The 288,358-nt window shown below is 42.1% G+C and overlaps 2 protein-coding genes, 1 long non-coding RNA gene and 1 pseudogene across 4 annotated transcripts in view; 3 read left to right on the top strand and 1 right to left on the bottom strand.

Annotated features, from left to right (window-relative positions):
• Positions 1-3,900, bottom strand: part of LOC125103216 (uncharacterized) — a 20,672-nt gene extending 16,772 nt beyond the window's left edge. Inside the window, exons 1-2 of the long non-coding RNA XR_007128322.1 lie at positions 3,590-3,900; positions 2,407-2,921 (exon numbers count right to left, since the gene is read on the bottom strand). This is a non-coding gene — a long non-coding RNA (uncharacterized LOC125103216). The remainder of the gene's footprint in view (positions 1-2,406; positions 2,922-3,589) is intronic.
• Positions 3,901-51,193: 47,293 nt separating this feature from the next.
• RBM24 (RNA binding motif protein 24) lies at positions 51,194-63,687 on the top strand. Its single transcript, XM_047734415.1, has 4 exons — positions 51,194-51,646; positions 52,797-52,920; positions 54,443-54,497; positions 61,481-63,687. The coding sequence occupies exons 1-4, from the start codon at positions 51,479-51,481 to the stop codon at positions 61,842-61,844; spliced, it is 711 nt and encodes a 236-aa protein (XP_047590371.1). The 5' UTR covers positions 51,194-51,478; the 3' UTR covers positions 61,845-63,687.
• A 79,618-nt stretch (positions 63,688-143,305) lies between these two features.
• Positions 143,306-277,013, top strand: CAP2 (cyclase associated actin cytoskeleton regulatory protein 2). 2 transcript variants are annotated; one of them, XM_047733678.1, is made up of 13 exons: positions 143,306-143,668; positions 168,714-168,835; positions 172,779-172,879; positions 203,366-203,443; positions 241,343-241,486; positions 241,813-241,898; positions 244,471-244,576; positions 263,931-264,120; positions 265,114-265,289; positions 266,612-266,735; positions 266,870-266,952; positions 273,028-273,168; positions 276,032-277,013. In XM_047733678.1, exons 2-13 carry the CDS (start codon positions 168,715-168,717, stop codon positions 276,113-276,115), a joined length of 1,434 nt encoding a protein of 477 aa, XP_047589634.1. In that variant the 5' UTR covers positions 143,306-143,668; position 168,714; the 3' UTR covers positions 276,116-277,013. The 2 variants fall into 2 exon arrangements, with proteins under 2 accessions (XP_047589634.1, XP_047589633.1); XM_047733677.1 differs by lacking the exon at positions 143,306-143,668 and adding an exon at positions 164,904-165,037.
• Positions 229,805-229,973, top strand: LOC125103347 (uncharacterized; annotated as a pseudogene).
• Positions 277,014-288,358: the final 11,345 nt, after the last annotated feature.

The following is a 288,358-nucleotide window of genomic DNA, read 5'->3' as shown; positions in this document are numbered from 1 at the left end:
TGCCACCCACCACCCCCACCCCCTCCCCCAGAGCCCTGAACTGGGTCTGTGAGCATTTGGATTTTATCTTGATTTCTTTTGTGCATCCGTTAGCAAGATGTATCCTAAGGTATCAGAAAAGCCAAAGAAAGGTATTTTTTAGGTCTGGGGACACTCAAAAATGTTTCCAGACAAATTAATAGTAACTGCTTGTTCACTTTATACCATTTGGGCATAGGAAAGGCTTCATAGGAACACTCTACGTTTAGATGGTGGGGGGACCTTTTATCAGAAAATGGAGGGACCAAAACACAAACTAAAGTCTTTCTTCATGATTGAGTAGAAAATAGATGTTTTTCTGCTGAGAGGAATTCGGCTTTCAATTTCTTTTTCAAAATTATTTCTACACCCACTTTAAAGTGTTCATCTCTCTCCTGTTTTGCAAAGGCTCATCTGAGCCAACACATTGCATTTGGGCCTTCCGGTTTTGAGTGGGGTGGGGAGGTGTTAAAGAAGGCGGACTGTGGGAGGATTGACAAGTACAGGAATCTGTGTGGTGCTTCAGCGAGCTGCAAGGCAGGCAGATGAAGCTGGGCACCCATTACTAGCACATGGGCAGGGATGACTCTCTCCTTCCCCACCGCTGGAGGTCGGGCTGTCTTGTCCACCTGCTTCCCACCCCACTCCCCTAGTGACGGGAAATCTAGATGAGGCACTGGGAAGAGGGAAGAGAGACCAGAAAACCACAGGGGCTCTTTGTGGAGACCCTTGGGACCAGCTTTGGATGTGAGAGAATTAGATTGGAGAGAGAAGAGTGTGGCCATGTGCTAAGAGGAATCTCTTGGCATGATCTCTGAAAAGTCCAAATAAGACGATGGAGTCACTTTTTAAGTGTAGATCGTCCCCGACTTACAATGGTTCAACTCGACAGTGGTGCAAAAGTGATACGCATTCAGTAGAAACCATACTTGCGTTTTGGGTTTTAATAGTGATATACAGTGTGGCCCTCTCCCGTGATACAGGAGACGGGCAGCGAGACATGTGGGGGTGAACGACCACACATTCGCAACCACTCTGGCCCGCACAACCATTCCCTTTTATTGAGATGTTGAATACATTATACGAGATCTTCATGTCTTTAGTATCAAAAAGGCTTTGTGTTGGATGACCTGGCCCAACTGTAGACTCGTCTATGTATTCTGAGCACGTGTAGAGAAGTCCAGGCTGAGATCTGATGTTCAGGAGCTTGGGGGGCATTAAGTGCCTTTTTGGCTTATGATATTTTCAACTAGCGATGGGTTTATGTGGATGTGACCCCATGTTAAGTCAAGAAAGATCTGTGCCTTCACTTGCTCCTGGAATGTATCACCAGTCCAAGACTGGTCCCAGATATGGAAGTATTGTTAAACAGGAACCTGGTTTTAGAAGCTATGGTGATTCCCCATGGTCTTTCTGCTCTCCTTGTAAATTAGATGCAAAGTCCCTGAGCCCACACTTCACCTTCTCTGCATTTATATGCATTTTTGTTAATAAGCTGCCAAGAGTTACCACGTGTGTTTGACTAGTTGATTTGCTGGTATAGCGAACAAAACAACATGTGTTGGAAAACAAATACAAATGAAATACAACATGTGTTCTTAACATTCAATTGCACATGGAATCTCAAATTGAAAATATTTTGTAGGTGGTCTTAGGCAAGAAGCAGGGAAAAGTTTCTCGCTGGTCAGTAGTAACACAGACCACTATCTATCTCATACAAACCCAATTCTTGTGCTGAAGAGCGCCTTTCTTTTTGCTTCAAAATAACCACGAAGGGTGTTCTTGGAAATGGGGCTGAATAAGGTCCTTGCGGACAGAGATGGTTAATATGCTCCAAATATTGGTGGGTTCTCCTATAACACCCCACCTCCTTGCATTGGGTTGGGAGCCCCATGAGTATAGCTGGGCAAAGAACTTGAAATAAAAGTGATGGTTGTCACTCACTGCGCAGTTCAAGGCCAGTGAGTTGCCTCTATTTCTCCTTTCCCCTTTCACGGTCATCTGGAAGTTGGATGATACAGAAGGCCCAGCTCTAGCAGGGAAGCAACCCAGACCCCAGAGTCACTGCATGGATAAGGGCTGCTAAGGGAAGTGAGTATATGAAGTTCATTTTCATTATGTCAAGCCATTGAGAACTTGAGCTTTATTTGTCACTGAAACATAACCCAGCATCACCCTAACATGGTCCCTGAGGAAAATGCAGAACAGCTTCTTTTATCCTTCTTCCTAGAAAACCAGGTAGAGGCAGGAAAGCCTGTAGCTATGACTTTAGAAAGCACCCCAGGAAGGCTACCTCCCCATGTGGTGGGAGGTCAGTTGAGGGAAAGACACAATGAGGCAAGATAATTTTGTATCTGTTCACCCACCTCCTCAGAGATCCCCACTTACCTCCCAATGAATGCCTTTTGTGACCACCTTTTCGATAAACCTTACTGCGTGTACCCAGGGTTGAGCCTAGGCCAACTTCTGTGTTGCCTTCGAGAAAGACGTGGCAATATTTCTGACGAAGCCACCTGTCTCAATCTGTTCCGTGATGTCAACACTGCCTTTGCATCGATTTAATGGAGGTGGAAGATGTCCTGTGACACTAAGCTGCATCCAGTCCTCTCGGATCTTCTGGTCAAGGTCAGCTGATTCAGAGAAAAAGTGCTTCTGGGCTCTAAGCTCCCAGCATTTAAAACCGAGCGCTAGAACCAAGGGCTTAGGCAGAAGGACATTTCTTTTCATTTCGACGTAAATAATCAGTGGCAAATTCAAACCGATCGGATTTCAGAATCAATCCTTTTTACTTAAGACCAAAAACTCTCTTTAAAGATCCAACGAAATCACTGTACTGAATAATATACTTGAAAGTGCTTTAGGAGCCATTCATGTTCGTTGCCGTGCACAGAAATGCTCTCTTGCTGGTTTTAAAGGGATGGAGAAGACTCACCTTATTTTTCGAAAGACTGTTTAAAGCCCCCAAACAACTTAGAGTTACTGGCTTGCAGCTGGCTTTCTCATCGTTGCCTCTGCCTTTATCTGATAGAGCCGTGGCTGTCCCTCTCAGCCTTTCTCTCTTTCAATAGTGTGCAATCTGGTGATTATGGGACTTAATTTTTTTTAAGCACCAAAACCCAGCATTTGGCCCCTGGGTCTCTGTATTACCATCTAAGGACTCCTGGCAGACTGGAGCCATTTTTCCCTGACAGACCTTTAAATGATTCTTCATGCTTTTGTCACATAATTAAAATTAGATTACTTCAACTCCCTGCTGGCCGGCCTGAGTGGGGGCCCTTGTAAAGCCTCCAGCTGGCCCAGGGGCCTTTGAAAAGAGGAATATGGTCCAAACACACTCAGCTGCCGCCTCACCCCACCCCTGGCCCAGAGGCCATTGTGCTCCTTGCCAAAAGCAGGCAAGATTTACCCCGAGTTTATCAATGGTTGCTTATTTTCTAAAGGCTGGATTTTCTATCCAAAAGACTTGGAGTCAGAGATTGGTATGTTTGCTTTTAAGGATTCCAAGCTATTCTGGCCCCACCCCCCAGGTCCCCATGCCCCCCCCCCACTTCCCAGCACCCAGAGAGCTCACCTCTTAGTGCTTTGCCTGGCGGGGGTAGGGGGGATCTGCTGAAACGGATGGGCACCAGGAAGATCAAAGAGCCAAGCGTGTATATGGTCCAACATACTCGCTTCCAAATACTTGTTTGGCTTCTCAGCCAAGGCTGAATTCAGGATCCCTCCTCTTGGCACTCTTCTAGAAACCTCCACACCCCTCTGCCCCAGGACACTCCCTGAGGCTGCGTTTCTAAGGGCAGCAGCCTCAATTAGGTTTCTGCTCTCCATTGCAGACAGCACAAACAACTCTTCACCATACACCTACCCTTGCTGAGTTTCTGACATCTGTCTCTTCTCTCTCCTTCTCAAGTTCCCTAAAAAAAACAAACAAACAACAACAAAAAAAAAAAAAAACAGAGGCAGAACTCCCGTCCACCGTTTAGCCTCCACCCAGGAATCTCAGCTCCCTCTGCTAAAAGAACAGCTCTTGTGGGTCACTCTCGGTCTTTCTCTAGACAAATGTCTCCTCCCTCTCCTTGCCTGGGGTCCCTCTGCCCACCTCATCTGCCTGTTTTCCTGCCTCTCACCTGTCTACTACCTAGCTCATGGTGCAGCCACGGAACAGAGGGTCTGAATTTGATCAGGCATGGGCTAGGCCCCCGAGTTAGCAACTGATGAGGGCCGTGACCTCGAGTAAGTGACTTAGCCTCCCTGAATTTCATTTTCTTGTCATAAAATGAGGGATATGAATGCCCACCTCAAACAGCTGTAGAGGGGATTAGGAATAACGCAATGAGGCCTGGCCTACAGGCCATTGCTCTCACCCGGCTTCCCCACAGAGCCAAGAAATTGCACTCTTAGTGATTAAACACCGCCTCCCCTCTTTCTGTAAAAGGCAGTTAATCTCCCTAGTTTATTGATTACTCTAGTCTTGACGGCCTCCCAAGTAGGGTGAAGGTAGACATAACCGTATTTTCTGCCACAAAGACAGGAAGAGTCTGGTGTGTGTGGGTGTCTGCCTAACATTTACGGAGTATTTGCAATGTGCCCGGCATTGTGATCTGTGCTTTGCATGGACTCTGTTCAGTGGGGCAGCTTCTAGTATATTCCCATCTTCCCATCTCACAGGCAAGGAGACCAAGGGTTAGGGGTCATCAACTGGCAGAGCTGGGATTTGAACCCACGCCATTGGCCCCGGAGCCTGTGCGCTACGATCTCAGGGAGGCAGGGCGGTCGGTTCAGAAATAAGGATGCAGAGGATTTTGCAGGAAACGAGGATACAAAAGGCCCTACAAACCAGGAGACATCCTTTAGGGTCCTATTCCCACCACCCTGGGGAGGTCTCTCTGGACCCTCTGAGCCAGTGGTGCTCAACCAGGAGCCATGTTGTCCCCAGGAGACATTTGGCCATGTCTGGAGACATTTCTGGTTGCTCCAACTGGAAGAGGGGGAAGAGAGGGCGCCATGGCATCTACTGGGAAGAGGCTGGGGATTCTACTAAAACATCTTACAGGGCACAGGGGACTGTCCCCACATATACACATAAAGATTATCCAGCCTCAAGTGTCAATAGTGCTGAGGTTGAGAAAGCTTGCTCTCTATCCATGAACTATCTCCATTTCCTATTTCCTCCTCCCCCAAAAAAGGAGGGGAGAAGGAGCACCCCCTGCTTGTTTTCTCCTATGTTACCAGGTGTTACCAAGCCTCAGGTTCAATGTCACAGCACCCCACCCTGTACAATGTCATTTCCTGGAGGTTAGGATCATTCAAGAACAAGAGACATTGACATTTCATTCAAAACATTTAGAGAAAGGCACGGAAGTGTTTGAAAATCAGAAAAATAGGGGTGACAATATAGAGCATTGAATTCATATTTAATCATAATCTAAAACGTTTTAGGACTTTAAAAAAAACATTCGGAACTCATGTCACTAGTGTCAAATGACAATCTATTAAATACAAGTAAAGATTTGTCCTGGACACTTAGGAAAGTTTGAGAATTGTGTTTTGATACAAAGTTTGATGTAATGTCTGCTGGGCTTACAAAGGAAGAAAGATTGTATGAGACTGAGTAAAAGGTATCCTTACAACCTGGGATCTCTCCGTGTTGTCTCTTAGCACAGCATATGAATCTACAACTGTCTTATAATTTTAAAGTTTTAATTTTTTAAAAACGGAAGAATGGGAGGGGATAAAAGAATAGGAGGAAAAAAGAGAAGAAAGGAAAAAACGTGCATGAAATGTGCCCTTTGCTTTTTAAAATATAGTTTCTATGTGTAGCAAATTACTACAAGTCAGATTTGCTTCTAATACTTATTTTCAAAATAAAGTTATGATGTGCGCTAAGTCCTTGGAAGAAATAGGGACACCAGATCAACTGGCCACCTGCCCCGGGCTCCGTAGGGCCAGTAGGCACAGGTCTGGAGCTCACAAAAAAATGTTTTTTTCTTATTTTTTTTTAATCAAAAGGAAAAAAAATGAATAAAAGAATACTGAGTAATGATACTGTTATATTATTGTAAATGAATGATAATAGACATAATAATGAATCAAGCCTGGATTATATTAATCTTTGTAGCAGTGTAGGCTTAAGACAGAATTTTTAATTTTTTTTTTTTAATGGAGGAAGGGACCCCACAAAATGGTCCGGCACTAGGCTGATGCTAAGGGGACAAGAACTACAGTGGCACCTTCTCTTCGTCCAGCCCTGCCAACAACACTGGACTGTTCTACATCCATACAATGTCTAGACAACTAATGCTCAACTTTGCAGATGCAACAGTAATTTTTATTTGAAATGTTTGATGAGGGAACGCAACCTCCTAAAGTGTCTTCCACATTTTGCTACTTTTTTTTCTAACCCTAACCCAGTGTGGGACTTGAACTCACGACCCTGAGATCAAGAGTCAGACACTTAACCACTGAGCCACCCAGGCACCCCACTTTGCTACCTTCCTCAACAGAACATCATTGACATTTCCCTTGCGGGGACAAGGCAGACATTCATGATACAGCAACATGGCAGTCCCTGCCTTGCCTTCCAGCCATGATCTTGGTCTCTGCATTGTGCCCCTGCCCTTGCAGTGCCTGCCTTCTACAGTGGTCCCCACTTCTGATTTGCTGTTTATGGTCTTTTCTTTACGTGAAAGAAGACGCCGAAGCTGGCTAAGACGATGGACGGAGTCCAAAATCCCAGGACTGCCTGGGGACTCTCTGAATGTCCACACTCTTCAGAATCTGTCTTGACAATGTGAGGCACTTGGGAAGCTTCCGCCCACACCATGACCCATGGGTTTCTCAAAATCTAGTTGAAGAAACAGGGCAAATGCAAAACAGCTAGAGAATTGTACAGAATCAGCTAGAATCAGACACTCCAACCAAGGAACCTCATGGAAGCTCAGGAAAGATCTTGAGGGCACATCCAATCTTCAGGGCGGATCCAAGGGGCACAGGACAGAAAACACCTGGGGTTAAGAGCACAGGCCCAGTCTCCCAGCTCTCCTGCTCACCTGTGCGTTTTGTGGCCTCTTGGGCCTCAACTTCCTCATCTGTAAAATGGGGGAGGTACTACTATGTATTTCATACTATTTTTATTTTCACTTTTTTAGAGCTAGGTGAGTGCATGTTTGTGAAGTTCCTACACCAGTGCCTGGTGTATAATAAATGTTCCTAAGTGCCGTTATACGAGAAAAAGGGGCTGACAAGCTAACACAGAACGAAAAGGGGAAGGGATCCTGGAATGAAAAGTGAGCCGTACCCGCATCCCATGTCGCTGAGTGTGTGAGCACACCCACATCTCCTAGCTCATTGCAGCTGCCATTTCTCAGAGCATTGGGATTGGGCTGGGTCCTGCTCTCGGTCCTCCCTGAGAAGTCAACCACCTCTCTTTCTGAACAGACACATATCCCAATATTCCCCTAATCAGAGATCCCACTGACTCGGGTCTCCAGGGACAGCCCGGGAGGATCTTAGGGCGGTCGATGCTGTCTTGGCACTGTGACTGCTCTCAGCATGCCTAGGTCTGTGTATGTATGCACCTGGATAGGGAAGAGGGTGTTTCCTATCTCTTTCCAGAAATAACTTGTGGCCTCTGGGGAAAGTTTTGTGAAATGGTGTGGGTCATCTGCCACAGGCTGAACTAGTACTTTCTGTCAATAAGACCATCTTTGTGATACACGTGTGGCCTTTGGGGAAAGTTTTGTGAAATGGTGTGGGTCATCTGCCACAGGCTGAACTAGTACTTTCTGTCAATAAGACCATCTTTGTGATACACGTGTGGCCTTTGGGGAAAGTTTTGTGAAATGGTGTGGGTCATCTGCCACAGGCTGAACTAGTACTTTCTGTCAATAAGACCATCTTTGTGATACACGTGTGGCCTTTGGGGAAAGTTTTGTGAAATGGTGTGGGTCATCTGCCACAGGCTGAACTAGTACTTTCTGTCAATAAGACCATCTTTGTGATACACGTGTGGCCTTAACGTGAGTTTGCAGACCCTGGATGAGTTCTGCAATGCAGTGTTGGCCAGGTTCCTGGTGATAGCAGGCAACCACAGACCCTCTGAGCTTATCTCCCTGAACTGCGGTTTGTTTTCTTAGCACCGAGGCCTGGAAGGTGTCAGCGGGCAGAAAGGCTTTGCCCATGGCTATGGCTGCCAGGTACCATTTGGTGTGGCTGGACGCACTAGCCTCAGCAGAGTGAACCTTCTTTTGCTGACCACCCACACTGTCCCCCTGGGATGCTGGCAGAGACCTCCCAGGCCCTCTGCTGCATACACAGCCCTGGGACAGGAGGGAGTCCACACCTTCAGAATAATCCTTGAGCAAAGGAAACTGTAGAAGTAAATACTCCCTTGCTCCTCTTCTTGAAGAATATTCTAGAAGGTTTCTCAAGGGGTCCTCACTGGGCTAGATCCCCACCTGACGATAGCAGTCACCAGTCCAATCGTGCTCTCTTGACTGGGCTTCCCTGCTTTCTCAGTTTTACTCTCCCCATCCCCCCTTCCCCACTCTTATTTCTTGGGCCCAATTTCCTAAGAATACCAGCTACACAAAAGCACTACTCTTAGGCAAAGCATTTCCAGGCTAAGACAGTAGGGATCACCCCCAGAGCAGCCCCCCTCCCCAAGGCTCTGTAACAGTGTTACCACGCAGAGCCCCTAAAGAGGAAAATTGATTTCAATCCGGATGTTAGTATGTGCTCATTGCTAACAGTGTCAGGAACCACGGAGTGTCCCCAGATTGCAGGACTGCAAAATTTAAGAAATTTAAGTCTCACAAAAGGAGGGCACATTCCAAAATACATAAGAGGAATACAACCATGATTAGAGAAGAGGAAATTAAACATATCCCTCTTACTATGAGTTTCATGGGGTTTCTTCTTCCAAATGAAAATGTTATTAAAATGTGTGGTGCCCTTAAGAAGGAAGCCTCAGTTTAATTCCCTGAAGGCAATTTCTCAGTGGAAAACTGCCTACGTTTCACACAAAGTCACCTGCTAACACTCGCAGAAGTGTGTTTGTAGGAACATCTTGAGACCTACAAGGAAGGAGCCTGGTTCCGTTCATAGTGTGTCCTCATTTTAGGTCACCAGAGGAAAATAAGTCTCTTGTAATTAAAAGGAATATTACAAACCATGTAGTAAAAATCGGTATTCCTATTTTAAGGGACGTATTTGAGTTTCAGCTCTTGTTTTTAATTGTTCGCAGGGTGACACATAAATTTCTTTAGGGAGAGAGATGCTGAAAGAGATGTGTTAAGAACCTTATCTGAGGGGCGCCTGGGTGGCTCGGCTGGTTAAGCGTCTGACTCTTGATTTCGGCTCAGGTCATGATCTCAGAGATCTAGCTCCATGTCAGTCTCTGTGCTCAACAAGGAGTCTGCTGAAGATTCTCTCAGGGCTCCTGGGTGGCTCAGATGGTTAAGCATCTGCCTTCAGTTCAGGTCCTGATCCCAGGGTCCTGGGATCGAGCCCCATGTCAGGCTCCCCTCTCAGCAGGGAGTCTGCTTCTCCCTCTGCCTCTGCCTCTCTCCCTTGCTCATGCTTTCTCTGTCTTGTCTGTCTCTCAAATTAATAAATAAAATTTAAAAAAAAATTCTCTCTCTCTCCCTCTGCTTGGACATGGGCTCTCTTTTTCTCGCAAAACAAAACAAAACAAAAACAAAAAAAACCCAACACTTATTTGAAATACTTTAAAGTTTGATTCGAGAAAAAAAAGAAATGAATGAATCAGAAATGAGAAGATGATAAAAATGATGGCATAGTGATATAAATAGTGCCAAGTAACCAATGGAGAGCTCTGAAAACTCGAAAAATGGGGAGGGGGGAAAGACTTGCATTAAGTCTGATTTCCTAACTTAGAACCAAGACTGGAAAAGCAGCATAAGCCACTGCATCTGTGGTACAGAATAATACGTTCTTTTTTAAGGGTTTTTTAAATTTTTATTTTATTTTGAGCAATCTCTACCCCAACGTGGGGCTTGAACTCACGATCCCAAGATCAAGAGTCACTTACTCTGCCCACTGCGCCAGCCAGGCACCCCTAGAATAATACATTCTAAATATTGGATCTATTCTAGAATTTCTTGTCCCTCTTATTTGCTTCTGTGTTTAAAGGCATTATTTAAACAAAAACAGAAACTAAAACAAAAAAAAATGCATTCTCAGACTCTCGTAAGCCTTTATTGTGCATCTTCTTATCAGACAACTTGTCACCTGCAGGAACCCTAATACAGTGGGATACAAGATAAATAAATTTTGATCATTTTGATCATCAGGAACACAGACCTGGGAGAGCATACTCAGCCCTTCAGTAGAGAATCAAGATCAAAAGGAGACGTAACACAGCAAGTAATTGATAGAGAAAGTTTATGCAGGGAAATTTAGCATATGACAACAGTGGCATTTCAAATAAATGTGGAAAAGGTGCATTATTCAATAAATGGTACTGAGGAGGTAGCCACCTGGAAATGATGAAAATAAATCCATATCACGTTCCTTCGACTAAACTAAGTTCCAGGCAAAAAATATATTTAGATGTAAACAATAAAACCAAAGAGTATACATAAAGGAAACAAAAAAATTTAAGATAATTATAGAGGGGACAACAACTTGCTATGACCCAGAACACAGAAACTGTAAAAACAGATAAGTTGACCTACAGAAGATTAAAACAAATTTGCACAACAAGGAAGAAGCCTTAGAAATTCAAGGAAAACCTCTGCAACTCAGATGACAGATACTGAAATAACTTTCTTGATAGGTACAAAGACTTAGAAATGACCCTGAAACACATAAAGAGATATTCGATTTCACCCATCCTAAAGGAAATACACCGGAGAAGAGACACAGACTGATGACTATTCACGAAGAGGCTACAGAACTCCTCCAAACTTCCGGAGCCCCAACCACCACTGCAAACATGCACATTCTGATTAAGAAGGTCTGGTCCTGAGCGTCTGCATTCCTAACCAGCTCCCTGGAGAGGACCCTGTGGCTGGCCCCCCAGCAGTGCTTGGTGAACATCGTCCGTGGGCATGTAAGTGTGCATTACCTGTCAGGAGGGCAATCTGGCACCAGCATCTTTTAAAACCATACTGTTTGCCTCACTTCCATTTTTGTAGTTATCCCCCAATCTATTCAGACACATGCAAAATTATGTGCAGATGAGGAAGGATACTGCAGCCTTCTTAGCCACAGCAAAAACTTAGAATCAAGATGAGTATCGTTCAGTAGGGGGCTGTTTGACTATACTACGCATATAATTGATATGCAGTGGACAGATAGAGTAAGGCTGATAAGGACGTGGGGATGGGGGAAATCAAGGTATTTTAGTTTTATTAGGAAGTTTCAGAAAAGAAAACCACACACGTTTGTGCCTGTGTACGTTTGTGTCGTCGCTTGATTGAATGGGCTGAAGGCATAACTGGGTTTCCCCTCCCCCTAGCTCTTCAGACCTGCTCTGGGATACAGTTCTGTCTTGGGAGGGTTCCCTCCCTCTGCTAGCACACACATGTGCTCGCTCGGGAGGGTGAGGGCCATTGCCACCAATGTCCCTGTTCCTCCCTGCTCTGTCACCATAGGCAGATGGTCATGGCTTTCTGCCCCTGGATTGCTCAAAAACGAATCATCAGGCATCCTCCTCTACTCTCCTTCAGAGGATGGGAGACACACTTGAAGCTCTCCAAGCAGACACTTGGGGTTAAGAAGGGGTAAGGCGGAAACATCTATCTTGTTTACAGTACTATTTCTGGACCCTCCGCTACTTGCTTCACTGGAGGAAATGCAGCTCTAGATTTTTTTGATAAGCACCCTAATATTAGAGCCCACAAACTGGGAGCCTTACCTATGTCTGGCCATAGAGACAACTGGGGTTTTGTTTTGTTTTGTTCGTTTTCATTCCATTTGGGTTTTTTCCCACCTTTATTGAGACACAAATGACACAGGCAATTGGGTACATTTAGGGTGCAAGGAGTTGCTCTGATACATTTATAAGCTGCAAAATGATGGTTCCCATAGCATCAGCCACGGCCTTCATCGTGTGACATAGTGACTCCTTCTTTTTTGTGATGAGAACATTAAAGACCTACTCTTAGCCTCATTCAAGAGTATGAGACTGTACTACTCACTGTAATCACCTGGCTGCATATTAGATCCCCAAACTTAGGAATCCCATCACTGGAAGTGGGTACCCTTGGACCCAAGGACTCTCCCATTTCCCCCCACACCCAAACCCTGGTGATCACCACTCTTCCTTTGGCTTTTCTGAGTTGCCTTTTTTAGATTCTACGAGAGGTATTTGTTTCGCTCTCAGAGTCAACATTCCCAAACTAGAAGATGTTACACAGACTTCGGGTTTCTGAAAATATGAAAGCTCGGCCAACATGGGGCCTGCATTCCTCCTTCGCGATATTTGACCAGAGCTGAGCATTGGTCGACCCTTAGTGGGACCCTCCCACCCTTCCCGCCCCATGTTTCATGTTCCAACCATTCCCACCATCTCAGGTCTGCTTATTACGACAGCAGCACTGTGTTCTTGCCTCCATCCCCCCGTCTCTTTCCTCGGTGTGCATTCGAGTACGTGACTCCAGAGCACGGCCCATGCAACTCTGTCAGCCCCGAGCTTCCTATTACTTGTTTCCAAACTATTTCCCCTATTTTAACACCTCGTCCCTCTCTCCAAATCCGGGAAGTTAATATTTTCCTACCACCTCTTTTTGGAAGAAAGAAATGTGATCATTTCATTCACACTAAATTGTTAGTGATTTAATATGTCCTTTGGAGGAACAAAACAGCCAGAAAATATTTACTATTTCCAAATTCTAATCATCCTGGCACTTGGATGAATGAGACATTCATGGGGGAGGGCAGGAGACTTCTCTAACACCCTTCAAACCACATCTTGTGGACAATGACTCCTTCCCCACTTTATGTCAGCCAGCTAAAATCTTTGCCAAAATGATCAGAAGGGCTGTTCCGTTCTGCTTCTCAGGCTAGTGGCTTTGCCAGGGAATCCCTGCCCTAGTTGGTTCTTCCTGGAAGAAATATTTATATAATTTGTTCCTATTCTGGGGGGGGTTCCCTGTGTGTTTTAGCCTACCAGAAGTTTCATCTGTGCCAAGGGTGCAGCGTGTAAAACAAAACACAATAAAACACTTGCACATAAAGTTAGCCATGTCCACAGATAGGGAAAGCCTAGGGAGCCATCTCCCTGAAATCTTGCCCCATGTCTGAGGCTTTGGACAGACTGTCCTGGGAGTCCACGTTTTGAGAATGCCGACAAGGCAGGAGCATTTGGAGGAAAGAAACCAAGAAAGGGGAAAGGTTGGAACCACACCAATGATAAGGGAAGATGAAAGAAAAACTCAGTGACTGCCTTCGAAGGTTTGTAGGCCCGTCGCTGAGAGGGAAGCAGATGGATTAGGTCTTTGTTGTGCCAAAGAACAAACTAAGACCCAAGGATAGACGTTAAGGGATGGGAGTAGGAGGAGATTTTGGCTCAGGAAATAAATTTAACAGCTACTAGATAGAGATTAGAGGAAAATGACTTTCCCTTTCACTAAAAATATCCCGGGAGATGCTGTTTGGCCATCTGTTTGGAATGCTATAGAAAGAATCCTGACAATAGTTGGTGGCCTGATTTGATTTTGTTGGGACTCTTTATACTAAATCCCACTCTTGTACGAATCCCACTTGCATATCGTAGGGAACGTATGACCCACAAACGCAGGCTGATGTCTCTATCTACTCTCTTTGAACTTGAGTTCGATCCGTGAGATGCCCTCCATCAAGGTTCTCTCTTAGAGGGAGCACCAGTGATACCCGCACTTTTGTCTTCGTGCCCCTCGGATGGGCATCCTTTGTATTCTCGTTGTCGGCAAGCGCGTGAAGAAGAGTTTCAGCTGGTGGGTTTTTTCCCGAGTGCTCTCGCAAAGAAAATGATGTGGCCAATTGTTTATTCCGTGGATAGCCTTTTTCCGTCGTCCCCAGAATATGGCCAACATACCCATGACTCATATTCACGGGACAGAAGGATTGTTCTGGCTTATGCTTTAACTTCTTTTGGCCAACTGGAGAGTTATTTATAAACATTTATTGATTTGGATTCATAAACCGAAGGAGGGAGAGAAAAAAAAATCTTACTGTGCTGGTTGCTATGGTAATTACGATTGCACACACGTGCACTCACGAGCCAGCAGAGACAGCTCAGAACGGAAAGCCAATGTGTACCTGTAGCTTCAAATTTGCGTTCTTAGTGGGAAGTCAGTGATTTCCTCCATGAGCATGACGTGTGGGTATATGGTCCTGAGGCAGAAAACAAATCTTTTTTCATTTATTCCCGATGTGGTTCTCATCCTTGTCTTGAGGCATTTTCCAGATACATGGGCCTTTTAATCAAGTTAGTCAAGAATTAAAGAGGTCACACTCCAAGCACACACCTCTGCAGGAGGATACGGGAGAAATGTGGGTTCTACTCTTGGTCTTCAAGAACTTAGAGCTGAGTCAGGGAGCACAGATAGAAGGTAGCAGGCAGGCAACACCAGAAGAGAATGTGGCTACATGCCAAACTATGCAACACGGAGGGTTGTGGAAGCAAAGCATGCTGGGCAGACAGCAGGCGGCAGAAGGAGACATGACTAGTCTGAACTGTGTGACCTTGAGTAAGTTACCTTCTTTTTCTGTAACTTACTGAAATGAGAACCGTCTAAGCCCACAGTGTTGTCTCAAGAATCAAGTAAGAGAATTCTATAAGGTGTCTAGAATGATGTTAGATCCACAGCAAAGGACTCCATTAATGGGAATTTTTGTGTCAAGAACTTGATTGAGATAATAAATTATGTTTTGGGTTTTTCCAGGAAAAGATTCAGATTTTATGGGGGAGGACATTCAAACTTATACAATTTTTAGGCCCTGTTGTAAGAACATGATAAAAACTCATGAATGTAAAATCAGGTATAAGGAAGCACTATACATCAAAACTTAAGAAGCCGGCAAAGAATCTAAAATTTTAACATATTATTTTATATTTAATTACCTGACACGTTGTCTCTAGTATTTTTCTCTACAGTTTCTTTGTTTGTTTCTTTTTTAGATTTTATTTATTTATTCTGACCTATTAAACTTTATGATAAGGATGTATGTATAGGAAGAAAACATTTTATGTACAAGGGTTCGAAACTGGAACCTGAAACAGGATTCAGTCATCCACTGGGTGTCTGGGAATGTATACCCCCATGGGAAAAGGCAACTACTGAATTCCAGAGAAAGCTTCCATTTTTTCTGCCAAATACTTGGCTTACATTTTTCTTTTTTCTTTTTTTAAAGAATTTATTTATTTATTTGAGAGAGAGAGACAGAGAGAGCACAAGTAGGGAGAGGGGCAGAGGGAGAGGGAGAAGCAGGCTCCCCACTGAGCAAAGAGCCTGATGTGGAACTCCATCCTAGGACCCCGGGATCATGACCTGAGCCAAAGGCAGACACTTAACCGCCTGAGCCACTCTGGCACCCCATGGCTTTCACTTTTCCACATTTGGCAAATGGCAGAATTTTCTAGAGACCACCTTCTGGCTCCATGCATTTCAAACCTTGTTTCTCTTTCACTGTCCATGTATTTCTGATGACAGCTACCCAAGGAGATACACACACCCTAACCAACCCCCTGGCCATGCCCAGGGAGAAAACTGGCCAATGGGAGAGTCTCCTAGGAGATTCCTAAGAGCCATTCCTACACCAGAGAGGCCAGCAATAACCCAGCAATATGTGGAAGTGATTGCCTACCACATAAACATTTTCTAAGAAATCTAAACTGAATGTTTTTCCAGCTTAACTTCCTCTGAGCTGGATCCCCAAAATGTCACCCAGCACCACCCAGTGCAGGGGAAAAGAGAGTTGTCTTGTCAGTTGTAATTGAAATATCTTATTTTTGCTAATTTTGCAATGACCTCTAGGAGTCCCTCCCAGAGTCTTAGAAAGGGCCTGTGCCTTTGAGGACCCCTGACATTCAACTTCTGAGATCCTGACCCTCGTGGAAATTATTTCAGTTCTTCTGGCTTTGGCGCCGAGGGACTTCATTCCACATGTGATAAAGAACACAGGCCAGGGCTCTGCAGACACATGGGGGACCGATGGGTTCTTGGGAGAGCTCGTCAGATAGGAGCAGAGTCTTGGTCACTAAGGCTTCCAAGACCCATCTCTGAGGACCTTGAAAGGCCAGATAAAGAAAGAGCAAGAAGCAAAAGGCTTTCAGCAAGAAAGAGACAAAATGAAAGCATTTCAAAATATTGGTTTGAATGAGTACCTACGGAGCCTCTGTTACTTGTGCAAGCCCAGAAAAGCATACAGATCTCCTCAGGAGGCAGAACTCAATATGGCAGAAAGAGTTTAGATGATAGAGCAGGGACGTTCTATCTGCTGAAAATATGCTGTTTAAGGCAATCTAGGGATCTAAGTGATCATTCAGTTGAAACACTTATGATGTCCCATGGAAGAATAATTGCGAGCCTACAAATGCAGAGGGAATATAGAAAAGCTGTTGCTATCAGTCCTCTCAGGAGGCTTACTCCAGCTGGAATTTGCAACCAACAACCTGTCTTCTTCTCAGAAGTCAGGATTCAAGTGACAGATGCCAGAGAGACATTCTGCTCCTACAGCCAATGCATCCCACACTCACTGATGTCTCTCAGCCATCATCAAGGGTGTCCCAACTTCTCTGGGGTAGCACCACACTGTCACCTGAGGGCTGTCAGACAATGACCAGAGGAGAAATGGGACTGGCTATGGGGTGCCCTGTTACATGGGGAAGAGGGGTGAAAAATAAGAAATGGACCCACAAAAACAGGAGAGAATTAACCAAAATATCTGGCTGAAAAAAGAGGGAAGGGCTTAGAATCATATTACTTTGAGTATTAAAAAAGATATGGGCATATTTTATACATTGAGTCAGTGAAGTGGAATATATGTATTTTATGTTAGGCCATTATGCCTGGATTTTAAATTACTTAGTTTTTTATTCATTGTCTACTGACTGCCTATGTGTGAGTATCTATAAATATTATTGTCAGTGAGGGAGAAAGCAATGTTCGAGACAGACAAGGTTCCTACTCCCATGAAGTTCATATTCTAATCAGAAAGAGAGCAGAAATAAAAAATTTAAAAAGCAGGGGCACCTCTCTGGGTCAGACGGTGGAATGAGCAACTCTTGATCTCAGGGTTGTAAGTGCAAGCCCCACACTGGGTATAGAGATTACTTAAAAATAAAATCTTGAAGAAAATGTTTAAAGCATAATAATTTCAGATGTTACATTGCTATAAAAAACATTACAAATATAATAAGATAGAGTTTGTGGCATGAGGAAGAGAGGCTCAGCTATTTCACCATGGATGACCAGGAAAGCTCTCTGTGAGGACAAGACACGTGAACTCAAAGATCCAAAGTCAGATATCCAAACATCCGGAGCTAACATGCCTGCCAGAATGCACCACCGGCGAGACCCCTAAAGCAGGAGCAACAGAGAAGAGAGTGTCTGAGTAGAGGATGCACCAATGAGGGCATGAGGTCACAGAGATGGGCAGAGGCCATCAGATCATTTACAACCTGGTGGCCATGGGAAGGCATTTGGACTTCAGCTAAGAGCAAGAGGAAGCCATTGAAGAGTGCTGAGCAAGGGAATGACGTGATCCAGTTGACATTTTTACAAGATGTTTCTAGTTGTTCAGCAGGGAATGTGCTATATGGGTCAAGGGTAGAAGGCCAACACTTATAATGGAGGCTACAGGAGCCATGAGGTCAGGACATGAGATTGACTTGACCAAGGGTGGTGCAGTAGAATGCATGCATGAATGGCCTTCCGGTATCCGAGACTTTTGGTCTATCATCTATGATCCCCTTCCATCATGAGTGGGATTTGAGCAATGCTACCCAAGCAGGGGCTTGCAAAGGGCATGTGCCTTAGGGCTTGCTGTCCTGCATAATTAGTCCTCCTTGCTCCTGGTGCCCTGCCACGTCCGGAGAGCAGGTCAATGCGACCTACCTGCGGAGGAGGAGACACCACATGGAAAAGAGCCGCACGGTCCCAGCTGAGGCCATCCCAGATCAGCCAGCCCCTAACCAACTCTCAGGTTGATCGCTGATGCATAAGGCCACCTAGCTGACATCCATGGAGCCCGGTTCACGTCAGCAGAAATGTCTAGACAAACCAAGGGCAGGTAAGCAATCATAACTGGGTGTGATTTAAAGCCACTACGTTTTTAGAATGCTTGTTACTCAGTGTTAACTGGTCTAAATGATAGCCAAGTTCTGGGAAGCAAAGTTTGGATTAGGAATATATTTTCAGAATTAGACAATGCAGAATTGCTAATGGTTAGAATAGTTATCCACTCTCAAACACTGGTAATTAGACACGTCATCACAATTTAAGTCCAGCCAAAAAGGCATATTTTCTATGATCTTAACAAACAGCATATTTTTAGTCCTTAGTGTTTCCATCAGTTCTAAAAGTCCAGACCAAAGTAGAACCAGGAATTCCCTAAATTTCTGTGATGCTCACAGAGTGATATTGTGAAGACTTAAGGAAGTTAAAACTTTTATCACAGACCAAATCTTTGAGAACTTGAAGGGGCAAGAACCAAAAAAGAAGAGGAGGACAGAGAGAGGCACAGCTTGGAGGGAGCACATCCTAGAGGAAGAAATGCCATTAAGAATTTAATTCCTAAAAATTTGACTATGGTTCCAAGGGGGAGCCTCTGATTTGCCAGTATTGTCCCAGATAAAAGTTATTTGAAAGAATGAATTGATTGAACAAAGACCTAGAAATGGGGACTCAACTTCATCTGTTGCCTGGGCAAAAATTTAATTTTTTGATTCGGCCTGATCAAAGCTTCCTAGATCAGTATGTACCAGCAGAGGAGACTGAGAGGCATAGGCTAGGATTAAGAGTGAGGAATTTCTGATTCTATTGCCAGTTTTTCCAGGGAAATAATTAGCTTCCCCTGTGTCTTATATGAAGTTCTCCAGGAAACAGACTCTGAAATAGACATTTGCTTGCTGGAAGTTTATTGGGGTATGCTAGTGGAAGCAAAGCTGGTAGGGAAGGAGAGGGAGCTGAACTAGACAGAATTTCTCTTGCAGGAGAAATCAAACTTGCAATAAATTGCCATAAAGGTTTCAATCTCCTGGAAAGTTCTGGAACTTGGATGGTTCTTCAAAGACATCCCTAATTGAGGCAAAGAGGTCTTGTACTGACCCCAGATCGAGTCGGTGTATGCAAGCTGCCTCTGGAGTGGAGAGTGACCTCGAGTGAGGAGCTCCCTTCTGCTGAGAGCAATCACTGGAAAAGGACTCAGGGGTAAGCTCTCCACGGGGAATGCTCCCAGGAGCTGCGGAACAAGTGCCTCCGTCCTGAAGGGGGGATCTGCATGCTAACAACAGGGTCCACTGCAATTTGTCAAGCAAGGTCGTCCATGCCCTCCTTCCATTTCCTGGGAGGGACAATATAGACATTAATCCAGGTGTGACCACGGACTGGACCTTCCATTACTGTGATGGGGTTAATGCGAGGCCCCCGTGAGTTGAGGAAAGGGGAGATGAGGAAGGCAGAAAATATAAACTTTGTTATATGAGGTAGCAAAGAGGAAAAAAGCTCTTTGTGACCACAGAAGAAAGATGTAGAGATTTTTATTTTTTTAAGTAATGGCAGTGATCTGACTATGTCAAGAAAATGAGGGGGGAAATTAAATAAGGACACTGAAAATACAGAAGAGACAAATAATTAATAAAACAAGCACCAAACAAGAGAGACAGTTGAGAATTGGGAGTGCCTGGGAGGGGACAGGGAAACAACTTTCTCAGTGGAGAAAAGAAAGATAGCTGTAGACGGGGCAGGAGGGAGGAAGCTTGAAGGGGTCTATGGCTACGTAGTGACCTTTCACTATTCTTGGTGAAACAGAAGTCAGAGCTTTCTTTTTTTTTTTTTTTAAGATTTTATTTATTTATTTGACAGAGAGAGATCACAAGTAGACAGAGAGGCAGGCAGAGAGAGAGAGAGGGAAGCAGGCTCCCTGCTGAGCAGAGAGCCTGATGCGGGACTCGATCCCAGGACCCTGAGATCATGACCTGAGCCGAAGGCAGCGGCTTAACCCACTGAGCCACCCAGGCGCCCCGAAGTCAGAGCTTTCTGTTAGGAGTAATGCGCTCAGGGTAGATTCAGTATTTGAGATAAGAAATAATCTGAAATTGCTGCCTTGGGACATGGGTGAATTTCTGGGCAGTGATGAGAAGACAAGAATGCGCTAAGAATTCTACAAGGGTGGGGCAGCCAGTCCTGGTCTAGCTTTGGGTATAGGTTTTGCTTTTGGTTTTGGAGTTTATTCCTGAAGTCTTCACCTCAGGGCCAGGAACAGAAGAAAGAAATGATTGGGCTCATCCTAGTTAGGGATGGACTGGATCAGAAGAGGTCGGTGGTATCCGTGGGGAGAGGAAACTGGGTGGTGCTGAAAACTTGCTGGAAATAAATGATCTTAAAGCCTAGGACAGCTAGGGAGGAAAGTGCAGCAAGAATGGAGCTGGTCAACTTGGATAACTGGAAGGGATGAGGATCAGGAGAGGTTTAGTGGATATGCAACTGTATCAGGGGGCTGCTTTTGGGACGTGAAGGGACACCCCACCCCCACCTCCAGCTTTCTCTCAGAAATTCCATCTCGGGCCTTGTCAACTGGCTGTGGTCTTAGGGTTCAGTTCTTTCGGGTTTTGCTGGCCTTCCTACATAAGAAGCCAGTAGACCCCTGCCCCATCAGCAATGCGACTGACAGTCACATCTCTAATACCCTCTGACTCTCAGGTCTTGGTGATCCTTTAATGTCTCCCCAATGCTGGGCCCCATATCCTCTGTTCTCGGCCCCATATCCTCTGTTCTCAGCACCGTGAGAAGGTTGCTTATCATACCTTTGTAGATCAGAGGGGGAAAGCGTGACTTCTTGGTAACATGCTGCTGGGAAGTCTGGCCTTTCTTCAGAGGGATTCCCCTCTATCCTTTTTATAATCTGACCCTTTCTTCCAAGTTATAAGACAAGGAGAAAATGCTCTACGGCCGAAGTGATTTTATACCAAGACAAAGGTTGTGGGTGCTTTTATAAATGTTGTCCATATGAGATGTGACCGCAGGCAGCAACAAGAAGAACTTTGTGTTTAAGGAAGCTTGGAGGCATGGATATATAATAGCAAGACTTGGGTTTTATCATGCATATATGCATATACGTAAAAACCCTACTAAGAATCCATTTGAAATTATGAAATTCTTCTATTCTAAGAAAGCATATCAGACTCAAGGTGCTCTTTATTCAAATGTCATCAAACAAGGTTATGTGAGAACCACTGTAGTTAGAAACCAGAGATGAATGAGACCATTTAGGTTATGCTGTACTTTGAGCTCCTTGGCAGAGAAGTTCGGTCCAATGTGCTGTACTCACCACACTTCCCAGGTCACTGATAACAGATGCAAGCAATCGGGCTGCCATCAGCCCCTCAGGACTTTCTCAGACTTAAGACCGTTGGCCTTGCTTCATTTTGATTTAATTTTGTCCCTGCCCCCCGGATATACCATCTCGTGACATTCCTGAGCATATCTGCTGCTTATCATGAGCTAGATTCCAGAATGCCTTCAAAAAAAGGAGAGGGAGCACACTCCTTGGACTGACATTTTGGACAAAATGGCTCCCACAGCCAGCTCACCATGGACCTAAACCACGAGCCATCACAAAGCAACTCCCCTACACACACACACACACACACACACACACACACACACACACATTTGCCTTAAGAACCAACAAAGAGATCATCCCAGGCCTCACATAAGGGTTAGGTAGCTTGACAGGAGATCCCATAAATAAGTAATTCACTCCCAGGTCCGATTTCGTTTCTTTAGTTTAAGTGTCCAAAGCCACCTTGTTGTTTTATTAATGCGGGTGTCTCATTTCCATGCTCAGTTTCAAAGCCGATGGAATCAGACAAAAAACAAACAAATAAACCAAAAAACAAAAAGCCCCACATCTGTTAGTAGGCCAAAGTCCACCAATCTCCCCATGAAAAGTAGGTTAATTTGATCTATTAAAGAAAAAAAATTCAGCATTGTTTCTAATTTGATTGTTTGGGGTACATACATTCCTCTCCTGGCATTGTCTGCTGCCTCTGCATTGTCTTCTAATGAGAATCCATGCCTGGTTGCATGTGAAGAGAATTCTACCAATCTGTATGGTCAGCTTGTCAGGGAAAATGTGCTCTTTCCTCTGCAGTGGGTCGGCAAAATGAGCCCCAGACATGCTTCAGTGATGGTGGCAGAGCTCACCAAGAATGTCTGCTCATAGGCAAATACCGAGGGTGAACTTAGTTGAGGACCTGGAAGAGATTCATGGAGGCTCAGAGCTGAAAGAAACCTAAGCGATGGTCTAGACCTATCTCCGCCTACAGGCAGGGAAATGGAGATCTCTTCTTAGAATCCAAGTAACTTCTCCCAAGCCAGCAAGAACTGGGAAAAGACAAGAGTAAAACCCAGTCCTTCTGACCTGCAAGTCAACACTATCACCTGAGATTCTTAACCAGGACTCCCTAACCCTAGTGGGTATAAATTCATGTGCCAGAAAATATTCAAAACCAAAGCATACATGTGCTACTTCTTCTTAAGTCTTGAACATTACCTTAAGGTTAGTAAGCTAAAGCAACATTTTTATTTAAAAACAAACGTAATTATTATGCAGGAGAAAATGAAAGTCACATGATTTTTTTCAATTTACATGAATTTTTAAAGAGCACATAAATCTCAAAGGAAGTATATGCTTTGGACAGCTAGCTACTGTGCAGGGCACATAATGGATTGGTCATGGATAAGCACTGCTTTACCTCACTGCCCGTGATGCCCAGGAAGTCCTTCCTTCCAAGAAGCCCTTTGGCTAATTTCTCTTTCTCCTAGCCATTCTCCTCTGCTCTCCCCCTGCATTGCCAAGTGTCAGGGACCCAACCCCATATGTACTGAAATCTACTTTATTTTTTCTTCTTTCTGGGTAGAAGGTGTGGGGGGAAGCCTGTGAATATGCACTGAAATTTGAGTCATTGTTATGCCTCCTGTGCCATATTCTTTTGGGATTCTAGGTCCAATGTAGCAATAGCAAGCCTCGGAAGCAGTAGCTTATATATTTATATATATATATATATATATATATATATATATATATATATATATATATTTTTTTTTCTCACTTAATTCTACGTAGTGATTTTCATTAGTTTGGGTAACAACAATGTTACCCAAATCCACGTCTAATTGTTCTGCTTCATCCCAATTTACCATCGCTCTCTTGTTTCAAAGAGTAAACACAATCTTTCCCCCCTTTCACTTAATTTACCTCCTGTCCTGCAAAAGGAGTTTCTCCCAGAGTTTCGCTAAAGCACCTGCAGCGTGAAACATATGCTTTCTGCAAATATAAACGGAAAGCACGTTTGAATTCTTCCTATAGAACAGCTAGAATTACTTAGGTAGGTATCCCTGATTCATTTCCCCCCCAGAGAAAACAGCCTGTAGAAATGAATTGGAATAGCCCCTTTTCGCTCGTTACTTTGCGGGGCGTTCCTTCAAAAGCTCCAGGTCTCCACCCCTGCCTCCAGCCTTGCACTCTCCCACGTGACCTCGTAGCCCTTCCCATCAAGTGGTAGAACATACGTCCCTGTTCTAGCCACGTGACTTGCTCTGACCAATGGGCTCCTGAGGCTGCGGCCTGAGCCGAGGCTTCAAGATGTTCACGTGTGTCTGCTTGCTGTCTTGAGTCTCTGCCGTTACCACGAAAAGAACATTCTCAACTTAGTCTGCTAGACCCAAGAAGAGGACGAGAGACAGAAGGAGCAGAACCGCCCCCAGGCATCTCCAGATGTCTGAGTGAGTGCAGCCAAAACCAGCAGTTGCTTATTTTACTTGAGAACTTTGAAGATCTCCTGCTCCTGGCTCCTGGCTTCCACTGTTTTGTTGAAAAATCAGCTGTTACTTGCATTGTTTTCTCTCTTGCTACTTGCAAGATTTTTTTCTCTCTTCTTGATTTTCAGCAGTTTTACAGTGATAGATATGCTTAGATACAGTTTGATTTGTATTGATGGTGCCTAAAACTTTTAGTGTTTCTTACATCTGTGGCTTGATGTCTTTCATGGTTTGGGTTATTTTGTTTATTTTTAATTCTTGGGCATTCCTTTTGCCCCTCATCGCTTCCTTTTTCCAAACTCCAACATAAGATATATGTTGACTTTTTCACTCTATGCCCTAGGTCTCATACTCTTTTTCCTGTTTTCCATTTTTTCGTTACTCCTGTTGTTCTGGGAATCAGTATGGACATTTTCTTTTGATTTATTTTTCATTTAATAATTCTCTTCTCATCTGAGTCTAATCTGCTCTTAAGAATCATCCACTGAGTTCTTAATTTCAACTATTATATTTTCTACCTCTGAATTATCATTTGGCTCTTTTCATGTTTTCCATTCATCTATCAAAATTCTCATCTGCTTTTAAAATTTTTCCTGAATATTTCAAATCTTACCTGACACTCTGTTATTTGCAGACATATTTCCATTTGTATCACTTCTCTTCTGTTTTTGCCAGGTTATATTGTCACCCCATGTGACTAGTTAATGTTCATTGTGTGGAACATTACATTTGAAGGATGGGAAGGATGATGGTAGGTTTTGGATGATGCTATCTTCCTCCAGAGAGACTTTTAATTGCCTCTAACAGGCTAGGGCTAAGGCATTAGTAATCTCCAGATCATCTTAACCCAATCAAACGCTGAGATGATTCAAAACCAGTCTACTTCTGATTTAACCATTCTTCTAAGATATAGTTCTTCAGGGTCTCAACCCCAAGCATACGTAAGGGTTACAAGGGAATTCCCCATCCTTGGCAGGTCATGAGCTCCATTTTTTGTCCTGAGATTTCTAAGTCAGGGGAGAGCTCTTCCTAGTCTCTTAGCTTCCCCCTCCAAAATCAGCAGATGCCTCTAGGAGAAAGCAGTAACAAATACTAAGCTCAATTCTCTGACTTTCCTTCCTGTTCCAAAATTTTGCCCTGTAGTTCTTCAGTGTCTTGGTATCTGTCTAATGTCTTCAAATAGATTTTTGCTCATATTCTCTATTTTTCTCAGTGGGAGAAAAGAAGAAAATTATCTCAAAAAGAATATTAAGATGCACCCAAAGTGTTGGAAACCAGAAGACAAATGAATGACATTTTTTAAGTAATGACAGAATATAAACCTAAATTTTTGATCTCACGAAAATTTTTTTTAAAAGCAAACATGAAATGAGCAAATTTCCAAATAAAAACAAATGGAGGGGGGCTCCTGGGTGGCTCAGTTGTTAACCGTCTGCCTTTGGCTCAGGTCATGATTCAGGGTCCTGGGATCAAGCCCCGCTTCAGGCTCCCTGCTCAGTGGGAAGCCTACTTCTCCCTCTCCCACTCCCCCTGCTTGTGTTACCTCTCTCCATGCCTCTCTCTGTCAAATAAATAAAGAAAATCTTAAAAAACAAACAAACAAACAAAAACAAATGGAGAGAATTTGTCACCAGTAAACCTGTAATAAGAGAAATACTGAGGGGCACCTGGGTGGCTCAGTCAGTTAAGCTTATGACTTCCGCTCAGGTCATGAACTTGAGGTCTGCTTATCCTTCTTCCTCTGCCCCTCGCCCTGCTTGTGCTCTCTCTGTCTCTCTTTCAAATAAATAAATACAATCTTTAAAAAAAATACTGAGATCCAGCAATTCCGTTCCTGGGTATTTATCCAAAGGAAAAGAAAACACTAGCACAGAGAGATATATGTATTCCCACCTTCAATATAGCATTACTTAAATAGCTAAGATATGAAAACAACCTAAGTATCACCAGTGGATGAGTTGATAAAGAAAGTGTAGTATGTATCCACACAGTGGGATATTACTCAGCCATACAAAAGAATGAAAGCTTGCCAATTGCAACAACATGGATGGAACTTGAGGGCATTATGTTAAGTGAAATAAGACAGAGAAAGACAAGTACTGTATGATCTCATAGATGCAGAGAACAGATCGGTGGGAGGGTGCCCAAACTAGGTGAAGGAGGTCCAAAGGTACAAACTTTCAGTTATAAAATAAACAAGTCATGGGGATGTAGTGTAGAGCATGGTGACCACAGTTAATAATACCACATTTCATATATAAAGTTCCTAAGAGAGAAGCTTTTAGAAACCTCACCACAAGAAAAACAAAAAGTTGTCTGAGGATGGTGATGGATGTTAACTCATTTTGCTGCAGTAATCATCTCAACATGTATACAAGTACTGAGCCATCAGGCTGTATTCCTGAAACTGTTACAATGTTATATGTCAGTTACACCTCAATAAGAAAAAGGAAAAAATACTGATGGACATTGTTCAGGTGGAACAAAAACGATGCTCTGTGGACACACACAAATGCAAGTAGAAGTGAGGGACAACAGGAGTGGGAAAATGTGGGTAAATCTAGGGAAATACTGACAGCACAAAACAACAAGAATAACATTTTATAGGACTCAAATATATGAAGAAGTAAAACACATGACAATGATAACGAAAAAAGGCAGAAGGAATAACGGAGTTTCAGTGCTCTTAAGTCTTCTCATTCAGTGCCTATAGACTGGCAAGAGTACTGCTTTGTGCTAACAGTCTACAAACGGGCGGTAGTGGTGGTGGGAGACAGATGAGAAATATACTGGATGAGTCAAAAAGATGCAAAGAAAGGAGAGGGACCATCGGACAGATGTAGGACAAACAGGAGACGAATAATAAAATGGTAAATATAAATCCCATTATATCTGTATCTCCTGCCACACTGAAGGTCAATAGTGGGGGCACCTGGGTGGCTCAGTCAGTTAAGCGTCTGCCTTTGGCTCAGGTCAAGGTCTCAGGGTCCTGGGATAGAGCCCCATGTCAGGCTCCCTGCTTCTCCCTCTTCCTCTGCCCCCCCCCACCGGCTTGTGCTCTGCCCGTCTCATTCTCTCTCTCAAATAAATAAAATCTTTCCAAAAAGCCATAAAGGTCAATAGTATTTTCAAACTGCATTAAAATAAGTGAAATCCAACTATATGCACCTTATAAGAGATACACTCTAAGAACAAAGAGAAGTTGTATGCCAGAGATGCAAATATAAAATCCATAAAAACACTAAGCAAAAGAAAACTGGTATCATTACACCAACATCTGGAAAAGTGGACTTTAAGGTAAGAAATATCAATAGAAATAGGGATAAAATAAGAATTATGTCTTTATGTATTCAATAACATGATCTCAGAACATATAAGCAAAAATTTGACAGAAATAAAGAAAAAAAAGAGAAAAAAACCACAATCATTATGAGAGAATTTAACTCCCTCCACTCAGGAACTGGCTGATCGAGTGGGAAAAATATCAGTGGGGACATAAAGAGTCTGAACAATGTAATTAACACATTTGAATCATTTGGAATATATAGAACACTGTACCCCCACGAAAGCAGACCACATATTCACACGTGTACTCAAGGGTACAAGCACAGCTATCAAAATTCACCATATGCTGGTCCATAATGCAGGTTTCATTAAAATTCAGAGATTTTAATCGTTCAAGATATGTTTTCTGATCATGGTGGAATTAGGCTAGGAATTAAGAAAACTATAACTGGGGCACCTTGGTGGCTCAGTAGGTTGAGTGCCTGACTCTTGGTTTCAGCTCAGGTCATGATCTCATGGTCATGAGATCAAGCCCCACATCGGGCTCTGTGTTCAGCATGGAGGCTGCTTGAGATTCTCTGTCTCCCTCTGCCCTTCCTGTTCGTGCTTTCTCTCTCTAAAATAAATAGAATCAATCTTTAAAAAAAAAAAGATATAACTTAAAATGATTCAATATTTGAAAATGAAACAATAAATTTATATTCCAAGAATGCAATGTTGGTTTAAAATTTGAAAATCTTATCACTATAACTCATGGTAGTAACACTAAAAAGGAGGGAAATTATATAATTATCTTGATAAATGCAGAATAGAAATTTTATTAAAATCCAACTCCCATTCATGATTCTTTAAAAAACAGACCAAAAAACCCCTCTCTAGATGACAAAGAATGACTAAAACAAACAAAACTACAACTAACATTATATTTAATGGTGAAATAATGAATATTTTCCCTCTGAGATCAGGATAGAGACACAGACTCCTGCTATCCACACTTACTGAATATCACATTATATTTCCTAGTCAGAGTAATAGGCAATAAAATAAAAAGGATATGAATTAACACAGCAATAATTCAAGCAAGAAGATTCGTAGATTTAAAAATCATTGAGTAAAAGATCATTGCAGACAGAACATTCACCCAATGTCAAAGTATTGACCCACAGATTTATTTATTAATTACAAAAGACAAAGAATAATTTACAAGCTGGCAAACACCATCTTAACCAAGTGATCAGAATTACAATCACCAGTAAGCCAAAATGACATCATTCATCTCCCACTGTGATGCCTGAGGCACATTTTATCACACAAAAATTATTCTACCAGGAATGTGGATTCTACATATAAACATCGGGAATCCATCAGATGAATCCACATGGAATGAGATTCCGCTTAACAAATGGTCTTAAAAATTGTGAACATTATGAAAGACAAAAATAAAAGGCTGGGAAACTGTTCTAAAGAATTTACATAAGAAGTATCATGATGTATGAGCTTATACAACTTTAACGATTCAGCAAAATATATGCACATCTACTTATCCATCCATCCTTCTATCTATCCATCTATCCATCATCTGTCTGAAAGAAAGAGTATGTACACACACCAAAAAAATCAGCAAAATGAAGCGCCTGGGTGGCTCAGTTTGTTAAGCTACTGCCTTCAGCTCAGCTCATGATCCTGGAGTCCCAGAATGGAGTCCCGCATCAGGCTCCCTGCTCAGCAGGGAGTCTGCTTCTCCCTCTCATACTCTCTCTTCTCTCTCTCTCTCTCTCATTTTCTCTCTCTCTCTCTCTCAGATAAATAAAATCTTTTTTAAAAATTTAGCAAAATGTTAGCAGTTGGAACATGTAGGCAGAGATAACTACAACCCATAGGTCAAATCAAGCTGAAACCTGCTTTGCAAATAAAGTTTTATTGGAACAGAACAGTGCCCCTTCATTCACACGTTGTATATGGTGGCTCTCACTCCATCATGGTGGTGTTGCGTAGTTGTTGCAACAGTGACTGGCCCACAAAACCTAAAATATTTACTATCTGGTCTTTTACAGGAAAAATCTGCCAACCTGTTTTGAAAGATCACATAGAGGAACATCTTCATGACGTTGAGTGTAGTCAAAGATTCCTTAAAGAGGACACAACACATACTAACCATAAATTGGGTTACATTAACATTAAAACCTTCTGCATCAAAAGATATCATTAAGAGAGGGAGACTAGGCAAGCTGCAGAGTTGGCGATTACTTGTGATACATAGATATGGCAAAGGAGAGGCCCTGGGTGGTGAGTGGGTTAAGCCTCTGGGTCTTGATTTCAGCTCAGGTCGGGATCTCAGAGTTGTGAGACTGAGCCTGATGTGGGGCTCTTCCCTGGGTTGGGCGTGGAGCCTGCTTAGGATTCTATCTTTTCCTCCTCTCCTGCCTTTCCCCTTGGCCACACGCATGCACTCTCTCTCTCTCAAAAAAAAAAAAAGATACAGCAAAGGACATGTACCTAAAATATATAAAGATCTCTGATAGGCAGTCTCAAATGGCTTCTTGTAATCCCTGCTTCCTGGCACACATGGCCTGTGTAACCCCCTGTCCTTGACTGTGAGCTGCATAGATACTCAACTTACCTCTCTGTGTAAAGAGGGAGGACTTGCTCCTTATTATTTTGCAGGTGGCCGTAAGTGGCCTCTGCAGAAGCAAAGACAGGAAGAGTCCTATTATGACATTCTATCGTGTATCTTTTCTATGCCTGGTTTCTAAGATTTTCTGGTTTTCTTTGGTGTGCTGCAGTTTCGTTCCAGTGTGTTTAAGTGTGGATTTATTTGTATTTATTCTGTTCCCAACTTGGTATGCATCTTCAAATCATTCTTTGCTTTAAGAAATACTCATTTTAGGGGCACCTGTGTGGCTCTGTTGGCTAAGCGTCTGTCTGCCCTTGGCTCAGGTCACGATCTCCCTGCTTCTCCCTTTCCCTCTGCCCCTCTCCCTGGCTCATGCTCTCTCGCTCTCTCTCTCGCTCTCTAATAAATAAATAAAATCTTAAAAAAAAAAAGAAAAGAAATATTCATTTTGGGGTGCCTAGGTGGCTCAGTTGGTTAGGCATCCAACTATTGATCTCAGCTCAGGTCCTGAGGGGCTCCAGGCTGGGTGTGGATTCTACTAAGAAAGAAAGAAAGAAAGGAAGGAAGAAAGAAAGAAAGAAAGAAAGAAAGAAAGAAAGAAAGAAAGAAGAAAATACTCATTTAGGGGTGGCTCAGTTGATAGAGCATATGACACTTGATCTCAGGTTTGTGAGTTCAAGCCCTACACTGGGTGTAGAGAACTTAAAAATAAAATCATAAAAAGTTTAAAAACTAAAAATTAAAAAAAAATTATTATTTCTCCAGATATTGCCTCTCTTCAAGTAATGTCTCTGCTATCTGAGTCTTTAATTAAGTATATCCTGGGCCTTCTGGTTCCTTCCTCCATATTTCTTAACCTCTCTAATTTTCCATCTGTCTATCTTTGGGGCTAATTCCACCCTCCCCTCCCCATACATTGCCCTCTTCCGATGAATTCATCAGCTCTGTCCACTGGCACCCTCTCTATCCTTCTGTATCAAATCTCCTGCTTACTTATCTGTTGGGTTTTTATTTTAACTTTGTCCTCTCCCAAAGTTCTATTCCTTTTACAAATCCACTTTTTATCTCACAGTATCCTATCTTACAATACATTCTTTCTTCTGTTTCCTGAATAATTTTTTTCTTGTACTTTTTTTTTTAGTTTTCTCTTGAATAATTTTAAACATACTTACATTACAGAATTTTCCCAATGAGCTCTTATGTCCAGAACCCGAAATACTACTTGTTTTATCTGTGGTTCCTTTCTTTGTGTGGTCTGTGTTTTTTTTACCAGCAGGTCAGGCTGGGTTTCCCTCCCACCCCTAGTACATCTCCTTTGGTCAGGGTCCCAGACTTTTTTCTGACTGTGGACTAATATCTATATTCGCTTCCAAGCTTCACACTCCTGTACATTGTGGGCGATCCTAGTGCGGACTTCATATCTGCAATGTGATGCCGGCTCGGAATCATTTTGCTTTCTCCCTTATTTAGATTTGCTCACACATTTACAAATACCTTTGCTGACCACTGCCCCCCAAAAGAGGACAACCTTCTTTATAGCTTTCTGGGATCGGGGCAAAGTTGTTCTGATCCCTTTCATGCCGAAGGCAAGGCTTCAATATTCCCAGCTTTGATAAAGAGCTTTATCCCAAGCTCCCCTCCCTGCACAGGGGCAAGTTTATGTATCCTGTTCCCTATGTGGACATTAACATCCTGCTCACTTCTTAGGGCCTGTATTTGGGTCTGATATTCCCTGGGGCTTTACTTCTGTTTCTTTTTTTTTTTTCCTCAAAGATTTCTTTTATTTATTTATTTGTCAGAGAGAGAGAGAGAGACTGAGAGAGCGAGAGAGAGCACAAGCAGGCAGAGCGGCAGGCAGAGAGGCAGAGAGAGAAGCAAACTCAGCTCCTGCTGAGCAAGAAGCCCGATGCGGGACTCGATCCTAGGACCCTGGGATCATGACCGGAGCTGAAGGCAGCCGCTTAACCGACTGAGCCACCCAGGCATCCCTACTTGTTTCTTTTTATGACTCCAACTTTGAGTTCCTTGTCCGTTCTGGCACCGAGGCATTTCCCTTTCTATCAAGACAAGCAACATATCATTTCGTGGTTGATATTTTTACAGGATTTAATGTGAAGACATTAAAAGCATGGAAATCAGGCCACCTGGACTTAAATCCCAGCTGTCACTGACTGACTCTTGACCCTGAGCAAGTTACTTCTGCTCTTTAGACATTGGTGTCCTCACCTGTAAAATGTGCATGAATAATAACACGTACCTCGGGGCGCCTGGGTGGCTCAGTGGGTTAAAACCTCTGCCTTCGGTTCAGGTCATGATCCCAGGGTCCTGGGATCGAGCCCCACGTTGGGCTCTCTGCTCAGGGGGGAGCCTGCTTCCTCCTCCCCCCCCCCTCTCTCTCTGCCTGCCTCTCTGCCTACTTGTGATCTCTCTCTGTCAAATAAATAAATAAAATCGTTAAAAAATAATAATAGTAATACATACCTCCTCATGAGGATTTAGAAGCTTCACAGAGGTGGAGTGCCTAGGGCAATGTGCATATTACAAATTTATTCAGTTATTAGTTCTTGTGGTGTTTCTCTTATGATCATCATCACCATTATTATCCCATGCATTCATGCCCAAAGCAGGGCCCTTTCTTACTGGAAATGCTACAATGTATTTCTTCCCTAATCTCCAAACAGTATCACCCTGCCATATGTCTCCCTAAATAAGACTCCCTCTTCTCTAGCTCATGTAGGCTTAGAGGATGTAAATCAACTTTAAATTTAGTCTACGTAAACTGTCCTTAGGAAGAGCAGAGTGTTTCAAGGACTACTTACACATTTCTGAACTAATGATAATAATTTTTATTATCTTTTCTCTCTGTGTAAAAATTATCTGAATCACAGCTCCCCCACATCAGGGCAAATCATTGGGGGGGAATAAAAGGATTCGCATCTTAATGATTCCACCACGCCATCAGCTATCAAAGATGAGCTATTGGAGTTGAACGCCCCGTCACGAAGCCCCGAGAGACAGAGGTCCTCCGACGCGAAGGCGCAGCTACAATGAACGAAGTGGGGCATAATGAGGGAGGTTTTGTAGTAGAGTCTAATGAATGACTCCTTGACATTCTCTGATCTCTGACATGACAGGCATCTGGTGTTTATCAATAAATAAAAAGGATATAATTACTCGAGGCCGCAGCATTCAGGGCTTGGCAACATTTGGTGAGCTGGAGCACTGTCGGCCCTACTCCTTATCCTGATGGGTGGAATAAAAGAAAATGTCTCCATAAAAATCGATTCACGTCCATGATCGTCCTCCTATCATTTAGGGTCCCCTAAAGCAGTAGTTCGTGCTCTAATTCGCGTCCATAGGTGTATGTTAGTGTGTGATTTAAATGAAACTTCAAGGTAATCACAAGCAGCCCTTAGAGCTCGTGACACACCTGCTCCTCATAAATGTCCCCAGTCTGAAGATCAGGGCTCGTCATGACCTGGTCGTGCACACACTGTCACCTCGATTTTGTTCTGTGGTCTCTACTAAAATCCTGACGCCAGACACAGCTTAGTGCCCTTCAGCAGCCACCCCTGGGGAAGGGGAGGGATGTGTCGAGGAAGCCACAAAGGAAGGGCAGACGGGAGAGGCTTTCCTGTCTGCCTACCTTGCACATCTAGGCGACATCTGCACAACAGTGTCTCGTCGGGAAACAGCTGGGACAGCCCAGTCAGTACGACAAATGAACTCCAGCGGGTTTGTAACCCACCGGTTTGCCAAGTGCTCAGCGAGGTACCACGACCGCAATACTCTTCATAAGACCCTTGTTTAGAGGAAAATCCTCGCTGTCATCCTTAAGTTCTTTCTTGCTATCACATCCCGTATTCAACCTGTAGGAAGCCCCGTTGCTTCAGCCTGCCGTATCATCTCCAGAATCTCACCACTTCCCACCACTACCACACCACCTTCTGAGCTCCCTCATTTCTCATCCCGATTGCTGTGATCAGCTCCTAATCGTGTCCCTGATTTTGTCCGTATCACCCCACAGTCTAGATTGGTCCTTCAAGGAGATCACTTGGGTCACATCACAGCTCTGGTCAGCGTTCCGTAGTGGCTCCAAAGTCCAGAGTCCAGGCTCTAAGACCCGGCTTCTCATTTTCTCGCCTCCCACTCACTTAACTCCAGCCAGCTGAACCTTTTGCTGTTCCTCAAATAGGCAGACACCATCCCTCAGCCTGAAATACTCTTGCCCCGGATTCTGGAGGAATGTTTCAAGTCCTGTTCAAATCCTGCCCCTCAATGAGGCTTATCTCAGCAACACCTCTATTTAAAATGAGAACTTGCACTCCATCCTTGACCCAGGTTAAGACATCTTGCTCTCCTTTTATTCTAAAGTATTTCTCTTCTAACATACTATAGAATTTATTTATTAATTATGCTTATTATCTTGTCCAAGTCTCCCTCTCTAAAATATGAGCTCTCTGGGGGCACCTGGCTGGCTCAGTCTGTAGAACATGTGACTCTTGATCTCAGGGTTGTGAGTTCGGGCACTGTGTTGGATGTAGAGATTACTTTTTTAAAAATCGTTTAAAAAAAAAAACAAGCTCTATGGTAGCATGAATCTTCTATTCACTGATCTATCCTAAGCACCTGAATTAGGATTGCCAGATAAAATAAAGGATACCCACCACAATTTGAATTTCAGATAAACAATGAAAAATTTATTTGAGCGTAAGTATGTCCCATGCAATAGTTGGTTTGTTTGTTGCTTAGCTGAAATTCAAATTTACCTAGGCATGCTATCTTTTGATTTCCTAAATCTGGCAACCCTTATTTAGAACAAGACCTGGCATTATTATCAGGGGAAACATTACATATACTTTTTTAATCAAATTTAATTTGGTTTTGAAATTTTAATGACATTCTGGGCTAAATGGAGGTACCCTTGGAAGGAAAGATACTATATCATTATTATTATTATTATAAATACTTTTAGGAAAAGCATATTATCTAAAACACCCAAATGAAACAAGCTAAGTATACCATCCCTAATTCAATAGAGCAGAGATACAGTAAACCAGTTTTAAGCATTAGGCTTTATAATAGCCCGCAAAAAGAATGAAAAGTCCCCAAACAAGAAGCTGAAAAACATGTTGAAGAAATCATACTAAGTGGACAGCGAGAGCTTGAGGTCAAGTGTAGTCTCTTGTTGAAGTATACGGAGAATAAGAACAAGACCCACATTAACCCACACACCTGACCTCTAGTTGTCCTTTCCAATAACTGTTGCCACTAATACTTGCAGGACCTTGGGAAAGTCAAGGGATGACTCAGTATCCAATGCCTCATTTTAACATAAGATCCATTCTGTCTCTGAACATCTGTGATCCTAGGGCCACCTGGGTGGCCCAGTTAAGCGTCCAACTCTAGGTTTTAGCTCAGGTGGTGATCTCAGGGTTGTGAGATCAAGCCCTGCATCGGGCTCTGTGCTCAGCGCAGAGTCTGCTTGGAATTCTCTTTCTCCCTCACCCCTTCCTGCTCATGCTCATGCCCTCTCTCTTTCTAAAAACAAATAAATAAATAAACCTTTGAAAAATCTGTGATCCTATATAAAAACATGACCAGAAGTAAAGAGACTACTTTTACAAACATACTGAAATTTGCGTATGATAACAAAGAAATACTAAAAAATGTGGGGTGCCTGGGTGGCTCAATCAGCATCTGCTTTTGGCTCAGGTTACGATCCCAGAATTCTATGACTGGGTCCCGCACGGGCTCCCTGCTCAGTGGGGAGCCTGCTTCTCCCTCTGCCCTTCACCCCTACTTATGCTCTCTCTTGCTCGCTCTCTCTTTCAAATAAATAAATAAAATCTTTTTTAAAAAATGTGTTTATGCTAGGCGGTAAGAGGCAGAGCAAGGAATTGAACCAGGCAATCTGACAGCACCGTCCGGGACCTTAGCATCTATGCTGTCCTTTAATGAAAGTTACATGCCTTGTATACCAGAGTTGGTGGGACAGGGATTGATCTGCTTCAGTCTACACAGGTTATCAGCCATATAGAAAAACAGCCTTCAAGCGTCACTTTTCACATAAGAGTATTATTCAGCTGGATTGGTTCAATCTCCCACCTTATCCATTAAGCTTGCCTATGAATAATTTTTAACTGGTTGTAGAGTGAGTGGTCTACCCTTAATGAAATGTTCGACAGCACTGAGGGAGATCTAATGGTCCAACTGGTCCAACCAGCTCCTAGGCAACTGCAGAAAAGGAGATCAAGAAATGATGTCAGTAATGACAGAACCACTCAAATAAGCATATCGTTTACTATCAGAATGATGGTGGGGTGGTGGATTTTGTGTGTCAACTTGACTGGGATGTGGGACGCCCAGATTAACATTCCTTCTGGGTACGTTTGTGGGGGTGTTTCCAGAGGAGAGCATCGGTGGCCTCAGGAAAGTAGACCGCCCTCCTTAGTGTGGGTGGGTATCATCCAGTTCATTGAGCACCTGAATGGGACAAAGAATGGAGGAAAGGAGGGCTTGTTCCCTTCTTGCTTGCCTGCATGAGCTGAGACATTGGTCTTCTGTCCTACTGGAATTTACGCATTGGCTCCTCTGGTTCTCAGGGCTCTGGACTCAGAATGAATTACACCACCATCCCTCCTGGGTCTCCAGCTTGCAGGTGGCAGATTGTGGAACTCCTCAGCCTCTATAATTGTATGAGCCAATTACTCAAAATAGATTTCCTTTTATATATGTATAGATATATACATGTATCTCCTATTGGTTCTGTTTCTCTGGCAAATCCTGATGAATACAGATGCCCCTGGGGATAATATACTCTTCTATGTAAAATATTCTTACTTATTTGTTTTGCTTATTTTCTTAAGTAAACTCTATGCCCACTATGGGACTCGAACTCATGACCCTTGCTCTACCCACTGAGCCAACCAGGCACTCCACTTATTTGTTTTAAAGAGTCACCTTATTCTACAGTTAATTCTGACAGCCATTCTATGCCCAATAATCCAAGTGGATCCCTTCCAAAAAGACTCATGCTCACAAGGGTATCACTTTCTCAATGTATTATTTTTTAATAACAGGTCAATTAAGGTTTAATTTATATACCATAAAATTCATCCCTTTAAAATGTTCAGTTAGTTATTTCTAGTGTTAACAGAGTTGTGCTACCATCACAATTACCATATTTTGAAATATTTTCTTTTAAGTAAGCTCCACACTTGATGTGGGGCTAGAACTCAAGACCCTGAAACCAAGAGTTACATGCTCTATTGACTGAGCCAGGCAGGTGGCCCAATTTTGAAACACTTTCTTTACCCAAAAGGAAACCTCAAAGCCATTCCTCCTCCTAGCAACTCCTAATCTACTTTTCTGTTTCTATAGATTGTCCATTCAGTGTATTTTGTATAAATGGGATCATATAATTTGTGGCCTTTTACATGCAACTTCTTTCAGTTAGCATAATATTTTCAATATTCATCTGTGTTGTAGCATGGGTGAGCAGTTGGTCTCACTTTATTGCCCAATAATATACCATTATATGATATACAACATTTCTTTATCCATTACTTAGTTGATAGACATATGGATCATTTCCTTTTTTTTTTGCTATCATAAGTGATGCTACTAAAAGCATTCATGTACAGGTTTTTTTCTTAGGACTTATATTTTCAATACTCTTAGGCATAGACCCAGGAGTAGAATTGCAGGGTCATGTGGAAAGTCTATGTTAACTGTTTGAAGAACTACTAAACTTTCCTAAAGCAGCTGTTTCATTTCACATTACCACCAGCAATGTATGAGTGTTCCAGTCTCTCCACATCCTTGTCGACACTTGCTATTGTCTTTATTTTAGTTACTCTAGTGAGTGTGAAATGCTATCTCATTGTGGTTTTAACTTGCATTTCCTAATGACTTGTGGGTTTGTTGGACATTTGTGTGTGTGTGTGTGTGTGTGTGTGTGTGTATACACACAGAAAATATATATATATACATATATATCTTGGAGAAATGTCTAAGTCTTTTGCCTATTTGTGAAGTTGGTTATTTGTCTTTTTATTATTTCATTTTAAGAGTTCTTTATATATTCAGGATACAAGTTTCTTACAACTATGTGATTTATACGCATTTTTTCTATTCTGTGAGTTGTCTTTTTGCCCTCTTGATCATGTTCTTCGAGGCATGAAACTTTTTATTTGATGAGGTCCAATTTATCTGTATTTTCTTTCGGTGCTTGTATATTTGGTGTCAAATCTAAGAAACCGTTGCCTAATCCAAGATCATGAAGATGTACTCCTATGTTTCCTTCTAAGAATTTTAGACTTTTACCTCTTATACTTTGGGCTCTGGCATTCTGCTGTCTCAGCACATTTGTTGAAAAACCATTCTTTTCCCATTTAATTTTCTTGGCACACCTGTCAAAAATTAATTGACTATAAATGTAGGGACTCATTTCTGGACTCTGAATTCTATTCTGCTGATCTATATGTCTAGCTTTATGCCGGTCCCACACAATCTTGATTACTATAGTTTTGGAGTAACTTTTGAAATCAGGAAGTATAAGCCCCCTCTTACTTTGTTTTTTTTTTTTTTTTTTCAAGATTGTTTTGGCTATTCTGAGTCTTTTGTAATTCCATATAACTTTAGATTAGCTTACTGATTTTTCCAACAAAAAGCAGCTAGAATTTTGAAAGAGATTGCACTGAACCTGTGAGTCTGTTTGAAAAGTACTGTCACTTAATAGTTTGTCTTCCAATTCATGAACATACGACATCTTTCCAATTATATAGGTCTTCCCTGATTTCTTTGAATGATGTTTAGCAGTTTTCAATGTACAACCCTTGCATTTGTTTTGCTAATTTATTCATAAGCATTTTTATTTTTGTCACCATTATAAATATAATTGTGTTCTTAATTTTATCTTTGGATTGCAAGTGCATAGAAACACAACTGATTTTGTGTTATATTCGTACTGTATTCCAACTGGTTTCAGCTCCTGACAGTCTGACTACAATACGTGGATAGCTGAGGGTATCATTGAGCTTTCCTGCTTGGGCTTTATTGAGCTTCTTGGAGGTACAGATTAATATTTTTCATCAAAAGTAGGAACTTCTCAACTATAATTTCTTCAGATATTCTTCCTGGTTTTTCTTATTCTCTCTTCCTTCCGGGACTCCTAGACATATATTTGTACAGTTGTGGTATCGGTGGGTCTCTGAGTGTTCATTTTGTCAATTTCACTATTCCTTCTGTACCTCAGGCTGGACAATCTCCATCCTATCCTCAAATCCAGTGATTTTTTTCTTCTGCCATCGCAAATCTGCTGTTGAGCCCCTTTGAAATTTTTCATTTCAGTTATGATATTTTTCAACTCCAGAATTTCTATTTGATGCTTTTAAAAGTAATTTCTGCCTTTTAATTGATAATCTCTTTTTGGTGAGACATCAGTCTCACACTTTCCTTTTTTTTTTTTTTTTTAAGATTTTATTTATTTATTTGACAGAGACAGAGATATCACAGTAGGCAGAGAGAGAGGAGGAAGCAGGCTCCCCGCCGAGCAGAGAGCCCGATGTGGGCCTCCATCCCAGGACCCTGGGATTATGTCCTGAGCCGAAGGCAGAGGCTTTAACCCACTGAGCCACCCAGGCGCCCCTCTTTTTTTTTTTTTTTTTTTTTTTTTTTTTAGATGTGGCTTCTTTTAGTTCTTTGAAAATATTTATAGTAGCTAACTTGAAGTCTTTGTCTAGTAAGTCCAATTTATGGGCTTGCTCGGGGACAGTTTCTTTTGACTACTTTTCACCCCCACCCTCCCCCTCATCCACGGTCTTTCCTATTTCTTTGCATGACCCATAATTTTTTGTTAGAATTTGTTAAAACTGGACTTTTAAAATAATACAATGTAGCAACTCTGGAATTCAGATTCACCCCACCTCTATGTTTATAGCTGCTTGTTATTGTTTTGGTTTTTATTTTTTTTAAGATTTTATTTATTTATTTGGCAGACAGAGATCACCAGTAGGCAGAGAGGCAGGCAGAGAGAGAGGAGGAAGCAGGCTCCCTGCTGAGCAGAGAGCCCGATGCGGGGCTCAATCCCAGGACCCTGGGATCATGACCTGAGTCGAAGGCAGACCCTTTAACCCACTGAGTCACCCAGGAGCTCCTGTTTGTTATTGTTTTTGTTGCTGCTATTTGTTGAGGGACTTGCTGAACTAATTTCATAAAATGTGTATTCTTCATTGAGCGTAATCACTAAAGTCTCAGCCTGGCTAGCTTTGTTGTCATCTACCAACTGGATGTAAATTTCCCAAACTACTTTGAACAAATAAGTCTCCCAACCTTTCCTAAGAAGCTCTGTGTCCTGTTGAGATAGGCATTCAGTGATGCAAGAATTAAAAACTCTTTAGCCTCTACTTCCTGCTTGCACAACGTCAGCCAAAAGTAAGATATTAGGGTCTTCACGGGATTTTCCCGGGCACGTGCACCACCTTGCCTATGCATGTGGTCTCCTAGAGTCTTAAGAATATGGCAGAGTTTTCGCAAACCTTCCTATGGACATCTCATTCCCAGACTTTTTCTTTTAAGTTTTTTAGTCATTGCTGGTTACCACGACCTCAAGCAGCTATCCTGTTAAACAACTGCCATGACATTTTTTGACAAGGGCCCGCCGGGGAGAAAAGCTGCTTTTACTGGGTGAGTTCTGTGTGAGGTCAAGCCAAGACAAGCTCTGAGCATGAAGATTTTCCAGGAGCCATCAGAAAGGTCAAATAATGACAATTTTCTGGGACTGGTGCTTTGAAGGTTGGGGGGTGGGTGCTCTAACACCACGTTGTCTCTTCCAGCGGCTGCCGGACTGCTGTTCTTCACACCTGCAACACTCTTGGTCTTCAAGATGATGATGAAACTGGGAAGAAGATAAAAATTTCCAGTATTCTGAAAACACTAATTCTGATGATTTTTGGTGGGGGCAATATTCTTGTTGTCTTTATGCGAGAACATATTTTCAAAGGTCTTTCCTCTGCCATCGCTAAAGTACTTTTCCTCCACCAACATGTTCTGAAACTAAGTGTTTAGACCCTTGGATTCCTCTTGACCAAGAAAAATACATGATATTTTTTGGAAGTTCTGAACACTCCTAGCACATTGCATGTTTTATAGAGTTTTACACTGGTGTAGGCAACTTCTCCAGATGGAACCCTTTTATTGGGACACATCCTTTGGTTCTCACGTGTATCAGTGGATAATGTTGAGCAGCTTATTGATTTCAAAGTGAGGAAAATGCATTCCTTTCTCCCTTTTTACTTGCCACTCATAGTTAATTAAAATTTCATTTCTTTTGAAATCTTCATGTTTTCCCCTTTCATCCTGGTTAGACTAGTTGAACAAGGTTTTGCTGAGCTATGATAAAATAACACAAGTGTATACACCTAATTAATATTAATAAAAGAGTGGCAGGGAAATCATACACACCAATCACTTTCAGGAAATTTCTTCTCTTCCTTAAAGATGAAATAGAGTAACCTATCTTTTTAACCCATCTTGTCTATGGCTCAGTATGATCTGAGGATGATTCTGGAAATCCTTCACCCATGCATTTTGGCATGTAAAGAGTTTTGTGGAAAGTATCCAGGATGGTTCCAGGAAAATAAAGGGTAGTCTCAAGTCTTCTAACATTTGAAAAAAAAAAATCTCCAAACCTGAGGTATTTTACTAGTCATTAATATTTTATCCTTCCCAAACTTACGGCTGAGACAATGACACCTCAATTTCCTCAACAAGGAAAAATGTATATATTTTTATAATAATGATATAATATTTATAATATGTAAATACATACACTGTATCTATAAAGTATATATATAAAAAAGTAAATATTTAATGCCTATATCTATATATAATACTTGGACTAGGATCATTAATTTGGTACACGGTACTATGATATTGCTTGCAAAGTACAATGCATCCTGAGAAAATGTTTATTTGCATTTTTCATGTGAAATTATTTGTTGGTCTTTTTTTTCTAATTAAAAAAAATAGTGATAGTTTTCATCCATAAGGATATAAAACAAAGAAAAAGGAAGTTGAAACTGGAAGAGAAATACAATTAGAAAAAAAGATCTGTTTCTAAAGCTGTGAGGAAAAATATTTTATAAACATCTTTCAGAGATTTAAAAAATAACCAACTGTGCAATTAGTTACTTAAGGTAAATAAGTTTTATGCCACTGATTCATCTCTTAAATGGTCCTCTGAAGTGAAAAGAAAACTGTTTTAATTATGACATCCTACACTGATATGGAATCTTGGTGCGCATAGAAAATGTCACTCTTCCATATACAAATGGGGGCCAAGTACATTCACACGGTAATATAAATGGAAACAGAACAGATAAAACAAATTATTTTCATAAAACATTTGGGTTATTTCATCGTGTTTTTGTAGGCATAATTAGATAAATTGCTTTGCTTTGTACACAGAAAAAAGAGATCTCTTAACCATAACTATAAATACATATACATGTGTATCAATTTTTACAACATTACTTTTACTGTTTATGTGACTTAAAACAGTGCAGAAAGACTTCTTGATTTGCACAAGGTCCCCCCTAGAACCACCAGGAGAATCTGACAGAAACCCTGATTGTGTTCAACTCTTGAGCGTGCTCTCTTGCTAATTTACTGGCACTTGTCTCTTTGTCAGAGACTGATGAATTACTTTCTAATTGGAGGGGTCTGCATATACGGGGAGAGCGCCCGCTTTCCCTGACTGACACTCCTGCAGTCCATCAACTGGTCGCTCTGCGGTCTCTTCTGTTTTTTCCACCTAGTTCCAAATTTCTCGAGTTGCCTCTCACAACAAGGACACAGACCCGGGGTGAGGCAGGAATGTTGCCGATTGAGGAAAGATCAAGATGTCCGAGAAGACATCCGGAACGATACTTTAAAACCAAAGAGAAAGCCAAACCAAGGAAAGAGCACTCGAATCGTCTGGCAAAACATGCCTAGAAACAGATACATCCCTATTTTTGTGTCCCTCCTCGATCCAGCATTGACAGCCCAGGGGGGAATACATGGCCTTGCAAGACACTTCCGGCTCGTCTCCCCACATTGTCTTATAAAATTCCCACTGTACCCCTAAGCCGTGGTGGCAAATGCTGATATCGTTGAGCGTACAATCCCCATGCTTGAAGGCCACCAACTACATTTGCAGAGAACAAATCCACGTTATCTATGCAGAAAGGAGAAAGATGTCTGAGGCAGTCAAGATTTACACTTGAGCCTTGAAAGACAGATTTGCAGTGTCATTTTGTCCATGTTGCTGAGCTTAGTTCACTTACACTGTTCCTGAGCACTGTGATTAATAACCATATGCTCTATTAAAATCAATTTTCTACAACTGGCCCAGAAGGGGATAGATAAAGGAAGCTGACTTTGATAAACCCATGATTTTTTTTTAAATTGCTTTGGTATTTCAAAATCCAATCGCGAAAATGAATAGTTTCTTGTCTTTCGGCTATGGCAGAAGTTGAGTGTGAAGAAGATATTTAAGTACTCGAATACATTTTTTCTGTATGAATATGTACCCTCCAAACAGAAAAAGGAAAATCTCCTGCGTTCTTAGTAAGAGTTTGCTGGAAACACCACGTCAGTACGCTAATTGCTATAAAACAAGCCTTAAGATACGTTTGTTTGATGAATTTAAAAAAAAATAAAGAAATACATAAATATTTTTAGTGTAAGGGAGTTTTCACCAAAAGTATCTATATTTATAATTGATTTAAAGGAATTTTGGTTCCAGCCCTGACAAAGTAACTAGTATTACTAAATTCACATCAAAAAATAAGAGCTAGAAACACTGAACACAATATATAGAACAACTGTTGGAAGGCACTGGACAGCAAGCACTGCAGGCATACAGATCTCAGGAGAATGGCAATTCCCGAAAGGAGTCCTATATTCACTCCAGATTTTTCCCTGAAGTTATTTTCCAATCCTTGGCACAGGGAAAGGGGGCCCAAGCACAAAATGTCAGTTTCACTGGGCAGAAGAAACAGAGATCAGAGTTTGGTCTGCTAAGAATACTGAGATTTGGGAGGTAGGTAGCAGATAAGGGAAAAGTAAAGATAAAGAGCCTAAAAAAAAACCTCCATAAAAACACCCCTTGGATTTTAAGCTAATGGACACACTTAAAAAGGAAGACCGGGACTTTTTTTTTTTTAAACCTACTGTTGGCTGGAGGGGTGGGAGGGCAGTAATTGATAAGCAAAGATTTCAGAGGTTGCAAAATGCTACAACGATCTTAACATTCTCTCTCATTCGAACTGAAAAGACCTTAATGAACACATCCATTCGTGGGACTCTGGAGTTTATGCTTGAGAGTGATGACTACTTTGTTGGAGTAAGAAAATAATTAAAAAACCACTAACAAAAATCTTCTAAATTTAAATATTGACAGAATTGATCTGTCCATAAGGTAACCTTGAGCCCACCGTTCAAGGTCTCATTCCCACAAACCCCACCCCCACCTCATTCACCAGCAGCAAATGAGGTCCCTGGTGACCCACACTTCTGCCTTACTGGCTACAAATCAGAAGTTCTCATGATCACCCCCTCAAGCTCACAGAACTCAGGAAAGTACTCTACTATGACGACTGGTTTATTACAAAGGATACAACTCAGAAACAGCCAAATGGAAGAGAGGCACAGAGCGGAGTATGGGGGAGGATGGGGGTGCTGAGTCTCATGTCCTCTCCAGATATGCCAGTCTCCTAGCTCTCCGAACCTTGTTGTTTAGCAGATTTTATGGAGGTTTCGTTATATAAACATGATCAATTAAAATCACTGGCCATTGGTGGTTGAACTGAATTTCCACCCCTCTCTCCTCCCTAGAGGTTGAGGATGGGTGGGGCTGAGAATTCTACCCCTTTAATCAAGGTTAGGTTTTTCTAGTGACTAAACCCCAGTTGGAAACTACAGAGTCTCCTTCCTTGGGTCATCTCATTAGCATACAAAAGACAGTAGATTCCAAGGATTTTAGGAGTGCCCTGCCAGGAGCAGAAGACAAAGACAAAATACTTTTTTTTTCTTTTTTTTAACTGTACCCCAGTTCCCAGTAGGTGTGAGGTGAACCCGGAACCAACGGGTTACTCATGAGTGGCCTTGATTCGCACCCCCACCCCCCATGACTCTCTGGGAGGTTTATCCTTCTCACCCCTGCAACTCTGGGCCCTGTGTGTGTAGAGGTCCTGGTACCAAAGAGAAATTCTATGCCAGGAGACACAGTGAGAGTCCCAGAAAATCGCTGCCACCTAAGGTTATGTCAAGGGACCAGCAGACAAGAAAGGAAGTCACTACCCTGATAGGGGTAATTGATGTGATTAAAGGAGACGATTCTCAATGATAATGTGCCTGAGTGGCTCAGTCAGTTAAACCATCCAACTCTTGATTCTGAAGGTCATGATCTCAGGCTCAGGAGATCAAGCCCCTGTCTGGCTCTCGGGTGGGTGTGTTGGACAGCTGCTTGGGATTCTCTCTCTCCCTCTGCTCCTCCCCACCTCGTGCTGTCTTGCTCTCTCCCTCATAAATAAGTAAATTTTTTAAAAGATTTTATTTATTTATTTGACAGAGAGATATCACAAGTAGGCAGAGAGGCAGGCGGTGGGGCGGCGGGGGGGGCGGGGGTGTGTGGCAGGCTCCCTCCTGAGCAGAGTGCCTGATGTGGGGCTCGATCCCAGGACCCTGAGACCATGACCTGAGCCCAAGGCAGAGGCTTAACCCACTGAGCCACCTAGGTGCCCCAGTAAATATTTTTTTTTTAAAGATTTATCTAGGGGCACCCTCAGTGGCTCAGTCGGTTAAGCCTCTGCTTTCTGATCAGGTCATGATCTCAGGGTCCTGGGATTGAAACCTGCATTAGCTGGGAGTCCGCTTCTCCCTCTCCCTCTGCCCCTCCCCATCCTGGCTCATTCTCTCTCTCTCTCAAATAAATGAATAAAATCTTTAAAAAAAAAAGTTTTATCTGTAGGATATTAATTTCGGAGCCCTTTATAAGAGGGAAAATTTGGAAACAATGTAAATGCCCAACAAAAAGGGATTGCTTAAACAAACCGTGGGTCGGTGACATGATAAAATGCTCTTTAGGCATTTCAAATGAACTAAAGAAACTAATAATAGAAATATTCACCATAGACTATTGGGTGAAAAAAGCTTATAGTAAAACAGAATGTAAAGGGTAGCTCATATTTGTACACTTATATGTGCATATTTATGTATAAGAAATGACCCGATATTAGGCATTCTAAAATGTCACATTATTCTGAATAGAACTGTGGATTGTGAGGGGTTTTATTTACTTAATGTATGTCTTTATGTGCATTTAAAATTTTCTGTCATGAACATACCTTTCCTTGGTTAGCAGAGAAAATATCAGTCTTACAAAATGATCTCAAGCAGTTTAAACTAAAAAGTAAAGAACATTCAAGTGTTAGCATTGGGTTGTCTCATCAACTCAAGGTGACCCTCTAAACATATCTGTAAATAAAGGGTCAGACTGGCATCCCCATTCTAGGAGGTGTCCACTCAGGGAAGACTGTTGCAGGTTTTTCTAACTGCCTTCAGACGTTTTCATGGAGGAAGCCAAACAAAGTTTCGAATATGGCTCATGAATGCCTGGGCTAGCCTGTAGGTCTGGGGACTCAGGGCTATTTCCACCACACTGTGTCCTCTGCTCAGCACACAGGCAACATCATTAGAATGAATCTGTCATCAAGAGAGAGTCATTCAATACATTTGGAGAGTATCATCCACTCCGTAAAAATAACTTGGCAACTCAGAGGCTCACTGTTTAAAGACTTAAAGCCAAAGTACTCCCTGAATTTAAAATGGGAAGAAGCACCGAGCGGGTTTAAAATGTTTGCATTCTCTGCCTTGCCTTTCAGACTTCTATAATAGGATTTTCAAGGGTGCATACACTTAATGCCACTTCTCCAGAGGGCCACTGTTGGTCGTGCGAAGTTGGCAGTGAGCTCCTTCTGTCCCCCTTACTTTGATGTTTGCCTTCCCCTTGTTCTCCGAGGAACCCTGTCCTGCTTCCTATTTTCTGGATGTTGATGTGAAAGGAGCACGAGTGAATAAAAGTTACAAATTTCTATTTCACTTTACTTACCAGCTTAGATGTGGTTTAATGCAGCATGAATAGAATTTGCCCAGAGGTGGATGTGAGCTGAACTGACTGGGTTTCTGACTGCCAATTCTTCCGCACACTAAAATAGCAGCATAACCTATTACCACATTTGTTATCTGTTACTAAGAGAAAATTACCAACCCACCCAGAGAGAAACAGAAATACAGTCGATAGTGGGACTTCTCAAAGGGGCAGGAAACCTGTTGGTTTTACATCAGAACGCACGCACAGGCTCTCAAAAGAAGAGAGATGTTTCCAAAGCACCAAAACAAAAAAATCTCATTGAAGCCGTATTCTTGTTTTTCCAAAACAACAAAACAAAATGAAATGAAACAACCAGTAATCTGGCCTAACTACATGGCATGTAGTCAGTTCTAATCAAGAATGTATTTCGGGACGCCTGGGTGGCTCAGTTGGTGAAGCATCTGCGGTCAGCTGGGGTCATGATCTCGGGGTTCTGGGATGGGGCCCATTGGGAAGCCTGCTTCTCCCTCTGCCCCTTCACCCCTGCTCATGCTCACGCACGCACACGCTCTCTCTTTCAAATAAATAAAATCTTTTAAAAAAGTATTTTTCCCCCATCAAGCTTGCTGGTAAATAGATTTAACATACCTATTCTCGTAAGTAAATACTTCTTCAGTGTTTGTATGGGTAGAACTATGTGGAGGATCTCACTGACCTGCAGGAAATACAGTGACATCCGAGAGCCCAACCCTGCCCGCAGGTGACTTACTATCCAAAGCGTGCTATTCCTGGAGCAGACACCTCCATGCGTGGGAAGAGTGCTTCTCTACCTTCGTGAAATAGTACTCTCTATTCTCAAAACTCTTCATAAGCCTTGGCCCTGGAGATGATTTCCATGATTAGTTTAAGGGGCTGGGGGGCAGAAAGTGGATAAAAGTATGTAAAACTTGTCCATTTGGTTCTGTCCCTTAATAGCCAAATAAAGAGTCTGAACAGAGTGGATAATAATTTACTGTAAGTAATAAAATAATATCGATCTTGCCATGGAGTAGGAAAGGATTCGGGACATCCATATGTACTAATTTGGATATGACAAGCTTGGAACCTATTTATAACTTTTAAAGTATTTTATGGTTCTTTCTTTCCAAAGAAGTACACATCAGATTGCACAAGGTCTGTGAATATACAAGTGTTCTTCTCTGCCAAGAGCAGCTGAGAAAGCAAAAGGATTACTCAAGTATTGTTTTTCAAACTTGACTTTGTAATGGGTAATTATACAGAAAAATTTGGTACTTAATAACCTTGAACGTTTGAATTCAGGAAGATTTTTACGGCCCCAAGGCTACATGGTCTGATGGCTCAGGTTCACAAATCCACCAAGAATGGTCCTGGCCCTTGTAACTGAACCCACTTTTGTGGGGATGGAGAACAAAACCCAGTTGTCAACAATGCCTCGCTCTAGCCCAGTGCCTGCCTGTTGGGGGCGCTCCACGGTTTGCCAGGCTGATTGGGGGTAGAAATCATGGCTTCCGTTAAAATCCGCATGGAAAATAAGGAATCTCTCTTCCTCCTCACCTTTGTTCTCCGTCAATCACATAACACCAGATGATTAGTAATGTTTTAATTATCTGTGGAATTCAAAATCGGGACTACTCAGGCATCATTTCATACGGAATGAACAAAGTTTCAAACCAAGCAATCAGATGTTTACTGCTCAGTTGGATGAATAAAAACACACCAGTCAGGGGCTGCAGGGGGTACAGGGAGGGGGTCTGAATTCTTTTCTCTGGGACCACGGCAGGGAAGCATCTCGTTTCCAGAAGCCGAATTCTATGTCACGGCGATCCCAACCTGGGATCAGAATTTCCTTGTAGATCTCACCACTTTACTTAGAGAATATCCAAGCTGCTGGCTACATTCCCAGACACCCTTCATCCCTGATATTATCACAGTTCCCTCCGGGGTGGGCTCCTCATCCAGGTAGGAAGAGAGGTGAGATCGCCAACGTCACTCTTCTCCCCCAGGCTTCTCTGTAATAGCTTCTCCCTCACAAAAGAGTTTTTGCCTGAGCCTCATCCTAACTACAGTAATTCTTCAGTGACCCAGCAAGATGGATGTTGAATATTAAAAAACATGCCTCCTTTGTTTCATAGGCTGCTTTGTTTCTCTAAGTTTTAAAAATTACCTTTCATCACACCAGTACACAGAGTCCCTTTGAAACGTACTCTGCTTAAGCAATAGGAGAGAGTGCTATTTACAATTTCCCTTTCTGGCTCTCGTATGCCTGTAAAGTACCTTGTTTTTCTTCAATTGGAGTTTTAAAAAATTCTCCAAAAACCTTTAGATTTTTTCTTTCTCCATATCACCCACTGGGGGTTCAAACTTAAAGGAACTCACGACCCCAAAAGGCCAACTTCACGCAAAAGGCAACAAGGTGAAAAGCTCCAGGATATGTGCGTTCCCGTTCCCTTCGGCAGATGCAGTGTATCTCATCCTTCTGGGCTGACTGCAAAGGTGCCCTGGAAACAGAAACACACATATGTGCTTCTCTAATAGGTTAACATACTGACCTGCTTTAAAGGGAATAAATGGTGCAGCCCAGGGGCAATTAATGCATGGACTTCAGCAGACGCTCCTGATGGAAATGACTTAAAAGCAAATCATGCTCCAAAAGGGATGGGGGGAACATTCTGCTCACATTAAATACCTTCATCCAAACCTCAGATAGGACAAGGATTTTATGCTTAATTGAATGTACTCTTGATAAAAAAAAAAAAGTTGCAGAAAGCTGATATTAAAGAAATAAATATATAGGGGTTGCACTCAAGTCTGTATTTTCTGCAAAGGCTTTAAAGGTCTGCTGGTAGAAACCAGTGGTTATGTAACAAGTCGATTTCAAAAATCACCCTTTTTACAATTACAGTACATCCTAGTAAAACAGTTGAGGTCGAGTCACTGAACAGTCCTGCAATTCAAAAGGAAGGAAATGCTTCGGGAAAGAAAAACAAGAGGATTTATAATAAGAAATCGGTACCAAATCTCCCCGAATAGTTAGGGAGAAGTAAGTAGGGAGGAAACACAAATTTGATAACCGTAGGGGCTAAAGTACTAATTTATGGTCCTCTGAAATAGAAGGCGGTGTCTACGGTTACTTCGCTTGGCTGGGGCCGTGAGCAATTCAAGCTAATGGTTTTCTCCAGCACACCCAAGCACTAGACCTGTATTTTTTTTTTACCCCCTTCTGGCTCTGCCTCGCCGGTTCTCCCCAGCACTGGCTCTCTGGGGGACAAGGAAGATTGGGGACCCTCCTACTCACTCTCCACACCCTAGATTATCAGACCCGGGTTCCGCTGGCCGAGCTCGCCGGCCCTCCCCGCCCGGCAAGGAACTGGCGTTTCCACGAACCGCCCCAGGCCTCCCGGCCCCCAGCTCGTCAGTCCAGGTCGCCGGCCCTGCACCGTGGCCCAGCGCAAAGAGCTCGCGTCGCCGTTTTGGAAAAGCGACGCAGCTCCCTCCGGACTCAGTGTGTGCGCTCCGGGTCCCGGCTAGGACCGCGCCGAGTCCCTAGGACTTTGACGGGTTAGAGCAGGCGACGCTGAGAGCAAGGCCGCCTCGGGCCATCCCCAGCCCTGCCCCAGCGCCGGCTCCAGAGCCCGAGCCCCGCGGCCCAGCGCCGCGCCGGGAGAGAAGCAGCTGTTCCGAACAGCTGGGGGGCGGCGGCGCCCGGCACCCCAGGTGCGGCCGCGGCCAATCGCAGGCGTCCGGCCCGCCCCCTCCCCAGCGGGGCGCCGACCCCCGGCCCGCGGGGGAAGGGAGCAGAGAGGTGGAAAGCCGTCCTAGCCACTTGTCTTCCAGCTTCCGCGGCGGGAGGGACAGAACCGGAGCCCCAGCGGCGCGGAGTCCCCCACCCCCGGCCCCGCCGCCGCGCCCCCCGCCCGCCCACCTCCGCGCCCGGACGCGCTCACCGCCGACCCTACCCACGCCCCACCCAAGACACCTACCTAATTTTTCAAGAAAGAAAAAAAAATCTACCTCTAAACGCGCCCGCTTCTTCGCTCGAGGACCACCCTCTCTTTTCATTTTTGGCCTCCCAGCCGGGTGAGTGGAAACCGCTTGCACATTCTATAGAGCAGGATCCTAACCCAGACGATCCGGAGAATTTGTACCGTGACCGGCAGGGGGGGCGGGAGGAGAGAGAGAAGTCAAGTCTCCGGGGCTGCTGGCGACTTCGGAAGCCGCGCGCCCCGCGCCCTCGGCCGCCCCCGGCCGCTCGCCCCCGCCGCGCCGCCGCCCTCGCCCCCACGCTCGCCCTTGGCCCCCGGCGGCCGCGAAAGGGTGCGGGAGACGCGGAGCCGGAGGAGGAGGCGCAGCCGCTGCTCGAGCCGCAGCCGCAGCCGCAGCCGGAGCCCGAGCCGCGGAGCGGGCGCGAAGATGCACACGACCCAGAAGGACACGACGTACACCAAGATCTTCGTCGGGGGGCTGCCCTACCACACCACCGACGCCAGCCTGCGCAAGTACTTCGAGGTCTTCGGCGAGATCGAGGAGGCGGTGGTCATCACCGACCGGCAGACGGGCAAGTCCCGGGGCTACGGATTTGTAAGTTGTGCGGCTGGGGGCTGGGGTGGGGTTGGGGAGGGGGAGGTGGGGGCGACAAAGGGCGGCGGGGAAACCGAGGACTGCGGGGGGCGGGGAGGCTCGGGGCGGTGCAGGGCCTCGGGGGTCGGGGTTTGCAGTGGGGGGCTCGGCGTGACAATGTGAGGAACCCCGCGGACGGGGGCGGCGCTGCCCCTTTGCTCCCGGCTGAACTGAAAGTTTGCGCGCGGCGGAGCTGGGGAAGGGAGGGCCGGCTGCTCCCTCGCGGGGTTTCGAGGGGACCCAGCGCCCTGCGGTGTCGGGGGGACAGGCGGAGCGGGGGTGGAAGGAGAGCACTAACCACTGCTGGATTTGCGGGTGCGCAGGGCTGGGAGGGAGGGGCCGCAGCCCCTCGGAATCGCACTCCGGGGTGGGAGGCCGGTGGTTAAGCGCGCTGTTGCTTTGTAAAAATGCGTGTTGTCTTCAGGCGTTCTGGCTGGGGCGGGGAGGGGACACCCCAGGAGGTCTAGGGCTCTACTCCTTATGCCATCCCCCCCACTTTTTTTTTAATTGCAAAGATGGATTCTTTAAAAAGATGATCCTCTGGCTCTTTGCTGAACTGAAAGAGAGCATATTAAGCCTCCTGGGGATTTAAGCGTGCGAATTCAGCTGCGGGAGAGCCGGGAGCTCCAGAGTAGGACAATAGCTATTGTCGTTAGGGAGTGCTTGCTGGTGGTTGGGAGCACTGGGCGGATGTGAGGCTGGACTTTCTTTAAAGCAAACAGTGCCTCTTAGGCTGGGTAGGGACCTGGGGGGTGGGAGGCGGTCGGGGGCGGGAGGATCTAGAGTTCCAAGACGGAATTCAGGCTTCCGACTCCCTGCTAGGCCCTACTAGCGCCCTGAAGACTTTTGAAGTATGGGGAGGGGGTTGTTTCTTTCTTCCTCTCTGGGTTTTTTTTTTTTTTTTCCTTTTCTTTTCTTTTCTTTTGATGGGGGAATCCAGGAGTAAGTTCCGGGTGGGGGGGGGAAGAAAGAAAGAAAAGGAAAGAGGAAAAGTTTAAGAACCCCCTTAGTTTTCTCATGAATGACTTCTCCAGGGTGATTCTTGGTTTCCTTCGGGGGTTGACTTAGAGCTTTGTACGTATGTCTGTGTGTGTGTGTGTATGTTGCTAAGGTCACCATGGCTGACCGAGCTGCTGCTGAGAGAGCCTGCAAGGACCCGAACCCCATCATTGATGGCAGGAAAGCCAATGTGAATCTGGCATACCTGGGCGCAAAACCAAGGATCATGCAACCAGGTGAGAAATGTTCCTCCTACCCACCCACACCCATCTTGAGACCCCCTCCCCCCACACCCCAGCTTCTGAATAGAAGGAATCCCTGATTCAGAAGACACTGTAGATGTTTAGTAAAGTTGAACCAGGCTGGTTATTCTAACCAACACATTAAATGAGCATTGTCACCGGCTCTTGCAGGACTTGAAATGTACCTATGTGCAAAAGTAGATCTTGGGGGTCTGGACAGTTTGTACCCACCCAGACTTAGGCTTGACTCATCTGTTTCAGGTATGACATACAGTCACAGTCTACTCTTTTATTGTCCAGTTTTTAGCCACTTGTAGATCATTCACATGTGGATTATGTGGGCTCAATGTGTCACCTCCCACTGGTTATACTTCCCTACATACTGTTGTCTCTCCTTCTACCACCATGGCCCTGTCCTCAGAGCGGCAATCCAACTTGAACTCTGACCAGGAGAAGCCTGGGGGTAGGGGTTAGGGGATGGCGTCTGGATGGTAAAGCTTTAATATTAAATCACAGACTACTCAGTAGTTAAAGAAAATGGGGAAGATTTCAGTATGCCTGGGTCCTCCTGTAACAGATAAAGAAACTGACATGTAGAGATGGGAAATGTTTTACTCCAAAGTGGTCAGAAGGGAAGCGGGCTTTTATCTATGTGAAAATTTGACCTTTTTGATTATTTACAACACTGCCCTTGCCATTAGCACAAATAATTAAGAGTTGACTGCTGAGCAAATGGGAATCTTTTTCTTGGGTGAGCAACTTGGTTTTGTTAAGTTATTTCCCTCTTTACTCAAGTGTTGCCATCTGAAATTTTGGAATGGTTGACACTTCCATCCTAGTAAAATGGATTTACTAGGGAACTAGATTGTCAAGAAAGTGAGCACATGTGCCCACATCCGTGAACATTAAAACATTTGTGTTAAAAAAAAAAACCCAACAACTTGTGTTTGTGTGTGTGCTATCCCGAAAAGGAGACTTTGTTTTCGTGAATTTTTTAATACCATAATCTGTAAAACCCATAATCTTCCAAAGCATTGTCCAGCATGTTCCAAATTACAAAAACTTTTTATAGATCGTGATTCAGAACTGCAGGAATATTTGTGACATGTAACTTCATTATCAAGTCCTGTTGTTCCTGGTTTCATTCCATGAGAATTTTTCCCTGGTCTGATTTTCTAAGGTCTTCTTGTGGGACTGTCAAACTTTGCAGATAATTTTTAGTATCCACCTGTAGCTTATTAAAATTTTTACTTGGGTCCATGGTAACATTAGTAAAAAGAACTTTTAAATATATATATATAGTTAGTTAGTTATAATATACATTTATAATGATAACATTAGTAAAAAGAACTTTTAAATATATATTTATGTTTGTAATATATATAATATTTATCATTATAAGGCCTCAAAAGAATGATGATCTTCTCTAAGGGAAAGTTGTGATTGCATTTTATATGTAGGAGTAATGCATGCCTAACCATGCACAAATAGAGAATGTGGTATGTTTTATTGCTAGGTTTTGCCTTTGGTGTTCAACAGCTTCATCCAGCCCTCATACAGAGACCTTTTGGGTAAGTCAACTCATCATGCCCTCCTAAGTTTCCATAGGTATCATCTGTTAACCTGCCTGTTACATGCAGACAAGATCATCATGTCACAGAATGTTCCTTGTGATACATATTTATAAGCGTTTGTACCTTTTTGATGCTGATAATATAAATATTTTTAGATGAGTCAAGTTACTGACCAAGTTTGCAGCCTCCAAACCAGACACATTTTGAGCTTATGATTAACAAAACAAAACAAAACAAAACTACCAGGTATGACTTGTGTACGAGACGATTGTGTCCCAGCACCGTGATTACTGTTCAACTTGACTCAATGTTATTTATCTCTTTCTAACCTGACAGGGCTCGTATACAGTTAAGCTAACTGATCAGAAGGATACGATGTAAGAGGTGGAATAGTTCTGTTTGGAATTAAACTCTGTAACCAGTAGACTCAGACACACAAGCTCAGATGGTGATTAACGATGCATGGATGTTGGTGTTGTTGTTTCATTTTTCACAATAGTCAATAGACCTCCGTGTGCTTTATTTTTATTTATTACAGTAATGAAGTGGTGTTGATAGCTAAACTGTGTGCTTTTTACTTAATTGAAAAGAGCTGTAGTGAAAGTGTTTTCTTTTCCTCGGGGAAGGGGCTCTTTGTGTTTTTGATGTTGGTGGTGGTGTTGAGGAGTGTTGACTTTTGACTTTGCCATGGGAAGCAAAGGGCCTTTTTTTTTTTTTCCCTTGCTTTTAAGCTGTAGCCTGTGACTTCCACTTAACCATATTTTTGTAGTGAGTGCTAAATTGTGTGATTTCCCTCTGTGAGAATACAGATTTCATTGCTTGCATGTCCTAAGTTTCTGTTTTACTGGGGAGTTTTCTGGGAATGGGGCTCTTTTCTTTGGCAATGTGTATCCACTTTTAGGCCTTCTCATTTAAAGATTCAACAAACACTCATCAGATTTCACTGACACTAGCCAGTTTTCGGAGTCGAGTGGCACTAACTTCCACCTTTCAGACCTAACTCAGAAGAAAAGGCTGCTCATCTTGTTGTTGCCTTTGGGCTCTGTGATACCAGCTTTCCTCCTCTGAGTGCCTTTTTTTCCCTTCTGTTTGGACACCGTAAGTGGGCAATCCCTACCACCTAAATTTACTCTGACCCCTTAGAGTCTGTTTGAGCTGCATTCTACCTGAATGACATTGCTAGAACTCCAGTTTTAGAGGTTTCAGCTCCCTTTTTAAATATTCTAATTGTTCAAGAAGTGTTTTATCCTCAGGTATATTTTCTTCTCTAGCTTAGAACCTAGACATCTGTGTAACCTGAGAAGGTCAGATTCTAGATAGACAGACAGACAGACAGATATCTGCCTGATGTGTCTCCAAGGATAGAGTAATAATCATTTGACTTGGAAGGGTCAAGTTGTTTTCCATGAATACATTCTTTTTTTTTTTTTTTTTTTAGATTTTATATAGTTATTTGACACACAGAGAGAGATCACAAGTAGGCAGAGAGGCAGACAGGGAGAGAGAGAGGGAAGCAGGCTCCCCGCTGAGCAGAGAGCCCGATGTGGGGCTCGATCCCAGGACCCTGAGATCATGACCTGAGCCAGAGACAGAGGCTCAACCCACTGAGCCACCCAAGCGCCCCTATGGATACCTTCTTAAAACCCTCCCTTTAACATAGGGATTCCTCACCTTACCGCCAACCCTTACTTTTTTAAACCATGGAAGAGTATTCTGTCCAATATGATTAGAAAGGACCTTCATATCTCCATAGCTATCTATCAGTGCCCTATCCCAGCCATCCTGGGTACTCACAACAAATGGTGGGTTGATGGGTCCATTTACGTCTGTAGATCCTCTCCTCATTGGTCTAGACTACGTGGAAGGTGGGATTGGGGAGGAGAACATACATCCTAACAAGTGGTGATGAACTTAGTCGTGATCTCACAATAATAATCTTGAAACAGTTACACAGCTAAATCGATCAACAGGTATTCGCATGTGTTTATGTTTCGCTGTGCTGAGTAGATGATACAAAATAAGGAGACTACAAAACTAATACACACCAATCAAGAACGATTAATTGCTAAGATACTTGGTATTTAGGACAAAAAGAATTCAGAATAGCCAGAAAACAGGTGAATTGGAGAGGTTGGACAAGGCTTCATGGAACTTGAACTAGTCTTGGACCAGTGGTATGTCTGGACAGGTAAGGAGGGCTAAGGGGTGAGTTGAGCATAAGCAAAGACAGAGAGGAGGAAAGATTTAGGGCATGGAGACACCAAACTGTTTATTGAGGATATGGAGAGCTCAACGTAGAAATTTGGACTGGCTGTTGTAGTCTGCATCAATCCTTGAGAAAGAAAGTATCATGAGGAAAATAAGAATGACGAGAATAAAATGTCCTATGGAAATTTTAAATCAAGCATGCTTTGATAGTAACTTTATTGTTCATCCCTGCTAATATTAAGCTGTCTTTATAAAGGATGGTGATTATTACTGTTTGCCTAAATTGTTTGAACTTGAGATTCTTATTAGAAATAGATAGCATTCCAGGAGGACCAAGTGAACCTTCTCTTTTCTTTTTTTAAGGGGTTTTTAAAACTGCTCTAATTCCCAGAGTCTGTACCTAACAGATCACACCTGGTCATCCTCAATTCTGTTGGAATGCCACAGATTCTTATTTTAGGCCTGGAAAGAAGCTTGAGAATTTTTAATCTTACTTGATTGGTTTGAAATTGTAGTAACTGAACTAATTTTTTTTTTTTATGTGGTCCTTCATTGGCCCCCAGATGATTCTGGGCTTGTCAAGAGAAAATCTTGGCTTGAAGGAATTTCTGATGTAACACAGTGGGCAGGTGTATGGATACTGGTGCATTTGCTAAGCAATGTCTCAGAAATACTTTGTTTGCAAGAAGCATTTTCTCATTGAAACCTTAGAGAGGAAAGACTATGCATCTGAGAGTAGAAAGTTCGAGGCTGGTTTAGATCAGGTAAATGTTTATTCAGTATACCTTTAAGTGGTCAGGGTTTCTGGGGTGAGGAGGGGTTTGAAGATTTTATTTATTTATTTGAGAGAGAGAGAGGGAGCGAGGGGTGGGGAGGGGCAGAACGGGAGGGAGAAGCAGACTCCTGGCTGAGTGTGGAACCCAATGCAGGGCTCGATCCCAGGACTTGTAGATCACGACCTGAGCTGAAGGCAGAAGCCTAACTGACTGAGCCACCCAGATGCCCCTTAAGTGCTCAGTTTTATGCTAGTTGTGTTAACACTGTACTAGATACTCTGCTATTCACTAAGGGGGCAGGAGAGGCAGTAACATTAAGTGAACCTATCCTACAGGCACAGTACTAGTAAGAGATTTACATAAATCATGTACTTCTCACAATACATCTTTGACTCAGGCTGTTCATGTCAGCCTGTGAATGTCCTTTCCAGGGGTGACAAAACAGATACAGAGAGGTTAATTAACTTGCCACAGGGCTAGTAAGGAATAGAGTTTAGTTCTAGGTTCAGAATCATGGTTTCCCTGACCTCAAAAGCCGTGTTCTTTTCTCTGTCAAGTTATAGCCAGAAAGACACAATTCCGTTCTCCCCTGTTATCTAGTAAGGAAACTGAGAAGCCCCCAGAAGGGTTGTGGCTTCAGACAGGGAGGAGAGACATCAGGTTCGTGGGACCCAAGAAGTCTTCATGAAAGAGGTAGAAGCTGACCTAGATTTTTAAAGGATGGTGGAAGATAAGGTTCTTTTGCATTGAGTGCCTACTTTATTCATCATTGTGGGCTCCGTGCATAGATAATGTTATTTAATGCACAGCAATTCAGGGTTGGAAATACTGGATTCATGTCACATATGAGAAATGTGAAACCAGAATGTGATCCAAACTCCTGCAGGCTCTGTACATAGTGAGTGCTAGAGCTGGGTGGATAGGATTTGGATTTTAACAAGTATAGATGGAACGAGGATTGGCTTCCCTGGCAGAGGGACGGCATGAGCAAAAACGTGAAGATCTGGAAACATGTGGCTTGTCCAGGGAACGCGGAGGAGTCCAGCTGACCTGGGTTCGAGGAAAGGTGGAAAGGTGCTGGAAGGAATGTTTTGGAGCCAGAAGCATTAAAGGCCTAGTATGCCAGTGGGGCCACAGGTTACTAAACAGGCGAATAAAATGAAGACTTTGCCAACAGTCTGGTGATAGACTGGAAGAGGAAACCAGTTAGGGTGTCAAAAGTCACAAAGAGACATCAGAAAAAAGGAAAGGAAAAATGTAGTCAGTGTTCTTCGACAGTTGCCCAAGTGCTTTTGTAACCTCGAGGTATGCCCACTGTGTGACTGAGGGAGGGGACACTGGCAGGTATCTCATGGGGGGACAGATTCCCAGACTGACTTCAGGGGCTCCTTGAACTAGTCAGAGACCTCCTAGTGCAAGAATGGGTTCTGAGGCACCACCCTAGCCTTTGGTCCTTTCCTGCTTTCCTTCCCAAACCGAGGTATTTTAGGCTGTCCAGGATCTTCTGGACTCTTCCTTTCCCGGAGCCTCTAACGCTGCAGGGGTTTCATGTGCCTTCCAAACGTATTCCCAACCCTTGCCAGACTTCATGTAGGGTTCTGATATGCTAGGGAACTCTGCACTCTCATTGGTTGGCATTATCAAATGAAAACTATTAATGTAAAATCAGTGCAGAGACAAGAGTCCTATAAGCAGCACTCCCTATCTTCTAGTGCATTCCACACACACACACACACACACACACACAGACTTCATCCTGCCTTTTTGTAGGCTACACGTATTTTCAGTTACCAGCCGTCATTCAAAGATAACAAACCTGGTAACATCCTGTGGTCCTGAGAGCTTTGGGAGTACAGGGGTTAATGTTTCCGTATCAGGGAGATTCATACTGGCTGGACTTCGCAACTGATAGATGTTTTACTTTGGCCTTATAAAGACATTTTGCCCGCTGGAAACCCTTGTCGCATGACAGGATCAAAAATAGCCCGGCTGCAGCCCCTGCTGTCCATCACCACGTGTAAACCGCCTTGAGTGGAGGCTCTCCTGCCGCGTCTGCACCTTGCGGACCCCGCGGCCTCCGGGGACGGGTTTCATAAAGCCACACCTGTCGCTGTGAGTGAGTCAGTCACCTGACCTAGAGAAAAAAAGTCTGGAGTGTGTGTATGACCGCGTCTGGTTTCTGACAGGCAGCTAAGAACATCTCTAAGTGTCCTCAGAAACACTTGATGACGTCTTTTCTCCTGGCACTGGGAAAGATCTACAAGTCTAGTAAAATTGAGTGTATTTTTATCATTGGGGTCAAAGTTCATCACCCTCTGTGATAAATTCATCTTTTCCATGGGTGTTGGTTAATAAGGACTTTCTGTGAAACTCTGAAAAGGCAAAGCAAAAATCTGTGTTTTCAGAAATCTGAACGTGAAGTTTTCGGTCTTGAGTTCTTTAAAATTCTTTAAAATAAGGATCGTTACTTGTTGCTTGTACTTCCTGTTAAGCTGGCTTAGCCAACAACCAGATGGCATTAGAGTGTCATATTTTTAGAAATATAGGGGGTTCTGATGGGAGATTGCTTTAACGAAAGATGAAAATAAATCAGATATTCATGGTAGCATTTAAAAGGGGCAGTAATGAATCGCAAGAGTGAGAATTGAAATGCATGTTTTTTTTTTAAATACCTCTTGTGATTTTTTTTAACAAAATTAACTTTTAAGTAAGGTCCTTGGAATGTGTCTTGTATGTGATCTCTGAATGTGTAATTTATAAAGGTATTTGATGTTGCTTCTTGAACTTTTACAGGATAATACATAATACAATTGATATGTATATGTATTAAAAATCTATGAGTAGGGCAGATGTAAAACAAACATGCTGATCTACTTGTTGATTAGGAGGATATAACAAGAGTTAGTATTTGTGCAAAAAAAAATGTTTCCTTACTCATTTTGTTATGTAAACCTTTTAAGTTTATATGAATTTTAGAGCTATTCCTATTCCTACCTTTTCCCTCAACCTCATCATTTCCCCAAAACCCCTTCTGTCTGTCTTGCATAGAGATAAACAAGCTGGCTGACCTTCAGGTGCCTGATAGTCAAACAGGTTTGGTTGACCCTTATGTCCTTACGAATTTTATGGAGAGAAAGAAAGAAAGAAAGGCAAAAAGCGTGCTGCACATCTCTTTGGGAATCACTGCCATGAATGTTAATAGCATTTCTGTAGCTTCCCACAACAGCCTCTTGTGATAGAGTGAGCTGCACTACAGTTCGTTTGAGAAGTGTGATTCTGCTGTGTTTACCACACTTGTGAACTTTTAAACTTTTTTTTTTATTTTGTCGCCTGCTTCTTTTATCATCATTATTTTTAATAAGGGTGACTGAGGTTGTGGAGAGATTAATGTGTGCTGAGTCTGCCAAGCAATTTCAAGTAGGGTTGCCATGATAATAAACATACGGATTTTGTGGGAAAATTTATTTCAGTTTTGGGAAATCGGCCAACCCCCTCCCCTCTCCCCCCCCCACCCCGCCCCGAATTGAATGATCACGGATTACCTTAGGAGTCCTCTCTTTATCCTATTCATCGCTGAGCATTTTCCCCCTTCTTTGCTGCAGTTTTACGAACTCGCTGCAAAATTTTCCAAAAGTCTCAAAAATCAATTAAGCATGTATCCACTACCTCTCCGGTGCGCAGCCCTCCCGAACCTGCAACTGGTTTGCCAAACTTCTGTTGAATGATCAGCACCGGTGCTCTCAACCGATCCTAAATCCGACCTCCAGCAGGGAGGGGCACCCCCCCCCCCCTAGTTTCTGTTCGCTCAGTTCCTTTCGGGGCGCTCCGCGAGGCCGGCTACCGCCGGAGCACTCGGGCGGACCCCCGGGCGGGGAGATATTGTGGCAACCCTATGCTCGTAATAACCACTAAATTTGAGTCTGTCTGATCTCTGGACGCGCCGCGCTGCGGGCGGGAGGCCGGCGGCGCCTGACCCGCTGTCCCGTTCCTCCGCAGGATCCCCGCCCACTACGTGTACCCGCAGGCGTTCGTGCAGCCCGGCGTGGTCATCCCGCACGTGCAGCCCACGGCCGCCGCCGCCTCCACCACCCCGTACATCGACTACACGGGCGCCGCCTACGCCCAGTACTCGGCGGCCGCCGCCGCCGCCGCCGCCGCCGCCGCCTACGACCAGTACCCGTACGCCGCTTCGCCGGCCGCCGCCGGCTACGTCACCGCGGGGGGCTACGGCTACGCCGTGCAGCAGCCAATCACCGCCGCCGCCCCCGGGACGGCCGCCGCCGCCGCCGCGGCCGCCGCCGCCGCCGCCGCCTTCGGCCAGTACCAGCCGCAGCAGCTGCAGACCGACCGCATGCAGTAGGGCGGCCACGTGACCGGAGCCGGCTCGTTTCCCCTCCCCCTCCCCCCCTCCCCCCAAGCATTGCCCGGTGTGTCGTAGGTAAGGCGAGTGAACGTCGACCTCACAACTTTCAGGAGGGACAAAAAAAAAAAAAAAAAAAAAAAAAAAAGCAAAGCTATGCTCTCGTGAAGCAGAATTCTTCTTTTTTTTTTTTTTTATACTCCAGTAGTGTCGTAGATGAGAGAGAGAGGGGAGTGGGCGCCGTTTTGGAAATCGATCCCAAAGAGAGCCTGAGTCGAGGAAAGTGGGAGTAAACAGTGGAACTTCACTTTCAAAACGGGGTTTTTATTTTTTGCTCTTTTTATAGTATCAGGGAAGCAAACTGCCTTTTACAAGTTAGGGGATGCTCTTTGAATCTAGTCGAACCAGGGAATACCGAGCGAGCAATATGTAGCTTGAATTACTTTAAAAGCAGATTTAAAACACACACACACACACACACACACACAATGGCGAAAGCACTGATTGTCATTTTTTTAGCAGTCACTACGGCCTCTAGAACTTTTTCAGGTAAGAAGATCACGTTCTTACTCTCTCAAAAAATGGGCATCGAACAATCAACCTAGGAGCGTGGCAGTGGGTGAAATGGTGGACAGGCACCAAAGCGATTTTCTCATCTCTCCTGCGGATGAGCGGGACTGTGGAGCAAGTGATGTGGAATTAATGGGTGCAGCAGCTGTACAGACAATCAATAACACACACAGTTCTGGAAAGAACACATCACTTGTGCTTGTTTGATGAGCTTGTCACATTCTAATCCCTCTCCCCATCCTGTTTCAATTTTGGGAAACTTGTATCTGCTGGTGTCAGCAGTTCTGATTCTGAACTAGGATCAGGCTTTTACTACAACAGCCTTCTCTTTCTATTGATTGTGTTGACTCGTGGCTTACGATTAAAGGCAGGCAAAGTTTGCAGACTCTAAACCCTTAAGAACTGTCTTAAGGACGTTTATTCCCCCCCCCTCCCTTTTTAAATAATTTTACACTTTTTAGTATCTATTTCAGAGTCATATTTAAAACTATTTATTAGTGAACACAGTACACGAGACAACAAGGTGACCGAGATTACAGTTCTTCAAAGGTTAACGATAATGTGGTTTATACTGTGCCTTAATAGTAATGCTATTTAAGATATTTATTTTTAAGTTTTACTATGCTGCACTCTAAAGAAAGGAACTTTAGATGTGACACTGTAAAATTATGTATTCATCTCATGGCATAAATTATTTAGTAGGTCTAGATGTAGCATATTAAATATTAACCTATCCAACGAAAGATGTTGACTTGGATTTATTTAAATTCATATGTGCACTGTATAAGAGAATACTCTTACATTAACACATTTTAATTTATTTTTATTTTTAGGTTTTTTTTTTAAAATGAGAGATACTGCTAGTTTCATGCTTCCTTCTCTAAGTTTTGCTCGTGTAGATCTCATTTATTGGTATTTCATTAGCGTGACACTATTCTTACATAGTTTGTGCAGTTTTAAAATGCTGCTTTACTTTTTTCTTCCGAAACTGCAATATTTGCAATTTTTATTCTTAAACTAAATTGAATACTATTTTACACTGTATTGGATTTTTATACTTGAACAATTTCATACAAGGGAAGACAGGTTAGCATTTTTATGGACTTTCTCCATTATCACTGGATTTACTTTAAGTATTCCCATACTAGACAGTGTTATGTAATGTAGACATGACTCTCCTGTGCAAATTATTTATTCATTGTGTATATTGCTTTATAACATTTCAGATCTTCTAATCTATTCACTTGTATTAAATATAATTTTTAAAAACTTCTGTTGCATTGATTGTTTCTAATTTTGTTGTAAGGGTAGGACGATTTCTCCTTTTAACTTGCATTAATGACCATGATTTACATGTAACATTTTGGGTGAGCAGAAAGCTTCCCAGATGCCCTGTTTTTATACTTTTTAAGTAAATTTTATTAACCCAGCATCTTTCTTATATTCAACAAATGATCTAGGTCTTCCTCCAACAGTGAACCCTAAAGGACTATTCACATGAAATGTCACTGGAAATTGCTTAACTAACGGTCGCTCAGAAGAGTGGGTTGCAGAGGGGGCCAGTCCATCCGAAGCTGGAGTTGGGTAAACTGAGGTGTGGTGTTAGAATCCACCATTTGCCGGCAATATGAATGGAGTAGGTTGCTTTTTGTTATCCAGCTTTGGGGTGAGGTTTTCACTGATTTCTATAATATTGGGACAGTAATCCTGGTCTCACATAGTTATTTAGATATTAAAGTATATCAACGACTTGGCCCAAAGCCAGATACGGAGTCAGCTCTTCAAATGGTCACTGGTAGTATTCGTCATACCCTACAGTAAAAGCTAATCAAAAAGGAAGTCACCTTTTGGAATGTGTTCATTTTTAAATTTTTGTGCACATCGATGTGGCAGTCTCTGATAACGTGGATTAGAACATCAAATTCATTTTGATGACAAAATTCATTTGATTGTCAAATGCATATTGATTGTCTTAAAGTGTATATGTTACGTTAATTATGGAATGGATTGTTAGTCGGTCCCTTGGTCTTAACATTTACCAAACCTGTGATACAATGTCTTATTGAACTCCATTCCTTTGCGAAAATTAGGAGCAGTAGAAAGTTGTGATAACAGACTCTATCATGCTTTCTTCTTTATGATGACCAGTAGTACTCTATTTAGAGCCATCTTAATCTCAAATGTTAATTGTCTCTAATTTTCCAAAGGAAAATAAAGACCAACTTTTTCCCAGGCAGGAATATTACACACCTTCAAGGTACTGTCTTGGGATCTGCAAAATAATTTCTAAGCTACTTAATTCAGTCAGTGCATCAAGGGTTATTTTACTCCAAAAGACACATTCTACCTTTAATTTTTCAGATTTGTGAAAGGTCACTTTTGACCTCAATAAGCCATATATTGATTGCTGAATTCTAGAACGAAACTTTAATATATCAGTGAAGAATAGGTCAGAGGGTTCTGGGAAAAGCTTGTCAAAAATAGCCACACTCAGGAAAGCGGAAAACCCACCTACCCTTGGCTGTACGTTTCCTGGGGGTATTTCTGATCTATGTTAACATCAATATTAGCAGTAGGAAAGAGGGCAAGATTTTTACTTTCTAATACTAGGATATCTATCTATAAATAAGTAAAAGTTCTTAATATCTAATTAAAAGGGGAGTGTAGCCATGGCCTAATGTCCACAGTGGTCAGGCAGGCCGGTTGTATTTGAGGAGGTACAGAAACCAATGGGTCTGAAAAGCAAAGAGCCAGCTGAGTCCTGGTTCCTCTGCCTACCAGCAGGGTGATCTTGAAGCAGTTCATGCTGGTAAGATGTGAGTTGATAGCATCCAACACAGTGGCTCTGTCTACCTCTCACATTGTTGATTAAATGAATTAATTACATATGAGAACATTTTAAAAATTCTGAACTATTAGGCAAATGGAAATTATAGCGAGGGAATATATACAATATTAATTTGGAAGCTGGTCCTTTGTTATTTTCTCATATGGAAGACCCTTCCAAAGGAGGACAAAACCATATCTTACGATGTTGTCTTCATTTGGTCCCAACCAAGTAACAGCTAAAATTGCTGTGCAACAGGAACGGCACAAAAATAACACTGGAAGATGGCAAGATTGCCCAGAGAGGGGAAGGAAGGGGAAAAGAGAAGATTCTGGAATTCATTTCTCTCACAGGGGAGTTATATTTAGCTCCTTCCTCACTCCTGTCAAATATTGTTCTTCTTAATTCCCTCTGAGGCTTGAGAATGTTCATTAAGATGACAGCCTGAGGTTTGAAGGGGCAGAGGTGAAGAGGAACCAAAAAATAAATAAATGCATTTTCATGCTTACTTTTGTCCTCTCTTCTCCTTCAAGAATTCTAGGCTGTTTCCATGGAAATTCTAACTTGTTTTGCTTAAGCACTTTGTACAGAAGAGGTTTCATTTGGGGTACTTGTTCCGAGTTGAATATCAGAAGTTCAATAGCAGTTTAAGCCAAGTCCTTTAAATTCCAGGCTTTGAAGCCCCAGTCGTAAATCAAAATGAGAAAAAAGTCAGGCAAGACGTGTATAAGCACTTTAGAAATTTTAGATAAGAAAAGTAATATACAGGGGCGCCTGGGTGGCTCAGCGGGTTAAAGCCTCTGCCTTCGGCTCAGGTCATGATCCCAGGGTTCTGGGATCGAGCCCCGCATCGGGCTCTCTGCTCAGCGGGGAGCCTGCTTCCTCCTCTCTCTCTGCCTGCCTCTCTGCCTACTTGTGATCTCCGTCTGTCAAATAAATAAAATCTTTAAAAAAAAAAGTAATATACATTTATAGCTTTGATAACATAAATTAGTTATGTCTTCCTGCACAGTATTTGGTCATTCTTAACCCTTGACCAATTTCTAAGGAGAGAAAGTCTATAAAGTCCCCTTTTTTCTAGTCACTCCTTTCCTGAAAGATGGAAGCCATTGCTTTATGTCCACAAGGATAGCACTGAGCTATTAATACCCTGTGAGTTGGAGGGTGTGCTTTCTTTTTCCATTTTGCCACTGTTGGAGATAATTCTGATTGCAGTAGGGACTGCAATCAGAATTTTTCTTCTGTCTCATTTTCTTTTTTTTCTCTCATTTTTCTTTCTTTTTTCTCATTAATAGCTCAGATAATGTGTTCTCAAGACAGCAAATACCTGAATCTGACGTCCCAAATGAGTTTGAAATACAAAAATAGTTTTGCCAAGTAGAAAGTGTGTTTTTGCTGTATCTTAAAACCATGTTGCTCTGACAGCCCCAATCAGGTAAGAACTCGTTTGCAAGTTCTCTGACCCCTGCCTCAGATGAGGTGCGAGACATACAGCAGGTGACTTTGGAGAGCCTTGGGGTATGCATTTCTACCCTGCATTCATCTGTGTATGTTTTATCACTGGAGAAAAGAGGGATGTGAAGATGTAGAAGAAAAAAATGAAGAAAAAAGGCACAAAGGTCGAAAGCATCTCTTAACAGCATCCCTGAAAGGGGATGAGATGATGGAGTGTGAGTCACGTGGGATGGACGTGTGAGGTGAGGGCTGACCATGAAAGGGGCCACGTGCAGGAGAGCGAGAGAGCTGGCTTGCTGGGTGCTGGGACACTTCATCTGGGGATGGGGACTGGGGGAATCACTTAAAAGACAATAATTGGGGGCACCTGGGTGGCTCGGTCCATTACACATCTGACTTTTGATCTTGACTCATGTCATGATCTCAGGGTCCTGGGATCAAGCCCCAGGTTGGCCTCTGCACTGGGCATGGAGCCTGCTTAAGATTCTCTCACTCTTCCTCTGCCCCTTCCCGCCCCCCTTAAATAAAAAAAGACAGTGATTGGATATATGGTTTTCTGTTTTCTAGTTAAATAAAAGACATTTAAGACAACAGCTGAGTTTTTGAATTTGGAAAGGTTTAGACATTTAAAAAATAGGAGTATATTCTTTGTAGTGGGAAAATTTTAGAAACAGGCAAATGTGGTGCCCCTGGGAAGATTGGATGGAGCTTCACCATGGACCTTGCACGTCCAGAGACATGGAACACTGGTGTTCTTTATCTGTTGTGACTTCCAGTCTTAGGCCGAGAAGCGAGTCAGAAGAGAAAGGAGGAAGATTAGAGAAAGTGTACTTAACCTTGCTCTCCGGTATCCTTTCCTCCAACAGATTAAAACGTCATTTGTGGGGCACCAGGCTGACTCCATCGGTAGAGCGTGTGACCCTTGATCTCAGGGTCATGAGTTCAAGCCCCACGTTGAGCATAGAGATGACCTAAAAATAAAATTAGAAAAATATAAAACAACATCTGCGGCTAAGAGTCAGGCTTGCATTGTCCGTATTCACTTGTGCTGCGCTGCTTCTGTCCTGCTGCGGGCCCTTGCCTGTTGGTGGTGGACCTTTATAGAAATAATGGCAAGTTTGCAAGGGGAAGCGCAGGAACAGGCTTGCAGCACTAACCACATGCCATGTATCAGGTACTTGTATTTAATCCTCGCAGCAATGTGAGGTAGGGGATAGTAGCCCCATTTTTCAGAGGAAGAGAAGAGTGCAAAGGCAAGAAGCAGCAGCCTGCCCAAGGTCACGACGTCCACATGGTGCACAACCGGGCTTTCAAGGTGGGGGTTGGGGGTGCCGAAACTGCGTCCTGTGTGCACGCCACCTCACCATGCTGCTTCCTGACTCGTCCCTTCCCAGCAAACCCTTTGCCTTAACCCTGGGGCCCCTGAGACAGAGCCACCCACCACTTCCCTGTCCTCCATCCTCTGTTACCTACGAGCCAGCAACCACCAAATTGGTGGAGGGAAAAATCCCTGCACACCTTTAAGAATTATTGGAAACAACAGGGACAACAGGTCCCAGAGGAGCTGAAAAAGCATCAGGATTGCCCTGAACCCATTTTGATTCATTCCCAATCGCAGCTGAATCCACCCTTTGGACCTTTAGCCTGACATCTAACTGTACTTACTGTACCTGCTTATCATTGGGGCACCATATTAAAGAAAAGTGCCATTTTCCACTTCATCCAATATTATTGATAAAGTAGACCCTATGCCTACTTCATCAATAATATTTCAAAGCGCTCCCTATGCTCTGTCCTTGACCATAAGTGGCCATGCGGGGGGCATAAACCACCACCCAGTGGAAAGAGAATGTGTTGGGAGTGTGGCTGGCAAATGGAAAGCTAACGTAAGAGTCAGAAGTCCCACGGGGACATAGAGGGGAATTATTAGTACAAAGCCTTGACCTCATGGATCTTTTGTTTGATCCTTTCCCTGTAGCCCTTGCTTTCTCTTGTAAAGAGGCATTCCATCCCGTAGTTCTATATCTGAGAAGGAAGACTGGTAATAGTCCACATCAGATGGAACATTCTTCTCTTTATTCCCATCATTCACTTCTTTGCCGTAAATGTCTACATTTTGGCTGGGCATCCCTTTACCAGACACTGCATACATTATCTTAATTCCTCACCACCTCACAGTAGCTTGGCGTTACCATTTTCATTTGACAAAGAGGCTAATACAATTGGCCCAAAGTCACAACTGAAGGTGATAGCACTGGGAAAGGAGCCCTGAGTCTGGATGACGCCACAGAAATCACCACCATTGGACTATTTTTGCAACCTCCTGTGTCTGAAGGAATTGTCTCAGAAATTCTCAGGGAAGCTTCATAAATATGCCTTGGGTTCAGTACACTGTGGGGCTAAAACCAAATTTAAGGACCCCTGAGGCAAATTATACACATGATTAAAACCCTTCATACAAGTCGTAGAACATAAACGTCTCCATGCTTCTATTTTAAGTTTAATTTCTGTGGTCAACATTTGTTTAGTCATAGTGCTAAGGATTGTACTGATTATTTATCATCTTGACCTCCATCCACTTGGGCTTTTATGGGAAGGATATTATTCGGTGATTTATCATTATGAGCTCCTATAAAACTGAACGAGTCTATGTCAAGGGATGTCAATTAATTATAAACTTTGAACACTGCCAATTTTAACAACAACCACATTGTATTTAAATGCAGAATGTCATTATTAAATGGGTATAGTTCAAGACATGTGCCATTAAAAGCCTGGCTGTCTCCATGAAAACCAAGAAGAGATGAAGGAGAAAAAGAGAACTCGAAGAAGAAATAGTGCCAGAAACAGGAGCCAGGGCATCTTGAAAATGGCTGAGCAAGAGGAACACACGCATCTTCACTTGGAGAGAGTTTGCGAGGGGAAGCTGGCTGGCCAAAGGAGTCATTGGGTTTGTCCCCAAAAGCGCACATGGGAACCCATCTTTACCGTACAGGGCAGACCGAGAATCTGGACAATTCACGCTTTCGTAACAGCTGCATTTCTTATCATCTTTGGCATATTTCTTCGGCTTGCACAAAGCCTCTTATCTTGCAAACAGTCTCTCTCTGGACTGCTGTCTCCTTCAGCTGCTTCGAGGCCACGATCTCTTAAATCTCCCAGCTGTCTTTCCTACCTCTCAGCTCATGCTTCCTTTATCTGTCTCTATTTTTTTTAATCTTTCCCAGCTGCCACTTTGGGCACAGGGGTTGTCCCCTGGTTCTCTCAGAATGAGACATTTCAGCATGCTGATGTGGGGAAGAGATGGAACGGTCAAAACAATGTATTTTTCAAAATTAGCCTCGCCATCTATCAGGAAATAACATTTCATTGCAGCTTTCATACAACCTGTGCTCTGTGAATCAACCTGTACATTTCTGAAATGATGCCAGACGCTCTAGAGTCTTGCACAAAGAAAAGCAAGAGAGAACCACGGGAATCTTAATTGTCCCAAACAGGAGATTTCTCCCCTTTAGAAATGCAGATTCTCCATGGCTGCAGGCTCACCAAGTTTATGTAACACCCTCTCAGTTGGATAAAATGTTAACTGGCTTCCCCACTGTGTACAGAAATGTAAATGCTACAATCTGGAGAGAAATTTCTTTTCATATTGGAAACTATTTTGTTTCACTTGCCAACTCCCAACACCTCTAGTTGATTCCAAGCTTGTATAATCAATGTAATTGTCTCTGTTCTGGGTAACTCTTTTTTTTTTTTTTAATTATTTTTTCAGCATAACAGTATTCATTATTTTTGCACCACACCCAGTGCTCCATGCAATCCGTGCCCTCTACAATACCCACCACCTGGTGCCCCCAACCTCCCACCCCCCACCCCTTCAAAATTCTCAGATCGTTTTTCAGAGTCCACAGTCTCTCATGGTTCAATTTCCCTCAACTCCCTTCTCCTCTTCATCTCCCCTATCCTCCATGCTATTTGTTATGCTCCACAAATAAGTGAAACCATATGATAATTGACTCTCTCTGCTTGACTTATTTCACTCAGCATAATCTCTTCCAGTCCCATCCATGTTGCTACAAAACTTGGGTATTCATCCTTTCTTTCTTTCTTTTTTTTTTTTAACAGCTTTATAAACATATATTTTTATCCCCAGGGGTACAGGTCTGCGAATCGCCAGGTTTACACACTTCACAACACTCACCATAGCACATACCCTCCCCAATATCCATAACCCCACCCTCTCTCCCAACCCCCTCCCCCCATCAACCCTCAGTTTGTTTTGTGAGATTAAGAGTCACTTATGGTTTCTCTCCCTCCCAATCCCATCTTGTTTCATTTACTCTTCTCCTACCCCCTCGACCCCCCATGTTGCATCTCCTCTCCCTCATATCAGGGAGATCATATGATAGTTGTCTTTCTCCGATTGACTTATTTCGCTAAGCATGATACCCTCTAGTTCCATCCACATCGTCGCAAATGGCAAGATTTCATTTCTTTTGATGGCTGCATAGTATTCCATTGTGTATATATACCACATCTTCTTTATCCATTCGTCTGTAGATGGACATCTAGGTTCTTTCCATAGTTTGGCTATTGTAGACATTGCTGCTATAAACATTCGGGTGCACGTGCCTCTTCGGATCACTACGTTTGTATCTTTAGGGTAAATACCCAGCAGTGCAATTGCTGGGTCATAGGGTAGTTCTATTTTCAACATTTTGAGGAACCTCCATGCTGTTTTCCAGAGTGGTTGCACCAGCTTGCATTCCCACCAACAGTGTAGGAGGGTTCCCCTTTCTCCGCATCCTCGCCAGCATCTGTCATTTCCTGACTTGTTAATTTTAGCCATTCTGACTGGTGTGAGGTGATATCTCATTGTGGTTTTGATTTGTATTTCCCTGATGCCGAGTGATATGGAGCACTTTTTCATGTGTCTGTTGGCCATCTGGATGTCTTCTTTGCAGAAATGTCTGTTCATGTCCTCTGCCCATTTCTTGATTGGATTATTTGTTCTTTGGGTGTTGAGTTTGCTAAGTTCTTTATAGATTTTGGACACTAGCCCTTTATCTGATATGTCATTTGCAAATATCTTCTCCCATTCTGTCAGTTGTCTTTTGGTTTTGTTAACTGTTTCCTTTGCTGTGCAAAAGCTTTTGATCTTGATAAAATCCCAAAAGTTCATTTTTGCCCTTGCTTCCCTTGCCTTTGGTGATGTTCCTAGGAAGATGTTGCTGCGGCTGAGGTCGAAGAGGTTGCTGCCTGTGTTCTCCTCGAGGATTTTGATGGATTCCTTTCTCACATTGAGATCCTTCATCCATTTTGAGTCTATTTTCATGTGTGGTGTAAGGAAATGATCCAATTTCATTTTTCTGCATGTGGCTGTCCAATTTTCCCAACACCATTTATTGAAGAGGCTGTCTTTTTTCCATTGGACATTCTTTCCTGCTTTGTCGAAGATGAGTTGACCATAGAGTTGAGGGTCCATTTCTGGGCTCTCTATTCTGTTCCATTGATCTATGTGTCTGTTTTTGTGCCAGTACCATGCTGTCTTGATGATGACAGCTTTGTAATAGAGCTTGAAGTCCGGAATTGTGATGCCACCAACTTTGGCTTTCTTTTTCAATATTCCTTTGGCAATTCAAGGTCTTTTCTGGTTCCATATAAATTTTAGGATTATTTGTTCCATTTCTTTGAAAAAAATGGATGGTACTTTGATAGGAATTGCATTAAATGTGTAGATTGCTTTAGGTAGCATAGACATTTTCACAATATTTATTCTTCCAATCCAGGAGCATGGAACATTTTTCCATTTCTTTGTGTCTTCCTCAATTTCTTTCATGAGTACTTTATAGTTTTCTGAGTATAGATTCTTAGTCTCTTTGGTTAGGTTTATTCCTAGGTATCTTATAGTTTTGGGTGCAATTGTAAATGGGATGGACTCCTTAATTTCTCTTTCTTCTGTCTTGTTGTTGGTGTAGAGAAATGCAACTGATTTCTGTGCATTGATTTTATATCCTGACACTTTACTGAATTCCTGTACAAGTTCTAGCAGTTTTGGAGTGGAGTCTTTTGGGTTTTCCACATAGAGTATCATATCATCTGCGAAGAGTGATAGTTTGACTTCTTCTTTGCCGATTTGGATGCCTTTAATTTCCTTTTGTTGTCTGATTGCTGAGGCTAGGACTTCTAGTACTATGTTGAATAGCAGTGGTGATAACGGACATCCCTGCCGTGTTCCTGACCTTAGCAGAAAAGCTTTCAGTTTTTCTCCATTGAGAATGATATTTGCGGTGGGTTTTTCATAGATGGCTTTGATAATATTGAGGTATGTGCCGTCTATCCCTACACTTTGAAGAGTTTTGATCAGGAAGGGATGCTGTACTTTGTCAAATGCTTTTTCAGCATCTATGAAGAGTATCATATGGTTCTTGTTCTTTCTTTTATTAATGTGTTGTATCACATTGATTGATTTGCGGATGTTGAACCAACCTTGCAGCCCTGGAGTAAATCCCACTTGGTCGTGGTGAATAATCCTTTTAATGTACTGTTGAATCCTATTGGCTAGTATTTTGGCGAGAATTTTTGCATCTGTGTTCATCAAGGATATTGGTCTGTAGTTCTCTTTTTTGATGGGATCCTTGTCTGGTTTTGGGATCAAGGTGATGCTGGCCTCATAAAATGAGTTTGGAAGTTTTCCTTCTATTTCTATTTTTTGGAACAGTTTCAGGAGAATAGGAATTAGTTCTTCTTTAAATGTTTGGTAGAATTCCCCCGGGAAGCCGTCTGGTCCTGGGCTTTTGTTTGTTTGGAGATTTTTGATGACTGTTTCAATCTCCTTACTGGTTATGGGTCTGTTCAGGCTTTCTATTTCTTCCTGGTTCAGTTGTGGTAGTTTATATGTCTCTAGGAATGCATCCATTTCTTCCAGATTGTCAAATTTGTTGGCATAGAGTTGCTCATAGTATGTTCTTATAATTGTCTGTATTTCTTTGGTGTTCGTTGTGATCTCTCCTCTTTCATTCATGATTTTATTTATTTGGGTCCTTTCTCTTTTCTTTTTGATAAGTCTGGCCAGGGGTTTATCATTCTTATTAATTCTTTCAAAGAACCAGCTCCTAGTTTCGTTGATTTGTTCTATTGTTTTTTTGGTTTCTATTTCATTGATTTCTGCTCTGATCTTTATGATTTCTCTTCTCCTGCTGGGTTTAGGGTTTCTTTCTTGTTCTTTCTCCAGCTCCTTTAGGTGTAGGGTTAGGTTGTGTACCTGAGACCTTTCTTGTTTCTTGAGAAAGGCTTGTACCACTATATATTTTCCTCTCAGGACTGCCTTTGTTGTGTCCCACAGATTCTGAACCGTTGTGTTTTCATTATCATTTGTTTCCATAAATTTTTTCAATTCTTCTTTAATTTCCTGGTTGACCCATTCATTCTTTAGAAGGATGCTGTTTAGTCTCCATGTATTTGGGTTCTTTCCAAATTTCCTCTTGTTATTGAGTTCTAGCTTCAGAGCATTGTGGTCTGAAAATATGCAGGGAATGATCCCAATCTTTTGATACCGGTTGAGACTTGATTTAGGACCAAGAATGTGATCTATTCTGGAGAATGTTCCATGTGCACTAGAGAAGAATGTGTATTCTGTTGTTTTGGGATGAAATGTTCTGAATATATCTGTGATGTCCATCTGGTCCAGTGTGTCATTTAAGGCCTTGATTTCCTTGTTGATCTTTTGCTTGGATGATCTGTCCATTTCAGTGAGGGAAGTGTTAAAATCCCCTACTATTATTGTATTCTTGTCGATGTGTTTCTTTGATTTTGTTATTAATTGGTTTATATAGTTGGCTGCTCCCACGTTAGGGGCATAGATATTTAAAATTGTTAGATCTTCTTGTTGGACAGTTCCTTTGAGTATGATATAGTGTCCTTCCTCATCTCTTATTATAGTCTTTGGCTTAAAATCTAATTGATCTGATATAAGGATTGCCACTCCTGCTTTCTTCTGATGTCCATTAGCATGGTAAATTCTTTTCCACCCCCTCACTTTAAACCTGGAGGTGTCTTCGGGTTTAAGATGAGTTTCTTGTAGGCAACATATAGATGGGTTTTGTTTTTTGATCCATTCTGATACCCTGTGTCTTTTGATTGGGGCATTTAGCCCATTAATATTCAGGGTAAGTATTGAGAGATATGAATTTAGTGCCATTGTATTGCCTGTAAGGTGACTATTATTGTATATTGTCTCTGTTTCTTTCTGATCTACTACTTTGAGGGTCTCTCTTTGCTTAGAGGACCCCTTTCAATATTTCCTGTAGAGCTGGTTTGGTATTTGCAAATTCTTTCAGTTTTTGTTTGTCCTGGAAGCTTTTAATCTCTCCTTCTATTTTCAATGATAGCCTAGCTGGATATAGTATTCTTGGCTGCATGTTTTTCTCATTTAGTACTCTGAATATATCATGCCAGCTCTTTCTGGCCTGCCAGGTCTCTGTGGATAAGTCTGCTGCCAATCTAATATTTTTACCATTGTACATTACAGACTTCTTTTCCCGGGCTGCTTTCAGGATCTTTTCTTTGTCATTAAGACTTGTCAATTTTACTATTAGGTGACGGGGTGTGGACCTATTCTTATTGATTTTGAGGGGGGTTCTCTGAACCTCCTGGATTTTGATGCTTGTTCCCTTTGCCATATTGAGGAAATTCTCTCCAATAATTCTCTCCAATATACCTTCTGCTCCCCTCTCTGTTTCCTCTTCTTCTGGAATCCCAATTATTCTAATGTTGTTTCGTCTTATGGTGTCACTTATCTCTCGAATTCTCCCCTCGTGGTCCAGTAGCTGTTTGTCCCTCTTTTGCTCAGCTTCTTTATTCTGTGTCATTTGGTCTTCTATATCACTAATTCTTTCTTCTGCCTCATTTATCCTAGCAGTGAGAGCCTCCATTTTTGATTGCACCTCATTAATAGCTTTTTTTATTTCAACTTGGTTAGATTTTAGTTCTTTTATTTCTCCAGAAAGGGCTTTTATATCTCCTGAGAGGGTTGCTTTAATATCTTCCATGCCTTTTTCAAGCTCGGCTAGAACCTTGAGAATCATCATTCTGAACTCTATATCTGACATATTACCAATGTCTGTATTGATTAGGTCCCTAGCCTTTGGTACTGCCTCTTGTTCTTTTTTTTTTTGTTGTGAATTTTTCCGCCTTGTCATTTTGTCCAGATAAGAGTTTATGAAGGAGCAAGTAAAATACTAAAAGGGTGGCAACAACCCCAGGAAAATATGCTTTAGCCAAATCAGAAGAGATCCCGAATTGTGAGGGGGGAGAAAGGGGATAAAAAGGGGTTCAGAAAGAAAGAAAGAAAGAAAAGAAACTATTAAAAAAAAGAAAGCCGATAAAGAAAAAATATAAAAAGAGGAAAAATATATATATATTAGATAAACTTGCAGAAAGTGGTTGATTTTCTGTTTCTGGAATTGCTGTTCTTCTTCTCTTCAATCTCCCATTGGATTTGTAGGTGTTTGCAATCTTTAGATAAGCTATTTAGCTGATCTCCCGCTACCCGAAGTAGTCTCAGCCTGCTACTTCTCCGCCATCTTGACTCCTCCCCCCTCTTTTTTTTTTTTAAACATATAATGTATTATTTGCTTCAGAAGTACAGGTCTGTGAATCATCAGTCTTACACAATTCATAGCACTCACCATAGCACATACCCTCCCCAATGTCCATCACCCAGCCACACCATCCCATCCCTCCCCACTCCAGCACCCCAGCAACTCTCAGTTTGTTCCTGAGATTACGAGTCTCTTATGGTTTGTCCCCCTCCTGATCCCATCTTGTTTCATTTTTTCCCTCCCTACCCTCCCTGATCCCCCACCCTGCCTCTCAAATTCCTCATATTGGAGAGTGATCATGTGATAATTGTCTTTCTCTGACTGACTTATTTCACTTAGCATAATACCCTCTAGTTCCATCCATGTCATTGCAAATGGCAAGATTTCAGGGGTTTTGACGACTGCATAGTATTCCGTGTATGTATGTGTGTGTGTGTGTGTGTGTGTGTGTGTGTGTGTGTGTGTGTGTGTGTGACATATCTTCTTTATCCATTCATCTGTTGATGGACATCTAGGTTCTTTCCATAGTTTGGCTATTGTGGACATTGCTGATATAAATATCTGGGTGCATGTGCCCCATTGGGATCACTACATTTGTATCTTTAGGGTAAATACCCAGTAGTGCAATTGATGGGTCGTAGGGTAGCTCTTCTTTAAACTTTTTGAGGAACCTCCATACTGTTTTCCAGAGTGGCTGCACCAGCTTGCATTCCCACCAACAGCATAGGAGGGTTTCCCCTTTCTCTGCATCCTTGCCAATATCTGTCATTCCCTGACTTGTTAATTTTAGCCATTCTGACTGGTGTGAGGTGATATCTCATTGTGGTTTTGATTTGTATTTCCCTGATGGCAAGTAACGTTGAACACTTTTTCATGTGTCTCTTGGCCATTTGGATGTCTTCATTGCAGAAAAGTCTGTTCATGTCTTCTGCCCATTTCTTGATTGAATTATTTGTTCTTTGGGTGTTGAGTTTGATAAGTTCCTTATAGATTTTGGATACTAGCCCTTTATCTGATATGTCATTTGCAAATATCTTCTTCCATTTTGTCAGTTGTCTTTTGGTTTTGTTGACTGTTTCCTTTACTGTGCAAAAGCTTTTTATTTTTGATGAAGTCCCAATAGTTCATTTTCACCCTTGTTTCCCTTGTCTTTGGCGATGTTTCTAGAAAGAAGTTGCTGTGGCTGAGGTCGAAGAGGTTGCTGCCTGTGTTCTCCTCAAGGATTTTGATGGATTCCTATCTCACATTTAGGTCTTTCATCCGTTTTGAGTCTATTTTGGGGTGTGGTGTGAGGAAATGATCCAGTTTCATTCTTCTCCATGTGGCTGTCCAATTTTCCCAGCACCATTTGTTGATGAGACTGTCTTTTTTCCATTGGACATTCTTTCCTGCTTTGTCAAAGATTAGTTCACCAGGGGCGCCTGGGTGGCTCAGTGGGTTAAGCTGCTGCCTTCGGCTCAGGTCATGATCTCAGGGTCCTGGGATCGAGGCCCGCATTGGGCTCTCTGCTCAGCAGGGAGCTTGCTTCCCTCTCTCTCTCTCTCTGCCTGCCTCTCCGTCTACTTGTGATCTCTTTTCTGTCAAACAAATAAATAAAATCTTTAAAAAAAAAAAAAAGATTAGTTCACCAAAGAAGTGAGGGTCCATTTCTGGGCTCTATTCTGTTCCATTGATCTATGTGTCTGTTTTTGTGCCAGTACCATACTGTCTTGATGATGACAGCTTTGTAATAGAGCTTAAAATCTGGAATTGTGGGGCGCCTGGGTGGCTCAGCGGGTTAAAGCCTCTGCCTTCAGCTCAGGTCATGATCTCAGGGTCCTGGGATCGAGCCCCGCATCAGGCTCTCTGCTCCACGGGGAGTCTGCTTCCTCCTCTCTCTGCCTGCCTCTCTGCCTACTTGTGATTTCTATCTGTCAAATAAATAAATTAAGAAAAAAATTTTAAAAAAATCTGGAATTGTGATGCTGTCAATTTTCGTGTTCTTTTTCAACATTCCTCTAGCTGTTTGGGGTCTTTTCTGGTTCCATATAAATTTTAGGATTATTTGTTCCATTTCCTTGAAAAACATTGATGGTATTTTGATAGGGATTGCATTAAATGTGTAGATTGCTCTAGGTAGCATAGATATTTTCACAATATTTGTTCTTCCAGTCCATGAACATGGAACATCCATTTCTTTGTGTTCCTCCATTTCTTTCATGAGTACTTTATAGTTTTCTGAGTACAGATTTTTTGCCTCTTTGGTTAGGTTTATCCCTAAGTATCTTATGGTTTTGGGTGCAATTGTAAATGGGATCGACTCCTTAATTTCTCTTTCTTCTATCTTGCTGTTTATGTATAGAAATGCAACTGATTTCTGTGCATTGATTTTATATCCTGACACTTTACTGAATTCCTGTATGGAGTCTTCTGGGTTTTCCACATAAAGTATCATATCATCTGAAAAGAGTGAGAGTTTGATTTCTTCTTTGCCATTTTGGATGCCTTTTATTTCTTTTTGTTGTCTGATTGCTGAGGCTAGTACTTTCAGTACTATGTTGAATAGTGGTGATAGTGGACATCCCTGCCATGTTCCTGACCTTAGGGGAAAAGCTCTCAGTTTTTCCCCATTGAGAATGATATTCACTGTGGGTTTTTCATAGATGGCTTTGATGATCTTGAGGTATGTGCCCTCTATCCCTACACTGTGAAGAGTTTTGATCAAGAAAGGATGCTGTACTTTGTTAAATGCTTTTTCAGCCTCTATTGAGAGTATCATATGGTTCTTGTTCTTTCTTTTATTACTGTATTGTATCACACTAATTTGATTTGCAGATGTTGAACCAACCTTGCTGCCCTGGGATAAATCCCACTTGGTCATGGTGAATAATCCTTTTAATTTACTGTTGGATCCTATTGGCTAGTATTTTGGTGAGAATTTTTGCATCCATGTTCATCAAGGACATTGGTCTGTAATTCTCCTTTTTGATGGGGTCTCTGTCTGGTTTGGGGATCAAGGTAATCCCTTGATGGGATGGTCTCATCAGATGAGTTTGGAGGTTTTCCTTCCATTTCTATTTTTTGGAACAGTTTCAGGAGAATAGGTATTAATTCTTCTTTAAAGAATTAATTTAAATGTTTTTAAATTATATCAATGGAATATATGTTTGGTAGAATTTTTGGTAGAATTCTTTAATTCTTTAATGTTTGGTAGAATTCCCCTGGGAAGCTGTCTGGTCCTGGGTTGTGTTTGTTGGGAGATTTCTGATGACTGCTGCAATCTCCTTACTGGTTATGGGTCTGTTCAGGTTTTCTATTTCTTCCTGGTTCTGTTTTGGTTGCTTATACATCTCTAGGAATGCATCCATTTCTTCCAGATTGTCAGATTTGCTGGTGTAGAGTTGCTCATAATACGTTCTTATAATTGTTTGTATTTCTTTAGTGTTGGTTGTGATCTCTCCTCTTTCAATCATGATTTTGTTAATTTAGGTCCTTTCTCTTTTCTTTTGGATAAGTCTGGCCAGGGGTTCATCTATATATATATATATATTTTTTAAATATTTAAACTTTATTTTATTTTTCTAGTGTTCCAAGATTCATTGTTAATACTTCACACCCAGTGCTCCATGCGATATGTGCCCTCCTTAATACCCACCACCAGGCTCACCCAATCCCCCACCTTCTCCCCACCAAAACCCTCAGTTTGTTTCTCAGAGCTCATAGTCTCTCATGGTTCGTCTCCCCCTCCAATTTTCCCCAACTCCCTTCTCCTCTCCTTCTCCCACTGTCTTCTGTGTTATTCCTTATGCTCCACAATTAAGTGAAACCATATGATAATTAACTCTCTCTGCTTGGCTTAGTTCACTCAGCATAATCTCCACCAGTCCCATCCATGTTGATACAGAATTTGAGTATTCATCCTTTCTGATGTAGGCATAATATTCCATTGTATATAAGGACCATATCTTTTTTATCCATTCATCTGTTGAAGGGCATCTTGGTTCTTTCCACAGTTTGGCGACTATGGCCATTGCTGCTATGAATATTGGGGTACAGATGGCTCTTCTTTTCACTCCATCTGTATCTTTGGGGTAAATACCCAGTAGTGCAATTGCAGGGTCATAGGGTAGCTCTATTTCTAATTTCTTAAGAAATCTCCACATCGTTTTCCAAAGTTGGCTGCACCAATTTGCATTCCCACCAACAATGTAAGAGGGGTCCCCTTTCTCCACAACCTCTCCAACACTTGTTGTTTACTGTCTTGTTCATTTTGGACATTCTATGTGGTGTAAGGTGGTATCTCAATGTGGTTTTGATTTGAATCTCCCTGATTGCTAATGAGGTTTATCAATCGTATTAATTCTTTCAAAGAACCAGCTCCTAGTTTTGTTGATCTGTTCTACTGTTCTTTTGGTTTCTATTTCATTGATTTCTGCTCTGATCTTTATTATTTCTCTTCTCCAGCTGGGTTTAGGCTTTCTTTCCTGTTCTTTCTCCAGCTCCTTTAGGTATAGGGTTAGGTTGTGTACTTGAGAACTTTCTTGTTTCTTGAGAAAGGTTTGCATTGCTATATACTTTCCTCTCAGGACTGCCTTTGCTGTGTCCCAAAGATTTTGAACAGTTGTGTTTTCATTTTCATTTGTTTCCATGAATTTTTAAAAATTCTTCTTTAATTTCCTGGTTGACCCATTTATTCTTTAGTAGGATACTCTTTAGCCTCCATGTATTTGAGTTCTTTCCAACTTTCTTCTTGTGGTTGAGTTCTAGTTTCAAAGCATTGTGGTCTGAAAATCTGCAGGGAATGATTTCATTCTTTTCATACCAGTTGAGACCTGATTTGTGACCCAGGATGTGATCCATTCTGGAGAATGTACCATGTGCACTAGAGAAGAAAGTGTGTTCTGCTGCTTTGGGATGGAATGTTCTAGATATATCTGTGATGTCCATCTGATCCAGTGTGTCATTTAAAGCCTTTATTTATTTGTTAATTTTTTGCTTAAATGGTCTGTCCATTTCAATCAGGAGGTTGCTAAAGTCCCCTATTATTATTTATTATTGTCTATGTGTTTCTTTGATTTTGTTATTAATTGGTTTATATAATTGGCTACTCTCATGTTAGGGGCATAGACATTTAAAATTGTTAGATTTTCCTGTTAGACTAACCCTTTAAGTATGAGATAGTGCCCATCCTCATCTCTTATTATAGTCTTTGGCTTAAAATCTAATTTATCTGATATAAGGATTGCCACCCCAGCTTTCTTTTGCTGTCCATTAGCACAGTAAATTGTTTTCCATCCCCTCACTTTAAACTGGAGGTGTCTTTGGGTCTAAAATGAGTTTCTTGTAGACAGCACATCAGTGGGTCTTGTTTTTGTTTTTGTTTTTGTTTTGTTTTGTTTTGTTTTGTTTTGTTTTGTTTAATCCATTCTGATACCCTTTGTCTTTTGATTGGGCCATTTAGCCCATTTACATTAAGGGTAACTATTGAAAGATATTAATTTAGTGCCATTTTATTGCCTAGAAGGTGACTGTTACTGTATATTGTCTCTGTTCCTTTCTGGTCTGTTACTTTTAGGCTCTCTCTTGCTTAGAAGACTGCTTTCAATATTTCCTATAGGGCTGGTTTGGTGTTTGCAAATTCTTTTAGTTTTTGTTTGACCTGGAAGCTCTTTATCTATCCTTCTATTTTCAATGACAGCCTAGCTAGATATAGTATTCTTGGCTGCATATTTTTCTTATTTGGTGCTCTGAATATATCATGCCAGTTCTTTCTGGCCTGCCAGGTCTCTGTGGATAGGTCTGCTGCCAATCTAATATTTCTGCCATTGTATGTTACAGATTCTTACCCTGAGCTGCTTTCAGGATTTTCTCTTTGTCCCTGAGACTTGTAAGCTTTATTATTAGATGATGGGGTGTGGACATATTTTTATTGATTTTGAAGGGGATCTCTGTGCCTCCTGGACTTTGACGCTTGTTCCCTTCACCAAATTAGGGAAATTCTCTGCTATAATTTGCTCCAGTATACCTTCTGCCCCTCTCTTTCTCTTTCTGCTTCTTCTGCGATCCCAATAATTCTAATATTGTTTCATCTTATGGTATCACTTATCTCTCAAATTCTCCCCTCATGGTCCAGTAGTTTTTTTGTCTCTCTTTTGCTCAGCTTCTTTATTCTCCATCATTTGGTCTTTTATATCACCAAGTCCCTCTTCTGTCTCATTTATCCTAGCAGTAAGAGCCTCCATTTTTTATTGCACCTCATTAATATCTTCTTTATTTCAACTTGGTTAGATTTTAGTTCTTTTATTTCTCCAGAATGGGATTTTATTTCTTCAGAAAGGGATTCTCTATTATCTTCCAGGCTTTTTGGAGCCCAGCTAACACCTTGATAATCCTCATTCTGAACTCTAGTTCTGACATCTTACTAATGTCATATTGATTAGGTCTCTAGCCATTGGTGCTGCCTCTTGTTCTTTTTTTTTGAAGTGAGTTTTTTCACCTTGTCATTTTATTCAGATAAGAATAGACGAATGAGAGAAAAAAATACTAAAAGGGTAGCAATGTCCCCAGAAAAATATACACTAATCAAATCAGAAGAGACCTGAAACTGGGGGGGGGGGGGGGAGGAGAAAGGAGGGTAGGGGAAAAAATACACATATATATAATATATATATAATGTATATATATTATATTATATATATTATTCATATATATATATATATATGAATAAAACAGAGCCACACACTTGATTTTGGGTGTGTTTTGGTCTGTTAGAAGAAACTGCCTCCCAAAATTTTAAAGGAAAAAAATATATATATATGTAAACACGATGAAGGGATGAAATATGAGTGTAAAGATGAAAATTTTAAAAGATTCTAAAAAAGGAATTGGAAAAGTTAAGAAGTTGATTGAAAAAAGAAGGAAAAAAAGAGGAAAGAATATGATCAGGCTGGAGACTAGAACAAAGCCATGTGCTAGATTTAGGGTATATTTTGATCTGTTAAAAGAAAGTGTATCCCAAAATTTTAAAGAAAGAAAAATCTATACATATACAAAAAATAAGGTTAAATACAATGAAGGGAGAGAGTATGACTATAACAATGAAAATTTGAAAAGATTTTTAAAAAGCTACTGATAAGAAAAAATAGTTTAAAACATTAAAATAGGAAAAAGGAAAATTTTTTAAAAATAGAATAAGAAAAAAATAAAATTAAAAAAATTTAACTTTGAAAAACTAAAGAACAATGGGGAAAGAGCCTTGAAATTTATGGGTTACATTGCCCTACCTCTTGAGTTCCGCAGTTCTCATTGATCAGTGAACTTGGGCTTGGCTGGGTGTTCTTGCTGATCTTCTTGGGAGGGACCTGTTGCCCCTGTGATTCTCAAATATCTTTGCCGGAGTCGAAATTGCACCGCCCCTGCCAGCGGGCTAAGCAATCTGCTCAGGTTCGCCTTTGGAAGCTTTTGTTCCCTGATCGCTTTCTGTAGAGCAGTGGAGGAGGGGAATGAAAATGGCGGCCTCCCAGCCTCTGGCTGGAGGAGCCGAGATCTTGGGGCCCCACTCCTCAGTGCACCCTCGGAGAAAAGCCTTCAATCCCTCCCTTCTCCCTGGTCTCCGGCCACGCTCCGAGCTCACCCAGCCTGTGAGCGAGTGTTTCTGTCTCCGGCGCTCGGTGCCCTTTGGAGTCTCCAAACCCAGCTGATTCCTGGCATGCACTCCTCCCACTCCTCCCAGAGTAAGGTGAGTCTCCCTGGACCTGCCACGTGGGTCCCTGCTCCAAGAGCAGTGGCCCAACTGTGTCTTGGATCATGTTTAAGGGAACCCCAAGCTGAGAGCCCCCTTCTCAGCTCTGTCTGTGCCACAGCCTCCCCCACTCTGATACCTGGGGGCTCTGCCACCCTCAGGCACTACCGGTTTTTCTGTGACCCTGCAGGTCCTGAGACCCCACTGTCCCGGCAAGGGCTCCACCCCCTGCTTAGCCTCTGGAGCCACGTCTCCCAGTAGAGCAGACTTCTAACAGTCCGGGTTTTGCACTCTACTGCTTGCAGGAAGCCGGCCCCTCCCCCCATGGTCTAGCTTCCTGTATGTCGCCTTGGACTCTCTTCTCTGCTCATCCTACCTTCCAGAAAATGGTTGCTTTTCTGTTCCTAGAATTGACACCCTTCTTCTCTCCGATCTCCTGTTGAGTTTGATAGAAAGGTTTGATAACTATCTAGCTGAACTCCTGGAACCCCCACGATATTTAGGTCTCCTACTCCCCTGCCATCTTGCTTGAGTCTCCTCAGGGTAACTCGTGTAAGAGAGTTTTAGTGGTTCTGTAGGTCTACCAGGTTTTTCTTAACATGATGGGTTCTGAGTGATTAAGAAAATGAGTATAATATTAGTTTGGGGGATTTTTTGAAAAGATGTACTTATTTATTTTGGAAGAGAGAGAGAGAGTGAGCCTGGGATGGAAGGGGGAGGAGGAGCAGAGAGATAGAAACTCAAGCAGAGCATGGAGCCTGAGGAGAGACTTGATCCCACCACCCTGAGATCATGACCTGAGCCAAAATCAAGAGTAGGACACATAGCTGACTGTGCCACCCAGGCACCCCTTTGGCAGATTTTTTTTTTTTAAACTGTATGATAAGGGCTTCAGGACCTCAGCAAAGCAGTGAGGGACAACTTCTGGGTGCCACGCTGCTAGGCACATCTAGGAGATTCTGGCTTGGCACTTGACACTCCTTTATTTCTCCTCAAAAACAAGCTCAAAAGATACAAATGTCTTGGGTAGTCCCCTAATTCCCTTTGAGGTTAACCAGTATGGCTTTCTTCTCCATTAACCCAGGAAATTTGGACAAATTTGTTAAATATCTTTGTGTTGCTAGTTTGCTGTGAAGATTATGGTTCCAAAGAATGATATCAACCAATGTGAAAGGCAAATCTCTTAATCATACAAAAACACTTGCCCACCATGCTCTGAAGTAAATGGTTACTTTATATACTTAATTAAGTCCAGGTTCTTGGGCGAGGGGAAAATCAAGAGGCAAGGTCTATCCAAGTTGGGTTTACTCATTTTAACCGCTTTCTCATTCAGAATAAATTGCTGTGTCTGAATGGATTCTGTAGAAGTTTGCATCAATGATAGTCCACCAAAAAGAACAGTTGAACTGATACCCACATGCGCACACACATCTCCGGGTTACAAGGAATGAGCTCTTTCTAGCGAGTACTAATTAGATAAGAGTTTGGGTCCTGATAGAAATAGTTTGTGTTAGGATAGAGCTCTATAACTCTGAAAGATGAATTTGGATCTTGCAGTTCCAAAAATGTATAATTTAACTGAATCAGTTCAGTGCTTCCTAGCCCTCGGGCAGACAAATCATGCAGCCAGTGGATGCTACAAATTACAATTTAAGAGTGAAAAGTGAAAAGTTGTAATTATTTTTCATTTTCAGAGTCATTCTTACTCTTTTTTTTTTCTTGGTCGTAATTGGATTCCATTATCTTGTTCTACTCCAATGATGTCAACACTAAAATCAACACTTTATTGTGCATTGTTGGGCATTTCTTATGTATAAGACATGTGAAATACACTATGTTTCTGCAGTTTTGCTTCTAGGTAATAGCCAGTATGTAGCAGCTAACATCCCCTTGACATTATTTTTAGTGAATCTCTGAATACATTACTTTTTAAAATCCCTCATAGAATAAAGTAGGAGTAACTAAAATGGTGGGAACAGCCTTCTTAAAATTAAACTTTTCACTGTTTTATAGATCAATTATCTTTCTCATAAATATTCCAGAGGAATGATTTGCAGTGGTACTCGTAACAGTTTAATCATCTTCATGATATCATTTATGTCAAGTTACGTATACCTCGGACTTGTTTATAGAGAGGAGATGTCAGTTAATACCGACACGAATCCCAGCATGAGTGCTATAAAAAGACTGTAGGAACATGCAAGCACAGTGAAGAATGAGACAAAGTATTCTCTAAGGGTGGCAGAATAAAAATAATGTGCACCACAGTGTGAAGAATTATGAATTTGCACAAAGAGAAGCATTGAGCTATTGAAATGCCTCAGTAGCCTTTGCAGTATGCTAGGACCCCTCCCCGCCCCAAAAACCTTAGTGGCGTAAAATTTAAAAACAGCAAAAAAAAAAAAAAAGAAATCTGTTTATACTCACTGCCTGTGGGTCAGTAATTCAGAAAGGGCACAGTGATGACAGCACTTCTGTGCCCTGTAGTCAGCAGCCATGATTAGAATGGCCAAGCCAACTGGGAGGCCTGGTGGCCTGAACCATTGTAGCCTGGTGGGTTCCTTGCAGGATGGCCTCCAGCATGGTGGTCTCGGGACTGGTGAGCTTCTTACACAACAGCCCAGCACAGCATTGAACAAGGTGGGGACCACAGGAATTTTCTTGGACTAGGCTTGAAGCTTCTACCACATCCTGTGGATTCCCAGTGAGTCAGGAAGTCCCACCCAGACTCAGTGGCAGGGAACTTAGACCCTACCTCTTGGGGGAGGAATCAAAACTATTTGGCTCCATCTTTAAAACTGCCCCATTAACAACGTTTTATTTTCGGTGTGAATTCGTTTATCTTTAATGCCTTTTTCATCCCAATATCCAGTGTGTAAAATTCATCATCATCGTACTAAGTTCTCTTCCTTTTCCTATAGCTATATTTGCTTATTTTTTGAAATGGAGGCATTGGCTGTTGTAAGTGGTACCTTATACCCCCAGGGATATAAGAAAGGTGTAAGAGGTTTCTTCTGACATATCACTGATTTAGTTTTGGTAATAAAATAAAAATGTAGTTGGGTATCTGGGTGGCTCAGTTGGTTAAGTGACTCAATTTGGCTCAAGTCATGATGCTGGGGTCCTGGGATCGAGTCCCACATCGGGCTCCCTCTGCTCTGCAGGGAGCCTGCTTCTCCCTCTCCCTCTGCCTGCTACTTCTCCTGCTTGTGTGCTCTCTCTCTCTCTCTCTCTCTCTATCAAACAAATAAATAAAATCTTTTTAAAAATGTATATGTCAATAGGACATGTTAAATAATTATCACATGTAATTTATCACCCAGCTTTTGAGGAGACCAACACTTTTCCTGAACTTGGTAATCAGGATATAGGGATATAGGGCAGAGAAAAAAGAGCTAGATCTAAAGAGCAGAATGGTAGAGGGCAGGAACCCATGTCCAGAGGAAGCCAGCAGGCTGTCCAGTGAAAAGGACCTAGAACTGGGAGGCCAAAAGCTGCAAGTGTTCAGTCCATGCCCTCTGAGCCACCAGGATGGGCTTGGGCAAGCCGCTCGACTTCACGGTCTTGTTTCCTCATCTGAAAAGAGTTTGGCCAGGATGCCGTCCTTCCAGTTATAATAACACTGTGACTGTAGTTCAAGACACTCTTTACTGTGCTCTTCACAGAGCAGCTCTGAAAATACCTATGAAAAGAAGATAGGAAAATAATTGAATGAACAAATCCTTTGGTAACCAACTTTATTTTGCATGCACTTTCCATGTTTCGGTGCATTTTTACATGTAACAAAAATGCCTAAACTAAGAAAAGAAAGATCTAAGAGCTTGAAGGGAAGGTATTTCAGTGCAGATGGGTTACAATTAAGATTTTGAGTCCAGAGAGAGCTTCCGGGTCAACTTAAGAGACATTTGGTAATGATGTGTGTTTAGGGCAATGACAATTGCCAGTGTCCCTCCCCTCTCCTTTCTCTTTTTCATTTAGTCAGAGAAAAGGCGCTTTTATTTTGACATGTAGCTTGAACTACAGCTGTCCTCACGTTGCCTTGGATAAGCATGCACATGGGTTGCTGTAAGGGGACATCTGTGCTGGCCGAACTGAGGCTGAGGAACAGTGTCATGTTTGTCTAGGGTGACAGGGGTCTTGCCTAACCATGAGCTCTATCAATAATCCATGGCCCTGTGGAGAAAGAACCCTATGAATAAGAAATGTTGGCTGTTGGTAGAAGACAGAGCCAATGATGCCCTCGTTCTAGGGAAACAGAATATGCTCAGACTGACAGAGCACTCTCCAAACTTTCCAGTTACATCACCAGGTAGCTTAGATCAGAAGCAATTTTAGAAGATGCATTTAACATTCAACTCTCCTTTCTGCCAGCCTAATTTGTTAGGGTCAAAGTCTGGTCAGAAACACCCTTGACCAATTTGTCAATTATACCTCCTTAAGAAGGGAGGGAGGAAGGAAGGAAGATATCAGACCAGAGTTTTGCTTGTTTGTTGTTAAGACCGGGCAAGGTCCCTGAGTTATTTTGGAGCTTTAGGCTTTATGTTAGATCACTAAATATGAAAACATTATCTGGGTGGTTTTACACATAAAATGGGAGACTGAGAATCAACAGAATTCTGAAATCTATTTTTTATTCCATTTAAAGCTCATAATCTTCTAGGTTCGTCTAGTTCTTTTTTATGGTGACATTTAATTATTAATCCTTCCTTACTTTTAGGTTCTAATTTAAGAGTGCATTAACAGGTTGCTCACTAGGGGGTTTGCCAAAATCACACCAGGACAAGGTCATTAGCCTCCGATGGTTAGGAGCATGGACTTGGAGGCAGACTGATGTGGGGCTGAGACCAGTCTCCACCCTCTGCCAACTGAGTGACCTTAAGCAAGTTACAGCCCTGCTAAGTGTCTATCTTCTCCTCTGAAAGTGGAGATGATACCTCATCAAGTACAATAATGTAAAGCATAAAGCAAGGCAAAGAGTAAGCACTCAATAAAGGTTAGATATTTTAGTTGTTTTTCTTAATTATCCATCTGACAAATATTTGTTGAGTGTTTAATAGGTGTTAGGCATTGTTTTAGGCATTGGGGACATAGGACTCAAATTTGGTGCCCATGAAGCTTACATTCTGGGAGCAAGGGGGACCACAAGTAAAGAGTTTAATGACTATACTTTTCTAGGAGATAAAAAAGTAATAACAGAGTATAAAGGAAAAAGGGAGATTAAGAATGATAGAGGTGGAAAGCAGGTAGTAGCATATTATCAGTTTCTCTGATAAGATTATATTTAAACAGGGAATAAGAGGATATAAGGAAGCAGGCCATGTGGACATTTGAGGGAAGATTATTTGTGCACAGAAAAGTGCACGTGCAAAGGCCCTGAGGCAAGCATGTTCTTGGTGTGTTCGAGGAAGAACAGCTAGAGTGGAGACAGAAGATGAGGTCAAGGAGGTGGCAGGAAGCAGAATGTTATGGACCATAATGACTTCAGATGTTACTGCAATGAGCTAGAGAGCCACTGACAGGTTCTGAGCACAAGAGTCAAGATAAGACAGTTTCAAAAGGGTTGCTCTTCTACAGAAGGAAGGATACAGGATATACATAGGGAGGCAACGAGGGAAATAGGGAATCCCATTCATACAAGAGATTATGGTAATTCACGCTAGAATAGCCATAATGAATGGGCAAGAAGAAGTCCTATTCTGTATATATTTTAATTAAAGTGCCAACAGAATTTACAGATAAAGTGTGGGTCTGGAAAACAGAAAGTAGTCAGAGAGGACTCCAAGGTTTTGGTCTGAGTAGCAGGTAGAATGGGGTTGTTACTATCAAGAAGTCAGTCAAAGGCAGTGACAAATTTGGCAATATGAGGTGAGGGCGAGCAAGAAGACAGGGATTTTTGTTTAGATGTATGAAGTCGGAATTATCTCCTATACATCCAAACGATGTCAAGTAAGCACTTTGATCCACCAGTCTGGAGTTTAGCAGAGATGTTGAGAGAAAACTGCCACAGGTGCAACCATTAGAGCCATTCACCAATATCCCGAGACCCATTGTGGGACTGTACTTTCTGTCCCGTTACCCTTTGGCAGAGCCACGTGACTCGAAATGGCCAATGACTCGGGAGCAGTAATGATTACGTCACTTTAGGCAGAAGCGTTTCGCGTTATGAGTGTGAGTCACAGTGGCCTCTTTCCCTGCCTAGGGGGTTGTGCACACGTGTGTCAGCCTGGGTCCCTGAGTGACAGACACCTCTGCTGACTCAGGATGGAAATTGACAATGAAAGAGAAATCTTTGTTGTTCTAGCCCACTGAGGCTTGGGGGTAGTTTGCAGAAAAACCTAACTTCTTCTGAGAATTGTGCATGAAGCTAAAAATATTTTTAAACCATGGAACTCGAGAAGACCACCCACGGCATGAGTGTTGATGGTAATGAGAGAAGGGCTGAGGCCTGAGCCCTGCAGGGTCCTGACACTGAGAGGTGAGGAAGGAAAGGATGTTCCAGGGAAGGAGACTGAGGAGAAGCTGCCAGGGGGAATGAAGAGATCCCAGGAATAAAATGCCTCAAGAGGGAGGAAGTAATGGACCTGTCAGGTGCTACTGATCCGCTAAGAGCAGCGAGATTTAGGAAATGAACAATGGGTTTCGCGACATGGTGGCTACCGGGACCCCAACGGGAGAGATTCTGTGAAGCTGTGAGAGCACGTGACAGCTTGTCCTGGGTTCAGGAATGGATGTGACAAAAGGAACGGAGATGGATAGACAAGACTGGCCAGGGAAATGTTTCCGTGAAGAGAAGCAAAGAATGGAGGGGTTCAGAGAGAGTGTTTAAAAACAGAAGATTATAGCAAGAAAGAATTGCCTGGTAGACAGGAAAATATGAGCAGCGCAGGACAGTGGACAGCAGTGGGAGTGGTGTCGTAGGGATCAGACGCTCCGCTAGAGACACAGGAACATGGGCAGTCATCCAAGGCAGGAAGAGAGAAGTGAAACTCTAAGAACACAGATGCAGATAGGCTGTAGATGTGGAGGTGAATGAGGTAAAAGTTCTGTTTTGATTGGTTCCGTTTTTTTTTTTCAGTGAAATAAGAAGTGAGGTCATTAGTTAAGAGTGAGGATGATGAAGGTGAGGATGGTCTCCAAAATTCTCTGTGTTCTGGCTGCTCCCTGCCCTCTCTGACCTCATCTCCTACCACTCTCCCCTTACTTTCCCCACTTTTTTTTTTTAAGCTGCACTTTCTTTCTTGCTCTTCCTTGATCAGAACCATCACACTGTAGTCTCAGGACCTTTGCACGTGTAATTCCTTGTGCCTAGAAGGATCTTCCTTTGCATGTCCACATGGGTAATTCCCTTATATCCTCTTGTTCTTTGTTTAAATGTCATTTTATCAGAGAAACTTCCAGACTAGCTATTCAAAAACACCCCCTCTTCCTGCCCACCTCTGTCATCCATTTTCTGTCCCTTTTCCTACTTCATTCTTTGTCATTACCTCTATCGCCTATCTGAAAAATGTATTTGCTTCTTCATTCATTTTTGGCTTTCCATGTCCCCAGAATTTAAGCTCCGTGAGTACCAAAACTTTATGTATCAAGGAGGGAGGTGAAGGTCTACAATAAAAGGTTAGCAGATTGGGATTGTTGAAAAAAACAGAATAGAACTACCAGGCAGGAGGTCAAGGCCTGTGTCATGAATTTAAAGTACTGTATCTTAAGTATGACAATATTTATAATTATCTTTTCTACCTGGAAAAAAATTCAGTTTCATGAGCAAAGAGGAGAGGTAAGAAGAAAAAGTCATAAGAGCTCTAATGAAATGCTTTGATTGTCATCCAAATGGAGTTGCAGAAGGTGTTCTGAGAACCCCAAAGCCTGGTATCTTAGCTAACTTTGTTCCCAGATACATTTCCACATCATCCACTTCCTATTAGATGGTAGTGTTTCTTTTTAGGAAATTCAAAGGAGCAGTCTGAACCAAAGAACAGCCTTTTCCTGTCTCACTTCTAAAGGCTGGATAACAAGAGATGCTGCTTCACTTATAGCTTTTTGGGTCTCTCTGTATGAAGTTGAGTGTTGGATTTGCCCCTTTTAGGAATGAGCCACCCTGAAGACAGGGACAGGTCTTGTTTACAGTGTGGCTAATTTATGAATATAGTTAGTTTTGCCATCGTGGCAACTGACTTCATGCACATCGTGGCAACTAAAAGCCCCTTTTTTAAAAAAGAGGACTATGGCAGGAATTGTTTCCTTATCGCTTGCTGAAGGAGAAATGCATTGTCCCCTGGAACAGAGGTGAGCTCTCATAGAATGTGCTCTCCTTCCTGGTATCTGTCTTGAGACTTCTCACCCACCAAGGATACAGTTTTGGTGCTCCTGGTCCCTAATACGTTAGGAACTTATGGCCTGGCATTTCTTGGTTTGGAAGACTCAGCCCACTGTCATTGATCAGCCACAACTGCGAGTGACTCAGGGACTTATTCTCACAAAGTTTGAATCCCACTCAAACTCCAAGGCCATCGTGGTTGCCTGACGCCAGAATAACCCGGCCAAAACCATCTGGGATATTCAGTGACAAGGGAAGACATGAATGTGACACACATCGCTTCTCCTACTCCAGTGGCAAAGGTGTCTCATGACCAAGTGTGCCTTCAGTGAGTTGGGAACATGGAATTTTCTCTCAGGAAGGGCAAGCAGTTATTATTGGTAAACTGTGATGGAGGCTACCAGAGAACCGCCCCCCCACCCCCCGGTCTTCCCAGACAAGCTCATCACTGCTTCCCCTGTTTGACCTCTAGGACCTCTGTATTATTACCAAGGGTATCATAACTGCTTGTGTGACTACATCCCCAACTACGAGGAGTCTTTGTGAGATTTAGGACCACCTTTTATTGTCTTGTCCATTCCATGGTACCTGGGACGCAATAGACATGCTGTTGATTAAATGATCTTGAATAAGTTGAACAGAACTGGATGGATTGGATCAGAATGATATAAATCAGAGTATTTGAGTCCATGTGTTGACACGTGGTATAAATAAATAAGCCTGGATAGAATATGACATCAGGTGAAATTCATCTAGATAGGAATTTGAATACAGAGGTCCATTTGCTCAGTGATGATGCTTTGTTGATGAGAAGATGAAAGCCAAAGCAGGAGAGAGGGCTGTGGTCCCACATCCAACACACAGCCAGCGAGGAACTCAGGGCTCCATTCTTCCGGTTTAGCTCTGTTCCTATCATCACCAGAAGCACCCTTTGAAAACACACAGCCACCACCACAATCACCACCACGGTATTTACTTACAAATTACCTATTCAAAGTTAAATTTAAAATAATAAAAAAGGATATGCAAAATCCATTCTCCCCATATCTTACCTCTACCCCACTTCTGGACAAGTAACGGTGTTGACACCTGTTCATGTATCTTCTAGAAATTTGCCACCCATGCATAAGCACATAATGTGATTCTTTTTTACCCAAATCATACAACGCATGCGCCATTTGCTTTTTTAACTTAACGCTATATCCTGGACACCTTTAGTATCAGTCTGTGTGAAGCTATGCCATTGTTCAGTGGATTCCATTATGGATACTATAATTTATATCAGTAGCCAGCTTTGATAAACATTTAAACATTTCATATCTTTTAATATGACAAATGATGAAATATCACCATTTGCTCAGGACTCCCTAAGGTACATCTCAAGCCATGACCTCTCTCCCAGATTGTTCTACTCTCGGTCTACTTGGTGTCTTCAATTTGAATATCTAGTAGGTTATCAAAACCGTGGTGGTCAGAAAGAAGAGTTCTTGCCTGCACTCATCAAACTTTTCCTTTCCCAATCTACCTCTTCTCAGTAACATCTCCATCTACCCAGTCTTACAGACTGAAATAGTAGCAGCCCTTCCCATGTCCTATCTTCTCCTCAGATTTCAAATTCGATTTCTCATTGGCTCCAGCTCCAGAATGAATCATGATTTCAGCCACTTTCTCAGATCTCCATTACTGTTGCTACAGGCTAAGCTCTTCTCCTGCCTCTTTTGTTTTATTGAAACAGCCTCCCCGTTACTTTCCCTGCTTCCACCCTGCAAAGTAGCCAGAGTAATCTGGTGGTGTTTTTATTATCAAACAACTATATGTGTGTGTGTGTGTAATATATATATATATAAATGTAATATATTCATATATATATGTAAATACATATATGTATATACATGTATATATATGTAAATACATACACAAATACACAAATACCCATATATGTATATACACACACTAATAGTCAAACTATACTTGTTTTATAGATTATATATTTATTCATATATTGTTAAATTTATATTATTTCAATATATATTTTTGTTGGATATTTATGTATGTACTATGTCTCATTAAATATAGATTTATCATTCTAGGGGGGCCTGGATGACTTAGTCAGTTAAGCACCTGACTTTTGATCTCAGCTTAGGTCTTGATCTCAGTGAGTTCACAGGGAGTTCAAGTCCTGTGTTGAGAAAAATATGTGTGTGTATTTATTTATATATATTATAAATATTTATATTATATTTTATAAATTATTCTTAACACCAAATTTATACATTGTAAATGTAATAAAACAAACACCAGATGCACCCATCACCCAGCTTAGGAAAGAGAATATTACCAATAAATACTTTTGAAGAACACAGAGGTATGCCTTTCCTCAGTCATATATCCTTCTCTCCTCCAAAGACAGCATTCTCTGGAATTTTGTGTTCCTAATTTGCCTTGCTTTTTGCTGTTTTTGCCACCTCTGTAATTTGTTGTACATAGTCAAGTAGCTAATGGTCATCAAGATTTCTGATTCTCCTCTCCTGCTGGACATCCAAAAGTTTGATATGAGGCATAATCATCCCAACTGATTTGGCCAGTGAAATGTGAGCAGAATGACACAGCTGGAAATGTATTTATTTTACACTCATCCTGAAATATAATTTCACAATGCATATTAATCTGGGTTTTGCAACTGTGCTCTAAAAACACGTAAGATATGTTTCTATTGTCTTCTGACTCCTAATCTCGCTGTGACAGAGTCACCGGTAAATCTAACTTGCCATTCTTTTGTGGTAATCCACCTCTTCTCTTTGGCTTTCTGCAATTTTACTCTGATATAGTGAAGAATGCATTTCTTTTTATTTTATCCTACTTGGAATACTTGGGGTATCCTGAGTCCAAGGGTTGATATCTTTTAATAATTCTGTTCTCAGTTCTCAGCATTTGTTTCAAATCATTTCCTCCTCTGCCTTTTGCCTCTGCCTTTTTACAAAACACTAAATTGGTATATTTCTATATTCTATATATTTCTATATTCCTTGACTCTGAACGTATTTATTTATTATCTGTCTAGCTGAGGTGTAGCTATCTTCTGGTTACCTCATCCTCTCTTCAGGTCCTCCCAATCTGTGTATCACTCCATCCACTGACTTTTAACCTTCTGTTATTTTTCCTTTTGTGTCTAGATATCCTTTGATCTAACCTACTTGATAAAATCTTATAGTTTCTTGCTCTTGGCTCTTAAGCGTAAGCCTCTAAGCCTCTTTTTTTTTTATAATTTTTTTATTTTTTTCAGCATAACAGTATTCATTATTTTTGCACCACACCCAGTGCTCCATGCAATCCGTGCCCTCTACAATACCCACCACCTGGTGCCCCCAACCTCCCACCCCCCACCCCTTCAAAATTCTCAGATCGACCTCTAAGCCTCTTATACTTCCTTAAACATAGTAAACATTAAACATGTTCTATGTCCTCATTCAAATGCTCTGTTTCTGCGATGTGTTTTTTTCTGCTGCTTCTCATTCATGGCCTCTTGTTTCCTTGTGTTCTGAGAGACTTTGGTTTATGAGCTCAACATCTTTAAAACTTTATCTGAGAGAATCCTTTGAGTCCTGGGTTGAACTAGGATTCTTCTTGCCTTTGTTTCTCCCAGTTGTATTACAGGCACTGACAACCGAGGACCATTTAAATTAAACTCTTCCATTGTGATACTATGAATTATTTTTTATTTTCCACCTACCATCAAAGTCAAGATGGGCACATTTTCACACTTTCTTTTCTTCTTCTATTGTTTTATTATGAACTCTTTTATTACACTCTATTTGTTTTATTTACAAATCTTCCCACGCATCCACTCCCTTACCTGTCCACCACCCCAGAGTGTTTTTGATGTGTTTGAAAGTACATACCACACTTTGTCATACATGTATATTATTCATTGAGTCAATATTTGTTTATGCTTCTTTCTTTTTTTGGAGAATAACATTTAAATTACATGACATGCACAGATTTAAAATTTTCTGTTCCATGGGTTTCAGTTTTATGAAGATATAGAACATTAACGTAACACCAGAAAGTCTTCTCCTACCCTTCCCAATGAGTCCATGTTCCCTATCTCTAACCCTAGAAGCATGACTTGTTCTGATTTTTGCCTTCTGAGATTAGTTTAGTACATTCTAGAATTTCATATAAATAGAATCCTACATTTTGTGCTCTTTTGCGCAAGGCTTCTTTCACTTAGCATAATGTTTCTGAAATGTATTCATGATGTTAAGTGTATCAGTAGTTGGTTCTTTCTTTATTGCTAGCTAGTATTCTATTGTATACATACACCACAACTTGTTTATCCATTCTTGTGTTGGTGAACACTTGAGTGTTTCCAATTTGGGGCTATTAAAAATAAAGTTTCTATAAATATTCCCATACAAGTCAATTTGGGGGCATATGTTTTCATTCTCTTGGGTAAAGACCTCAGGAATAGAATTTCTGGGTCATGGCATAGGATTATGTTTCATTTTATAGGAAACTTCCAAACCATCTTACAAAGTGATGATACTGTTTTATATTCCCATCGACATTTCTGTGGGAGTGCCTGCTTTCTCCTTCTGCACCATGGTTTCTTTTCTTCTTCACTCTTTAAGATCTGTTCTTTGGGGAACTGAGCTTTATACTGGGGTGGGGGGGTAGTTTTATTACCCTCCCAGCTTGGGTGGGCCCTAGACTTCATCTCTTTCTGCGCGCCTTGAACATCAAATAAAGATTAAAGTTCACTACAGTTGAGCAAACACCCTTAGGACGAAAGCCATTTCCAAGGATGTACCCACTAGGATTCCTGTTTTTCTTTCATTTGGTCATCTGCAAATTCCTTGCCTGTTTGCAAGATTTTTAAATATTAGAAACATAAAATTATCCAGTATTTTTAGTTGTTTTTAGGGCAGGGATTCATTTCCTATTTTGATGAGATTAGATTTCATTTAGGAAATCTGCCATGCTATCACTAACTGGAAGTCTCCAGAACATCCTTTTTAAAATGCAAATCAGATCACACCACACCAGTGATTAAAAATTTTCAGGGGCACCTGGGTGGCTCAGTGGGTTAAGCCTCTGCCTTCGGCTCAGGTCATGATCTCAGGATTCTGGGATCGAGCCCCGCGTTGGGCTCTCTGCTCAGCAGGGATCCTGCTTCCTCCTCTCTCTCTGCCTGCCTCTCTGCCTACTTGTGATCTCTATCTGTCAAATAAATAAATAAAATCTTTTAAAAAAAATTTTTTTTTCAGTGGTTTCCTATGGCACTTAGACCAAAACTTCAACTTCCTATTTTGACCTTCAGGGCCCTACATGATATAATATGTACTTCCTACCCCTTTTTTCACCTTAACACATGATATTCCTGCCACATTGGCCTTCTCTGTGGTCCTCAGACACACCCAGCTTCACTCCATCGTAGGTCCCTACTGAGACCTTCAGCTGGCGGCCTCTTTCTCCTCTTCAGGGATCCAGAGAGACTCTCCCTGACTTTGCATCTGGAGTAGTTCCTCTCCCCCACCAATCACCCTTCCTCCCAGTAGTCTGTTATTTCCTCAGGCCTCTCATCACCGCAAGCAATCGTATTACTGTTAGTACACCATGGGTAGCTCACTCGGTTAAGCATCTGACTCATGATTTCAGCTCAGATCATGATCTCAGAGTCCTGGATTGAGCCCTGTGTTGGGCTCAATCTGTCCCTCTGCCCTCTCAGCTTGCATGCTCTCTCTCTTGTCTCTCTCTCTGTCTCTGTCTCTGTCTCTCTCTCTCTCTCTCTCTGTCTCTCTCTTTCATAAAAAACATATTATTATTCACTTACATGTTTGCTTGTCTGTCCTGCCCTGGGAGAGAATGTAAATTCCATGAGAACAGAGACTGGGTCTCTTCATTCCACGCTTGTTTTTCCGGTGCCTAAAACTGCGCTTGAGAACTAGAAGACACTCAGTCAACAGCTGTTAAATGAACGAACAAATGAGTGTGTTCTGTAGGAACTAATCTTATCTACATATTTTATATATACTTTCACTGTAAGTGTAGTCATGCCTGATTCTATAAATACTAAATTTTCATTTCAGAAAATAAACTGATTTCCTTTTATTGCTCCTTTACCTGGTGTTATTTGGATTTTTTTTTTAAGATTTATTTATATATTTTAGAGTGAGAGAGAGAGCGTTTCCAAGTGGGGCAAGGGCCAGAGGGAGAGAGAGAGAGAAGCTGACTCCCCACTGAACACAGAGCCCGTCACGGGGCTCAAGTCCACGAAACTGAGATCATGATGTGTGCCAAAACCAAGAGTCAGAAGCTCAACCAACTGAGCCATCATGGCGCCCCTGTTATTTGGATTTCTAATACATATATATATATGTATATACATACTATTTATTTATTGCAGGGGAATTACTATTTGTCACATAAAGGAGATGCCGGTTTTCAAAGGGTTGAGAACCACTGTCCTAAGTACTCGTGACTCTCTGTACTCTAAGGACCAGGCCTACACTTGTCCATGTTCTACTGAACATCTCGCCTCAGATATGGTTTGGCATTCTAAACCAAACGTATCCAAAGCAAATCTCATCATCTGGCTCAACAGAACTTCCTCCCTGGGCTAAGTTCCCAAATATCATGCTCTCTCTCATCATCCTCCCTGCCTCTTCCCCAACTGGTTGTCAAGAATTATCTCCTGTCACCTTGGCGTCACTTACCAACATCCCTTCCATCCCCATCCCCGTGTCTTGGTTCCTCATCTTACCCCCTGGAACCTTCAACATTCTCCTCTCAGGTCTTCTGCTACCTTTCTGTCACTCTTAGTCATAGACTATATACACATGAATCACTTTATGGACATCAAATTATAGGGAGGCTACTGTGCCTTAGCCATTTTCCAAAATTCATATTACTAAGTGAACTTTCTAAAATTTCGCATCTGATCCTGTCCCTGGTGCCACTTTGCCTACCTAAGAAGTTCATTCCCCTCAGCCTGGCTGTGCCGCCCTCTATAACTAGGCACCATCTTCATTCTCCAAACTGTTCCCCAGACAACCCCCGCACCCCGCACACCCCATGCTTCAGCATCCTGCAGTTCCCAAACTTGTATTACGTGCCTGAGTGGCCCTGGACACATTTCGTCAGCCAGAGTCATCCCTGCCCTGTCTCCTCTTGATTCGCTGTTGAAATCTGTAATCAAAGTCTCTCAAAACTTAGCTTAGCTCTCACTTCCACTGAGGAGCTGCCTGCGTCTTTTCTCTTTCTGTGTCCTTGTATCATCATACTCACTGTGCTGCCCTGTAAGTTTTTATGCACATCCCCCAACTGGAATGCCACCTTTTATAAAATCCCAACCAGCCGCCTGCTCAGAAGAGACCAGACTCATGAGAGATACCCAACAAACATCCCTTGAGAAGATGAAGGAATCTCGCACTTGTAGGGTATCTTTCTTCCTAAGAAGGAGTGTTTCCAGTCTCCAGTTGACGAGCTTGAATTAAGATTTCCTCATAACATTTCCCCATGGTACTTTAGACCATCTTTTTTATGCTTCTATTATAGGTCTTTGGAGAGGAATTTAATTAAACCATCCATACTCAATAAAATGACAGCCTCTCTGTCATGGGCAGAGCAACATGGGCTTGAAAACAGAGACACCATCCCTGGTGTTGTGAAGCTCACAGTCTTATAAGGATATAACAGCATCACTGGACTTTAGGACTGGAAGAGACTTTCATTTAACTGAAGAGGATATGGAGTAGAGGAGAGCCCTTGAGGGCAGGCTGTAGTAGAACTAGGCTAGAATCTAACTTTTCTGGTAGGAATAATACAACGGAGAGAGAGAGAGAGAGAGAGAGAGAGAGAAGAACCCTACAAGTGCATGAAAGCATTCATGTTTAGTCAACAAATGAAACCTATGTGAAAAGTTGGAAACACTAGCAAAGTGATGAGACCATCGTGTAGTCTCAGACAAGCAATTTAAATGGTTCATGCCCCAGTTTCCTCATTTATAAAGTGGGCTTCCTTGCAGGGTGTTGTAGGAATTACAAAAGACACATGTAAAATAATCAGCTCAGGATGCGGTGGTTGCAAACAACATAAAGCTCCATTTGTCGTATCTTAAAAATTTTTTCTTCATATTGAAGTTCTGGAAATAGATGACTGCTGGCATTCATCCAGTGGCATGTGTTGTTGAAAGTTTCTTGGTCTTTTCTTATGATTGTGGCCCTAGACATCATGCCTGCATTCAAGACAGCAATGAGGGGGAAGGAGGAAAGGTCTTGCTAGGACATCTAGTCTTTAAAAGACAAGATAGCAAGTTTGACCTAGAAATGCTGGCAGAATTCTGCTTGTCACATGGGCCCTGTGCTATCATACCCTCTCTAGCTAGACAAAAAGCTCAAAAAGCAAATATTGAGCTTTTAAGCCTCTGTGGTAGGAGATGTCCAAGAAAAGTGAGTTGGGAATAACTTTTCAATAACCAATGAACAGAACCTTCCATAAGAACCTCCCATATAGAGGTGCCTAGGTGGCTCAGTCGATTAAGTGTCTGACTTCATCATGATCCCAGGGTCCCGGGTTGGAGCCCCACATCAGGCTCCCTGCTCAGTGGGAAATCTGCTTGCCCGCCCCCCCCCCCCGTCACTCCTCTGTCTCATGCTCACTCTCTCTCAAATAAGCACATAATCTTTAAAAAAAAAAAAAAAGCCTACTGTATAAGAAAGGGCTTAATTAAGGGTGGGTTTGGGAATGCTGAATAAGCCTTTGAGGTTTGCTCTGAACCTGTGCAGTCGTCTTGACCTTTGTGCTCTCAATAATGATGTTCCCATTACAAAGAATGAACAAGAAAGTATTTGGTGGTTTTGGTGCGTGGTTTGTGTCTCCCACCCACATCATTGGCGCTTCCCATCTTACATATTGTTTGAGATTATCCTGGGATTATGGGAATTTGGTGACTTGGGTCACGAACTCCATTATGGTGGCATTAACCTTCAGGGTATGGATCCAATAGCAAGCTGGTCTTTGTATCTATTTTTAACATCTTGGATTTGGAAGTAGAAGGAGATAAGGTGAAACCCCCAAACACATTGAAGATTGTGAAGGAATGAGAATGTTAAGTTGGAAGCATGAGGAATCAATGTGTTCTTTATCATCTTCAACGGCTTAAATAAAATGACTGACTATTCTCAAAGTCAAAAATAATTCAGGATTTAATTGGCAAAGGTATTTTAAGGTTCTGTCTTCTTCTATTTTTCTCCTGCTTGGTGAAGCTATGAATTATGTTGCAAGCCCTGAGCATCTTGAAATAGGAGTTACTAAGACAACGTCTTGAATTAAGAATTAATTGAATTTTAAAATCCTCCCGTATCTGCACACAAACAAACCCTACTGGTATTGTGCCTCTCCTTTTGCCTTGGCCCATCTTCCTAAAAGAAACCTATATAGTCTTCAAATTCTGAAAGGCAACATTTTCCCACCTCCGTATGTAAGCAGAACCTTTAAACATGATAAAGGATCTTCTTCCTAAGAGAAAACTACTTATTACATATTACGGAGTCCCATTATATCCTTGTTAGCAGGCCTCCAAGCTGGCTTCCACCAAATTATAGTAAATAGCTACTTTCACTTAAAAGTTGATTCCAGAGTTCCCAGGATTATCTGTCAGTGGTGCTGCCTTGTTTTCTGCGTGCTTTACTGAATTTCTCATCGTGAGTCCGTGAGGTTCTTCTAACACAGGAAATTAGGAATCTTGGTTTTGAGCCTTGAACGTGCTGACAGGTGCTCCTGATACTATGAACTGAATATTCCAGTAGGATGCTACTCTTCTCTCTGGAAACAGAAGCCAGATTCCTGTGGACACCAAAGGTTAAGGGCAAAGGCACTGCCAAGAACACACAACTCAGCCTACTTATGTGTCTCACAGAGAATCACAGCACAGATCCGCTCATTTTTCCAAGACCATAAACTCATGGCAGAAGTAAAATTACATCTCAGATCCTCATAAGCTTGAAAATCCCTCACACCCTTTTATGGCGTTAGTGCGGCCATGGTCCTCTCCCCATGGCTACATTCCCCGACTCCCTCAGCTGGGTTCAGGCTCTGTGCTGGGATGCTATGGATACAAAAGGGACTGAGATGTGATCTTGCTCTTAAAGAACCCAGCTGGTTTTTCCCCCTCAAACCATTTGCCCTGCAGGGCTACGAGAAAACTTGCCTCCATTCCCTTCCTCTTCTGTCTCTGGGATCTGGGGACTGCCAAAGCTGTTGACAATGCAAAACCCTTAGAAATCACCAGGAGTGCAGTGGGGGGGGGGGATGAGAGTGGGGATGGCTCAGCAGGTTGTGTAGCATGGAGATGGGAGAGAAAAGTTGTAGCGGCAACCACTGTGCCCGCTGCAGAATCCTGGGGCCAGGGCTGAGGGCGGGCTGTCAGCCCTTAAACCCAGGCCACCTCTAGAGCAGTCAATGAACAGGGAGGGGCTTTCCACCCCAGTGTTCAGGATTTTCACTCCATCCTCCCTCCCGTCTCTCCCCCTGCCCTGTGGGTACCAACAGTGCCTGGGTTAGCATGATTGGGACAGATGTCATTCTCTCTGATGGGACTAGCTGCAATCTTCCTTGGTTTTCTTAAATTATAAAATAATACATGTCATTTTTTTAAAGATTTCATTATTTATTTGAGAGAGAGAGAGCGCGCAAGCAGGGTGAAGGACAGAGGGAGAAGTAGACCCCCCGCAAAGCAGGGAGCCAGACGCAGGGCTGGATTCTGTGACTCCAGGATCGTGACCTGAGCGGAAGGCAGGAGCTCAACCCACTGAGCCACCCAGGCAGCCCAATACATGGCATTTTTAACAGAAAAAGAAAAAATATGGAGTTATAAACACTGAGTATTTTGAAACACCACCATCTTTTAAACGCCAAGCATGGTAGTGAATTGTTTAAAAAAGGTTTGATAAATGAATACCAATATTTTACCACCGTTTAATGAGAAATGCTTGTCTCGGCTTAAGCTTTAAACTATCACAAGAATCATAAATATATTCAGATGATTCACTTGAATCATTTCAGGTATCTTGATTGGTTCGTGTTTTATTATATCTATTTAGGATTACATGTATATTTTGTGCCCATGAATTTGGAAAACGTAAGTATACCTAATGGCAAGGACATCTTTAATCTGTAATCGTAATAAATTAAGGTCTAGTACTCTATGCTTTCTGGACATCGTGCAAGACAAAAATAAATGCCATCAAAGAGCTCACAGTCTAGTTGGGGAAGCAACCGTTTCATTGCTGCCAGAAACTGACCTCATTGTCTTGCCAGCAGCTACTGACTGTGGTCCAAGATTCTAAAAAAAGACATTCCAACTCACAAGTCAGCTCCAAATTATAGAATAAATACAGTTGCCCACTTAGCCACTGATTCTATTGTCTTCTTTCTCTATTTCTTTTGCTACACACTATATCGCACCCTCACCAGCAAACACAGAGCTGCAGAGATGTTCTACTGCTAGCACATTAGGGTGTAAGATGGAAGAAATCATTCCCGTGGGTCAAGAAATTTAGGTTTTAAATTATTAGATTATTTATTCATAGACATTTTTACCTAAAGATCCGTCTTGGTCCTCTCATTCATTTTATAGCTACACCCATTAGAGAAGATTGAGTCATTTCAAAAGAATGTTTGTTTATCCACTTATCTGGTATACTAGAAAAAGGAGGCATATTTCTCCAAATCTGCGTTGCTTGGCAACTACATCAGCTTTCCATTCTAGTTAACCAGCAGTGGATAAAGCCTGTTAGAATCCAAGGATTGAGCTAACACTCACATATTCACAGGTGGCCTAGAGCCAAGGTCAGTCACAGAGCTACAGTCTCAAGAGAATTGATGCTTCTCGCACTTATAAGATAATAAGATATAAGGCTCTTGGGTTGGAAAAGAACCCAAAAGGTTCTTTAACCTAAGTGCCATCCTGTCTGTAACTTCGATGTGGACTTCTGGACCAACCGCTGTAGGAACATCTGCCAAGTTTAGTGAACTATTAAACTCAAAACGTTTTCAACAATGTACTAGCACGCTTGAGTTTAAACAGATGGTGAGGTTTAAAAATATTAACAATGTTTATATTCCAACATTTTTTGTTTTCTGATTTTTTAAAAGGACATGCACTCTTTTTTTCTTTATTTTATTTTAATTAATTTATTTATCTGACAAAGAGAGACACAGCGAGAGAGGGAGCACAAGCAGAGGGAGTGGGAGAGGGAGAAGCAGGCTCCCCGCAGAGCAGGGAACCTGATGCAGGGCTCGATCCCAGGACCCTAGGATCATGACTGGAGCCGAAAGCAGACACTTAACGATTGAGTCACCCAGGTGCCCCCATGCATTGGATTTACAGTGAAAAAAAAAAACAAAACAAAACAAAACAAAACAAAAACCACTATTATTTACCCCATCAGCTTTTCCCCATCAAAATTCTTCCTTAGACTAAGACAAAATCTCTCTGTTAAATCTCCCCATTAAAGATAATTTACCTGGGGTCACCTAGGTGGCTCAGTTGGTTAAGCACCCCACTCCTGATTTCAACTCAGAGCATGATCTCAGTGTTGGGATCCAGCCCCAGTCTGTGTTAGGCTCTGCGCTCAGTGGGCAGTCTGCTTCTCTCCCTCCTCCTCTGCCCCTCCTCCAGCTTGCGCGCGCACACACACACAATCTTTTTCTCTCTCTCAAATCTTAAAAAAAAAAGATAGTTTACCTGTTTGTACCTTGTTGATCAAATCTAATTTCTTTCTCATATGACAGCCCAGCGATATCTTAACCTCCTTTAAGATTTTCCTTCAGGCTAAATTTTCCATTTCTTCAATCAAACCTCACACACCTAGTGCCGAGCCTCTTCACGGTCCTGATCACTCATCTCTAATCTCAAATTAATTTTTATATCTTGTTTTTGAACTGGGATTCTGAGAGTAGGATATAGCCTTCCAGGAATCACAAGGGAAATTGTGACCATGCCTTAACTTGAGTCAACACCATGCTTCTTCCATCAATGCAACTCAACATCACATGACTCATTTGATGCAAACGATATTTGAAGTTAGTATGCGTCCAGTTTATTGAAGACAAAAACTTCTGTGGCTTGTCCCCATACATAGCTATTAAACGCTGTCTCCCACATCCTGTACTTGAGTTTTAGGCTTTTGGGGGCCAAACGCGAGACTTTAAATATATCCAGTCAAATCTCATTTAATTCTGTCCCTCAAGTTAATCAATCAAAGTTTCCTGATTCTTTTCTCCAATATATCCTTTCTTACAGCTTAGAGTCATATAAATATGTGATGAACCATACCATTTATACTCTTACTCAAGTCAGTGACAAAAATGTTTAATGGGGTAGAAAGGACAGAGTCCCATGGGAAGTCTTGAAACCCATCACCAGACTGGCAGTTTCCCATTCATCTATGCTTGATCAGAGCCAGTGAAGAAGATACTCATTCTTGCCTCCAGCCCATAGTCCTCTATCTTCATAGGGAACAGATCAAGAAGAACCTTATCAATAGCTCTGTAGGAACCAAAAAGGAAAAGTAATATACACTTGTCACCTCCTACATTTGAGTTGCCTTATATCACCTCATTTGTATATTCAACAGCTATGTATTGAATACCTAGAGGCCCAGTGCTCTTCTGGGCTCTGGGAAAATATAGCAAAGCAAGGTATTTTGTATTATCACCCATCCAAGTATTATCACCCTCATCTTACTGAGTAGAAAAATTAGGCTTGAAAATGTGAGCTGACGCTCCAGGTGAACATGTAAGCGTCAGAGCCAAGATCCAAACCTAATGTTGACCACAAAAATTCTTGATGTTATTGCTGACATCCACACTCACGGTTGCTACCCAAACCTCCTTCACTTCAATTTCTTCAGCTTTTGCCTTCCACGCATAATGGTTTCCTCTTCGTTAAAATCCTTGTCTAGAGGGTCTATGCCTTAACCCTAAGTGGTGACTATTGGTGAGAATTATAGGCATCACAGGAAATTGATTGGGAAAATGTCTGGGATAACCAAGCTATCAATTTATAAGGAATCACTGGCTTTACATGTTTTCCCTGTAGCAACTCACTTTCTGGTTCTGTTGTTCTCCTCTTAACAAGGATCCACATCTCCCAAAAATGAACAAAACTCCTGAAGGAAGATAGACAGATTGAAGCACATTCCATTCCATACCTAGAAGTCATCAAATGCACCTCAAGTCTAGTGAGTTATTCACTATGCTGTAGCCCCACATCATGCCTGGGAGAAGAGGACAAGGGTTGAGTATTTCCAGGGCCAACTTTCAGTTCCCAAAGAAAATACTAGCGTTGTGTTTAAGGCAAACAAAACCAGCAAAGTAGTCTAGAATCTCCTGTTTGTCTTTATCCCTTTAGGTAAAAAATTTAAGTTCACAGTAAGTTCTTTCACGATTACTCTTTTTTTCCTGAATAAAATCATAATGAACTACATTTTTATTGAGAAAGTAATAACCAAAACTGGATTAAGTTGGTTTAGTAGAAGGATGGGTATATAATGAAATAGAAGCCTTCTGGATTTCCACATCTGTCTTTGCCACTTAGGAAAAATTGTTGATTATGGTTACCTGTGTGTTCTTCTAGACCTCATTTTCTATGTGCATATTTTATGTATGTGGGTTTTTTTTTATCTTGGAGATCTTCCCATATTGAACAAGGGAACTTGCCATTCTCTTTTTGATATGTTCATTGTATGCTTCTGTACAAATGTAGTATATCTGATTTAACCAGCATGCTGCTGAGGGGCATTTAGCTTGTTTCTAGACTTCACAATTGAAAGCAATTATTTTAACTTTACTAATTCAAAATATATAACATGTACCAAGGGCCAAGCTGTGATCTAAGCCCTTTCCAAAAGTCAGCTCACTGAATCTCTAAAATAACCCATGAAAAAATAATGATAAAATAACCCATTGAGGTAGGCACTCATGTCATGACCCCTGTTTCACAGATGAGGAAACAGAACAGCATGAAGTAACTCATCCCAGGTCACAGGGCTGTTAAGAGACAGAGCTGGGTTCAAACCCAGCCTTTTCCGACTCAAGAATCCGTGTAGCCTCCCATGAGAATCAAAATTCCTCTCCTTTGCCGCAACACAATTGCCTGTTCCTGAAGCAAATCAGTTGCTAGGCATAAGGAATGAAAGATGCTTTTAGTAGCCCGCATTAACATCTGAAAAAAAAATGAGAAAGACGAGAAAAAATAGATGACAAAATGCCTCTAGAGCCTCTTCCATTCCTCTCTACATGCTCCTTCTCAATGGCTTCTGCAAATCTTTCTGAAAGGCAGACAGACCCAAGTGTCCTAAGTGATCAATTCCTCTGCAGGGTTAAGTCACTTCAACCAGGAGTGGAAGCGACAGCCCAAAGAGCATCAGCTTTTAAATCTTGCAGAAAAATAGCACAGAGGCTAGCTCACTTTTGCACAAAGCTTCGCTGGCATGCACGATTTTCAGTGAAAGGTAAACAATCCAATCAAGACTGTTAAAAAGAAGAATTTGTCTCAAGAAATCTTTCTATCAGAGCTACAATTACAGCTTCTCAGTCAGAAGAGAAGCAATTTCGTTGCTCTGAAAAGCTCAAAAGCCAAAATGCGCTCAATTCTTTCTTCCAGATGCAGAGCAACTGGTTCTTTGGTTCCAATTTTCATATTTCTTAAAGGTGATGTTGCATGCTGCCACTAGTGATTCTATTTGAATCTCAAGATTTGAGGGGAACCTTGTCAATGCTTTAGGTTTTAAACGTGACAAATCCCCTTCCCTTCTCAAGTGGTAAATAGGAAAAGTAACTGTCAGTTTCTCTTAGTACACACAATGCTAATGAGTTCACTGCTCTAATTTTATTTCTAGTCTTGGATCCAGCTGAAGCTTTGCTGATATATTAACAATGACATAAATGTTTGCACCGTTTTTGAGAGTCTGAGACTATAAATCACCTTGAGAGAACTAGCTTTGATCAGAATATGAGAGCTCCATCGGAAGTTGCTTTACTGTTATTATTGGTGGTAGGCAGGCCATTTGAACTTCAGGATGAAAAAATTACAGAGAATCAACGGAGGGAGAGAGTGTATGCCACGTATATGCAACTCTTGGATCAGGCAGTCAAAAGAGAAAAATTCAGAAAATTCATGGCTCCTCTGGGAAACACAAATTAATTCGATGATCTGATAAAAGAAAAAGAGATAATACATTTTTCAAGGTATAGAAGAATTTACACATGGGTTTCTGGGAATACTGAAAATCTTTGAACTGCTTCTTGGTATTTCATTTGATGACCCCAGAGGGTAGACCCACCAAGGATCCCCTCACTTCTCTCTCTCAGTTCTGACCCTTCTTCTTCCCTGATACCTCCCCTTCTCTCTAGCAGGATCTCATTATAATACCACATGAGAGGCACACTTCCAGAGGGAATTAGAGGTCTCAACAGCCATCTTAATCTTCTGCTTCTGCAAATAAAAGATGACTCTTCCCCATTGGAAAATAAATGTACACCACTGCTCTTTTGGGAAGGACAAGGAATCTGACCAGGCTACGTCTACATCAGAAATACTAAGAACTTTAGACAAGAATTAGGCATACTTGGCCACCTGGGTGGCTCAGTGGGTTGGGCCACTGCCTTCAGCTTGGGTCCTGGTCCAGGGGTCCTGGGATCGAGTCCCGCGTCGGGCTCTCTGCTCAGCAGGGAGCCTGCTTCCCCCTCTCTCTCTGCCTACTTGTGAACTCTGTCTGTCAAATAAATAAATAAAATCTTTAAAAAAAAAAAAAGAAGAAGAATTAGGCATACTTACGTTCGGTTTTACATCATCTATGTGGGAAAATGTTGTTAAAGACTTTGAACTGTATCATGAGTTCACTGGGTGTTTTCCATGCAAAACTGTGTTCTGCTTGGAGAACATTCTTTTGGGTTATCTGTAGGGGGTCTCTGGGGCTTGTGTCTTTTATTGTCTTTGAGCTGTCTTACCATTCAGTAAATTGGAGGTAACAAATACAATGCAGTATTTTTTGTCAATAGACCTGCAACTAAATTCTGTCAAGGGAGAGACAGTTGCTGTCTCTCCTCTACCAGCAGAAAGAGCCAGTTTGGTCCACCTAAGCCACCACTTTTTAAATTCTCCTTGAAACTGGTTGTAGCATCTTATTGGTCCCCTTATTCATCAATGACTTAAACTCTCTGATACTTATTCATTTTATCTGTACAAAAAAGTCATGATTTTACATTTTATGAAAGTCATTTTGAAAAATTTAACAAACTGCTATATATTCCATTGTAATTGATTTTTAAAATTACCCAAGCCATCATTTGACTTTGCAAGAGACTCTCTAGGTTCTCTTTCCCAAGAACAGAATATGGAAATAAATTATTTCCCCCAGCTCTGCTCATCATCCTTACCTTGCAAGTGAATTTTTTTTTTGCATAATTTAGTAAGGTCTTTTGTTTCTCTTATAAATGTTTCACTCACAGATGTCCTTGGCGTCTTAAGTCAGGAAAACACATCAAAGAGGGAATGTTATGGCATTCCATTAGTGAAATAGCTTTCCTTTTTAAGTTTTTTTCTTTCCTTTTTGGGGGATAATTTTTATTTATTTAAGGTATTTATTGATTTATTTATTTGAGAGAGAGCAAACGAGTGGACAGGGCAAGGAGCAGAGGGAGAGGGACAAGCAGACTCCATGCTGAGCACATAGCCCGAGATGGGGCTCCATTTCAGGACCCTGAGGTCCCCACCTGAGCTGAAATCAAGAGTGGGACACTCAATTGACTGAGCCGCCCAGGTGCTGGGATAATTTTTAATATATATTTTATCTATCATTGCTATCCTTTCTTTTCTCTCTCTCTTTTTTAAAAAGATTTTATTTATTTGACAGACAGAGATCACACGTAGGCAGAGAGGCAGGCAGAGAGAGGGAAGCAGGCTCCCCACCGAGCAGGGAGCCCAATGCAGGGCTCAATCCCAGGACCTGGAGATCATGACCTGAGCCGAAGGCAGAGGCTTAACCCACTGAGCCGCCCAGGAGCCCCTCTTTTTATTTTATGATATGTAAGCCAATTGAACTAACAGAGTGAGCCTACCTAATATTTATGTAGAAAGTATGTTTATGATGGGGCCCAAATTCAAGAAATGCCTCTAAGGAGGCCTTCAAATAATAAAGGCCTTGCACAATTTGTTCAGATTCTCTTGGTGCCTAAATTAATGCTGGGAGTCTATTGGCTATTTAGAAGAATAGAATCTCTAGCTTTTGGGACATCTTTCAATAAATGAATATCACAGATCTCTCAGCAATAATCACGGAGGTCTTATGCATTATGATAACCACACATACCTATGCCTTCATCCCAAAAGTACTGAGAAGGAAATATGAAAGTTTTATTGAAGCTGATTTCAGCCCGAGACTTCCTTTGAAGTTGAAATCAGCACATCCCTGAAATGAGTGGAAACTTTTGGGCATGGCTATAATATCTGAGTCTCAGAAGCAGACAGAAGACCAGCTGTTTGTAGTGATGAGACTGTATTCTATGTTCAATTTAAAACTGGGCTTCTGGGACCTACAACTAAAGGGACGTAGAAGGGGGGACTCAGGGGCAACTGTGGAGGTTAGTGACCTTGAATGGTTAACCTGGCCCCTTGCAGTGGCAGCAATCTCTACAAGGATTGACAATCATGAGTTTTATTATTTTTTTTCTCTAACTTACTCTTTCAGGAAATGTAGAAATAGGAAACTGTAGTCAACTCTGATCCTTAAGCTCCCCCAGGAAAGAGTATTTATAGGAACAAATAGACCCTGCTGAGTCCCTTTCCAACCTGGAGTTCTGTGGGTCACCCGCTGGAGGTTTGGGTGTTATTTAAAAGCAAGTTCAGTTCTGCCATTCACTGTCGTTGGGTCAATCCCCAAATTCCCGTTCTGGAAAATTACTAATAATGGTATCCGTCTTAGAGGGCTGCTTTGAGGATTGAGAACATTGATGTGTGTAAACCTGGTATCTGGGAGGCAGTAGGCACTCAAGAAACATTTATTAGCAGCATGAAAGTCAAAGACTGACTCCTCAGGTTGATGATATTTTATTTTAGCGAGGAAAAGACTATATAGGGCAGTGCTTTTCAGACTTCAATGACCATGTGAATCACCTGGATAAATGGTGGATTCCGATTCAGTGTGCCTGGCTGGGGCCTGAGAGTCTACATTTCCAAAAAGCTCCCAGGCCAGCCAATTCCACTTACCGGAGGACCAGACTTTGTATAGCTGGGCTGTAGGTTTACCAGGCTTACTCTTGAAAGAAATAGAAATTTGTTGAAAAATGTGTAGTATTTGCTAGGATTTTAAAGAGTGCATGCTTTTTAAGAGAGCAATTCCATGTCTGGGAGTTGACACTATCTATTTCTTTCTCATTTACCTAAAGATAAAAGGATGTTTGTAGCAGCATGAGTTATTAAAGCAAAAAATTGGCAACAACCTAAATGTCCCACAGTTGGGAGTAGTAAATCGTGGTAAATTGAGGATTATTTTAAAGCCATTAAAGAGAACATGTACCATCATGGGAGATCCTTGGAATTTTATCAAGTGAAGTTATATAGAGCACCACACATTATATATTTAAGGAAGTGTGTATATTAATGCATATATATGGAAATGTATAAGAAAGTATCCAGAAGGACACACATCGATTTTGTAGTGGTTTCCTCTGAGTAAATGATGTAGGAAACAAAGGCGAAGAAAAATTAAATTTCCTTACTGTCTACAGCCCCTTGACAAGTCCTTGAAACAGACAGAGTGACCTTCCTTAGGGACTCAGCTGCCTTGATGTTAATACTTGGTTAAGGGCAAAAGGCAATCACAGTCCAAACCCCTAGGATCCTCTAAGTTTACTTTAACATGTAAAAATTCCTTCGGAGGGCACCTGGGTGGTTCAATAGGTTAAGAGTCCGTCTTCCACTCTGGTTTTCATCTCAGGGTCCTGGAATAGAGCCCCACATCGGGCTCTCTGCTCAGCAAGGAGCCTGCTTCTCTTTCTCTCCCTCGGATGCTCCCCCTCCTAGTGCTCTCTCTCTCGCTCTCTTTCTCTGTCTCTTCCTGTCAAATAAATAAATAAAATCTTAAAAAAAATTCCTTTGGAAACTTCCTTTATCTCCACCCTCCAACATGTATGTTGGTAGTCCTCCCCCAAACAGATGACTCACTGATATACATCCAAAGGGTCTCATGACTAAGGTTTTATTAGACAGTAATAAATAACCTTTTCCCAACGACAGCTGGCCCCCTCAAGATCCTGGAAACCTTGCTTCCAAAATTCCTTAGAAACTTACACTCTCCCTAACCCCCTCCCAACTTGAAAATAGATAATCAGCCCCTCCTCATGACCCCAGTGCAGCTCTTTCTGCCCACAGGTCCTGTCCCCATGCTTGAATAAAACCACATTTTTGCACCGAAGACATCTCAAGAATTCTTTTTTGGCCATCAGCCCCAAGTCCTAACATCTTTCCTACATTATAAAGCCATGAAACCAGAGCAGGGAAATAAAAAGGAAAGCTTCACTTTTTAGACATTTTCCTTCTGTATTTTATACATTTCAACACAGACACAAACAACCGTATAATTGTTTTTAATAGGAAAGCAAGAGGTGGGCAAGGGAAGTTGCCATGGGTTCATTAGAAGTATACTCATGAATGAAGTACATGCTTTCTCTACTTCTGGCTTTCTCTACTGCTACTACAGCTCACGCCACTTTTTTTTTTCTTTTTTTTAAGATTTATTTATTCAAGAAGGGGAGAAGAGGGAGAGAGAGAGAAGCAGACTCCAGCTGCATGCAGAGCCCAATGGGGGAATCAATCTCATAACCCTAGGTCATGACCTAATCAAAAATCAGGAGTCAGACGCTCAACTCACTGAGCCACCCAGGTGCCCCTCATGCCACTTCTGACACCAAATGCGTGGGTTATCTATGCCAAGCAATCCTGACACTGACTGCCTGGAGTTGGCATCAGACCCCACAGGTGAAGGCCTCAGTCCAATCCAGACTTGCCCCACTGCCATGCTGATTGCAAGTACAGGTCCCCAGTAGTCCCGAATACAAATCAGGGGTTCCCAAGACCCCCTTCTAAGGTTTGATAATTTGCCAGAACAACTCACAGAACTCGGGAAAACAGTGTACTTACTATTACTGCTTTTTTTTAAAGGCTGAACCAGACAGATGGGTAAGGGGTACATAGTGCAAGGGATGTGGAAGAGGTTTGAAGCTTCCATGCTTTCTCTGGGAGCATCAACCTCCCACCCCCTCAATGTGTTCACCAACCCAGAAGCTCCTCAAGCCCCTTGGTTAGGGTTTTATATGGAGGCTTCATCAAGTTAAGTGTGATTGATTAAATCATTGGCCATTAATGATTAACTCAACCTCCAACCCCTCAACCCTCCCTAAAGGTCAGGAGGTGGGGCTGAAAATTCCCAGTCCTCTGATCTCCAGGTTGGTTCCTCTGGCAACCAGCCCACATCCTCACAAGCTTTCCAAAAGTCACCTCATTAGCATAAACTCAGGTGTGGCTTGTTACAAATAACAAAAGACACTCCTTTCTCTTTTCTTGCTTTGGAGCTATTTCAGGAACCTGGGATAAAAACCAAATATTTTAACAAAAGATGCTCTTATCACTCTACGCTTAGAAAATGACAATGGTTTGAGAAGCTCTGTGCCAGGATCTGGGGACAAAAACCAAATATATAATCTCCTTATATCACAACATCACAATGTCCTTATGGATGGATTGGATTCAAGGACAACAAAGTGGATTTGTAATTGTTAGAAAAAACCAAATCCACAACCTATTCACCAACAAGAAGGGGCTCTTGTGGCATGCTCCGCTACTCTGCTCTGGTCCATTGAAAAATGCTAACCGATGGCTTGCATCGGGGGAAGCAGGGTGTTCAATCAAATATTCAAATGATGTAAGGCTGGGGGAGAATAATTCTTTGAATTATAAAACTAGGAATTCAAAAATATCTTGACTGGGTGGAAACATTGATCAAATCTGAAAGAATGAAATTGCTTTGAGATAATTGTAAAGTCCTACTGCTAGGTTTAAAAATCCAACAACACAAGTACAAAATGAGAGAAACGTGGTTTAATCAAATCTCACCTGATAAACTGGAGAGTTTAGCTGCCTGCCACTCCAAAAGAGCTAGAATATAATGTGGCTGTCACAGATACCAAAGATTAGATAGCTGGAAAAAAAAATGTTTCTTAAGATCCACATCAGGACTAAAGTGGTGAACTTTCATGAAGACAAATTTCAGGTCAATATAAGGTAGACCTTTAGCCCGTCTAACAGTAGAGTACAGCATCCTGAGATCTTGCATTCCTGATTTGTGGAAATGTTCAAGCAGAGACCACTTTGCTGGACAAAGTGGGAAAAGATGAGGCAGACCACCTGAAAGTCCAATTCTGGGATTCCAGAAATGTACATTTGTATGATATGAAGTCATAATCGACTTGTGATTTTTAATGTTCAAAGACAAGATATGATATCATATCTTAAACAGAAGAATTTTATTCATTTGATCAGTTCTGCCAAGAGCGAGTCTTTTGACAGGCACAGGAAGTATAATGGGGGGTCCAAGGCTTTTCTGCCTTGCTGGGTGTGGCGCATACTTTCTTTATTAAAGGTACCTCCTTAAATCCCAAACCTGAAAGAAATTAGGAGCATCTAGTCTAGAATCATCTCACTGAAAATGAAATAGAATTGTGTGCCTGATGTACATAGAATCCTTTGTGCTCAACCTCTGCCTCACACTCACATTCCTTCAAGCTTGTACCCTGGCCCCAATCATTCAAGGGCATCTAGGGTCAAGGAGGGCTGCTACCATCTGGGATACCAGGAGTAGTAGTGGAGCAGTTCCTCTACTATACTTCTATGCTCTGGTAATAGTTTTTAATGATATTCAGGAAACAAAATCCCTCACTCCTGGACAGTGGGGACCAGGGCTGTAGACTAATTTTCTGCCCTGCTCCCAGCCCCCTGTGGAGGACTTTACTTTGTCCTAAGACTGCTTGATAATGCTAACCAGAGCTTTCCCGCCAAAAGATTTCCATATTACCCTTGCACAAATCCACTGTGCCACGAATTTATTTTTTATTTTTTATTTTTTTAAATATTTTATTTATTTGACAGAGAGATCACAAGTAGGCAGAGAGGCAGGCAGAGAGAGGGGGAAGCGGGGTCTCTACCGAACAGAGAGCCCGACGCGGGGCTTGATCCCAGGACCCTGAGATCATGACCTGGGCTGAAGGCAGAGGCTTAACCCACTGAGCCACCCAGGCGCCCCACGAATTTAATATTTTTAAGTATATCCTACACATACACATGCAAAATTATCTCTCCCAATATTTTCATGGCTTAATTTTTTAAAAGATTTATTTATTTGAGAGAGAGAGAGAGAGAGAGAATGAAAGCAGGGGGAGAAGGAGAAGGAGAGAGAATCTTAAAGCAGTCTCCCCATTGAGTGGTAGGCGAGTCAGACACAGGGTTGGATCCCATGACCCTGAAATCATGACCTGAGCCGAAATCAAGAGTCTGACACTCAACAGACTGAACCACCCAGACACCGCTCCTGGCTTAATTTTTTTTAAGCCCAGAAAATTGCCCCTGACCACCTTAATGCTGGTGTTGATGTCAGTGTTGCCAGTTAGGAAAAAAAATAATCCCTCAAAGAAAAAGCAAATAGATCATTTGGGGATTCATACTGTGTTACAGGAGGGGAAGAGTTTGTATGTGTGTGTCATCCTGTCACCCCAGAATTGCTATAGGTGGACAGAAGTATGCTAGTCGTTGTTTAACTGCTCTTCAGGAAGAAGAAAAACATGGATATGTAGCATTGGCCAGTTTCTATAGTATAAATATTCCCACCATGCTTGATTTTGAGCTACCGGTACAGACAACCCTGGACTTGGGGGCAGAAGGAGATACACTGATAGACTCTGATAAGTCAAGCAAGCCTCTTCTACTGGAAATTTAGTTGGGTATTTAGAGTAAAACAACAAATGCTTACATTTGATACCTGATGTGACTCTTTCTTCATAAAAGATTTTGCAGACGTACTTAAGACTGGTTTGAGCCTGGTGCATTAAAATAAAGCAGTATTTGTTTCTTTTTTCTGTCCTTACGCCAACTGTTTTGATCATCTATCTAAATTTCTTTCTTTTTTTTTTTAAAAGATTTTATTTATTTATTTGACAGAGAGAGATCACAAGCAGGCAGAGAGGCAGGCAGAGAGAGAGGAGGAAGCAGGCTCCCTGCTGACAGAGAGCCCGATGCGGGGTTCGATCCCAGAACTCCGAGACCATGACCTGAGCCGAAGGCAGCGGCTTAACCCACTGAGCCACCCAGGTGCCCCTAAATTTCTTTCTTAATAAAGAATATTTTAAGCATGAGAATTGCAGCTATTCTAATATTTATCTTGAGGTCCTTCCCATCATTGTGATGCTTAATCTGTATTTTTATACCAAAGAAGAAACTGCAATAATGATTAAAGCTGTGTGGCTGTAAGGAGAAACATAATTATATATCTTTAGGATAATTCACTTATTCTAAAGTTATATCCTCTCTCCTCCTCAAAATAACTACATAAATGATTCGATCCCATTCAATGTAATGAAATCTGTTTTTTTAGGTTGAACATTCTTTCTTTTTTTTTTTTCAAGATTTTATTTATTTATTTGAAAGAGAGAGAGAGATCACAAGTAGGTAGAGAGACAGGCAGAGAAAGGGGGAAGCAGGCTCCCTGCTGAGCAGAGAGCCCAACACGGGGCTCGATCCCAGGACCCCGAGATCATGACCTGAGCTGAAGGCAGAGGCTTAACCCACTGAGCCACCCAAGTGCCCCTAGGTTGATAATCTTTGATGGAAAAGAAGACCCAGAAATTCTTGGCTGAATATCCTAATACCCATTTCCCAAACTCTCTTCCTTGTCTTCCTACAGAGAGAGGAGACAAGTAAATGAACACTTTCTCAGATTCCCCTGGGAATCCCTGGGAAACTCCATGCTCAATGGAGGTCTGTCCAATAACATGCACATGAAACCTGCTTACAGCATATGGGAGAAAAGTGAATGGACACAACTGCCAGAATCCTGTGTCCTCCCGCTCCCTTCTTTCCGAGTTGAATGTGAACATAATGCCTGATCGATGGCAGCCGATGTCATAGGGTAGCTCACAGGAGGATGAAGGCCAACATGGGAAAGATGGCAGATTGGAAGGCGAGATTGGATGAATCCTGACAACACGGTCAAACCACTGACGGGTACTTGATGTCTTAAAATGAGAAAATGGCCCTATTATTTTTTACAGCTTCACTGAAGTGTAATTTACATAGCATAGAATTCACTTGTCATAAGTAAAAAATTCAATGAGTGTTAGTAAAAACTAACAGAGTGGTGTCCCATCAAAATCCATTTTTCCCCTCAACCCATTTTCAGTCAGTCCCCATTCCTAGGACTGGCCCTGGGCAAACACTGATCAGTTGTCGGAGTCTAAACTTACCCTCCCTGGACATTTCCTATAAATAGAATCATGCAACCAGCCATCTTTTGTGTTTGGCTTCTTTCACTTAAAAGGTTTTTGAAGTGTCCATGCTGTAGCCCCTATCGGTATTCTATTCTTTGTCAATGCTGAATCCCATTCTACTTGTATAGATAAATCTCAGTTTGTTTATCCATTAACTTATTGATTGATCATTGGGTTGTTTTCAGTTTGGGACCATTATGAATAATGCCAATCAGAACATTTATGTATACCCCTTTTTTTGCAGATCTATGTTTCCATTTCTCCTAGGAATGAAATCTGGAAGTCACACAGGAAGTGTATGTCTCCCTTTTAAAGAAACTGCCGAACTGTTTGCCCCAAGTGGCCGTACCATTTTACGTTTCCACCAGCAGTGTATAAGAGTTCCCATCTCTCTACATTCTTGCCAAAATACTGGGTGTTGTGTGTCTTTTTTATTATAAGCATTCTTAGTGTATAGTGACATCTGATTGTGGCTTTAACTTTTATTTCCCTAATAACTAATAATGTTGGGCACTTTCTCATGCAAATAAGCCATTCATGTCTGCTGTGGTAAAAATATCTATTCAAGTCTCTTGTCTACCAGTAACTGGGTTATTTATCATCTTCTCAGTTATAAGAGTTTTTTTTAATAAATTCTCAATTCATGTTCTTTATCAGACATATGGTTTGCAAATATTTCTTTCAGTCTCTGGCCTATTTTTCCATTTCTTTTCATTCTTTTCTTCTGAAGCACAAGTTTTTAATTTTAAAGAAATCCCTTTTTTTTTTAAAGAAATCCTTAATTTTAAAGAAATCCAGGGACACCTGGGTGGCTCAGTAGGTTAAGCATCCTCCTTTGGCTTGGGTCATGGTCCGGGGTCCTGAGATCGAGTCCCATATTGAGCTCCCTGCTCAGCTAGGAGCCTGCTTCTCCCCCTGTCTGCTGCTCCCCTTGCTTGTGGGCTCTCTCTCTCTTTCTCTGACAAATAAATAAACTTTTTTTTTAAAAAGTCAAATTTATTCATTTTTCCTTTTATGGCTTGTGCTGTTAGTGTCATGTGTGATTGTTTGCTAACCCAAGGACATGAAGATTAATTCCTGTGTGTTTCTATAGAGATTTAACCTTTTTATTTCTTTTAGGGCTAAAAAAAAGTACTCTGGAGTTAAGTTTTCAGCATAGTGTGGTGAAGTTCTGTTTTCTGGTTTATATTATTTATTTGTTCCATTTTTTTCTTTTCCACCTATGGATATCCTATAGCCTCATTGCTATTTATTGAGAAGACTATCCTTTCTCTATTTAATTTCTTGGCATCTTTGTTGAAAATTAATTTACCATAAATGTAAAGGTTTATTTTTGAACTTTTTTAAAAAAGATTTTATTTATTTATTTATTTGACAGATAGAGATCACAAGTAGGCAGAGAGGCAGGCAGAGAGAGAGAGAGAGGAAGGAAGCAGGCTCCCTGCCCAGCAGAGAGCCGGATGCAGGGCTCTATCCCAGGACCCTGAGATCATGACCTGAGCCGAAGGCAGAGGCTTTAACCCACTGAGCCAGCCAGGCACCCCTGAACTTTTAATTCTATTCCACTGATTTATAATAGGGGTCACAAAGTTTGGTCTATGAGCCAAATCAGCCCACCACATTTTTTTTGTTAATGAAGTTTTATTGAACACAGCCATTCCCATGTGTTTACATTTTGTTTGAGCTGCTTTTGCACTATGACCGCTGTGTTGGTCATTGCAACAGGAACCCTAAAGTCTCAAGTATTTACTATATGGCGCTTTATAAAAACAATTTGTCAAACTCTGATCTCCGTGCTATCCTCCTGTCGTTACCGCATTCTTGATCACTGCAGCTTTACAGTAAGTCATGCTATCAGACAGTGGAAGTCTTGCAACTTAGTTCATATTCCTCAAAATTGTTGAAAAAGAATTGTTTTGGCTATCCTAGGAACTTTGCATTTCCATATAAATTTTAGGATCAGCTTGTCAATTTCTGAAAAATCATGGTAAGACTTTGATAAGGGTTGTGTTGAATCTATAGATCAATTTGTTGAATCTATTGATCAATTATAGATCCGTCAGCCATCTGACAATATTGGGTCTTCCAATCCATAGGTTTGCAGTATATAAGTCTTTGATTTCATCAAATATATTTCTCTGTATTTTATTATTTGGGAGGCTGTAATAAATGAAATTGTTTTCTTTTATTTTCAGGCTTTTCATTGCTACTATATAGATATACAATTCATTTTTGCACACTGGTTTTGTATGCTAGGAACTAGCTAAATAATGTATTGCCTCTTTTATGTTCCCTGGATATTTAAAATTTTTCCACATGGAGGCTCATGATATATGCAAAGAAACACAATTTTATTTCTTCCTTCCCAAACTGGACTAGATTCTTTTGTTGTTTTTTTTTTCCTCAAACTTTTACACTGACTAGAACCTCTAATATGATGTTGAACAAAAGTGTTGATAGTGGACATCTTGCCTTTTTTCCCCCTGATCTTCTTTGTGGAAAAGTTTTCAGTCTCTCACCATTAAGTGTGATTTTAGTTGTAAATTTTTCATAGATGATCTTCATAAGGTTGAGTAATTTACCTTCTATTCCTAGTTTGTTGAGATTTTCTAAAGTATGAATGGGTGTTGGTGTTTTTTTCACATGCTTTCCCTGAAACAATTGCGGTAATCATGTAACTTTTGTTTCTTACTCTTCTATTCGGATGGTATTCTGTATTACATGACTTTCAGTTGTTAAATCGCCCTGGAATTCTTGAAACAATCACACTTGTTGATGGTGTAAAACTCTTTCTTTAATTAATTTATTTGAGAGAGAGTGAGAAGGGGCAGAGGGAGAAGGAGAGAGAGAGAGCTTTAAGCAGACTCCCTGCTCAGTGTGGGCTCGATCTTATGACGCTGAGATCATGACCTGAGCCAAAATCAAGAGTCAGTCATTTAACTAAGCCATCCAGGTGTGCCTTCCACAGAGGGTTTTTGACTACATTTCACATTCTTTTTCAAAGATTTTATTTATGTGTGTATTTGAGAGAGAGAGCGCAAACAGGGAGGGGCACAGGGAGAGGTACAAAGAACCTGCAGCAGACCCCGACTGAGAGCAGAGCCTGACTGGGGGCTGGATCCCCGACGGTGAGATCATGACCTGAGTTGAAACTAAGAGTCAGATGCTTAACTGACTGAGACACCCAGGCACCCCTACATTTCAGATTTTGTTTTTCCTCCACTATACATGTTGTATAAACTATGACATGTCCATGACACAGTCTCTGGCCCTGTGCCTGTGTGTCATAAAGTAGAGTGATTCAGCATGAAACAGGAGAAATATTCCTAAAATTGTATCACAACAGCTATCAATAACTCTACACGAAAGTGTTATAAACCACATAAATATAGCCTTCTAAACCTAAATTAAATGTATCCCTGACTCAGCTTCTCTCTGGCTGCATTCCAGAACTGGCTGCAACCATTGTATCCCCACCCAAATGAGGGAAGACGTAATGGAGGAAAAGTTGGAGTGGGAAGAGACAACGATCTTGCCATAGCTGAAAATATCTTATGTTTGCAACATTTACAGAAATAGGTTTCTTTTATGAAAACATTGTAAGGACCCTACCCAGAGCCTTAGGAAGGACTCAAAAAACAGTCCTAAACCTTATGCTTCATGATATAGGATAACTGAGACACAATGAACATGCACTAGAGATTTTGGGACTAGGATGGTAGGGAACAAGGGTAAGAGAGAGACTTTCCATGGCATGCCTTTTTATTATTTGAGCATCTGTGTACCTATTAAAAATTAGAATGTCTAGACAAACCATAAGAGACCCTTAATTTCACAAAACAAACTGAGGTTTGCCGGGGGGAGGTGGGGTAGGGAAAGGGAGGTGGGGTTATGGACATTGGGGAGGGTATGTGCTATGGTGAGTGCTGTGAAGTGTGTAAACCTGGCGATTCACAGACCTGTACCCCTGGGGCTAATAATGCATTATATGTTAATAAAAAAAATTTTTTAAATTAGAGTGTCTAATTGGGGCCAAATATTATAAACTGGAAATGAGTAGCAACTACACTAAACACCAAGTGAGCCTAACTTTCTGATAAAAAAGAAAAAAATCAGAAAAAACTATGATTGTAAGTATACAGTTTATACCGAGGACTATGAGGGCGGGCAATAGACCCCCAATACTAAGTAAATAGTGATAAAACCATTTCTCATTGACCCTTAGTCCTGCCCTTCCTAGAGGGTCTTCACAATTATTATGTTAAGATATAGCCAAGCATCCCATAATGTGATTTCTTGGCTGCAAAAATTCTGCTATTATAAATTCAGTTAAGTGTAGACCTTTGAAGTTGTACCACAACCCAAGTTCCATGTTTTTATTGAGCACTCAAGATGTGGTTAACACCTCTTGAGATATGTTGTAGTGTAAAGTGCATACTGTGTTTTAAAGATTTCATACAAACAAGAAGCTCGGAAATAAATTTCACAGAAAATTAAATGATTACAAGTTGAAGTGATATTTAGAATATCCTGAGTTAAAACATTAAAATTAATTTCACCCTTTTTTTAACTATTAAAAATATGACTACTGGAAGAGTTTAAATTAGATGTGTCTTAGGTTATATTTGTTTTGAAAAATGCTGCTCCAAAGGCACACTGCTCAGCTCCTACCATTTGTAGGACTGTTGAGGACATCACTTGACACAAATATGCCAGCTTTATTACTTTTTTTTAAATATTTTATTTTTATTTATTTATTTGAGAGAGAGATAGAGAGAGCATGAGCGAGGAGAAGGTCAGCTTTATTACTTTTAAAGAGAAAGTGAAATTTCAAAATATCAAGAGCTTAAAAACTTCCAGAATGAGAAAATTACATATCTATCACCACAATTGAATAGATCCATTAAAGTGTTACATAATTACATTGTTTCACAAGTTTGAAATCATCTCAAGAGTTTTCTTTAAAGTAATAAGTAGTTTCTCCAAATAGTTCATTCTAGTTTTTTATTACCAATTCATTTTATACCTTTCCAAAATACTTCAAGTTACATAAAATGAGAATAATGGCCTTCCATAATCATTAAAAATAATCTTATAAGAAAAAAAATTATAACAGGGTGCCTGGGTGGCTCAGTGGGTTAAAGCCTCTGCCTTCTGCTCAGGTCATGATCCCAGCGTCCTGGAATGGAGCTGTCTGCTCAGCAGGGAGCCTGCTTCCCTTCCTCTCTCTGCCTGCCTCTCTGCCTACTTGTGATCTCTGTCTGTCAAATAAATAAATAAAATCTTTAAAAAAATTATAAGCAAGAAAGACACATACAAAGTGGAATGATTTCTCAAGTAGTCTAAGTTATTTATTATGGTTAAGTATTCTACTAGCTCGCTCTTCAATATCAGCTAGTTTTCAGATCAAACACTCATGTGAGGTAGTTCAATATATGAAAATTAGTTAGTGTCATATAATACACCACATTAATAGAATGAAAAAAAAACCCTCATCTCAGCTGATACAGAAAAAGCATTTGACAAAATTAAGCACCCTTTCATGAAAGCACAACTTTCAACATTCTAGGAATGAGAGGAAACTATCTCAACATAATTAAAGGCCATTCATGAAAGCCCACAATGAGTATCATATTCAGTGATGAAAGACTTAAAGCTTTTCCTCCAAGATCAGGAAGAAGAGTAGGATGCCCATTTTTGCCACTTCTATTCAACATAGTACTGGGAATCTTAACCAGAGCAATTAGGTAAGAAAAAGAATTTAAAGGCATCCAAATTTGAAAAGAAGAAGAAAAATCATTCCTATTTACAGATATCATGATCTTAGATATCAAAAACCCTAACAATCACACACACACACACACACACACACACACACACAATGTTAGGACTAATAAATAAATTCAGCTAAGTTGCACAATATAAAATCAACACTCATAAATCAGTCGCATTTCTATACACTAATAGTGAGCAATCTGAAAAGATAATTAAGAAAGTAATTCCATGTATAAAATCATTAAAAAGAATAAAATACTCAGGAATAAACTTAACCAAAAGAATTGGACACTACAACTGCAAAATGCGGAAAGAAATTAGAGAAAACACCAATAAATAGAAAAGCATCCATCCTATGTTCATGAATTGGAAAACTTGTTATGCTGTCAATACTACCCAAAGTGATCTTTGCAATTCTTATCAAAACTAAATGCAATTCATATCAAAATCCCAAATAAGGTGCCTGGGCGGCTTGGTCATTAACTGTCTGCCTTAGACTCAGGTCATGATCCCTGGGTCCTGGGATCAAGCCCCCCATCAGGCTCCCTGCTAACAGGAACTCTGCTTCTACCTCTCCCACTCCCCCTGCTTGTGTTCCCTCTCTCACTGTGTCTGTCTCTGTCAAATAAATAAGTAAAATCTTTTTAAAAAAGAAAAAAATTCCAATACTTTTTCTAGAAATAGAAAAATCCATCCCAAATTTGTATGAAACCTCAAAGAGAGCTAAAATAACCAAAATCATCTCGAAAAACACGGTTGATCTCACATTTTCTGGTTTCCAAACTTATTATAAAGCTACAGTAATCAAAATAGTGTGGGGGCATCTGGCTGGCTCACTTGGGAGGGCACTCAACTCTTGATCTTAGGGTCATGAGTTTGAGCCACACGTTGGGTGTACAGATTGCTTAAAAAAAAAAAAAAGGTTAAAAAAATATCAGGGTAGTACTGACATAAAGACAGACATCTAGATGAGTGAAAGAGAACAGAAAGCCCAGAAATAAATTATATATAATGTCAAATAATTTCAAAAAGTGTACCAAGACCATTTAGTGGGGAAAGATGAGTCTTTTCAGCAGAGGGTGCTGGGAAAACTGGATATCCAGAAGAAGAAAAAAATAAAGTTAAATCTTGGCATTGATCCAGATACAAAAATTAACTCAAGAAAATTGAATCCTAGAAAACTCCCAAATAAACTCTATAGCCATTAACAATCATTCACCATTTTGCCCTTCTCCAGTCCCTGGCAACTACCAATCTAGTATCTGTCTCTACGGATTTGCCTGTTCTGAACATTTCACATTAATGCGATTGTACACTATGTGATTTTCTTTGTGTCTTGATTCTTCCACTCAGCATAATATCTTCAAGGTTTGTCCATGTTGTGTCCTGTATCTGTACTTCATTTATTTTTAGGGCTGAATAATATTCTGTTGTATGAATACACAGCATTTTGTGTATCCATTCATCCATTAATGGATATTTCGGTCATTTCCATTTTTCTGGATATTATGAATAATACTGTCATGAACATTAGCATGCAACTTTTTATACGACCATAGGTCTTCATATCCCTGGAGTAGATACCTAAATGTGGAATGGCTGGGCATACAGAAAACTATACTTAGTATTTTGAGGAACTGCCAAACTATTTTCTTTTTTTTTTTTAAGATTTTATTTATTTATTTGACAGAGAGAGATCACAAGTAGACAGAGAGGCAGGCAGAGAGAGAGAGAGAGGGAAGCAGGCTCCCCGCTGAGCAGAGAGCCCGATGCGGGACTCGATCCCAGGACCCTGAGATCATGACCCGAGCCGAAGGCAGTGGCTTAACCCACTGAGCCACCCAGGCGCCCCCAAACTATTTTCCAAAGTAGTTTTCATTAAGTTAAATCTGTAGATTGATTTGGGAGTATTGTTATCTCAACAATATTGAGTTTTTTAATCCATGAATATGGGATGTCTTTCCATTTACTAAGATGCTCTGTAATTTCTTTCAATAATGTTTTGTAGTTTTCAGCGTACAAATCTTGCACTTTTTTGGTTAAATTTACTTCTAAATATTTCATTGTTTTTGATGCTATTGTAAATAGAATTAATTCCTTAATTTCATTTTTAGAATTTCCAGTGTTAAAAAATAAAATAGATTTGTGTATGTGTGTGTTAATACTGTATCTTTCAATCATACTGAACTTATTTATTAGTTATAATAGCTTTTTGTGTGTACCTTTCTTGGGATTTTCTATATACAAGATCATGTCATCTTCAAGTAGAGATAGTTCTACTTCAAGTAGAGATACTGCTACTTCCTTTCTTCCTTCTACTCCTTCCCATCGATCTAGATGCCTTTTTGTCTTGTTGCCCTGGTTATAATTCCCAGTACAATGTTGAGCAGAAATGTTGAGAATAGACATCTTTGTCCTTTTTTTGGGTCTTAGAGAAGCTTTCAGACTTTCATCACGAGGTATGATGCTAGGTGTTGTTTGTGTTTATTTGTTTGTTTGTTTTTGTAGAAGCCCTTTATCAGGTTGAGAAAATTTTCTTCTATTCCTAGTTTGCTGAGTGTTTTTTTTTTTTTAATCACAAAGGAGTTGGATTTAGTCAGATTTTTTTTTTTTACATCTATAAAGAGGATCATATGCTTTTGTTTTTTTCTTTTTGAGGATAATGTCTTTCTCTGCTTTTGGTGTTGAGTTCATACTGGCTTTATAGGATGAGTTGAGCAACGTTTTCTACCTAGCACTATTTTCTAAAAGAGTTTGTGAAGAATTTATATTGTACGTATTTATGTTGTATATGTATTTGCAACTATTTGATAAAATTCACAGTTGGAGCCATCAGGACTCAGACTTTTGTTTGTGGGAAAGATTTTAAATACTAACTCAATATCTCTTTTTATAGACCTATTTATATTTTTTTCTTATGTCAGCTTTGGTTGTTTGTGTCTTTCTAGGAACTTGTCCATTTCACCTAGGTTATTTAATTGGTTGGTATAAAATTGTTCACATGAGTCCTGTATAATCCTTTTTATTTCTGTAAGGTTGATAATAACATCTTCCCTTCCCTTCCCTTCCTAATTTTAGTAATTTGAATAAATTGAGTAAATTCAGTAATTTGAGTCTTGTCTTTTTTAATCTTTCCAAGGAAATTACTTTGGGTTTTGTTGATTTTCTTTCTTATTTTTCTATTCTTTATTTTCTTTCTTTTTTAAAAAGGGATTTTGTTTATTTATTAATTTGACAGAGAGAGAGAGAGTGAGAGCAAGAGAGAGAGCAGGGGGACAGTCAGAGGGAGAGGGAATTTCGAGCAGACTCCCTGCTGAGTGGGGAGCCACATGCAGGGCTTGATCTCACCACCCTGAGCCAAAAATCGAGTTGAATGCTCCATTGAGGTGCCCCATTTTGTTTATTTCTGCTCTAATCTTTATTATTTTCTTCTCTTCTTATTTTACATTTAGATTTTTTTTAACTTTCTTAAGGTAGAGATTTGATTATTGATTTCTTTTTTTAAATATGGACATTTACTACTATAAATTTCCTTCGAAGAATTTCATTGGCTACATCCTTTAACTTTGGTCTTGTGTTTTCTGTCTTTCATCCCAAAGTATTTTCTAATTTCCCTCATGACTTCTTCTTTGACTCATTGGTTATTAAAGAGCAGAATGTTTAATTTTCATATATATGTGACAAATTCCTTCTGCTATTAATTTCTAATTTCATTCCATTGTGGCCAGAAAACATAGCTTATATAATTTCAGTCTATTTAAATTCATCAAGCTTGGTTTTTCGTTTTTTTGGTTGGGTTTTTGTTTTTGTTTTTGTTTTTGTTTTGGCCTAACATATGTTCTATCCTAGATAAAATGCCTTCTCTAGAAACACATTCCAAGTGTAATTGAAAAGTATATGCATTCTATTCTCCTGGTTTTGGGTAGAGTGTTCTATAGGTATTTGTTAGATCAGGTTGTTGTTTTTGTTTTCTTTCTTTCTTTCTTTCTTTTTTTTTTTTTAATTCATTTGAGAGAGAGACAGAGAAAGTGCGAGAGCACAAGCAGGGGGAGGGCCAGAGGGAAAGGGAGATCAGATTCTCTGTCATGGGGCTCAATCCCAGAACCCTGGGATCATGTCCTGAGCTGAAGGCAGGTGCTTAACTGACAGCCACCCAGGCGCCCCTCAAGTTGGTTTATAGTACAGTTCAAGTCTCCTATTTCCTTGTTCTCTAGTTCTCTCTGCTATTGAAAGTGGAATATTGAAGTCTCCCACTGTTGTTGAATTATCTGTCTCCCTTCCATTCTAGAAAAAAATGTTAGTTTTTCTTCTCATGTATTGGTGCTCTGTTGCCAGTTTTGTATTTTTTTTAAGATTTTATTTATTTATTTGACAGACAGAGATCACAATTAGGCAGAGAGGCAGGCAGAGAGAGAGGAAGGGAAGCAGTCTCCCTGCTGAGCAGAGAGCCCGATGTTCATGACCTGGGTTCATGACCTGAGCCGAAGGCAGAGGCTTTAACCCACTGAGCCACCCAGGAGCCCCAGTTTTGTATGTTTTTATTGGTTATATCTTCTTTCTAGATTGACGCTTTCCTCTTTAGAAAATTCCCTTCTTTGTCTTTAGTAACTATATTTGTCTTGAAGTCCATTTTACCTGTTATTAGTATAACAATGACAGCTCTCATTTGGTTACGTTCACACAATATTATCTTTTCCATTCTTTTATTTTCAAACTACTTGTGTATTTGAATCTGAGTGTTCCTCTTATGGGAAACAGGTACTTGGATTATGTTTAAAACCCATTTTTCCAGTGGCACCTGGGTAGCTCTGTCAGTTAAATGTCTGCCTTTGGCTCAGGTCATGATCTCAGGGTCCTGGGATGGAACCCCCTGGTTAGGCTCCCTGCTCAATGGAGAGTCTGCTTCTCCCTCTCCCTCTGCTCCTCCCTCTGCTCTCTGCTCATGCTCTGTCTCAATCTCAAGTAAATAAATACAATCTTAAAAAAAAAAAAAACACATTTTCCAATATCTCTCTTTCAATTAGAATATTTGCTCCATATATATTTAATGCAATTACTGATAAGATAGGACTTATGGCTGCCAATTTGCCTTCATCAGTATATGTCATTTTTTGATTCCTATATTCATCCACTGTTGCCTGCTTTTGCATGAAATAGATATTTTATTGTGTTTTATTTTAGTACTTTTTAAACTATATATTTGTAGTTATTTTCTGTAGTTGCCCTGGGGATTATAATTAACATCTAATGTGTCTAGATCTCAGTAGTCCAAGTTTTAGCCTTCACCTCTGTGACTTCTGTCAGTGCTAGTCTTCTCCCTGAGTAAGACATAGATGAGCCAAGGCTCTGGACCGACTCACAGCAGGAAAGGCATAGCCGTTCTGAGATCATCACCTTTTACCACTCAAACCGCCTTCCTCTTTTCAGAGTTCTTGCCTCCTATTACAACATTCTCACAATTCACTTTCCATAATCCCCTCAAGGCTGGATTCCACCACCACCTCATCTCACCTTTGCCACAGAGTGATTAAGTGACCTATTAATTAACAAATCACAGGACTTTTTTCCACACAGCCCTCATCCCGAACGGACCTATTCTGTTGTGAAGCAATGAACTTGTTCCTCCCTCCCAGGACTTGTTTAGTCATAGGAATGCTTGTGCAACTTTCTCATTCTGAATGCTGCTCTGCCTAAGGTACTGGGGACCACTTCCTTTTTCCTTGAAATTCTCTGTCCTTGGTTCCTATAAGGCTGTTCTCTCCCGGTTCTTTTTTTCTTGTAACTTTGTGTTTCTTTTTCCTTTCCCTCGTTGACCTGCCAGATTTGAATGAGGGACTTCCTTGAGGTTCAACTCTCAGTTATTTACATGTCCTCCGTTTATGCTTAAAGAATTCATTGATCCTGGAAACCCAGATCTGATATGGTGTTATGTTAATTATCATATCTTCATCAATAGCTAAGGGACTTCTGTTTATGTCCCAGAACACTCGTTTGAGCTCAGACACACTTTTCTAATCACGCATTAAACATGTCCATTTAGCTATTCTCCACTCTCCACAAATCCAACAGGTCTAAAAGTCAATTCATTTCCTCCCCTTCCTGTTACTAATCCCCCTCCACGCCCTCATGACTTTTTCTATTTCCGTGAACAGTGTCACAATTTTCTCAATCCTTGAAATTTCAGAATTAAAACAAACAAACACGATTTTCTTTTGTTTTTAAATTCTTTGGCTATTTGCCGTCTGTACATAATCATTTAATTTTACTGAGTGTCCCTTTAATCTCTTTTTTTTAAAGATTTCATTTATTTATTTATTAGAGAGAGAGAGAGAGAGAGAAAGAGAGAGCACACAAGCAGGCAGCGTGGCAGGCAGAGGCGGAGAAGCAGGCTCTCTGCTGAGCAAGGAGCCCGATGCGGGACTCGATCCCAAAACCCTGGGATCATGACCTGAGCTGAAGGCAGCCGCTTAACCGACTGAGCCATCCAGGCGTCCCGTCCCTTTAATCTCTTGATTCACTTTTTTGGTGGGTGATTGGCAGTATCTATTACATATTTTCATGCCCATGTTCTTTGGCTCAAAAATTATATTTAAAAGAATTTACCACATAATTTTTCTTAAACACCTGAAAAAAGACTGACACATATAGGTATGTTTATTTCAATGTTGCCAAGTAGGAAAAAATTGGAAACAAGCTAAATGTCCCCCACTCACTGATTCTGGATGTAAGTTATCTAAGATACTCTTTTCATGAAAAAAGTAAGTGATGAGATTAAACTCATACTATTATTTTATTTTGCATAACAAAACCACAAAAAGATACATACATAAGCACACATACTTATATATACATAGGCACTTTTTGTAATATATTTTTCACCATTTAAAAAATAATATAATTTACAGTACAATAAGATTTATGCTTTTTAGTGTATAGTTCTGAGTGTTTTTGACAAAGACGTACAATTGTGTGATCCCGTCATAGTGGAGATATAGAATAGTTGTGTCAGTCTGAAAATCTCTCCTGTGCCATATATGGTCCACTCCAATTGTCACCCTCAACCTCTGGCCACCAGTGATTTTTTTTTTTTTAAAGATTTTATTTATTTATTTGACAGAGAGAAATCACAAGTAAGCAGAGAGGCAGGCAGAGAGAGAGGAGGAAGCAGGCTCCCTGCTGAGCAGAGAGCCCGATGCGGGGCTCGAACCCAGGACCTGGGATCATGACCTGAGCCAAAGGCAGCGGCTTAACCCACTGAGCCACCCAGGCGCCCCGATTTTTTTTTTTTTTGTCTTACATACTTTTATCTTCACCCGAATGTTGTACAAATGAAATTATTCAGTAGACAGCCTTTCAAATTTAGTTCCTTTAAGCTATTATTTGCATATTTAGATCTACCCCTGTTGCTAGGTGTAACAGTAGTTCCTTTTTAATCACTCAGTAATATTTCATGATATAGAGAGACTACACTTTGTGTATCCGTTCTCTAGTTGAAGGACTTTGGATGTTTCAGATTTTAGTACTTAGAAATAAACGTCCATGTAAATTGTAAACATCCATGATTAGGTGTTTGTGTAAATGCAAGTTTTATCTCATTTGGGTGAGGAAACTCATGGGAATGATGGATAGATCATTCATTATCTTGACTGTGGGGATGGTTTTGTAAGTACAAAGAGACGTCCAAATGTATCAAATTATTCAGTTTAAATATGTGCTATTTAATTTGTGTCAATTATCCGTTGGTAAAAGCTGTTAACAAAATTGAACCCTAACAATATCTGAAAAGCATTTTGCCTCCTTATCATATAAACATATTATGTAGAAAAGTAGCCGTGTTGATGAGTTTCGTCTGCAGACCTGTGGATTTTAAGACTTAGAGGCATCAGATGATGGTGATGATGAGAAAGGGTCTCAGAGATGTGCCATTTAAGTCATCAGGGATGGGGTTTTCTCCTCTCAACTCTTTTTCTCCTGCTCAATGGCCAAATGCTGCACTGTCAAAACAGTAGCCCCAGGCCACATGCGGCTCTTGAGCACTTGAAATGGATCTAGTGAAGAACTACACTGTTCATTTTATTTTATTTTAATTAAATCATCAATTTAGTTAACAGATTTAAATTATAATAGCACATGTGTCTAGTGGCTACATACAGGACAGAGCAGCTCTAGAACACTTGTGGCTAGAAATCGGTTTCCTTGTCATTCTTTCCCCATCTGAGCACCATCTGTGTTCTTCTGTCCTCACAATAGGTAACTGTTAATATCAAGATGATTCCTGACAATGGTGGTGGAGGCTTCTGCTCTGGGAGATGAAGCAGGAGGCCAGAAGCAGGGAGGAACACCTAAACTTTTCTTTTTCTTTTTTTAAAATTTCTTTTCAGCGTAACAGTATTCATTGTTTTTGCACCACACCCAGTGCTCCATGCAATCCGTGCCCTCCTTAATACCCACCACCTGGCTCCCCCAACCTCCCACCCCCCCGCCCCTTCAAAACCCTCAGGTTGTTTTTCAGGGTCCATAGTCTCCCATGGTTTACCTCCCCTTCCAATTTCCCTCAGCTCCCCTCTCCTCTCCATCTCCCCATGTCCTCCATGTTAAACACCTAAACTTTTCAAATCGAACTTAGATGAACAGCTGCATCATTACAGAAAGTTCTTCCGGACAGCGCTGCTCCCTGGAGGGTTGCTGAAGCTGTTTGAACATGACAGGTTTGAACTCACAGGCAAAATGAAATTTGCTGTCTGCTTGCTTCTAAAGCCAGGGACGGGGACAGTCACTGAGTTCCACTGGCTACAGGTCTTCAGATGCACAGAGCAAATGCTGTAGTGAACCAGTCTTCATCAAACAGGCTCAGCACATAGCCTGGTCATCACTGCTCCAGGCACGAGGGAAAGATGAGCTCTGGGACTTTGGCTGCTAGAGTTGGATTTTATGTGGATGGTTGAAAAACTATCTACAGAATGTACCCTTACATAATGAATAAGCTTCACCACTGATAAATGCCAATTTTCCAGTGGACCATGGAAAATTGGCTATTTTGGGCCACTCTGTGGGAGGCCATGGGGCTCTTACTGGTGCTTTGAAGAATCCTGGAAAATGAAATCTATGTCAGGACTTGCTCCAATTTGCAACCAGTTTTCTGTCTTTGGGGAGGTGGGAGGGCACCAATCTCTCAATGGGTATTTGGAATCAGATCAGAATAAATGAAAGGCTTGTGGTGTTGCTGTTCTTAGCAAGTTTTATTCAGGTTCTGGTTTAGATGTAATCCAGAAGACGATGACTAAACCTGTCAGCAGCCAGCGACTTCCTGACATCGATTGTTTTTACACTGTAAGAGGGTTATGATTGGAGTTACTTTTCATTACAATTCTCATTAATGACCACATCGGACTTCATGAAGAATTTCTGAATACAGGGAAAATCAGATACAGGAATGTCTTCTGAGTTATAGAAGTTAGAATAAAGAGGGGCACTGGGGTGGTGCAGCGGGTTAAGTGACCAGTTCTTGGTTTTGGCTTAGGTCATAACCTTGGGGTTATGAGATCAAGCCCAGCCTTGGGCTCAGGGCTCAGTGTGGTATCTGCTTGAGATTCCCTCTCTCCCTCTGCCCCTCCCCTCAGGGCAGGCACGAGCTCTCTCTCTAAAATAAATAAAGCTGGGGCACCTGGGTGGCTCAGTGGGTTAAAGCCTCTGCTTTCGGCTCAGGTCATGATCTCAGGGTGCTGGGATCGAGCCCTGCATCGGGCTTTCTGCTCAGCAGGGAGCCTGCTTCCTCTTCTCTCTGTGCCTGCCTCTCTGCCTACTTGTGATCTCTCTCTCTGTCAAATAAATAAATAAAATCTTAAAAATAAATAAAATAAAATAAAGCTAGTTTGAAAAGTTTAGAATAAAGAAAAGTATAGTTATCAGATTTTAAAAGACGGGTTTTCATGCCTCTAAGAGGAGCTTCATTCCGTAGTTGAGTCATCTAAAGAAATGTGCCTAATCCAAACAAGCAAATTTGAAGAGTGTTAATTATAATTTCAGAATGCTCATTGACCATCCAATATGTTTGGAAGGCTCTGCACCATTATTCAGAATTTCTGTAGTTACTTTTTTTAAAAATGTGGGCAGCCTGGTCTTATTGTACAGATCTCCTTGACACTTTTTATGAGGTTATAGTAAATCATTCAAGACTTGTCTGAAGATCAGGTTTGTTAAATGAAGGATGAATTTTCATCGCTGCGTCTGTGAGATCTAAGGTATTCATCCCTTTTGTTCCCAAAGTCAACTTAGATTTAAGCCCTCAGTCTTCTCCTTCTTCCTCATCATGTCAGAAACTGGAAATAGAAACTCTGCCCCACTCTTTGTTGTAGAATTCTCCCCCTTCCCATTTATGGCATTTGCAGAGGTGACATTGATTTTTTTTCCCATCCGCTATTAGTTCATTACGACTAGGAGAAATTCACAAAATAGTCATGAGATACTTTTTTAAAGTTTCCAAAAATGCAGACTTTCACCCATGAATGCTTTTATTATTCTTAAAACAGGAAATCTAAAGTAAAGGAGCCTAGCCTCTCTAGGCTCCTTTGGTTTCGATTCAGGACAACTTTCAGTGAGACCTGCCCTGTGGTCACAGATGGTGGACCGGAAAGGGTTTCTTCTAGCCAGGTGTTGGCTCCACACCCCCAGTGGCACCTGCAGCCCAGCCCGCCACATTTCCCACCAATGCCAGCAGCACGGGCTGGCCCCAGCTCTGGCTCTGCCAATCCTCTCCTCCCCCGCACAGAACCCCACCCCTTTCCTGCTGTCTCCTCCAGAGCCTCCCTGCATGCACGCACTGCCAGATGGATCCATGGGTATCCTGGCCACTCCCTGTCATTCACTGCACCTCTCCTCTCTCCAGCCTCTAGCCCTACTGATCCCCCAAAAGGAGAAGCTGGGAAAAGAGCCCAGGCTGAGCAAGGTCCCACACCTCACACCTCACACCTTCCTCCTACCACCAGATGACTATTAACCGATTCGACAGGATGCAGAGAATTTCTGAAATGGTATTAAGATGAGCAAGGTACGCTCTCTCTCTATCATATGAAACCCAGATGCTAATGGTTTCGTCCCACATGAGATCTCACTCAAAAGAACAGTAATGCAGAAGCTCAAAGAAAAAGCTAAGAAAGCCAAGCCTTTACTGAAGGTTCAGGCATCCTTCCGGGAGCACCGGTGAGTGCAGGCGAGATGTCCCCCCACCCCCACTACTACCACCAGATGGTGTAACCGAAAGTGTGCATGGTGACTCTGTTTCCTTAATTCAGGAATTTCCCTCTGTGTGATCAGGTTCTTGTGTTGGCAGCTGAGCAAGCCGCTGACAGCTGGGGAGTTATTTTCTCCTCCAGTCACAGGATGATGGAGATAATCTAGGATGGGAAGTGTGGGGGAGAGGAGGAGGAGACAAATGCTCCCTGCTCGGAGCAGAATTGGGAAAGATGGCTCATAGATCTTCCTTTCGTGGAGATCAGACACCTAAATAACTCATGACTCTATCCCTCACATCTGATGAGAAACAACGGGATCGCATTTTTGTCGATATCAGACATTTGAGGTGTCGGAAAGAAGGGTCAGATCTTAAACCAGCCTTATTATTCTTTTCGGGATCATTACAACATACCTAATCCAGATGGCATTGTTTCAAAAAACAAACCAACCGGGGCGCCTGGGTGGCTCAGTGGGTTAAGCCGCTGCCTTCGGCTCAGGTCATGATCCCAGGTCCTGGGTTCGAGCCCCGCATCGGGCTTTCTGCTCAGCAGGGAGCCTGCTTCCTCCTCTCTCTCTGCCTGCCTCTCTGCTTACTTGTGATTTCTCTCTGTCAAATAAATAAATAAAATCTTTAAAAAAAAAAAAAAAAAAAAACAAACCAACCAAACCTCAAGAATGCATGAAAACCAATAGAACACTATTTTCCAAGTATGCGTTCTGGCCAGGGAAATTATTTGAAGTTAATCCTTCCTGTTTTGTTGATGAGAGGTGAGCTAAAACAGGCCAAAACTTGGACATCTACAGTTGTTCATTGTAAAGAGTTTTCCAGGATGAGTGTGCGGCTTAGTCAGTTAAGCACCTGCCTTCGGCGCAGGTCTTGATCACAGGGTTCTGGGATTGAGCTCCTTGGCAGTCTCCCTGCTCAGTGGGGAGCCTGCTTCTGCCTCTGCCTCTCTCCCCTCCCCCACCCCACCCCACCTATGCTCACTCTCTCTAAAATAAATAAATAGGATCTTTAAAAAAAAAAAAAAAAAAACTTTCAGTGCCCTGACTAGGAATATGCCTTCTTGGAAGGAAATTTATTGTTTTGGAATTTTCCACTTGCCAGACTTAGAGATTCCATGAAATTGTGGGTCAACGCACTCTTTACTTTGTAGGTATTAAACACATTCTGTATTTAATACACACTAAATATACATTACATACATATATATCACATTAAATTTATAAGAGACCATTGATGATTATTTTCTTGTTTAAAATTATTTTGAACAAGGAAAGTTTCTTCTAGACGATGCATATCTTCGAGATTGTTCCCTTAGCACTGGGTGCCACAATACGCAGTCCGACCAGTATCCAGCGAGAGCCTTCCATGTGCCAGGTGGATAGAGATATTAACATTTCTTTTTTTAAAATATTTTATTTATTTATTTGACAGATCACAAGTAGGCAGAGAGGCAGGCAGAGAGAGAGAGGGAAGCAGGATCCCCGCTGAGCAGAGAGCCCAATGCGGGACCTGAGATCATGACCTGAGCCGAAGGCAGAGGCTCAACCCACTGAGTCACCCAAACGCCCAACATTTCTTTTATTTAACAGGGGGTTGTTAATTTTGTCAAAGTTCTGGCTAGACTTCTCCATACGCCTCAGTTTTTCTGCCTTTGCCATCATTCGTGGCCCTATCGTGTAGCAATAGTGTAAATACTTACTTCTGCCATAATTAAATGAGGCAGGAGTATTCCACTTAATAAACAAAATCTTATTTTAAAAACTGAAATCTAATTCTCTATTGTAGCTATATATTATGGCTTCGCTTTTAACTTACAACTGCAAAATATATCACATAGAAGATATGAAAAGAAATTAGAAGATAGAAAAATACTTGCATATTGTGTTAGAATGATGTAATTATTTTTATCTGTTCTCTATTTTTATTATTTTAAGATACTACGCCAAAATGAAGAATAAATAAGTTTGTCATCTTACTAATAAACTCTTGTCTAACCATTGGCATCTGGCAATTTCACCTTCTCAAACCTTCTTTATACTCAGAGTATAAGGCTTAAATGCAATATTGTGCTTTTTTCCTACTCATTCTGGATTCAAATGGGCCTCCCAGACTCTTAAATTCTCTTGGGTAGTCTCTCTCCCTTAGGCTGTCTCTAAACTTTTGAATCAGGCTTTTCTCTTACTCTGTTTTCAAAGTCATTATCTTATTTCTTCACAATAATAGGAATTTTAAAAAATTCCTATTATTAAAACTTTTAAAAATAATAGGAATTTTAAAAAAACACTTTTTGCAAAAGTTTGGTTATCCCCCCCCATACTATTCTGGATAAACTTGTCTATTTCTCTGAGCTCTGACTTTAGGTCTGGACTTGTTCCGGTAAGTAGAGCAATGAAATCGTGTTCTGACCGCTGATTACACGTGATGCATGGTCCTCAGTTAGGGCCGCTGTGTATAGCTGCGCAGGTGTGCCCAGCATGAGGGTACCTAGCTAACAGGTAAATAGAGGTTGTTTGTTAACATGCTTAAGGTGGAATAGACTGTGGGCAGCCTTTTCCTTAGCATTGCATAATGATATAAAATAAATTTGAAATATGTAGGGTTCCGCTTTTAAGCATTAAAATACAGATAGAGAAGACTTGGAAAGTAGAAAGCAGAAAACAATTTTCAAGAGGGAAATTTCTTTCTACTTTAATGCATAAACTATCGATTTCAAAGATATTCAATGAAGGAAGAGATTAATGTGGACTGGAGTGTTTGGGAATAGCTCAGTGGAATATAAAAAGAATCCTTACGTTTAAAACCAGCGGTCTTCTCTATTTCTAGTTACATAAAATTTTCATGCAGAGTCATCTTATCCATAAAGTGGGTTCTTAGAGGCATGCCCTGTGGTTTGAGTGGTGTCCATCAGCCCCCTTCATCCTCTCAAATGCCTCTGAACCTCACTCCACGCCCACCTCATTGCCTGGGATTAGCAAATTATCCTTTTGAGTTAAGGCCTGACCATCACAAGATGCTCTTTAAAAAAAAAAAAAAAAGCTATTCCCAGAAGGCTAAACCTACCAAATATAATCTGCATGGATGATTCTGCTAAAACGAAACGGCCTTGTGCCTGGGCCCTGAAGAGAACCAGAGCCTGTATTCATCTGACACTGAGATGCTGACTTTGCTGTGGGACTCAGGTAGCAAAGGCGGGGAGGAATCATTTGTCTCTATTTTGCACTTCAGTAGATCACTGATATCTTGATTAATGATTAGACACGGATCTGAATTTTTTTCAGAGCTGACTCCAAAAAAAAAAAAAAAAAAAGATAAAAGCAATGGATCCCCTTCTCAGATAAATACGGTAGCCTGAAACATCGCATCTAGTTCATGGAGCTCACAGAGGCCTGAAGCCTGTCTGGAGAACCCAGGTTAAAAATCTCTATTCACGGGGCAACTGGGTGGCTCAGTGGGTTAAGCCACTGCCTTCGGCTCAGGTCATGATCCCAGGTCCTGGGTTCAAGCCCCACATCGGGCTTTCTGCTCAGCAGGGAGCCTGCTTCCTCCTCTTTCTCTGCCTGCCTCTCTGTCTACTTGTGATTTCTCTCTGTCAAATAAATAAATAAAATCTTTAAAAAAAATCTCTATTCACAGAACACATAACAAGTGTCATTTTGGGTGTCTGCGGTGCTGACGAAACTGATACTGTCCACCTTCCCTTTCTTCTATTTATAGTTCATCATTCCTCTTCCGTGCTCACCCTTCCCTCACCGGCCCCCCATTTGTGGGTGGACAGACCAACAAAGACATGACCAAGGATCCTCACATTGGAAAAAAGATGGCTGAGTGCCATCTACCTCCAATTTGTTTCCAGGTGCTAGAACTATGTGACCAAGAGCAAGGTGTGGCCAAAGGAGGCGGGGGCTGCGTGGGGTTGGTGGTGGAGGGGAAGGTGGCATGGAGGGGGTGTCTCAGAGGCTATGTGATGTGGCCGGCTCCTCCATATCTTGCAGCTGCTCAGTCAAAGGCAAGCTCAGTATAACTCTTCCGTATCAGAGAAAATCAGACCATGTAGCATAGCCATCCAAGAGTTCTCTCTTTCATAGATGCTGGGTGGGGGCATATGGAGGGAGATGAGAGAGGAATCCTTACTAAGGATCTTCACGTGGCGAAAGATGGGAATATTTAAAATTTGTTTCCAGGGTCTTTTACTTCTCTGGTACAAGCTCCCAATGCATCAGGGGAAAGACAGAAGGTCAGGATGGCAGAGCTGAGCTACCCTGGTTTCCTCTTTGAGAAGAAAGGATAAAGAATCCATTCATCCAAAGCAGCAGATGACACAATGTTACCTTGCCAAGGGAGTTCGTATCACAGAAATGGGGCGACATTTAACTTACATAATTTCTCTTTGTCCATAGCTCACGAACTCGAGGGAGTATTACTCACCTGCCCCTTTGTCTGCACGGCTCACTCCGTGATACTAGAAAGCTCCATCGTTTCCTTCGTCGGGTTTATTCATTCCTGAGCTCAGGATACATGAGCTCAGTGGAAGTGGGATATCAGTTTTATTATTTTATTATTTTATTTTATTCCTACATATTCTTGATGATGCGTAGACTAATTTATTTCTAATTAATTTATTATTTATTATTAATTTATTTATTGTTATTATTTTTATTATATAATTATATATTTTATTATATAATTATTTATTATGTATTATTATTTATTTATTATTAATTAAATTAATTTATTATTTATTATTGTAACTAATTAATTTCTGTCACAACTATTTAGATATCTAGTCTTATAGTAAGCATTTGTGTTATTATCCACTGCTACTTTTCTTTTTATTTGTTTATTTATTTATTTAGTAATCTCTATGCCTAATGTGGGGCTTGAACTCACAATCCCGAGATCAAGAGTCAAAGGTTCTTTCAACTGAGACAGCCAAGCATCCCCCCCCCTCCACTGGTAATTTCCCATTCATTCCTATTTATTTCTATTCATTCATGTAAAGCATAGTGGTGAAGTGCACAAGGTCAAGCCAGATTCCCGAATTCAAAAATCCCGCTACCAATGTTGTGTTGGGATCCCAAGCAAATGGCGAAAGCTCTCTGTGCTTGGTTCTTTATTTATAAAGTGCAGATAAGAACATACTCACTTCACGAGACTGGGGAGTTAGTCTGTATAAAATGCTTAGAACAGATCTTGGCCCATGGTATGTGTTCAGAGTTAGCCATGGACCAAGGAACGCTCCCCAAAGGGACATTGTGTTCGCTGAATGCTCTCCATTTGCCAGTCAAGGAAAGGGTATAAGGGCAGAAGAGCATGGGGGCGATAATCTCGTCTTAGGGGGTCTCAGCAGCCATGTGGGTGGAGAGGGGCTCACAGAGACCTGGGGCCCTTGCACAACTTCATGTAGGGCACCACTTGGAATCCAGAGACCCATTCTTCATGCACCAGCCCAGACACTGCTTAGGAAGGAGGGTCTCTTCGGGTTCCTTTGTTTCCATTCATGATGCCCCTTTAGGGGAAACTTCATCAAGCCAGCTCAGAGACAGGTAGCCTCCTATATGTCAGACTGACATGCAGGTACGCTTGGACCTCGCGAGTAGGTTCTAGCAGAGGAGCACGGAAGTCTGGATTCTGCCTGATATTTGTCTGAGTTGTATAGACTATGGATTTTGACATCCTGAGTCACCTACTTACCATCAAGATTCTAGCAAATTCCTTCACTTGAAGTACTTAATTTCAAGGTTTTACACTATATACAAAAGGCAGAAGAACAGTAGAATCATTCCAACAATGGGCCCCTCCACTTGGCCGTGTGTCTACCATGTTATCAGCTCTCGGATACAGACATGGCTGGTGGCAACAGGAGTGTTGATCCAGGGGACTAAACCGATGGAGAGGAGGAGACTCAGGTACAAGAGTACGAGCCCAAAGTGGAATAAGACAAGAAAATTATTAGCTTTGGCAAGGAAGGGGACATTAATTCAAGTGAAATATAATGAGCAGAGAAGAGGAGCAGAGAAATTTGGGGGCAGAAGGGAGCTCACATGGCATCTGCCTCGTGGTATAGCAGTTAATGAGATCATTGGCTAAGGAGAATGGCAGGTTTGGTTTGGAATCTTGAGGAAGGACTGAAAAGATTTAGAAGAGCCTAGCTGCCGTCCTCTTCCTTCCAACTCCACAACCTCAGAACAAGTCCTGCAAAAGAAAAAATGTATCGGCAAATATGGACACAATGGCCTTTCTGTGTCAGCCTTGGGGACATAGCCTTAAACATTTGAATAGACATGATCCTTGCTTTCTTGGAACTTTGGGGTCTAGCTGGAAACTATAGACAGTAAAATTAGGGAGTTGTTTAGGAAAATGAGTTCACAGGGGTTTACCCCTGTTGCGACACAGATCAGCAGACCTATGCTGTTGGTGAAATTAGTTCTAGGAAGAATTCAGGCACCAGGTTAAGACTCATTTATTTTTCCTCTCAAACTAGTGAATAATTTCTTAGAGGATTTCCCTTATCTTAGAGGATTTCTTATCTCTTTCCAATCCTAGATGACACCAAATTAACCATTATCAAGGCTTAGCTCCAAATCTGTGAATAGTTCCCCGATGCCTGCCCCCATGGGGATCAATCGTTTTAGGTTATGATTGAAGACCTCCACCAGCTAGAATCTATCTTCCCTCCTCTATCTGACTCCTGCAGCTCTCCATCCCAGCAGAGTTCACTGCCTGTCCTTCAGACCTGTCCTGTCCTTTATCACTTCTTCACTTTTGTCCCTGCAGTTTCTTTCAACGTGAGTGTCCTCCCCAAACCCTCCACTTGTACTGTTTTATTTCTGCTTGAAAGTTCAACTTCAGTTCCATCAGGATGAAATCTCTGATCCCAGTACTAGAAGCAACCTCCCTCTTTTCCACAGGACCACAGATTTTCCACCGTATTTCTCTTGGGACATTTTTTACAGTCTTCTTTACACTGTGGTTATTTGTGTACTCTCTTCTTACTACTATATCATGAACCTAAGGGCAGGATTTTTGCCTTATTCACCTTTATATTCCATAATACTTTACACTCAAATGCAAAATATACTCAGCTAAAGCAAATGCTCTATTGGTATTATTTGATGTTAATGTTAGGGGGGAAAAAGATCATATCAGACAGGAACCTTGGATGTTTCCTATAAGCCTTTATAAACTGGTTCTTACGGATGTATTACTTTTTATATAGTAATATATTATAGTTTTTTGGGACATAAATATTCTAAATACATATATACTTCGTCCATCCATTTGTTCATTTATTCATTCCTCAGTATCAGCTACCTTCCAAATGCAAGGCACAGGCATGATAGGGAAGGTGCTGGCTCTTGGATATACACAGTGTATGCATTCACATGTCAATGTTTTGTTTTGTTTCTAAAGATTTTTATTTATTTGACAGAGAGATCACAAGTAGGCAGAGAGGCAGGCAGAGAGAGGGGGAAGCAGGCTCCCTGCTGAGCAGAGAGCCCGATGTGGGGCTCGATCCCAGGACCCTGAGATCATGAGCTGAGCCGAAGGCAGAGGCTTAACCCACTGAGCCACCCAGGCACCCCATCACACATCAATGTTTATGCCATTTTGTTTCCCTTCTTTTCAGACAAAGGGAACCAAAGAGGCATCTCCCTGCAGACTAAAAGCAATGTGTAATAGCAATGACCTTTATGTAAGTTGTGACTATCGGGTCAGAATAAGCCTTGTAAGGCTCAGGACCAAACTAAATGTGATTTTACCACTGACAGAAAATATTAGCTTTTTAGACATTCATCCTCTTATTTGTTTGAAAATTTTGCTTTAAGAAGTATGCATTTCCATCCCCCGCTTCTCTCCTCTGTAATTATTTTCCTGGCATTTATTCAATGAAGAGCTTCAAGTCCACTTTCTCAGATTGAAATAAATGATGAAAATTGAAAATCAGTGTTTTCCTTCTACTCATGTTAACAAAAAAGAGGCCTCTAATTTTATACTTATAATCAATCAATATATAAAGGGGAAATGGCCACAAATAGACATAAAAGTAGAGTGCTTTGGGATAGGTTTGCTTTTAAATAATTGGGCATTTATTCTCTTTTAAAGATGCTGTATGTTAGATGCATTTTTAAAAATACGCTAGAAAGTGTTTTTACAAGACCTGAATGCATCTGAGCCTGATGGCTAGCTAGTGCGTCAGATGTCCACCTCCCGCTCCTGCCCTATTGGGGTGTGGGGGCACACAGGCCCGTCTCCTGCTTCCTAAGTACCCGTCCTATCTCTGCAAAGTCTTGGAGGGGCCAGCCTGTTTGCGGCTCTTCGGCCCGGAGTCTCCCGGGTCTTTCCAGACTTCTTGCGAGGCTGCCTGACGCGGTGAAGCCATTTCTTCCATAGCCGGGCGCTTGGCAGGCTCTCTCTCCCCCTTCCCCTGTCGTCCCCACGTCCCTCTCTCGTCTCCCACGGCCCATCTGCCCCTCCTTCCCCCCAGCCCCCTCTCCTCCCGGCTCGCCTTTCTTTCCACCCCGCACCCGCGGGGCTTTGCCCTCCCTCCCTCTCCCCCGCGCTCGTCTGTATTTGGAGCTCCCGGAAGCCGCCGGCGACTCTCCCCGGGAGCGGCGTGACTGACACCGGCTCCGACTCCGGGGGGAGGAGGGCGCGGGAGGAGGGTGCGAGTGGCCGGACTCGGATTTGCGGCGCCGGGGACGGGACCCCGGGACACCCGGCAGGTAACCGGGAGCTGCGGGCCGGCGCGGGCGGGGAGGGCCGGGGGCAGGTGCGGGGGGCGCCCCGCGGCCGGCCGCTCGGAAGTTGCGCCCCCGGGGTGGGGGGGCGAGGGGGCCGGGACGCGGCGGCGGCGCGCGGGCGAGGAGGCGGCGCGGGAGCCTTCCGGGCCGGGGGGCCGGGGCCCGGGGCGGGGAGGCGGGCGGGGCGGGGGCGGCCGCCCCATCTGGGTCAGCGCCGCGGCGCCCTGCCCCCGCCCTGTCCCCGCTGCGGGCGCCCCGGGGCGGGCGCGGGGAGGCGGGGTGCGCGCGGGAGCCGGCCGGGGCCTACTCGCCCCGCGCTGCCGCCCCAGGCCCGCCTGAACTTTGGGGGTCCTCGCCCGCCGGGCTGCGAGCCGCACGTGGGGGGGGCGGGCGTGGGGGGAGAAGGGGAAGACTGTGACTGGGCTGGATCCGACCACGGCACCGCGACTGGAAAGTGCTGGAAAGAAAAGGACCTGGCTTGTCTGCAGAACCTGTCTAGAGGCAATGAGTCACTTTGAAAAAATGCAGAGGCAACTGAGGCTTTGAGGGGACAGCCCGGAATAGGGCCTCTCCCCAGCTGGGTCCCTGACCGCTTTGGGTAGAAGGCTGTCCTGCAAGCAGCACTTTCAGGGCTAATGATCGCATATGCAGATGGCCTTTCCTTTATTCTCCTCGGAGTGCTGTCCGGCATCACAAACAGGCTGCAAGTTTTAGCTGTATTTGAACTGATGAATTCTGTAGAGTAGATATGGGTGACAGCATTTAGGACATGGAGCTAGGATTGGGTCCAAACAGCCACATCGGAGATTGAACATTTAGCGAAACATCAAGAACCTTTGGTTCTGTTGAGTCTTGGCAGTGCAGAAGCCTATGGGACTCAGGCACCATGGTTTACCAGAATTGTTTGCAGGTACTATTTCTTTACTGCGTATGTAGGTTTCTTTCAATTTAAGGAACGTGCCTTAGAATTCTTGGTAAAACACCTGAGCTCACTTAATGTAAGATTAAGGAAATTGTTCTTACAGTTACTGAAGTCTAACTAGACTATAAGCCTTTTGAGGGCAGCGGTGCGGTTTTTGGGACGTCTTTCAGACCAGAACTGTATTTGACTCAAGCATGTCCTGCGCAGGGAGTCGAAGTTTTTCAAAGTAATTGACTCAATAGCTTGAGTGTGGCAGAATCATGACTTCTTGAAGATAAAGTGTATTTTGCAAAGAAAGACTATTCCGTGAATTCCCACATGTAAAAATCCTTAATAGAATTAGAATCAAGGTGTCATATTTATTCAAGAGAAAAAGACATTGAGAAGTCAGGCGGGTGACCATCGAAGTGGCCTTGACTTACAGGAAAGAGGTTTTTGGTGCCTGTTGTTGACGTGGTGAAAATTGTATGAACTTCAAATTTCAGAGTCCATAAGTTTCAGCTGCGCCAATTCCTTTGTGTATTGTCTACGGCTGCCTTTTTTTGCTCGACGGTAGAGTTGAGTAGCTTCTGAAGAGATCACATGGCCAGCAAAACCTCCATATTTACTCTCTAGCCCTTGGCTCAAAAAATTTGCCAACAAATTTGAAGTTCATATAATTTTCACCAGGAAAGAAATAGTCTTTTTTTTTTTTCAGGCATTTAAACATGTAAAAATAATTCTTAGCTTGAGAGAGGAAGGGGAGACATAAAGACAGGAGGAAATTGAGGCAGGTTTGTTCTGTTGGTAGGACTTTGCTACTTCCACCTGCCTAGTGATAGTTCAAGGAAGAGCCTTTGAAGGGATTCATGGGCCAGATTATTTGAGTGCCTGAGTCATACCCAAGAGTTGTTACATACCTTCAAAAGTAGCATTAACTGATTTGGGTATTGGAGTGTTTCATTTTGTCTTGAATATTTCCTAACAGACATCTTCGTATGTGAAGTTGTTTTTTATTAGCTATATAATATTTTATACATAAAAATAACAGGCTAAGCATATATAAGCTATAACCATTGTGTTCGAATGGCCATTACCTCATTAAAAACTAGGGTTTGTGAAAATTGTGAAAAGATAACCTACAGAATAGGAGAAAATATTTTAGAGTTATGTACTTGATAAAGGGCTTGTATCCAAAATAGGTAACGAGCTCTTACAACTCAGTAATAAAAAGATAAATAACCAATATAAAAATTGTCAAAGGATCTGGATAGACATTTCTCCAAAGAAGATAAACAGATAGCCAGTAAGTAAGGAAAAGATACTCAACATTATTATTCATCAGAGAAGTAGAAATCACACTGAGATACCATTTCATACCCACTAGGATGGCTAGAATAAAAAAATCAGCTGGTAAGTGTTGGTGAGGATGTGGAGGAACTGGTACTCTTTTACTCATTGATGGTGGAATGTCAAATGGTGCAGCTGCTTTGGAAAACAGTTTGGCAGTTCCTCGAAAGTTAAGCTGAATTACCATATGATAGAGCAATTTCTCTTCGCAGTATATACATCCAAGAGAAATGAAAGTCTATATGTGCACAAAATCCTATTCACAAATATTTATGCCAGCACCATTCATAATAACTAAAAGCTAAAAATGTCCATTGACTGATGAATGAATGTATACAATGTGGTCTACCCATGGAGTGGGATAGTAGTTAGCCATAGAAGGAAATGAGGGGCGCCTGGGTGGCTCAGTGGGTTAAAGCCTCTGCCTTCGGCTCAGGTCGTGATCCCAGGGTCCTGGGATCGAGCCCCGCGTCGGGCTCTATGCTCAGCGGGGAGTCTGCTTCCTCCTCTCTCTCTGCCTGCCTCTCTGCCTACTTGTGATCTCTGTCTGTCAAATAAATACATAAATCTTTAAAAAATATATTCTAAGTGAAAGAAGTGAGTCACAATAGACCACAGTTTGTTTAACTCTGTTCCTATGAAAATGTCCAGAACAGGGCAATCTGTAGAGACAGGAAGTAAATTAGTGGTGGTGATAGTTATAGGCTACAGGGTTTTTCTTTGAGCTGATGAAAATGTTCTAAGATTGACTGTGGTGATGATTACACATATCATTGAACTGTACACTTCAAATGGGTGAATTGTCTCCTATGTGTTACATCTCAGTAAAGCTGTTAAAGAGAATAAACAGAAAGTAGGCAAAACACAAACCTACCATATTGTTACCTGTCCTGTTGCGTCTTTGCGCTCCTCTCCTGTGCCATTCCCCAGGTCCCTCCAACCCTGAATTTTGTGTCAGTCAATCCCTAGTTTTACTGTAAAACTGCTTTATGACATATGTATATATTCCTAAACAATGGGCTGTTTAGGTTTTCTTGGTGTTTGACTTATGAAAGGGGTATATATATTCTCACTTTTAAAAAACTCAACCTTAAGCTTTTAAGAATTGTCTATTGCCTCAGGTAGCTACATAGCCCTTGTTGGCAACTATTCCACAAGTCATTTATCCATTCTCTTACTGGTGAGCATTTGGGATGGTTCATGTTTTGAAAAGTGCATTGCTGTGAAGACTTTTTCTTTGTGTCTTGGCACAGATGTGCAGGAGCTCTTCTGTGTGAATGTGACTGTATCATATATTTTAATGACAAAAAGAAGAGAAGAAGTTGATACTTCTTCTGACTTGTACATTAATGGTCTGTCTCCAGCTTCCTTATTCCCCCAAACCAAGTGAAAAGAACTGGGATCCTATCTTCTCGTTCCATTTAGATTCTAATTGCAATATCTATTATGTGATGTCCCAAGAAGTGTGGAAAAGCGTGGGTCTGAAATTGTACAGCTAATTTCACAGCAGGACTCCGTACCCCACGAGCATCTTTATTCCCTTTTATCACTTGGATTTAGGATGGGACAGAGAGCAATTTTATTAACTCAGAGGGACAAGACTTTCAGCAAGGTCCTAAGTGGTTTCTAAACCTTCCTAACATTTTCCTTGTATGTGTATCCCTGCTGGGCAGGCCAGTATTTCTGACATGACTTAGTTTGGCTATTCTGGTAACAAGGAGCCAGTTGGAAACCTGGCATTTTAGCCCTGGGCTCTTTCGAAGCCTGCCCTGACTCGGGCTATTAGCTTTTGGATTTCATCCTGGGTATTTCTACTTCTACTTAGGAAGAGAGGAAGCAGGTCAGAGCAGGCCATTATAAGGGATTTTTCTAGGGTTTTTTTTTCCTGTTTTAATTATGGTAAAGTATACAACTTAAATGTACCGTTTTTATCATTTTTAAGTGTACAATTCAGCAGTATTCAGTACATTCACAAAGTTGTGTGACTGTCACCACCGTCCATCTCCAGAACTTTTTAATCACCTCAGACTGAAATTCTGTTCCCATCAAATGATAACCCCCAATCCTCCCTCCCCAGCCCCTGGTAACCACCAATTCAACCTTCTGTCTCTAAGGATTTGACTGTTCTCAGTGCCTCATGTCCGTGAAATCACGCAATATTTATCTTTTCACATGAGCTTTTATATCAGGGGAATTTCATGTTGTTTTGTTTTTCCTAAGTAGACCCTTTTCTCACTTATGGAAAACATCTTCTTTTACTGAGCAGTTCTATAAAGAGGACGGTTTCCTTTTCAGGATACAGCCTTGTGGGGGTATAGCTCAGGGGTAGAGCATTTGACTGCAGGATACAGCCTTGTATAGGAATTGACATAGCAAGTGTTCTAAAACCAGAGAAAGAACTTCTGATTATTATGGATTAGTAATAATAATTTCACCTGACCTTCTCATCAGTTAGACATCTAATCATCCTAGCTTCTCATTGACCGCTTAACCAAGTGAACAAGGTCCAGTAGTCCCAAGATAGAAACTCACATCTATCTAATGAGAAGATAAATTAGGTAACTTGAAGTTCCCATAGTCCCCAGCTTCTCAGAATTTAAAGGCCATTCTACAATGTACGAGTCTGATCCAAAATCATTCGAGTTTTGATAGGGTATTAAGGAGCAGGAGAGGGGCACCTGGGTGGTTCAGTTGGCTAAGTGTCTGCCTTCGGCTCAGGCCATGATCTCAGGGTCCCAGGATTGAGTCCCATGTTGGGTTCCCTGCTCAGCAGGGAGTTTGTGTCTCCCTCTGCCCCTCCCCCCTTCTCGTGTTCTCTCTCTCTCACTCTCTCTCAAATAAATAAAATCTTAAAAAAAAAAATTAAAGAGGAACAGGAGAGTTCTGTGAGTCTGGAGATTGAAGCTAGGTCATCTCCATGTAGTTTTGAAGAGGCAGGTGGTCCCTGGAGAAGCTAGATGCTGGAGACAGCTGAGACAACTGTAGCAGTACATAGACGAGCACAAGGAGGGCAGAGTGAGAGGGAGAGAGAAACTAGCAGACTCCATGCTCAACCTGGAGCCTGACGTGCGGCTCAATCTCATGACCCTGAGGTCATGACCTGGGCCAAAACCAAGAGTCAGACTCTTAAACTGACTGTGCAACCCAGGTGCCTTCAGAGTCTCTGGATTTTGTTTTTTTAAAGATTTCATTTATTTTTCTGACAGATCACAAGTAGCCAGAGAGGCAGACCGAGAGAGAGAGGGAGAAGCAGGTTCCCCGCCGAGCAGAAAGCCCGATGTGGGGCTCGATCCCAGGACCCTGGGATCATGACCTGAGCCGAAGGCAGAGGCTTTAACCCACTGAGCCACCTAGGCGCCTCAGAGTCTCTGGATTTTTATGAGATAAATTGAGTACTTTATTTTAAGGCAATAAGAAGCAGTCAAAATGGACCATGCTAAGACAACTAGCCGATTGAATTTTTCCAGAATCAGGTGTAATAGGCTTTGTAGTGGCGAGAGCATATTTCTGTCTGATTATAGTCTGATGTGTTGTGGAGGCTGTCCATTCTATGTATCCTCAGTTTAGAAGCCCGGAGCGTGTACGTAAGGGGCTGGTGAGATATGAGAGTGGTCTTTTCATCTACTGAACACTGTTTGGGACCTGTGCTCACTCCCATCCAGCATCAGTTCACGAGTAGGTTGCTGGAAGAAGACTCCATCCAGTTGGTAGCTTGGCTTTCGGCTGACCATACACAGTTTCTCCTGGTACCATCTTCTAGCATGCTGGAAGCTGTGGCTGGAGATTGTCAGGGGTCCAATGCAGGTTCACAAGTATTGAGTCAAAATCCTTAAAGTTGTGATTCTCATTCCCCATTCATTTCCATTTTGCTTCTTTGTCTCTCGATGCTCTCGTGGTATGCTCCGCTGTTCAAAGTTCCCTCTGTGGACGGCCCTCCGGCCCCCCTTCTTCTGTCCTACTTCAGAAGAGTCTCTCCCTTCGTCCTTCACTCAGTGTCTCGTCTGAGTGGAAGGTGGACGATTATCTAATGAAAGTTCTCCAGCCACTGAAAACTTTGAAAAAGAGGTTTTCTCATGCCATGAGTGGGCTGGCATTAGGGGTGGGACTCATTATTGTGCTTCTTTAGGCCAAAAGTCTTCAAACTGTGTACATTAACTGTATTCAGAGACTTTCCCCAAGATACCTGCACACAGGTGTTTTGAGAAAGCAAATTTTCAAGTCCTCCTCTTCCCCATGTCCTTTTTCCAGAGGAGTCTTTTGGAGAGCAGGCCTGCCCCAGAGATGAGGTACTGTCTCCTGCCTTCTTTTCCATAAGCACCTTTCTCTCATTCTGCCTAAGAAAATCCTGTATCTCTAATCCATCTTCCTAATTCATTTGACTAAGAAGCCCTATTTCTAACCTATTTTTTACTAAACTCCACTGTCTAAGGATATCATCTAGGGAGTGGGGAAGGCAGAAAAGGGGGACATTTCAGAATATCAGCCTTAGGGGTGTGAAAGTGAATGATTCCAATGCCCAGGTATCGCAAATCATATGTTTTCTAAATCTCTGGAGGGTATGTGCTATGGTGAGTGCTGTGAAACGTGTAAGCCTGATGATTCACAGGCCTGTACCCCTGGGGCAAATAATACAGTATATGTTAATGAAAATAATTAAAACAAACAAACAAAAACCAAACACACACACACACACACACACACACACACATTGAAGATTGATCTAATCAAATTGTAAACCAATATTAAAGGACAAATTTAGAAAGGGATGAAATCAAGGCTCTCATACACATGAAAAATGAACTTTTTTGAAAGATTTTATTTATTTGAGAGAGAGAGAGAGTATGCACAAGGAAGGGGTGGGGGGGCAGAAGGAGAGGGAGACTCCCTGCTGAGTGGGGAGCCCATGTGCAAGGGGCTGGATCCCAGGACCCTGGGATCATGAGCCAAAGGCAGACACTTAACTGACTGAGCCACCCAGGAGCCCCAAAAGGAACATTTTTAAACATACTAAAAAATTAGAGAGCTGGAAAGGTCTGTAGTCAGTTCAAAGGAGATCATTTATGGGAAGGTTGAAATGAATTTGCTTAATTGGTGTTAAACCAGCTTCTTCCACCGTGGGAGAAGGAAGTCAATCCAACCTTCACAAGGTAAAACTATTTATGTGCTTATAGACAATAATTACCTGCTTTCCCATCAGTTTTCTACAAGTTAACTGCTATGTCTGCAGAGTTGTAAATGGCCCTCGTCAAAGACAGAGAAAAGGCAGAATGGATGAGTAGGGAGGATACTCACTCATCAGTCCTCCCAGCTTCTCTGTACACCCGTGACTCAAATAATTTTTGATATTTCTTCACCATGTGATGTTAGTACACTCAGGAGTTCAAAGAACAGAGTGACATTTCTATGACAAAATGTCACTCATTCCCATCTTCTCATTTATGTGAACATAGTTTCCCAGCATTTACTTTGATAAAAACAAAAATTGAGAAATTGATGTTCAACCTTGACTCATTCTGGTAATAAATTTTTTCATCCACAGATGCATGAAAAAAAAAAAACACTGAAAAATGAAAGTGCTCAAGAGAGAGGGTTTTCCAATAAAAATTACTTTTTACATACATTTAGTAATTATTTGTCACCATTTGTAATATGTGTGTTGTCTTGATAAGTGGCACTCAGAGTTACGATGGTAGCAATCAGAAGAGCTTTTTTCTTTTGCCATTGAATTTAAAGATTTTATTTATTTGACAGAGAGAGAGATCACAAGTAGGCAGAGCAGCAGGCAGAGATGGGGGAAGCAGGCTCCCTGCAGAGCCCGATGTGGGGCTTGATCCCAGGACCCTGAGATCATGACCTGAGCTGAAGGCAGAGGTTTAACCCACTGAGCCACCCAGGCACCCCTTGCCATTGAATTTAAATTGAAGTTTATAAACATAGTTTTGCTGCAGAAAAGTATGATAGAGTAATGAATAAAAGACATTAAGGCATAAAATAAATAATACTGGGATACATTTCTACAGGGCAAGAAGAATGGAAATATAAGTTTGAGGAGAAAATATAATTATGCAAAATTTGTGATTGTCAAAAAGCAGCCTGTTCCTGTATTTTTTTTTGCAGTAAGTGTAAATTTCAGTGGCTGAGAATGAGAATGAGAAATAATTTTATTTTTATGCATCAATAGTAACAATGCTAAAGGTTACATTCTTTGCAGCCATTCACATTTTGGTGAAATTTTTTACGTGTCAATCTAGAAATGGGCAGGAGGGTTTTACAAAAATGCTTTCTGGATATTTACTAGTGAAAATTCGGAAATCCCTTTTATAGCCTATCCTTCCTCTGTTTTCAGACCAAAAATCAAGGGGTCGGTAATACGGCAAACGTTTCTGCAAGTTCAGTGTTGGTAAAGGAACCAATTTGCTGACTGACAGAGTTCTAGGGACTCCTGATTCTGCTAGATTTAGGGAAGATATTTCAGATTGAAAGGTCCTGATGCTTGTGACACCTCTCAAAAGGGAATGATGGATAGCCCATCAGGTTTTATTTCTTTTTAAGCAGTTATGCCTTCACTTTACTGGTCTTTCTTGATATCCCCTTTGGAGGCACTCAGTGTCAATGATGTGTGTGCGTGCCTGTGTTTAATAACCAGACAGATCGTATTGTTTGGATCTGTCAACGTGTGGCTTTCATCAAGTTTGGGAAATGTTTGCTCATTATTTCTTTGGGTATATTTCCCATCTCAATCTCTTTGTTCTTGCCTGGGATCTCAAGGACACCGTATTAAATTATTATATATATACATATATAATATATAGGATATATAAAATATCATATATATAGTGAGATTATTTAATATCACCCCACAGACCTCTGAAGCTCTGTTCATTTTTTCCTTCAGTTCCTTTTCTGTCTGTTCTTCAGATCAGATAATATCGCTACCACCAAATACACAGTGACTTCCCATGGCAGTTGCCATCCTGCTCTTGGGTTCATCATGCATTTTTTTTGCATTGTATTTTTCAGCTCTAATATACTCACTTATTTCTTTTTTATAGGTTCTCTGCCTCTGCTGAGAATGTCTGTCATTCCATTCATTTTAAGGGTGTTTGCCTTTATCTCCCAGAGCACAGTTAAAACAGCTCCTAGAAATCTATCTGGTAATTCCAGCATCTGTGTCACTGGGCGGGGGAGGGGTGTTGCCATCAATGGACCGTCTTTTCTCTTGAGAATTGATCACGTTTTCCCAGTCCCTTGCATGACAAATATTCTTGGGTTGGACTCTGGGCATTTGGGGCATTGCATTGTGAGACTCTGAGTCATTCTGAAATGCATATCTATATATTTTGTTTGCTTGTGGGTTTGTTTTCTTTTGTTTACCAGGCAGTCAGCCCAGTTCTAGCTTGCGTTCTGTGGGCAATGGTTCCAACATCAGTGCAGTTTTGCTGTGCTGCTTTGGGTCGCATGGAAGTGCTTTGTAGGGTTTAGTCCAGGCTTGAGCAGTGGATTCTCCCACAGCTCAGATCTCAAAGCCTCTGGATCTGTCCCACACGTGTGCAGTTCCAGGAGAGACTGGGGCTTGTGCTGCCTCATGCACAGAAGAAAGGGATCTCCTTCTCCAGCTCTGTCTTCTCTGGGATTCCTCTCACTGGCTCCTGCCCCTAAGAGACCTTCCCCCCACCTGGGCTTCTAGCCAGAAAGATTGGGTTTTTCTGGTAGTTTTAGCTGCTCACCACTGCTGTGGTATAGTTCCCTAAGACCAGGACCATCCTCAGGGTTGAGCAGTGAGAAGAAAGGAGGGGGAAACCGCTCATAGGGATTCTCCCTGTACGCTGGACCACAGGGACCTCTTTCCCCTGCTCCTCATGGCAACTCGGGAGAAGCTTTCAGGTGCTTATGTTGCTGCTGATCTGAGGAGCAGGCCTGTGCCCACAGCCACACTTGGGAGAGGAAAATGGACTCCCCTGTCCCCCACAACCCCCTGGACTTTCTGTTCATTTTTCCATTACAGAGTCTCCTTTCCAGGTCTTCTGGCCAAAAAGAGGAGGGTTCTCAGATTTGGTTGCCTGAACCCCCTGCATAGTTCCAACTTTGGGTCAACCCTGGAGAGAAAAGAGAAAAAAAAAAAAAAAAAACAAAAGAAAACACCCAGGAATACATTCCCAAATAAGTTTCCTTTTCAAGTTTTGATTACTTTTCTTCAGTTCACCCAATTGTCATTTGTCTTTCTGAGTCTGGAAGTTGCTTTTTGAGTTTTGAACGCCATCTAGAGAGAGGCTGGAGTGGGTGATTCCCTCTTGACCCACACCAGTAGCTCCCTCCTCCTTTTGATGCCTTCCTGTGGCCCCTTTCCCCCTGACCCCACACCCCACCGTTCTCTTTGTTCTGCGTTGTCCTCTTTGTATCCCCTTTACTTTGGGCTTCCTAGTCCAAAGAGGGGGAAAAAAAAAAAAAAAGAACCTGCAATCTTTTGGTGGTCCACTGCTCTATTTGAAAACACCAATTTTGTTACAAGTAATAAATCAAAGTCAAGTATGGAAGTAGACCTGGGGCTGGAGACCCATGAAGAAGCAGAAGGGGCCTGGGGCCAAATCCATCACTGGGCTGTTCCAAGTCAAACGATCACGTTCGCATTTGTTACAAATGTCCACGCACAAAACTGGCCCTTTTCTTGAGAACTGGTCCTTGGGGGTTTTCCTTTTAAGAGGGTTGCTGAATCTGCTCTTCGACCATCTATAAATCTCCCAGTGAAGGCTAGAAAGTTTTGAGATCAGAAGGAGTTTCAGCAAACCTTCTTGCCTTCGTTACTCCTGAGAGACATGGTATTCTTAACACCGAAACGATGGGGTTTCGGGAGTGAGGGAGTTTTTGTCAGGTGGTGAGAAATAACTGACCATATAAGATGCAAGCCCCTTTTCTGCTTCCTGTCACTAGTGTCCCTGCCGTTGAGATGCACTATGGCCTCCCCTTAGAACTGTGGTGTGCAAGATGTCCTTGGTCGCCGTGTTTGGGGGATTCGGAGTCGCGCTGACCCGTGCAATCATGAGCACATCCCTGTGAGGGGTGCTGGGGCACATTCAGAGATAAATTATAACAGTGACACTCAGGCATCATTTTCTAGTTCTCAAAGCTCACCTCATCATCTCCTCCGAGCTCTCCAAAACTCCCGTGGCAGTTGTTATTATTAGGTAAAACTTACAATTCCATCCTGGAAGCCCCTCTGGGCTTTCCCTTTCCCTGCTTACAGCCACCAGCTGTCATCCTGGTAGGCACTTGGAACTCAGTGTCTAAAACTGAGGTCCTCCCCTTAGCCGGCCACCTGCAAGCCTTCTCTGGGTTAGCGCCTGCACCACCGGACCCGGAGGGAAGGCAGCCAAGACATCCTGCCTTCTCTCTTCCCCTCCCCGCCCTGCTGATCCGCGTGGCCCTGTCTCAGATCTCCGGCACCCCAGACATGGTCTGACCTTCTCCAGTCCACTGCCACCTTGTAGTGAATTCCCACGTCTCCCCTCAGCTGCATCCGCTGCTCTGGCCAGCTACCGTCCATCCTGGGTTTTCCCCTGTGCTCTTTTCCCCTGTGCTCTTACCTTCTGGCACAGAGTGAATGCTCCGGAGATGTTTTCTAGCTGTAAGGCCTCAGTGCCTTGGCACGTGCATCAGCCCGGAGATGCTTTTACCCTCACTTACCTCTCTTCTTCCGAACTATGCCTTGAGAAGGCAGTAATACCTCCTCATCCTCTGAGATTCAGCTTAGTGCCTAACTGAACGTTAAGAGCTTCCTGACTTTCCGGGGCTCATGTGAGTACCCGCCCTTCTCTACCCCCACCCTGTGCACATATGCTCCCGCAGCATTCCTCTGCACTGCTATTATAGGATTTCTCAACGTGTGGCTCCTTTTACTCTGAAGTGTGCTTCTGAGAAATGCAGATTGCTGGGAGTACCCAGAACAACGGAGTTAGGATTGCTGAGCACGGGGCCCAGGAATCTGCATTTTGAAGCACTCTCTGCGCCGCCCCCCCAACCCCCACTGCTTCTCCTCAATGATTTTTTTTTTAAGATTTTATTTATTTATTAGACAGAGAGAGACGCAGCGAGAGAAGGAACACAAGCAGGGGGAGTGAGAGAGGGAAGAACAGGCTTCCCGCTGAGCAGGGAACCTGATGCGGGGCTCGATCCCAGGACCCTGGGACCATGACCTGAGCTGAAGACCGCTTAACGACTGAGCCACCCAGGTGCCCCCTCCCCCGTGATTCTGATGCAGTGGAAACCACTGTTCTCCTTTGCCCCCTATCATGGCCCCTAGCTGTGGCCTCTCAGAGCAGTCTTTGGTTAAGGTTCATTGCCACCTAGGTCTTCTCTGGGAGATGAGAGCAGCAAAGTCATTCAGATTTAACTGGTTTTCAACTATATCTTTGTAAAGAGGAGCAGTGCCCCTGACCCTTGAATGACATAGGTTTGAACCTTGCGGGGCCACTTGGTGCAGATTTTTTTTAATAAATACGTACACTGCTGTGACTGTAGTTTCTCTTCACGGTTTTCTTTTCTTTTTTTTTTATTTTATTTTATTTCTTTGACAGAGAGAGAGATATCACAAGTAGGCAGAGCAGGAGGCAGGGGTGGGGGGAGAGGGGAAGCAGGCTCCCTGCTGAGCAGAGAGCAATATGGGGTTCGATCCCAGGACCCTGAGATCATGACCTGAGCCGAAGGTAAAGGCTTAACCCGCTGAGCCACCCAGGCGCCCCTCTTCACGGTTTTCTTAATGTTTTCTTTTCTCTAGCTTACATTATTATAAGAATACAGTATATAATGCAAACAGCATACAAAACATAAGTTCATCGACTGTATGTTATTTGTAAGGCTTCCAGTTGGTAGTAGGCTATTAGTAGTGAAATTTTGGGGGGACTCAAAAGGTATATGCAGATTTTTGATTGCATGGAGGTGTTGGCGCCCCTAAGCTCTGCATGGTTCAAGGATCCATTGTACTTGTTTTTGAAAGCTTTATCGAGGTACAATTTTGCATTAAATTCACCCATTTTAAGTGCACAATTCAATGTTATTAGTGTATTTCCAGCATTGTGCACCTGCCACCATGATCCTGTCTTAAATCCTTTCCCTCACGTCACATAGAGATTTTGTGCCTGTTGGTACTCACTTCCCATTCCCATCCCCAGTTTAGGCAACTGCTAATCTTCATTCCGTCTCTAGACATTTGCCTTTTCTGGATATTCATATAATTGGACTTGAATTCTGGATATTCATATAAGTGAAATATATTCATATAAGTGGAATATCTGCTTTTCCGTGTCTGACTTTTTGACTTAGCGTAATGTTTCAGTGTTCACCCCTGTTGTAGAATGTATCAGTACTTCTTTCCTTTTTCTTGCTAAATGATACTCTGTTGTGTGGCTACATTTTTCTATCTATCCCTCGGCTGATGGGCTGTTTCCTTTCATGTTTCACTATTACAAGTGATGATGCCACGAACATCTGTGTGCAAGCCTTTGTGCATGTGGACATATTTTTCATTGCTCTTGAGTCGCTAACAATGAGTGCAATGGCTGGGTCTTATAGCAAACGGATACTTGACTCTTTTTTTAAAGATTTTTTTTTTTATTGGACAGACAGAGATCACAAGTAGGCAGAGAAGCAGGCAGAGAGAGAGGAGGAAGCAGGCTCCCTTCTGAGCAGAGAGCCCGATGTGGGGCTTGATCCCAGAACCCTGGGATCATGACCTGAGCTGAAGGCAGAGGCTTTAACCCTCTGAGCCACCCAGGCGCCCCATGGATACTTGACTCTTGAAGAAACTTCCAAACTGATTTGATAGCAGCTGCACCATTTTGCATTCCCCCTGGAGGTGTAGGAAGCTTCTGATTTGCCCATGTCCTCACTGGCACTTGTTATCATCTGTCTTCCTGGTCACAGCCATCCTAGCAGGTGCAAAGTGGTATCTCATTGTGGGTTTGGTTTGCATTTCCCTGATTGCTCTTGATGTCGACCATGTTCACTTATACTGCTGGATGTCTGCCTGTTTTCTTTGGAAAAATGTCTATTCAAATATTTTGACCATTTTTAAGTTGGAGTTTTTGTCTTATTTTTGAGTTGTAAGAGTTCTTACAACTGCGCACAGGGAAAGCAATTCATTTTGTTTTATGGAGGGACGGAAGGTCCCTAGAAACCCTTCCCAGGCTGTGGTAGTCTAGTGGGGTCTCCAAGGTTCCTCTTTTCCCAGTGCCACGATATGGCCCTTGAAGTCCTCCTAGAAACACCTTTTTGCCCCATGGCCTAAGCAAGAGCAAACGGGCAGCACCCGTTTGCTTGCCCAGCACGACAGGAGCTTAGAAAGGGCATGGAGTGAGCTGGGGAGGGAGCCTCTCTTCAGTGAAGGGTCTTTGCCTCACATTTCGCTAAGAGAGTAGTTCACACTTCGTAATAGGAGAATGAAATAGGGATCTGTCCTGGTCCCACTCAGTGTTCAGACTCTAGCATTTTATGGCTCTCTCCTTACCCGTAAGCAGCACCACCCCAAGTCAGGGCGCAGAGCCAGCCTTCAAGATATACTTAGACCTCCCCCATGGCCTCGGTTCCCACTGGGCTCTTTCCTGCTGAGATGGCCCCATTCCCTGCTGCCTGGCATCCTGAAGTGCTGGACTGACCCTAGCAGCCAAACCGTCTGTTCCTGAAGGAGATCATGACCCACTGAGGAATCCGTGTCTTATCCGTCTGTGTAGCTCCAGCAGCCAGCGTGGGACACATCTCAAAAACACATTTGCATACAATTCTCTTAAACTGGTGAATGAAGAAGAAGGAAGGAATTCATGTATCAGAAATGAATAAATTGAGACTCACGTGGGTTACGTCATCTGCCTGGAGTTTTGGAAGCTGCCAGTTAAGGGGCTGGAATCTGAAATCAAGGATCTCTGATGCCAAAATACTTTTTCCACGAGATCAAGCTATGAGTTCTCGCCTCTAATCTTCAGAGATTCCAACTTAGAGGAAAGATATTTATATCACAAGACTGATCAGGGACCCTCCTGAGAAGTGATACCACCAGAGCGGAGAGGGCAAATGGAAAGGGGAGGTCCTTTCTACATGTGGTTGTTTGTTTTGCCCTTCTCTGCCCCACTCTGGATTTGGTTGTGATGACAGGGAGTAAATGGCAGGTGGTAAAGAGAGGTTACCCCTGACCTGTGAGGCCGTGGGTGGCCTTGAGGAGGAGTTGAGTTGCAGAGTATGGGTGCAGCAGTGTTGGGAAGGACCCCGAGGCAGTGGGAACAGGACAGTGGTAGAGGGAGGGGGGGCATGTTTGGGGAGGCGTGACTTGTCTCTGTGAGTGGGTCTTTGGAACCGCTGAAATGGAGGGGGCAGGGGTGAGGTCCTTTCCCAAGTCCAGCAGAAGACACTTTGCCCTTTTTCTCTGTACTGGAACTTTATTAGAGGTTTTGGAGGAATCCATTAGCCATTCAGGATCTTGTGTTTTCTCCAGTTCTGTGAAACATTTAAGGTGTTCTTTTATTTATGTAACTCTCTGATCTTTCCTATTCTGGTTTTACTGTTTCAAAATTCAGAGACTCTTGAAACTTCTTAGCAATGAAAAGAAAATGATGGCTTTTTTTTTCCCCCTGTTTGGTGAGAAGCTGGCTCCAAAAATGCCCAGTAGGAGAGTAAGCAAAAATATAAAGGCAGGCATCTTGGCAACATGAACATATCTTCTTAGAAAAACAACTCCCCGGCTTGACTGAGCAAGGTCTACTTCCAGCCCCATCGCAAGACAGCTGGGCACGAATTGTATTTTGATCCCCCTTTATTTTCTACCCATGCCCCTTGTGTTTGGCAGATAGTGGGAACTAACTGACTGAACGAAACCAGCATATTGAGTGAGCCAATCAATGAATGAAGGAGGGAAGACCATGGTTTTTTCCTTCTACATGTAACTATTATCCCATGGTTACGTGATGGTTAACCACACAATTCCTTCCCCAAGTGATTGGTAGCTTCTGGAGAAAGGAAAGAAGGTCATTGTTACACTCATGATAAAGAGAAATTAACACCTAGGGCAGCCTGGTTTGATGGTAGTTCAACAAATATATGTATATTTTAATCTGGGTGGATTTGTAGAGAAAGTAATCCATTGTGACTTTACTGGTTCGGGAGAGCTCACATATAAGCAGCAGCCCGACCTCAACATGGGAGAAGGTTAAAAAGTCATCTCCTCCTGTCAGTTCAAGTCAACCTTCTGTTTAAAGCTTAGACTCATGATCTTTGGAAGCCCTTGGATCTAGGTCTCCCTTACAGAGTCTGAGGAGAAACGCTCACCACAATTATTTCTGTACCTTCAGCCTAGTGAGGATGACCTCAACCAGCAAGCTAGAACCTGGAAAACGCAGCCGTTGTGAACACGAAAATATTATCAGAGTAGGGTTCTCCCTTGCTTGTTTTATGAACTTGCTGTGAGGAATTTACAAAACCCTTTGGACAATGTGGACTTTTAAACATTCCTGAAGCCCCGAAGAAAACAGGTGCTAATGGAAAACGCAAGGTTCACACTCCAGAGAACAGGGGCTCTCGTGTGAACCATGGGAGGAAGCCACTGTGGTGTTCAGAGGGGAAAACTAAGCCAGTGTCTTCTTCGAAATGGAAACTGCTCCTGTGAAAATCTGGCTTGCCACCTGATCTGGGATTATGCCAGTGAGTGGGCCGGCAAGGGAAGGCAGGGAGTGGTAGCCAATTAATTAGTCAATCAAAAAATATTTATAGAATTGCCTGTGTACACGGCAGCAGGCAGGACTGAGCGGGCGATGCAGGAAGAGTAAAAGGTGGTACGTCAGCCCGTGAAGGGCTGACTCATCTCCTTGGGAGGCATGGTGTACACGTGCTAGCAGCAAGCATGGCCAGAGACAGTGTTTTTTTTTTTTAAGATTTTATTTATTTATTTGACAGACAGAGATCACAAGTAGGCAGAGAGGCAGGCAGAGAGAGAGAGGAGGAAGCAGGCTCCCCGCTGAGCAGAGAGCCAGATGCGGGGCTTGATCCCAGGACCCTGAGATCATGACCTGAGCTGGAGGCAGAGGATTTAACCCACTGAGCCACCCAGGTGCCCCAGAGAGAAAGACAGTGTTTTAATTAAGCCAGGTGTCTTACAGATGCCGGGAATGTGACCCAGACAAAGAGGCGTTATTCTGGGCTTATCACCACGTACTCCAGACCCTGGGGGGTCAGTTTTCAAGGCAGCTATGAGCATTGCTTTTTATAACTTTTTATAATGTTATAAAAAGCGTTACTTTTTAGAACGAAGTAGCTAGGTCTGACCGGACCCCTTACCATGGAGCACAAGATGATCTGGATGGAGGGATGAGGGAGTGTTGTCTTCCAAACATGCTTCTGCAGAGTTTGGGTTTGTGTCCTTAGCAGAGGACGGTGTAAAAGCAAATGAGTCATTATAAAAATGCGTAGGGGCCTCCAGTTATAGGATCATTAAGTCCTGGGGGTGTCACGTACAGCAGGGTGACTGGGATTAACAGTCCGGTGTTGTATCTTTGAAAGTTGCTAAGAGAGGAGATGCCAAACGTTCTTACTGCAAGACAAAAATTTGTACCTGTGTGTGTCGAGGGTTCATTGAGCCTCTCTTGGGGTCCATTGTGCAGCGGACAGTGGTCACTCCTCACCTGCGGTTGTCAGTTGCCTGTGGTCAGTCGCGGTGGGGAAGCAGGTTATCCTCTTTCTGATGCTACAGGGTCTGCAGTAACCTCATGCTGTCGTCACAGCGTCTGCATCACTCACCTCCCTTCATCTCATCATGCTGGCACTTGAACACCTCGCGTCGTCACAGGAAGGAGGGTGGGTACCATCCGGAAAGATCTAATGAGAGAGAGAAAGGTCATAGTTACCTAACTTGTATTATAGTACAGTATATTGTTGTAATTGTTCTAGTTATTATTAGCTATTATTGTATTTTATTATTAGCTATTGTTGTTAATCTCTTACTACGCCTCAGATATATAGTAAACGTGGTCATAAGTATGTACCTATAGGAAAAAGCATGGTATGTATAAGGCTTGGCACTATCCGTGGTTCTAGGCTTCCACTGAGGGTCGTGGAATGTATCCCGGTGGATAAAGGAGGACTGCTGGGTACATATATCAAATCATTATGCAATGCACCGAAAACTGATACACGATCTCTTGATTATTTCTGAATTTTTGAATGCTTGGGGGAATATTTGTGACTACAAAACTACTGATTATGTACCCCAATTTTTGTTTTGTTTATTTTGGCGGGGGCTTAGGGAAAGGTGGAGGGGATGTAAGAAGGAGAAGTAGGCTCCATGCTGAGCAGGGACCCTGATACCCAGCTGGATCCCAGGACGCCAGGATCATGACCTGAGCCTAAGGCAGACTCAACCATCTGAGCCCCTAAATTTTCATTTTATAGTAACCATGACACATTAGAAATCTCGGTGAAGGGGCACTTGGGTGGCTCAGTCAATTAAGTGTCTGACTTTTGATTTCAGCTCAGGTCATGATCTCAGGGTGGTGAGATCAAGCCCCATGTCGGGTTCCAAGCTAGGCGTGGAGCCTGCTTACGATTCATTCTCCCTCTTCCTCTGCCCCTCCCTGTTCCTCTTTCTCTCTCTCCCTTTCTAAAAGGAAAACAAACAAACAAACAAACAAAACAACAACAACAACAAAAACCTTGGTAGAGTAAGTATGTCAACAAAGGAAAATGAAACACTGAAAAAAAAATTTTAAGGGTATAATTATAAGGTATACCTGAAATTTTTAGCTAGTCATTTCCATTGGCCAGGTGTTTTTTTAATGTTACGTTATTTTACTTTACTTATTTTTTAAAAATTTTTTACTGAAGCATAGTTAGCTTCAGGTATACACCCTAATGATTTAACAAATCTGTTGACCCAGTCTTTTAGGTGATTGCTCAGCATTTAAAATAAACAAAGACTTGATATAGTGGTTTGTAGATCTGTTTCCACTGAGAGCAAAACAGATGGGATGACTTCATAACAGTAGCTAACACGTTTGTCACCGACCATGTGACAGACTTTGTATGCCTTTCTACACATATTCTAGCAACTCTATGGACGGGTAGTAACTAAAGCATAGCAAAACTAAGCTCTTCCCCAAAGACCTGCAGCTGCTGATTCCAAAACCAGGGTCCCCTATGAACAGCCCTGGTTAAAAATGGACTAAATGGGGGCACCTGGGTGGCTCAGTTGGTTAAGCATCTGGCTCTTGATCTCACCTCAAGTCTTGATCTCTGGGTCTTTGGTTTGGGCTCCACATTGGGCTCCATGATGGGCATGAAGTCTACTTTAAAAGGCGGGGGGCAAAATGATTGAGACCTTATAAAATGTCTGCAAGTGTGGGGAATTCTCCCTTTCTGGAAACTACTGTGGGAAAGAATAGGAATGCTATCTTTATTGTGTTAGAATAGTCATTGCCTATTGATAGAACACTGGACATAAAACTAGTATCAGGAACTGAATATCTATGCTTTAAGGATGGGTCTTATAAAATGACCAATGAGGCAAAAATAATTTTTTAAATGATGACAACTATCTTTTCTCCTAGGAAAATGCCTCCAGAACGTCTTAGCCTTCCAAGACAATATATGAGAGAAAATTCACTGGCTATGTTCTTACTGAAGTGTATGAAATATTTGTAAATGTGTGCCATTGCTGTGAAAGGAGTTTAAATTTTTTAAATATTTAGAATCCTAACTACTTTATTTGAAAAAAAAAAACAAAACCCACCCCAAAATGTAGTTTTTAAACTCACCCAAAGGTACAATATTCAATGCCCATTTTCCTATCTTTCCCACACCTCTGGAAAATCATGTTTAAAGAAAACATTTGAGGGGTCTCTGGGTGGCTCAGTCGGTTAAACATCTGACTTGATTTCAGCTCAGGTCTTGATCTCCCCACATTGGACTCCGAGTTGGGCATGGAGCCTACTTAAAAAACAAAAAACAGGGGCACCTGCGTGGCTCAATGTGTTGGAGCCTCTGCCTTTGGCTTGGGTCGTGATCCCAGGGTCCTGGGATCGAGCCCTGCATCGGGCTCTTTGCTCAGCAGGGAGCCTGCTTCCCTTCCTCTCTCTGCCTGCCTCTCTGCCTACTTGTGATCTCTTTAAAAAAACAAAAAAACATCTGGTCAACCACAAGGTATATCGCTGTGAAAGCCCAAACTCCTGAGGACAAAGACCCCAGAAACTCCCTCCAGAAGGGAAAACAAAGGACATCCTTATGTCAAAAGGATGAAGAATCAGAAAACCAGAACGGCTTTAGACCTGTCCACAGTAACCTAGGAAGCTAGAACCTGTTGGAGCAGCCCCTTGAAAATTCTGAGGAAGCCTTCCAGCCTGGAGTTCTACACTCAGCCAAACCACCAATCAGGTGTGAGGGAAAAATAAAGATAATTTCCAACTTGCGTGTTCTCCAATAAACAATTGTGCTTTCATGTATTTTTTCAGAAGACAGTGCTCTGAAATTAAGAAGACAGTTAAGGAAGTACACCAAGAAATAGGCGGCTACAGAATCCAAAAAGCAGGCGATACTACATAAGAGAGAGGGGGAGATGCCTCATGGGGGAAGGTGTAAGCAGATCTCTGGTCACAGAGCCTACAGAGCGCCCGAGCCCTCAGAGTGACTCTCCAGAAGAGAGAACCTCTGAGAAGAAGGACCTAATAGCATTCCAGATGTGTTTGGCCCGCTTAAAAGGAGACTTCCACAACTGGGGAAAGTGTTCAGAGGTGAATCAGGATTAAGTATGTAGAAAACAGAGAAGCTGAACCACACAGCTACAGGAAAGCAGGTTGTAAAAACAAAACCAAAAAAAAAAAAAAAAATGGAGACTGATCTTAAGAGACGTCATGACTCAGCTGTGAATGGTCATAATTGTGTTGACACCGATGATTGGTCACACAGACATTGTGACACAATAGTCCTGGGGCACAGGAAAGTATGCGCGCGTGTGATGGTGGGGATTAGGCAAGCAGAATGTGAACCCTCTTGGTTTTGGTGGGAACTCAGTGAATAATGCCTAGAACAGAAGAAAAACAAGACGTAAAGAGAGAAGCATGTTGCATACAGAAGAGGTAATTACTAAAAGCAACAGCTCAGCTACTGGAGATCGGTTGATTCTCACTACAAAAGTGGAAGGGGGCAGCCGGGGGACTGTTGTGTTTTTGTAATAAGCCTTGTAGAACTGGTGACTCTTTAAATTCTGTGCATGTTTAAAAAGTTAAACTTTAAAAGGGGGAAAGGGAGGGGAGAATTCAAATGAGGGGAAAAAAATGGTAAGTAAGATGAGTTACACGTCCTATTATAAGGGAGCTCAAAAAAGAATACTCCCAAATTAATACAAAACAAGGAATTGAGATTCATGTCAAGTGTAATTTCCTAAAACAGATCATTAAAAAGAGAACTTTTTAAAGAGATCTCTTTTAAAAGAGATCATTAAAAAGTGGACTTTTATGTTCCTCTCCTTTTTCCTCTCCTTTTTCCTTTCCAGATACCCTCACACCTGACCAGATGATTGTGTTTATCTGCTGTAAACCAGAGGTTATAGGAGACCTCAAATTGGCATTGGCTTTTGCCTGAATAGGAGGACTGGACAGTGGGGGCCAAGTTGGAGCTCATCGTCTCCCCTAGGCTCTTTTTAAAAAATGTATCTATTTGAGAGACAGAGAGCAGGGAGGGGGAGAGCAGAGAAAGAGGGGGAGAGAATCCCAAGCAGACTTCCTGCTGAGCATGGATCCCAACTCAGGGCTCGATCTCATGACCCTGAGATCAAGACCTGAGCCGAAACCCAAGAGTCGGACACTCAACCAACTGAGTCCTCCAGGTGCCCTTGACCTAAGTTCTTGATTGTCCAGCTGTGTGTCTGGCTTCTCTCTGCTTCTCATCTGATTCTTAGAACATCTTATGTCTAGCTATCTTGTATCCCCCTCTTCGGTTGGCTTCCTGGTCCAAGCTCATCTGTCCGTGGGCCTGGTTTCGACTCATTCCTTACCCTGACCTTGCTGTCTCCAGCCCCTGCCCTATCCCTTTCCTCAGCCTAATTCTTAATTCCTGGCCCCCACCTCTTCATGAAAACTTGGCTCAATCAACTTTGAAAAACCAAGGCAAATGGAACTGCCTGGGAAGAATTTGGAGAATCTGCTGCCTTGTTCTTCATTCTTGAGAGCCAGGATAGCAGCTGAGGGCGCATGTGGGAAGAAGCACGTGCATGTGTTTTGGGAGAGGAGGGAACAGCCATCTCAGGCCCCGTCCTTCTCCCTGGGAATGCTATCGTGTATATTTCTGACATACTGGTGCATTCGTTCATTGATACGTTCTCCTGTTTCTCTTAGAAACGGTTCTCAAATTTTAAACCTAGCTTCCGTGCATGAGCTGTGTTTTGGTCTCTTAAGAGGCTGTGAGCAGACTCCACAGTCCGTGGTGATTTTACACGAAGTGACATCTGATTTGCTTTTAGACTGCATTCCATACCAATCAGCCCAGCCCTGCGGTTTGTGGACTAACTCCTGTTGTCTCTCAACATATGGAGTGCTATTAGATAGTGTGAGTTGGAGTCTTGTCAGGGAGGCTGATTAAGCCACAGTCGGGGACAGTCGTCCTAAGTGTGAAATGTAACAGGCCCTCCGAAACGGCGCTGGGAGCCTCTGGAGGTGGTTGGTGCCTCTCTGTTGGGGCATCGGGAGGTTCGCAAACAAAGCAAACACATTTTTTTTCCCCCTAGCATGGGCTAGGTCTATGGCAGTAACATTTGGCAAGTTGAGTAACAGGGAACATAGATAACTGTGAACAGATGGACAACTATTAAAAGATTTGAGGGGCTTTTATCATCTCTCAAATAGCCTTCACCCACCTACAGGATACCCAGTTCCCTTGCAAGATTACGTAAAGGGCTCAATTAAATTTCTTCTTCCCTTTTTTTCTTCTTCAATTGCAATAGAAGCAAAAGTTCTGACGTTAAGAGGAAAAGAATAGATGAGAAACTTCTAATTTTGAATCCCCTTGGGATTAGATGCTGATCTCAGCTGTGCAGAGAATACTGCCCCATATTTTGAAAGAGTAGCTGCTGGCAGTTTTAGAGATGACTTCCAAAATAGACAGTGAACTCCCCCATCCGTATCTGATGACCGTCTGACATTTAGATGCAGAGTAACAGAGCTATCCACGTGTTTTGAGGAGTATAACCTTATTTTTAAATATGGCCATGGCAAGTCATTATATTTAAGCTCAAACTAGTGAAGTACAAAAAAAAAAAATATGCATTACTTGGTTCCTTGCAGAAATAAGAAATGTTGCACGTCTTAGAGCAATAATATTTACCCACCCTCTGGGGCAGCACTGTCTCTGATATGGGAGCATGCCAGTCCTCTTTGGCTCAAGATGATGCTTGGAAAGTTTGCAAGAGTGAGATCGACAAACACTGATCAAGATGAGGCATGTCTTACTCTCTCTGGGGCAGGATTTTGCCAAAAATAGTCATAGGGTGGTACAGTGGGAGCTGTGGTACCTCAATGTTGGATCCCATGAGCCCGGCCAAATTAGATTGGGTTCCATTCCTCAGGGGTCACCTTCCTAGCATTACGTTATAGGGCCAACAAATTTCAAGGTACTGGGGCACCTGGGTGGCTCAGTGGGCTAAGCCTCTGTTTTGGCTCAGGTCATGATCTCAGGGTCCTGGCATCGAGCCCCGCATCGGGCTCTCTGCTCAGCAGGGAGCCTGCTTCCTCCTCTCTCTCTGACTGCCTCTCTGCCTGCTTGTGATCTCTGTCTGTCAAATAAATAAATCTTTTTAAAAAAATTTCAAGGTACTACCTGTGTACACTCAGTGTAGCTCTTGAAGGAGTGTTTGGAAGCAGGAAGGATAGATACCCAACCCTACTTTTATCCAATGTCCATTCCCTTACTCAGTGTCAAACCCAGTTGCTCCCAGCTGAGACTGCTGGGTCACTGAAGCTCCCTATCTCCAGAAACCACCCCCCACCCCCGGACCTAAATTTTGTCCAAAAACAACCCACAGGAAAAGGAAATAAACATTCTCGATATTTTAATTTAAAATCTCCACCCTTCAGAATAATTGTAATCTGAAATAATCCAGCAACAGAAACGCTAAAGGTAGTGATAAGTAGAAAACAGGTAGCTCTTGAAGGTAAAAACCCATTTGCCTGCTAAACGATGCAATTTTATAAACTCATAGTTCCACGCTGGGCTGGTTGACTTAAGGTAATTGAGTAAATAAACAACAATGATCAGTAGGTTTAGTATCTCCTGGAGAGTTATACTTGCACAGAAAGAGTCATTGGAAGTAGTTAAAATATGTTCCTACCATTTAGTAGGATAAAAGTTGGCAACATTAACCGTGAGATACATGTTCACAGGCTTTTAAGTATATGCTAGACATAGATTGTATCATAGCACAGGAAGCATCCAACCAGACACTTGTTAATGGCGTAGGGAGTGAATTTCTTGTGCATTGCATATGGGGCTTATAAATGCCATTGAATTGAATGAATAATAAGAATAATTTCATTGAATTGAAAATAGGATCAATATACTTTGTGGGGTGTTTTTGTTCCAAGTTCTATGTTTTTTGGAATTACACCTGTTTTCCTGCTATGTAGAAATACTGTCTAGGTAATTAAAGCCATTCCGAGCAATTTTTATTTTCCTTCTTGCTGCTGTTAAGTTTACTGGCGTTGGCTTGCTAATCCTCCCTGACATTCACACGGACTCCCGTTTGCTCCTGTGTTTTTCTAGAATGGCAGAGATGCAGGCACTGATGGAGAGGCTGGAGCGGGTGGTCGGCCGACTGGAGCTGCTGTCTGCAGGGTCCCACCGGCCTCCTGGGGACTGCGGGGAGATTAATGGTGTCATTGGAGGTAGGGACACAAACTGTTGTCATTACTGGTCTCCGTGAGTGTTGTTTAATGTTGTCCCCATCACTTAGTTCTCGAGAAATATTTTTGTCGACTTCCTTCAGCTTCTGTACCCCTTCCCTTATATGTGACCATGACATTAACCAGACGTAAGCCATCCCTGAAAAAGGGAAAGGCAGAATGTTCCAACCCACAATCCACAAAAATTAACCGGTTATCTGTGCCTATTAAGAGCATGATCTATATGGCAAATGTCATTTTTCTTTTGTTTTAGTGTTTATAATGTTCCGCATTCCATAGTGACTATAAATATATTATCTGAGTAATTATCAAAGAGAAATTAACGTTCTCAATTACAGCGTCAATGGGAAGGAATTATTCTGTCGATTTTAATTTTAAAGAGAACAAGTCATTAAATTTAACAATATAATTGGGAAAGAAAGGAGTCTGAGGTGAAGGCAAACATTGGTTTCAAGTAACATGATTACATCGCACTGTTTTACTTGTGCTTATTTCTAATCAAATGTGCCTTTAACCTTATGTGCCAATGCCACATTTGAAAAAGAGGATTTAAAAATATTATATGATCAAACATAAAAAGTTAACTACGTAACATACGAAGTTAACTATAAGGACACCATATATGGTAAACTCTCTAAGTCATCCACAGTCATTTTTTCAGTTCCTTCTTGTCTGAGGTCATAGACTTAGCAAAATAAAAATACAGGACACCCAGTTACATTTGAATTTTAGATGAACTACTTTTTTTTTTTTTTTGGCATACGTGTGTTCCAAATACTGCCTGGGATACACTACATGGTTACACACTTATCCTAAACATGTATTCATTGTTTATTTGAAATTCAAATGTAACTGGGGGTTCTGCATTTCATCTGGCGGCTCTATTCTTGTGTGAAATACATTTCCTCCTTATCTGACCCATTTTGAATCCTATCAGGCTTTGGGGGCTGGGAAAAGCCTTGGGGAATGGGGGCTTCAAAAAAAAAAAAAAAAAGCTTTCACCAGGCAAGGTTCACATTGGTGCTTCTAGAATTTCAGGCATATTTGGAACCTTGCCTTGTGTTGTACGCCTTGGGACAAAAAATGACTGTGTGAGCACAAATGTACAGGCTGGTCTCCTCCCCGCCCCGCCCCCCGGAACAGAATGAAAATTAAAATGCTTTGAATGCGTTGAAAAGGGGTGTTGTTTAAAGGGAGGCTGCCAGGGGCCTGCAAGTTTCTTCCACATCAACTGAGATACATCTATGATTTCATTTTAAGCCTCTTTTTGTTAACGGTATGGTTGGTATACGAGATCCAATCAACCTCCTTTGTAAGAAAATATTTTCATGTTCACTTCAGTAACTTGGTTTCCTTGTGTCTTTGACATAAGTGATCAAAAGACATTTCTTTACAAGTGCTGACCACAAATGTAGAGCCTGTGAATGCAGAAAATAAAGTTAAACTCCAACTCTCAGGAGACCGTGTCGTGTTGTTGAATGAAGGGGGAAAGAAATCCCTCTGTGGCTTGAACCTCACGTGACTTAAAGAGGTGCTGGGCTGCACTTTGTATTCTCTTTGTTAAAGAAATAATTTTGGGGGGAAATTAATAGGTCAGCAAAATCGGAAGGCAGGTAATTAAATTACTTAGGTATTTAAACAGGTACGTTCTGATACAGCAAATCATTCTACATCATTTATTAAAGTTAGGTGTTTCAAAACAACTTAGCCAGTAATTTATTATCCTGCTTGAAATGGAGTAGGGTCATTGGGAAGAAGGATAAGTAGCAAAATACCTGGAAGATACCCGTCCTTTAAAGTTCGCTCATCCTCAGCAGCGCTGGTTTCATTTCTTCTTAATTTCGTGAGCCTTGATGATCTCCTAAACTCTGTTTTTAACAAATCCTTGAGGACAACCTCTTGCTTTAAACATAAACATCATTATAACAGTGATGTTGTAACTAAAGTTTAGGGAAGCATTTGAAGGTAAAAAGAAACTTTTAGATGAAATCCCATCCATTACACATCTGTAATATGCACAGATCAAAGGACTGCCTTCGCATGAGCCTGGGGCTCTATTGGGTTTTACGATGTGTTTTCTTTCTTTTTTTCCCCCTGACAATCAGGTAAGTTTGGTTCAACCGCTGAAGAAGTATTTCTGCATGCCCGCCAAGTGACAGGTACTATGTGTTATGTGCGAGGAAATCTTAAGATGAATTACATACAGTCTGAATCCTCCAGACTCTTTAGTCTCTGTGCATTGCCATTCATGGCCACAGATGGCTTTGATTAAGGTGCTCACAAGGTGCATGTTGTGGGGAAAGACAGGTCGTTAAAGGCTGCCCAGAGGAGGTATGAGCAGAGGAGTGATGAAAGGAAATTGGAAAATAGTCCTTTTTATCACCATTCCTTCTGCTAGGTAGAGTGCTTTGTCGTGTTCCTAAAACTCTCCCACTTTAGACACGTAGCAGAGTCCTCTGAGGCGTCTCCCCCAGCAACAAATGGGTTGATCTGTTTCCAGATGGATCCATAAGGAATCTTTGGGCATATCTCCCCTTTTATGTTCAGTAGTTGATAACGCACTATATTGTGAACATTAAGGTAACTCAGCTTCAATAACCTGCTTAAAAGTCAGATCGCAGGTGTATAGCGCTGTCGAAAACTGTTTTCATCACCCTGTGGGCCTATGGAAATGGGCCTCTGGGAAAGCAAGGAAGTTTTATCCTACACGTTTATGAGGAGGGATACTTCAGTAGAGTATGAGAAGGGAATCCTAGGTTTTGGTTTGGATTTTTTTTTAAGATTTTACTTATTTATTTACTTACTTACTTACTTACTTGAAAGAGAAAGAGAGAGCATGAGTGGGGGCAGAGCAGAAGGAGAACCAGACTGCCCACTGAGGAGGGAGCCTGATGCAGAGCTCCATTCCAGGACCCCAGGATCATGACCTGAGCTGAAGTCAGATGCTTAACTGACTGAGCCACCTGGGCACCCCTGGTTTGAATTTTAATTGTCTGTGGGGTTGAGTTTCTCAATATTGGGGTCCTGAAATCTGGGACTAAGGCACAGTTTTTCTGTCAGTTTAAAGGCAGGAGAAGAGAAGCAGAGCATGCCAGGTGGGGCTGATGTCATTTGGTTTTGACAAAAAGTTGTCAGATCAAAACTTAATGTGAGGGGCGCTTGGGTGGCTCAGTGGGTTAAAGCCTCTGCCTTCGGCTCAGGTCATGATCCCAGGGTCCTGGGATCGAGCCCCACATTGGGCTCTCTGCTCCGCGGGGAGCCTGTTTCCCTTTCTCTCTCTCTGCCTGCCTCTCTGCCTACTTGTGATCTCTGTCTGTCAAAGAAATAAATAAAATCTTAAAAAACAAAAAAAAAAGAGGAAAAAAAAAACTTACTGTGAGTTAGCTCAGAAGTCCTTTCCATGCCTCCAACTCCACTTCCTGCCCCCCAGAAAGTGAGGACAGGGCAGAACAGAATATGTGACACAGGTGTTCTTTTCCCATTTATTTGCCCAGAGTTTGTTATTGCCTTTTAATTGTCCTGGGCGATCTTGGTAACTGTTTGCAAGGTCGTATCAATAAGGCTTGTGTCATTTCTTGGATCGGCCGCTCAATTTGACCTATAGCTTTGGTCAAGTCATGTGCCCTGATTGCATCTCCATTTCTTCATTGGTAAAAGTGTGATGCTACTTACCTCATGAGTTTGAGGCAGAAATAAATTAGTTTGTAGGTGAAAGTGCTTACTCAAGTGGATGAAAAATAGCAAAGCATTGTTTTCTTGAGCCTTGAGCCGTTGAGAAACGTTTCCTAACTACTGAGTGAATGAATGCCCTAGTGAAAAGAATGAGAATGGCATGAGTGATATTAAGCTTCCATAGTTCCTATGGCAAAGCAATACTAGCTTTTCTTTAAACTCTTGGGAACTGACAAATGTGCTTCTTCCAAAGGTGTGGCACCCTCGGTGGAAGCCTTTGATAAGCTGATGAACAGCATGGTGGCTGAGTTTTTAAAGAAGAGTAGGATCCTTGCTGGTGATGTGGAGACTCACGTGAGTACTTTCCTCTCTTGTTGTCTGTGGAGAAGATGACTACTATTAAAAAAACCCAAAATGACAGAGGCGGGTGAAGATATGGAGAGACTGGGACCCTGGTGCACTGCTAGTGGGAATGTAAAATGCTGCAACCAGAATGGAATTCCTGCAATCCCACTTCTGGGCATAGACCCAGAGAATTGAAAGCAAGATCTCGAAGAGGTGTCTGTACACCCAAGTTCACAACAGCATTGTTCGCAATAGCCAAGAGGTGGAAGCTACCTGAGTGTCTGTTGGTGGAGGAAGGGTAAACACTATGCGGTCTATACGTACAAGGGAATATTATTCAGCTTTGAAAAGGAAGGAAATTCTGACATGTGCTACCATGTGGATAGACCGAGGATGTTATGCTCAGTGAAATAAGCCAGTCGCAGGAGGACAAATGCTGTATGGTTCTACTTCCATGAGGTATCTATGATCTCATTTATTTGAGCTATCTGAGTAGTCAAACTCATAAATGCAGAAAGTAGAATGGTGGCTCCGCAGGGTTGGGGGAAGGGAGAAATGTTTAATGGGGACAGAGTTTTCATTTTGCAGTGAAAACTAAACTCCAGAAAAAGTTCTGGAGATCTGTTGTGAAATAGCATGAATATACATAACGCTACTGAACTGTATGTTTAAAAATGGTTAAGATGGGGGGCACCTGGGTGGCTCAGTGGGTTAAAGCCTCTGCCTTCAGCTCAGGTCGTGATCCCAGAGTCCTGGAATCGAGCCCCGTGTCGGGCTCTCTGCTCAGTGGAGAGCCTGCTTCCTCCTCTCTCTCTCTCTCTCTCTCTCTCTGCCTGCCTCTCCACCTACTTGTGATCTCTCTCTCTGTCAAATAAATAAAATCTTAAAAAAAAATTTTTTTTAAATGGTTAAGATGGAAGATTTTGTATTATGTGTGTTTACCACAGTGAAAAAGTGCAGCCTGAGGAAAAGCAAAGCCATAGAATTTAAAAATCTTTGGATTGGGAAAGACCTATAATGATATCTCGGCCATCCTCCCAGTTGTAGGCATTTCTTTTTTACATTTAAAATGTTTAGCATCATCCTTGAGAGCAGTCATTATTTGCATGCATTGAGTGAAAATCCTTTGTAATAGCCAAACCAATTAGAAACCTAAAAGAAATCTATCACCAGGTTCTTCTTTTTTATTTGCCTTTGTTTCTCACAGAGGATTAAATTCCAAATCCATCTGCTTATGGATTTCTCAGCAATGGCAAAACCATTTTCAGTGTAGATTCACAGAAAATCTGATTCTTGAATAAAGCTGTGGTTTGCGGTAAAAGGGAAAAAAAAGAAAAACATAAAAAGGGACTCTCTCTTACTTGTCCCCAATTAGACATTACCTGCAACACCCAACACCAGTCTTCCACATGATCTGGTGACTCAGGTTATACCAGAGTTTCCAGAATTGTAATTAATAGGTGCTTCTCTCATCACATTTGCAATGCATTTGTTCATCACATCTGAGAAAAATGAAGATTCTCCTCATGACCTCCGTTTTTATTAAATATACCTATTGAAATGCCATTGGCAAAAGAGGGGAAGCTCTGATGTACATGAGTTCTAGAAAAGTCTGCGTAATAAGACGTGTTCGCTTCAAATATGTCGTAGAGCTCAGTAATTGCTCTGGCCTGCTCTCGAGCTTTAATGGGTTTGTTCGTAAGAAACGGTGTACACAGTAAGATAGTGGCTGAGCTGCTTCTGTTCTGAGGAGTGATGGTACCTGAAAACCACACATAAAATGGACTATTGCTGCCCATACACTAAGAGATTCTCGAGTGATTGACAGACCTTTATTGTCTTGAACTCTATTACAATTGGGTCATTATTGTCACTATTTTTTAAAGATCTTATTTGTTTGTTACTATTTTTTTAAGATCTTATTTATTTATGTATTTGAAAAGAAAGAGCATGAGTGGGAGGGGCAGAGGCAGAGGGAAATGGAGGATCCCAAGCTGACTGCACAGAGCATGGAGCCCAACGCAGCGTTCAGTCCCACGACCCTGAGATCATGACCTGAGCCAAAATCAAGAGTCAGCCACTTAACCAACTGCACCACCCAGGTGCCCCTCATTATTACTACTATTCGTTCACATTGACATCGTGTTTCTGAGATACAGAGTACATTATAACTCTCATTAGTAATAGCTCACAGAACCATGTAGAGAAGTGTTTTACTAAAGAATAAAGAGGCCTATTAATAGATATATTTAATTTTGCATTAGGAAACATGTAGAGTTTGCATACTAAGTAAGTCTCTTCAGATTCCATAGTAAACAGTCCCTTTCAATTCCTTTCAGAACAAAGCAAGTTATAAATAAAGTGTAGTTTCATTCATATTAAGCTTTTTCTTCTCTCCACTCATCAGCCTGAAAATAGTATGACTCAGTTGGACTGTTCTCGATAATGGATGCAAAATGCTTAAAAAAATTGTTTTTCACTAGTGGGTTTTCTTAAAGTGAAAGAAGGAAGGTAAGGAGAGAAAGAAGGAAAGAAAAAAGAGAGGGAGAGAGAGGAGGAAAAGAAAGAGGAGAGGGGAGGGGAGAAGAGAGGAAAGGAAGAGAAAAGAAGAAAAAAGAGAAAAGAAAAGGAAGAAGGGAAGGGTGGGAGGAGGGTAGGAAGGATGGAAGGAAGGGAAAAAGCTTGTCATCCACAAAAGTTTAGACTCTGATTCTACAACACAAAGAGAGCATAGGCAGCCATCGTCCATCTGCCCATGACTTTCATACATTGAGCAAGTGGTTTATTTTTTCTCTCTCATGGAACCATGTGTCATTGACGTTAAGCTTGCAGCTGCTGCCTCTCACATAAGCCAGAAGTGGGGGGTTGAACTTTGTTCCAAGAACACACCTGTTGCCTAGAAAAGAAAAAAAAACAAACCCTCACATACCTGATTGTACAGTATGGAAATTTGAGAATGACACAAATGTGCGTCACAGTAAATCCTAGCCCTGTGTTTAAAAGCTATCCCACAGATACTAATGATGAATAAGGGCAGCCGAGCTATGATTTAACGTCTGCTTCGATGTGTTGGCTGCTGGTTGGGCTTAATTTACTGATCACTCAATAGTCTATTGACAGAACAGACCACAGAAAAGGGGAACTAATAGCTACAATTAGGAAGCTCTGCTGAACCAGAGAGCATAACAGGTTTAGAAAAGATGAGATCTTGTAAAGCCTTCTTGGATGCACCGTAAACCCAGGGGCTTATTTAAATTGCTCTTCAACCCAGGAACACTGATGTAGCTTGCACCCCTTTTAAGAAAAAGGTATAATTTTATCATAGAGGGTTAGATTAAATGGGGTCTTCAGTGTCAAAGGAAAGGGTCATCCGTAATACCAAGCCCTTGGTCAGACATCATTTATCTTTAACTGGACTAATGTGATTGTTTCTTACAAAGCTGTCCTGTTGTTATTCATGGTCTATGGACCCAACCTCGGGCTAGTTCTAAATGACTTGACAGTCACGAAACAGCTACAAGTCATGTAGATCCTCATAATGCAAACCCTTTTGGGAGATTTATGGAATTTACATTTTTAAAATGTCTCTAGAAGTCTGGAACATTTATTTTCTGCCCTTGATTAAAATGGATAAGAAAGAAACACTCTTTTATTCATCGTTTCATAAAAATGAAAGAACCATAATTTGAACAAAAAGGCAATACAATTCAATTAAGAAGTATAACACATTTAAGCATCATGTGATTAACTCACACCGCACAATGTTAGGACCTTGCCTTCCCTGCCATCATAAAGGATGCACATTTTTAGCCAATTGTGGTAGCTGAACTCTGAGGTCACCATCACGGCTCTAGATGTGTCTAGTCTTTGTCATTGATGCAAGTCATCTACAAACCTTGTGTTCATTTTAAGCCGTGCTGGTTGAGTCACGTGTTCAAAGAGAGGCTGACGAGGACTAGCAGTCTGTATCTGGGTCTTAGAGCTGGCTCACCTTTTTACAGCGTAACCTTGAGCTCGTCCCTTACCCTCCTCAGTAATGAGGCTGGACGACCTCACTCCCAGGGGCCTTCCTTTTCTGGCAGCCGGTGGGAGTGACCACCTGTTGTCTCAGCATTAGAGCAGGAGGGAGGGGCTGGTCGGTTTCCAGACAGAGCTTGCCATAGGACATCATCACAAGCATCTTGGGCCATGCCAGGGAGAGTACTTCAGTCATCTCAACATCCGAAGCAAACGGAAGGAAACATGTCAGGAAAAGGACACACAGAACACTAAAGACAAAATATCATCCTGCTTTGCTATGCTACAGAAGACACTCAGACGCCTTCATTGGAAGAGACCTTGAGGCCTCCCTGAGTCTGTCCTCCTTGGTCTTACAGGTTGTCACTTACTCCTTTATTGGACCTGTTCTCTGAAAATAATAACTGTCTTTGGAATAAATAATACAAAATGTGTGCATATTTATGTTTCTAGTTGAATCCTTTTCTTCCTTAATTCATACTCATTTAAAAAGTGATCCTTTGGGCTGCCCAGGTAGCTCGGTTGGTTAAACATCTGTCTCTGGATCTCAAGCTCAGGTCCTGATCTCAAGGTCCTGAATTCAAGCCCATGTGGGGCATGGAGCCTACTTTAAAAAATACATATTTTTTTTGCATTTTAAATGCTGTATAACCTGGGTCAATATAGGAACCCTTCTGCCCTCACTCCCCTCCCCTCCAAAATCATCAGAAGCAGAGGTCAGGGGTTGACTCCACCAACATCCCATTCTACACAGACCTCCTTCACTCTCCTGCTTACCTTCAGCCAAGTTGTTTCTCCCACTAACTTCTAGTTCCCTGCTAATTGCTTCATTTGAAACATTTATTTTTACAGTAACTAGACATAGAGTACTTTGGCAATTTCAAGCCCAAAGGATCTGTAGGTCTTTCACATTCTCCAAATGGCAGAGATCCAAAAAATGCCTTGTGGCAAGAATTCTGCCCCTAGATTTCATACAGACTTCGAGTTGGGACTTTTCCTTCTTACTGGCTTAGCCAGTTAATGATTATCAGAATTATTAGAGAAGGAGATGCATTAAAATTATCACTTCTAATATATATTCCTTTCCTTTTTCCTTCTCCCTCCCTCTCACCTTTCTTTCCTACTTCCCTCCCTCCCTCCACACGCTGGAGAGGTTAGGTGACATGGGTGATAGGCTGAGTGATGAGCCATGACTTGGTGCGGAGCAGGGAGTCTGGTCTCCCCAGTTGCAATCCTTTGGGTGGGGAGACACCCATCTTTGACTCTCAGCAGCTGTATCCCCCATCACCTTTGTGGGAAATGAGCCCTAGTGAGAAGCACGTGGCACTGACTGCTGTCTTCCTCCCAGCCTCTGCACTCCATAGCTGTTCTCGCTTCCCCTACCAGATGCGAGGAAAGGGTGGTCAGACAGCTGACTCAGACGAGGGCTTAGGAGGGGGTGGCACACCACCACTGCTCATGTACTTCAGGCTTCTCCTCAGAGCAGTGCTGAGTGAGGCGACAGGGCAAATGGTGGCCTGCAGGACAGATGCATGGTGTCCCTCGAGGGTCTTGGCTTCCGCCCCATCACACCAGCCTGGTCTCAGCCTGGTCCTCACTCACTGTGCTGTTGGGCGTCAAATTTGCAGAATTCCAGAAGGTCACAGATAGATCCGTTTCTGTCCTCATTTCTTCCCAAGAATGTGAAGAATTTTTATTCTCAGCATTGGACACATACTTTGCAACCCAGCCCATGCTCTGACGCACAGCCCACTCCTGCTAGGTCGCTAGCCTTAGTGGGACCTCCCTGGGACCCCTTTTCAACTTAAGGGCCTTGCTGTTCAGAGCGTACAACCCCTGTCTCGTCCCTTGCACATTCTTGTTTCATGGTGCACTGAAGGCTTTGGGGACCAGCTGGTGAGAAACTGGTCTTAGAATCCAGACATCTCCTGAAGGGCCCCCAGGCATCGCTAACCCCCAGAATCTCCCCATCTACCAAAAATAAAACGCCACCCAAAGTTTTTGCTGAAGCAATGAATTAGGTGCCGTGAATCTTGCAGGTTAAGATTTTTCCTACCTTTCTTTTTTCCTTCCTGAACAGTAAACAGTAAATTTGCTTTCACGAAACTTTTGCCTGAATGTTTTTTTTTTTTTTTCCTTCTTCTTCTTGAAGGAGAACCATGGAATACTACACTGGTCATCCCTGTCTGTTCTGTGCTTGCTAGTACGAACCACATGAAGAGCAGGGATGCCTTCTGAGCCTGCCCAGGCCTGCTGTGGCTGGCGGGTGGGCTGGGGGACGGGCTGAGGGGCGGGGGGCAGACCTGCCCCCCAGCAGCTGGCTGTTCTGGGCCTCTACCTGGGGACAAAGTAGATGACTGAGTCTCACACGAATGGCACTGCTCTGTGTAGAAGCCTAGCAAGAGTGTGCAGCTCAGGTCACTTTGTCAGGAATTCCCCAGGGTAACCAGCAACTTCTCTCCAGCCTTCTTCTCTCGGGCAGCGCCCTCTCCGAGGATTCTTGCTGTGTCAGAATTGAATCATGGTACCTAGTGCCACAAAAATTGATGTCCTTGTCCTCACCCTTCTCTTTCCCTGCCCTTCCTTCTTCCTAAAACTACGCCAGTAGTTGAAACATTTGTTGTTTGTTTTAACTTAATTGTCCGCCCAGAGGCTGCTTCAGCATCTGAAAATTAATACTTTGTCTAAAAGTAATGGCCTGATTTCATTTAGATTATCTTGTTATTTCTATCCATGCACCCATCCCCACAAAGCACATGCACGCGCACACGTGCGTATGCACTACGGGCCTAAGAATTCCTCGTCACGCTGCATTAGCTACATATGAGAAAAAAACAGTCTCGGGCAAATATATCAGATGTCCGGCCCAAGACCCCCTTAGATTGTAGGAAATATGTTTGCAGCTTTGTCAGTTGTGTGGAAGGCAAATACAAAATGTGCTTTCTTGCCTTTAGTAGTAGTATTTCTATTATTTTTTATTAGTATAGTTAGTATTTAGGTTGTGGTTTACCAGTATAAGTCTCAAAATATGAGAGTTTTTAAAAAAAATATGAGAGCTTATACATTTTATAACATATTACAACCCAACTCTTTTTAATGTGTCGAATATAAGATGTTTTAGTGATGTAAAAGAAAAGAACGTTCTCAATGAATTAATAATTTATTGTCCATTAAAGGAGATGCATATGTATAAAATAATCCATTGTATGTATGTGCATATACATATATATACTCAGCCATAAAAAAAAAGTGAAAGCGAAAGAAGTCAGATGGAAGGACAAATACCATAGGATTTCACTTACATGTGAAATTTAAAAGGAAAACAAACTAAGCAGAAGAGAAACAGACTTACAAATGCTGAGAACAAACGCCAGCAAGGACAGGCGTGGGGAGGTAGGCAAATTGGGTCAAGGGGATTAAGAGGTACAAACCTCCAGTTAGAAAACAAATAAGACATGGGATTACGATGCCCAACATGGGGAATACAGCTAACTAATTTATTGCAGTGACCGTTTCCTCGTGTACAGATACCAAATCACTATGTTGTATACCTGAAACTAATACAATATTCTATTTCCGTTATCCTTCAAAAAATAATCATTAATCACTCATATGTGTTTGCAATAGAAATCTTTTCCCTTTCAGAGAACTCTTCTTTTTTTTTTCTTTTTTTTCTAAGATTTTATTTATTTGTTTATTTATTTTTTTGAAGATTTTATTTATTTATTTGACAGAGAGAGAGAGAGATCACAAGTAGGCAGAGAGGCAGGCAGAGAGGGGGAAGCAGGCTCCCCGCTGAGCAGAGAGCCTGATGTGGGGCTCGATCCCAGGACCCTGAGATCACGACCCGAGCCGAAGGCAGAGGCTTAACCCACTGAGCCACCCAGGCACCCCTCTAAGATTTTATTTTTAAGTAATCTCTATGCCCAACAGGGGGTTCAAACTCATAACCCCAAAATCAAGAGTCACATGCTCTACTGACCGAGCCAGCCAGGCGCCCCAGGAAAACATTTTCCTAAGGCAACCGGAATATGGATATTTGACTTTCGGTTGGTTAATTTCATTAAAACCAATTAACATACAGGAAAGGTAGTATGGTTTACTGATAATTTGGTGCTGGGGTTTAGGACAAGGTCCTAGAAGTATGCTGCTTTTCTCTGACCCTCTCAGCTTCTAGCACTGTACCCACAGGCTCATCCGTGCTTGCTAAATGAATGAATGAAAATGAATGTTTGATAAACTAATCAAATCATTAATGAATTATTGAACCAATGCATGGACGAACATACCGTGGCTGAAAGTGTAGATAAAATAATATCCCAGACTAACAGTTGAAAAGAGATCAAGGCCAAGTTTAAAGTCATGAATCATGTGAAATTTGGAGAAACATAGACCCCAAAGATTGTTGTTTATCTCACACACACACGCTTGTATCTTTAATTTCTCATAGACCTGACAGTTTATCTAGTACCTCCCTCATTCCCTTCATTCTCATTAAGAAAAGCTAAATGAGAATTTTCTCTAATTTATTTGAGGATAGTTGACTCATATATTACATAGTTTCAGGTGTGCCGCCTAGTGATTCAGCATCTCTGCTGGTTACGCTGTGCTCACCATCAAGCCATCTGTCCTGATACATTGTAATGCCATTGACTATATTCCCTATGCTGTACGTTTTCTTCCAGTGACTTAACTCATTCCATACCTGGTAGCCTGTATCTCCCACTTCCCTTCACCCATTTTGCCCATCCCCTCACTGTCCGTCCTTCTGGCAACCATCAGTTTGTTCCTCTGGCTTTACAGGTCTGCTTCTGGTTTTTGTTTGTTTATTCATTTGTTTTGCTTTTTGGATTCCATATATGGGTGACCTCATATGGTACTCATCTTTCTCAGTCTGACTTATTTCATTTAGCCTAGTGCCTTCTAGGTCCACTGCATCACAAATGGCAAGATCTCATCCCTTTTTATGGCTGTGTGGTATTGCTATGTGTGTGTAGTGTGTACCTTCTTGGTCCATTCATCTATCAATAGACACAGGTTGTTTCCATATCTTGGCTATTTATTGCAAATGCTGCAATAAACATAGGGTGCCTGTATCTTTTTGAATTCGTGTTTTTGTTTTCTTTGGGTAAGTACCCAGTGGCAGAATTATTGGAGCACATAGTATTTTTATTTTTAATTTTTTGAAGAACCTCCATACTCTTTTCCTGAGTGGCTACACCAATTTACATTCCCACCAACAGTGTGCAAGGGCTCCCTTTTCTCCATATCCTCACCAACACTTGTTGTTTCTTGTCTTTTTTATTTTAGCCATCCTGACAGGTATAAGGTCTAAATAAGAATTTATGGGGGCGCCTGGGTGGCTCAGTGGGTTAAGCCGCTGCCTTCAGCTCAGGTCATGATCTCAGGGTCCTGGGATCGAGTCCCACGTCAGGCTCTCTGCTCAGCAAGAAGCCTGCTTCCCTCTCTCTCTCTGCCTGCCTCTCCGTCTACTTGTGACCTCTCTCTCTGTCAAATAAATAAAAAATCTTTAAAAGAAAAAAAAAGTATTTATGAACATGAGAAAATCCATCAATGTAGTGACTTATAGTCACTGCCAGTAGAAATCCCATGAGCTCTGAGACAAGATCTTTTTGTGAACTTTACTGTATTTTAAACTAAAGCCCAGATTTTAAAAAGCAATAGAATGTTGTTTGTGTTCTCTGTTTGGATTGGGTTTTGGCATATTACTTTCCCCTTTGATCATGAACATTCGCAATGATAGCGATTGGGTGAGAAGTAACTTTGTAGAGTCCTAAGGGGCCAGTTGGGACATTAAATTTTTGTATGGTACTTCGTCGTATAATTCCCAATAATCAACTCTCCCAGATTCCAAGAGTCTCTAGCTATCTTTTTATAATTTTAAACATCTGGATGAAAAGTAAAAAACTGACTGGATTGTCTCAATGTATCAAAATACTGACCATCCCAAACTTTGAAATGGAGACTCTCACCCCAGAGTTCACTTTTAAGTTAGTTCATAGAAACTTGGAAGACATTTGCCCATAGGCCTATTGTAAGCAAAGGGGGTTCAATTCCTGCTCGAAGACACGAAAGAACATTCTTCCATGTGCAATACGCAGACCACTGAGATCTACAGTCTCGTTGCTAACGGTCTGCCATGAGAAAGGACAGAAATTGTAAGATTTGAACACTTTGGTAGCAATCCCACAGAGTAATTTTAAGTCTGCTAAATCCAGTAATTTAAAAAACTAGGACTTGTACTTTGTCTGGTTCTTCTTTTTATTTTTCTAGTAAGGCTCTTTTATTATTTTACAAAAGTATCAGTCTGTGACAGATGAGAAATTAAAAAGAAAAACCTTTAACCAAATGTTTTTTGAGCGGCACTTATGTAATGCAAAATGCTAGAAAAAAAAATTCTTCCACTGTGCTTTTAGTTAAATGAAGCAGGAAAACAGTAATATAAACTGCAAAATGGTTAATAGTTCCAAAGGCAGAAAAGTAAATTTTCTGAGGATAACTGAGCCGAAATTGAGGGGAGATTAAAGAGGTGGTACATACACTTTAAGAAAGATTTGTCTTATTAAAAATAAAGTCTGAAAGGATATTCATTGAATTACTGACAATGGTCATTGGGTCGGGGGGGTCTGGACTTAATGAAAACTTTTACTTCCTAAACATTCAAATCTTTTGAACTTTTTACATCATGTGTGTGTTACTGTTATCATCAAAAGAGAGGAAAAGGAATATTTGACAGTAATGGGAAAAAATCTTGGAATCAAGGTTTTGCCTGAAAAGGGAGTTCACTGAGCAGCAAAAGATGAATGAAGGAAAAATGCGGCACCAGGTGGCCCCCCTGATCCTGAGCACTTGGCTGCAGAGCACCCTTGTGGTCAAGGGTCCAGGGTGCCTGGGAATCCATGGGGAGTTGGGGAATAGGTGTCAATCAAAGACCTTGCATGGATTGAGTGTTCCTAATAAGAGCTCAGTCTAGATGGATTGATATTGGCTAGAAATGGTTGATGAATGAACGAAATCTGATTCTTAGCTAAATTTTGTAGTTGCTGGAGATCAATCTTATTTCCCTGACTTATTTTCATTTTCTATATTAGTGAGATAGGCAGTGTAAAGAAGGGGAAAGAGAACTAGCATTTGTTGAGAGCCCACTAGATGAGGGCACTTTGCATAGTGACTGACAAACATTCCTCCGTCAGTAGGAGAACCATTTAAGATGGAGAAAGATTGGCTAACTTGCTTATGGCCATGCATCTAGGAAAGGATAGAGTTGGGTTATACCTCGGGCCTATCTGAAGGTCTAAAGCTCATGATCTCTGCACTACACCAACCCACTATCCAATAATTTAAATCATTCATTATTAAGCAGTAGTCACTGAGCTTCTGTTGTAATAAAGACCCATTTATGTAGGTACCCATGGGCCTCATCTTCAAGACCTACTCGGAGACGCAAGGCATATGCACATGCGTGGAAGTTAAATAAGAATATGGCTTACATAACACGAGTGAGGGGACAATGCTTAGTGTCACACTGCATTCTAGAATAAGGATAACCTTGTTGTCCCTAATTTTTTGGAGTGATCTTAGAGCAATCAAGTGTCCTTCACAATTGTGTAGACCCAAAGTTCATTAACCATGAAGCAGTTCTGGCTTACCAAGTCGAAAGATTTGGTTTAAACATGTTGATACAATGCATTGGATTCCTTAAGTGTTAGAAAAACAAATTAGAAAATTTGGAGAAGAGCCAATCTGCCAAGTATTTTTTAGCTACACCATGATTGAATTTGAAAATAAAGTTAATTTAGGAGAATGGTTCTGTGCAGAATACAAACTTGGAACAATATTCATACCTGTCAGAAAAGCAAATGGATTTAAACATTACAATGGTGTTTTCTTTTTTCCCCTATTCCCATGCCTCGAGAAATACTGAATGTTTTTCTTTCAAATCTTTGGCCTTTTTAAATATAAACTGCAACAGTGGATTATTTAGAGGAGTTTTTGTTTTTTTTTTTTAAACTACAGCAATTGTTTTTATATTAGAGATTTTGCAAAGTCTTCTGCACATTCTATTTTTGTACACTGCTTGTTTAATTTAGACCACATGTTCTGGACCTCTTTCCATGCCAGTGCGTTGGGGTCTCCGTTTTCATTTTAAATGACTGTGTAGTATTTCATTATATGGCTACACCATAATTAATTTAAACAATCAAAATCATATCTAGGTGAAATAATGTACCTACAAGAATGCAGGGCCTGGACTAAGGTGACCCAGGTAAGATGCAAGTAAGGAGGGAACGTGCCGGCCCTCCTCACCAGTGTCACCCTGGTCCCATCCCTGCAAGGCTGGGCATCCAGTATCATTTATCTTCATTTTAAAAAGTAGTAACATTTGACTTGTTTTCAGTTTTTCCCCATTAGAAACAAAATTTCAGTGGATATTATTTTCTGAAAGAAAATTCCTGCAGTTGGAAGTACTAGGTCAATGGCTAGCATTCCCTAATACTTCCTGTTCCCCTTTACCCTTTCTCCCCCTTCCCCCCGCCACAACACACATGGTTCTGATTCATACTCTCATGGTGTCTTAAAGTGCTTTATGAAATTTGGTGGTAGTTACGAACTAGGAAAATAAGAATTTTAGGGGAAAAAAAAAGAATTTTAGGGATGATTTGAATGCCCGTTAATATTCGTGATATTGGCTCTTTATTTTTTTTTTATGTTTTCAGTTTTTATTTTTTTATTTATTTTTTTTATTTATTTTCAGCATAACAGTATTCATTGTTTTTGTACCACACCCAGTGTTCCATGCAATCCGTGCCCTCTCTAATACCCACCACCTGGTTCCCCCAACCTCCCACCCCCCCCACCTCTTCAAACCCTTCAGATTGTTTTTCAGAGTCCATAGCCTCTCATTGTTCACCTCCCCTTCCAATTTCCCCCAACTCCCTTCTCCTAACTCCCCATGTCCTCCATGCTATTTGTTATGCTCCACAAATAAGTGAAACCATATGATAATTGACTCTCTCTGCTTGACTTATTTCACTCAGCATCATCTCTTCCAGTCCCATCCATGTTGCTACAAAAGTTGGGTATTTATCCTTTCTGATGGAGGCATCATACTCCATAGTGTATATGGACCACATCTTCCTTATCCATTCGTCCGTTGAAGGGCATCTTGGTTCTTTCCACAGTTTGGTGACCGTGGCCATTGCTGCTATGAACATTGAGGTACAGATGGCCCTTCTTTTCACTACATCTGTATCTTTGGGGTACATACCCAGTAGTGCAATTGCAGGGTCATAGGGAAACTCTATTTAATTTCTTAAGGAATCTCCACACTGTTCTCCAAAGAGGCTGCACCAACTTGCATTCCCACCAACAGTGTAAGAGGGCTCCCCTTTCTCCACATCCTCTCCAACACATGTTGTTTTCTGTCTTGCTAATTTTGGCCATTCTAACTGGTGTAAGGTGGTATCTCAATGTGGTTTTAATTTGAATCTCCCTGATGGCTAGTTATGATGAACATTTTTTCATGTGTCTGATAGCCATTTGTATGTCTTCATTGGAGAAGTGTCTGTTCATATCTTCTGCCCATTTTTTGATATGATTATCTGATATTGGCTCTTTAAAAATGCTTTGCCCTCTGCTGGATGTGCAGGGAGATAAAAGCAAAGCTATTCTTCCCCATATAAATCATCTTTTTTTGCAAAAGAAAACCATCTATCAGTTCTTTTCATAGTATTTGACGTACCAAGTAATTTATTTAACTTCCCTCTTTGGGACTGGATATATGACGTGTTTTGGGTGGGGTTGGTTGAGTGTTGAGTCACTTGAACTGAGACCACTAAGGCAGCTGAACCATATAATAAAAGATTTCAGGCATGGATGCAAGAAGGGACACGTTGGAGCTGTTCCCTAGCATCAGAACTGTGCACCGTGGTTTATGTAAATACTTATGTGAGTTGGAGTTGCCAAGGCAACAATCCTATTAATGAAGAATAAACCTCTTTTATTATCAGTGCCTGAATGATTACTTTTTTTATAAACTGTGCCTGGTAGTCTAACACTGACATTCTTAATCTACCTACTCATCTTTGCTTTCCAGACTGCAAAACTATTTAGCTCTATTCAATAAGCATGCCTCCTTTCTCTGCCAATGGAAGTGGAATTATTGGGGGAAAAAATTAGCCAACTGTAAGGGCAGTAAAAATACTAATTTATAACAATTATCTAATCTAAAATTATTGCCCTTTTGATATATACTTTGACAAAGGTAGAGCCTGAAATTGACTGAACTTGTTTGGTATTTGAGTGGGCCAGTCTTTAAATTAACTTGTCTCTATGATTTAACAGAGCATTGCCAAAATATTTTTAAATAAGTGGAGTGTGACATTACTGCTTCCTTCCCCTAGTCAGACTGTAAATGTAGACTCCATTTTATTGTGTGCACACTGGATACTTGAAAAAGGCAGCTGTGGCTGAGTCATAGGGAACTCTGTTGTCTTGAAGGGCCAGAAAGCCACATTAAGGGGAATGGGAATGATACCTAGAAATGAGTGAATTTGAGGCAGTGTGCTTCTTGGGTTCTAGAGAGAAGGAAATCTTTTCTTCAAAAAAGAATACATTCCCTTTTTTTTAAAATTTTATTTTTTATAAACATATATTTTTATCCCCAGGGGTACAGGTCTGCGAATCGCCAGGTTTACACACTTCACAGCACTCACCATAGCACATACCCTCCCCAATATCCATAACCCCACCCCCCCTCCCAACCCCCCTCCCCCCATCAACTCTCAGTTTGTTTTGTGAGATTAAGAGTCACTTATGGTTTGTCTCCCTCCCAATCCCATCTTGTTACATTTATTCTTCTCCTACCCCCTTAACCCCCCATGTTGCATCTCCTCTCCCTCATATCAGGGAGATCATATGATAGTTGTCTTTCTCCGATTGGCTTATTTCGCTAAGCATGATACCCTCTAGTTCCATCCACGTCGTCGCAAATGGCAAGATTTCATTTCTTTTGATGGCTGCATAGTATTCCATTGTGGAATACATTCCCTTTTAATGAGAATGCTTCTTGTGTGTTGTCGAGCTAACCAAATGTTGTCAAGCTTACCTTTTCAGTCGTGGGTTGGTAAAATCAACAGTTCATTCCTTTCAGGACTGGATGTTTGTTTTCTGTTCCGTACAACTAGCACCTTAACACTTACCACTCATGTTCATTAACCATTCTCTGTATTCATGATCCATTTCCCTGATTTAAACTTGGTAGCACCCAGGCACCTAGTAGGTACTCAGAAAAATATTTTGATTGTGACATTCGATAATAAATTTCAGTCTTACTCAGTTATATGTTACATATTTTTCCCTGATAATAAAATTTTAATGTTTGTTGAAGAAAAATTTGACAACAAATGTATAAAGAAGAGAATAAAATCCACTCACAATTTCATTACTCGGAGATAACTGCCATTGATATCATGGCATAGTTATTTCATAAGGACTTTGTTCAAAGTCCTGTTTTCTCCTCAGTAAGTTGGAATCAGCACTGTAATCTGTGACAGCCATATGTATAAGGACAAATGACACATGTCAGGCACTGACGTGCACAGGTAGTCCGGGTGAGACATTAGGATGTTGACTGAAATGATGGGACCAGTCATAGTCCAAGCAAAGCTTGGCCCATCTCCCATGTCACTGTGGCAATTTGCGGTTCAACAACAAATAGTCGATCTGATTTCTCAAGTCTTCATTTGTAGCTTTAGCTACATCACTAGCCAAGCAAATTTGCCCTCGAGCAGGTTTTAACATACACAGATGTACATGTTTCCTTATGAATGGCAACTCGGCTGGCTTGCTTTATTCCTCTTCCTGATGGCACATTGGGAAGAGACAAGGCTGTTCCCCAAACTTATATAGAATAGCCAAAGTCCATGGGAACTCAAGAAGTCATAATGAAGAAACAGCCCATCCTCGCATGCTTTATTTTTGGCTGTGACAACATAAAGGGGCAGTTTGAGTGTTGCTTTCATTCCCTGCCTCAGTAATCTCTGTGAGTACCTCCAAGTACCCCAAGATAAGTATGATAAAAATAACCATAAGCACAAAGAATAAAATCTCACGTAATGAGGACAAAAGCATACAACTTTGTTATTTTAACAAACAGAAACAATCCAAGTAAAAATAGAGTTTTTATCATAGTCTCTTAGTGACCCCTCCCCCCGCTACCCTTGCCACCAGATAACTGTCCCCAAGCATTTCCCATGTAGGAGTTCATAACACCTCTGTGTTCATAACCCCCCCCCACACACACACACCTTACCTGCAATCCCATGTAAATATCAGTATAGCAGGTGATGAGGAGATGCTCTGTCACCAAGAGGATGAAGTGGGATGAAGTTAAAAAATATCTGAAAATTTAAATAGAATAAATTTTTTCTTGCTTTAAAAAAAAAAAGTGGAAGGACTTCGAGTTTCTGATTCCATAGGTAAGGAGCTTAAAAATCACCACACCATCCTGAACAAGTAAAAAGTTGAACAGATTAAAAGAACAGCATCTCTTTTTGGATCCAAAAGAGAAGGGAGGACACAGGGCAAACTGCTGTGCCCAGGATCAGAGAAACAGGTGATACACGGAATGCCAGTGTATTGGAGCAAAGACTCAGGAGGTGAAACTGCCACCAGTGCTTGGGTAGGAAAACAACGTGAACTGTAATTGGTGGATTGTTGCCAGCTCAGTGCAGACAACTCTGGGAGTTAAGAACTCCAGGAGGACCCAGTTGTTGGGGTCCCCCACCACACTGGGAGATATACCCATAGCATTTCAACCAGGTTCCTATCGTAAATATGGAAGTAAAGTATCCCCAGACTTCTGGCAAGGGGAGGGGGAAGTAAGCATTTTGAAATTAGCCAGAGCACTCTGTTCTCAATAAGGCCTGTCCTCAGTGGAAACTAATCAGGCCATACCCTGGTGCAGGGTATTGTCAGAGCCCTGCTGACCTCGGAAAGAGAAATCCTCAACTCCAGCTGGCTCTAGTCTTCCACATAGGAAAGAGAAATCAAGTCTAGCTGACTGTAGCCACCCTGTCCCATCTCAGGAGGAAGGGAAAAAAGTGGGAGACACTTAGGAAGTTCACAGTCCAGAGGCATAGGCTCACTAAAAGATCAGGACCTAATTGTAGGATTAAAGTACACTTCCTCATCTTGCCTCACCACTCCATTACTAAAGTCCTATTGACAGCAGTTTCTTTCACTCAGTACATCACATCTGGCTATTAAAAAAAAAATTATAAAAAAAATTACAAGGCATACCACTAGACAAAAACCAGAATTTGAAGAGGCAAAGCACACATCGGAACCAAATGTAGTAGCAATGTTAGAACTACCAAACTGGGAATTTTAAATAAACTGTGATTAATTTGTAAAGGACAATAATGGAAAAAGTAGATAGCATGCAAAAACAGATGGGTAATAAACAGACAGAAATCCTAAGAAGGAATCAAAAAGAAATTCTGAATATTAAAAGTACTGTAACAGAGGCAAAAAGTGGCTTTGATGGTCTTATTAGTAGACTGCACATCCCTGAGGAAGAAATCTCTGAGCTAAAAGACTTATCAGTAGAATCTTCCAAGAACAGAGAGAACAAAGACCAAACAAAACAGAACAGAATATCCAAGGGCTGTGGGACAACTATGAAAGGTGTAGCATATGTTTAATGGGAATAACAGGAGACTAAAGAGAGAAAGGAATAGAAAAAAATACTTGAGGGCACCTGGGTGGCTCAGTGGGTTAAGCCTCTGCCTTTGGCTCAGGTCATGATCTCGGGGTCCTGGGATCAAGTCCCACATCGGGCTCTCTGCTCAGCAGGGAGCCTGCTTCCTGCCTCTCTCTCTCTGCCTGCCTCTCTGCTACTTGTGATCTCTTTCTCTGTCAAATAAATAAATAAAATCTTTTAAAAAAATATTTGAAACAATGGTAACCAAGAATTTCCCCCAAAGTGACATCAGAAACCAAACCACAGATCCAGGAAGCTTAAAGGATACCAAGTAGGATAAATACACAAAAACTACACCCCAGCGTATCATTCTCAAATTATAGGAAATAAAAAAATAATGGAATAATCCTGTAAGAAGCCAGATGAAAACACATTTTCTATAGAGGAACAAAGATAAGATACATCTGACCTTTCCTCAGAAACCCACAAGCAAGAAGAGAGTAGAGGGAGATATTTAAAGTGTTAAGAGAAGAAACCTACCAATCTAGAACAAATATGATACATCTGACCTTTCCTCAGAAACCCACAAGCAAGAAGAGAGTAGAGGGAAATATTTAAAGTGGTAAGAGAAGAAACCTACCAATCTAGAATTTTGTACTCTGAAAAATTAAAAAGTGAAGAAGTACTTTCTCAGACAAAAATTGAGGAAACTTGTTTCCAGTAGACTTGCCTTGCAGGAAATGTTAAAACAAGTTCTTCCGAAAAAGGAGTATAATATAATTCGCTCAGACACCTGTATCTATATAAAGACTAACATCAAAAAAGAAATAAATGAAGGTAAAATAAAAACTTATTTTTCATATTCTTGATTAATCTAATGTGTAACAATTCATTCAAAATAATAATAGAAACAGTATATTGAATTATTATACTTCTGTATATATCATCTATATGCATATGTATATATATATATGTATATAAGTGAAATGAAAAGACAGCAGTGATACTCAGGACAAGATGAAGAGATTAAGATTATTTTGTTATTATAAGGTATTTATGCTACTGTGGTGTAATGTTGTTTGAAAGTGATCTTGGATTAGTTGTATATTGCAACCTCTTGGCCAACCACTTAAAAAGGAAAAAAAATATGTAACTGATATGCTAAGAAAGGAGAGAAAGTGAAATCATCTAATATGCTCAGTTAAAATCACAAAAGGAAGAAAGAAGAGTAGAAGACAAAAAAAAAAATAGGAACAAATAACAAGGGCAACAAATGGAAAACAGTAATGAATATGGTAGATATTAATCCAGTGATAGCTGTAATCACTTTGAATGTCAGTCTTCTAAATGCACCAATTAAAAGATAGAGATTGTCACAGGGGGTCCAAAAACATGGCCCAACTACATGTTGTCTACAAGAAAGCCATTTTAAATGTAAAGACACATACAGATTAAAAATAAGTGGATGCATGGGGCGCCTGGGTGGCTCAGTGGGTTAAGCCGCTGCCTTCGGCTCAGGTCATGATCCCAGGTCCTGGGTTCGAGCCCCACATCAGGCTTTCTGCTCAGCAGGGAGCCTGCTTCCTCCTCTCTCTCTGCCTGCCTCTCTGCCTACTTGTGATTTCTCTCTGTCAAATAAATAAATAAAATCTTTAAAAAAAAAAATAAGTGGATGCAGAAAATATACCATGCTAACATTAATCAGAAGAAAGCAAGAGTACCTGTATTAATTTCAGAAGAGCAGACTTCCAAGTAAGGGAAGTTGCCAGGGATAAAGAAGGGCATTGTGTAGTGATAAAAGGTATTATAAGACAAGAAAACTATAGACCAATATCTCTCATGAACCTAAGTGCAGAAATCCTCAAAAAATATTAGCAAATCAAATCCAAAAAAGTATAGAAAAAATTATACACCATGGTCAAGTGTAATTTTTCCCAGATCTACAAGGCTGGTTCAATATTCAAAAATCAATTAATGTGGGGCACCTGGGTGGCTCAGTCAGTTCAGTGTCTGACTCTTGGTTTAGGCTCAGGTCGTGATCTTAGGATAGTGAGATCCAGCCCCATGTCAAGCTCCACACTAGGTGGGAGTCTGCTTGAAGATTCTCTCCCTGTGCCCCCTGACTTGTGCATGTGTTCTATCTAAAATAAATAAATAAATCTTTTAAAAAATTAATGGTATTAGGGTAGTACTGTCCTCATGAAATGATTTAGGAAGTGTTTCCTCTGATTCAATCTTTAAAGAGAGATTATAGGAAATTGATATACTTGTTTGGTGGAATTCTCCAATGAACCCATTGGGCCTGGTGGTTTCCATTTTTAAAAGGTTATTAATTATTAGTTGAATTTTTTAAACAGATAAAGACGTATTCAAATTATGTGTTTCTTTTGTGTTACAAATGTAAGTTCTCGGGCTCACTCAAACCTACCAAATCTGGAACTTGGTTTTAAGGCTCAACAATCTGTTTTAACAAACCATCCAGGTGATGGGGTGCCTGGGTGGCTCAGTGGGTTAAAGCCTCTGCCTTTAGCTCAGGTCATGATCCCGGGGTCCTGGGATCTAGTCCTCTATCAGGCTCTCTGCTCTGCAGGGAGTCTGCTTCCCTCTCTCTCTGCCTGCCTCTCTGCCTACTTGTGATCTCTCTGTCAAATAAATAAACAAAATCTTTAAAAAAAAAAACCATCCAGGTGAATATAATGCACACTTAAGATTGAGAAGCATGGTGTATACCCTCTTTATGGTTCTTAATATGTCAACCCAGATGCCTTTCATAATCTGACTTTATAGAGTTGGTGCCTTTGTTCATTTTTACAAAATTAGACATCTCCAGTTTGTTTCCAGCAAAATCATGAAGTGGTGATATGTTGTCTTCATCATCCTGTGACCTCTTGTCATCATTTCATTTTCTTGTTTTTCTTCCATCTCTCAGGTCCCTCTTTAAAGGCTCTTCGTTGGCTGAAACTCAAGGAACTTCCCCTTTAGAGTTTGAGGCCCCTGATTAGAGGCCCCTAAGGAATAAAATCTAAAAATACATTATCTCTAATTGTAAAATATAGGGCATTGGCAGATTAATTAGGGAGGAATATGGGGATAGCATTGACTATGACCTCCTCAGCATATTGCTCCCAAAGAGCAGATGCTCATTCCCCTGACCTTAGAAGAGGAGAACCCTCTTCCCTTCACTGTTGGGTCTCAAGAAAAAGGATAATACTGTTTCAGAAGATCTGGAAATCCCTTCATTACAGGTACCCTTGCTGGATACTTTTTCATCTCTTCCGTGTCTCTTACACATTTTCCCCCAGTTGCACCTGTTCCCCTTTTTCATCCACATAGTACTTTGCAGCCTGTAGCATTCCCAGTGAAGCAGTGCAAAGATCTGATGGGTATTTAAAGATCACTTAGGCTTCCCCCAGGAGCCAGCTCTCTCCTGAAGAGATTCAATGGAAATAAGTCATATTTGCCCAGGTCTTCTAGTCCCAAGGTCTGCTTTAAATTGACTACCAAAATTCATTCTCCTACTCTGTCCCCTAGGAGCACAAAACAAGATGGTCCACCATTCCATCTATCCAAGAATCCCAGTTACCTAAATGATAATTGATTGAGTTTAAATAAAATGTGTAGCCTTGACTCTTACCAAAGTCTCCCTCTTCTCTCTGCACACACGTGCTTGCAGGAATATAGATGCACATAGACACCCGCAAAGGTCACTGAGGCTCTTGAGCCCAGCACACATGTGATGGACAAACTCAGCAAAAACCCTCAATTATTTGTTGTTACTGAAAATCCCTACGTTTGGCTTTTTCTTTCACAATGTTTCGAACTGCCTGAGTGAGCCAAATTCTCCCTTTCAAGTTATCAGAACTCAGCAGGTTTAGTAAAATTGCTCCTAAATAGGATGCTGTCTGGTCAAGGGGACTCACGGAACTTTCATGTAGAAGCAGGTGGACCAGGATATCTCAAGTGTGGAATGAAAATCCTTTGAAACATGGACCGATGAGGTTAAACATGAATGTGGTTTACAATCTGCTAATTATGCCCAGAATTCCAAGGAACTGGAGGGAGAAATCTTTCTGAAGATTCTGTGGATCCTGTAGCTTTCTCTGCATAAGCAAAGTGAAAGGGAGAGTTGAAGTAAGAATCTAGGTATTGAGCCATTCTCTGCTCCAACCTTCACCCCTTTTGTTGAGTGAAAGACTGTTTAGGAAAGATCTCTAATTAATGAAATTGGCCATTTTGCTAATCAGACCACCAGAAAATTACTAGCACCAGGCTAAACATTCTTTCTAGGGAAAGTAAAAAAATGCTACTGATAGTGTTCTTCTAAGGATAACTACAAAAATATTGTCAATACCCCTCAAAGCTATCAGTTTTAACTACAGAAGTCAGGTAATCCTAAATTACTGTTCCATAGCAACTACAATTTAGTCAACTCTGCAAGGCTTGTCATAGATGAGGACAATACCTCTGTGTTATTGTGGCCAGGAGAAGTACAATTATTTTATTTATATCCAAGCTGTGGAAAGCTGTATCTCATAGTTTCCTTTCCTTTTTTTATTTCATTTTATTTTATTACTTTTCAGTATTCAAAAACTCATTGTTTATGTACCACACCCACTGCTCCATGCAATACATGCCCTCCATAATACCCACCACCAGGCTCACCCAGCCCCCCTCCCCTTTCCCTCCAAAACCCTCAGTTTGTTTCTCAGAGTCTACAGTCTCTCATGGTTCGTTTCCCCCTCCGATTTTCCCCAACTCACTTCTCTCCAACTCCCACTGTCCTCCGTGTGAAACCATATGATAATTGACTCTCTTTGCTTGACTTATTTCACTCAGCATAATCTCTTCCAGTCCCGTCCATGTTGCTACAAAAGTTGGGTACTTATCCTTTCTGATGGAGGCATAATACTCCATTGTATATATGGACCACATCTTCTTTATCCATTCGTCTGTTGAAGGGCATCTTGGTTCTTTCCACAGTTTGGCGACTGTGGCCATTGCTGCTATGAACATTGGGGTACAGATGGCCCTTCTTTTCACTACATCTGTATCTTTGGGGTAAATACCCAGTAGTGCAATTGCAGGATAATAGGGTAGCTCTATTTTTAATTTTTTGAGGAAACTCCTTACTGTTTTCCAAAGTGGCTGCACCAACTTGCATTCCCACCAACAGTATAAGAGGGTTCCCCTTTCTCCACATCCTCTCCAACACATGTTGTTTACTGTCCTGTTAATTTTGGCCATTCTAACTCGTGTAAGGTGGTTTCTCAATGTGCTTTTGATTTGAATCTCCTTGATGGCTAGTGATGATGAACATTTTTTCATGTGTCTGTTAGCCATTTGTATGTCTTCTTTTGAAAAGTGTCTGTTCATGTCTTCTGACTCTTTTTTGACGTGATTATCTGTTTTGTGTGTGTTGAGTTTGAGGAGTTCTTTATAGATCTTGGATATCACCCCTTTATCTGTAGTGTCATTTGCGAATATCTTCTCCCATTCCGTGGGTTGCCTCTTTGTTTTGTTGACTGCTTCCTTTGCTGTGCAGAAGCTTTTGATCTTGATGAAGTCCCAAAAGTTCAATTTCTCTTTTGTTTCCTTTGCCTTTGGAGTCGTATCTTGAAAAAAGTTGCTGTGGCCAATGTCAAAAAGGTTACTGCCTATGTTCTCCTCTAGGATTTCTATAGATTACTGCCTCACGTTGAGGTCTTTTATCCATTTCAAGTTTATCTTTGTGTATGGGGTAAGAGAATGGTCAAGTTTCACTCTTATGACATAGCTGTCCAATTTTCCCAGCACCATTTATTGAAGAGACTGTCTTTTTTCTACTGTATATTTTTTCCTGCTTTGTCGAAGATTATTTGACCATAGAGTTGAGGGTCCATATCTGGGCTGTCTACTCTGTTCCACTGGTCTATGTGTCTGTTTTTGTGCCAGTACCATGCTGTCTTGGTGATCACAACTTTGTAGTAAAGCTTGAAATCAGGCAACATGATGCCCCCAGTTTTGTTTTTCTTTTTCAACATTTCCTTAGCAATTAGGGGTCTCAGCAAAGGTGGTCCTAAGGGGAATTACATAGCCATCCAAGCCTCCCTCAAAAAAAACTGAAAGATCCAGAATACACCAGTTCTCTTTACACCTTAAAGAACTGTAGAATCAACAACAAATTAAGCCAACCCCACATACAAGAAGGGAAATAATCAAGATTAGAGCAGAGATCAATGAGATAGAAACTAGAGACACAGTAGAACACATCAACGAAACTAGAAGCTGGTTTTTTTGAAAGAATCAATGAGATCGATAAACCATTGGCCAAACTAATCCAAAAGAAAAGAGAGAGGACCCAAATTAATAAAATTATGAATAAAAAGGGAGAGATCACGACCAACACCAAGGAAATAGAAACAATCATCAGAAATTATTGTCAATAGTTATATGCCAATAAGTTAAACAACCTAGATGAAATGGATGCATTCCTGGAAACCTACAAACTTCCAAAACTGAATCAGGAAAAAATCGACAACCTGATTAGACCAATATCTAGTAATGAGATTGAAGCAGTGATCAAAAATCTTCCAAAAAAACAAGAGCCCAGGACCTGTCGGATTCCCTGGAGAATTCTACCAAATATTTAAAGAAGAAATAATACCTAGTCTCCTGAAGCTCTTTCAAAAACTAGAAACAGAAGGAAAACTTCCAGACTCTTTTTATGAAGCCAGCATTATCCTGATCCCCAAACCAGGCAAAGACCCCACCAAAAAGGAGAATTTCAGACCAATATCCCTGATGAATATGGATGCCAAGATTCTCAACAAGATCCTAGCTAATAGGATCTAACAGTACATTAAAAAAGATTATCCACCATGACCAGGTGGGATTTATCCCTGAGATGCAGGGGTGGTTCAACATTTGTAAATCAGTCAGTGTGATAGATCAATTAAGAGAAGAGAGAAGAGGGACGCCTGGGTGGCTCAGTTGGTTAAGCAGCTGCCTTCGGCTCAGGTCATGATCCCAGCGTCCTGGGATCGAGTCCCACATCGGGCTCCTTGCTTGGCGGGGAGCCTGCTTCTCCCTCTGCCTCTGCCTGCCATTCTGTCTGCCTGTGCTCGCTCGCTCTCCTGTCTCTCTGACAAATAAATAAAATCTTTAAAAAAAAAAAAAAGAGAAGAGAGAAGAACCACATGGTCCTCTCAATTGATGTAGAAAAGCTTTTGACAAGATACAGCATCCGTTCCTGATTAAAATGATTCAAAGTATAGGGATAGAGGGAACATTCCTCAACTTCATAAAATCTATCTATGAAAAACCCAAAGTGAAAATCATCCTCAATGGGGAAAAACTGACAGCCTTCCCTTTGAGATCAGAAAAATGACAAGGATGCCCATTCTCACCACTGTTGTTCAACATAGTTTTCTTTTTGGAAATGTGGTCATTAGAGACTGACAGAAGTCCTACTGAACCACTGAAAATACACATTTTGATACATGGGCGAACTTTCACACAGCTCAGAACTTTACATTCCTAAGATCATAATGGCCTCCAGAAGAGTAAATATTGAAAATCCTCTGTTCCTCCCTAAGGAACATCCAAAATTTTGAGATTTTGAGCAATATAATCCCAGCAGTCAGAGTACCAGGACAAATAATAGGAGATGGTATACTCCAAAATGGAAAATATATCCTCATTTAAATATTCATGAGACCTATTCTATTATGCTGATGATTGAATTTGTTGTTTTATTGAAATGGCCTAAGGATCTTGGTTTGAGCTGAAGCTTTTTATCTCAGAAAAAAAATCCTTGAATGAGAAATAACAAGAATAAGGTGCTCATGTCAGTAAAAATTTTAGAAAATTTGTCAAATGTCAGAACATGTTAATGAAGTGGAATGACAAAAACTAGTCACTTCCCCCTACTTTAGTCACTTTTCTTCAACATAGTATTGGAAATCCTAGCCACAGCAATTAGGCAAGAAAAAGAAATAAAAGGCATCCAAAATGAAAAGGAAGAAATAGAACTGTCAGTATTCACAGATCACAGATGATGTGATACTATATTAAAAACTCTAAAGACTTCACCAAAAAACTATAAATGAATTCAGTAAACTTGAGGACACAAAATCAATATACAGAAATCTGTTGCTTTTCTATATACTGATAATGAAATAGCAGAAAGAGAAATTAAGAAAATAATTCCATTTACAACTGCACCAAAAAGAATAAAATACTTGGGAATAAATTTAACCAAGGAGGTGAAACACCTGTACTCTGAAAACTATAAGACATTGATGAAGGAAATTGAAGATGACATGAATCAGTGGAAAGCGATACTGTTTTCATGGATTGGAATAATTAATATTATTAAAGTATTCATACTACCTCAAGCAATCTACAGATTCGGTGCAATCTCTATCAGAATACCAATGACATTTTTCACAGAACTAGAACAAATAATTCCAAAATTCTTATGGAACCACAAAAGACCCTGAATAACCAAAGTGATCTGGAGAAAGAACATAATAAATGGAGGTATCCCAGCCCCAGATTTCAAACTATAGCACAAAGCTGTCGTAGACAAAACAGGATGGTACTGACACAAAACCAGACACGTAGATCAGTGGAAAAGAATGGGGAGCCCAGAAATAAACCCACACTTATATGGTCAGTTAATCTATGACAAAGGAGGCAAGAGCATACCATGGGGAAAAGACAGTCTCTTCAATTAGTGGTGCTGGGAAAACTGGACAGCCACATGCAAAAGAATGAAACTGGACCACTTCCTCACACGCTACACAAAAATAAATTCAAAATGGATTAAAGACCTAGATGTAAGACCTGATGCCATAAAACTCCTAGGAGAAAACAAAAGTACTGAACTCTGACATTAGTGGTAGCAATGGATTTCGGATTTGGCTCCTCAGGAAAGGACAGCAAAAGCAAAAATAAACAAGTGGGACTATGTCAAACTAAAAAGTTTTGCACAGTGAAGGAAACCATCAATAAAATGAGAAGCAACCTACTGAATGGGAGATTTTCACAAATGCTTTATCAAACAAGGGCTTCATCCCCAAAATATATTAAAAAAAACTCATGCAACCCACAATCAAAAAACATCTGATTAAAAAATGGGTGGAGGTCTTGAATACAGTAATTTTCTAAAGAAATACAGATGGCCAACAGGCATATGAAAAGATGCTCGGCATTACTAGCCACGAATAAAATGCAAATCAAAACCACCAGATATCACCTCACACCTGTCAAAATGTCTATTACCAAAAAAAAAAAAAAAAAAAACAAGAAATAAGAGGTGTTGGCAAGGATGTGGATATAAAGGGATCCCTTGGGGCGCCTGGGTGGCTCAGTGGGTTAAGCCGCTGCCTTCGGCTCAGGTCATGATCTCAGGGTCCTGGGATCGAGGCCCGCATCGGGCTCTCTGCTCAGCAGGGAGCCTGCTTCCCTCTCTCTCTCTCTCTCTGCCTGCCTCTCCATCTACTTGTGATCTCTCTCTGTCAAATAAATAAATAAAATCTTTAAAAAAAAAAATTTAAAAAAAATTTTAAAAAATTAAAAAAAAAAAAAAGGGATCCCTTGTGTGCTGTTGATAGGAATGTAAATTGGTGTAGCCACTGTGGAAAACAGTATGGCGTTTCCTCAAAAAATTAAAAATAGAACTGTCATATGATCCAGCAACTTCCCTTCTAAGTATCTATCCAAAGTAAATGAAGACAGTAATTCAAAAAGACACATTCACCCCTATGTTCATCAAAACGTTATTTACAATAGCCAAGATGTGGAGTGAGTCGTTGTTTAGGATATTCAAAATACAACCAGAAGATTGAGTAGCGTCCAAATTCTCGAAGACTGGACATCTCCTCACTGAGCCATCCCTCTCCTGTCCCAGTCCATCAGGCCCTTAAAGAGTTTGATAGAGCACAAACCCTTGATTGAAAGGGAAAATGAAGAAACCCACAATATGGTAGCAAAGGACTCATGGACACACCTTCCTGGCAGCCAGAAGTAGTGTGTCAGAAAGGAACATTGCATGCGAAGGGAAGGCATCGGTTCACGCTCAGAGAAAATGGAACGTAAGGAACAGAAACAGATTCCTGAAAATGGCTTAATTAGAGCATAACTTACACACTCAGAATTAATGAGAGTATAAATGTATTTTTAAATAGCTTAAAGACAGGGCACCTGGGTGGCTCAGTGGGTTAAAGCCTCTGCCTTCTGCTCAGGTCATGATCCCAGGGTCCTGGCATGGAGCCCCTCATCGGGCTCTCTGCTCAGCAGGGAGCCTGCTTCCTCCTCCCTCTCTCTCTGCCTGCCTCTCTGCCTACTTGTGATCTCTCTCTGTCAAGTAAATAAATAAAATCTTTAATAAATAAATAAATAGCTTAAAGACAAGGTGATAAAACTTTGGTGGGAGTGAAATGCAAGAGAAGTTGAAGGTCTAACAAATGAAGAACAAAAATGACATCCATACAGAAATGATACATAGATTAGGTGAATGTATGTATAAGAGATCCTTTTGGAAATCTGTTCACTCACAGTAGAGAACCGGATTCATGTGATCACAGTAAATACAGATGAAGACAAAGAAATTGAAGGCAGAGAGAGAATGTAGAAGATATGAAGACACTCAAACATCACACGATCTGAAGATAATAATTGGAGTCCCTGAAGAGAGATTCTAACAAATGAACAGACGTATCTTGAAAGATAAAAGAAAAATTTTCCTAGAAATGAATGAGGGCCAAACCTACTCCAGCAGATATAATATAGAATGCTCAAAACCCAAACACATGATGGCTAAGCTGTTAAACCCCAAGGATAAAGAAATAATTCTTCAGGTGTCAAACTAGAAAAAGCCAATTTTCTGCAAGAGAGAGAAAAAAAAAATCAGCTGGCTTCAGATTTCTCTGTTGGTACATTTAGTGCCGTGTTATCTGAAAATGGATGAAGAATGTTACCCAAGGAGGTTCCATTCAGCGCAGATGCTGTTCAAATAGAAAGACGACAGGGAGACGTGTCCAGACCTAAAGAACTAAAAGCAACTTTGAGATCTTTTTGAAAAAAAAAGAATTGATAATGAGGTTCGGCCAATAAAAAATCTCAGAATAATCCGGAAATGGAGAAATCATGGTAAAATAACTGGTCAGAACCACGAGGTGTATTTAAATGTAGCCCCTGTCCTAGAGTCTGTGGATTCATGTTCCAGCTAGGCTATGAATGCTATTTAATTGATAAAAATAAAAATAATAACTCAAAAATATGGAAGATAGGATATCAGAAATAGGAAAAAACATAGGAATGTACTTATATTCTTATCTTTGCCAGTAAGGAGCCAATCAATATTGTCTAAAATACTGTCTAAAATGATACCATGTAATTTAAAATGCAAATACATAATTGTTCCAATCTCTTAATATTATATATATTTACATACTTATATATAAATTTTTATGTATTTTTTTCCCTTGGAATGATCATTTAGAACTTAATAATTATTATAGTGCAGAAACTTCTAATTAACCAATTCTGTCTCTTTCATCTCTACTATTCAACCATAATTAAAATGTATACTTTTCATTTTAAAAAATAGTATCTTGGGTATGGTCCCATCTTCTAAAGGTCTCTATGCATATATATCTTAAAAGATGGCACAGTGGTGTTCATCTATTTTTAATAAAGATTATAGATGTGAGACTTTTTTAAACCTTAATATTTGTAACTTTCTGCCTTTAAAAATTATTCTAAATCGTTGTGCTTTGTCTTATGAAAATAGCTATGTGAATTTTCTTAAGAACTAGAAAAAGGGTGCCAAAATGGTCACTTGTGTGTGATACAAAAATCTGGAATCCTTTTCTTCTTGGTCCTCTTCTGTAACTTTTTAAACTTGAAAAAGTAAAGCATTAATAGTGAAGGTGCCGTGTATTTGAAACACACTCTCCCGCCTGGCTCCTTTCTTGGGGGGGGGGGGGTTCAGTCCAGGTAGTGCTGAAATCTCTGGATCTGTCTTAATAATTGGAGAAGCCACTGGCTCACAGTGAACACAGGTGTCTGGGGACAATTTAAGGGACAACTTCCTTTCCAGCAGAAGGCATAGAAGAGGCAAACAGAGACAGGAGAAATACCCTTTGAAAACAATTGTGATTGGGGCTCAGACATTTTTCAACAGCTTTATTGAGATGTCATTCCCGCAGAATAACATTCACTCTTTTAAAGTGAACAGTTCAGTGGTATTTTAGTAGATGCCCCAAGCTGTAAAACCATCAGCAGTCTCTGCTTCCCACCTCACCCCCAAAAGAAACCTCGTACTCCATTCCTCTCTCCCACCAGCCCCAGGCAAACATGAGTGTCCTTTCTGTCTCTGTAGATTTGCTTATTCTGGACATTTCATATCAATGGACTCATACACATGTGGTTTTTTTTAACCAGTTTCCTTCACTCAGCATGTTTTCAAGGGTCACCCGCACGGTGGCACGTATCAGCACTTCGCCTCTTTTTAATGCTGCATAACATCCCATTGTATGGATATATCACATTTTGTTTGTCCATTCATCCCTTGATGAAAATTCTGGTTGTCTCTCCGTCTCAACTATCGTGAATAATGCTACTGAAAATATCCAGTAGCAAGGCTTTGTGTGGACATATGTTTTCAGTTTGGGGTGTGTACCTAGGGATAGATTTGCTGGATCATATGGTAATTCTTTGTTCTGAAGCTCAAACGTCTAAACTTCCTTCGTCTCCTTTGTTCCCAGGCGGAGATGGTACACAGCGCTTTCCAGGCCCAGCGGGCGTTCCTTCTGATGGCCTCGCAGTTCCAACAACCCCAAGAGGTAAGAGTGTATTTGGGAGGCAGGGCTGCCTAGACAACAGGCAGTAGTGTGAGACAGACAACAAGGAGGGAGCAGAACCATTCACTCTGAGAGTCACGCCCTAGATGAGTTCTATAGCACGTAGATATGTTTCTAATCGAGGTCATGGTGCGGAGCATTCCTTCTGCTTTGTCATCTTATTGTGGTCAAATTCCTACTGTAACATCACCTGTTTAAAAGGTCAATTCATTTATGTCATCTGCAGCCCATTATTTTTCTTTTATTGAAATATAGTTGACATATACGGTGTTATATTGGTTTCACGTGTAGGACCCAGTGAATCGACAGTTCTATGCATTACGCAGTGATCACCACGATTAAGTGTAGTTTCCCTCTGGCACCGTGATAAAGAAGATGTGATGAGATAGATAATTGGATGGATGGATGGGTGGATAGACAGACGGACAGACAGACACCATAGAGTACTAGCCATAAAAGAGAATGTAGCCTGTTCTTTTTACTAGTCTCACAACCATTTTATAACCAAGGAAGTATTTACTACTTTTTAGTTCACATTTTGTGCTATTTTGTCATCAAAACTTATTCACATCTCTCATTATCTGTAAACTGCATGTATGGATTTGGTTAGCTACTGTTTCGTAGAGTGGATAGGCTAAGCCAGTGCTTCTTAAATGTATTGTGTATGTGGGTCATCAAGAGAGAGTCCATGCAGTTTCTAACAACTTTTAACCTACTATCACATTGCCACATAAGGCCCAGAGTAAACTTTAATATAAACATAGTGGTGGATATTAAGAGCAAAGTGGTGGTTGGCAGGGGTCCTTCCCATTCCCCAGGCCATTATAAACTTCCCACTTTCTAAACCCAGTGCCCCCCACTCCCCACCTGGCCCAAACTACAGACATCACATTGTGTAAATAATCCCATCATGCTCTCTACCAAGGCTTCATGATAACAATATTTTGACCTTGCCGATAGAGTTGTAAATGAAATTATCCATTAAAAAGTAGATCTATGACCAGCATACATTGCTAAATAAGAAAAAAAAAAGAATTCTTGTTTGACTAAATATTCTGATTCTGACGTTTGGTGACAAACTATCTAAAGATAATTGGAGTCTCCAGAAATTGCAGTTACGTTTGTTACGATGCAATGGAGAAATTAAGTTTGCTCATCAGCTCACCTTGAGATGGGGAGATTATCCTGGATTATTGGTGTGGGCTTTATGTAATCGTAAGGGTCCTACTATGTGGAAGAGAACAAGCAGAAGAGTCCGAGTCAGAGAGAAATCTGATGTCATGCTGCTGGCTTCGGAGATGGAGGAAGGGTCCACAAGGCAAGGAATAAGGAAACTGTAGAAGCTAGAAAAAGCAAGGAAAGACATTCACCTGTAGAACCCCTCAAAGGAATGCAGTCTTGTTGACCTCTTGATTTGAGACCCATTTTGGACCTCTGTCTTTCAGAACCGGAAAATCATATACTTGTGTTATTACAAAGCCACTACATCTGTGGTTAATTTCTTGCACCGTAACAGAAACTATAAGCCCCAGGGAAATACCGCAGCATTCTCACTGGGATGGCAAACACCGAAAAGTCTGACAATGTCATATGTTAAGAATGGGGAAGATGGGAGGTGTCATGCTGTGCTGGTGATGGGCGATAAATTAGTACATCTTCTTTGGGAAAAAAAATTAGTGGAAAAGAAAAAGATAGTTGGATATTTATTATAATATAATAGCTTAAGTTGACTAGCTCCCTTTAAATTCTGAAACAAACTCCCAAAATGAAAAAGTTTCGCTGAGGATCTTGAGAAACTAGGGCTTTGACTTTCAGGGGAGGATGGGGGCAAGACCCGAGACCCCCAGCCCTCCCTGGAACAGCTGTCATGCACTGGAATCACCCAGAACATTTTTTTAAAATAGCAGCTCGTGGATCTCACTTCGGAAGGGTCTGGTTTGATTGGTCTGAGGCGTGATCTTGGCCTTGAGGGTTTTGTGGGCTTCTCGGGAAATTCATACTTGCAGCCAGAGCTTCCATGGATCTGTCACTTCCCTCGTGTGACGTGGGGAGTCAGCACGCAGCCCCGGCAGGCAGCTTTGTGAGGATGGTGAGATCGTGTACTCTGCTGTGGTTTCTTTTCCCTCCCTGGCCTTCTCAATCCCTGCTTTTTCTTCCCCCTTTGCAAAAGAGAACAGTGAAACTGGAAAATCACAATGTAGTGCATTCTAGGTACAGCACTAGCGCAGCTTTCCTGTGATTAAAGTGGGAGACGTGACTTCAGTGCATCACTTGCTGATGGCCTGCCCACTCAATCTCTTTTCTAGAGAGACCTCTCCATTGGCCTTGCAGGCCTTGCACATAGAAGTCACTCATTAGGGGCGCCTGGGTGGCTCAGTGGGTTAAAGCCTCTGCCTTCGCCTCAGATCATGATCCCAGGATCCTGGGATCGAATCCCACCATCAGGCTCTCTGCACCGCGGAGAGCCTGCTTCCTCCTCTCTCTCTCCCTGCTTGTGATCTCTGTCTGTCAAATAAATAAATAAAATCTTAAAAAAAAAAAAGAAGTCACTCATTAAATATTGGGTGAATGAGAACAAGTGAGCACACAAATGAATGCAGTAGAATCGTGGCTTCCCCAAACGAGCTGTAGTTGGGGACACGTGTGGCTGTGCAGATTCCTGGGTGTAGCCACTGTAGTTCCCCCTCCTTACTCTACTCATTAGCAATCTAAATCCAAATGCAAGATAAATTCATCAGCGTCTCCTTAAATTGGAGAATCTACTCTCTCTTTCTGAGTGACCACCAGCAAACTAATCTGGTAGAGCCTACATTATGTTTACGCTGAGCCATTCTGACCAAACCAGCGTGTTAAGTTGCCCACCTGAGGGAAGAGAAAGTTAAACTCAGCCCATGTTTCCTTCTCTTTAAAATGCGGGGAGCTTCTGTCTGGCTCCGTTGGTAGAACATGTGGACTCTTGATCTCAGGGTCATGAGTTCGAGCCCCACATTGGGTGTGGAGCCTACTTAAAATAAGAAATAAAATGGGGATGATCATTGCTACTTCAGAGAGGAATTGTGAGAATTAAATGAGAAAAAGCATGGGAGTGTCAGGGGACTGAGTAGAAGAATTTGGTGTTAGTCAAGGGAGTCCAACCACTTTAGGAAATAGTCCCCAAATCTCAGAGACATACTATAGTGGACATTTTTTTCTTGCTCATGAGAGGTCTACTCTGGTGTTTTTGGCTGACAGTTTTCTACACGGTCATTCAGGGATCCAAGTTTCTTTTATCTTGTGGTCCCACCTCCTGTAGATCCTCAGCCATTAAATTGGAAAGGAGAAGGCTGGACCATTCCTGGGAAGGTTTGATGGGCCAGGCCTGGAAGGAGCATATGTCACCTCCACCTTCATTCAGTTCCCTGACCATTCCTCGCTCCAAGGGATGCTGGGGAAATGTCATCATTTCCTGTATGCCAGGAAGGAAGAATTCATAGGTTTGGGGGTTGTCTAGCCAATCAGCCAGCATGAGTAACTTGGTTTGGCTAACATGAAGTCTTGCTCAGTGGGAAAATATTGTCTTCCTAAACACTCATTTGGGTTTTTCCAAATTAATCCCCCAGTAACCATCCAAAGAAGGACAAGTAAACTTTCAGATGTTTTTATTGTATCTGGATATATAGAGAGAGAGCTAAAGATGTAGATACATGTACGTAAATATCTTAAAGGGTTTTTTTATTAGACTGATTTCATCCTTTTTCCTCTGTAGTGTTTTACCCTAACTACAAGGTGTCAAATTATGGTCCGATATTCTAAAAGGCCAAACAGAACAGTTATGTGACTTTGATCTCAGAGCATGCCTTGGGTGAATTAGGTGGTGCTGGTGGCAAAAACAAACGAGTGAACAATGCCAGGCTCACAAGTATTCCCTAAGTCCATGCCCAGAAAATGTCACCACGTTGCTCAATCGAAGTTGCTTGATTTTCTTGAGAGATTTGGCCATGATTAATGCTGCTAAGTTCTATTGTTAGGGGGCATATGACAGATAACATAATGCAATAAAGTAATTCTGGCCCTAATGTAAAATGAATGCCTGCTTTAAAATATTGCTATAAAGCTCCCCCCACCCCGAGGACATTTAGAAATCAAGACATCAAGAAAATATTCTGCTGAGTAACCATTTTTAATATGTGCCAAGCAAGTATTTCCAATGGACTTTTAATATGCAATTCTACATTTATCTTGAAAATAGAAAAAAAGCCAGAAGAGAAATAAATAAAAGATATAAAAACTTTCTATTCTTTCTATCAAACTCAGCTATGTTTTCATTGAGTAGTGGTGTCTCCCCGTGTGACCTGGGCGGAGGAATGCTTTAGAATCTAATCAGCGGCTTACCCTATAGCCTTTTCCAAATTAACTCCATATTCACACTTTATAAATATGCATAAATTTCTGCTCTTTCTGATGTTGCTAAATCGACCGGGTTCTCTCTTCACTATGAACTCAAAGGCAACCATAGGCAATATATGTTTTTAATCTCTGGAGAAGCGTGTAGACGTAAGTCCAACTAAAATCTTCCAACTAAAAACTTCATTGCTTGCTGGTACCCTCCAGGTTGCTTTCTTGTAACCAGCAGCTTTCTGAGTTGCATTTTGTGTTGTAGGTGGAGAAGTGGGGGCAAAAAGAAGCCTTTGCTTTCCGTGTGAGCCTTTCCATGGCAAGAAAATTAACCCGGTAATTAGCACCACTGCCCCTCCCAACCCAGCCAGCACGTGTGAAGTCTGGATATGGATGCCGGTTCACAAGAAATAGAACACCAGGAAAGGAAGGGGAGGAAGAGGTTTGTGTGATATCATCAGGGTCTGCTTGAGTTGACAGCCTGAAGCTACCCAGTCAGTGCTGAATGCCCACAGGAAAGCTAATCATTAGTTATCAGGATGCAGAGAGGAGGATAATCAGAAAGAAGAGTAATTCTGTCATTCTTCTGCCCAGACTGTTTATTTTAGCAACATAAAGCTGTGAATGGGCCTGTGAGTTAGTAGCTTTAAAGGTATTTAGAAACCCAGGACTTTGGAGGCAGAAAGGATTTGCTAAGATCCTGTCCTGTTGGACATCACTCATGGTGACTTTTTTTTTTTTTAATCTGATAAGGCACATTAGCTCATCTCTCTTTGTGTAAGACATGAATTAGATAATGAATGGCTGCCCAAAGGAAGTGAGGTGGTTATCACACACAGGGGATTTGGGGGATTATCTGAGGGGTAAAGGTTAATAAAGAAGGATAACAGTCCTTTGTTTTATCAACTATTTCATATGAAGTTTGTGCCATTCCAGACTGCCTTGAAGGCAAATTCTCCATCAAGGCCAGAACTCTGTGTATGTCCAAGGAAATGTTTCATTCTCCTTCTGTCCAGTGTTGGGATCACTTTGCATCTTTAATGAAATAGTTACTATTTACCATTCTCCATTGTGAAGCTAAATATTTGATTGCTGGGGCGCCTGGGTGGCTCAGTCCTTAAGTGTCTGCCTTTGGCTCAGGTCATGATCTCAGGGTCCTGGGATCAAGCCCTGCATTGAGCTCCCCGCTCAGCGGGAGGCCTGCTTCTCCCTCCCCCACACCCCCTGCTTGTGTTCCTTCTCTTGCTCTCTTTCTCTCTGTCAAATAAATAAATAAATATTTGGTTGCTAGTCACCATAAATCTGCTGGGAAAAAAACAAAAGCAAAAAACCTTGCAGGCTTTTCTTATAGTACTTGAATCAGAAATTAATTTAAAAAGAAGTGGTTGAGTCATTCGACAGATCCTTTAAAAAGCCACAAGTGTCTCGGCCTGCAGATTTGCCATTGCTCACGGTTTCGGGAGTCTGGGCGGGAGTCCCCTTTGCAAGACCCTGCTTCTGTCAGCATGTCTCAGGCTGTGTGTGTGGACAGAGCGGACAGGGAGAAGGTAACTGCAGCTGGCATTCCAGTCTGGGCGCGCCGTCATAAATTACTCTGCAGAGGGCATGGGCCATTACTTTTTATGGTCATGTTCTATATTTGTACGTGCCGGGGGACGGATCACATGATAAAACCATCATTTGATATTAGTGATTATGTGCACTGACAAGCAAGAGGGCTAGATTTAAGCTTCACTGTGCAGTACTTTTAATTAGTGCAGTTGGCTCTTAATTGAAAATGCAGGGGCTTCCCTAAGTACTAACACTGCAGATAATCCAGAATAAAGTTGACGTAGTCGTCCCTGGAAGACAGGTTACCACCCATCCTAGCCGAAATGCCCAGTGCCTTCCAGAGGTTGTAAAACTTAAATTTTGAACATGAGCAAGTCAACCCTGCTGGAAAAATAAGCTAAAAATTCACCAATTTGCATCCTCTAGCCCCTCTCCTAACTTGAGCAAGAGAACATCTTATGAATGGCATTTTCTTTTAAAGGAGATGCATTTCCCAGACATGGAGAGAGAAAAACACACACAGGCTTTTTTCCTTATCTTTCCCACATTGTTTCCCCCGCTTCATACCGGGGTTTGCAGTGGCAAACACCTAGAGAAGGTACTTCTTCCAGGGCGCCTGGGGGGCTCATTTGGGTAAGTGTCTGCTTTTGGCTCAGGTCATGATCCCAGGGTCCTAGGATCGAGCCCCGCATCGGGCTCCCTGCTCCACGGGGAGCCTGCTTCCCTCTGTCCCCTCCCCCTACTCATGCTATCTCTCAAATAAATAAAATCTTAAAAAAAAAAAAAAGAATGTACTTCTTCTTTAATGATTATTTCTTTTTACAAATTATACACGAAGAAGATGTTCTTGTCAGGTTTTGGCAGCTTGGCTGCTGCGAGAACTCGTGTGTTCGTATCCGGAATCACTTATTCGATCAGTTGGCCTGTGAGTAGTTGCTTCGGATCTTCATTACAGCCCTTCACCTGACGTACTCGGGCCCTCTTTCATTTTTATTTCTTTGGCCCCCCCACCTTTTTTTAGCCCAACATTTACTGAACACCAGCTATCTAGCCATCATAGCATTTGGCACTTCTATACCTACCATCAGCTCATTTCTATGTGAAAATGTATTTTGGAAAACCACGTTGTGAGTGCTGCTGTTTGTCCTGATTCACAGATTCCTGTCATTCACTCAGGTCTTAGCTGTTACCACACTCCTGCCCCCACTACAACCACCATTCCAGGTTCCCTGCCCACTCTCCTCTATGAAGATACTTACTAACTATGCCTTCTTCTTTTTTTTAAGATTTTATGTATTTATTTGTCAGAGAGAGAGAGCACAAGCAGGCAGAGTGGCAGGCAGAGGCAGAGAGAGAAAGAGGCTCCCCTCTGAGCAGGGAGCCCGATGCGGGACTCGATCCCAGGACCCTGGGATCATGAGAGCCGAAGGCAGTGGCTTAACCGACTGAGCCACCCAGGCATCCCTAACTATCCCTTCTGATGGTCTCTTCATAGCTTGCAACTTCCTGAGCGCCTGTAGACTAGTTTCTGTCAAAGCACAGGGAACTTCAACTGTTTTTTCAGAAACATTCCCCTGTTATTTTTTATGCATGTCTTCCATCCCCTCAACAAGATTCTAAGAGCTTCAAAGATCTTCAGATTGATGTGTCTTTGCTTTTAGGACAAAGTGTGGTCCTAACTATATATATATTTTTAAGATTTTATTTACTTACTTGAGAGAGAGAGAGCACAAGCAGGGGGAGTGGCAGGCAGAGAGAAAGGGAGAAGCAGGTTCCCCACTGAGCAGAGATCCCAACATGGGACTAGATCCCAGGACCCTGGGATCATGACCTGAGCTGAAAGCAGATGCTTAACCGACTGAGCCACCTAGGCGCCTGGTCCTAACCGTATTTATTTGAGGTCTAATTTGCTCAGAAGGGAGGCCCAAAAAGAGCTCGATATGTGGAGGTCTGTTTGGTGGGGATTGAGATACCACTGAAGGGTATAACTGGGAAAATATAAGTCGTGGGTCAACCATGTAGAATTAGCCTTGAAAAAAGTCTTCCTAACGGGAATTTGGGGAAGGTAAGTTAGAGGAAGAGCAGGTGATACGGTGTTGGTAAGGCATTTTATTTCAAAAATACCACTTCCTTTATCTACCCTTTCACAAAATGAGTGCCTTTGAGGCCTACCACAGAGTGGTTCGTTCTTGGGGTTTGTGGAGCATTTAATGACAAGAAATGATCACAGCCAGATTTGGGTGACAGATGTAGCTCAGGCATTCAATGATTCTAGAATATAGGTTCTGGGAAGAATGAGCTGATTAAATTCACAGAGGCTGTGGAGATCCAGCTGGCCTGATATTTAAATGCTAGTGAAAAATGTTCCAATTAGATGGCTTCTTCTCAGTTCAGAGTTTCCATGTAATTGTGAAAAACGGTCCTTTCTTGAGGCTGTGAAGTTGTCATAAGTGCCCACGGTCAGCCCTCTGAAGCTGGTCACGATGCATTTGGAACCAGAGGCTGCAGCGCAGAATTTCCAGCTTTATCCCATCTCTGCCCCAAAGGATTCTCTCTACAGAATAATGGGCTGCACATCCCACAAATTGGATTTAAGTGATTCAGACAACAGGAGTCCCATCATTTCCTTTGGCTGGGCAGCCTATGGTAGACTGTGTGCAGGATTCCTCTTGGAAAGTCATAAATTGGATTCTGTTTTCCCATAGGAAAAGGGATATCATTTGCAACTTCATATTTTACCAACTTGACAGCAAATAAACCACAGACAGGACAAACTGTACATCATAAAAGCCCAGATACAACTAAAACATTAGAATTATTTAAAATGGGAAAATGTGGCTCCAAGTCCTGTCAAGTGGTCATAAATATACTGTTCACTTTAATTACAAGTCCCAAATGAATTCTAACTGCATAGACAGCTCATAAAAAAGTCCATATCGTAACTTACCTATCTGAAACTGACAGTGGCTATAGTAGAGATTCATCAGTAATGAATCTTGCTTGACTTTATAGAATTTGGAGGGTCTTGTTTTTTTGGTAGAAATATGCTGGATAATCCACGTCTTTAAAAGACATTATGTGAGGAAGTGAAAGTTCTTCCCTTTTCTTTTCCTTTCTTGACAGCATTTCTCTGGCCCAGAGACATGCAGAAACCTTCTGTAATTCCCTAGGATGATCCTTGAGATTGAAGTATCCTTTTCAAAAATAGCAAACAAAGAATCACAGCCTTCAGAGAGCTTACCAAGACATCCATGTGGGACCATTCTTTTGGCCCTGGTTTTCTCAGTCAACTTTTCTTTGTTCTTCCATCTCCCAAGATTTAAGCGGGGGTAGGCACCTGGGTGGCTCAGTCGGTTAAGCATCTGCCTTCAGCTCATGTCATGATCCCATGAGAGTCCCCCATCGGGCTCCCTGCTCTGTGGGGAGTCTGCTTCTCCCTCTGCTCATGCGCTCCAAATAAATAAATAAATAAATAAATAAATAAATAAATAAAATCTTTGAAAAATTTCTATAAAGGTGAAAAAGATTTAAGGTGGGAAAGGAGTCCAAGAAGAGCAATGGGAGGGACATGAAGGAAGAGGGTAGAGAAAGACAACAATATCCCTATGGTTGATCAGTTAGAAGCTGGGGAGGAGGCTGGGAGCCGAGCATGTGGCTGTACACCTTAGAACTTTCTAGCCCATGATGCCTCTGAACCACTTGGCTCTCATTTTCTTCTTTGTACCTTTGTCCACCATCTGTAGCCTCCAAGATGGGGGAAAGGAAATCGTTGGTGTTACTCAATAAGAAGGCAGGGGTAGAGCTGTAAGATATGGGGCCACCTGTGTCAGGTGTCATCGAAACACTTTAACTTCCTTTGATTTGTTTTTTATGTCTTTAGTTTGAGTCGGGTTACCCTCCACTTAGTGGTTTTCCCTATATTCATGGAGTCTTCATGTTCTTACGTTGTCCCTTGTGCGGAATCTGTTTGATTGTCGATGTAGGTAGTGAGTAATCGCTTAGTCCCAGGGAGGGTCTAAGATAGTAGCATGTGATTATCGGGTGATTCTGAGCAATGACCACCCCCCGCTCCCAGTGCCCAGTGCCGATAGTAGGTGTTCTGTAGGACAGAGTGAGTAAACCATGTAAAACCACAGGGGCCCTGGATATTCAGGGCCTTAAAACCTTCCACTCTGAGAGCCTTCTTATCTTTGTATTTGTGGAAAAAAATACATAGAAAGTCAACCCCAGTCACTTTTTACAGATTCTTCTTTCCATATTTATGGAATGCGTGTTTTCTAGCAAAAAGGAGATTCACACTCAACAAGACCATCATGAAAGGCCTTAGCATGATTATCCCTGCCTATGGATTGGGCATTATGAACAAATACACTTATTCCCATGTAGATAAGGAATAAAACACAGAATGATTACTTGTCTGGTATCCTTCAGTGAGAGCCAAAAAGTAGAAAGCCAAGGTTTTCCAGTTCTGAGCATGAATGTATCATCACCATCTCTCTTTGGTTTAGTTGTTTTTTTTTTTTTCTTTAAATGCTAATTAAATTTTATTCTTCCCACCTGAACATCAAGATAACTGGCTTATATGGTCTTCCCAGTAGATATCACTACAAATTTCACCAGTGAGCCATTCAGTTGCTCTGAGATGCTTTATGTGGTTTTAATCTTGTTTGGATTGTCTAAGTGGAACATTTATTTTACTATCAATGGGACCTGGAGATCGATTTCTTCCACTTAAAAAGAGTACTTTTGCTGACTTTTTCTAGAACCTGTCAATTTTCGTGTCTCTTCAAAGAGGATGACCACTGTTCCATTTTGTCCCTGATTTTTGGTTTTGTTAAAAAAAAAAAAAAGAACCAAAAAAATTCTAAAGAAAATAATGTAATGAACACCATGCTGTAAGGACTTAACAGCATTTCACATTCTCCTCAGTTCTGTGTCAAAGTACTTTTTCTGCTCTTTGTATATAACATGACTAAAAATTTACATTTTCTCTTATCACCCTAATCTATGTTTTTGTCATTGTAGTAGACATTCTGTATTAAGTAATTATATATGACATGATTTGATTAGGCATTCTATTTTTGAGTTACTTTTGGTTAATCATAACCAAAAGATCTGTTATGATCTGTATCTTCCTTTTTTGATTTGAGAATGAAATCTGAGCCCATGTATATAAAATATAATTTACATTTTTAAAGAAGATTGACTAGAGAAGACCATCAGACAGATCAGCCTTTAAAAAGAGCAAACACCACCCAATGCCCTCAGCCAAGCATGGGGAGAAATCCTGAAGAATTGGGACCAAAAAAAAAAAATTTTTTTTAAGGAATCAGGTTCTAGAAGAAATGTAGGGACAGAAAAATAAAAATTAAAATAGAAGAAATATAAGCGCACAGGGGTTAGGCTGTGGCTTGCTTCTTTATTGATATTATTGCTAAGAAAAATTTTTCTAATTGTGTGGTATTACTTAAATAAGATTCAGTAGGTATGTGCTTATTAAAAGTGACTTTGTCTCCCTTATTTAACAAGTGGTGGGGAGACATCTGTTTTTAGTGAAAAAATATTTTTAATTCTGTCATTTAGGTTGTTTCCTAGGTTTATTAGTTTTTCCTTAACTTTCGTAAATTTTGATTTTGTCTCTATGCTTTGTCCAGGCATGTCCTGAATATAGTTTGTTTATGCAATTACTCATTCATTTATTTCTCCTTGCTGCCCCCCCACAACCGACTTCTCTTACATACTTTTTTAATGTTCCTTAGGACATAAACATTAACTATTTTAGGTAGGTTGTGTCTACGGAAATCCTATTGCAACCTCCCATTTTTGTTCAGAATCCTCTTTTTAATCTGGTAACATAGTAAGTACCCCATTTGTGTGACCACCTCCTAATTTCTCTGGAAGCTTATCTAATCAGTCATTCCCCTCTTCTCCCTACTGGCTCCTTCTGTTTGGTCTGCAAATCAAATCAGGATTCTTTCTCCTTTAAAACAAGCAAACAAAAAACCCTGCCAAAATCCTTGACCACCTAAACCATCTCTTTCCTTCCCTTCGTCGCCAAACTTCTTAGGAACTCTGTGCTCCCTGATTTCCTGTCCTCACTTCCCTGTCACTCTTCAGTCTCCTGTCATCTGTCTTCCCTCCTTATCATTTTACCAAAAAAAGACTTTCTCAGTGCCCTGGTATCTTCCTGATTGTCTTCAGTCCATTCAACTTCCTGGAGGAAATTTTACCACTGGCCATCACCCTCTTCAAAGTACTTTCTTCCCTCGCAGATGAAACTCTATTCTTTGTAAGTTGTCTACTTTGTTTAAGTTCTTTTCTGACTTCTCTTTCTAACTTTACCTCTGAATTGCATGTATTCCCACAAGATTTCATTCTGTATCATCAGAAGAGGATTTTCTAGAACCCACTCTTGCCCTGATCAGTATTGTCAGTTTCCATGGTGGTACCCATCACCCCTGTGGTAATGGTACCAGACTCGGCACCTCCAGACTCGGGCCTTTACTCCTTAACTCCAGGCCTGGATGCTGCATGTGGACCCCAGTGCACCCAGTCCAGAACCACACATACACACTTTAACCAAACTGTGCCCCACCACAATTCTTTCTCTCAAATGATGGAACCATGAACCATCTGTCGCTTGAACTTGAAATTCCTAGCTCTTTGGACTCTTCTCCTTTTCCTTCAGCCCCCACATCTACCCAATGACAATACCCTGACCACAAGAGTCTACGGGATCTGAAACCTTTGCTCCTTTCCCATTGCCCCAGTGCAGAGAGGAAGAAAGGATGGGGGGGGAGGAGGGAGGTGGTGCGGGTGCAGAGAAGAGGGTTTAAATTTTTTAATATAAATGTATTCCAAGCTTGCTCTTTAAACAGTTGTGAATAAAGGACAGAGGAGAGAAATGCCATTGCTCACTGACACACACTATAGGAATGGACTGTCCTAGCTAGTCTCCCTGTCTGTGCCCCCACTTCTCTCATTGTAGATACTGTGACAAAGTCAACACGCAGGAAAGAAATAGTCAATCCCATAGATTGCAGTCAATCCCGTAGGACTCATTCGGAGCCCCTTGCAACTTACTGTTTCAGCATCTGAGTCCCCTCCCCTCCCCAAGCCCTTTTCCTGAACAAATGTAATACCCCCATCACACTGGGAAACCAAAATTCTCCAGAACAGTATACTTTCACGTCTGTGTTAATGAGAGGCCCAAAAAGTCCATCTTTCTCTTCCTGATTCATTTATGTTTCCATCATTTGACTACCTCTGCTTAGAGACACCAAGAGTGTCTTTCTCCAGGAGCTCAAGGTCTCATGAAAGCCAAAGATCCGTCTGATGTGATGCACTGTAATCGATGCTGAGCTGAGCAGACTTGAGCACTGCCTAGGGGTTGGGGAAGTTGGAGACACAGTCATGGAGAAGGGGCCCTTGGACCCAGTCTTGCAAGATAGGCAGGATTTGAGTGTGTGAAACTGCATCTAACGAATGGAAAAGCCCAGAGTATCTCTGCTCTTGTGGTTAAGTGGGTTAAATCTCAGACCATCCCCCCACACCCCATTGATCAAAATGACTTGGTGCTAAATATATTTCTTTTCAACAACAGATTGCTCGATTTTATTTTTTTATCTCATCAACTACTTTTTTGTTTTAATAAGCAAGTTCAGGCTGTTCATATTTATCTTTGAGACATGATGTATCCTTAAGCCCAAGTCACTTTGTCTTTTATTGTGGTCATTTACTGCTTTCTCTTTTCATTGCTTCGTTTTCTGTCATGGATTTTACATTCTTTGTTTCTTTTTGAGCTCGGCCAAAGGCTAACCTTAAGTGGTCTGTTTGTGAACATCTTAATATTAATGCATTTCAGAGAAACCATTTTAATTGCTTCTATTTATTTCTACTATTAACTAAATAAACTTTGATTCCCTTTTAGGAATCAGAAGGAGACTTTTGTTCCCCCTCCTACTTTGTAGTTATTATCTGAGATCCTTTTGAGGTTCTGCTAATACCTGATTGCTCCAAGAATGTATTTGCTAACTTACCAAATGTTTTCATTATTAGTGAAAGGAGTATTAATTAATCCTTGCTTAATACTCCAGTTCATTTGTTTCTCAAAGAGATCTTTAAATCTCTGTCTAGCCTTAATTATCCCCTGCAGTGACATAATGGGTATGAGTCTTTGTGACCCACTGTTTCTATTTTTAGATGACCAATTGTTTCAAGTCCACGAAATCTTAAAATATTCTCCTCTGCCCTCAAAGAGCAAGGTGACCCTGGTCAAGTATTTTTTCTTGGCTTTGTCATAGTTTCTCCACCCAGGTCTATTCTCCCCCAAAGTCTAAGGAGGGAAATCGAATTGCTTGTTATCCTTACAGCGTTAAGTACCAATTTCCTTATTTGTGGTCACTCTGATACTTTGCCTTCGTCTTCATATATTTTTTCAGTGATAGGCAAGCCTGTGAAGGGAAATTTGGGCACAGCAAGTCACTCATGACTGAGCAGATCTGTCCGGATTCTCATCATATCCATGCCAAAGGTCTGTTTCCAGTCAGGAAATTTTGTTATCTTTGTTCCTAATTTTGTGCTCATTACCGTCCTCTCCTGACTCCACTGCAGGCCTGTTCTTCAAAGCTTGAAATTCTCTCTCCGATTTTCTAGGTGTGAGTCGGCTAGGGCAGCCGTAACAAATACCACAGGCCGAGTGGCTTAAAGAGCAGAAATTTATTGTCTCACAGTCCTGGAAGCTAGAAGTCCAGAATCAAGATGTTGGCAGAGCCACACTAGGGAAGGGTCTTTGCCAGAACTCTCTCCTGGCTTCCGGTGATTCGCAGGCGACCTGGTCCTCCTTAGCTAGTCGACACATCCTCTCGATGTCTTCATGTTCACATGGCATTCTCCCAGGATGTGTGTCTCCCAGCATCCAAATTTCCCATTTTCATGAGGACCCCAGTCAGAACGGGTTAGGAGCCCACCCTACTCCAAAGTAACCTCGTCTTAACCAGTTACATCAGCAACACCCCTGCTTCCAGATACGGTCATGTTTCTGTGGTACTCATGGTTCGGACTTCAACATCTGAATGTAGGGGAGACAGTTCAGTGGTTAACACCAGGTTGGTAGGTACGGCTCCCTTGTTACCATCTGTGTAATGCAGCCGTAACGTGGGCCCGTTGTTCTGGCATGTCAGGTGATAACACTCACCACCGGGGCTGTGCCAGTGTTCCTCTTTGGGTTTTTTATTCATTTATAATATTTCCAAGTTTTGCCAAGCTTCATATCGCTCCTGATTCCTTTGTAGTGATAATTGTATCTTCTGCCTCTCTGTAGCTGTTGTCATTGGCTCACTCAGACGTCTTTAGGTGGATGGCCCCAGGTCCCCCTTTAAACTGTTACGTAGGACTCAGGCTGCTAATCGGTGAATTCTGTCTGTTTGACTTATTTATTATTTATGAAGCTCGTTATATTCAGTGGTTGCGTCTTGTTTCTCTATTTTAAATCATTTTATTGGGGTGGGGGGATGCTGCCATCCCCAAAATTCCTTGTCGAGAGTGCAGGGTACTTAGTAAGCAGCTCTTTCATTTTTTTTCCCCCTCCGTGGTTTCTTTTCTAATTTTTCTGGACGGTTCTGTAATCTTTGTGACTCCTCTAAGATGTCATGTGTACACATGGAACACTTGGAAATATGCAGGAATGATCCCGCTGCTGTGCAGGTGGCCACACCCCGCGGAGACACAGCCCACAGCAGACCAGCTCCGTGGAGTGCAGATAAGGCAGAGATAAAAGATCCACTTTGACTGGGATTCATCATTACAATGGATATGGTTAGGCTTGGGCCCCTATGTGGAAGAACCAAATACTACTCCGTGATGGGAGGGCATGGAAAGATGGAAATTCAAGCCTGCGTGGAACGCTGGGGCCCTCTGATGTAGCCTTCGTCACATCCCCAGCTCTTGGAAGGCCACCCCTCCAAGCGGGTTAGAGATCTTGCCCATACATTTCATGTTTCAGGAACCACCAGCTCATTGGTCAGTAAGAGAATTACTAGGGCTCATTAACTAGGGACAAGGGGGCCCTGGAAAGAACCAGAGGCGCTTGCCCTAGACTGTCACCCTCTGGGTTCTCTCCTGTGTCTCCCCTCTGTACCGTCCAGACACATACAAGTCATTCTTATTTGGAGTTGTGTTAAGTCTGGTGGGAAGAGAAGTCTCGTGAGCCCAGGAGAACTGACCCATGGAACTGACCGTTTCCATGTTTATGTCCCTGGGGACATGTATAGTCTGCTAGTCCAAGACAAGAACCATTTTTGCAAACCCAGATCCAAGAGGATGATGCATTTGTTTTCTTCCCAGAACTCTGCCCTGACAGTGAAGATGCTGGTGGGCAGGGAACGGTAGAAGAGAATCCTTTCTGTACCACGTCCAAGAGTCGGCTCCCATGCATTCGACCCCTCCCTCTCAGGCAAGCCCTGGTAATGAGCTCCCTCATCCTGAATTGTTGGAACCTTCAGCCTGGTTCAAATGACCACGGGCTGCCTCTTTGTCAGACACACACTGTGCATCTGGCGGCCTCACCGGAGGTAATGTGATCCGGCTCACAATTTTAATTTTAACCAAAAATACATCTGTCAGGCTCATTTCAGCTGACAGGATAAATATCATATTTCTTTACTAGTTTGTAAACACCTTGCTTTTTATCTGGATCTAACGTGTTCCCAGGTGTTTTACCAATGGGAAAACTGAACAGAATACATATGGGGCTGAGGGTGTGTGTTGTGAGTATCCGTCACGTGTGGGGGTAGCGTTATGGGGAACTGGGTCCTGCGCATGCAGCACACAGGTGCCTGACCAGGGAGGTCTGACTGGTACAGTGCCAGAGAATTGTCTTTTGAGTCAGAAAACTCAGTAAGCAAGTGGTTCTGAGACCACCCCAGCTGCCTATAGACGCCTGGAGTTTTCCCTAGTACAGGGGAAGGAGGATTATGTCATTGTCTCGGGATGCACATCCCCATTGTTTCTCTGGACACAGACTGTTCTTTTTTTGTTTCTTTGTTTGGACATTTTTTTTTTTAATAGGCTCCACGTCCAGCGTGGAGCCCAGTGCGGGGCTTGAACTCATGACCCCGAGATTCAGACCTGAGCTGAGATCATGAGTCAGACTGTTTTTTGTTTTTTAAGATTTTTTTTTTATTTGAGAGAGAGAGAGAGAGAAAGAGCATGAGCATGAGCAGAGGGGAGAAGACAGAGGGAAAAGCAGACTCCCTGCTGAGCTGGGAGCCCATTGCGGGACTCGATCCCAGGACCCTGGGATCATGACCTGAGCCGAAGGCAGACACCTAACTGACTGAGCCACCCACGTCCCCTCATGAGTCGCACTGTTAACCAGCTAAGTCACCCAGGCGCCCCAGGACACACACGGTTCTTAACCAAAACCAGTTTTCTTTCACTGCCTTTGTCTTTCTGATTTTCTAGTGTGAAGATTCTTCTAAATGAATCCAAATGCTATTGTCCCATATCTCTGCTTACCATGAGAGCGCAGATACAGCAGGGACAGTACCCGTTTTGTGGAGGAGTTCAGGGAAAGAGTTGGAGAGAAGTAGAACAGCAAATAGAAATAATAAAATACACAGATCTCCCAGTCCTGAGGAACGCCCCTTCCCCAGTCCTAATATAAATGGCATAAATACTGATGGTGTGCTATGTGGCTATGGAGAAGGAACCTTTCAATTCAAGGATCTCAGAATGCTTTTATCACCTCTTAGTTTGCATAATGTCCTGCCGGAGCACATGCATAGTAATGTTACATGCCATCCACAGATGGAGACACCAGAGCTCACAGATGTCCTATCACAGAACTTGCCAGAGACCTGCAGTGATCGATGAGGCTTTTATCAGCGTAGGGCACAGGCTTCTGGTCACCAGTGCCACCAGCTTCCCCCAGCCAGGCTTGATAGCCAGGGACACTCTGGCCCAAGACGGCAAGGGAGCTGGTCCTGAGAACTGGGCCCAGGGCTAGCCCTGGGTACAGTGGGAACAGTGAGTGTGGGTCTCACTCTCTCAGCTCCCATCATCAGCACCCTTTTCCCGCCAGGCAAGCTCCCACCTCCCATCTACTTGTCCTCTTTTCTTGTCAACCCTTTTATTGCTCTTGGTTGATTTGCAGGAACCCTGAAAAAGGGCTAATTGATAACTAAAAGGGTTAGTAATTACTTTTTTATAAGATTTTATTTATTTGTGAGAGAGAGAATCTCAAGCCAACGCCTTGCTGAGAGTAGAGCCCCACTCGGGGCTTGATCTCAGGACCCTGAGCTCATGACCTGAGCCGAAATCAAGAGTCAGATGCTTCACCGACTGACACACCCAGATGCCCCAAGGGGCTAATAATTATTAACAAAGTCATACTTTTCCAAAAAGCATATGTATTTTGAAAGAACAGCAGGAGACAGCTGTGTCTCCCCAGTCTTGCCTCCTATTCCCTGTTCCAAATGCTCTTTCTCTCCACTGTCAGGAACTGGAGACTCCTAGAACCTTCTATTGAAGTAGCCCACAAACCCCACCTCCATGACAGGCTTTCTGTCGTAGTGCAGGGCTTCTGGCAATGAAGAAGGAGAAAGGAAGAAGGGATGAGGGACGGTGAGCTCTGCATCTTGCCACCATCCACAGTGCCACACTGCTCAGAGAATGAGGGAGTATAAATGGGGCGTACCAGTTCTGAGAACATAAAATTCCTCATCTTACAGCAATGTGCCATGTTTATGGCCAAACATGTTCTAAGAAGCAAAAAAAAAAACCAAAAAAACCTACAAAATAATAAGAAGTAAAACTCTAGGAATGTATGAGTGTTTGTAATTTAAATTTCTTCAGGTGAGAAATCTAAGTAAATAACATAATAGTTGAGCATGGCCAAGGATATCATAAAAACTCTATAGACTGCTTATAAAAGATCCCTAATTGAGGAGGTACCTGGGGGGCTCAGGCAGTTGAACATCTGCCTTCAGCTCAGGTCACGACCCCAGTTCCTGGAATCGAACCCAAGTCAGGGTCCCTGTTCAGCGGGGAGTCTGTTTCTCCCTCTCCCTCTACCCCTCCCCTTGTGCTTGTGCTCTTGCTCGCTCGCTCTCTCTCTCTCTCTCTCTAATAAATAAATAAAATCTTAAAAAAGAAAAAAAAAGATCCCAAATTCCATCACATGGGAAGATGAAAGGCTCGGGATCTAAAAATATTTTCCCTTATCAACTCTTGACCATAACCCAGAGGCTAGCTGAAGTCAGTCTGCCCCTTAGGTTTCATGCAAGATGGGCTCGAATTTGCATTCTGAGCCGTGCAGAAAGCCCAGGGTGTCTGGAAGTCCTAGTGGGCCATATTGTCGTGGTCACGTCTGGCTTGCAGGATGCGCTGCTGTGGACGGAGGGTGCCGTGTCTGTGGTGTTCATGGGATCCAGCAGTTTCCCTTGATTTGATCAGCTGGAGGCAGCTGCGGTTTTAAATAGCATCCCCCAGGAGGGAGCCTGGGAAGGCGCCTCCATTCTCCCTCTGGCCCCACTTCTCATTTTACCTCATCCGTCAGCTCAGTGGTTGAGCGCCTACTATGTGCCGGCTGCTTCCGAGATGCCAGAAAAGAGACAGAATCCATCCTGTCTGACATTCCTCTCAGATGTGTCCCCTTCTCCTGGTGGCCCCAGCCCCTGCCTTCCTCCATCCTTTATCAGTACCTTATAAGCGCCCCCTACTGGCCGTGCTGCATCCGCCTTGGCTCTGCCCTCACCAACCTCCCCCTCCCCCCAGCCTTGCTCTGAACCTCTCCTCCCTGTCAGGTCGGTTATTCCAAGCTTCCTGTTGGGGCCCTGCTCTGCCTAAAATCCTCCCAAGGATCTTCACAAAATCTGGGTTTCTCAGCTCCCCATGTGGGGCTCCCTAGGAGCAGATCCCTCCTTGTGTGGCTGGACAGCCTCATCACCCCAAGCCCCCCACAGGATTCGTGTTCCATGCCACCCAGGAAAATTTGCTGTTCCCTGCACACTGTGACTTTGTATGCCTCTGTTTTTGGTTTTGGGGTTTTTTGGTTTTGGAGGGGGGTTGTTTTGTTTTTTGGGTTTGTTTGTTTTTGCCTGCTGTTCTCCCAGTCTTTAGAATGCCTTCACCCCTCACATTTCTTCTCATTCTTTTTTTTTTTAAGATTTATTTATTTATTTATTTATTTATTTGACAGAGAGACAGAGAGAGGGGGAAGCAGGCTCCCTGCTGAGCTGAGATCCAGCTGGATCCTCGGACCCTGGGATCATGACCTGAGTTAAAGGCAGAAGCTTTAACCCACTGAGCCACCCAGGTGCCCCTCTTCTCATTCTTAAAGAATAAGCAAACATGGCCCTTCTGGATTGTCCCACCTGCCCCCCACCTGCCTCAGACCCGCTCCTCCCCACCCCCACCATGGACCACATCTCACTGCATGTAACTGTGCATTCAAGGGACCGTCTCACCCCTGTTAACAGTACGGTGGTGGGAATGTGGTCATTGAGGCAATTGCTGGTAATTGTTAAGTGAATTACATTCCTTTTTTTTTTTAATTTTTTTTTTAACTTATTTGACAGACAGAGATCACAAGTATGCAGAGAGGCAGGCAGAGAGAGAGGAGGAAGCAGACTCCCTGCTGAGCAGAGAGCCCGATGCGGGGCTCGATTCCAGGACCCTGGGATCATGACCTGAGCTGAAAGCAGAAGCTTTAACCCACTGAGCCACCCAGGCGCCCCAATTTCATTCCCTTTTTAAAAAATCACTCTTGATACGGGCCAACATTAACTTCAGAGATAAAATATGAAGTGTGCCTTGGTCTCAGTCTTGTCTGCTGAAACATGGGATAATAGTACTTCGCTTCAAAGTCATTACGAGAATGAGCCTCTATCAAGGCGGAAACCATAGTACGGGTCGCTCGGTGGCATCTCACTAAAGAGTAGCTCATGTTTGTCATCGGAGTTTGCACTCCGAGTTAGTGCAGTTGGTCTCAAATTATACCTTCCAGAAGTGTCAGGAGGAAGGCATTAATGACTGCAGCACCTGTGGCTTCACATCTGTTCTCTGAGGCGACTAGCTTAAGAGGGGGCAGAGTCAGGACTAAAATCCAAGACTGACTCTGGTGCCAGCGGCGTGTGGGAACTCCAGGGTCCGATGGGTCTGAAGCAAACGGGGCCTTCAGCCACTGGAGGCGGACCTCCATCCTCTGCCCGTGGCCCACTCCTGCAAACACAGGAAAACACAGGCGCCAGAAAGTCTAGAAATGACATTAATTCTAAAATTTATAAAACCAATGGCCATGAGAGAAATCATCTTAAAGAGAATCAGCAAGACAGTAACGACCCGTCAGCACTGACAGCAGTGAGTTCTCAGAGTCCGGCGTGGCGTCAACAGCTGAGAGGTGGTACTGTCACGCCTGGTTTTGAGTTTGGGTGGCTTCTCCCAACGACTGTTCCTCTGTGCTCCCGAGATTGTCAGGGTGCCCCATCTGTGCTCCAGCATGTGGAGTTGGTACCGGGCGCACGAGAGTCAATTGCCTGGGAGGTTCCAGAAGAGAAGACCCCATCCAGGGGGCCTGTACTAGAAGCTCATCCTCTTGACTGCGTCTCGTGGGCACTGCACTCTCTGTCCTTTCACCAATCCTGAGGTTTAACTGTGCCACACCATTCTGTTGGGCCATCAGTGACCTACTGTTTCTTCAGTATCTGAAGTCCGTAAAATGTTCAGATGACTATGAAAATGGCAGCAGCTCCCGTGTTTTGGCTTCTGTGGTCTGTCCGATGTTCTACACACACTGTCTTATATGGGCGTCATCAGAGCTTCACGGATGAGTCTTACTTACTCCTTTCCTAGAAGGATTCTGGGGTTCACAGAGGGGAGTTAGCCCCAACTGGTGTGAAAGATGCGGTTCAAACCCAGATGTGTTCAGCTCCAAAGCCAGTGCTTTTTTCGTTATGTGTAATGACAAGCTTTGAGCGCCATATGCATCTGTGTTCAGATCCCACTTCTAGCCAGATGACTGTGAGCGAGTTGCTAAGTATTTATTGACCTTATTTCCTCATTCATAAAACAGAAATAATCATGCCAGCTTTTCCAAGTTTTTGTGGTGTTTTTTAAATGAGAGATGGAATGCAGAGTACAGTGCCTAATCGATAGGGGGCAGTCAATAATTCGTGGTCTCCCCCCCACCGAAACTGGTCTCCAGATGATGCTCACCACCAAGGTCTTCTGCAGACTTTTGTGGGGTTCCTAACATGGCCTCCTGACAAGGAGCAAGTCCCACTGGCTGTCTAGCTCAGCTGCTCTTGGCTTCGGCCTGTCCCTATCTTTATTCTAGAAGGAGCATTGAATGTGCAGGAAGGAAAGAAATATCCCAAAGAAAGAGAAATCTCCTAAAACCAACCAAGGGAAATGTTTGCATGTTTTCCCTCTCTATAAATGTACCAACATCTTATGATGTTGCCCAGTGGTACGGATACATGTATTCACATTTTAATTTTGCGCGTTGGGGGTCGCCCCAAAAAAAAACCCTGAGTATATTTAACATGATAAAGTAATGCTACGGACTGGAAGTCAGAAGGGCCCAGAGCTGACCAAATGTACTTCAATAATGAAAATAATGACGATTGGTAACAGACCAGTGTTAACACAAGGTGGCCAAGCAAGTGGAACTATAACTCGCATATTCTATTCTGTAATGCTCATCAGTAGCAAGTGTGCTGTCCTACTGCGTGCCAAGGTCAAGGGTGTCTGGCATTGAAAGTGAACTGTAGCTTATGAGTGTAGCTTACGAGCAGCTGAAGTTAGGTTAGCCAGTCGGGTGGAGTGGGGGAGGGGCGGTGGCAACTTTTATCCCCTTCCAATTCCTGTTTTCTCCTCAATGATGTTTCATATTCCACTCTGATCGGCTGCTACCTTGTGAGCAACTGACTAGGACAAGCAGAATTAACCAGATTCTCGGTCATATATTTCAATCAGCCAAATATTCTCACCCAACCCTTTTTACATTAATAAAACTCCCCAGCACCAGCCCCATCCCTTTTTATTGCTTTATTCCTTTTTTTCATAGTATGATGTGTTGATTACGTGTATTTTTATGATCAGTTTACCACTTTTTTTAATCTTTTTTTTTTAAGATTTTATTTATTTATTTGAGAGATAGAGAATGAGCATGAGAGGGGAGAGGTCAGAGGGAGAAGCAGACTCCCCGCTGAGCAGGGAGCCTGACGTGGGACTCGATCCCAGGACTCCAGGATCATGACCCGAGCCGAAGGCAGTCACTTAACCAACTGAGCCACCCAGGAGCCCAGTTTACTACTTATAAACCTAGAGGAAGTCTTTCTTGTCCACTAATGTATTCCGAATAGCTAGGATTATTACTGGCACGTATCAGGGGCTTGAGATATATTTTAATGGATAATAAGGACAAAAAAGCTTGATAAGGTCAAGATGGATGCCATGCAAGAAAAAGCTTATAAAGGAAAACAGAGGAAGAAGACATGAAAGAAAATATCTGATAATTTTGTTCACTTTTGAACAAAAAAAACACATATCAAAACAGGATAAACTATTGCCACCTTAGGTAGATACGTTTATTTCTACTATCCAGATCACATCTCGCATCTCAGAAGGTTCATTTTTACTTACTACTTCAGCATTAATTTGTCTGTTCATTCATAATGTGACGAGTGCTGTGGCATAAAAATGTGAGGGGCGCCTGGCTAGCTCAGTTGGTCGAGGGTGCACCTGTTGATCTCAGGGTTGTGAGATCAAGCCCCATGTTGGGTGCTGAGACTACTTAAAAATAAAATCTTAAAAAAAAAAAAAAAAGCAAGTTAGATCATCAGCACACACTCATACAACATGATTGGGTCTGCCCCCAAATCAGCCATTTTTAACAGTAGGTCTCCATCCATTACTTTGATTAGTTAAAATACAGTACAGGGTCACCTGGGTGGCTCAGTGGGTTAAAGCCTCTGCCTTTGGCTCAGGTCATGATCCCAGGGTCCTGGGATCGAGCCCCAAATCGGGCTCTCTGCTCAGCAGGGAGCTTGCTTCCCTTCCTCACTCTCTGCCTGCCTCACTGCCTACTTGTGATCTCTGTCAAATAAATAAATAAAATCTTAAATAAATAAATAAATAAAATACGGTACAGATGCAGCCAAGTCCAAAGGTTTAATCTCTCTGTGGGCCAGCTAATTTCAGGATATAATGAGTAATTGACCTGGGAAATTAATAATCTTACCACCAACCACAGAGTGTACCCATTATCCAGGCTAATTGTGTCACAAACATTTGCTCCTTGTCAGAGTGGATGACTCAGCACAAGCCATCACCACGAGAGAAATGGCACAGAGCTCACCTCCCGCTGATTGTGAACCAAGGGCACCATCCTTGTATCTGAGCGGTAGCACAGTTATACCCTGTGTTGCACTGACTTGAGATGGAAGGACATGCTTCCAACCAAAGGCAAGCTGAAGAATGGAAAGCAGAAGAGGATCAAGCTTGGGAGTGGGAAGGGGAGTTAAGGACATCAAGAGCCACTTTGCAGACCATATCAGTGAATTGTGGCCCCTTGGAAAGCATGGTTAAGGGTAGACTAAACAGTGTGTTAGATTTGAACTTCGGGTCTTCCTCCTAACATCTTTTCCTTCTCAGTGTCTGCTTCTCAAGTGACCACAACATCAGGTCAAAAACCAGGTCAGAAACCAAGGAGTTATTCTTGACTCCTTCTATGCTCGGGTAGCCCACATCCCTCCCAGAATCTAGTTCTCACAGTCTCCCCTACAGTCACCCTGGCCCCAGCTGCTTCCATCTCTCATCCACACTGCTGCAAAGCCTCAAATATGATCTCCCTGCTCCCGCCCTCCCCAACCCTCCTGCCTTCTATTCTCAGCACAGCGGCCAGAGTGATCCTTAGAAAAGAAAATCACATCATGTCATCCCTCTGCTCAAAACTCTGTGGTGATTTCCACTTCATTCGGGATAGAAGCCAGAGTCCTTTCAACAGCCTGTGTGAATTGCTCCCCTGCGCCCCACTATTTCCTCTTCGACCTCTTGCCTCACCCCTTCCTCCCACTCCTTCCAGCTCCACTGGTCCGCTGGCTGTTCCTTGAACACTGCAGACACATTCCAGCCTCGGGACCCCCACAGTGGTGGTTTCCTCTTGCGACGGTTGTATCTGCTTCCCCCGGACAGCCCCATGGCTGATGACTCCTACAAGTATTTATTCAAATGTCACCTTCCTCATGAGACCAACTCTGGTCACCCTATTTTATTTTCTTTTAAAAATTTTTAAAGATTTTATTTATTTGAGAGAGAGAGAGAGAGAGTGCAAGCACAAGGTCAGGGGAGGGGGGAGCAGCAGGCAGAGGAAGAAGCAGACTCCCTGGTGAACAAGAAGCCAGCCTTGGGGCTCCAATCCCAGGACCCTGAGACCCTAACCTGAGCCGAAGGCAGTCACTTAACTCCTGAATCACCCAGGCACCCCGGCCGTCCTATTTTAGACTGAAACTCATCTTCACGTGTATTTCTGATCCCCCTGACTTGACTCCAATTTTTTCCCCAGTGGCTTTTAATACCTAACATGCTATATAATTTAGTCATTTATTACTCTTTGTTCTTACTGATACTTTCTCCAATCATCCTTAATCAGAAGTCTGCTTCCCACAGAGTATATTTGCCCCCTGCAGGGCTTACTGTTGTCTTTCTCCTCTCGTCATGGTTAATTGTATATGTCAGCTTCACTAGGCCATAGGATGCCCAGATATTCGGCCAAACATTATTCTAGCTGTTTCTGTGAGGGTGTTTTTGGATGAGATTAACATGCAAATCAGTAGGTTGAATAAAGCACCCTAGTGTGGGTGGGCCCCATCCATGAGTTGAAGGCTTAAATGGAACAAAAATCGTGACCCTCTCCTGAGTAAGGAAGAATTCCCCCTGTCTGTCTGCCTTCAAACTGGGACATCAGCTTTTCTCTGCCTTTGGATTCGAACTTAACATGAGCTCTTCTGTCTCAAGCCTGCTGGCCTTCAGACTGGAACTCTACCATGAGTCCTTCTGGGTCTCTGGCCTGCCAGCCCACCCTGCAGATCCTGGGACTTGTCAGCGTCCAAAATTGTGTGAGCCAGTTCCTTCCCCACACCACTTGAACAAAAGAGGGCAGGGACAGAAAAGTCTCTGTATCATTTGCTGCTGCAAATGCTCCGTTTTATCTACTGCCCCACCCCAACATGTCTGACCAGCCCTAGCACGTAGAGGGCACTCCTCATACATTTGTTGAATAAATGAAGAAACAAACACATAACAAGGGGACTCTCTCTAGAAGTATAATGAATAGAATCATCTCCGTATCTCCTGGTGAAGATCTATGGGCTTTATACCTTCCAACTGAATCAAAGATAAAAGAATGGTCTTCCTAGCTTTGCACAGTGGCAGTATCATAGCCAATGAGGTTTATCCGAGGCGCGATTATTGCTAATTGAAAAGAATGGTTTTCCTGCATATGTTTCATAGAAAGCCATCCTGGCTGTATAGTTTCATGCTAGCTTCACACACTGTTGGCTACACTTTCCTTTGGGGGTCAGTGTGAAAAAACAGGCACAGCAATCTCCAAGCACGGGTAAGACTGAACCCCCGAGATCTGTGGCATAAGGAAACCTTAAATCGGGAAAAGCTCTGGGACTTCTCTGGACGTGGAAGTAGCCAGAAACCTGTCCTGGATACCAAGAAGCTTCCCATGGCCGTGGAGCAGCACAGGGAGAAAAGACAGCTCGAGACATGAAGACCAGAAGCAAATGTCATTCGCCATCATTTTGCTCTGCAGAAGGAAAAGAATGCTTTTGTTTCTAAATAGTCTGCCTTTTCACACCATGGTTTCATGGGCAAGAGAAGAAAGAGGGAGAGACGATGAGGAGAAGGGAGAGGAATGAGACTGGTGGGAGCGATTAGAAGTGGGCGTGGGGCTGGTCAAAAAAAGACTGGCAGAGGGGATGGCAGTAGAAGACAGAAGCTCAGTGCAGAGGGGGCGGGCTGCATCAACAGCCCTCCCAGAGATTATTATAGCTCCTGAAGACGGTGTGTGTGTGTGTGTGAGAGAGAGAGAGAGAGAGAGAGAGAGAGCGCGCGAGCGCATGAGGGAGATGAGGAGAAGAGGCTTCTTCACCTCCATTAAATGCCCTGGGAAGTGTTTCCATGGTAATGAGCAAGGCTGACTGGAGAGGAGGGGACTGTGGATACCCAGTGAGCAGCCCCGCAGACTTCTGGGAGTCCAGGAAGCCTCCCACCCAGACTTCCTGGATCAGGATTTCCCACGCTGTGTCCCACAGAATATCAGATTCCCTAGAAAAGGGCGTGGGGGAGAGCAAAGGTTCCGTGCGCCAAAAAAAATAAAAAAGCTTTAGGAACATCAGGTTAAACAAAGCTAAATAGATTCCTTCAGTACCTCCTTTAGTATACCGAGATGAATCATGATGTGCCAAAAGGGGGATACCATATGCAGAATTCTGCCAACCTCCCTGGACCAAGAAGCACTGTTTGTGGGGAGCTGTTCCCCAAACTGGGGCCAGTGTTCTGTTGGATTCCCAGTGGGAAGCATAATTCTTGATAAAAGCAGACAGTAGAATCTTACGGAGATTGTGCTAATCTTAAAGAAAAAGCTGGTTTCTAATTAAGAACGATTGGAACTAAGCATCGGTAGCTTGATACAGTAATGGTTCACTTACCGTATGGGTTACCTTAAGACTTCCTGGGTAGTTGTTGAAAGACTTTGCATCTCTTGAGTTTGAAATGGAAACGACGGGTTTATGTCATCTCAGCAACGTTCTGCATAAATGAATCTCAGGGAGATCTGGCCAGCCTTCTACCAGGGGCAACTTATCCAGGGGGAAGACAGTGACCCAGTAGATGCTGCTGACTGGGCTAGGATTTTTCACATAGAGCTTTGGTAGTTTAAACTGAGAGTTAGTGGCCCCGGATGGCTCAGTCATTTAAGCATCAGGTTATGATCCCAGGGTCCTGGGATTGAGCCCCATATCAGGCTCCCTGCTCAGTGCTCTCTCTCATCAAATAAATCTCTAAAAATAAAAAAAAAGATACTTTAAAAACTGAGATTTATCATGGCAGAGTAGATCCAAGTGGTGACTGTATGGTGTTTGGCGTATAGTCAGTGCTCAACAAATGTTGGTAGAAAAACTAATGGCAGTACAGTATTGTATGTTTATGGTTTTGTTTTTTGCATTTCAAAGAACGAATTTCTGGTTACCGTATATTTTAGATTTTATACAGCTGGTGAATTCTAAGTTTTAGCAATTTTCTCCAGGTTTTATACCCCTTAGAGATTGTTGGTGAAGTCCCTGTGCTTTTAAGTAGAGCACAAAATGAGATCTGCTGTTCAGCATTGATGTTCAGTATCCTGTACAGTAAAATTATAGGTGATTACAAAAGTCGTCACTGTCAGAAGCCAGGTGATGCCTCCCCAGATAGGTTAAGAGCCGGTATCTTCTCAGCTGGGCCCATAAAATAAGACGAAAACATAACAAAGTGCAAGATGAGATCATTCCTGGTCACCCAGTCTACTCTCTCAAGCTTGTTGTGGATAACCAGCTTAGGTTGTTGCTTTTCAACTTAGTGTGTTTTTCTGGTTTCTCTCTGCCATGATATAGTATGTCATTGCCCATTATTGACGCTCTACTCTCTTTCTGGATCTCAAATAATCCAGCTAATCCCACATCCCTGCCATAAACCCAGCATTTTCGAGGAACCCATTTTGTCGAATCCGATCGAACAGGAGAGATACACTAGAGCTTCCTGGGTATCCCACGTTCGTTTTTCAGCCTGCACACCCATGCGTAAACGCAAAAGACATCTTTTCTCTGGCTCAACTGATCTCTTTTTGTACTACCAGTGAAAGAAAGACTACCTATCAGAACAGCTTTAATGAAAACAATAAATCTCAACCTGAGGGAACAGTTAATGTTACAGCATTTTTTGTTTGGTTGGTTGTTTTGTTTTGCTGTTGTTTCCCTCTCCTGACTCCCACTGTTGCAGCGGGATTCGGGATATATAAGGTATTATAAGGACACAAGCTGTTGTGGGTCATTGTGTAAACAGTGAGATTTCTACTGAACTCTGCTTTTCGTATGGCGTAGCTCCTCTTCTGAGACGTGTCAAACACTGAGAGCTTAGCGAAAACTGTGGCCCGAGTATCATGTCAGCAGAACTGTGCTCTTGTTCTGATGAATCGATTGTAGGTTTTAAAGTGAAGACTGCTTCAGCTACTGCACACAGAAACTAGAGATGATGAGAGCTAAGGCTCACACGCGTGAACAGTGTGAAAGACAGAAACTCGAAGTGGGGATTGACAACGTATCTATCGCCCAGTGTCAGTGGCCCTGAAATTGTAAATAAGGCTTTGAGTGTTAAAATATATAATTTAAAAATATATTGGCAACAACAGTGTAAACTCTTACTTGTATTATTATCTGAACAGTAAAAAAAATGACTTTGGAGAAGGCTCGTTAGCCAGGGATTTGCTGAATGCTTTGGCAGGAAAGACTTTACATTAAAAATGCCCAATTTGGGGGCACCTGGGTGGCTCAGTGGGTTAAACCTCTGCCTTCGGCTCAGGTCATGATCTCAGGGTCCTGAGAGCAAGCCCCACATTGGGCTCCCTGCTTAGTGGGGAGCCTGCTTCCCCCTCTCTCTCTGCCTGCCTCTCTGCCTGCTTGTGATCTCTCTCTCTGTCAAATAAATAAATAAAATCTTTTTTTTTTTAATGCCCAATTTGGGGGCGCCTGGGTGGCTCAGTTGGTTAAGCATCTGCCTTGGGTTCAGGTCATGATCCCAGGGTCCTGGGATGGAGCTCCGCATCGGGCTCCCTGCTCCACAGGGAGTCTGCTTCTCCCTCTGTTTGCCACCTCCTCTGCTTGTGTGCTCTCTCTGTCAGATAAATAAATAAAATCTTTTTTAAAAATTCTAATTAAAAAATGCCCAGTTTGTGGGAATGTAAATTGGTGCAGCCACTGAACAGTATGGAGGTTTCTCAAAAAATTAAAAATTGAACTACCATATGATCCAGCAATCCCACTTCTGGGTATTTTTCCAAAGGAAATGAAAACACTAATGTGAAGAGAAAGCTGCACCCCCGTGTTCATTGCAGCATTATTTACAATAGTCAAGGCTTGGAAACAGCCTGAGTGTCAATCAGGACAGATGAGCATATTGGAATCTGTATACAATGGAATATTATTCAGCCATAAACAGGAATGAAATTCTGACGTCTGTGACAACATGAATAGACCTTGAGCCCATATGCTAAGTGAAATAAATCAGGGAGAGAGAAATACCAGATGATCTCACTTATACGTAGAATCAAAAAACAAAACAAAACAAAAAACACAGAAAACCGAAACACGAAGCTCGTAGAGAAGACACACTGGGAGTTGCCAGTGGGGAGGGGAGGAGGGGGGCAAAACCAGTGAAGGGGATTAAAAGGTACAAACTTCCAGCTCTATTATAAGTAAGTCCTGAAAATGTAACAAACAGCATGGTGACTACAGTTAATAATACTGCACTGCATATTTGAATGTTGCTAGGAGAGTAATCTTAAAACCTCTTATCACAAGAAAAATATTTCGTAACTATATATGGTGATGGTTATGAACCAGACTTGGGGTGATTTTTTAGCAATATACAGAAGTATCAAATCATTGTTACACACCTGAAACTAATATAATGTTTCACGTCCACTATACCTCCGTTTAAAAAATGGGCAACTTGCAACCTCAAATGCACTGTTCTACCTTTATGAGAAAAATAGAAAGTTTGACATCAAGCTTCAGTGCCTTCCCTGGGGTTCAGTCTAAGTAGTTTGTCCCAGGCTCCAGAACTCTGCATTTGCAGCTGTTCCCCCAGCAAATGTCAGTAAAGGAATAGCATAGTGATGATCCTGGACCCTGATACAAAAATTTTTAAAACATTTTATTTATTTATTTATTTGAGAGAGAGACATGGAGAGAGAGAGCAGGGACACGGGGAGAGGAAGAAGCAGATTTCCTGGTGAGCAGGGAGCCCGACGTGGGACTCGATCCCAGGACCCTGGGATCATGACCTGAGCCGAAGGCAGGTGCTTAACGAACTCAGCCATCCAGGCTCCCCCCTATGCAATATTAAATTATGTTTCATATACATGGATGCCTCTCTTTTAGTCTCTATGCTATTATATATGTCTGAAATTGTTTGTTTTAAAAAAAAATTACTGAAAAAAGAAAGTGCTGTTGAGTATAATGGATGTTGACAGATTCACATTAAAAATTTAAGTAGGAGTTTTCAAGCGTTGGAAGCTTCTCAGGTATCAGAACAATGCAACTCTCCGAAACCATTCATTCCCCCCAAGGAGACCAAGTCTTTATGGTTTTACTCTTTAAAAATGATTTTTAAGAAATACAAGCAAAAAAGCCTTTGGGATTCTTAAGTATATTTTTAAAGAGAGTTTAGCAAACCCTAAAATGAGATATACGTGTGGAATGTAAATCCTTATGACCATATAAAAATATTTTCCAAGGAATTTGTCATGGTGCAATATAATGACAAATGACAATAATATAATGAAACTAACACGGTACCGGGTGGGTACATTTGCGGGCTTCGTGAGTTTTGTTTATTGAGGTTCACTCCTGTGACAGTTTTGCAGATGTTTTAAATGTACAAGTTGTCTTAAATGTACAGACGTTTCTAAAGTCTTTCCATGAGGTATATTCTTGAACCTCCAAAGTGTTCCTGGACAGTGGGAGAATTTTATGTAAGAGGAACATGAAAGGAAATGTCTATAATTGCACCAAAGCAGGTTAGGTCGAATTGATGTTTCTGAGAAAAAAATACTTGCTCCTAACTTAAAATGATGAAAACAGTCACTTCATTTATTAGCACGTCCCAAATAAATATATTTTCAGAAGCAAATACTGTTCCTGGTTTGGTTAACTTTTGCCTATTCTTCATCTGCATAATTCATTCTGGTAATTTCTGATGATGTTTTCCTGAAGCTGCTTTTCTCATAGGAAGGAAGAGGCCAAATACTTTTTGATATGTGTAAATTTAATAGTCCCTATTTTTAAAAAAAAAAAGATTTATTTATTTGAAAGAGATCACAAGCAGGCAGAGAGGCAGGCAGAGAGAGGGGGGAAGCAGGCTCCCTGCTGAGCAGAGAGCCCGATGCGATGCGGGGCTCCATCCCAGGACCCTGAGATCATGACCTGAACTGAAGGCAGAGGCTTAACCCACTGAGCCACCCAGGTGCCCCCAATTTAATAGTCCCTATTAAAATTTTTTTCTATCACTGAAGGTACAAAAGTGGTTAATATGTTTTAAAACGTTTCCCTTCATCACAGAAGAAATGCATGTATGGATTGAAAAATGTAGAATATATGAATAAGCCAATAAAATTAGATAAAAAATCTTTGTTACCTCTTTGATATATATCTTTCCATAAATATCTTCTGGGCTATAATTCATACACATGTAGAACCAACTGGTAAAACTCTGCACAAGAACACATTAGCCAGTAATAATGATTGATAATTGGCAGTATGGTTGGCTAAGAATTACTGTTTGGTGTGAGTTTTCTTGAATTTTAAATGTAAGTGGGATTCGAATAAAATCCAATTTTTTCTTTGATGCTGTTGAGTTTGCTTGAGTCATAACAGTAATGCTTTTGTAGTATTTACATTTAAAACATTCTTTCTAAAATTACAGAGTTCTCACAGTACTTGCCAAGAATATATATTAATGGGATTTTATTTGTTTTAATGCTTGCTTGTTTTAATTGAACTGCTTGAATTCAAGGACTCTTGTTTATGTTCTTAATAACCAGTGTTTTTAAAGTAAATTATTCTTATTTTTGAAGAGATCTCTAATAAGCATATCTACCAGGAAAAAATAAACATTTAGCATGCTTTTTTTCATGTGGTGGAATTAATTATGTTTATTGTCACTTACGTTTTCCCATCTGGTTTTTTTTCCCAGTGTTTCACAAACAGCATCTATATGTTTTATAATCCAAAAAAAAAAAATTATTTAAAAAGAAGTAACGATGGATTGATCCATTCTGTACCTGATGTAGAACCACATAAAGACCCTGGATTCCAGAAACAGGCTTATTTCCTTTCACTCAGTGACACTTCTTTGAGGTCAAAGTCCCAGAGTTTGCTCCATCCCTTACAAAACACCATGCGTGGAAATTTGGTTTTCCTTTTTGGGTAAAGTTTCTCCAGCGCTTGCTGATAAAGCTCTTTAATTTTACTTTCTGCAAAACAATTATTTCTGGAGCTAAACTGAGATGAAGCAGATAATGGGTCTCAATTCTTCAACCTTAAAGCAGACACTAGGGTCATAAGTAAAGATATGGAGTCTTGAAATGTTCTCTCCTTCTGTGGAAGCCCAGAGAACTGAGGGAAAGGGCAGGCAAGACTTTCCACTTACTCTTCCTTTGAGTCTTGCAAAATGGTTTCCTTTCTTTCCGAGGTCCTCCTTGCAGCACAGTAATTGCTAGATGTTTCTGAGGGGCCATCGCCAGGACATCCATTTAAAAAAAAAAAAAAAAAAACAAAACAGGACGCCTGGTAAATGTATCTCCTCCTGTGAGTGGAAAGCCCTTTTGCAGTGCTGATTGACATCTGCCTTTCAACCTGTATCTGTCAAGTGTGCCTGATACAGGCTCACTCCCCAAACAGGTGGAAATACCTCTAACTAATCACCTCTCCTGTTTGCATTTCCTCTGACATCCTGACATGATCAGCCTTGACAGAAATCACACCATCACCCGAATTTTCTCTCTGTGTTTGATTCCAGCTGTGAAAGTTCAGGATGAGCTGGAGAATGTAAGCCCAGTTTGAAGTAGGGGAGAAATCTACTGGCACAGAATTAAAGCTATACTGTTTATTGAGGTTGTGCCAATAGCCGTCGTACTTAGCTCTCTGAGCCTGGCTTTTTTCCTTTCCTTTTCTTTCTTTCTTTCTTTTTTTTTTTTCTTTTTAATGAGGACAATTCTTCGAGCAATTCCCAAACGAAGGCACAAGAAAACTTTCTCAATCTTTATGATGCTTTCATCAGATAAGCAATATAAAATATCTTCCAGAATACCCTGTCTCCTCAGACCTTAGAGTTTGTTCTTGGGAAGTTGGAGATAAATGAAGATGGCCTTAATAAATCTATCTAACATTGTAAATACAGTGTTTCTGGTTATTTTTCCCCTTGAGGCAATAAGCCAGTTATCACCAATGATTCAGATATTCTGGCCTTTCTCAAAATTGTCACTGCAGCAAGAATATCATAACTTAGCAAACTGTTAGACAAAATCAGAATAATGCTTTTTAGTAGTTATGCCATAAATAAAAATCAGCTGCCTTCTGGAAGTACCTATAACACACCTTCAAACGGGTATTGAATTTGGACTAAAAAGAAGCCCTTGAAGAGGGAAATGTTTCCCTTCTCAAAATGGATTTCCAGGGGCACCTGCCTGGCTCACTCGATAGAGTGTCCAACTGTTGATTTTGAAGTTGTGAGTTGGAGCCCCACGTTGGGGGTAGTGTGTACTTAATTTTTTAAATGTTGTAATAAATAAATAAAAAGTGAAATTCCAAGGAGAGCATTCAAACCTGATTTTGGGCAGCCATTAAGAAGGAAACATGGAAGAGTTGTGTTTGGGCAGGGAATGTTTGGGAGGGGGTTGTTTCATGGAAAGGTTTGTTTGCTGTTGAGGATTCAGAGTACCTGCTCTCCTCTCCTGTAGAGCCGTTATCCCCTTACACTAGTTTGCTAGAACTGCCAGAATGAAGTACCACAGACTGGGTGGCTTAAACAATAGAAATTTACTTTCTCCCACTTCTGGAAGCTGGAAGTGGGAAATCAAGATGGCGGTTGATTTCTTCTAAAGCTTCTCTCCTCAGCTTATGGAAGGCCGGCCTCTCCCTGTGTATTCTCATGATCTTCCCTCATACACGTCTGTGTCCTTTTGGGTTAGGGTCCACCCTAGTGACCTCATTTTAACTTAATTACCTCTTTTAAGACCTTACCTCCAGGAGTGCCTGGATGGCTCAGTGCGTTAAGCCTCTGTCTTCGGCTCAGGTCATGATCTCAGGGTTCTGGGATCAAGCCCCGCATCAGGCTCTCTGCTCAGCGGGTAGCCTGCCCCACCCCCCGCCTGCCTCTCTGCCTGCTTGTGATCGCTCTGTCAAATAAGTAAATAAAATCTTTAAAAAAAAAAAAAAAAAAAGACCTTACCTCCAAATACAGACATGTCCTGAAGTACCGGGGTTAGGACTTAAACATCTGGATTTGTGAAGGACACAGTTCAGCCACTAACAACTCTGAGTCAGGGTCTCCCTGCCAAACCGATAAGATCTTTTCTTTCGAATGGTTCTAAGGGTAAGCAAGAAAGCAGAAAGGTATTCTTGAATTTTCCACAAGACCTGGCTAGCTTCTGCAGCAACCTTTTTCGTTTTTCTCCTCCTTCAACATGGACAAATTTAAAAAGTGCATATCCCAGCTAGGAAATCTCTCTCCCTGTGTTTGCATATAAGTGATAGGAAGGAGCTGGTCAGTGAATCTGGTCAGTCAGAGGCTTCACTGGCAGATACCCTAAGATCACCCCCCATCCCGTTTGCTGAGCACCCAACTCTGTACCAGGTGCTGACGTGTCCTCTCATTTACTTCTAACAGTCTTGTGAAGTAGGGACCATTCCCAAGACTGTTTTGCAGAGGAGATCATGAAATCACATGTGTGGAAAGGCCTAATACCCTGGCCAGCAAGGACTTGAACCCCAGTAGTCTCATTCCAGACCTGAGCCCTTAATATCTTCACAATACCTTTCCCTAGTCTTGCTGGCAGAGAAGAAACTTGTGTTTGGGGAGCAAACCATATTTTTCTGAGCACCCAATGCAGAGAATTTTCTCGGGGCTTCTTAGAAGACCTGGGTTCCAGCTTCAGCTCAGCCAACGCTTGCTAGCTAATCTTGTCTCCTAGTTATGTGAGATTGGGGAATTGGATTTGATCCATGCTTCTGAAACTTTCAGACTGAAATTCATAACGAGAAATACATTGTACTGTGTGGTTCAGTACACACATGCACACACACCAGTACACGCATACACACACATGGCCACATACCCATGCAAACAGACCAGTACACACTCATACATGTGTGGGCCGTGTAACTGAGACAAATGTTCACGAATCATGCACCCACGTGAAATACATGTGAACGACCCTCTGGTCGTTTCTTTTCTCTTTCAGTTACTTTTGGAAACACTGATTCTGACCTCGAATGTTCGGTCAAAAGCTGAATTAGATGACCCGGTTTGGACTTCCATAATCCTAAAACCCTGTTAGCCTAGGTGGATATTTCTTGGGATCCTCTCATCTTGAATGCACAGACATTATTTGAGTGTTACCTATTAGAGAGAGGACAGCCCTTTTGCCTCCAGTCTGAGCGAATTGCATGATAGTAATAATAATCATATCCATTTACTGTGTACCTCCCATGTGCCAGAGGCTTAAAATGCTGTATCTCCTGTAGCTATGGGCTATAGGTATTACTATCTCTGACTTACAGATGAGGAGACCAAGACTCAGATTAAGGAATTTGATCAAGGTCGTTTAGGTAGTAAGTGGCAAGCTGAGATTTGAACTGATGTCATTCTAATTCCAAAGCCCTTACATGCATTTCTTATAGGGGAAGGGGGAAAGAAGGAAAGTGAGGTCTGGAAACGGCTGTGGCTGAAAGCGATTTCTTCCCTAATGGTCTGCTGTCCCTCGCAGAAACAACTGTCTTGGGGGTCCTAAGCCATCACCGTGGCAGTGATTAAAATCTGCACCTGGGGAACGTTTCCCAGCACGGCCCCCCCCAGGCCACCTCCAGACCAGTTAAGTCACAGTCTCGGGGGGTGGAACCCAGGCCTCTGTTTTTCAAAGCTCTCAGGTAATTTCAGCGTGTGGCCGAGGTTGAAAACCTTTGCTCTGAATTCTCAGTTAAAGATAGGAAGGAGTTTTAAGGGCTTTTCCACTTTTCTTCCTGCAAATGAGATTTAGTAAAATATTACCAGAACGTCTTCAGTGACTTTTACGAAGCTGAAGTACAGGCCGTTTCTAGTTCTTTGGAGCACATTAAAAAAAAATAAAATAAAATAAAATAAAATAAAATAAAATAAAATAAAATCAGGTAACCTTGTATCTACTTCAAAACCAAAGTAGAGCTTGCTAGAGGGATGGATGGGGAGGTGTTCCAGTCACCTCCTTACCTCAACTCACATAATTTTGAAAATTGTTTTTACATGACTAAGGAAGTTAGTTTTTTAATTAATTAATCAGAAGCCAGAGTAACCAGTGGTCGTTGGCCAAGTTCATGGGGCACAATGTAGAAAGCCAAACCAGACCCAGGTTACTAAATATTATAAGCAAATCCATTTTCTTAAAAAGAGCCCCTTGGAAGATTTTCAGTTTTTCACATGGATTACAGGAACTGTGGTCAAACCGAGGACCCTCCCTCACATCGGTGCCCACAGGAACAAGAACACACCTTTTGACTAACCTCTCACCCACCCTGGTTTTAGACCTGTGTCATTCCAGCATGTGATCTGTGCACCTCATTTGGAAATATGACTGACCATGCTCCGTGTCCCTGTGGTGCCTCCCGGATTCTTTAAAACAGGGGCTGTCTCATAGGGCTGGGTTTCGTCCATGTCTCCAGAGGACAGTTGTAATAATGTTAAAAATATGCACCATTTTCGTACTTCTGAGAATGAAAATACAGTATTCCCCCTAACAACAACAACAACAGCCTGTCCTATTCTGGAAGACCCTGACAGATAGATGACAGGTCCCAAGCACTCCTGCTGAGGCCATGCTGGGTAGACGCCCTAGCTTCTGTTCTGCCCTTAGTCACAGTACTCAATGTTTGCTTGCAGAAGGACGTGGCTGCGCTTCTGAAACCGATATCAGAAAAGATTCAGGAAATCCAGACTTTCCGAGAGAGAAACCGGGGGAGTAAAATGTTCAATCATCTCTCAGCCGTCAGCGAAAGCATCCCTGCCCTCGGCTGGATAGCTGTGGTGAGTCCGTCCGCAGGGAATGGCACCCCATTCCAAAGCAGTGTTTCGGAGAACTTCTGGCTACCTTCGGGCTCCTTCTGTCTGTTACACTTCAGGGAAATCCTCTCAGGGTGAATGCCCCAGACCTTTCTTACCATGTTTACAGTTCAGGACTTTGTGTTCTGAGATGTGGAAATGTCTCATCCTCACCTCTTTACAGAGCAAAATGTTTGCCTCCTGACTTTCACTGAATATTTCCATGGCTTTTCTTCATCTTGAAGGCATGTTCTTTCTTATCCTATTTTTCTTTTTCCTTCTATGCTTGGGTGATGGTCCTGTTCTCTCAGTCCCCTAAGCCTGGTCCTTATGTCAAGGAGATGAATGACGCCGCCACCTTTTACACTAACAGGGTCCTAAAGGACTACAAACACAGGTACGTACCTTCCTTTACTAGCCAAATTTTCAGGTGCTTGCTTGTCATACGTTTGTCCCAAAGCTTCATGTAGTTCACCCCTGATTCCTTTCAAAGGTGAGTTTACGGTAAATGTTAAGGAAATATCCCATCTTTGCAGCTAAAGCCAAGTGGGAAGTGAGGTCCGTTATCCAGATAATATATGTGCGTTAGAAAGTCTGGCTCAGTTCTCTTGTGATGATAAACTCCCTACTTGAGTCCGTGTCGCCCCATATGTGTTTCCGCAACAGCCAGAGAGCTCTGTGATGGCTCGTGAGGGACCCGCCCTAGAGGGTCACACCTCTTTATGCTGCCCAAGACAGAGTTGGTGAGTGCAGAGAGAAGGAAGGAGAAATCAGGAAATGAAGTGTAAATGAGCAGCAGAAAGGAGATGTGACAATTAAGCAGGCCACTGGAAGGGAGACCAGTGAGTACTTTAAGACAAAATACGATTGGGGTGGACAGAGAGACGTCTATAAAAAAAAGCAGTGCAGATGAGTCCAAACCAAGCTGGAGAACCAGCTTAAAAAGACATCGCATTCTACAGTACGAATAATAGATCCTAGAGACACTTAAACTGGTGTTGGAATGGAAAATGGGATCGAGTAGAGACCTATGCTGTGTCTCTCATCTACTCAGGGGATGTCATGGGATTTCTTCCCCTCTCCTACTTAATGTCATGGCGGGCCCTGTGAACACTTAGCTAAATGTGATGTGGCTGATGGCTAGTCATTCTGGGCAGGAATGGGACAAAAATAAAAGCAATAAAATTCCATCCCCTGGGCGCCAGGCTCAAGAGTGGATCCCCCTTTGAGCCCTTGGGTGGTAGAAGCGGAAGTGCTCCTTGTCCAGCAAATGCACGGGCTCCTGCATCTCACTCGCTGGCCCAGGTTGAAAGAAACTTGAGGGCCAGGTCATTGACCAATATTACATATTCAAAATTTTGCATAACTATTTCTCTTTTAGGTTATGTTTTATTTTATTTTTTTTTTAAGATTTATTTATTTGACAGAGATCACAAGTAGGCAGAGGCAGACAGAGAGAGGTGGGGGGAAGCAGGCTCCCCGCTGAGCAGAGAGCCCGATGCAGGACTTGATCCCAGGACCCTGAGATCATGACCTGAGCCGAAGGCAGAGGCTTAACCCGCTGAGCCACCCAGGCGCCCCTAGGTTATGTTTTACTTTAATAAACACAGAGTAGATGTGAAAGAATATTTGTAAAATATAGAAAAGATACCGTTGAAATGCAAAAAGACTTCTATTCCCACCACTCAGTTTAAGAAATATGTACCGATATTTTTTACTGCCAAAAGCAGACACACTCAGCAGTTCTACTCCCAGGTGTATTTCCAAAAGAAATGAAACATGTTCACACAAAACCTTGGACACAAATGTTCGTAGCAGCTTTATTTATGATAGCCAAAAAGTGGAAACAATCCAACTGTTAGTCAATGGCAACAGATAGATAAAATGTATATCCATAAAATGGTATGTTATTCAGTCATTAAGAAAATGAAGTATTGATACAAGAGCAACATGGATGCACCTTAAAATATCCTAAGTGAAAGAAGTCAGATGCAAAAAAAAAAAAAAAAAAAAACACATATTGAATGATTTCATTTATACGAAATTCCAGAACAGGCAAATCCAGAGAGACAGAAAGTAGCTTAGCACCTGTCTGGGGTTGGGAAAGTTTGGGGAAAATGTGGAGATTTGATATGGATATGAAATGGATATGAGATTTCTTTTTTTGAGGTAATATAATGTTGTAAGATTGACCGGTGATGGTTGTTTGATTCTGTTGACCTAATCTATTGGATTATATACCTTAAATGGGTGAATTGTATGGGATTTGAATTATATCTCAATAAAGCTATTATTAAAACAAACAAACAACAACAACAACAAAAAAAAAAACCCACAGCCACAGTGCTGAGCTCCTCTCCTAGAATTCAGTCATTCTGTGTTTAGGAAACAGGTGTTTGGGCAGTTGTGCCCAGCGCTACAACTCCTTGTTGAGTTAGGGACTGGGTGTTCCCTGTTTGTAGGAAACCTTCCCCTTGCAACAGCACCCTCCTTACCACTCTAAAATTCTCTAATTTCATGACTCTCTTGGCCAAATAATTCAGTCAGATTATTAGAAAACCAGCCAAAGGACTTTTTTTTTTTTCTAATGCCATTCTCCTTTCTGAAAGCACATTGCTTTTCATTTTGCGTCACAAACAGTACAGAAGGAAATGGCCTCCCTCCACGTTCATCTCCCTGTTGGAGATCACGAGAGGACGCATGGCCTGAATTGCTGGGTCCGCTCCCAGGGGTCCTCTTTGCCCCACACCTGAAGCTCAGGGAGGACACTTGTCTCATCTCAGGAGAGACCTGGGTCACCGGCCTGTCAAGTCCTTTTCAGAATTGGTTCACGGGGACTGAACCAGAAGGACAATTGGCCCAGGGTCCTCCAGGGCCTTAGTTACTGGATTACCATGTTCCCACCAATCTTTTTTAAATTTTATTTTCAATCCTAACTCTACTCTCTTCCGCCCTCTTTTACAACAAAGTGATTTGCGCCACGTGGACTGGGTGAAGTCGTATTTGAGCATTTGGAGCGAGCTGCAAGCGTACATCAAGGAACACCACACCACAGGCCTTACTTGGAGCAAAACCGTAAGTGCCACGCCCTCTGCCACCCAGGGAAAGAAACTCTGTAGAAATATTCATTCCTGGTAGCTTGGATATGTCACACCTTAGAATTCAAGGAAATTCAAGGAATTTCAAGGAAAGCGTAAGATAAAATAGGTATGTAGAAACTGTGCAAGTGTCGTTTGTCATGGAGCAATCTGGAGATAGCCTATAGGACAGCAGAAAGAAGATGGTTAAGTTGTCCATGGTAAGAATCCAACATTCTTCAGCCGTTGAAGGTAACATATAGGACAGGCACCTGGCTGGCTCAATCAGTAGAATCAGTAGACTCTCTATCTTGGGCTCATGAGTTTAAGCCCTGTGTTGGGTGTGGAGATTACGTAAGTAAATAAACATTTAAACTCTAACATGTATGATGTCTACATGGGAAATGATTGACCAGCCAGTGTGATAGAATGCAAAAAGGTTTTGAGCACTAAGATGGCATATATATTAAGAAACTGTGATAAAAATTAAAGGAAACAGGAAGGTTTTGAAAAAGGTTTGAAATTTTTTAAGGAGATAGAATGACTAATAAAAATGTCTTTTTATATGTTTTAAATTTCTCTTTTGGCGTTCAAGATCTTTTGAATAATATTTTTGAATATTACTTGGGCAGTCCTGGTGCTTTGAGTAGTATCTGGGTCATAAAATAAAGTCCCAGCCTTTGAGATGTTGCCCATGACCTTGGCCCTGCCCTCATCTCCAGCCTTGTCTGTCCTCTCTTCCCGCCTCTCACTGCTTCCCAGCACTGCCAGACAATTATGGAACCCTGAATACACGCAGATCAAATCAAATTGTCGTTGTTTCAAAGTCTGCAGATCTCAGATGGTTTAGCACTTTCTGCAATGTCCCAAACATATGTCATGCTATATGACCTTCCCGGGAATCGATGCCTCTCCTCCGTGCTTCCTTTGTATCTTGAGTATACCTCAGCCATAGCCGTGAGCTCATACAGTTGTCGTTTGTATGCGTGTGTTTTGGAGGCTCTCCCACTCAGTTGGAAACTCATCTCTGTCTCCAGCCCCTAACATAGTACCTGGCACAGAGCAAGTACTCAGTATATGGTTTGAAATGGTTTGAGGGGCGCCTGGGTGGCGCAGTCAGTTAAGCATCTCACTCTTGATTTCGGCTCAGGTCATGATCTCAGGGTCGTGAGATCAAGCCCCAGGTGGGGCTCCACACGCAGGGCAGTCTGCTTGTGATTTTCTCTCTCTCCTCTCCATCCCCCCCCTTCCCCCGCCCTCACGTGCACACGCATTGTCTCTCCCTCTAAAATAAATAAATATAATCTTTAAAAAATTTGGAGGTAGGGAACTCTTAGACTCTTCCTTGTCCTTTTAAGTGTCCGCACTTGTTATAGAAAGCCTTCCCCATGGAAACTTCCTTCCGTTAGAAATGAATGTTACCTTTAAATGGTCAAAGTGGATGGTCCGACTGGAGTTAATATTGAGAAAACAAAGTGGCAAATTTGTGAATTCCGTTCAGGGATAGAACTCTCATTCTCCCATAGTCGTGGTCTAGGTCCTAACTCTCATCTGAATGTTGATGTCCGTGAGGTTGGCTTAATACCAACACCAAGTCTGTGACTTTTCAAAGGAGCGTGGGACTTCTGCCTTTGCTCCCCAACACTTGTACAAACATTAACATTGACCTCCATAGACTAACACTTCCTCTTATTTTCTACTCTGTTTTCTCCATAAGCAAAAATGCACAGTTGCAAAGTACAACTAAATTGATTATTTTTCATCTGCCTATGATATTATGATTTTTTTTTTAAAGATTCCACTTATTTGACAGAGATCACAAGTAGGCAAAGAGGCAGGCAGAGAGAGAGAGAGGAGAAAGCAGGCTCCCTGCTGAGCAGAAAGCCCGATGCAAGGCTTGATCCCAGGACCCTGAGATCATGACCTGAGCCAAAGGCAGAGGCTTAACCCACTTGAACCACCCAGGCACTCTAGATATTACGATTTTTTAGAAGAGTTCATAAACACTTTAAGTGTTTTAATATGGAAAGGTATAATGGGGATGCAGGTGTGTGTTTGGGTGGATGGATTAGAATTATTTTTCTTACAATTATTTTTCTTACACTTCCAATGAGATACTGTCTTGTTACAGACCAGTTTGTCATAAAGGGGGAATTGTCATGTGTTTGCCGTGGAAATAGGTCATCACTAGAGAGTAGTAAACTAAACAGCGAGAGTCCTTGGATGTCTTCTTATTATACTCATAGTAAATAAATGGAAAAGGAAAGAGAACCCATTTGTGGGAAATAGTCATGTGACAAAAGCTGGGCAATTAATTTTCTTTTTTTTTTGGCAATTAATTTTCTAATGGCACCCATAGAAAAGAAAATTACTTTTAAATGGCTTCAGTACCTTTTACCGCACTGTACAAAGCTGAGTAATGGTGTTTTGAATATATAAGATAAGAATCAAATATTAGGGGCACCTGGGGGCTCAGTCGATTGAGCGTCTGACTCTTGATTTCTGCTCATGTCATGATCTCAGGGTCATGAGCTCGAGCCCCATTTCGGCTCCATGCTGAACATGGGGCCTGCTTAAGATTCTCCCTCTCTCCTTCTGCTCCTGCCCCCTCTAAAAAAAGAATCAAATATTAGTTATAGAAAAATAAGCATCATTGTTTTCCCTTATTCTAGAGTGAATACTTATGTTTTCATTATTTTCATTAGAAATATAAACCTTGTAACAATAGCTTTCAAATTTTTAAGGCAACTAACAGTGAGAAATACAGTTCGTTACACATACACACCAGACACAACCAATTAACAACACTAAAACAAGTTTTACAGAACACTTCTGTCTTTTAACATGTGAAATGTATTCAAATATTTTTTTCCATTTTATTTCGTTTCTTATAATATTCTGGCTGAGACCCACTGAACTGATTTCATGACCCGACACATGGTACATTTTTAAAAACATGTTATAAAACATAAATGGCATATTTATACATGTGTGTATATATTTTACATAAAATATAATCCTTGGAGCAGGCATTGAGTGGCGTGGATTGCCATAATAGTAGTAGTAGCTATTATGTATGGAGCACATGTTATGCTAATGGGAGAATATGATTTAAAATGGTAATTGTAAAAAAATAAAATAAAATAAAATAAAATAAAATAGTAATTGTAGGAGCACCTAGGTAGCTCAGTCAGCTAAGCGTCCGACTCTTAATTTTGGCTCAGGTCGTGATCTCAAGGTGGGATCGAGCACCGTGTCGGGCTCTGAGCTGGGCGCGGAGCCTGCTTAATTAAGGTTCTCTCTCTCCTCTGCCCTTCTCCCCCTGTGCGCCTGAGTGTGCACACAGGTGCTCTCTCTTTCTCCCCCTCAAAAATAAATAAATAAATAAATAAATGGTAATTGTTATAAAGCAGAGCACCTGCTTCACTTCTTTAATGGGAAGGTTGTGGCCAGATATTAAAAGTGGAGAAGGATTATGGTAAGAAAGTGTTGGTTCAGAGAACATCCTATATGTAAAATCTTTTTTTATAATAAATATTTTATTTATTTCTTTGACAGAAAGAGACAGTGAGAGAGGGAACACAAGCAGGGGGAGTGGGAGAGGGAGAAGCAGGCTCCCTGTCGAGCAGGGAGCCCATATGGGGCTCAATCACAGGACCCTGGGATCATGACCTGAGCCAAAGGCAGACACTTAATGACTAAACCATCCAGGTACCCCTGCAAAATACTTTAACAAGCTTTAAGACATACATATAGAAATACATTTCCTAATATTTTAGTCCTCTTCTTCTAAGGTTTAGGGTTAAAAAAAATGTATTACAAAGTATATTATAAAAACCAAAGATTTTGGGGGCGCCTGGGTGGCTCAGTGGGTTAAGCCGCTGCCTTCGGCTCAGGTCATGATCCCAGGTCCTGGGTTCGAGCCCCGCATCGGGCTTTCTGCTCAGTAGGGAGCCTGCTTCCTCCTCTCTCTCTGCCTGCCTCTCTGCCTACTTGTGATTTCTCTCTGTCAAATAAATAAATAAAATCTTAAAAAAAAAAAAAAAAAAAGATTTTGGGATGCCCGGGGGGGGGGGGCTCAGTCAGTTAAACATCCACCTTCAGCTCAAGTCATGATCTCTGCGTCCTGGGATCAAAGCCACATTGGGCTCCCTGCTCCGAGGGGAGCCTGCTTCTCCCTCCCCCTCACATCCTCCCCCTACTTGTGCTCTCTCTCTCTCTCTTTCTGACAGACAAACAAAATCTTAAACAACAAAAAAAAGTTTTTAATTTTAAATCCAAATGACTAAAAACTATTTAAAAGATTCCATAGTCCGAAGTAAGCTCCGGACAGACCGTCGTCTGCCAACATAGCGGCAAAGTGAACGACAAACGTCTACAGCCAGACTCACAGCGTTCTTGCGAGGGCTATTAGAATGCTCTGATCAGATGGCCTTTGGGAAGAAAAAATAAGTAGGAATAACTTCACGTCTTTGCCCGCTGATCACAGCCACACAGACAGAATGTATTTATGAGGCGACAGGGATCCGAGAGGGCGTAGCAAGATGGGGTGTTGGCACCCACTGACACCACCATGCTCAGAAGGTTGAAGAGACACGTTCCATTTTAAGGGACACAGTCAGAAAGCTTAGGGTGACTTAACATCTCCAGTGTTTGGAGTAACCCTTGTGTTTTCTCCATTTTCAAATCAGATGTTGAGGGTTGAGCCCTCGGGGGGTTTGGGGGCCCAGCAGCAGGCTGCTCGAGGCTCCGGACTCTCAGAAGTCATCGCTCCCCCTGAGTTCGCGACTGGGACTGGCCTTGCCAGCTCCCACCTCCTGACATTCGCCCTCAGACCACAGCTGTGTCAGGCAACTGTTGTTCCCTTCAGTTGTCAGGGCGAAATGTCAGACTTGGAGGCTGGCGATTCTTGGGGCCCGAGCCCGGAGCGAGGGTCTGTGCACAAGTGTGCAGGCGCGGGGGGCGAGCAGCAGCTGTGGGCTCATCTCTGTGGAACGTCCTGTGACATTTACTGCGGGAAATGACATCTCGTTTCTGCAAACTGTCCCTTACCAGCACCTCGATCCAGGAGGACCCGGCGCCAGAAGCAACCTGCAGTTCTCCCTTTAATTACTGGTGGCCCTTTACGATATTAATTCACGTAGTGTCCTCAGCGCTGTGTCTCACACGCACTTTGTCGAATAAATCGGCCCTTTGGCAGGAGCCCAGGGGAGACCCTGTTACTTGTCATCCCTTGCAGTTGGTCAGATTTGTAATATCGTTGGCACTTCCTGTAGGTCAGATAACAAGCACTGAACAGCCAAGGCCTTGTCCTTACACTGAAAACTACCAAAATAACTGATTTTTTTTCTATGAATTGGCCAGATCGACTTGGAGACAGTTATTGTGTTCTGTGTGGCTCTGGCCAGGAAGAGGTCATGGAAAGGATTCCGTGAATCGGACAAAACGTGTTTGTCTTCTTAACTTTCTGGTATTAAACATGTTGACTTCTTTCTGTCCTTTCGTAGGTCTCCCTGGGTTCCTTTGGCTTTGGGAACCAGCGGGGTGTAATGAATCATAGAGAGGAATAAAAGTGCACATAAGTGACCGTGCACGAAGCCTTATATAATGGGGACAGGACTCCTTCTGTTAGGAATGTGCCTTTAACCCATCTGTGCTCTACCCCAGTTGCCAGGCGTCGAACCTTCAGAAAAACACTAGTAGTTGGGAGTGGCACAGTGACAGACGAGGGGGTTTTATTTTTCTCAAAGCAAAACATTTTGCCATCACTCCCTTTTCTGGGGGCCGAGCTTTCTCTTCTGCCTCTTCCTCAGCGTAAAGGCCGGACGTCCGTTAACAAAACGCAAGCGTAACAGTTCGCTGTGAGCAAATTAAAACTCAGCCAGAGGGCGTTCGGACTTATAAATAATGTAGGCCCTGTCGCATGTCATTAAATATGTATGTCTTGTAAGTTTTCCTGTCTTCTGGCCTCTCTGGCTCCCTCTTGATTCTTACAGAAGGAAGCTGTTCTCAATCTTTTATATCAAAATTTTCATCGAGAGCTTGTACCCAACCTGTGCCTTAGGTTTATTGATCAAAGTGAGTCGGTAGTGTCATTCACAGTGTGTCACTCGCCTGGGTCACAGAGCTCCTTGATCTCTTCCGCGGGGCTCCGGGCCACGGAGAGTGGCTCCTTCCAGCCTACCTGACCACAGCTGTGTTCAGTCGACTTAATTGCTCCTGGGTTTTTAGCTCCCTTTTGGGGCTTTGGGTAACCAATTACTTTTGTTCTCCTACGGAGAGGATCCAGACTGCTCCGAGGGAGTCAGGAGTATCATTGACTAGCAAAGTCGTTCCAAATGCACAGATAATGAAGGAAGCCAGGCATTGGCTTTGAACAGCCTCAAAGAAACTAGTAATTAAACAAACATAGCTTAAGCACCTACCATGACCCAGGTTCCGGGCAAGGTGCCGAGAATGCAGAAGCGGATATAAGACGCGTTTGACACCATTCCTGTCCCCTGAAACTCACATTCTTGCTGAAGGACACATGAACGAATGCAGCCCCACTGGAAGTAAGCACAAAGCGCGGCGCTCACACAAAACGTGGGGGGAGCAGAATTCAGGCGCCCCGAATCAGAACCTGCATTTAAAAGATTGCCCCAGGTGACTTAACTGCGTGTTAAGATTTGAAAAACACCGCTGTAGTGTATTCGAGTTGGACCCAAGGAGTCCAACTGGAGGGAGACTCAGGGGAGATCTTTCATTTTTACTCTTCCATTTATTTAGCAACTCATTTACTTAATAGCCATGTATTGGCTACCTACCAGGGACAAGGCACACACCAGACATTCTATTTATGCTACAGTCTCTGCTGTCAAGCGGCAGGTTCCAATTATGATGTGAAAATAAATAATAATATAAGGCTTGTTGGAAACTAAACCTTGCTAATTAGACTTCCTGGGTGGGAGGAATGGACAACGAAAGGACTGACATTTGGTTTGGGTCTTGAAGGATGAGTAGGAGTTCGCAGAGCCCTAGAAAGACAGTAAAGGAAAGGGCAGTTCTTAACAGGGAATTTGGCATATGCGCATAGGACATTAACAAAATACTTGGAGAGAAAACCTGTGAATTTTGCAGAGCTGGACATGCCAAGAGTTGAGGCCAGAAAGGCAGGCGGGGGGCAGGTGGTGAAGTCATTCATTTTGTTATTTTATTGAAGCGTAGTTGACACACAGTCCTCTGTTGGTTTCGGGTATACAACACGGTGATTCAGTGTTTATGTACATTAGGAAGTGATCACTGCCATGTCCAGTGACCACCTGCCGTTGCACAAAGTTAACGACATTGTGACTGTATTCCCTGCTGTGCTTTTCATTCCCAAGACTGACTTGTTTTATAACCGGAAGCCTGTACCTCCTAGTCCCCTTCACTTGTTCTGCTGATCTCGTGCCCACACCCATCAGTTTCTCCTGTATGTATGTATTTTATTTTATTTATTGTTTTCTGTATTTATGAATCTGTTTCTTTTGGTTTGTTCCTTAGATTCCACGTCAGTGAGATCACATGGTATTTTTCTTTCTCTGTCTGACTTACTTCATTTAGTTAAATACCATCTAGGTCCATCCATGTTGTCACAAATGGTAAGCTCTCATTTTTTTATGGCTCAGTGATATTCCTCTGTGTATGTCATGTGTGTGTGTGTGTGTGTGTGTGTGTGTGTACACCACCACAGTCCTCATCCATTTGTCTACCAGTGGACAGTCAGGTTGCTTCCATATCTTGGCTATCCTCGAGGACGCGGCAGTGAATCAGTGATTTCTAGAAAACAGCTGCTGGGGGTTGGAGGAGCTGCAGGTTTACAGAAGGACGGAGTATGCTTGACTTTGTGTTATGATCTCTGGATCGTGTGTAGACCAGTTGTCTGATTGGATGAGTTATTGCTTCTAACTTCAATTTCTGCCTTTTGAAGCTTGGGGATTATTTGAGGATTTTATTTGTACTTGAGCTCTATCTTCAGTGGAGTGAGTATAGGTCAAAAATAAACATCTACAGCGGTGCTGAGTGGCTCAGGTACGTGTCCGACTCTTGATCATAGCTCAGGTCTTGATCTCAGGGTCATGAGATCAAGCCCCATATTGGTCTCCACGCTGGGTGTGGAGCCTATTTAAATAAAAAAATAAATAAATAAATATCTACAATTTCATACACAGTGGCTCAGAGTTAGCTACACTATAATGCTCTACTTGTTTTATATTTAAAACCATGTTTATTGGGGCGCCTGGGTGGTTCAGTGGGTTAAAGCCTCTGCCTTCAGCTCAGGTCATGATCCCAGGGTCCTGGGATCAACCCCCGCATCAGGTTCTCTGCTCAGCAGGGAGCCTGCTTCCTCCTCTCTCTCTACCTGCCTCTCTGCCTGCTTGTGATCTCTGTCTGTCAAATAAATAAATAAAATCTTTTAAAAAAAAAACATGTTTATTATGTCAAATATCTGAGTTTTAGTAGTGGTTAATAAAAATATGTAAATTTTTTAGAGTTTTAAAATTTTCCCCTTCCTAAATCAAAAGAGTAGTAGCTTTTAAAAGTGCCAGCCTTAACGATCAAGATTATTTTAGGGGTGCCTGGGTGGCTCAGTGAGTTAAGCATCTGCCTTTAGTTCAGATCTTGATCCTGGGGTCTTGGGATCGAAACCCACATGGGGGCTCCCTTCTCAGCATAGAGCCTGCTTCTCCCTCTCCCTCTGCCACTCCCCCTGCTTGTGCTCTCTCTGTCAAATAAATAAATAAAATCTTTAAAATTAATTAATTAAAATTTTTAAAGTTTATTTTATTTACTAGCACTTTTTCTAAACAAGAACTTTGAGCTCTCTTAACCCGAGGGCTAGCAAGTTAATACACCTTCCTAATTTATTTAAACCATCACCTTGGGGATATTTTAATTAAGGTGTGTGCATTTAAAATTCTTTTGTGTGTAACGTTGAATGCAGTGGTGTAACTGGCAATGTCCTGTTCCTTACCCTCTCCCGCAGCAACTCTTAGGAAAATGAGAAGGTGGTGGTTTAGGCTTGCAGGCAGAGGTGCTCCCCAGAACAGAATCGGGGGTGCCTGAACCAGAGGAGATGTTGAGTGAGCTCCGCTGTCACTCCAGCCCAGAGCTGAACAACGTTGGGCACCCCGGGGTTCACATTCATCACTGAGGAGCCGCTCCTCTGGTTCAGAGTTCAGCCCTCATCGTTCTCCGGGGGGGACTTGCCCACTTTCTGAGACCGGGCCCCCATTAATCATGACCATGGTTGTATTTTTTGTCCATCTCCCTGTCCTTCCCGGCCCTAGGGCAAGAGCCAGTAAAGCCTGCCTTCAGCCCATCTTTTTTAGGGTATTAAATGATAGCAAATCCTCCTGCTTTAAAAGTGAATTTTATCTTTTCAAATGGCCAAAAGCCATTAAGACCCTTTTGGGGGGGGGGGTTAATTCAAGTAATACTCTTTTCAATCAAAAGGAACAGAGTAGGGCACCTGGGTGGCTCAGTGGGTTAAGCCGCTGCCTTCGGCTCAGGTCATGATCCCAGAATCCTGGGATCGAGTCCCGCATCGGGCTCGCTGCTCAGCAGGAAGCCTGCTTCCCTTCCTCTCTCTCTGCCTGCCTCTCTGCCTACTTGTGATCTCTCTCTGTCAAATAAATAAATAAAATCTTTAAAAAAAAAAAAAAAAGGAACAGAGTATAGAGCATGAGTGATTGCTTGGTTTGTATGTTTTTGTAAATAGATCTGAAGGCAATCTTCAAAGATAGTTTCGAGCAGTGGTAGTTTGATTAAACAAATGTGCCACATGAGAAGGTAATGCCTACCGGGGCGCCTGGATGACTCTGTGGGGGAAGCATCTGACTCTTGGTTGGGGCTCAGGTCATTATCTCGCGATGGTGGGATCGAGCCCCACGTCTGGCCCATCCTGAGCTGGAATCTGCTTCAGCTTCTCATTCTCTCCCCCTCTGCTCCTCCCCCTGACTTGCTCACTCACTTGCTATTTCTGAAATAAATAAATAAAATCTTAAAAAAAAAAAAAAGGTAATGCCTAGAAAGACATCACTCACGTGAGTCTATAAATTCTTGCATGATGCTACCTCTTGAGTTGCAGATAGTTGTAATGGCAAGGCTTGTGTCCCCTCCTCCTTCCTCTTGCTTCCTTGTGCCAAATCCAGTCCAGCCAACCTTCAAAGCCTATTTCAAATGGTCTCTCCAAGATCCTCTCCTGTCTCCTCTGCTTATGTCCCAAGCTGGAAGTTCCCCTTCCCCCCCACAGAATCTCCACAGCACCCCTTAAAATTCGTGCTGCTTTTATGATGCCTAGCACTTTCTGCGTTGTGAAGCAGTTCCTTATTCACTTCAGTAAATATTTATGAAGCACCTGCCATATTTTAGGCACTGGGCCACATTACCCGGAACATGCAGATGAAGAATGAGTGGCTCTCCTGTGCTCAGGCTCATGACCAAATCTGAACTCACTGACAGATAACTGCCGTATACCATGAACAACCCTAACACGGGGGGTTCCTAACGGGTGCTCGCAATAGAGAAACAGGAAATCTGCACTTGGGAGAGAAAAACCTACAAAAAGGAAGAGACGTTCGAGGTGAGCCTTGAAGGATAGGCAAGGATTTTCCAGACTGTAAATTGGGGAAGTCTTCCAAACAAAGGCACAGCCTGAGCAAAGACACAAAGGCTGAGAGCTGAGAGCCTGCCATCTGGGAACACCGAAGTGCTTCTCTCTTTCCTCTCTTTCCCCTCTTTTCCGGGGCCGGGAGCTCATGAAAGCAGGCTTCCGATTCATCCTGGAATCTGCAGCAGGGACTGGTACGGGACCTTAAACGCCATGCCCAGTGGCATTGGCTACATTTAACACATAATTTGTAATCAGAGTTCTTCAGGATGAAATTCCCAGCATGTTACTCCATTAGCCACAGACTCTGTTCCTTGTGCAAGAGCTGGATAAGTAATCCCTCTTTACTTCTTCTCTCCAAGGGTGGCAACCGAAATGGACAATGCATTTTATAACAGGCAGCAGACTATTGGTCCCAAATGCCTCCCCTGCACCTGTCCCTTGCCACCTGCTCGCCACTAATTCCCAGCTGGTGTAAACTCAGTAAATGCACGCTAATATTAGATGAAGCCAGAAGGGTTTCTTAAGGGAAGGGAGGAAGGTGCAGGTAGGACAAACCCTGCCCGGAACGTAGCAAATGTAGCACAGAGCCCCGCCCAGACCACAGTCCACTGGTCTGGGTTGCATCTCTTGATGCAAGCTGAGCTCCCCGCAGACCTCTTCCCAGACCTGAGCACCAATAAACTTCCATGTGAATTTTGGAGCCTGCAATTGAGACAAAAGTTACTCTTCGTGTGTTTCAACGATAAAGTTCAGGAGATGCTAAAGCTTCTATTTTTTTTTTAACTCTTTCACAGAACCAAACGTCAATCATCTTTCTAACAACCCTTATTTCCCTCACCCCATCATTTACCAAGCATATACTATATGCTTGATATAGAAATATAAGAAATTTAAGAAATATAAGAAATTTATATAAATTTAAGAAATTTAAGGAATATAATAAGTTAGAAGAAATATTATCATTTCATTAAGACCCTAACATCTGAAAGAAAAGCAAACACTTTAATTCGATGAGAGTTCAGACCTAGGATTTTCTGGCCAAATGAAATAGTTGAACAGATAATTCAAGCCACATGTCACTCTCGGTCTTCCTATAACTATTGGCTATCTATAGTTTGCCTCTTTGATGGGTATACTCTGCTATCTTTAACTCTGGAAAATTTTCCAATGGAAAATTTATCTTTCCTTTTTTTTTTTATTTTTAATGAGAAATTATATTTTCAAGCTGCCAGTGCTGGCAAACAAGAAGACAAGACGATCTGGAAATGCCAGATTTGTTCCAGATAGCAGTAGCAAAGCAAGGGCAAACTAATAATTAAGGCTACTTACCAAGACAATTTATGCAAAATAGCTGCATCAGTTGAGCAAATTAGATGGTGCTCAATAGATCCTTCTAGACTCTGCTGCTCTGAAGGCTTGATCTGCTTTCACTAAAGCATTTCTGCTTGGCACTTGTAAAGCAGAAATCATCACCTTTTTGAAGGGCCACATCCGGATACATAAGTTAGGAGTACAACAGGCATAAAAACCATAAGTTACTGGTTTCCACAAACTAATATAGACTGTGCATGTTATTCCCAGGCTGTGTTCCAACTTAACGCCGTTACTCCTTCTCTGGAGGGACTTTCTTATTCTGTTTCTTCTTCATCGGCTTCCATAGCTCACATCCCTCCAGGTCGTCAAAGGAATGAAGAGAGATCACGTGTGGCTGGAAGGGTGGGCAAGACAGAGACCATCAGAAGTCATTGACGAAACCATGCGATGTATTTTCATGACCCTTCCTCTTGTGCTTCTTGAAATGAGGGTGTTTGGAACCTTGCCTCCGCAGAAAAGTGATCAAAATAGGCCCCACATTTCCTTCAGAATTGTGGGACCATCTTTGTATTTCTTCCCTAAAATTCAAGTAGTGTTCTGTTACCAAAGATGAAATAGGAAATAGTCCCAAAACTGACTTTTTAAAAAATTAATAAACATATGCTTAAAATAGTATACAGCACTTCATTGTAATATTTTTAACTGTTTTCTTGGAAGGGCCCCCAGAAACTTTGTTTTCATTGGCAGAAGAAGTCTCAGAATTATAGGAAGTGATAAAAATAAGAAAATAGAGGCAAAAGTCATAATTCCCTTTGGCTTCTACTTAGGTTGTGCAGGATGATCATCTGTTAGTTTATGTGCAATCTTTTTTCTTGATTATAGTTGTCTGCCAATGAAAGCGCGATATAAATATGAAAGTAAAATTCACAAGCACTTATAGAAATTGACAAATTTGGAAATGTATCAATTTCACTAAGTTCTTGATCAAAGTACATCTTGCAAAAAATAGAAAGAAATTAGTTTTGATTCTAAAATATAAACAAACCCTAAATCATGAATTTGTGAAGTATTTTTTTGCAACAAGAACAGTTGGTCATGTGTATAGAAAGTCTTTGGTTCTAAAACTGGTATTTCCTTCATTTAACCCCTCCCTCCTATTGTGGTATATGAGTGGCTCTTCACCCTCGTATCTTATTTTATTTTATTTTGTTTTATTCTATTAAGATCTTATTTATTTTAGAGAGAGAGAGAGAGAGCAAGGGCACAAGCAGGGGGGATGAGGGAGGAGCAGAGGGAGAAGCAGACTCCCCCCTGAGCAGGGAGCCCAACATGGCTCTATCCCAGAACTCCAAGGTCATGACCAGATGTTTAACCGACTGAGCCACAGAGGCACCCCATCACCTTTGAATTTTAGATGCTATATTAGGAAATTAACAAACAGCATTTGAACCAAAATTTCAGTTGTAAAACAATTTGAATTCTCGCAACTGTAGCACGTTAATGTAAGCATATTTGTGACTAAAATGGCTTTGCGATTTTTAAACTGCTTCTGAAGTGTGTCATTAGGCACATGTACATTGTCACTGCTACCTAGAGGTTACTAACTGTAAGCCAGGGGATGGATGGGTCAGATTGGCTCCAAGGAGGGCAGCTAGAGAAAGAATCTGACCAAGAATCAGAAGGCAGCTATCTGGGTGTAAGTGTGAAGGGGACCTGGGTGGGGGCCATAAGGAAAGGATGGCTGTCAGTGGGGAGGGGGGCATAAACAGTACCACTGCATGGCAGATGTTTCATTTTGTAGCTTTATCTGTGATCTTCACAAATACTTGGCCAGACAGGTGGCTCAGATTATTACTATCACTAAGCTAGTTTCATAGAGGAGACATTGTAGCAGAAACTGTGTTGTATGGGACATTAGTCCACTGGTTCCAAGAGTCTGTTGCGTGGTATTTTTATTTTCTTAGTCTCTGCTTTTTTAAAAACTGGTAAAAACACAGGCCAAGATGTAGGTTGGCTGACCTATTCTTAAAGGTGGGTGTTACCCACTTTAATGTTATCTGCATGTACGTTTCTCCCTCGGCATCTCTCTTTATAGGAACCCCTCCTCTGCCACACGTTGGATGGTGCAGCCCAAGCATAGGCCACAACAGCCCTTCTCTGGCTCCCCTAACCTCACTGTCCTGGGGAGAGTCGGTCATGCCCTCATTTGTGCCTTTCACGCCCCAGTTCATGTTACGCGTGGCCCGGATCAAGCTGCTTCGTCTGTGATTACTTACTTGTGCACGTGACACCACTGCTAGATTACGTGTTTCTTAATAACAGGGTGCATGCTGACTTCACCGTATACCCAGTTCCTTGCAAGGAGGCACTCGGGAACTGTGTGCTGAGTGGACTGACGGATGAGGCTACTCAGCCTAATTCACTTTCGATCTATCCATTACAGAGTTAGGTTCTATGGAGACCAAATCATCTGCTACCATTATTGTTGGCTTTGAAAAATCTTGGAATTAAAGTGTAAGATTTGAAAATTTCCAAATCCGTTATTTAAGTAATTTATTTATTTTTAAAGGTTTTATTTATTTATTTGAGAGAGAGAACACATGAGTAGGGGGAGGGGCAGGGGGAGAGCAGAATCCTTGCTGAGCAGGGAGCCCAATGCAGGACTCAATCCCAGGACCCTGAGATCATGACCTGAGCCGAAGGCAGATTCCTAACCAACTGAGCCACCCAGGTATCCCCAACCAAATCAATTATGAAGCAGAGAAATCTTAGATGGAAAACTTAGGGCCAAGAGACAGACAAACAGAGATGATGTTGGTAGTTTGTTTTTTGTTTTTTGTTTTTTTTTACTTAAGCAGCTATGTTTCACTTTTTTGCCTAATTTTTCACAAAGATAGAAAACCTCTGTCTAAAAGTACCCCCATTAGACCCACTTTCTACAAATTTAGCAAAATGGATAATCGGAGTAGAATCTTTTTTGTAAATTATTTAGATCCAAAGCTAGACTGTAACCTAACTAACTAGATCACTAAGGCAATGGTTTGCCATTGGGTTTAAAAATGGGTTGTTAATGACATCCGTAATTGCCACCAGCAAAACAATAAGGAGGTTTCATTTAAGAACCAGAAGTAGTTTCTTCTGCAGAATAAAATCTAAATTCTCAAGTAATAAAATGATTAGTAGCTAATTTCAAGTAACATTTAATGAAAAAAATGCAGTGTATATTAGTACATAACTGTATTGCATGTTATATATATGGCATATATATCCAAAACATTACAAGCCTTCCACATGCTGCATACAATGGTTTCATTATTTTATAGTTTGTATATTTAAAATCAGAGGAAGCAGCTGTTCCCAGGACAGTTGAAATTAATTTAGAGGAAGAGAGTCACAGATAGTCATTGTCCATCCCCCCCCCAAAAAGTATAAATCAAACATCTGCTCTCAAAATTAATCTTGATAGCTCTCAAAACCAGATTTCTAGGTTTTGTGCTGTGCTCTTGCTGCAACAGAGGCGAACTTTTTCACCTTGAATATGGCCATTTAAAGTCACAACTCTGCTGCTTTTTTTTTTTTTTTTTTTAAGTTGCAGGTCATTGTTAACGGTGACTTTAGTAAAATGTGTTTTCGTTTGTTTCCAGTCTGGGGCTCTAAGTTATTTGAGACTTGGTTCATCAACATATCAAAATAGTATTTTTTTTAAGATTTTATTTATTTTAGAGAGAGAGTGAGCGAGTGGGGGTAGGAGCAGAGAGAGAGGTCAGGTCCCCATGCCAGAAAAACTTGACCATTAGGCAAGGAACCAAGATTTGGGTGCAAATGCCCCATTAATGGAACCAGGTACTCAGGAAAGATGAATAAGGCAAGAGGCCAGTTTCCCGAACCAATGGCATAGAGTCACAACAAACCCGTACCAAGAATGACTTGATGCTGAGATCTGGGTTTCAACACCCAAGACTTCCAGAGCAAGGTATAGTGGAGATAAAAATTAAACCGGTTATGACTACACCCCCCCCATACTTCCGTCATGTTTTTCGAGCCAAAGCCCCAAGAGCAACACACTACATATGTGCTGAGGTAGCCTATGTCTCTGGTTCTTAAATTACACTAGTGACTTTTTTCTTTAGTCCTGAAAATAATATACAGGATTTTGCTGAAGACAACTTTGGAATCAAGCAGATATGTGCTCGAATTCTGTCTGTGCCCCTACTGGCCGTTTACTTTTGGATCAGTCTTCCTCATTTCCTGCTTTGTCTTCAGTTAAATAGGGATTTCAAGACAGTCCTAGTAATATTATTATGAGGACTAAGATTAATCTCAGCACGTAGCCGGGAATGATTCTTCCCACACTTGACTGCCTATTGGAATCACCTCGGGAGCTTCAAACGATGCAGATGCCCGTGTCGCACCTTCCCAGAGCATGTTTCTGGGATGAGGGCTGGGCTTTCGAATTTCTAACAGATCCCCTCAATGATTCTAATGTTTCCACAGGTTTGGGAACCTCTGGCATAGAGCCTGTCCTATCCTGAGCATTAACTATCTGTTAAATGAGTGGAAATAGTTAGCACTTGGCACACACTAGACTTTCCAGAATTCTTGGCTCCCTTCCCTTCCCCGACCATCTTCCCTCTCTTTCCACATGGGACGCCTGAAGATTCATGCTGGGCTGTGATTCCAGTGAGTGTGGCTGGCCCTCTGGAGGACGCAGAAGTCTCTGGTACCCTGTGCTGGGATATCCAGGGAGGGAGGAGGAGAGGAAGAAGAGGCAAAGACAGGTTGCACTGCAAGGGACAGCCCCCAGAGTCCTGTCAAGGGAAGGGCTAACGAGTTTGCTTTTGAGGATGCTGTCTGCAGTGAGGGGCTGAGCACTCACTGTTAAGCCGCTTGGAAACCAGAGCCTCATTTTGTGCCCTCACTGGGCAGGCAGCAGGAATGTGCCAGAAGCTACGAAGAATCAGTGGAGAGTTTCAGCTTCTCCTGAGTTCTCTTCGTTTTTGGCTTTTATATCCAACCGTTGTAGTAAATCCTTTGTTTGGTTCCCGGGTCAGCCCTCTGAAAGTATCGAAGTTCCAGAACGTTGAATATGGGGCATATTGGTTTCAGTGTCCCCTAATGGCTCTTGGAAAGAGACTCTGAATTCTGAGAACAGGGCACCATCCCAATCATTCTAAGATATAGAAGCCAGTATCTTCTCTCCTTTCCTCAAAATAGGAGGACTAGAAAGCTGTGGTGTTTCAGATGTGAGGAGAGGGTCTGGCCTTTCACTCCCTGTGTTACATGTTTAGGGGTAAAAGTAATATTTGAGGACTCCTAGCATCTGGAACAGAGCACCAGAACACTGTTTGATGTGCAAAACCTTAGATTATACGCTGTTCATGATTCAGAGCAAATTCTCAAATTTCACCCCAGCAACATAACAGTGAACATTTAAGAGACTTTAAAAAGAAAAAAAAATTGGCCAGTCTCAGGAATTGGGTAGTGGTTCTCTGCATGACCCAAGGATCCTGTTGGAGTCAGGCTGGTCTTCTTAGAAACAAGAAAACATCGCAAATTATCGCTTCAGGAGACAAGACCTCCAGCCTACTCCATTTTTAAGACATGCATTCTGAAGAAGAGAATCTTTTATCTTTAGAGTAATTCTACACATAATAAGGATTAAATAAGTACTTTGAAAATAACACTTTTTTTTATTTGAACTGGAAACTACTATAGATTAAAACTTCCCGATATTGATACTTTGGAACACTGATTTGTTCATGCAAATTAAGAATATTCTGTCTTTGTTAATATTTAGCACTTACATGTTTTATATTTTGTACTTGGTGTTGGAAATATATGAACCAAAACCACATTTCCGTCACTCTGAATTTTTTAAATTTTCCTGACTACTGTTGAAAGATTTGTATTTATTTGAGAGAGAGTGCGCACAAGCAGACTTCTTCCTGAGCACAGAGCCTGACGTGGGACTCGATCTCACAACCCTGAGATCATGACCTTAGCTGAAACCAAGAGTCAGACACTTGGGGACACCTGCGTGGCTCAGTGGGTTAAGCCGCTGCCTTCGACTCAGGTCATGATCTCAAGGTCCTGGGATCGAGCCCCGCATCGGGCTCTCTGCTCAGTGGGGAGCCTGCTTCCTCCTCTCTCTCTGCCTGCCTCTCTGCCTACTTGTGATCTCTCTCTCCATCAAATAAATAAATAAAATCTCAAAAAAAAATTTTTTTTTAAGTCAGACACTTAACCAACTGGGCCTCCCAGGTGCCCCTACTTTTCCTGACCATTTTTCACTTGATCTAACTTATAACTCCTTATCATAGGTCTACTGTTCTACTACAGGTTGTAAAGTAAAATGCTGTTTCACTCAAGTTTGTGGCATAGGCGTGCTTCTATCCTACTAGTTTTAAGTTCCTCTATTGTCTAGCACCTTTTACTGTCATGTAAACTTTATTAGAACTTCCTACTGAAAACAGTATTTGAATTTCATGGGACATCTGGGTGGTTCAGTCGGTCAAGCATCCAACTCTTGGTTTGGGCTTAGGTCGTGATCTCAGGGTCGTGGGACCGAGCCCCACTAGCACCCTTGTCAGGCTCCATGCTTGGCAGGGAGTCTGCTGGAGATTATCTCCCTCTGCTCCTTCCCCTGCTCATGCTCTCCCTCTCTCTCTCTCTAAAATAATTAAATATATATTTTTTTTAATTTGAATTTCACACAGCAGCAAAACTGAGAGTAAGCATAGCTCTTGCTCAGAAAGGATTTGGATTCTAGTCAGTTCACTGTCAGCATCAGATGAATGAAGCCATCAGGTGGGTCCTGGACGCTAATAACCTTCAGATCTGATGGGCCTCCAGGTCATACGACGCCCTTCCTTAAAGGTCAGTTCGAGGCATTAAAAAAATGAGCTCCAGAGGAAGAGTTGGAGTAAGCTGCTCCAAAAGGTTTCAAAAACACCTAATAACCACTGAATATTTTCCACTACTCTCTCTCTCTCATTGGTGTTTGCAGTTCCCAGTGGCCCAGAAAGTCAGATCCTCTTATCAGTTGGACTACATTTTTCTTACAATTCTCAGTTGGCCAAGGCTGGTTTGTTTCACGTCCTGAGCTTTGGACATGACCTTGGGAATGAGGCTTGGTTTGCCCCTGCATTGGCAGCATGAACCCCGTTTCCACCAACAGGGCTGTACCTCTCAGTCATGCTCCACTGCCAGGGTAGATCCCCACCTCGGTCCCAGAGCTTCCAAACAGACCCAGGATGCACAGATGTGCCCCCTCAGTGCCCGTTTGTGAATGTTGAACCCCATTTCCTCACCGGTAACAGGTTCTGAGTGACGTTAGCAAAATCCCAACTCAAGTGAGGGCATCAGTCTGAAGGCAACGCTTCCCCTTTTCTCTCTCCCGCAGGGTCCAGTAGCCTCGACAGCATCCGCATTGTCAGTCCTCTCCCCTGGGCCTGGCCTTCCTCCACCCCCTCCTCCTCCACCTCCCCCCGGGCCACCGCCACTCTTTGAGAATGAAGGCAAAAGAGAGGAGCCCTCCCCTTCACGCTCTGCTCTATTTGCCCAGCTTAACCAAGGAGAAGGAATTACAAAAGGTGAGAAAACTGGACCTTGATGCTATCTCCCTCTGGCTCCAGGCACACAGATCCCCAGAGCCCATAATGCATCATTCCATCCCCGTCCCCAACACACAGGGAGCTGTTGCTGGGAAAGCAGAAGCCTGCAGCCTTCTTCACCTTGAGGCAGATGGGCTCAGTGGGCTGTTGCATGGACCAGCAAGAAAAACTCAGAGACTCTGGGTTCTAAGTGGACCACTGCACTGCACACCACTTAAGCCTCCGACGCTCCAGCCCCATCTACAACCAAGGCATTAAGATAGAGTGAAATAAAATGTCAAACATCACATCTCTGTCCTCAGGCAGTGTACAGGTTGCCAAATAATTCTATCACTAAAGTATCACTATCACTTCTGTTCTCACCATGAACAGTTTTGTTTTAAATCATACAACATTTAAAGTATGTCAGGATGTACATGCATTCTATACAATAAGGTTTATACAAATGCATTTTTGCTTTAGACAGGTAATAGGAGTTATTTTACAGTTGTCCTTGTGCACTGAGCTAGGAGCTAAGAGCACCAAATTCTAAATTTTTCTCTGGCTCCAATTGGCTGGGCTGTTCCCTTATCTGAAAAGTAAGAGAATGAATTCATAACCCTAAAGTCAATTCCGTACTCTGACGTATACTTGCTGGGATGCCGTATCCTTGCAGGTTATGCCTGGGGAATGATTTAGCCGTGAGAAAAGAGGTAAATCATGCCATCCCTTTTGTCCATGTGCTTTGTTTGCTTTTTGTAGGATTTTTATCTGTCATCTCCTTAAAGAAGAGGTTCCTCCAATTTAAAAAAGTGTTTACAGAGCTTCTAATTAATACTGTGACTCTGCCTGTCATTAACCTTGAGAGAACACTAGACTGTTAGGAAATTATCAAAATTCCTTGTGCTTTTCGCATCACATTGATTTAAGGAGTGAGGGGCATTTCCCTTTGCATAAAATACAAAGACACGTAGCTGTGTGTTACCTTCCCAGGGCTCCGGCACGTCACAGATGACCAGAAGACGTACAAGAATCCCAGTCTACGGGCTCAAGGAGGACAAACTCCATCTCCTACCAAAAGCCACGCTCCAGGCCCCAGAGCCCCCCACTCTCATTCTTCTCAGAAGCATGCTCCTGTGTTCGAGTTGGAAGGAAAGAAATGGAGAGTAGTGAGTGAAGCGCTTTCTTCTTTATTCCCGACATGCTCCCGGGAAAGGACCGTTGCTAAACCGTGGACTAAGGTGGAAGGGTTACCGAGGCTGAACCGTTGACTGAGGTCTTAAGGGTTTCTGAGAGACGCGACAAAGACGCAAGCCACCGGCTACAGTAGAAACTAGGGCATTTCTGAAAGCTTCCATCGACTTGTTTTTGGTGTTTTTTGCTTATTTTTTGTACATTGTTTTCCGCAGTGTTTTAAAATTATTTTTTAAATCGTGGTAAAATCACAAAACGTGTCATTTGCCATCTTAACATCTAAGTGTATCTAATGACCTTGGACATGAAGTGCATTGACATGGCTGTGCGGCCATCAGCCTGTCCGGCCGGAGAACTCCTGCCATCTTATAAAATGGGACCCTTGTGCCCCTCAAGTAACCAATCCCCGTTCCCTCCTCCCCTCAGCCCAGCACCCGCCTTTCTATTTCTGTCTCTACTTGACCACTCTTTCCATAAACTTCTCACCTGTGCCCCATTCTGGTTGGAGGACGTCTGTCCCGCTGACAAAGAAAGAACGTAACCTCCCGCACCACCCAGCACTTTCAACCTTTGTGCGAACAGGACAGAGACCCTTCAGATGTGCACGAAAGCTGGTGCCTCCTGCCAGTCCGGGGAGCTTCCCCGAAGTTGGAGGACCAGAGTCCCCGGGAAGGCTGTCTTGGGGTGACAGTACCCACGGGCTTACGCCGCCATCATCCCACCTGTTTGCCCTGCTTGTTTTAGAAGCGGCAGCATGAAGTCCAGATTCAGCGTAGAGACAACGGAAAGCTCCCACACCCCCCACCAGCCCGGGTGCCTGATATTTGACTGTTTGCGGATGGACCCTGACGCCCTTCTAGGCCGTGGTTCCATCCATCCCCATCATTACAATAACAGAGGAAGGGGACGCCTGGGTGGCTCAGTGGGTTAAGCGGCTGCCTTCGGTTCGGGTCACGATCCCAGCATCCTGGGATCGAGTCCCACATCGGGCTCCTTGCTCAGCAGGGAGCCTGCTTCTCCCTCTGCCTCTGCCTGCCACTATGTCTGCCTGTGCTCGCTCTCGCTCTCTCCCCCTCTCTCTGACAAATAAATAAATAAAATCTTAAAAAAAAAAAAAAAAAAAAAAAACAGAGGAAGACCTGGGGTTTGCTCTGTTTAAAAAAAAAAAAAAAAGCAATTTGGAAAGAACATCCCGAAAAGCTGTAATGAGTGTTGAACCCCATGGTAATTCCAGCATGTCGGAGCCCATCCGTCGGTACGTCCTTAGATTCCGTATGCGCGTGTGTTTTCATTTTAGGAGTACCAAGAGGACAGGAATGACCTGGTGATTTCAGAGACAGAACTGAAACAAGTGGCTTACATCTTCAGATGCAACAAGTCCACTCTGCGGATAAAAGGAAAAATCAACTCCATTACAGTCGGTATGGCGGCACGTTGGGGGGCGCGGGGGCAGGGCGCGGTGGTCACTGGGGGCCCCTCTGCTCACTGTGGTCGCTTTGCGTAAACATGCTGTGGGCATGTTGAACGGAGCTTTGCTTTGTTTTGTTTTTCCTAGACAACTGTAAGAAGTTTGGCCTCGTGTTTGACAACGTGGTAGGCATTGTGGAAGTGATTAATTCCAAGGATATTCAAATGCAGGTACGGGGCCTTTTCTTTCCTCCCAAAGAGTTCATTTATTTATTTTTATTTATTTATTTCCTCACAAGTGAGTTGGGGGAGGGGCAGAGACAGAATCTTAAGGAGAGTGTCTGCTGAGCATGAGCCTGACGCGGGGCTCGATCTCACGACCCCGATACCATGACCTGAGCAAAACCCAAGAGTCAGATGCTCAGCCAACTGAGCCACCCAGGCGCCCCCGTATAAGTGGCCTTTTCAGCCCTGCCTTATGCCCCCTTTGCAGCTTTATTCAGAACATCCTGCTTGCACAGGACTGGTCATGTCCACCTAGAGAGCTCCTCTTCCCTTCCCATCAGACACAGCTCTGTCATCCAGCCCTCTCTTGGGCGGTGTTAATTCCTCCTCTTCAGTCTCTTACAACACATCCTGTCTTGCACCGCAGTCGCCGTTTACCAGGCCTGTTCCAGGGGCACATAATTCATCTTTACGGCCACAGAAACTGGCACAGCATCCCTGCACACAGCCGGTGTCCAATAAATGTTTGGGGAGATGGTGATTGGGAGGCGTCCACTAATGAATGAACACAGATACTAAGAGATGCTCCCAGCCTAACAGCACCATCCCAAAGAGAATTTTCTTTGCTCAGGGAGCATTGGCTCTGGGTAAGGAGGTGGAGGAGTTTTTCTGAAGTCAGTGAGGTAATCAGACCAACAACCCGGAAAGTAGGTTTGGAATTGAACTTGCAAACTAGGGGAAAACGTGCATTCCTTTAGTTAATTTTGATTTAACCCAGTGGGATTTTACAATATGCCAAAAGCTAAAGGACCTCCTGCCTTTGGCCAACTCTAACTTCCACCTTTGATTACACTCTCTTCGTACTGTTTTTTTTTTTTCTTTTTTTAAGATTTTTTTTTTTTTAAGTAATCTCTATGCCCACCGGGGGACTCGAACTCACAACCCCGAGATCAAGAGTCCCATGCTCTACCCACTGAGTCAGCCTGGTGCTCCTCTCTTCGTATTGTTAATTAACCCCTTAAGATCCCATGTTTCCTGATAACGTTGGTTAAAACTGGATTCTGGTTTTACAGATCTCTCCCTCTTGTTTCACTGGGCTTTTTACTGCTGTCACTTTTAACTAGAGTGCGTTCGAGTGGACATTTTACATTTTACTCACTGCTAATTAAGACGTTGGTTTGTGTGTCCGGTTAATGCAGTGGGCAGGCGAGCCCCAGCTCTGTCCTCACCCACCACGTGTACTTGGGCGGCTGGCTTCACCTCTGACCCCGAGTTCCCTGCCCTGAAATACGAGGTTAGCTGGGCGGGGAGGGGGTCTTCAGTCCTCTGCAGCCCAGATTCCCAGTGGTCTTGCCACACAGGCTCTGTGGGGACCCGTGACGCTTTCCCATTCCAGTTGCTTGTGTTCTCTGCGGCGAGTCTGTGTAGGTGCCCTGCCCGCTAACCGTTCTACTCCCGCTGCTTCCCAAATCCCCCTCCTGGACAGAGAGCCACTTTGGGAGAGGGTAGCCAAGCAAGCCCTCCCAGGCCTTTACCATATCGTTGTCTTCGCCGTGGAAACAGGGGAAACTCGACCATCCTGGGCTCCTGCTTTAGGTCCTAAAATGTGAGCCATAGCATAGAGCACGCCCTCGGTCATTCATTTCCCAGATATTTACTGAACACGGCTGATGTGCGGGTCCTGCTCTCATCTCTACAAATCGCAGGAAGCAAACGAGATAAGCATCCTCGCCCTCATGAAGCTTGTGTTCCATAATCCACCTCCCAACTTAGCGTTTCTGCCAACCACATATATCCACTAATTGGACAGTCCTGCTTCTCCCGGAGTATCATGCATGAAAATTTTAAGGACGTCACTCATCAGAAGAAGTCCAGTTCCTCAAGGAGAAATATGGCTCACATAAACCTAATAATGAGGCCCCAATTTCTGAAGAACTCTTTTGGATACTGGAAGTTCCTGCATCAAAGATCCACACTTTCTCCCACTTCACATCATTTTTTAACCAACCCCCCAGCCCGCCGGCAGTCACAGAGGTCATATTCTATGGCCGAGGTAAGAACACCTGTTTATTTAGCCGAGTGAAAAGTATCCTGGAGGGGCGCCTGGGTGGCTCAGTGGGTTAAGCCGCTGCCTTCGGCTCAGGTCATGATCCCAGGTCCTGGGTTCGAGCCCCGCATCGGGCTCTCTGCTCAGCAGGGAGCCTGCTTCCTCCTCTCTCTCTGCCTGCCTCTCTGCTTACTTGTGAGCTCTCTCTGTCAAATAAATAAATAAAAATCTTAAAAAAAAAAAAAAAAGAAAAGAAAAGTATCCTGGAAATACTCTCATCTGATCCATCCAGGTGCCCCAGGAGTCAGCATTTTTCATAGTTACCATGTAACCATTTTTAAGAGCGATCTAAGAAGAGCGGTACCTGGGTGGCTTAGTTGGTTAAGCATCCAGCTCAGTTTTGGCTCAGGGTCGAGAGATCGAGGCCCGCATCGGATTCTCCCTCTCCGGGCGCCTGGGTGGCTCAGATGGTTGAGCATCTGCCTTCGCTCGGGTCATGGTCCCGGGGTCCTGGGGTCGAGTCCTGCATCAGGCTCCCTGCTCAGCAGGAAGCCTGCTTCTCCCTCTGCCTCTCTCTCTCTCTCTCTGTCTCTCAGGAATAAATAAATAAAATCTTAAAAAGATAAAAGATTCTCCCTCTCCCTCTGTCCCTCCTGCCCCCACTTGCATGTTCTTGCTCTAAAAAAAGAAATAAGATAAAATAACTGTAGTTTTATGTACAAAAATGACTGTAGTTAGATGAATAAAAATAGGTAGATCTCAAAAAGCAGCACTGAGCAATGAAGACAGATGACAGAATGGCAGGCACTAGACAATGTGTCCCTCTATGTAAAGATTGAAAACATGCAAAACAATACACACCTGTTAAGTACACTTGTGAGGACCCGAACTAATACCACGCTGTATGTTAACTAACTACAATTTAAATAAAAACTTAAAAAGAAAGAAAATATGCTTATGAGGGCTCCAGGTCACCTGACTCAGGGGTAGTCCTGGTGTGAATGGTCAGCACAAAATTCAGAAGAGTGGTTTCATCCAGGGAGGGAGAAGGGAGTGAATGAGGTGCTGGATGGTAGAGGGAGGACTTAACTGTGCTGTAAGCGAACTGTCCTAAAGAAAAGGCCAATAAGCCAAATGTTAAACTCTGATAAAGCTGTTTGACATACATGTTTAAGTATTTGGTGTATTTCTTATGTTTCTAAGTTTAAAATACATCCTAATTTTCTTAAGGATGGGCATGTGTTCTAAAAACAATCTGGTTAAAAAAATAATAATATAAATAAATAAATAAATATAAACAATCTGGAAGGATATGCCATGGTTATCTGTCCAACAGGGATAGGAACTTGACAGCAGGGTTCAGAGGTGAGAGAGGTATTTTATTGAATACTTTTCAAGGTTTGGGGTGTTCAAACCAAGTGAATGTCATTGCCTGTTTAAGACATTTAATACATTGTTTCAAAAGGGCTGCACACAACAGAAATCAGTGTTTGCCCTCCGGGTAAGGACAGGTATTGACTGTAAGTGGGCATTAGGGATATCTGGGGAGTGATGGAAATATTCTAGAACCGAAGGGATGGCTTCACAGCTCTGTAAACCTACTAAGTATCATTAAATTGTACACGTAGAACAAGTGAATTGTAGGGGCGCCTGGGTGGCTCCGTTGGTTAAGCATCTGCCTTCTGCTCAGGTCATGATCCCAGGGTCCTGGGATCAAGCCCCTCCTCATCGGCGGAGCAGGGAGCCTGCTTCTGCCTCTGCCCCTCTCCTTACCCCTCGCTCCTCCCTTGCTCCTACTTGCTTGCTCACTCTCTCAATTAAATAAATAAAATCTTTAAGAAAAAAGAAAGTGAATTTTATGTTTGCAGATTTACCTCAATTACTTAAAAGATTGAAAGGAGAAAAAGGGCATGCACCAAAGTTCACATGATTTGGGCCAGTTATTCTGTTTTTGGCAAACTACCCTCAAAAAAAGGACAAATGATGAGGGAGAGAAGAGACTAAGTATAACATGGAAATTCTTTAAATTTTTATAGAGAAATAGGGGCGCCTGGATGGCTCAGTCATTGGAGCATGCGACTTTTAATCACAAAGTTGTGGGTTCGAGCCCCACTGTGTGTGTTGAGTTACTTTAAAATAAAATCTTTTTTAAAAAACCACTTTTTTAAAAATGTATTTATTTATTTGACACAGAGAGAGAAAGCACAAACAGGGTGAGCAGCAGAGGGAGAGGAAGCAGCAGACTCCCCGCCGAGCAGGGAGCCCAACACAGGACTCCATCCCAGGACCCTGGGATCATGACCTGAGCCGAAGGCACTCGCTTAACCAACTGAGCCACCCAGGCATCCCCTAAAAAAAACTTGTTATAGAGAAACAAATTTCCGAAAACCCTAACTAATCTAGAAATGTATTACATGCTAGAGCATTGGCTTGGGCAAGGTCACACATCACCTGTCACTCAGCAGAGGAGATACTCTTTGGCCCAGTTCTCTTGACAAGAAACCAGCTCTGTTCTCAAAGTCTTCCCAGACCACCAGGGGCAAAGAGCGTGGAGATAAGCTCGTCTCATGCAGCATTGACCGAAATGCTGTGGAAAAGACCATTCTCACCGTTTATCAGGGCGATGTTTTTAAGGTCTGCTGTTGCTTTTTCAGACTTTCAGATCCATGGGGTTATTGAAGCATTTTTAATATAGCATAGCAGTATATAAATATAAATAAAGTGGATTAGCATCATGCACTTGCCTCACGTGTCCCCGTTCTGCCTCACGAACAAATCACCCAAGGCAGTTTATCCTTTCTCTCGTCTTGCCTCGCTCCCCGTACCACTCTGGGCAGCGTGTAAATTCTCTTCCTCACTCTAAGATAAACAAATCTAGAAATTACCAAAACATTACTGCTGACACATTCTTGAAATACAGATACATGTATTATTACTGCATTTATGGCAAAGCCCTGGGTTTACCTGACCTTGAACTACCTTTGCCTTTTTTTTTTTTTTTTTTTTTTTTTTGGCCCTGGGGCTCATTTCTAACTCAGTGTCCAGTTTCTATGGAGAGAGGAGAAAACAGAGAAGTGTGGCAACCTGGCTAGACTCCCCCTAAGGAATTCCTTACATCATCTGCCCCATCAATGGGAGTTGCCCCTTGGGTTTGCAAACCAGCCTTTTCTTCAGGGTGAAAGAGGAGAGGTCTTTATCACGTCAATTACCATGACAAGAAGGAAAATCATAGAGTTGTAATATGGTCATTGGGGGAACAGTCGGCCCCTATAGAGATTGGGGGAGAGGGCAATGTCTGAAACCTGTTCAAAAAGAAATGTGAAACGGGACCGAATTTTTATAGCACATAGATATTTGTAAACAATATAAAGGAGGTTATTCTTTGTCTATGTCTATATTTGTCTATGGTCCTGTTTATCCATGCAATGAGTGGCGCGAACCACGTCCCCACTGCTGGCTCCTGCAATTAATACATTTCAAAATACTTAGACACTCATTGTCTTACTCAAGCTTCACATTGAGCCAGTGAGATTTTTATCTGGCGAAAGATTTCTATGAAAAGAACCGTACTGTTTCTTATTTAGGTTCAAGAAAAAAAAAAATCTACTCAATTACAGAATAATGTATTTACTCTGAAATGACAGTATTAGGATTTGTTTTAACCCAAGATTCATAGATTTGTCAGAACTAACATTTTCAGCAAAGAAAAGCAAAATGCGTCTTGTTACTTTTATCCGTGAAATCAAATATATGTTTCAAATCCACTAGAGGGTTGTGAGACTTTTTCTGAACACTTAGCTGCTGTTTTCGCATTAATCCCTTCCCTTGGTCTCAGGAAAAGAGACCCTGAGGCTTGAGAATCCCTTTGTGTGGTCCTTTCATTCTGTCCCCAAATGACACCCACCGGTTCAGCCTGGAGACGATGCTACTCACGCCCCTCTCCAGCGCTGACCCCGCCCTTCCTAGAGCCCTGGCCCGCGGACTGTGCTGTGTTTACGTATGTCGGTGCCAGGCCGTTGTTTTGCCTGTTTCAGGTAATGGGGAAAGTGCCAACCATTTCCATCAATAAGACGGAAGGCTGCCACATATACCTCAGCGAGCATGCGCTGGGCTGTGAGATCGTGAGCGCCAAGTCTTCTGAAATGAATGTCCTTATCCCTCAGGATGGGGATTACGTAAGTACCTTTTCAAAGCCGCTGAGGACTTTCTCTGGAGCCTCCCTTCGTCGCGTTCTCAGAGACTGATTCCTTGACTCCCAGCCTGGGAGCTTCGTTGGTGGGTTGATGCGCTGGCACGAGGGGAATTCGATTTGTGATTGTCCAGGCGGCGTACTCATAAGTGACCTCACGGGCTAGCCTTGGTCCGATAGGACCTCCCGCATCTGAGTTCACGGTATTTAGGACTGAAGGTTGTCCTTTGCTATGGTGGAGGCACACACGAGGGAGAAATTCGAGCGAGGGGGTGATAGTAAGTCGACCTATTTCTGTAGGTATACTTGGGTCAGGGGTTCTCAAACTCAGCGGAAGGACCCGCCGAGAAGCTCCAAGGAAATGCCAACTCCCAGAGTCTGCGCCTTGGGGGCTGGATTCGGGAGGCTTCGGGTGGGGTCTGGGGAATCGGTATTTTAATAGGCATCCTGGGGGATTCCGACGCCGGCAGTCCATCCAGCCCTTCCCAGACCCCCAGCCTAAGTCATTCGGCCAGCACTTGTTTTCGGGGCCTCCTCTCCTGCAACAAAGCAGCTAATAGGAGAAGCATGCAGATACCCTCCCACGTTGAAAAGGAAGTCCAGGGGCACCTGGGTGGCTCAGTAGGTTAAACGTCTGCCTTTGGTTCAGGTCATGATCCCAGGGTCCTGGGATGGAGACCCCCATCGGGCTCCCTTCCCTGTGGGGAGCCTGCTTCTCCCTCTCCGTCTGCTGCTTCCCCCCTGCTTGTGCTCTCCTACTCTCGCTCTCTCGCAAATAAATGAACAAAATCTTTAAAAAGCAAACCAAAAAAAAAAGAAAGAAAAGAGAAGGAAGTGCAAATGTATCCATCTTCTGCATCACGCAGTGTGGCGGACTTGCTAGCTGTGGCTCTCTGGAAGCAAGTCGTTGCTTTCTACTCGCTGTTCCTTCTTGGACGTGCAGATAAACCCAGAGGTGATTCCCTCTGATCCTGACTTTGGAAGGGGCGGTGAGCAGGGGAAGGATGGGAGAAGTGACTTCGAAGACACCCCCATCAGCCTGTGGGCCAGTCACCATCCGCGTCCTTAGGCAGACAGCAACCGTGCTCTAATGTTCTCTTACCTGTCCGTAAATTCCTCCGCATTACCCTCGTGCTACAGGATGCAGCCTAGAATCCATCACATAAGGCTGAAAAGCAAAAGTCTGCCAACACTGAGCCACGCTTCATGGCTATTTGCTTAACCTAACCCCGAGTTTGGGAAGAGCCCTCTCACCTTCTCTACCTAAAAATTACTGAGCAGCTAGAGCTGATACAGAGCAGCTTTGCACAGGAGAGCCAAATGTTAGGCTGTTCCCTGGCCTTTGCAGCTGTTCCAGCAGAAGGCTCCGCTACATGGGAGCTGGATCCGCTGAGAGAAGCCGTGGGTCTGGATCGGCATTCCAGACTAAGCTAGCATCCCTGGGCACAGTCCCAGGCATCTGTGCTCGGTAGAGCTTCTCAGGGCATTCCACTGTAGGGCCAAGCTCCAGATCCCCTGACCAAAGGTGGGAGTATGGGTCAACACCTGAGCTTTTATGCTGAAAAAGGAGTCTTCCCCCATCAGTAGGTTATCCTGTGCCTTCATCCCATGGTCCTCTTGATACATTTTCTAGTGGGAGCTAGTAGGGAGCAGGCAGAGGTCCTACCATGGACCTTGTAATCTGGGAGTGGGTGGTGGGGAGGACTCATCCTGAAGGAAGTCCGTCACCCAGAGAAGAATGTCATCATATTACTGTCACTTCACCGCCAAAAGAGATGGGGAACGGCTATCTGTAGTATGGTTAGCTGTCAAAGAAATACCTTCACTCTGGGGCACTCTCTACCTGGTACTTGACAGCAAGCACCAAGCCTTATTTACTTCTAGAAGAGGCAGGTGGATCTCACATCTAAGAAAATACGTACTCATGTGTGGGTTCCACTGCAAGATGGCGTCACGCTGATGGAGGAGCAGAGACACAGCTTATCAGACACTTGGGGTTTCAGCCGCGCTGTGTGCACATAACATCCCAGGAGGGCCCAGAAGCCGGGGCCAAGGGGACTGCCTCCCAGCTTCCTCGGTGATCCTTTTCTTAAATGACTGCACAACCACTTTCTGGGGAGTGGAGAGATTCCAAACTACTTTTACTTTGGCTCCGCCCCCCTGCCGCCCCCCCCCCTTCCTCTGTGATGCTCATGCGTGTCTTACTCCAATGGGAGGAGTGAGGTGGTAGAATGCAGGGTAACACATTGGTATACAACGCAAAGCACAACTTTGTAGTTCATTGGAGAGTCTACAGAGAACTCCAGAGCAAAGCCTTTCTAGTCAGTGTCACTAGGATCCGCAGCCTCAGTGTCCCCTCGGAACTGGTTGGAAATGCAGATTGCCATTCTCTTCCCCAGATCTATGGAATCAGAATCTGCATTTTAACAGGCTCCCCCAGATGATCCTGGGCAAGTTTGCATGTGGCGGAGAGTGGGTTGAGAGGCTGTCTGGCTTCAAGTCTGGCTGCTTATGGCCATACCATCTTCGGCCATCTGTTCAACTTCTCAGACCTGCGCCCCGTAGATGGCATGTCAGGAACACCCAGCTTCTGGGGCTAGCGGATAGACTAACGGAGCCCATATATATCTCGTAGTTAGAAGAATGCCTGGTTCTTAGTAGATTCTAGCTTTAATGATGATGCTAGCAGACAGTCACAGACCCGACACGCAATGATGCAAATCTCCACGGGACCCGGAAGACCTCGCCACAACACAGGTTTGGATTCCACAAAATGTCTTTGTCCACCATGTGATACAAATCAGCCTTTCCTCTGTTTAAGTAAATTCGTTCTTCTGCATTTTTTCCAGAGAGAATTTCCTGTTCCAGAACAGTTCAAGACAGCCTGGGATGGATCCAAGTTGGTCACTGAACCTGCAGAAATTATGGGCTAACCTCCAGAGAGACCGAACCCCCTGACCTGCATCCACTTAAAAAAAAAAAAAAAAAAAGCAGCATTAAACACCTAGAAGTGGCAGTAACACCTACGGCTTTAGTTTTGGCCTCCAACAATTCTGTGTTCTAGAAACAGCATCATTTCTGGCATGTCTTCATGGGCATTTTGAAGTATTTAACGTGTTTTCATGATTTGCCTTTGTGTGTGATTTGAGTTCCACATGATGACTTGTGAGCATTACACATTTAAAGGGGGTAAAAATAGTATTCTGTCCCCCGATATTAACACGGTAGCTGATAGGTAAAAATACTGCATGATTCAATTTGACACTTAGGTTTAATTGCTACTTGGAAACTAAAACCTCTGAGAATCTAAGATGTACATTTTTACCTTTAGGCAATTTCTATATGATGTAGTACTAGTTATGCTCTGAAAAATCTAACATTTTTTTCTCATTTTTACCAAATGTTCACCTTTATCAGCACGGATACATCATCAGCATGAATACATATTTCAACCCATTTTTTACAAAACATGAGAAAATTCCATCCCAAGGACTATATCTAGTTACTTGGCCCTTACAAGACTTTTCTTTATGGTTACTAAACACTGAAAGTAGATTGTAATGATTTATCTTAAAATATTCTTCTGCTATGTCACACGGAAAACTTTTACTTCTCTGCAGAAAGGTTTTTATGCCAAAACATGGGTGGGAGGAAGCAGATGTATGTAGTACCTCGAAATTTTTCTCGAAGATCAAGCTCAATTCTTTGTTTCCCAATTTTGAACCCGTTGAATATCAGATGCCTGGTAAATTATGTCATTAATGTTGTATTATAGACTTTTCTTTTTCACTTGCCAGACTTCTAACCAGTCTCAAAAAACAACAACAACAACTAATGAACGTTAAAAAGCCATAGCTGTAATACTTCTTTCAAAATCTGAATTCTTTGTTGGTTTGACTTGCTGCTCCTATTTTGTAGTATTGAGTACCTGCTTTTTCAACATAAGAGAAATATGATATTTCTTTGTACCTTTTCAGTACATAGTGCTGAAAAATCTGCAACTTTTTGGATCACATGTAATGAATTTTAGTATAATGCTTGCAGACCCAATACAAGCATATATATTGTGCCTACTACAGCCTTTGGAATACGTCATTTCCGTTTTTTAAATATCTTCTATATCCATATAGTATTCAGATTACTAATGCTCATGTACCAAGGTTTTGCTATCAAAGTTTTGTTCATATGAATAATGTGGCTTTAGTAGATACCTTTTTTTTTCAACTGTAAACATTCTGAAATAAAGTAAAATTCTAATTGTTTAAATACTGGGATGAATTCTGCTTATTAAAATTATTTTTTTCCGCTTTGATTTGTCCCCTGATCATATGTCAGATATGTTACATTCAGGAAAGACAGCTGAACCTTCTGGTTGGCTTGAAGAACGTATCTAGCCTGCCATCGGCTTCCTCAAAGAATAGCTTCTTTTAGATACCAGAGAAAGCCATTTGCAGTTGGCATGACTGTCAGAAAATTCTGGAATCCAGTTGCATAATTCAAGTCCACTGAGAAAATGCTCTGCATAGAACTTCATTAATGTAAATATCCCAGAAAGTAAATTTAGCTTTTTTTTTTTTTTTTAAGATTTTATTTACTTGACAGCGAGAGAGAGCACAAGCAGGGGGGGTGATGTGAGCCAAAGGCAGACACTCAACCACTGAGCCACCCAGGTTCCCCTAGTTTTTAATAGGATACAGTATGTATACTATGTATTTTAATGTATAATAAAAATAACATAATAAATTTGTAAATAAACTTCCGGAGGAAAAGATTGTAAGTGGGAAGAAAAGACCCTAAAAAGGACATGCTACATACCCATTAAATAGTAATAATTTTATATTGAAGAAGTTCACTCAAAATTCATAGACTCTTTTGACTGTCCTTGGGCTTTCATCAGGCTTTCAAAATGCTTCATCGCAGATATTGAACATCTGGACTTGAGGTTCAATTACTTTCTCACCCCTGGGTCCTTAAGTCACCTACTGGTTTTATGAGTAGGTTGACTTTGTCGAAAAACGGGGGAGGGAAACCAGCTTTGGCAATGTATAAGAAAATGATTACCCAGACAATGCTGGAAATGCAGTATGCTTTCCTTCTTGCACATTATGGAATTCCAAAGTAACCAATGCTATGACCCCCCAAAAAAAAAAAAAATTAAGGATAAGAAACCCATATGAGCAGAATTGCATGTCTTGTACATACTAAAAATCAAAACAAACGTGTCAGAACATTAAGTGCCAAGGGTCTCCTATACCCGTCTGCTTTGCAATGTTACAAAGTATCATTTTATAGGATCGAATGATAAAATAATCAAGAATTGTTATTTTGAAAAACCTTTTCTCGATAATACAGTTTCCACCAAATAATCTATTACTGATTAATTTCCTTTCACAATAAGACATCTTAGAGTGAAGGATAGATATTAACCACTTTTTATCTACAGAAATTCTTTCTAGAACTGGTAGGAAATAGATACAGTGTTACTCATTTATTCTTTCGTTCATTTCATTCATTGAAAATGTCTACTTCAACTTCTTAGAGTCTGGATGAGTTTCTCTAAAGAATCCCTTCATTTTAAAGACGACAGAGCTGAAGTCTAGTGACATTAACAACTTGCATAAAGCAACTAGTTAGAGATAAAGCAAGGACTAGAACACACACACGCGTGCGCACGCGCCTTTTTATAACGACTGTAATTTGGCTTTGAGTCTCACCATGTTTCTGAAACATAAATCTAAGGACATAAATCTAGTGGCTTTCTGTCATTCCTCATCCGCTGAGATTTGGACACTGCTGTTTTCTTGTTAAACTCCATTTGATTTTGTGATGCACAGTAATGTTCTCTGACTTCTCTCCCTTTTTTTTTCTCCTCCTGTCAAATGCTCACTTGTCTCCCTTCATCTATCAGTCTTATATAGCTGACTGCCAAATCCACATACCTAGTCGGAATCCATCTCCCCAGTCTTCACTCCCAATTGCCCAGACAGTATTTCTACCTGCCTGTCCCCACTGCATTCCACATGGCGAAAATGAACACACATTTGCTGTACATATCCATGTTTTCTTCATCTGCCTTTCTAGCTGCTGTCAGTTGTCATCCTAGATCTACAGCCAGACATTTCCCTTGATGGGAACTGCTGAAAGAGAACCAGATCTGGAAGGAACCATGGTTTAGTCTGAACGTGTTTAATTCAGGATATCTTTGTGACATTTAATTGGAAGAAGAGTACGCAGTTGGATGTGGTCTTTTCCATTGCCTCTGACATGAAATCTTTAGGAAGCATTTCTAAGTTTCATATTCCAAAAATGACTTCCATTAAACATGTTCATTTCAAAACAATTATTTTTAAACCATTGGCACTTTCGGTACCATTTCAGATACAGAAACAACTTAAGGGCTTTAATTGCTCCGACTGAGACGAGTCTATTTAATAGCATTCACAGACTTCTTTGGCAAGTTTAACCATTTCAGTGTTTCTGTGTGTGATGCAGCTTATATCTGTACTACAAGGGAAATGTAAGCCAGCTCAAATTAGCCAGTGGTAATCCATCCAGATTTCTCCAAATGGTTTTTGTTCTTCTGTTGTTTATTTAGTGACTTGGCAGAGAATATGCAATTAACAGAGGGTAACAGTTGCCTATCAGTAGAGAATCACTTTCATGTTTCCCTCAATCTTTCACTTTATATTTAAAAAAATGATTTTGGCCCAGGGGCCCCTGGGTGGCTCAGTGGGTTGAGCGTCCTACTCTTAGTTTCAGCTCAGGCCCTGATCTCGTGGTGCTGGGACCGAGCCCCAAGTCGGGCTCTGCGCTCCATGCTGGAGTTGGCTTTGGATGCTCTCTCCTTCTCATTCTCGCCCACTCTCTCTCTCTCTCAATAAACACGGGTTTTTTTTTTTAATTTAAAAAGGTGATTTTTGCCCAAAGGTACAACTTTGAATATTTGAGTTCTAAGTCCACTTTATTTCAATATCTTGCTTTTTAAGGCCATCATGGTAAAAAAAAAAAAAAATGGTGTCACATACTCACATGAAGATTCAAATGAAAGAAATGCATCCTTGACCACACTTAATGAACCATAATGGACATTTTTAAGTCCCGTTCGCCAGTGTCGCAAAGGTTTCTTTCACTCACATTCAGTTAACAATTTCCCATGATGTCAATAATTCATCTTCGAAACTAATCAGAAGGTGTGCATTTAATAAGTATTTTTGTTATTTTTTTAATAATAACCGTATGGCCTCATTTCTTCAACTTGTAAGTCAATAACCTTAGCATGGAAAGTCTTCCTATGAACATAACAGTTTTGCAGGTTTATTTGGAAAGTGATATTTGTTTAGGAAGACTTTGCCCCTTGCTCACTGTCCCTGTGGGGCAGAGTCATGTTTACGCATCATGAGTGGTTCACATCTCCTAGCAGGGGGGAGCCAATGACACATATCCCCAGCAGCCTGCCCCGCAGGGAGCCAATATCATGACACCCCTGCTTTAGGCATTCTTCTTCACTTTAAAAGCCATGGAGGAAATATCCCAGTTAGGGAGGTGCAGACTGCTAGTTTCCAGGGAAGTGACTGCCTTTTGCCATCAAGCACGATAGAATCCATGATCCTTTATGGATATTTAGAGACACAGTCCTACAGCATTACTGAACGACGTCCAGAGATGTAGAGAAAGATTTTACAAGAGCCACGTATGATATGTATTTTCAGGAAAAGGACCTAAGTGTATGGCAATATGGTATTTATGGGAGTCGTAAGTTACATGCATTCCCCATATCCTAGGATAAAGAGAAGTTGGAGGGAATCATCAGGAATTTTCCTCCCTATTACAGATCTTACTTCTTTAGCTCTGACTGCAATGATGAATTGAAACAGAAATTTTTGTATTTATTGAAATGAGACAAAACAATTGTTTAAGCCTATTGAAAAAACTCATATTTAAAAGCCTAAGTTATCCAAATTATCTGTCCACATTCACTAAATAAGTGGTCGAAACTTACCTATACATCCTCAGTCACGCTGATATGCCAGGATCTGAAGAAGAAAGAGGGAATATTTTAATGTAAGCCCATTCAGTGGATGTGGAATTCAGAGAATGGTGTCCCATCATTAACAACTAAAATCTAGTTCTCTAGAGAGTCATCAAAATGTTCTCTCATTTGCTAGCATCTAAAATAACTACACCAGCAATATGGTCTACATTCTGCATGCTGCTTCTTCCAAATGGCTACACAACTATTTTATCAAATTAATTCCATACTCTAGTTTTCAGAAATAATTCTCTCTTCAACATCTCACCAGATAGGCATATTTCCAGTAGGGCTTATCTTCTGAGGAAGAAAACAGCTCCAATTTCGTTAACTCCAAGATAGTAAAGTAGGTCTTACACTAATTAGAAGGAACTTTGGGATGGGAGTCAGATCTGGTTTCCATTTGGGATCTGCTACTAAACTGACATGTGTCCATTTAACAAACTCTGGTGACACTTTTAATGACGTGTCATTTTTTAAAAATTTTTTAGTTTTTATTAATATATAATGTATTATTGACATGTCATTCTTTTAAAATGAGATCAATGTGTTAACATTTTTTCAGACAGGATTAAACAAATACACAACAAAACTGCCAGTGATAGTCTCTAGCTGCCCTCCAAAAATCTATTCTTTCATTAGTAGACTACATTTCCCAGCCTCTTTTGCAGTCCAAGGGTCATGTGACCAGGTTCTCTTTGAAGGAAGGTGAATGTAAATCCCACTTCAGGACTCGGTCTTCTAAGACAGCATATTTTCTCAGTGTTCCCTTTCCCTTCCACCAGTCAGATCCTGGACACAGCAGCCAACCTCAATAATGCAGATGACAATACACTCTGAACAATTCAAAAATACCAAGTTAGAAAGTTGTGTCCCTGAGCCACAATATGGAATTCAGCCGCTCACTGACTCAAACCTGTTTGAGGTAGTTGAATGAGAAATAAATTTCAGCCCAAGTGTCCCCTGATAGATGCACAAAGAAGATGTGGTATATGTACGCAATGGACTATTACTCAGCCATAAAAAAGAGTGAACTCTTGCCATTTGCAACAACATGGATGGATCTTGAGGGTGTCATGCCAAGCAAAACGTCAGTCAGAGAAAGACAAATACCATATGATTTCATTCATGTGTGGAGTTTAAGAAACAAAATAAACAGAGACAAACAAAAAAACAGACACTTAACTATAGAGAACAAACTGATGTTACACTAGGGGCAGTAGGTGGGGGGAATGGATGAAACAGGGGATGGGGACTAAGGAGTGCCCTTCACCATGATGAGCACTGAGTAATGTGTAGAAGTGTTGACTCACTATATTGTTTGCCTGAAACTAATATAACACTGTATGTTAACTCTACTGGGATTAAAATTTTAAGTATATATATATATTTTTTTAACCATATATACTTAACTATATATACTTAAGTGTGTGTATATGTATATATAATATATATAAAATTTTAAGTATATATAGAATATATATATAAGTATATATAAGTATATACTTAAAATATATACTTTATATATATAATATATATACTTAAAATTTTATATATATTATTTATATATTTAGATAAATAAATGTATATATTATTTATATATTAATTATATATTTAATTATTTATATAATTAAGTGAATTATATGAATTAAGGTGAATTAAGGAATAAAATAATTCTTGCCAATCATTTAAAAAAAGCAATGTTTATATTGTGCTTAACTATTACATATTTGAATTTACTTACCACAAATTTTGCCTACCAAAACTTACATGCCACCTAATGAACCCTTTGATTTATTAGTTCAAGCACCAGAAACACCTTCTAGTAATTTGGAAAGATGTGCACATTAAGTCAAGTGAGCATATATCAGAAAAACAGATTGTAAGAACATTTTTATTAAAATGTTATAAAATGAATAAGTCACAGAGATGAAAAGCAGAGCCCAGGGAATACAGTCAATAGTGTTATAATAAGGTTGCTTGGTGACAAATAGTGACTACATCCATTACAGCGAGCACTGGGCAATGTATAGAACTGTCAGGGGCATCTGGGTGGCTCAGTTGGTTAAGCCTCTGCTTTCGGCTCAGGTCATGAACCCCCCGCGTCCAGCTCCCTGCTTCTCCCTCTCCCACTGCTGTTTCCCCTGCTTATACGCAGTCTTTCTCTCTCTCTCTGTCAAATAAATAATTTTATTTTTAGTTAAAAAAAATAGAAGTGTTGAATCATTACGTTGTACAGCTGAAACTAATAAAGCACTGTATGTCATTATACTTCAATTTAAAAAATTAAATAACAAAACAAAGGTTACCCAAAGGATCTTTTGACAGCCCAGCTAAAACAATGTAAAATCAGTTTTAAAATCTTAAAAACTAAAAAGGTATGCTCATTAAAAGAACTATGTTTAAGGGGCACCTGGGTGGCTCAGTGGGTTAAAGCCTCTGCCTTCAGTTCAGGTCATGATCTCAGGGTCCTGGGCAGGGAGCCTGCTTCCCCCTCTCTCTCTGCCTGCCTCTCTGCCTACTTGTGATCTCTCTCTATGTCAAATAAATAAATAAATAAATAAATAAATAAATAAAATCTTTAAAAAAAAAGAACTATGTTTAGTTTCTATAGAGAGGTATATAAATATATATGACAAGAAATCATTTAGTATAGTGTTTAAAACATGGATCATAATTTTATAACTTTAAAAATTTTTTTGTTAAAAATCACTTCTCTGCACTTCAGTTTGTTCATCTTTAATATAGAGATGATGATAATAACAGTATTTACTCACCAGATTGTTTTGAGGATTAAATTAATATTGATGTAGCACATAATAAAGGTTATATAAGTATTAGTTAATATTATCATCATCATTATAGCATTGAGACAAATATGGAAAGATACCAAAATGGCAGCAATGGTTATCTGAGTAAGGGGTTGAAGGAAAAGACATTTTCTCTTTCTATTCTTCTTTATTATTTGAATTTTCACAATAAGCTTATATGCATTTCATTATTAAAATTCCCATAATTCTCTGTTATTAAAGACTCATGAATTTTTTTCAGAATTTTATTCTTGAGTAATCTCTACACCTAACATGGGGCTTGAACTCATTATCCTGAGATGAAGAGTCACACCTTCCACTGACTGAGCCAGCTGGGTGCCTCTAAACACCCAATAATTTTTTTTTATTAACATTTAATGTATTATTTGCTTCAGGGGTACAGGTCTGTGAATCATCAGTCCTACACATTTCACAGCACTGACCATAGCCCATACCCTCCCCAGTGTCCATAACCCAAACACCCTCTCCCTACTCCCCTACCCCCCAGCAAACCTCAACTTGTTTCCTGAGATTAAGAGTCTGTTATGGTTTGTCTCCCTCCCGATCCCATCTTGTTTCATTTTTTCCATCCCTACCCTCCCATGACCCTCTCCCTGCCTCTCAAATTCCTCATATCAGAGAGATCATATGAAAATTGTCTTTCTCTGATTGACTTATTTCACTTAGCATAATACCCTCTAGCTCCATCCACGTCATTGCAAATGGCAAGATTTGGGGGGGTTGATGGCTGCATAGTATTCCATTATATATACATGGAATATATATATTCCATATGTGGAATATATATGGAATGTGATATATATATATCATATATATACATATATATATATATATAAAGAAGATATGATATTGATATCACATCTTCTTTATCCACTCATCTGTTGATGGACATCTAGGTTCTTCCCATAGTTTGACTGTTGTGGACATTGCTGCTATAAACATTCGGGTGCATATGCCCCTTCAGATCATTATATTTGTATCTTTACGGTAAATACCCAGTAGTGTGATTGCTGGGTATTTCAATTTTTTTTAATATTTTTATTTATTTATTTGACAGAGATCACAAGTAGGCAGAGAGGCGGCCAGAGAGAGAGAGGGGAGGAGGAAGCAGGCTTGCCAGAGAGCAGAGAGCCAATGCAGGGCTCGATCCCAGGACTCTGGGATCATGACCTGAGCCGGAGGCAGAGGCTTTAACCCACTGAGCCACCCATGCGCCCCTATTTTCAAATTTCTGAGGAACCTCTATATTGTTTTCCAGAGTGGCTGCACCAGCTTCCATTCCCATCAACAGTGTAGGAGGGTTCCCCTTTCTCTGCATCCTCTCCAACATCTGTCATTTCCTGACTTATTAATTTTAGCCATTCTGACTGGTGTGAGGTGGTATCTCACTATGGTTTTGATTTGTATTTCCCTGATGCTGAGTGATGTTGAGCACTTTTTCATGTGTCTCCTTACCATTTGGTTGTCTTCTTTGCAGAAATATCTGTTCGTGTCTTCTGCCTGTTTCTTGGCTGGATTATTTGTTCTTTGGGTGTTGAGTTTGATAAGTTCTTTATATATTTTGGATATTAGCCCTTTATCTGATATGTCATTTCCAAATATCTTCTCCCATTTTGTCAGTTGTCTTTTGGTTTTGTTGACTGTTTCCTTTGCTGTGCAAAAGTTTTTTATCTTGATGAAGTCCCAATAGTTCATTTTGTCCTTGCTTCCCTTGCCTTTGGCGATGTTTCTAGGAAGAAGTTGCTGTGGCTGAGGTCGAAGAGGTTGCTGCCTGTGTTCTCCTCAAGGCTTTTTTTTTTTTTTTAAGATTTTATTTATTTTCCTCAAGACTTTTGATGGATTCCTGTCTCACATTGAGGTCTTTCATCCATTTTGAGTCTGTTTTCATGTGTGGTGTAAGGAAATGGTCCAGTTTCATTCCTCTGCATGTGGCTGTCCAATTTTCCCAACACCATTGTTGAAGAGACTGACTTTTTTCCATTGGACATTCTTTCCTGCTTTGTCGAAGATGAGTTGACCATAGAGTTGAGGGTCTATTTCTGGGCTCTCTATTCTGTTCCATTGATCTATGTGTCTGTTTTTGTGCCAGTACCATGCTGTCTTGATGATGACAGCTTTGTAATAGAGCTTGAAGTCTGGAATTGTGATGCCACCAACTTTAGTTTTCTTTTTCAACATTCCTCTGGCTATTTGGGGTCTTTTCTGGTTCCATATAAATTTTAGGATTATTTGTTCCATTTCTTTAAAAAAGTTGATGGTATTTTGATAGGGATTGCATTAAATGTGTAGTTTGCTGTAGGTAGCATAGACATTTTCACAATATTTGTTCTTCTAATCCAGGAGCATGGAACATTTTTCCATTTCTTTGTGTCCCCTTCAATTACTTTCATGAGTACTTTATAGTTTTCTGAGTACAGATTCTTTTCCTCTTTGGTTAGGTTTATCCCTAGGTATCTTATGGTTTTGGGTGCAAAATGGGTGTAAATGGGATCGACTCCTTAATTTCTCTTTCTTCTATCTTGCTGTTTGTGTATAGAAATGCAACAGATTTCCGTGCATTGATTTTATATCCTGACACTTTACTGAATTCCTGTATGAGTTCTAGCAGTTTCGGAATGGAGTCTTTGGGTTTTCCACATAAAGTATCATATCATCTGCAAAGAGTGAGATTTCAACTTCTTCTTTGCTGATACAGATGCCTTTTATTTCTTTTTGTTGTCTGATTGCCAAGGCTAGTACTTCTATTATATGTTGAATAGCAGTGGTGAGAGTGGACAGCCTTGCCCTGTTCCTGAACTTAGGGGGAAAGCTCTCAGTTTTTCCCCATTGAGAATGATATTCACGGTGGGTTTTTCATAGATGGCTTTGATGATATTGAGGTATGTACCCTCCATCCCTACACTGTGAAGAGTTTTGATCAAGAAAGGATGCTGTATGTCCTGGAAGCTTTTTATCTCTCCTTCTATTTTCAATGAGAGCCTAGCTGGATAGAGTATTCTTGGCTGCATGCTTTTCTCATTTCGTGCTCTGAATATATCATGCCAGTCCTTTCTGGACTGTCAGGTCTCTGTGGATAAGCCTGCTACCAATCTAATATTTTTACCATTGTGTGTTACAGACTTCTGCTTTCAGGATTTCCTCTTTGTCACTAAGACTTGTAGTAAATAGTAAAATAGTAAATTTTACTATTAGATGACGGGGTGTGGACCTATTTTTATTGATTTTGAGGGGGGTTCTCTGTGCCTCCTGGATTTTGATGCTTGTTCCCTTTGTCATATTTAGGGAAATTCTCTATTATAATTTGCTCCAATGTACCTTCTGCCCCTCTCTCTCTTTCTTCTTCATCTGGGATCCCAATTATTCTAATATTGTCTCATCTTATGGTGTCACTTATCTCTCGAATTCTCCCCTCGTGTCCAGTAGTTGTTTGTCTCTCTCTTGCTCAGCTTCTTTATTCTCCATCATTTGGTCTTCTATATCCCTAATTCTCTCTTCTGCCTCATTTATCCTAGCAGTAAGAGCCTCCGTTTTTTATTGCACCTCATTAATAGCTTTTTTTATTTCAACTTGGTTAAATTTTAGTTCTTTTATTTCTCCGGAAAGGGATTCTCTAGTACCTTCCAGGCTTTTTTCAAGCCCAGCTAGCACCTTGATAATCCTCATTCTGAACTCTAGTTCTGCCATCTACTAATGTTGTATTGATTAGGTTCCTAGCCTTTGGTACTGCCTCTTGTTCTTTTTTCTAAAGTGAGTTTTTCCGCCTTGTCATTTTATCCAGATAAGAATAGATGAATGAGAGAACAAAATACTAAAAAGGTACCAACAACCCCAAAAAGATATACACTAACCAAATCAGGAGAGACCTGAAACTGGGGAGAGAAGAAAGAAGGGGAAAAAGAGAAAAAAGAAAATGATATAGATATAGATATAGATATAGATATAGATATAGATATAGATATAGATATAGATATAGATATCTTAGACTGGTGAATATAACAGAGCCGCATACTTGATTTTGGGTAGATTTTGGTCTGTTAGAAGAAGCTGCCTCTCAAAATTTTAAAGAAAGAAAAATCTCTATACACAAAAATAAGGACAAACATGATGAAGGGATGGTATATGACTAAAGATGAAAATTTAAAAAGATTCTTAAAAAAGGAATTGATAAGTTAAAAGTTGTTTGAAAAAAGAAAAAAAAGGAGGAAAGAATGTGATCAGGCTGGGGACTAGAACAAAGCCATGTGCTAGATTTAGGGTATATTTTGACCTATTAAAAGAAACTATATCCCAAAATTTTAAAGAAAGAAAAACCTATA

Source organism: Lutra lutra, chromosome 6 (assembly GCF_902655055.1).
Source record: "Lutra lutra chromosome 6, mLutLut1.2, whole genome shotgun sequence".
Lineage (NCBI taxonomy): Eukaryota > Metazoa > Chordata > Mammalia > Carnivora > Mustelidae > Lutra > Lutra lutra.
This window is presented reverse-complemented; position numbering and strand designations above follow the sequence as displayed.

What these genes read in the sequence shown, in the direction of transcription:
- RBM24 (XM_047734415.1), top strand. Translation starts at nt 51,479, where the DNA reads ATGCACACGACCCAGAAGGACACGACGTACACCAAGATCTTCGTCGGG. An exon ending in AGTCCCGGGGCTACGGATTT is followed by an intron (nt 51,647 to 52,796) that starts GTAAGTTGTGCG and finishes TATGTTGCTAAG; the next exon opens with GTCACCATGGCTGACCGAGC. An exon ending in ACCAAGGATCATGCAACCAG is followed by an intron (nt 52,921 to 54,442) that starts GTGAGAAATGTT and finishes TTTTATTGCTAG; the next exon opens with GTTTTGCCTTTGGTGTTCAA.
- CAP2 (XM_047733677.1), top strand. Translation starts at nt 164,979, where the DNA reads ATGCCTAGAACAGAAGAAAAACAAGACGTAAAGAGAGAAGCATGTTGC. An exon ending in GATTAATGGTGTCATTGGAG is followed by an intron (nt 168,836 to 172,778) that starts GTAGGGACACAA and finishes CTTCTTCCAAAG; the next exon opens with GTGTGGCACCCTCGGTGGAA. An exon ending in AAGGAAAGAAATGGAGAGTA is followed by an intron (nt 265,290 to 266,611) that starts GTGAGTGAAGCG and finishes TTTTCATTTTAG; the next exon opens with GAGTACCAAGAGGACAGGAA.